Genomic DNA, 256,303 nt, shown 5'->3' on the forward strand with positions numbered 1-256,303 from the left:
CAAAGGGGGCGCCCTCTGAGTTCGATTTAGCGGGTTTTTACTAGACCTGCTAAATCAAACTCTGGAAGTTCAATTGTGGCAGCGTCGATCTTCCCCATAATGAAGACATGGCCTAAGTGTGTGCTTAAGTCCACCCCTATTCTGCAAAGCAGCCAAGTACATACTCATCTTTTTAAAAAGTATGTTCTTAAGTGCTTTGATGAACATGGATGTACTTAAGATCAAGCTTATGTGTTTTGCGGAATTAGGTCCTAAATGAGCCTTCACAGTATTAAGAAAGTTTCTTGTGTAATATTTTGTTGACTAAATGTGGTCTTTCTTCAGCATATCCGGTTAATGATCAGCAACTAAATGTCAAATAATATTTATGTAGCCATAATTCTTGATGCTTATTATTTATCTAAATACAGCCCCCCAAAACATAGGTATTAGGTTTTCACTTTATATATTTGTAGGGAAGGTGTCTTGAAAGGGTATGCATAGTGATGCTCAATGACTGATACAGGGTGGGGACTTTCTTCTGGAACAAGATCAGGTTCAGGCTGCTACCCTATATCTACTGAATATTTAGACAGATCAAAATAACATTGTGTTTAAATTATTCAGATGTAGGTGCATCTGTACTGCAAGTAAATAAATGCTGATAGGGAAAACAATCTCTTGAGTTAAATTTCCCTCCCAGATGGAAGGGAGAGGGTCCAGCGGAGGGTGACCAAAATGATTAGGGGGCTGGAGCACATGACCTATGAGGAGAGACTAAGGGTACGTCTACACTACAGCGCTAATTCGACCTAACTTAGTTCGAATTAGTTAATTCGAACTAAGCTAATTCGAACTAACGCGTCTAGAACTAAAAACTAGTTCGAATTAGCGTTTTGCTAATTCGAACTAGCGCGTCCACACTGACTGGACGTAGGGGGGCATTTAAGGGCGGCTGAAACCGGTTCTGGCAGGGCATCAGGTCAGTAGTTGCGTTGTGTGGCTGCTGTCTGAGGCTATCTGAGGCTCGTGCTTAAAGGGACCCCCCCCGGACAGCCGGTTCTTAGCTTTTCCTGCTTGCTTGCCAACCTCGCCGAGGGACAGCAAAGCGTTGGTCTCTGTGCCCGTCTGTGTCGGTGCTTCCCTTCGGGGACGCCGCCGCAGGTGGCAACATGGAGCCAGAGCTCGCCCTGCACCTTCTGGTGCACTTTCTGGACTTGCTGCTGCAAGCCTGCCACCAATGGCTCGAGGCTGCCTGGCACCACCTGGTGCACGTCAGCCCCCTGCCTCTCCACCTGGCCGCCCTGGGGGCTGTAGAGGAGCCGCAGCGGCGCCCCGGCACCGGCGTGCCCCGCCGCGTCTGGCGTCTGGACACCAGCAGCAACTGGTGGGACCGCATCGTCCTGGAGCGCTGGGAAGACCGACAGTGGACCCAGAACTTCAGGATGAGGAGGGACACCTTCCTGGAGCTCTGCGAGTGGATCGCCCCTGCTCTGCTCAGAAGGGACACTCGCATGAGGCCCGCCATCCCCCTCCAGAAGCGGGTGGCCATCGCCCTCTGGAAGCTCTCCACGCCGGACAGCTACCGATCCGTCGGGAACCAGTTCGGCGTGGGGAGATCCACCGTCGGAGCGGTGCTCATGCAGGTATGGCACTCGTCGGCCACTGCGCCGGGGCGGAGGGGGGCTGCGAGGAGGGGATGGGCCACCCCAGGGACAAAGGGGGGGGGGGCGGGAGGAGGCGAAAGCGCCCCGCACTGGAGGGGTCGGTCTGTCCCGGCCGTAATACACGCGGCCAGGGGGGTTGCTTCCGGGAGTGGGGCGTGGGGCACTGCCAGGGCACGAATGCTCCCAGCCACCCGGGCGCCCCACTGATTGGCGCTTTGCTGTGTCTCTCTCCGCAGGTGGTCAAGGCCATCAACCGGGTGCTGCTCTGCAGGGTGGTCCGCCTCGCCGACCCGGACGCCATCATCCGGGGATTCGGCGCTCTCGGCTTCCCCAACTGAGGGGGGGCCATCGACGGGACGCACATCCCCATCCGTGCCCCGGAACACCAGGCGTCCCGGTACGTCAACTGCAAGGGGTACTTCTCCATCCTCCTGCAGGCCGTGTGTGACCACCGGGGCCAGTTCACGGACATTAATGTGGGCTGGTCCGGCAAAGCACACGACGCCCGGGTGTACCGGAACTCCTCAGTGTGCCAGCGGCTGCAGGATGGGACCTTCTTCCCCGACTGCCACATCAGGGTCGGGGACGTGGACATGCTCGTGTGCCTGGTGGGGGATGCCACCTACCCACTGCAGCTGTGGCTGATGAAGCCCTACACGGGGCACCTCAATCCCTCCCGCCAGGCCTTCAATGCCAGGCTGACCAGGGCCCGCATCGTGGCGGAGGGGGCCTTTGGGCGACTGAAAGCCCGCTTTCGATGCCTCCTCACCCATCTGGACCTGGCCGAGCACAACATCCCTCCCGTGGTGGCAGCATGTTGTGTGCTCCACAATTTATGTGAGCGAAAGGGGGAGGCTTTCCTGCCAGCCTGGATGGCTGAGGCTGACCGCATGGCTGGACACTACGGTCAGCCCCGCACCGCCGCCGTCCGGGAAGCCCAGCGGGGGGCCGTCCGGATCCGGGAAGCCCTGCGGGAGAGCTTCCTGGTGGAGGAGGAGGACTGACCTCTCCCTGCATGCCCCACTGGGGCCTTCTTCCACCCTACCCCCTTCCCCTTTCCCCACCCTACCTACTGTCAAATAAAGACACCTGTTTTTCAAACAAAAATGTCTTTTTATTTAAGATAACTGGGGTGGGGGGTGGGAGGAAGAAGGGTGGGAGAGGGGAGGGGGAAACCTGGGACGAGGGAGCAGGAAGGGGAGGGAAGGGAGGAAGGGAAAGGAAAGCTCAGGGGTGGGAGTCCGGCTGCCTCTCCCGTCTCGCCACACTACGGGTCCAGGGGCGTTGGTGGGGAATGGTTGTGTAGGGTGGGGCAGGAGGGACGGGGGGTGTGGAGGAAGCAGGAGCGGGAGCAGGAGGAGGAGCTGGGGGAGCAGGGGGAGCAGGAAGAGGAGCAGGGGGAGCAGGAGGAATTGGGAAGCGGTCCAGCAGGCTCTGGAGGTGGCCTCGCAGGGCACGGCCCTGCTCCTCCAGGGCCTCCAAGCTCCTCCGGCGCAGCCTCAGGTCCTCCTGGACCCAGTGGTCCTGGAGACGGAGCTGTTGCTCCAGGAACCGGAGGTGCCGCCTCTGGTAATCCTCCTGGTTCCTGGCTCTCCTGCTGGCCCGGGCGCGGGCGGCTGCTGCAGGCGGGGTGGTGCGCCCTGCAGGCCCAGGTGCTGCGGCTGTGGTGAAACAAAACCAGCGGTCAATTACCCCAGGGGCCCAGGTGTGTGAAACCCAGCTCCCCTCTGCAAGGCCAGGGCCCCTGCAGTTATCCCCAGCTGCTGCTCCTTGGTGGGCAAGGCCCAGGCGCACGGTCCCACGGCTCCCTCTTGCCCCAGCCCCCCGTACACATAAGGGGAGCAAGATGGTACTCACAAGTGGACGCCTCCCCGGCCTCGGACGACACAGGCGAGCGGCTCTGTGGGGTGCCTCAGGGGTCCCGGGTGCTGGGCAGGCTGCCGGCAGGCTCCTGGCTCTCGGAGCCCTCCTCCTCCTCCTCCTCCGTCTCCTGGAGCGGTCCCTCTGCTCCGGGGTCTATCACGTCCCGGGGGGCAGGGACGGCATGAGCCTCCAGGAGGCGGTCCAGAGCCAAAAACTGGGGGCACGCCTCCGGGTCAGCCCCTGGCTGGCAGGCCCGGGAGTAGGACTGCCGCAGGTCCTTTATTTTCCAGTGCACCTGCTCCCGGCTGCGCTGGTGGCCCCTGGCGGCCAGGCTGGCAGCCATGAGGCCATAGACTGCCACTTTCCTGTGGCTAGTGCGGAGATCGTGGACATTGGAGGCTTCCCCCCAAGCCTCGATGAGGTCCACGATCTCCGCACTAGACCACGCGGGTGCCCGCCTCTTGAGGCCCCGGGCAGGGTCCTGGGAGCCGCCAGGCTGGTCCCGGGAAGAGGGGGAGGGCTGGGTGGCCTCGGGTGGCTGGCTTATGGGTGTCAGGTGCAGGGTGTGCTGGCATGGGTGCTGGCAGCCTTGCAACTGGCACAAACTGTGTAGCGAGCCCATGGCCCTTTAAGGGCTTCGGGGCCGGGAGGGGGGCAGACAAGTTTGCCTGGTGTTGGTTAGAGTGGCCACCAGGGCAAGCTGGGAAGGGCTAGCCTCCCACTAGTTCGAATTAAGGGTCTACACAGCCCTTAATTTGAACTAGTAAGTTCGAACTAGGCATAATCCTTGTGGAATGAGGATTACCTAGTTCGAACTAAGCGCTCCGTTAGTTCGAATTAAATTCGAACTAACGGAGCGCTAGTGTAGCACCTATGAAAGTTAGTTCGAACTAACGTCCGTTAGTTCGAACTAACTTTGTAGTGTAGACATACCCTTAGGGATTTGGGTTTGTTTAGTCTGCAGAAGAGAAGAGTGAGGGGGGATTTGATAACAGCCTTCAACTTCCTGAAGGGAGGTGCCAAAGAGGATGGAGAAAGGCTGTTCACAGTAGTGATGGATGGCAGAACAAGGAGCAATGGTCTCAAGTTACAGCTGGAGAGGTCTAGGTTCGATATTAGGAAAAACTATTTCACTAGGAGGGTGGTGAAGCACTGGAATGGGTTACCTAGGGAGGTGGTGGAATCTTCATCCCTAGATGTTTTTAAGTCTCAGCTTGACAAAGCCCTGGCTGGGTTGATTTAGTTGGGATTGGTCCTGCCTTGGGCTGGACTTGATGACCTCCTGAGGTCTCTTCCAGCTCTATGATTCTATGGCCTAAGAGGAATATCACATTTTAATTACATTAAAGACAGAATATAGAATCATACAATACTTGAACTGGAAGGGATCTTGAGAGGTCATCGAGTCCAATCCCCTGCCCTCACGGCAGGACCAAGCACCATCTAGATCATTCCTGATAGATGTTTATCTATCCTGCTCTTAAATATCCCCAGTGGTAGGGTATGTCTACATACAGTTCGAACTAGGGTGGTAATGTAGGCAACCGGAGTTGCAAATGAAGCCCGGGATTTGTATTTCTTGGGCTTCATTTGCATCTCGCCGGGCGCCGCCATTTTTAAATGTCCGCTAGTGCGGACTCCGTGCTGCGCGGCTACACGCGGCATGGACCAGGTAGTTCGGACTAGGCTTCCTAGTCTGAACTACCGTTACTCCTCGTTTCACGATTCAAATCCCGGGCTTCATTTGCAACTCCGGTTGCCTACATTACCACCCTAGATCGAACTTGGGTGGTAGTATAGACATACCCGTAGAGATTCCACAACCTTCCCAATCAGTTTATTCTGGTGGTTAACCACCCTGACAAAGTTTTTCCTAATATCCAACCTAAACCTCCCTTGCTACAATTTAAACCCGTTGCTCCTTGTCCTATTGTCAGACATTAAGGAGAATAATTTTCCCACTTCTACTTGTAACATCCTTTTAGGTACTTGAAAGCTGTTATCACATCCCCAGACTTCTCTTTTCCAAACTAAACAAACCCAGTTCTTTCAATCTTCCTTCATAGGTCATGTTTTCTAGACCTTTAATCATTTTTGTTTCTCTTCTCTGGACATTCTCCAATTTCTCCACAAATGAAGGATAGCAGGCGCTCCTTTAAACAAGAAGAAAGTACATTGCTCCAAGATACAGAGATGTGTGTATAACGCTGAAAGGTTGATGTGGATCCAACTGTTTACCTCCCTAAGCCCTGGTCTACACTAGAGAATTATTTCAAAATAACTCCCCTTATTTTGAAATAACAAACAGAGTGTCCACACTACCATGCTTGTTATTGCAAAATAAGGGTCTGGCTATTGCAAACAAATAACTCCTGCTTTCCTTGGGGAATACGTTTATTTTGAAATAGTTGTTTTGGGAGTTATTATTTCAAAATAAGTTATTTCAAAATAATTTCCTAGTGCAGACATTCCCCAAATGAAAAACAAAACAAAAAATCACCCCAAAGAACTGGTTTTTGTAGTGTACTAAGAGCAGTTATGACATATTATGCTGATATCTTTCCCACAAAGGGCACGAGGCATATGCTTAATAATCTACACTAATTAACAATTGGTTTATCTGAAAACTTTAAAGTGTTGGTTTTGACTTATAAAGGCCCTGAGTAGTTTGGATCATAATTACCTTACGACCAGTTCTAGCAGATGAGATCAGATGAGATGCTTTAGTTAACAAGTCCTTGGCTAAAACATGGTATAAAGGGGCCCTTGATTCTTGAATGTCCTTTTCATCTTGATTAACCAGGCTTTGTCTACACTGCAGGATTTTTGTGTAAGAAGCTTTTTGTGGAAGAGATCTTCTGCAAAACTTCTTGCGCAAAAGCGCATCCAGACCTGAAAAGTGCATCGCACAAGCAATATGCTTTTGTGCAAGAGAGCATCCACATTGTATGGACATCAGAGCACCTGTGCTTATTTTGATAGGCTCTTTTTGCACAAGAAACCCCTGCAGAGCATCCACACATGGCTTTTTGCACAAGAGCTATAGTGCAAAAAGGAGTTATTCCTCATGGGGAGAGGAATAACTCTACCAGCAAAAGGCCTCTGTCCTGTTGATTTACTGTATTATTTTTTGAGGCAAAAATGCACTTGAGGTGTGGACACTTCACCTGTTTTTAACTTTGTAGTGTAGACAGTGCCCAAGAGTCCAGATTTGGTGATTTTCAGAACACTCTGAAAATTTGTTTTCTCAAATGTCCCCCTCTGTTTCCTCTCCCCCCCCCCCATACAAATATAAGGCAGAACAGATTGTTTAGCATTGGGTGCTAACACACTTTGCAAGAGACCATTCAAGGTAAAGAGGGCAGTTAAGACCTCTGCAACCTACTACAAAGAAGGGATAGTAGGTTACAGATTGTTACAATGAGCCATAAATGCAGTGATGTTATTATGTCTCCACCCAAAAGGAGATTAATTCTACCTAGGAATCAGAGTGATGGGTGCAGCAGAAATACTTTGGATAAATTAATGAAGAAGAAATTTGTGGGACTTTTTTGTTTATTGAAAAAACTGATCATGATTTGTTTGAAGCACAGAGGTTTGAGGGAGTTCTGTTGGCAGTGGAAAAGCTTTGAGGCTATGGCTGGGAGGTCACTGACACAAATAAAACAGACAGATATTAGCTGGAGAAAAACCTTTTATGAAATGCTTTGTATGTGCTCTCTGCAAACACTGTGCAGTAAAGGACTTTGATTTTTATCCTGTGTGGATGATTAGCAAAATTAATCTAGCAGCTTGATTACCCTAAAACATTCATTCACAAGTAAAATATGGTGAATGTGGAAAATGTTTATTGTGCTGTAAGAGGCTTTGTCAGGTATAAGCAGTTGTCTAGAAAAAGGTGACCTGATGGAGCAGGTGTAATATGTTCTAGCAATATACTAATATAACCCACTGTCAATGTTTGTTGCAGTGTCTATTATCATGCCAATGACAAAACCTGGCTCTTCAAGCTGAAAAGATTCAGGGCTTATCTACACTGGCAAATTTTGTTGAGGAAAAGTGCCCTTTTTTGGCCAAATTGTGTGAGCAAGTGAACTGTGATACGATTTTTGTTGCAAAAACCAGTCTTTCTTGTCCACAAAAAACTTCCAGCTCCATGAAGGACTTTTGTCTTTTACTCTTCCTGTATTATTTGACACACATGCAGTGTAGACACCTTGAGGTGTTTTGTCGCTGATTCTGGCCTCCAGATAGCAGCCCACAATACCCAATCAGTCCCTCTGATCAGCAGCTTGAACTCTGCTGCCCTGCAGCCAGGTGACCAGCTACCTGTCCCACCCCCTTGAAAGTCCTGCCAAATTTAAATCCCTTTTCTTGATGACAGAACACCTGGAACCCTCTCCTCCCTCCCCTCCGCTCCCTGCATGCTGGCTCAGTGTACAGTAGTCTCATGGTGTCTTCCCAGGTGCCCTTGCCTGGCCATCACACCAAACACTCCCTCACTTGGATCACCTCGGAGCTGTTGGACCTGATTAGTGTATAGGGAGAGGGGTCTGTCCAGTCCCAGTTGTGAGTGACCTGTAGGAACCGGAACACGTACAGACATAATTCTCAAGCTTTGTGTGAAAAAGGATACGAGCAGGACATGCTGCAGTGCAGAGTGAAGATTAAAGAATGAGACAAGACTATCATAAGGCTCACGAGGCGAACCAACACTCTGGTATTTCACCGAAGACCTGGCATTTCTATAAGCAGCTGTACACTCTCCTGGGAGAAGACCCCATTTGCACCCCCAAGAATCCCATGGATACTTTGGAAGGCCTGGAGCCTGTGCACAGGAGAGCATAACCCAAAGGATGAAATTATAGCGGAGGAGGTTGAGGTAGATGTCAACCCAGGGACTCCCCCTGGTTTCACCGACTGTATCTGGCAGCCAGGAACTGTTCTCCATGGCCAGTCTGAGCAGCCGCTTTCTGGGGTCTAGGAAGCAGAGGATGGGATGCTGGGTAAGTGGCTGTGGCTTGTGGAGTGCAGGGCTGAAGGCACGGCGGCTAGCTGTGTTTCTGTGAGCTGCATGTATCCTGGGGTATGTCTAGACTACAGGGTTTTGTCGACAGAAGTTTTGTTGACAGATACTGTCGACAAAGCTTCTGTTGACAAAGAGCGTCTAGACTACATCCAGTTCTGTCGACAAAGCAAGCCGCTTTGTCGACATAACAGTGTGGACGCAAAGGACAGTGTAGATGCAATAATGCCTTCTATCAACAGAACTCTGTCGACAAAAGGCGTTATTCCTCGTAGAATGAGGTTTACATACGTCGACAAAACTGCTGAGTTTTGTCGACGTTATGTCGACATAACTTGAAGGCAGTGTGGACGCAGGTATAGTTTTGTCGACAAAAGTCCACTTTTGTCGACAAAACCCTGTAGTCTAGACACACCCCTGGTGTGGCCAAGCAGTATGTTGCTGCTCACTGTGATGCTCCCTGTGATCTCAATGGAACACTGCAGAGTGCTATCAACATTTTTGGAGAGGGTGTTTGTAGATTTTCTGCTTAAGATTCCATGACAGTGCTGCTCTGTCCCTCCCCTGTTGCAAGAGACTTGCCCATGCCATTCATCAACCCCTTGTGCAGGAACCAAAGCAGAGCATAGTTGGGCTGCATAAGGAACAGGGGAAAAGCCACAAACCTGGAGAAGCTGTGCTTTTGTTCCCTTGCTTACTCTGAGCAGGGAGATGTCTGCCACAACAACTTTGGACAAGTGTGGCATAATTAGGACTATGTGTGTTCCTGCACAGGGAATGTTCTAGCCCCAGAAGCAATGTATGTTTCCTGTATGCACAGATTACACCATCCTCTTCCCCTCACTTACCATGATGAAGGTGCTTGATGAGATGTGTTCCTTTCAAGGGTCAGTTGGACAGTAAGTGAAAATGGTGACAGAGGGGTTTACACGAGTGAAACGTTACAATGTAGGATTTGATGTTAGCAGACTCCTTTTTGTGCTTTGTGCCTAATATCAGATATCCGATCAGAGACAGCCCTGGGGGCAGGCAGGAACTAGTGCTCACGGGGAGACAGCTTAGAAGATAGCTCCCTGTGAGCACCTCCTGTGGTGCCACCTGTCCCCCCCCCCTTTCACCTGATACAGAGGCAGCAGCATAGAGTTCAGATGGGGAAAACAGTATCTGGTGCTCGTGGCGCAAGCATTGATTCCTGTCCTCCTCCCCCCTCCTCCACGTGTTAGACGTGTACCTGTTGAAAATTTCAGCAGGTACACGTTTACACAAATAAAACAAGTTTTAACTTCCCTAATATGCAACTGACAAGTAGCAATCGGGAGTCACCAGCTTCCAAATAGCAGTTTCCACACTCTTCTCCACTGAGAAGGCAGCTCTCATTCTGGTGCTGCAGGTCGGGGGCCAGCTCAGCACACAGCTCCAGGAAGGTTATTTTAAGCATCCTAAAGGTCTGTAGCCACTGGTCTTCATCCCGCACCTGCATGACGATGGGATCCCAGCATTCAGTGCTGGTTTCCCTAACTCAGAAGCGACAGTCTATCCTATGCAGCTGCCCTGTGAGAGCCAAATGCAATGATAATTTGCCACTGTACATATTGTGTACATTGTACATTGTGTACATCCTCCAAGTCTTCTTCTGTCAGTAACTTCAAGATGATCTCCGCTGCCATGCATGAGGGTGTAAATACAGCTAACAGAGCATGTGAGAGAACTGTGTGATCCATTCTTTCTCATTGCAGATTCCAGAATGCACAGAAGGGAATGGTGATTGGAAAAACAGTGTGAAAGGACATTGGAAGCTCCTGAACCAATCAGTGCTTGATGGGATGTTTTGCACAGTCCCAAGCTGCCCTGCACTCTGTTTCAAAGTTCCTCACACCTAGCAACAGAAGGTATCACCAGGCACTGTGGAATACATAACCACAGTGCATTGCTCCCATTATCACAGTGGAGCTTAGATGTGGACACAATCTGTCAACAGAGGGAGCAAATGTAAATTTATGGAGGTTAGGCCCATCCCTTCTTATTAGCCAGGATAGGCAGGAATGGTGTCCCTAGCCTCTGTTTGTCAGAGGCTGGAAATGGATAGCAGGAGAGGGAACATGTGATGATTACCTGTTGTGTTCACTCCCTCTGGGACATCTGGCATTGGCCACTGTCAGCAGACAGGATACTGGGCTAGATGGACCTTTGGTCTGACACAGTATGGCCATTCTTATGTTCTTAAAGACTTTGGTGACTTTTTTTTGGCAGCTTCTGTATATTGACATTAGTTTCCACACAAAACTCAATAGTGTAGACATACCCTTTATTCTTTCAGTCACAGAGTTCCTAGTTCAGGCCTTATCATTGGCCAAGATGACAGCTGTCATGTTAGCAAGGGAGTACAGTGTAACTAGTGACTAGCAGCACTGCAACTGAGTTGGACATAATACTGCTATTGGTGATCTGCCAACTGGAATTCCCAACCTGATGGGGCAGGGTGAACCCAGGCAAAATATATGCACCCTAGATGTTTCTTAAGTCCCTGATGTCTAAAGACAATCAAACTTGTACAAGAAGCCAACTGTTTAAAGAAGTCCCCCACCAACCCCGTAGTAGGAGTTTCCCCTAATTCAGCACCACATCTACAATGTATAGTTCTTCCTCATTTTTATTAGACATCCTTTATTAGGGAACCAGTTTGGGTCTATCTCTTAAGACAGATTTTACTGTGTTTTTAAAATTGACTATAAATCTTGTGCATTCCTGTAAGTTCAAGATATTAATATATTTTTAAATATGCTAAAATACAGGCCACGTTTACTGTGATTCTGTTCTCCATTGAAACTCATAAAGGATCATGTCTATATCTGTATTGGTACAGGACTTAGCACAATTTTGCTCTGATCTCTAGTTACTATAAGCATGTTTTTTCTTAAATCTACTATGAGGTCTATAAAAGTAATAATTAATAAAAGATAATAAAAGCTAGGTTGCAGGCAGATGAGGACAGTTGTCAGTTATTTATAATGGCTTAATAAATGCAAATATGTACATAACATCATATATATTATATTATTTACTCCTCCCCATTTTTTTGTGTTCACTTGTCTTCATTGATTGCAAGTTTTGAGGTGCAGATATTATTATTTTATACCTGCTTTTACAATAGGACAATATAGTGATATAAAATAAATATATAGACATACATTTTAAATGTAATTCTAACTTGAACTAGTACATTCCTGATTACTCCAAGAGTTTTTGATACACAGGTAGGTAGAATGTAACTATCTGAGTTGGAATGATCTAATGTATGGCCGGTTTTGTGCCATACCTTTCATTATAATATCTGGATACCTGACAAGGTGCATCTATAGTAATGAATGGTTCACCAACAGACTCTTTCCTGTAGCTAGATAAATTTGAGCTCCAGAGCTTGCAACATTGCAAGCCTTGCCAAAAAAACCATGAGATATTTATTGCTCACAAGTGTCCTGGACCTCAGATTTATGTCATTTTAAATCAATGAAAGTGCCATCTGCAGTACCTCAATAGGGAATGACTGGTTCTATATGCATGTTATTTCAAAAGGAAAGATTCTACACTGTTCCCATTGGAGCGTTATTTCTGTCTGGGCATTCTGCTGAGCTATGGAGGGTCTTGCAGAGCAGACCTAAACAGAACTGCAATTCCTAGACTAACAGCTATTTGTCATAATTAAAATCATATTAAAACATTGGCCCACATTCTCAAGGATAGGAAAACCCTGCAAGTTTCAGCTCACAGTTTCCTTTTAATCATTCTGTCAAAGAATAAAGGTGGAGTAATTACATCCCTTTTCCATAAAACAAATAAGTGAGACAGCAGCTAGAACTGGGGGCTTTGCACTGTTTGCTGGGTTTCCTCTTCCCATATAGTATCACATTAAATAGTAACTGTACAGCAATACATTGTCTGTCTGTGGAGTTTGCAGACTCAGGAGAGTTACTGCTGAGTTTCAATTATAAATTTGCCTGCATCTTAAGGAAGGATTCTCTAGTTTAGAGAGTTACTGTTCCTCAGTTTTTTCCTTGCCTCAGACCTATCCCGCAAGTTCTGTAGCAGTCCTATCACATGGGCTAGCAAATCTGGGGAAGTACTGTAGTCAATGGGGCCCCACTGCTGTCCCAGTCTCTTCTTTCTCTGTCACATTTTGTTTTCCTCTGTATTGTGCAGCCAAGGGGGGCATGTGACTCCATGTGCTTAGTTCAAATTGACACATGTATATGTGATTCATTTAGGTTAGCATTCTCAATTACATATTTGTAATGAATTGCTTGTTGCACTGTATGTGGTTACCTTATTACCACTCTCTACAGAAAACCCACTGACTCATACAGTTACCTACATGCTTCCAGCTCCCATCCAGAACACACCATACGATCCATCGTCTATAGCCAAGCCCCTCGATACAACCGCATCTGCTCTAATCCCACTGACAGAGACCAGAAGCTTCAGGATCTCTACCAAGCATTTATAAACCTCAACTACCCACCCAGAGAAATAAAAAAGCAAATTGAAAGAGCCAGATGAATACCTAGAAACCATCTACTTCAAGACAGACCCAAGAAAACCAACAATAGAACACCACTTGTCATCACCTACAACCTCCAACTTATACCTGTCCAACACATTATCAATAAACTACAGCCTATACTGGAACAGGATACCAAACTCCAAGAGGCTCTGGGAGACAGACCCATAGTCTCCTATAGACAACCACCTAACCTCAAGATGATTCTTACCATCAACCACAGGACATACCACACTAATACCAACCCTGGTACCTTCCCTTGCAACAAACCCCGTTGCCAGCTTTGTCCACATATTCATTCTGCTGATACCATTATTGGACCTAACCAAGTGAGTTATAAGATCAAGAATACATATTCCTGCGCATCCAGAAATATAATTTATGCTATCATGTGCCGAAAGTGTCCGTCTGCTATGTACATTGGACAAACATCTCAGACACTTCGCCAAAGGATTAATGCCCACAAAACAGATATCAGACAGGATCACAAAGAAAAAACAGTTTCTTGCCATTTCAACCAGAAAGGACACTGTCTCAACGACTTAACTACCTGCATTCTGCTACAAAGACCTTTTACATCTGCACTTGAAAGGTAATCCTCTGAACTGTCATTCATGCTAAAATTCGACACTCTCCGGGGGGATTGAACAAGAACACCAACTACCTTACCCATTACAAAGATAGCTTCCCCAATTATCACCTCTAATCCCATTAGCTAACAGACATTTACCTTCCTCCCCCCCCTCCCCCGCATCCACCTTCTGTTCTGAAATGTGATTTGTCCTTTTCATATGTGTTCATTTTTTTTAATTGTATCCTTTGGTATATATGGCTGTGACTATTTTCTTCCACTATTTGATCTGAGGAAGTGGGTCTGGCCCACGAAAGCTCATCATCTAATAAACCATTGCGTTAGTCTTTAAAGTGCTACATAGTCCTGCATTTTGCTTCAGCTACACCATACTAACACGGCTACATTTCTGTTGCCTTATTTGTTATCTTTTCAAGAATATTATACCTTGCTGTGTATTGAAGAACTATGAAGCACCTAACTGGATTTTCTCAGTCAGCTTACTTTCTATTTAAACACAGAAAGAAGATTCCAAGAAGCTTAGAGGACTATGAAGTCTAATGAAACCATACCCAGTAACAATTTTAGAATCCAGCAAGCTTTTTACTAAGGGCTCTCAAAAATCATTTCTGCACAGTTTCATCAATAGGCTATTTAATTAATAGCCTGTAATCTTTTAAATGACAGAACATTATTTTGAAAGGGAAAAGAAACCACTTGCCTGTTTGGCAATGTAATTCCCATTTGAAACAATTTGTTCCCTCCTGTAGTCTTGCCAGGGATTGGAAACAATTCAGGATAGCACTGGAAAGTCCATGCTCCAGATCTTAAGAAGAAATTAATGAAACATACCATAATTTCAGGAAGAGGAATTCTGGCACCCCTAAAGTTCAGCAAATCACCTTCCTGACACTGGTGCCATGAAAATCCCTCTCTTGTGCACCCAGTGCTAATCCTGATTATCTACCTGTAAGTTTGTTCTCATGTGTGCCTTCCAAATGAAGTTTAACTGCTATGCTCTAAAAATCTAGCGTAAAGTTTAAACAAGTAAAGACTATGTATTATACATATTTTTTTTCCAGAAATGGTAAATTATTTACTATAGCAGCATTTAACAATTTCCAACCCATCAACTTCATGAGATTTCAGGGGACCCCCAAATTCATATTTGAAACTAAAATTACATGTGAATCCCAGAAGGCATTTCTCATCAGTTGACAACTTTACATGTGCATGCATGAAGAAATTTCACTTTATTCGATGCTACCGTATAAGGGACGTTAAAGGACCAGAATGTGGAATCCAACCTGTTTTCCTAGAATCTACAACATATCCACTGCTAAATGTCAAGATGCTAAAACCTAATTCTTAGTGGCATCCGTGACAATCCTTGTTAGCGTCTTTGAATAGAATTACCTTCTATCAAAGCATATATTTGTTCCCAGCCACGAATATTTTAAATAGTTGCCATACATCCCAAAATAGCAAGCAAAAATAATAGTAAAATCTACATAATTTTATTTTTGAACTTTAATTACCCTGTTTGAGTGCTTAATATTCTATTTAAAGCGGGGGTTCTAAAGCTAGAGGTCATGACCCTTTAGAGAGTTGCAAGGTTATTATATGGGGAGGGAGTTTTGAGCTGTCAGCCTCTACCTCAAACCCAGCTTTACCTCCAGCATTTATAATAGAGTTAAATATAAAAATGTGTTTTTAATTTATAAGAGGGGGTCACATTCAGAGGCTTGCTGTGTGAAAGGGGTCACCAATGCAAAAGATTGAGCACTACCGATTTAAAAGAAGTGACAGGACATCACGTATTTGTATAATTATTACTTACTATCATTGATTGTTCTTGACCCATATACACAAGATGTGGGGCCTGACTGGAGAAGTATATGATCAATATCAGAACCAGACATATTGAAAGTTTATTTAAATTAAAAAATGATGTATATCTTTATTGTTCATAGAGAGAAATCTCAGTTAAAATCCTGGTTCTGAACATCTTCTGATAGGTTCAAAATCTGAACCCAGATCTGAATTTCACAAAGGGAAAATCTGAACCCAGATCTGAATTTCAGAAAGGGCACGTCTTTATAACGAGTCAAACCAAAACCAAAGAATCAGATTTAGGATTTTAAATGGAGATTTTGAGCACACTTAGACTAGTTAAAGACGATTTATTTGTCTTTTTCCTGTTTGTTTTTAACACTATATACGTTTGGAAGTGTTTATGTATTTTGAGGTGTCTGTCTATTTAAGGTCCAGATCTGAAAAGTGGTCAGTACCTCTTTCAACATGCTGACTACACTGCCACTGCCACTGAAATCAATAGAAGCTGCGGATGCTTGGAGCATTGCAGATCAAGTGGCTTTTGCACATTCCTTGGGGCAAAAGCCATGTCTTCTCTCATGGCTTATAGGGTGCTCACAGCACTGCTGAAACTTAACAAGTAGTAATAATTACTAATAAATAGTATTAACGTGGCTGTGTTCATTTTTGACAGCGCTGAGCCACTATCTTTGGAAAAGCTGATTATTTTGCAAAGCCACCTTATGCTCTTAGTAGTAGAGGCTGTTCATGGGCCAAGTTTGTTGGGCTTGTTTGAAGCTCCTCCCTTGGGGTGTAGAACAGGAAGAGGTGGAGGTCAGAGGGAGCTGCTGGAGCTCCGTGCGTTTGTGTGTGTGTGTGTGGTTACCGTTACCATTTTACTATGTGTGTGTCTTATATTACAGCAATGCTGCACATCAGCGGCCAGAGAGAGGGGAGAGGGGAGGAAAAGCCTGTTTACACAGACTGCAAACCGCCTGGGGAATAATGCAGGAAAGGAAGTGAGCCGGCTCTCTGTCTGACTGCTCCAACTTCCTGCTCTCACACACACATACACTAACCAAGAAAAAAAAAAGAAAGAAAAAAAATCAGGATCTCATTACAAGAGCAACAGAGTGCTCGCAGAAGACTGTCAGCATGGAAAACCAGGGGATTTTACCCAGCTCCCTTTAAACTACCAGAAGAGATTGGAAAAGTCCACCAGGCTCTGGGTATGTACAAGTGCTTCTGAGCGTGGGCTAAGTATTGCAAAGTTTGGGGGGAGGTGTGGAAAGTGGCAGGGAATGAGAATAAAGGGGAGACAGGCAGGCGAGGTGGGCGAATAGAAGAGTGGCTGCAGCTGTGCTGCGGGGCCAAGGGGGCTGCTCTTCGCCCAGGCACCAGCGTGTTTTCCTGCTGGCTTTTAATCTGCGGATCAAGGACAATGTGGCTGGAAGGGGCCCGGTCTGGGTGCGGGGACACCAGCTCCTCGGGCAGCCCGTGCAAGCGAACGAGTGGCAGGAACCCAGAGCCGGGGATCTACTCGAAGGCAGAGAAGCCTCCTGGCCACTCGGGGGGCAGGGAGCCCCGCGAGGGATGGCTGGCTGCAGGGCGGGGGCCGTGTGAAGGGAGCAAGGGGGCAATGCCTGGCCTGAGGGAAACACGGGGGGGGGGTCACGGTCTGAGTCGGGGCCGTGCCTGGGAAGGGGAGGAGAGGAGGAATCGCCCCTGTTTAAAACGGGGAGCCGCTGAGGGGCGTGCGTTGCCTTGGGGGGGGGGTGACAAGGGCAGGAGGGAGTCAGCGTCTGCCAGGCAGGAGGCCGGTGTCTGCAGGGCTCCCTGGGGCGGAGCGCAGACCAGACAGAAATGCCCGGGAAGCCCTCAGGGGCGCGCTTTGCATTCACGCGCTGCCCAGGGCGTCCCAGCTGCAAGGGCCACGTGGGCCTTTTTAAACATTAAAACGCCTCAGACTAGCGGCGGGGGGCAGGGCTCTGGGTGTTTGTCAACACGCCCCGGCGCTGGGCCAGAGTGTGCAGCTCCCCGCAGCCCCTGGAAGGGAGGACTGGGCGGGGGGGGAGGGAGGGAGCCGTGTGGGGAGGAGGGCTCTTGCAGAAACTGCAAAGGGAGGCGGTTAAAAAAGTGTCGGGAGAGTTTCAGGCTTGTCTGGAAACAGCAAGACTAATTGCCATGCGCTTCCGGTTTGAAACTGGCAGCAGACAACATCTTGAAAATGAGTCACTGCAGCTCACAAAGAAACTCTGTGGTTTTCTCCTTCTCAGGTTTATGTATTTGCTTTCTTTACAGTTTCCTTTGTAGTCTTCCCCCCTCTTTCTTCCCCCTCTTTTTAGGTCCCCCCCCTCCGCCTCCTCAAAAGCCCACTTTGATACAGTTCACCGTGGGGGGAGAGGAGGAAGAGAAAGAGAAAAAGTGGAGAGTTGTTTTTGGATCAGGCTTTGCTGAAGGTTAGAGGGACTCATGCTGCAGGGGGAAAAAGTTCCCTGAATTTTCCACTGGCTGCAGGAAGAGAGCCCATTTAGTCATGGCTAAGTAATGTCTGCACACACACCAACTAATCTCATTAGGAGTTTCCGTTCCCTAACACAGGAGGGTTTTGTGAAGCCCTGTCAGCCTTTCTACCATTGCAGTTGAAAGGAAGACAAAGTTACATCTTTATTTAGGGGTATACGATTCAGATCAGTTTATTCAATGCAACATCTTGCCAGTCATGAAGTCTTTTAAAAAGTCAGTGGTATCATCTTAATTTCTGACAAACAAGCTTTATCCAGCAAATATTTTGCTTGTGCAAAATCTTGACTAGTTTCAGAACTTTAAGCATAAATGTAATTTACAAATATTTGATAGTTGGGCTTGTATGGAAAGGGGGATGTTTAGGAGGCTGTACTTAGCTAAATAAGTTCCAGACATATGTGATGATGTTATGCAATTACATAGATTTTTTCAGATAAAAACTACACTTGCTGGTAGGTGCCAGGACACTATGGTGATGAATACATTAGGACTGTGGTGAGTGAATGAAAGGACAGAATTTTGTTGTATCACTCTATTTGGTTAATATTAAATTGACATCTAATTCATGCTTATGTCTTTCAATTTATGTGGTTTGTAAAATGGCTTTATTAGGATTTATTTCTTCTGCCATAGGGCACAAAGGCTCTATTCAATATTGGTGCCCTGTTGTACATACAAATATATCCTCCTTCCCTCCAAAAATGCTCACAGTCTGATTTAAAATAGGAAGTTGTACAAAGGGGGCATGGAGCAAACAAAGAAAATAGCAAAGAAAAATAAGTTCTACATGCAAATGTTCTCTGACATAAGAAATATCTTTACCTGAAACTATCCTCAGCATTTCCTTTATTTTCTGTGTTCATCATGTGCTAAGTATTTCTGTACAGAAGAGTTTTTTGACCAATGCCACATTGCAAGGCAATTCCATTGGTGGATTACTGCCCACTACAGCCAGAATGAGAGACACGTTCATTTCATACGTGGTCACACAAGAACTTTAGAGGTGATGTATATTAAACATACAAAATGCCTAATCCCTGGTCAGCCATCAAACATGATCCTCAGACAGTGTTATTTCCCTTTTCAGAGAGTTCATCCTTCTGTGAAAATCTGAGTTTTCAAGAGAGAACCATATTAGTGGGGATATGTAATGTTTCAAAGCCTGTTGAGTATGAATCAGAAAGTTCAAGTTATAATCCAGTCAGTATTTTGATGCTCCAAAAGTCCTGTTAGACTGTCTTTAACAATAATCATTAACTCTTTGTGTTAAATCGACACTTTTGTTAATTAAGCAGGGTTATGTAAAAGCACTGTTGGAATTTCAAAATCCCATCTGTTGCATCTATGTAAACTACACATATGCAGAGTATATATTAGTTTTATGCATTTCATTTAATTCAGAATAAGTAAAAACTTGATGCCTTCTTTAATGGTGTTCATGAAAATAGTAATACATCAGTTGTGTGTACTACATATTTGAAATTAGCAGTAAAGTACAATCCACAAATGTTTTATAAATAAAATATATTGACTCAAGTGGGGGAGGAAAAGTTCAAATTTTCTTTTCTTCCACTTATGAATAGTGTGATTCCCCTTAAATATGCTTTATATGTTTGTTATACTGTAACCATTTCATTTTGTAAATATTTAGATTAAGTAAGTATATATCATTACCTACAAAAGAGATTATTCACTTTATATTTACCTAATATTTCTTCTATCAGAGCTAGCATACATTTCTTTTCTCAGATTATTTATAAACTAAAATATTTCCAAGCGCCATACCACTCAAAGAAAAAAATTTACACCCTGGGAATCCATATACACTTTAATGTTACATTATCCCTTACCTGTAGTAAACCAAGAAAAATAGCACAATCTCAAATAAATAAATAAATAATCCCATTTAAAGTTTATAAAACACTACACACATGTATTTATCCTTTTACTTTTAGAGATCTAATCAGTTTTACTTTCAATCATTAGAGAAACTTACTGCTCACTGATTCACCACTTTACCCCAATTGGTTGATACTTCATTCAACATAGGTATTTCACTCCAAAGGCTGAATTTTTGTCTTTATACAGTAAATGTGATTGTCAACTGTACACTCTTTGGAATGGATGCTAATTAGGGAGTGTGTATTAAAGGAAGGTAGAAACGATTAGATGGCTTTATATACCTGAAATTGAGATACAAAGGAATTGAAATGGGTTCTGTTATGAGAGAATTGTTGTACAATGAAAATGTTACATTAATTTGTTCACATTTAAGCCCCATGCAGCGCCTGAAGGCCATATGCTCCCATACAATGCACCATGTGTAGGAAAGCTAAGTAACAAAGATTCATGAAAAATATGGGTGCAGAGTTGTAGGTTTGGGTAATGCAGTTATGATGTCATGCCAGTTTCAGGAGACTGAAATGCACTAGACTTTCATTTGGCTATGGATAAAAATGGGATAGTGGTGTTTGTTAACAGGAAGAAGCCTAATACAGTTATTTGTGATGCATGTTATCTGCAGAAAGTGTGATCCCTAGGGAAAGGGATCCTAAGCTAAGACTGCCTTAATCAGTTGGCAATATTAGTGCCAGATCATTAAAAAAATTGTACACCCTTTTGTGGTCATCTGTAGGCCAAAGAGTCCTGTGTCACAATATAAGATAAATTAGCAATGAAAATGTCCAGTTTGATCAACTGGTCTGTCACATAAATATATGAGTGGTTGGATGTACTTGAATGCTGGACTGATTGATTATCAACACAGCCTTCCTATGGTGGTTTTATTCCAATCTAAATTGTGCCTGAATACTGACTTCTGAATTTCTGTTAAAGCCACCAGATTGATTCCAGGACATAGGTCAGTTATGTGCTCTTTCCAACAAGATCTCTGGTGGTTTTCAACTGCTACATGTCTTTTGTGACCACACCCAATGGCAATTACGGCAGGCTAATGTGCTTTTGAAAACATGCTGTACTGTAGACCCCCCCCCTACTAATTTGTAGCTCTAGTTTTCTATGGAATTCTTCTTCACCATTTTCCTCAATAAGGAATCATTTAACCCTGAATCATTGGGCAGATGATTACTTGGTCTCTAGTTTGTTTAATGAATCAGGTTAATATTCACAAGGCCGTTGAGAGCTCTTGAAAGACTGAATATATCTGTTCTCATGCTGAAGGATTTGTTGAATTAAGTATGATTTAAGTATTAGTCACGATTTGCAGCAGATTGTTGGGATGTAGGAAGAGAAAGTTCAGCTTGCTACACATAAAAATAAAATGGTAAATGTATGGAAACAAACCAGACGAGACATACCATAAACCTTGTGTGTGTACTTTTCTAAAACTATGCATATTTGTCTTTGTTCAGCATTTATATAAATGTTCAGCATTTATATAAATGGGTATGTTTACATTTTTATATCTAATGGTAACTTCTCCAGAATTATTTTAAATGGTTTATCTTTTAAAATAGATTTTAGTTTGGATCCATTTTTGGAAAGCATGCTTGTTTTTTTTTAAACACAAAAAGCAACAAAAAAGCCTGCAACAAGCCTACATTTAATAACATCCATGACCCACTAACTACTAATTAATTCAGTATTATATAATGCCAGCATATGTATCCCATGTTTTTCTGGTAAAGGTCTTATTTTAAAAGTTGTTATAGTGGGACATTCAGTTCAGAAATCTATCGTGACACTGTTGGTCTATTCAGTTTCTGTAATTGAAATGAAATGGCCAGTATCACCCATCTTATGCAATTTGTGATCCAGTATAATCCTAGAGCCTTTCCATCAGTACAATTACCTATCCAATTATTTCCTATTTTGTAGCGGTGCATTTGATTTTTTCCTTCCTAGTTGTAGTATTTTGTCTTTATTGAATTTCATGTTGTTGATTTCTGACCAATTCTCCAATTTGTCAAGGTCATTTTGAATTCTTATCCGGTCCTGTAGGGTGCTTTCAATCCCTCTAGTTACGTCTACATTGGCAAGATTTTGCGCAAATACTTTTAATGCAAGAGTTTTTTGTTAAAGTATTTGCGCAAGAGAGTGTCTACACTGGCATGTGCTTTTGTGCAAGAGATGTGCTTTTGTGCAAAAGCATCCGCGCCAGTGTAGACACTCTCTTGCGCAAGAAAGCTCCGATGGCCATTTTAGCCATCGGGCTTTCTTGTGCAAGAAATTCATGTTGCCTGTCTACACTGGCCTCTTGCGCAAGAACAGTTGCGCAAGAGGGCTTATTCGTGGGTGGGAGCATCCTAGTTCTTGCGCAAGAAGCACTGATTTCACACATTAGAATGTCAGTGTTCTTGTGCAAGAACTCCCCGCCAGTGTAGACAGGCAGCATGTTTTTGCGCAAAATCATATCAATGTAGACACAGCCTCTCAGTTTGGTGTCACCTGCATATTTTATAAGCATACTCTTTACTCTTTTATCAAAGTCATTAATGAAAGTACTGACTAGTTCCAGACCCAGGACTGACCCCTGTGGGATCCCATTAGATATGATCTCCCCGCTGGACAGCAAACAATTGATAACTAGTCTTTGAGTATGTTCTTTCAACCACTTGTGCACCCATCTTCTAGTAGTATCATTTAGACCAGATCGTCTTAGTTTGCTTATGAGAATGTTAGATGAGACAATAAAAGAAATACGTATCAGGTCTTCTGCTTTTCCCTCAGCACTAGGCCAGGATCCTGTCAAAAAGGAAATTAGGTTGGTTTGACATGTTTGTTTTTGACAGAAAGATATCGACTATTCCTTATACAGTATTATCCTGTAGGTGCTTATAGACTGATTGTTCAATAATTTGTTCAAGTATCTTTCCAGGTATTGAAGTCAGACTGACTTAACTTCTTTTGGTCTTTTTTTTCCTCCCTTTTTATGTTTATCCTTCTCCAGTCCTCTGGGACATTCCCCGTCCTTCATGAGTTCTCAAAGATAATTGCTAATGGTTCTGAGATTGCTTCAGCTAGTTCCTTAAGTAGCCTAGGATGAATTTCATCAGGTCCCAATGACTTGAATACATCTAACATATCTAAATATTCTGAAACCTATTCTTTTCCTATTGTGGCTTACATTCTCCTTTCCCCTTATTTTTAATATTAATTGTGTTGTGAAGACTGAAACAATATTGGCATTAAACACGACAGCCATCTTGATGTCATCAGTTATTAGCCCTCTTTTCTGCTAAGTAGAGAACCTGCACTTTGTCTTTCTCTTGCTCCTAATGCATTTAAAGAACCTTTTTTTCCATTCCTTGATAAATGTAACTCATTTTGAGCGTTAGCCTTTCTGATTTTGTTCCTGTGTGCTTGTGGGTGTGTTTTTTAAAAAACATTCCTCCTTAGCCTTTCGTCCATGTTTCCACTTTTTGTAGAATTATTTTTTGCTTTTCAGGTCATTAAAGAACTCCTGGCACAAGCATGTTGGCCTCTTACAGTTCTTCATATCTTTCCTTTGCATCAGGATAGTTTATGGTTGCGCCTTTAATATTATCTCAGTGAGTAACTGCCAACTCTCATCAACTGTTTCCCCTTAGATTTTCTTCCCATGGGACCTTACCCAGCAGTCCTGAGTATGTTAGTCTGCGTTTTTAAAAGTCTGTTGTCCTCATTCTGCTGTTCTCACTCCTTCCTTTTCTTATAATCATGAAATCTGTCATTTCATGGTCACTTTCACTTCAAATTGCTACCTATTCCTTCCTTGTGGTCAGAATCATGTTACTGCTTCCATTTTCTGAAAAAAAGTTGTCCCCAATACATTCCAATTGGAACTTATGCATTTTGCCATATTATTTTTACAACAGATGTCTAAGTAGTTAAAGTCCCCAGTTATTACTGGATCTTGTGTTTTGGATATTTGTGTTATTTGGTGGTCTTTAGTAGACTCTCTACTATGATTTCCCTGCTTTTTCCTCTTTTATCTTTACCCATATCCATCAGTTGGTCTACTTTCACCTCCTTCTGGAACTGTGAACAAGATTATATTCTTGATGTATAATGCATCACCACCTCCCTTTTTATACCTCCTGAATAAGCTATACCCCATTATAACAATTGTCTGGTCATGGAACTAATCCCACCACATCTCCAGTGACACCAATTAACTCATAATTTAGCTTCTATTCGAATACTACCAGTTCTTCCTGTTTATTCTCCTTCCATCTGTATGTCTAAGTTGTTAAGGAAATTCCTCTGCTGATGTCCCTCTTGTTTCGCCTATGATCCTATTGTAATTTTCCATGCTCCGTCCTCCCAAAATCTAACATTCCATTAAGGTTGCCTTTTTTTGTTTGTTTATCTGTGGGCTTTTGTTCCTTGCCTCCTTTGAACCTAGTTTAAAGCCCTCTTCTCTAGGTTGGCTTGTCTGCACATGAAGGTGCTCTTCCCCTTCTTGGTCACGTGGACTCCATCTCTTCCCAACAGACCTCTTCCCAGAACAACATCCTATAGTTGAGGAAGCCCAAGCCCTGTCATCAACATTGTCAATTCAGGCATGCATTCATTTCTAGGGTGCGCATGTCCCTGGCTGGGCTCTTCTCCTCCATCAGGAGGATGGATGGGAACACAACCTGTGTGCCTTCATTCTTGTTCTTGAAGCCCTGTGCTCAGGGTCATACTTAGAAGTATCATTAGTGCCCTGATGGATGAATAACATTGGGTAGTGGTAAATGGGATGGATGAGCCTCAGCGACCTTTCAGTGACATCTCAGATGTGGGTGGCAGGCAGGCAGTACACCTTTCCAGAGATCAGGTCAGCAGATGGATGCCTCCATCTTCTTCAGAAGGGAGTCCTTAACCACCAGCTCCCTAAAGGGCCTTCTCCTAGGTGCATTGGCTGTGAGACTCCAGCTTTAGGGGCAGGTGGCTCCTATTCCTTAGCCACTGAGGTCTTCTCCTTGTGTCCTGTTAGCAGGACAATTTCTTCAATTCAATGGACAGAAGATATGGGTGGGGGAATGGAGCACTCCATTGCCCAAAATGGCTAGTAGCCAGTCTGCTCTCTGTAGAACAGCTTGTTTTCCTTCTTCCTCTGTGCTGGTATAGTCATCTCTAGTTGGTGAACATCTTCCATATTAGATCTTTCCAAGTGTGCCCTGTTGATGAAGTGCTCAGATTTCTGGATGCTGACCCTACTGAGGCACTTCCTCCTGCAATCTTATTACCTGTTTTCCGAGGCGCTCCATCGACAGACACCTCTCGCACCAGGTCATTTCCTCTTCCAGGCTTTTGTCAGAAGGGACATGCACGTCCCCATCCCAGCAAGTCGGAGCCAGGGCCTGCGTGGATGCTTCCAGGATCAGGATGCTTGTCTGATGGAGGACCCCACAGGGAGAGAGAGAGAGCAAGTGGTGGTGCTGGTGACATGCCATTTTCCACCCAAGCAGGTTCTTCCTTGTAGAGCAATAGTTCTCAGCTTTTCCAGACTATTGTACCCCTTTCAGGAATCTGATTTATCTTGTATACCTCAAGTTTCACCTCACTTAAAAACTTGTTTATAAAAATCAGACATAAAAGTATAAACATGTGACAAAAGTACTGAACAACTTTGCATTTTGTCTGTATGAAATTTTAGTTTGTGTTGAATTCGCTAGTGCTTTTTATGTAGCCAGTTGTAAAACTAGGCAAATACCTATCTGAGTTGATGTATCCCCTGGAAGAACTCTTTCATGGGGGGGGGGACATATCCCTGGTTGTTGAGAACTACTGTTGTAGAGTATCTGTAAGTTAAGGGTGGGAGCAAGGGAGACAAACAAACTTGGAGCCCTGCCTTCCTCACTGGTAAACTCCCTTTGAAGTTGCCTTCATCTCACCAGCCACTGGGAGCATTTATGCTTTTTAAAGCCCAAACACTACTTTCATCAGAAGAAGTGGATTGTGCCCACAAAAGCTCATGATACCATCTACATATTTTGTTAGGCTCTAAGGTGCTGCTAGACTGTTTGTTTTTTCCAGTTACAGACTAACAGGGCTACCCCTCTGAAACTACTTGAATGGGTGACTCAACCCCTCTCTCTCAGCTGCCTCTTATCACTGGCCTAGCCACTTAAAATTGCACTGCTCTTACTTCAAAGAGCTCCTGCTAGGAAGTAGGTGCTAATTTACCTAACTGCAGGGCAACATAGCTAGGGAAGTCAACAACCAAGCCTAGACTGCAAAACACAGCAAACAGCCCAGACTCCTACCAAACTCAATGGCAAACTCTGAGCACAGAAATTGTTCCTCTTTTGCCCCCAAATTTAATCAGTAGCAGTAAGCTAGAAGTGCCCCAGAGATATATACAGTAATTCCTCATTTAACACATTCCCGCTTAACACGTTTTCACAGTAGCACGATTTTTTTTAGGGGACTTTTTTGAATTACATGACCATCCCCGGAATAACACGATTTCCCCAGCTGGCCCATTGCTGCGTGGGGCTTTCTCCGCCTCCCTGCAAAGCCGCTCACCACGCCGTTCCCTGGTGATCCCCCTCCCCACCGGATGCAATGCGGATCCTGGCAGACACATCACAAGGGCATACTCCCAACCCAACCCCTCTCCCTTTCCTCCCCTCCCCTCCCCCAGAGCCAAACACCTCCCCTCCCTGCTGTAACCCAGTCCCCTTTCTCCCCCAACCTTATGTCCTGTTCCCAACAGACACCACTGCTTGAAACGCAACCCCCACCTTTTCCATTATTTTCAGTGAGAAAATTGACCCAGCATAACACGTTTTCACTTAATATGATCATTTTCTGAAACATATCTATAGTGTTAAATGAGGAATTACTGTACCAGCTGGCTAACTCCTTTCATGAAATGAAGGAGAAGGAATCCTTCTCTAGGACACACATCGTTGTGCAACAGCAATACTGCAAAGCATTTGAACATACAGTGAAACCTTCGTTATCTGGCACACTGTTAACCAGAAAACTTTGTTAACTGTCATTGCCCCCATCCACAATACTGTCACATCTTCAGGTGCACAGGTCTGGCTTGGTTTACCATGACTGGCTTAACAATTTTTTATTTAAGAAGTACTAATCAACTTTAACTTAAAATAGAAATGAGACCAACTGCCTCACAGTACAAAACTACCAATATTAAAAACTTAAGTTTTACTATTATTGTCCATTGGTTTTTCCTAGGGTGATGGGACCCTCAGATAATCGGAATTTTTAGATAACCGCAACGCCCTAATCCCCAAGCGTGCTGGATAACACAGGTTTTACTTTAACTTGGAGTATGTGACTATTCCTGTTAATGTCATTGGATGAATGAGTTAAATTCAGCTTTTTTAGTACAACTCTTAGTGGGACCAGAGTAGCTCCTGACACTCCCATGCCTGCCCCTGCCCTACAGGGACCAAATCTCTTCCTGGTGTGTCACAGTCCTGTTTCAAAAGCTTATTGTGTCAGGATATACAGAGCAGCTTCATGGCATGCAGAGAACCTTGACCCCTGCATGGGCCCCCCAAATACAGAGCAGCAACACTAGCTCATTTTCTGGGGGTTTTGAAATACGTAGTAATTCATTTTTATCTTAATATCATACCTCAGGATTATTAGCATCCTAACTTCAAGGGCAATACACAGGATCTGTTCTTTCACCTTCACAGAGTTCCATACCAGTATGCAGGCCCCTTTAAAATGTTTCCTTCATTTATTTTTAAACATACTACAGTGTTAGCTGCTAACAAAAATGCTGTTAAGTCACATAATGAATCATTGTCACAGTCTCCCCAAGCACGTGATTTTCAATCATAATTTTTTTTTAATGTATAAAGGGCTCTCTTGGTATTAACTCGGAAGACACTCTAAGTATTAGCTCTGTAAAATACCATCTTGCAAGATGGACGTTTTTCTTGAAACTACTGGCCAAAAAAGCATAAGTAGGAATTTGTTTAAAACCTAATATTTTTACATTTGTTTAATCATCTACTTAGGAGATTTGTTAAAATTATTTAAATATATTATTGTAAACGTTTCACCGTTAACATGTCAGTTGTTTCACAAAACTAATACATCTGCAGAACAGATTTCTATTACAGCATACATTTCTCTAGTGGCAGCATTTCACTGTAATTCTCCACATATCCCTTTATCATCAGTCTGTTCTGTACAAATAGAGTTAATTGAGTACCTTTCAGCCTGAGCTTTCTGAGAGAGTTCCTGGAACATATTATAACTATTAAACAATTTATATTGCAGCGGTGTTCAGCAGCCTCTTTTGTGCTAGTGCAAACCGATACCAAAAGTTTACAATTTAAGTACTTCATTCAGCTTTTCCGGGCAAAACAAACAGTATTACCGTAGAAGAATAAATAATAATAGAAAGCATATAACAGAAAGAGAGTCAAATTCTGATCTCAGTTACATTAGTGTAGTCTGGAAAAACTCCTCTGATTTCAGATTATGTTAATTTAGCTGAAATCAGATCTAGATTTAGCTTCCAGATACAGGGGTCAGATCTTGGCCTCTATGAAGACTCAGCCGACGTAAAGCTGGTCTAAATGGTCAGTTGAGGAGAATCCTTCAGTGGAATGCAGCTGGCATAGGGAACCTAATTACAGCACCGCTTCATTCCTGCAATTTCTGTTTGCTGCAAAGCACCATGGAGGTTAACGCAGCCTGGGGTTCCAAACAGCTCTAATGAGGCTGAACTGATCCCCAGTCAGCTCCAGGACTAGGGGAATATAAAGGTGGCACAAGTCCCCCTTTGCTGTGTCACATAATGAGGTCTGAGGATCATGGCTATAGCTTTTAGATCTTATCTGATGGGAGTGACTTTATACCTCATCCGTGATGCAATATACAGAATATAATTATTGCCGTGTGTCCTGAGCAACAGCAGAGATATTAACAGATTAGTTGGTGAACAAAATGTTGTTTCTAAAGCCTTGTGTTTTAGAATTGTTTGCGGCAAAAATTGAAGTGATGCTCTTTCCCTCTTTTCCTCATCGTATGCAGCAACCATGGGAATTAATTTAAGTACACAGGATATTACCAAACCTAATGGACAATGACCAGATTTTTTATTATTATTTAAATAACGTGTACTTTAAACTGCAAATTATGGCGCATTAGCTATTTTAGTGTTTACATTAACGATTGAAGTGAGACACAAGATGCTGGGTGATACCTGTCTTATCAGCACGCTAGGAATGTGAAAAATGGTGCAAACTAAAAGATAAGTTTAATCTATTTCATTAGGTTCCAGCATTAGCACTACAGCAAACCAGAACCTGGATGGCTTTTGGCAAGACAGAACTTTTATGGATGAATTTTGTACCTGAGAAAAGGAGGAGGGAACTAAAAGTTTTGGGATTTGAGATACAAAGGTGAGAGAGGAGGTGTTCCCTGACCGAGAAATGAGACACATGAAAGTACATACTAGTGATTCCTAACGTAGGGCTAGATCAGGCGTGTCCAAACTTTTTTCAAAGAGGGCCAGATTTGAAGAAGTGAACATGCGTGAGGGCTGTCCCCGCACTCTCAGCCCCAAGGCGGAGGGCCCGCAGGGTCGGAGGCGGGCGGAGAGCGCAGGGCACGCCGGCCTCACGGCGGCCCGGGGGCAGGGCGAACCCGCAGCCGAGCGGGGCTGCGGACGTGCCCTACAGGGCACGCTCTAGGACCGCAGAGGTCATGGGCGGCGGCAGCGGCGTGCTGGGCGCGCCAGTTCAAAAGAGCGCTGGGGAGCCAGGAGAGGGGTAGGAAGCGGGGGCCGTATTAAATCGGAACATGGGCCACAATTGGCCCGCGGGCCGGACTTTAGACATGCCTGGGCTAGATGGTGAACCCATTACTCATTCTGGTGAACAGAGTCACAGGACTACTCCTATGGAAGCCAGCAACTGTGGGTCCTGTGAGTAACTGCTCACCCATGTGAATAAGGGATTTATGATTTGGGATTAGTCCATAATAGCTATTAAAGGAACATTAGCTTTTATTTAGGAGATTCTGTGTATGCAAATCTTTATGTATGTATCCAGATTGCCTTTTACTATGCAATTTTTTGTCTAATCAATATGACACAATACCAATGCAATTGTGTAAGCACCCAGGTAACCTGCTTGTGCTGCTTTATAATTTTACTAGCATAAGTACCAGATGTTGCTTGGGTCTTCAGTGAGGTGTGGCCTTTTTTGGGGGGGGAGGGGGGGAATAAATGAAAAAGGTACATACTTTATTTTAATGATTTTTTTAAAATGAAGTCTTGGGGGTAAGGGGAGGCAGGGAGTGGCTGGCTTAGGATAGAGGGTTGGGAGGTGTGTGTGTGGGGGGGGGGGAGGCTCCAGGCAGGGAGTGGTGGCCTGGGGGTAGGGAAAAGGAGATGGGAGGCTCAAGGGGGAGAGGGTACAGAATGCAGGGGAGGGGGCTCAGGACTGGTAGGTGGGGAGGGTGCTGCTCCGGCGGCAGCTTCTCCCAGGGGGCTATGGCAGTGCTTCCCAGCCAGTGGCTCTTCCAGAAGGGCGGGGGCTGAGCATCCCAGAGTGCAGCTCTGGGGCTGCATACTTGTCGGGTGGGGTTTGGGGCTCTGTGGGCTGGCCCCAGCCTCCAGCCTCCCTCCCCTAACCTGCAGCCTGTGGGGGTTGGATGGGTAGGAGAAGCCCCTGGCCTGCTAGTGCCTCCCTGGCCTGCAGCCTGTCTGGGGGGAGGGGCAGCCCCGGCCTACTTCTGCAGCCTATCTTGGGTGGCAGTCCCTGGACTGCTGCTGCCCCCCTGGCCTACAGCTGCTCCATGGGGGGCCTTGCTTGGGGAAGTGGTTCCCCTCCCCTGCAGCCTGTTAGGAGGAGCAGCACTGTATGTGCTGGCTCTGGCCTCCAGCTGTCCCCCACCCCTGTCCTGCAGCTGGTCCGGGGGGAGGAGGGAGGTTCAGGGCTACCCCCAGTCTCCACCTGCCCCCTCCATATTGCAGCCTATTTGGAGAAGTGCTTTGGGGGGCTGGCTAGGCTCCATGGGCTGCCCCAGCTTTCAGGCCCCCCTGCAGTCTGCAGACTGTTGTGGGGGTGAGGGTCTGGGGACTGGCACCTTACAGCACCCCTTCCACAGCCTGCTGGTTCTCCATGAGGGGGGGAAGGCAGGCTTGAGGCGAGGAGTTCGTTAACAGTGTGCTGGCAGGCAACATGGCAGAGCCCCAGCCCTGTTGGCCATTTTCTTGGTGCTGTAGCTGTCCCCCCGTGGCCACTCTCAGTTTCACATCCCTTCACTCTCTGCCCCTTCCCTTTCCATGTTATTAAAAACAATCAAATTCCTTGCACTTCCCGTTTTCTAGGTACAACCAAACCCTGACCTGGGCTTCAGTTAGGATAAGAGGCAGCTGCATACCACATTTGGTGGTTCTAGCTCTTCCGGTTTAGGAGGAGGTCTTGACCAAACGGACTGACAGATGTACAGACAGACACACTTTAATATAGATAGATTAGATAGATATTTATCTTTCTTAAGCCGACCGATTCTGAACATTCAAATTTACAGTAGAGGGGTAACTAAGTTTGCCAACATATGTTGCCATCACCTCACTATGTTTCAAGTCTCAATCTTACCTTCAAACTGATCCAAAATTAAATTATTGGAATTGCATTCCCTTTCCTTTTGGTTTTATTTATTTATATATATATATATATATATATATTCATGGTATTGAGAGACCCGTTATCCTGAGTTTCTAGTAAAGACATCAGTTAACGGTGGAAGATTGGTTTAAAAATAAAGATAAACAACATATAAATATAGCAGTAAATATACAGGGAACATTTACAATGTTTATACACATGTTAATATGCATTTCCTCATTGTAGTCATCAGTATCTGTTTCTGTTTCAGTACTTTGTCACAGAATTGGAAGTTTTTAAACACAAGTTAAAGAACAGGCTCACTGGTAAAGGAGTCATATTTACTTTTGGGAATAATCATCACTAGATATGTTGAGTAAATATCTCAGAAGTAGCATCTGTACCTACAAAAACAACAACAAGAAAAATCTAAATATACAGCAGTTACGCTATTGTACCTTTATCTAGCGGTTTTCCCAGTTGTACATATATATTTTTAACATTTAAAATGGAGAATTTAAAAGATTTTAAGTAACATAGAAAAATAATAATAACTGAGCCCCACTGACACAGGCAAAAATGCAATGAATTCATATGGGGAGAATAAAGATACAGGGCTGCCTTTGAACCTGGAAGTCCCTCGGATTGCAACCCAGTGCACTGCCAACATGCCACAGATGTACACCATATGAGTAGATGAATGAAATATAAAAGAGTCTGTATTCATTTTACATCTATCCCAAGGTGAATGTTTGGAGCCATTATAGATTTATGCACTTCTGTTTATGAGCTAGCTTTAGAAATAGTTAAATACATTCATTAAAGCCCTTAAGAGGAAGGAAAGAGCCACATTCCCTCATATTAAGGGCTTTATATTCCTTTCTTGTTGAGGCTACTTCTTGAGTCTTATCCCTTTGGGTGTCTCCACTCTGAAGATAGTCACATCATAAGGGTTCTGTCATCACACTTCAGTGTGGCAAGGGACCAAGTCTTTGCTGTATTATCCTATATAGGTTGTGGAACTCATAGGCATCTGCCTCAGTCTATAGCTCTCCACTAAAAATCTATTTATGATGTTGCTGTATCAGAAATGTTTTTCTTCAACAACTGCTATAGTCCCTGTGCATGTAGCCTTCCTTTTTAATTATGTAGATTTGTTTTGTCATTTAAAAATATATTTGCAGTTGCTGTTGTCTATTGCGGTTTTAATTTTGTTGTCTGTTAAACTGTACAGAGCCGAAAGTCTGACGACAGTGATTGAGGGGGAGGTGGGACGATATGTTAATTATTATTTTTTTTAATAAAAAATTATACAAAACTAAAAGCTGAGGAAAAACTGCTTAAGTTATTTATACACGAGTGGTGAATTATGCTTAACTCATGTAATACTGCTAAGCACTAAAGGCACTAAAGCTCTGTGCATCTTATAACACCTTTATTGGGAGGCACTACTACTGCTCTTCTGAAGATCTCTCAGAACTTCTATGTTGGGTCAATCTTTAACTTTTTCTAATGTTTCCACTGGGTGGTGCTGCAGGAATTCCTACCTTTTGACTTGAATCTGCATTTCCCAGAAAGACGCCTCTAAAATATAATAGGAGGAAGTCCTGATTTAGAAAGTTCTTGCAGCTTCAACACAATAGAAAAACTCTGAGGATGCTCTAGCAGGAAATGTTCCAGTTTCTGGATATGGAAAATTTACCAACATTCTATACTGTGCACAAAAAGTTCCCTAAAGTGCTGTGGGTATGCACTGCAGCCCAAGTTAGTTCTGTTGGCATTTACCAGAGAAAGTTCTTCATCAAGTTAATATGTGTATATTTACACATTTACTTGCAAGCTTATTTTTTCAAGGTCAGTTAAATTAGTAGTAAGATTTCCTTTGCTGAATATTTGACAAAGTTTCTAGGTAAACAAACTGATATTTGTTTTTTTCTTCGTTTTGGCAGAAATGCTAAATTCTCACCAACCACATCCTATTTGTCATCCCTGAAATATAACTGTTGAGAAATATAATTTGAAGACTGACTCAGACTTTTGCAATGGTCTTTTAAAATTTTCTTGTGCAGCCGTTTGGGTAGTACTCACCATTTTCTTCAACCTCTCATGATCTATTGGTTGTTACACAAACCAATATCAAGGGTAAAAATTAATTATTTTGCTAATTATTATAGAAACACAACTTGTCTCAAAAACATCATTAGCTCAGATATGTATCTGAAGTCTTGTACAAAACAGATATATCTGAAAAATACTCTTGATAATATTTTTTTCTCTTTCATAAGCAGCATGTTTCATACGTTCATAATTCAACTGTTTAAAAAAAAAGCATAGCAAAGCATCTGAAAGTTGCTAACTTTCAATATAGATGTTCACCATAGTAGTGGGTTTATAAATTGAAAATATAAATAGATAAGATGAATGAGCTAGAAAATACATATTTTGTACTTTTCTCTAAACATATTTATTTATTTTAAGCTATGGGCATTGGTTACAATAAATTGAACTATTTTGGTCATTTCAGTGGAAAATGAATTCTTTTAAAATTTGCATAATGATTATTTTCATGCTAGATATTGGTACATTTAAAAATTTACACAACTCATAATTTCTTGCATCCATTAACATTTTTTTTAAGTATCAAAATAATGTAATTTATCTGCAAAGTAGTCATGTTCTTTCACAAGCTAATGCAGTTATCATCTCAAGGGTTAAAACAAACCTGAGACACTTAGCAAAATAAAACCAGAGCTGCGCTTATGAACTGGGACAGATGTAGGAGGCCAGGTTTCCTGTGGCCCATTTTCCAGTTTCCTGCCTGTAACCTGCAGAAATAGAGGAAGCTGAACGCTAACAAGAATGAGAGATCTAACAATGCACAACGTCACTCTGCTCAGAGAATCGTGCTCTTAGCCAGAATTAGGATACAAAGGCAATAAACACACAAAAAATACACACTCACTTTCCAGACTAGTTGAAAATAAGACAAACATCTGTTTAAAGATAAATGAGTGTGCCTGCAAAAGAGTACTTTCCTGTATGAGACATGAATGCACGTGTGCATTGAAGGGTGAGGAGTGTGTGAGAGTGAGTGTGTGTGTGTGTGTGTGTGTGTGTGTGTGTAGTAATTGTATGTTTTGCAGCTGCTTTGGTTGCAAAAGAAATTGATAATTTTTAAATGTATCTAATGAAATTATTTTCCCAGCTCTGGCTAGGCCTGTGTTTTAATCCTTTTCATGTGCAGATTTGACCACTCCAAGCTTTAGCCATTACAAGGTTTGCAGACTTACTGGCCTCTGATACTCTGCAGCCTCTGTGCTTTCTCAGTCAACCTCTGCTCACGCAGTTTCCATACTTTGACTTGTTTCCAGTCCCAGGCCTCTATGGAGTTTCTAAAGTCAGGAGGAGCTGCTTTTGACCTCAGGGGCTATGCAGAACCATGTCTATGCACTTTTAAAGTTTACATGATTTCCCCATAATTCACTAAGATCTGTAGCAGTTCCTGCTGTCTTAGAAAGCCCACAGCAAGGTAAACCTGAGAACTGAAGGAAAAAATCAAGGCAAGGAACATAGGAGAAAAAGGGGAACCTTTAGATTAGAGGCCATATTAGGTAAATCACTGGTAAAGCCAAGGACTGCAGAGAGCTGCTGAACACAGTCCTACTGATGGGGAGGGGTACAAAGGAAGCACCTGCCTTGGGGTGCAGTGATTCAAAGGGTCTCGGGTTCCAGCTTCTGCTACTATTGCTGCAGCAGTGGCACCAGAGCCCTGGGCCCTTTAAATTGCTGCTGGAGTGCCAGCTATGCTCTGGACAGCACAAAGGGCTAGCTGCCCTGCCCCTGCTTGTTCTGGAAGTGGGAGCCATGCCTCCCTTCTCCTCTTCCCCCCTACACACACCTTGCCCGCTGAGGCTGTTAGTGTCCCTCTCTGAACACCACAAGGTTCAGGGTTGCTAACTGCTGAAAATTATTTTAAGGAGAGCGTAAAAAAAAAGGACCACCAAAGTTCTTTTACAGACACATTCTTACATAATATAAAGATAGGACAAAAGTGAACAATATTTAAGATTTTTATTCATACATCACTATAGCAATGTTATTACACTAATTTAACCTGCTTACTAGCCACATCAGCATCCTCCAACTTCTGAGAGTCTTTAGGGGCAAGGCAGGTGACTGGCGCACATAAAAAAAGGGACCCTTTTGAGCACAAGGCAAGATTCAAAAGGGGGAAAGAAAAATAGACTTTTTCTCGGGTTTTATCTGCTTCACATCTCTGGCCATGTCTACACTACCTCTGATATTCCAGAAAAGCTCTGCCGTGTCCAAGGAACATGTCCACTTTTTCGGAACAGTTTCCAAAAAAGCGGATGCGTTTTCGGCATTCCAGTATTCTTCATTGTACGAGGAATAAGGGATGTTCTGAAAGGGATGTACATGGGCCAAATTTCAGAAAAGCCTCTTCCAAAAAAAAAAAGCGGAAAAAGATACACAAATTGCAAACTGCAATTTGCATATCTTTTGCCGACTTTTCTTTGCAGTCTAGACATTGTCTGAGGCTGAAAGCGCTGAATGAAGGGCTGCAGCAGAAGCATGAGAAGGCAGCAGGGCAGGGATGTTAGTGATGCCAAAAAATTCAAAGCTGGTCACCAGAGATGGAAAAAAGCAGCCCCTACCAGCAGGTCGCAGGGAGCCCCCACCAGGAGAATTCCCCTCCCTGCTGCTGCCCCAGGAATTATAGAGTTCCTGGATCTGCCCCATGGCATAGATCTCACTCCAGGATCATGGGGGAGGAAGCTCAGTGGTTTTTTACTGTTATTAAAATGTTTTATGGATTTTATGGGCAGGTCCAATTTTAGTTCTTTTTTATTGATTGTCTGAGAATGTACTAATGGTTGACAACTCTGACAAGGTATCCTCCTTTCTGCCTCCTAATTACTCTGGAGTTTCTAGTTCCCCCATCGTAGGGCCTCACAGATCTTATCACCACCAAGTATCCTATTTTCTGCCTCCCAGTTCATGTCATTAAGCAAAGATAAGGTGACTGACCATTTTAACCTTAACTCTGAATTTCCTGTGTTTCTAATGGTTGTTTTTGAAACATTCTTTGTAAGGTGAGACTTTTGTTCTTATTTCATTTTTGTACCCTCAAATTACTGATATGTACTCTTAGTCTTAACTCCAATTTGCTTACAGTTGTGTCTGAAAATTAATATAAATTGTCTGGAATGAGCAATGAAAATTCAGCATAATGGAGGAGGAGATGGTAGTGTTGTGTGTGTAAATCTATAATAATTGCTGAGCATTTCTGGGAATAGTCATTTGGAAGGGCATCTTTCATAATATTTGTCAAAGGCCTGTCTGTGTACTCTAAAGTAGGTTCCCAATCACTGGTACTTGGTGTCAGCAGTGGTATTCCAGGCTCCTTCTTGCTATGTTAGCGGTGCCAGTGGCTTGCGTCCGAGTGCCACGCACCCATTCATTTTTCATTCAGTTAGTTTGGTAAACTGATAGTTGATTGAGAAGTTTGCAGATCCCCATTTTATACAGATTATTCCTTTGCCAAGCATAATTTTTGGCAACCAGTTGTTATACCGATAATTATTTATATCATCAGAGATAACGTTAATTGGAGGGAAAATATAATAGACTATTCAGCTCAACCTAATACTTCTGAATCACTAGGTGAAAATGTCCATTCCCCAAATATACTGCATCAAAAATCCCTACACGTAAAGAACATTAAGGTTGCAAAGTCAAACATTCAAAAGTTAGGCATGCCAGAATCCCTGTACAACCTTAATTCAGCCCCCTTGTGCATATGCATTACAATACATTCTTGAATTATTTGATCACATACAAGTTTTTCCACAGAGCCTCTGACTCATTCAATTTACAGGATGATGTTGTTCACTGAATAGTTAGATGTCAGTATTTCTTTTTCATAGACTCTCAGAAGATGAGGGTTGAAAGAGACCTCAGGAGATCTTCTAGTCTAACCCTCTGTTCAAAGCAGGACCAACCCCAACTAAATCATCCCAGCCAGAGCTTTGTTTAGCCAGGCCTTAAAAACCTCTTAGGATGGAGATCCCACCACCTCCTTAAGGTAACCCATTTCACTGCTTCACCACCCTCCTAGTGAAATAGTTTTTCCTAATATGACAACTAGACCTCCTCCACTGCAACTTGAGACCACTGTACCTTGTTTGTCATTTGCCACCACTGAGAACAGCTTCTCTCCATCCTCTTTGGAACCCTCCTTCAAATAATTGAAGGCTGCTATCAAATCACCCCTCATTCTTCTCTTCTTGAGGCTAAATAAGACCAGTTTTCTCAGCCTCTCTTCCTAAGGCATGTGCTCCAGCCCCCTAAACAATTTTGGGGGTAGGGAGGAAGGCAATACTCCAGAGGTGACCTCACCAGGGCCAAATAAAAGGGAATAATCACTTTTCTTGATCTGCTAACATTGCTCCTAATATACTCATCATTCAGTGTCGTTCCCCTCCCCCCCCCGTATTATTTATTGCACACTATTCAAACCTTGCACTGAATAAAAAATTAATTTCTAGGTTTGCTGAGCAAAATTAGAAATTTCCATGGGCAATTCTGACATTTCAGCATTTGTCCCCTCCCCCAAATTAGGACAAAAAGTTGACATTTTGCATTTTTTTTGTGAAATGGAAGTTTTCAAAAAACTTTATTCTGAAATGGCAAAACAAATATGTGTTGCCATTTTGAATTGAAACTAAACATTGACATTGCCAAAAATCAATATGTATCAAAATGCTTTAAATTAATTTAGTATTAAATTACATTGTTCCATAGTATCTCATTGCCTAATAGGAGAGGTAATTAGGGAGCCTGATGCCATCATTTTCCTATCTTGGCGAGGTTTCCTGGCATCTCCCCTACTGCATCCAGAGCCATCTGACTCCCAAGATGCATCATGGAAGTAAATTGGGGAAATTCACACTGCATTATGGGAAGTTGTAGTTCTCCATGGAGTCCAGCTCAGAGGAGAGAATGGGGGCCCAAATAATGATTTGTTGAACTGATTTGAAACAAAATATTTCAGCTTAGTTCTAAAACCAAAATATTCCAATTTGGATCAAACCATCCCAAATATTTCATTTAGATTTTCCTGAGAGAAAATTGAAAATTTTCAGAAAAAAATTTGATTTTGTAGCAACTGTGTTTTCCGTCAGAAAAGCATTCTGACAGGGAATTCCCAACCAGCTCTATTAATTTCTCTGGCTTTTCTGCGGGGCTTTCATTGTAGCATATTAGCTTAACAGCAACTCTATTAATAACAATATTCTGTAAACAGGAACATTCTGCCTGGAACTGATTTGGTCCAGGGCAGACCAGCTACTGACAGCTTTTTGTGGAAAGCCCAGACCACACACAGGTTTGCAGGGCTGCAGCTAAGGGAGGAAGTGCTGGTACATGTAGCACCCAGGTAGGTGGCAGGGAGAGTTGGGGAGGAAGGGAGGGCTTTCCACAAGGAACAGGACGTTGGTGGCCCATGTAGCTACATAATACTTCTCTCTATGCTCCCCAGGCACATCTACACTAGGAAATTATTTTGAAACAACTAAATTTGAAATAAATAACTCCCCAAATAACTATTTTGAAATAAGCTTATTCTCCAGAGAAAGCAAGAGTACAGATTTTGAAATAACCAGCCTATTATTTCGAAATAACGGGCTTGGTAGTGTAGATGCTCTGCTTGTTATTTCAAAATAACTCCCTAGTGTAGATCAGAGCTCCATGTGCAGTGTCCTGCCCTGAGACTCTGGGCCCAGGCTCAGTACATCCTACTACCCCTGCTTTCTATAGAACGGCCTGTTTGTAGGCAGGTCATTGGGATTGGTGTCAGGGAAGGAAGTGCATGGATGTACCTATCGCATAGAGCTGGAAGTGACCTTGAGAGGTCATTGAGTCTAGTCTCCTACTCTCACAGCAGGACCAAGTACCATCCCTGACAGATTTGCCCCAGTTCCTTAAATGGCCCCCTCAAGGTTTGAACTCACCATGTGGGTTTAGCAGGCCAATGCTCAAATCACTGAGCTATCCCTTCCCCCTGGAGAGTGCAAAGGGATGTGTTGTGCAGCCATAGTGCTTCCTTCCCTGCTGCAACCCCACAAACTTGCTTACAGTTGCTGTCCCAGTCCTTCCTTCGAGGACTGCAACACAGTAATGAAACACTGGGATTTGCTGAGCACTGACTGCAACCCCATAAGCTTTTTTTTCATTTATTAGCAACCACCAAGTAATGGCAACCTTTGGCTCTCCACTGAGGAGCTGCTGATAATTGGAATCTACTGAATCTTTGTTCTTTACACGTATAAATGAATTCACCATTGCTGAGTCCTTGAGAGGTGAAGTCCTATTATGCTCATTTTACACGTGGCCACTGAGGGACAGAGACAGAAGCCAAAATTGTAACAGTGTTAACTAATTTTGGGTGGCCAATCTGAGATACCTGGGATCTAATTGTTGAGAACATTTGGCATGTTTTATAATACTTTATATGTTCAGCAAAGGCAGAGGTGAAAGTAAGCGGCCTTGCCCTGGTGCGCAACGCCAGCACGAGCTGGCTGAGCTGTGGCAGAAGCCAGCAGGGAGCTATTTAAAGAGCGGGCAGGGACCTGGATTGTAATAGGACAGTACCTGGAAGAAATTTTAAGTTACTTTCACCCCTGGGGGTTCTCATAGACTTCAATTTCCGTTGTGAGTGCAAATCAGACACCAGGGCTGTGTCTACACTGGCATGAATTTCTGGAACTGCTTAAAACGGAATACTATTCCGTTTTCAGTTTTTCTGGAAAAGGAGCGTCTACATTGGCAGGCTGCTTTTCCAGAAAAGCCCTTTTTCCGGAAAAGCATCTGTGGCCAATGTAGACGCGCTTTTCCGGAAAAGAGCCCCGATCGTCATTTTTGCGATCGGGGCTTTTTTTTCCGGAAAAGACTACTGGGGCTGTCTACACTGGACCTTTTCTGGAACAGTGTTCCGGAATAAGGACTTATGCCCGAGCGGGAGCAGAATAGTTTTTCCGGAATAGTGGCTGATTTTGTACAGCAGAGCATCGTTGCTTTTCCGGAAATTCAAGGGCCAGTGTAGACAGCTCGCAGCTTATTCCGGAAAAGCAGCTGATTTTCCGGAATAAGTGGCCCAGTGTAGACACAGCCCAGGTGTTTTAAACTGGGTTCCCAGAAAACAAGGCATATTTGATTAATTGCCATCCATGTCGACATGGATATATGTGATTTGCCCAGCATCACATATGAACTCTGCGGCAGAGGCAAGGATAGAATACATTTCTCCTTGACACTATTCAGCTGCCTTAATCATGAGATATCCTTTCTCTTCCTGCCTTCCCTACCCCATCCGTCTTCTGACTTCTGCAACACATAAAACAGGGATCCTGCGTGCAGACAATAGCTTCAATCCAGCCTGTGCAGTGAAAGAGTATTTCTTTTGGATGCAATTTCCTAAAATTTTAAAATAAATTGAAAAAAGTGTCACAAAGAATCATATGGAACTTCTCCTCTCATATGGATGAACAGCAGGATTGGGATCTATAGATTCAAGCACAGTCCTTTATTACTCGATCTAATGCAATAACAAGTAGCAGTAGAAGGCTGTTATCTTCTGTGTCAACCTAGACTAGAGGGGGCGGACACACATGTTTGCCAGTAGATTTCACAGCTATTTGCTAGACAGCAAAGGAATGATGAGACTGTTCCAGGTTCTGCAGAGGAGTATTTTCTAGGGATTACAGACCCTTTGAACTCTCTCTCCCCAAGCCTTTCACTTCCTTATCCCCTCTTCTGATGCTATCCCTCTGTTCCTTTTATCCTTTTCCACAGCTCCATATATTTTCCCTTAACTATGTCCTCTGAAACAGCTGACCCATTTTATTTAAAACTTAAAAAAAAAAAAATCAGCCTGAGGTAGGAACCCAGTATGGAAAATTTCAGCATGTACAATTTAAGCTTCTGGAAGTTACAAGCAAGTGGAAAAATGGTTGTATAATGGAAACTTAGGCAACCTTAGCTGTAGTTGCCACTACCTGCACTGCTCTAATACAAGTCCCTTGGTCAGGGCTGAAGGGCAGGAAGCTGAAGCAGTGAAACACACTTCTAAACCATTTAAGGTCCAAAATTAAACTTCCCTCTGTTATTGTGAAGAGAAAGTAAAACAGTTCTAAAAGTAAAGAAATGCACATTATGTACCTGAACTATTATATTAATATGATTTTAGTCATCGTAACTGTGAAAGATGTTGGTAACCTTTATTCTTTTTAATTTCTTCAGTTAAAATTCTGAATTTAGGGTCTCAGTGTAGGAAATTTGTTTTACAAAAGTCTAAAACAATTTTTAAATCCATTTTTAATTTCTCAAAGTGAAACAAGTTGTTGATTTCAGATGCTTTTTGTCATTCCAAAGAGACATCAGATGTAAAATGAAATATATTTCTTTATATTGTATATTATTATACATAGGGGAGAAACTCTAATAAAAATGTATTTTTAATGATATGATTATCAGCCTGCTCCCTGTGTAATGATGGGCTAGCCACTAGTGTATACATGTGAGAGTCAGATGAATAGAAATGCATGATTTACCAGAATGTCATGGATAAATTCTCTATGAAATGCTAAATACTTATTTACCCAATAGACTATATCTGCTTTAAAGGGACTTGGTGTAACTTTAAATATCTGTATTTCTGTATGTGTTTATATCCCTTTTCCTGTCCTATATTGGGTAATAAAAGGATTTGTATAAAAATACCTAAAATTTGCATAAAACGTACGTTACCCAATAAAATCTATGCCTTTACCTCTGTGCCTTTAACGTTTAACTTAAATACTGGTTTGTTCGAAAGACTGGAATGGCTCCTCATGGATCTCTACCCTCTGTAGTATTCTATATTATTGTTACATGGCGCATCTGGGAGTTGTTGGCTATTTATTCCTGTCCTTTGTGTTCAAATTGAATTTCCAAATGTAATGGATAAATGAGGCCTTTGCAGTCATAAGAAGATATCCTAATTTGGCAAACCTGTTTTTGTGTGTGTCTTTGAAATGTTTTAGAATAAAGCAAGTTCCTAATTCTATTTTGCTGGCCTGCTAAAGATATTCATTAAATTCTTCAATATCTTCAGCTGACTCATTAATTTGGTGAAGAATACATTATTTATTTTTGTCATTAAATATTCTGCATGTGAAGTTTCATTTTGTTTATCATAGGACCTAGTGGATTGTTTTTCTGATGAGTGAATAGCAACAAACATTAATTAATTCCCGGATGCATATGAGTGAAGAGATAAACAGAGTTCAGTGAGCTGCTTAGATAGGTACATACAGTCTCACATGGTTGAACTGAATAGCTAGAAGCCTCATGCCACCTTGTGGCAGCCACACGGAACCATAATCACAATGGCTGCACTGTAAAATAAAAGTAGAGTAGACTCTACTGATTTTGGTTCTGGGATAGTTTCCAGTTAGATAGATACTCCTAAAAATCCAGTTAACATGATAATATTGAGATTCTTAGATATCTGTATCAGATATGCAAAACAAGGTTAGAATTAAACACCAGCAAGTGCTAAGAAAAAACACAGAATTGGTAGCTTTACATTCCTATTTTTTTCCTGATTTAGAGTTAGCGACTACTTATCCTATTTGGACACCTAAAGCAGTAGTCAGAAAAGGCAAAATGACTAGCTCTGATACTTGAACCAATGGTTAGGGGTAATACAGGCTGGACCTCCCTGGTCCGGCACCCTTGGAACCTGACCGGTCCCAGAGGAGGGATTTTGCCAGACCAAGGAAAGTAATTTCTGCCTCTGCCCCCACTACTGACTCCCCCAGCCCTGGACCCGCCACAGGCCCCTCTGCCGTGCTGATATCCATTCCCCCTTGCCTGCCGCGTTGTGACATGGGAGTGCTGGTCTTCTGTATTTTTGTGCTAAGAATTATTATTAGTGCCTTGCACCTTCCTTTGCCAAACTGTTTTTAACTTCATAGAATGAATCCTACTTACAGATTAGGGTTGAGATGACCCTTGAGCCTACTGAATGCCTCTCACATGGTGCTGTCTTTTGTCCCTTTTAGGCATGGAGAGTGCAATCACATTGTGGCAGTTCCTATTGCAGTTGCTGCTGGATCAGAAACACGAGCATCTGATCTGTTGGACATCTAACGATGGGGAATTCAAGCTACTCAAAGCAGAAGAGGTGGCCAAGCTGTGGGGACTCAGAAAAAACAAAACTAATATGAATTATGACAAGCTGAGCAGAGCACTCCGATACTATTATGACAAGGTAAACTGTGTTGTTCTAAAGCAGATTAAGAAAACAGAAGCATAAACCTCAGTCCAAGCTCCCTGCTCAAGTCTAGCTGCTCCTAGGGTTTCCTGCACATTCTCTCCATCTCTGCCTCATGTTCACTCTGACTTCCACCTCGCTTATATTCTGCTAGAATTAACCATATACAATAAAGATGCCAATTCTATGGGTGCTCTAAGGTTGGATCACCCATGGGGAAAAAATAGTGGGCACTCAGCAACCCCTAGTGGCTCTGCCCATCAGGAGCAGAATGGGGCAGGAAGAGGTGGAGTAGGGGCAGGGCAAGGTCTAGGGTGGAGCTTGTAAACAGGAGAAACTTGCATCCATTTGCAGAATCCCACAAACTTCCGTCCTAGCATGTCTATAGCTTTCCTACCTTCACCTGACATGCTTAGCTTGCTATTTCCCTATTACATATGAAATTACATACCAGTTGAATGGCAATTCGATCCAATTTATGTCACTTTACTCCGTGCACTTACTTATATGTGCTTTCTTACCAACTTACACCATTTACCTCCCTACTGGATTTGAGCCAGAGATTTCTGTGCATGTGGCATCCACTTACATATGATTTAGATTTTGCCCCTTGTTTCTGTTCTGCAAATTCAATTACCTTACTGAGTATAATATCTTCTAATGGGTAGCTGGTATGTATTTATGCTATTCTGTAGTGTATGTCAGCATCCCTAGAGGACAGCTTCACATAGGGAATGTAGGCATAGATTTGGCTCAGTGTTGTTCACTGCTGATACTGTGCCAAAATATCTGCTGGGTAGATTAATGTAAAGATGTTTTTCAACCACTGTGTAAAAATGGAATCCTACATAGAAAAACCTATTGTTACTTGGAGTTATTTAGAACTTTTGAGTAGGCACATTTTACCCTGGCTTTAAAACATTCTGAGCACTAACCCACCCAAATAAGGTCAATGGGAGCTAAAGAGGTTCAATACCTCTGAAAACCACACCACTGGAGTATATTGGGAAGGACATATGCCGTGCTCCATCTAGGGTGTGTGTGTGTGCGGCCGTGCACAAAAAATTCTAAACCCGCCCACCACCTCCACAGAGCTGTGCAGTAGCACTCATCTTCCTGCTGCCAGAGCTTCAGGGCGGGTGGGACTGGGGCCGTGTTGGGGGGTGGCTGCTCTGACTGCCACTGGGGCTGAGACTGCATTGAGAAGCGGCTGCTGTGGGGGTCATACGTGTGGGCGGGCAGCAGCTGCTGCCAGGGATTGGGACCACGTGGCTGGTGCCTGGTAGGCAGCTCCTGCCTCCAAGGATTGTGGCTGCGTGGCTGGCAGGCAGCTCCTGCCTCCAAGGATTGTGGCTGCATGGCTGGCAGGCAGCTCCTGCTGCTGGGGATTGGGGCTGCGTGGCTGGCAGGAGGCTGCTGCCACCGAGGAATTTTTTGTTTGCCTGGCCTGGGGTGGTTTATTGACCTGGCCTCTGGCCAGAAAGACCCAAGCAGCAGAGGTAATCACCCACGCATTACAGTGATTCTTTAATGTCTGGAGAGGCTGTGGGTAAGGCAGGGTGTTCAAATCCAGTGGTCCATATCAGTGCAGTCGACATTCCAGCGTAGGGCCTACGCTCTCGCACAGCTTCACGAGGCAGCACCTCCGCATCTCTGGCCAGGGGCTGTCACTCCCCCATGTGAAAAACCAAAGAACTGTCCCACACTATAGCTAATGGTGCAGTACAACTCCCACCCCCAAATCTCCAGGCTATTCAGCTCTAGGCAGCCACTCAGGCTGAAGTGCAAGTCACCAGGAGGGGCCGAGAAGCAGCTTTGCTACAGCCCATTGCTTTAGACTGGGCAGGGATTCTTCCGGGGCTCTGGCCCCAGCTGCCTGAGGAGAGAGAGAGTTCCAGGGCTGCTGAGATGCTTGTTCCCAGGGTCCAGCCCAAAGCCTGACTGAGCTCCCTGGGACCCGGCTGCAGGACGGGAAGTGGCTGTAATGGAATCTAAGGGAACTGGAGCCGCTGCTGAGCTCCTTGCTACTGACACGAGAGCTGGTGGAGACTGTTCAGTGTTCACAGGGGGTGGGGCTGGGGGCAGCTGAAGGAAGGGGGCGAGATGGGGGATTAGCTGTGTAACAGGGCAGAAGATGAGGCAGGAGCTAATGCATCTGCACAGTAAGTGCAGATGCTTTCTTCCATAACAATTTTTCTATATATAATTTTTTTTTAGTAACTGGTGGGTGCAGTGGGGGCACACATCCGAACAAGCGCACGTGACCTCAATATTGGTGCACAGGACAAAACTCACTCCACTCATGGGTGGAAAATCTTAGAGGGAACACTAGTCATAACACCTCCATTAGGGTAAACAGTGCCATAGTAACTACTTTACTGGCCTTTCAGTTGGTGTCTAGTCTAGTCACCCACTTTTCTGGGTTAAGTAAGATGTGGAAGCAGTAGAATAAAGTATGTGGTGATAAAGAGAACAGAGAGTAACAAAGAATTTGTTGATAAATTGAGTTTAGCAGAGGGATGAATGCTTGAGGGAATCATAATATGTGATGAGGTACTAGAAAGACAAGTTAAAGGAGGACTTACTGCACAACATTGGAGGTATAAAAAATATCTAGTGTGGAGTTCCCCTATCTGGATAGTAGACTCCTGCTTTTCACCTACTCTGGTACGTTGAATGACTATTGTTTTATTTCAGTTCCAGTATTCTTTATGTGATTAAAATATTTATTTTTTACAGTGTGTTCATACTTATTATTCCTACTGTTTCTTACAAGCTTTTCAAAATCAGGGTTAATGCTAATTTTAATTTGTTTTTTTAAAGTATAGTTATTTATGCTTACTGGTCTGTTCTCATCTTAATTTTCCAGGAGCTAAATGAGATGAGATTATATCCTGCAGTGACTCATGCTAAAATTTAGCATGATTACGGCAGGTTTGCATGTTCCACATGGCAGGGGAAACCAGACTAATTTATTTCTGAATTGAGCTCAAAGTATAGTTGTCATTTATTATTTGTGTTACACTAACCCTGAAGGGGGTTCCTCTTGTATTAGGTGCTATGCAAGCGGAATTAACAAAACAAATCCATTCACTTTCCCCAAAATCAAATTGTTTTCTATGTATTGAACAGGATTTGGTAAACTGATATTTTTGTTGTTGCTTAAACAAGAATTTTGAAGGAGTTCTAACAGGCTAGTGAAACATCATCAGGGTAGGATTTTAAAGCCATAAGTACTCTGATAAAAAGATGTTAGGATTTCAGTGAGAAGAAGCTAGGACCCATTTAAGTTTTCTCTCTTTAAGACCTTTTGAAGGTGGCTTGGAAAGCACAAAAAGATTAAGAAAAGGATATTCTAGTACAGAAGGATATGATTTTCTAACCACTCAGCATGGTGATTTCTTCCTCATTGAGCACTAAAGGCTCCTGCTCAGCATGGGGAAATTCACATCATTATATGAGTCCAACCTCTCCGTTTATAAACTTGACTGGGATCAATGCACACAGAGTGCCTGCTGGTGAGCGAACCATTTGTGCCTGGCTTCTGCTGGATAAAGCCATTAGTTTAATACAGCAAGTGGCTGATTTTATGTTGTTTGAAAAAGAGAGACAAATCATTTGTCCTTGGCGGTGCTTTCTCTCGAAATCAGTTTTTCTCCAAGAGAACTGGAACACCTCTTTATGTGACAATGCCCCTTCGCTTGTGTGTCTTCCCTTCGTACATACCTTTCTTCATGGCATTTGATGCTTGTCATCTTTTCAGTCAGTCCATCCTCCCTTTTTTGCTTGCTCTCTCTTTCAAAATGCTTTAGCTTAGCACCTCCTGGAGGACTAGCTGTATCCCCTATGTGCCTCTTCCAAGATGCTGGTATCCTGATAGCCTCTTCCTAGGTGTCATCAGCAGGGTTTGAACCCCAAGCCAAAACCATGGGCTGTTGCTATGTAAACTAAAGAAGTAACTCTATTGGCTGGTGGCAGCAGAGAGACTTCTCTGTGTGGACTAGCCAGAGGTTAGCAGGTGATCTGTGCTTTGTTTTGTTACACTAATTCAAAAGCGGTGGGGCGAAGTAGAATGCTGGCAGGGAGCAGCAAAGGCAGGGTAACCTGCTGCAGGACTTGAATAACTGGTAATACTGGATAAGCAATTTCAGTTTTTCAGGAGAAAGTGAAAGGTCAATCAGCAAGGGATTAAATGTCAACGAACCAGGGAAGAGCCAAGTATCCAACACCTTTTCTCTCCGTATTTATTCTGGCCCATGTGTCCTCCCATGGTGCACAGCAAGAGGGGAAAAATATATGGGAAGAACCCTAGTGGGGCCACGTGGAGGGAAAATGTGACTACATGAGATGCTTCACTAACTTCTGCCAAGCACGGTAGGGTTGCCAACCTTCAGGATTGTCCTGGAGTCTCCAAGAATTGAAGCTTAAGTCATGTGGTGAAACCCCCAAGTATACATCCGTTCCAACAAAACTGCAACCCGAGCTATGTTGCCATGGTTGGTGGATGGCTGCAGTAGAGGTCAGAGTAGGAGCTGCTGGGCATAATCTGCAGGGCTTGATACCAGCATCCCTTCATCTGGAGGGTTTTTTTTACTGTCTGGGACGAGAATGCAAGTGTTCCACAACTCGGCCCACCCACTACTGCAGTTTAGGGGCCTTCAATCTAGCAGTTTTGGGCTTTTCTCTCTGCCCTCTCTGCTCCTTCCCTGGGTGGCGTTCTGCACTCTGGTGCTCCTCCCTCTTTCCAGGGAGTGTCTGCAGCCTCCAAACACTGCTTCCTATTTCCAACCAGTCACTACCCTTTCCCGCCAGCAGCCTGGTGTTACAGGCCCTGTCTGCTCCTGCCTATCTGAGCCTGCTTTCAATTAGCTGCCTGCTCCCTGGCTCTTCCTCCAGGTGCAGCCTATGGAGTTAATTGGCCAGACTGTCTCTCTTATCTGCCCTCAGGCCTGGATGTGGTGGATACCCCACTACACAAGGGAAAATTATGTTGTTCTGACCATGTTAAAAAATTCAGATGTCTTTGAATAGTGAAGACCAGCCCTACTTCTTTTAGCAACTAAAACCTCTGAAGTTTCCATCCTCTTTAAGCATGCTCCATCCCTTCCCAGCTTCTGCAAATAACCAGACTATGGGCACCTTTCCCATAGAGAAACTGAGCAGTCTCCCTTCAGCCCTGGACAATAGGTATGAAGCAAGGCTTTCTGTTACGGTTGCTCCCAGCTGCTCCGGGCTGGGCACTGGAACTGAGAGCAGGGAGCCTGTCTCTCGTGTGCTCAGTGACAAATCCCTCCTCCGTCCTCAAAACTCATACTACCATTGTACTATTGCTATCAGTCATTCTGTTTGCTCAAGTGGCAGAGGCCTGTGCAGTGGATCTAAAAGTTCCTACCCTGATGATGACTTTTGTGGGCGTCTGTATGATTTTAGAGGGTGGGATTTGTTTTTTCAGTTAAAAAGAAAAACAAACCGAGGAAATTTTACACACACACACAAAGCTAGGTCAAGAGACCATTATGGTTGCAAAGGTAAGCACACACAGTTTAGGAAATGCTAAAATTAAGATTGCCAGTGCAGACCCCTTGTATGCATTATGATACTGTCTCTAAATACATGTTCACATTTTTTTTCACTGCTTCATTAAATGCGTAGGATGGACAGTGGTAACTTAATGAGCAGCTATTCAGTATTTTATTTTCTCCTCATTGTTGATTGTGTGGCTCCAGGCCTTATTTACTGCACACTATTCAAACCTGGCTCACAGGCGGAATTATTAATGTCAGTTTCAGTTAATATCTGGCCTGCTTGGTTAGTAGGACAAAGAGAGGAGGACATCTTACACTCTTGCTCCATGCATTATACTGACTTCTGGCTTCTGTTTGTTTTCTGGTAAAACTCAAGGTGTCGAGTCTTTAAAGTCCTATTTATGATGATTCCTAGCTATTGGAAAGACTGCCTTGGTCTCCAGGTACCATTGCAACAGTTGAGTATGTTCTTGCTAATAGTTTCTTGCTTGTTTGAACAGTTAAAAGCCAGCAATGGAGAGTGGTGTCATGGGCTGATCAAAAAAAAGCTGTGGGTTGGAAGTGAATGAGAGATGGTGGTGTGGGGACAGGCAGTGAAAGCCTGGAAGGCGAAACAGGGGTGACTTATGTGTGAACCAAAAGAGAAGAGAACCAGCAGAGAGATGTCAGGATTGGTGACATGGCCAAAGTGGTGGGCTAGGTGAATATCTGGGGACTAGATTGCACTGGTGAAGGCCAGAGAACAGGATGTTGCACTAATGAAGATGCAAGATGAGGAGAGCCTGGACAAGAGTTTTAGCTATGGGGATGGACAGGAAAGGCGGTATCTTGCAGATGTGATGGAGAAAGACTTGGCAATACTTAGACTTAGCCTGGAAATGAGGATCCATAGAGAGGTCTGATTTGAAGATGATACCCTGGTTATGGGCCTGAGTCAAAGGCAGGATAGTGGTTTGATCCACAGTGATCGAGATAGACTGTAGAGAGGAGGTCTTGGGGAGAAATATTAAGAGTCTTGTTTTAGCCATATTGAGCTTGAGCTAACAGCTAGACATCCACGAGGAGGTACAAGACAAATAGGCTGAGATTTTAGCTTGGCGAGAAGGAGAAGGGTCTGGAGAAGAGAAGTAGATCCTTGTGTCAGCATAGATATGGTAGCTGAATTACTGTTTGCAGGTGAGATTACCAACAGATAAGATTGAGATTGGAGATAAGGCTAGAGTCCTCTGGACCCAAGGAGGAGTGTATAAACCCTGTACCAGTTTAGAAGGGGTTAAGGAGCTGATCTGGGCTGAAATAGCACCATCCCATTGCACTTGCAAGTCATGCCAGCAGTGGAGGAGGGGTTGAAAATCATGACACTCAGCTCAGTAAGAGCAGCTGTGGGCGGGGAACAGATTGCTGAGCCTTCAAACTCCCAGGAAGAGGCCTGGTAGGAGGCAGAACTCACACCCTGGCCTAAAAGGAACAGGGCTCCCCTGCGCAGAAGAGTGGAGACTGTTTGCTATCATTTTTGCCAGAAAACCAGTGGACTTTGAGTTGAATTGTGGTCCACTTGGGGCCCTGTGAAGGAAGAGAGGCCAGTATGTTTCTTTTCCTTTATTTTCTTTGGCTACTTCTGAGCTGTTTGTATGTTCCCCAGAACTCAGAGGGGAGAAGTATCCAGGAGGGTTCAGCTGGAGGGCTGAAAATCCATCACTGCCAGAGTGCTATGGACCACCCCACTGAAGAAACTGGACCTGAGAGAGTACACAGCCCCTGCAACACCCCAAGAGGGTGCAGTGTTAGGAACAAGCCCTTGACAAGTCCCTACAGAAACCTGAAGGGGCCAGGAGGATGAAGAGGATCCTTCAAAGGACATTATGAAGGCGTGAAGTAGGAAGAGGACTAGGAGAGGACAATGTTTCATGGAAGCCCAGAGAGGACAAGGATTTCAAAAAGAGGAGAATGGTTGATTGTATTGAAGGCAGATGACAGGTCAAGAAGGATGAGTCCTGGTTCTGAGTTTTGGCTAGGAAAAGGTCATGAGGGATTTTGATTTCAGTGGAATGCAAGGGTTGGAAGAAGAAGTGGAGAGGGTCTAGGATGATGGTTATTGTATTACCATAGTGCCTAGGAGGTCCCTTTGTGGAACAGGGCTCCATGTGCTAGAGACTGTGCACACAGAACAAAAAGTCCCTGTCCCAAAGTGGGTGGAATGGAAGGAGGAGAATGCTTGAGAGGGATTGCCTTTGGTGAGCTTAGAGCTTAAAGGGATAAGGGAGAGAGGCAGTAGTTGGAAAGGCAAATGAGCTCAGGAATATGGCTTTTGTGGAACAGGAGAGATTAAGCATGTTTGTGTTGTGAGGGGAAAGAGCCAGAGGAAGTGAGAGGTTACAGAGAAGACGTAAGGAGGGGAAGAGATGGGGCACAAGGGAGCTCAGGAGATGGGATGGGGAAAAGTGGAAGAGTTAAGGGAGGGGAACAGATGAGAAACTTCTGCATCTGAGAGGGAAGGAAGATAGAGTTGTAGGAGGGGAAGGGAAACAAGCTGAGGAGAGGAGGAAGATCATTTGGAATTTCGCTTGGAAGAAAGTAGCAAGAACCTGTGCAAAGAAAGCAACGGAGGCAGAAGGGAAGTGTTTGAGGAGGGAGTAAAAAGTTGTGAAAAGGGGACTGTGATTGTGGATGTGGGACTCAATTAAATTGTAACATTAGACCTGATTAGCTAGGAAGGAGGAGAAAACAAATGTGCAGTGGGGGAAGTTGGTCAGTCACAGGATTTCCACCAGAGTGAGAGAGCAGACATGGAGGAAGTGGCTGTTTGGGGTGGGGAGAGCTAGGGTTGGAGGTTGGCAGGGCATATCTGAATACGAGAGGAGCGAGAAAGGGGCGAGGAGAGGGAAATATGGAGAGAATAAACAACCGTGTCAATGGAAGAGAGGGCTGAGCAGAAAGCAGACTCGATGTCAAGGAGTTAGATGGATGGATGTCATGGAAAGGGCTAGTGACAGGCTGTGAGAGCAGGAGCAAAGTGTGCAGAAAGAGATCAGATGATGGTCAAAGAGGGGGAACTGAGAGAGAGAGACCAGAAAAAGAACAGGAGTGGGTGAAGAACTAGTCAAGCAAATGGCTCTTTTGCTGTGTGGGAGAGTTGAACTAGGGCTGTAGGTTGAAGAGGGGATGGGAGGAAAACATGCCGCCAAGGTTCAGATGGGAGTAGAAGTCACCAAGAATGAGTGAGAGAGATTGAGAGGACATAGGAGAGAAAAATCAGGAGCTGAGATGATAGGAGGGCTGAAGGAGGAGTTTTTTGGACAGTAGATCCTAGCAGCATGAAGGGGAAAGAAGAGAAGAGTGGGGGGCAGTTCTGTTCAGAAGAAGAGAAAGTCTGGGAAGGGGGAGGTAGAAGGGATAGGAAGTGGCAGTAATGGGAGAGAAGAAGCACAACACCCTCCCCATGGTCTGATCCAGGGTGGGGTGAGAGAGAGAAGGAGAGGCCTCTCTAAGAGAGAGCAGCTGTAGAGGAAGTGTTAAAGGAAGGGATCCAGGAGCTAGAGGGAGTGAGACAGAGGCTGTGGATGGTTGTAATATTTTTTTTAAAGAGATGAGTGGGCCTTCTAGAGACAGCGAGAGTAAGGGAGGAGGAAAGAAGGGGGATGGCAGAAGCATAGAAATATAGGGAAGGAGGCAGCTCCAGAGATCATCTAGCCCTGCCCCTGCCATGCTTATGCAAGATTAAATATGCATACAAGTCCTTATACGCATACCTAGTGTGCCTGTAGCGCTCTATGGTCCGTTTTTATACTTGTGAGCTCTTTTGGACAGGGGCCATGTTTTTGTTCATGCACAATGGAGTTGAGGGGCTGTGATAACACTAAGTGGAAGAGTAAATAACTGCACAACACTAACTTCCTCTCTGTGCCCTCCACTCAGGACTACGAACTAGGAGAGGAAAATACATAATTGTGTAGTTAATTGTTCTAAAATCAATGGTAAAATGCTAGAGGTAAAATGTATTGTTACAGAAAGCCTGTCCGTGCACATGTAGTTATGATCATTAATTCTTTTAAATATGAAGTAAAGCAAAGGGGGGGGGGGGAATAATTTTCTGCTTTGGAAAGATATCCTGGTTCCAAAGAATGCTATAGGGAGGTACCTTATTCTGGGCCTGGCATAAGCACATCTGCTGTTAATGCGAAGTTGGGACATTGCTGGAATCATACGATACAAAAAATGCCTATGGAGCAAGAAGCTTATTTTGTGGCAACTCAGTTAAATATCTTCACCGTCAAATGGAATAGCTACAGAATGTTTGGATTGCATCACAAGGTGGCTCATTAGCTGGAGGTAATAGCAGCAATATAACGAATGCTCCAGATTCCAATCTCACTTACAACCATGACTGCAATCATTGTCTTAAATTATTCATGCAAGAATTCTTGACAGTGAAAAGTTGAGAGGGGTCTCTGTTATACAGGACACACATTTGCTTCCAGGTTTTGTCTAAATCCAGCAAAGTACAAATCTACCACTTTGTCAGCTCATTCCAAAGACACAATGAGAACAAATTGCATCTGGTACAGAATTCAACCATTAAAAAAAATAATGAAATACAATATGACAAAAATACTCTCACACAGTTTTGTGTTTTTATTTACCAGCATCTAGCTGGTAAATGCACACTAGGGATATTAGATAGTGATTAATTGAATAGTCATGTAATTGGTTACACAACTATTTGATAGTCCCCGGGGGTGGGACTGGCAGCCAGTGCACTCCTGGGGAGCTCCCTGCCATCCCACGCTGCTGCCTCTCTACCAGCAGTTGGTACACTCCCAAGGTGGCAGGCAGGAGCCAGTCAGTGAGGGGAGTCAGTTTAAAAACCTACTCCTTGTGCAGACTAGCTCCTGCCCCGCACTGCTGCCCCACACTGCTGCCTCTGTATCAGAGGCAGCAGCACTAAGGTGGAGGTTAGGGGGAGACACTCCGCAGATCTGGTGTTTATGGGGGGCCTGCTTAAAAGTTGGCTCCCCATGGTACCGGCTTTTGCTCTCCCCAGCTTGCTGCCTCTGATACAAAGGCAGCAAGGTGGGGGGAGGGATGTGTGTAGTCAATAAGATTAACCAATAAGCCTAGGCTTAATGGTTATAGGCTTATTGGTTAATCATGTATTTGACTACACATTGACATCCCTAATGCACACTCCAAAAAGACTCTGGTATAGAAAGCAGTAGTCATAATTTCATAATTTACAATAGCCGGGTTCTTCGTTCTGATCAAAGGATAGTGCTGGCACTCTTCAGTAGTTTGAAACTTTAAATGCAAAGAAGTTAACTGTTGAACAAGTCTCTGCATTCATCCATCTGGTAGAAGGAAAGCAAAATGAGGGAAAATCTAGATGCCAGCCAAACCAATATTCACATGAAAACTACTTTTGCTTATGTGGAAAAAAAATTGCTGCTATCAATAGGGGAAAAACTCCAGATACTACTTTGCTGTCAGGGTGGACAGACAGCTCCCAATGAGTCATAGAATCCTAGGGCTGGAAGAGACCTCAGGAGGTCACTGAGCCCATCCCCCTGCCCAAAGCAGGACCAATCCCAACTAAACCATCCTAAGTAAGGGTTTTGTCAAGCCAGGACTTAAAAATCTCTAGGGATGGAGATTCCACCACCTCCCTAGGTAACCACCCTCCTAGTAAAATAGTTTTTCCTCAAATCCAACCTAGACTTCCCCCACTGTAACTTGAGACGGTTGCTCCCTGGTACTGACATCTATCACGATTGAGAACAGCCTCTTTCCACCCTCTTTGGAACCGAAATTGAAGGCTGTTATTAAATCCCCCCCTCACTCTTCTCTTCTGCAGACTAAGTAAGCCCAAATCCTTCAGCCTCTCCTCATGTGTTCCAGCCCCCTAATCATTTTGGCTGCTCTCCGTTGGGCCCTCTGCAATGCATCTACATCCTTTCTGTAATGGGTGGGAGGGTGGGGGATACAGAACTGGAAGCAATACTCCAGATGTGGCCTCACTAGTGCTGAATAAAGGGAAATAATAATTTCTCTAGATCGGCTGGAAATGCTTCCCCAGTGAATCCTAATATGCCATTAGCCTTCTTGGCTACAGGGGCACACTGTTGACTCATATCCATGTTGATTACTCTAGGCCTTTTTATAGAGGAATCCCAGCTGCATGAGGAAACCCAGTTACAACATGGTTGTGTCCTAATCACATAACATGGTTTCATGTTGTCTGCATAGACCTAATCAAATCGAATTATGATCACATTACAAAAACTATGCTAACAAGGTTCTCTTCCATTGGTTTTCATATGATTTGGTCTGGTATGCACAGGACAACTCATGTCCCAGCATGGTGAGGGCACAGCCATGCTTTAACAGATTTGCCTAACACGAATGGAATTCTAGCCTAAAGCCATGGAGGGGGTGACAGCCTCTTAGCCCTAGTCATCCCAAAATCTCCATGTACTTTATGAAGCTGGGTAAGAGTTATAGGATACCTGTTTTGCAGATGAGGAAAGAGCACCAAAGAGGCTAAAGTGATTTGATGAAAGACATGCAAAAAGCCAGATGCAAACCTTCCCTTAGAACTCGTGCAGCTCAGACCCTGCTCTGAACATGACAGAGATGGGGGCTAAGCAGTTTGTAAATTGAGGAAGTGAAGTCACTGGAGCAGTTTTCTGCTCCTCCAGCTACACTAACACTACAGTTAGTCCTTTTCATACAGTACCCTGTATGGCACTAACCAACCCCAATGGCTAGACCAGTAGATGTGAATAAAAGCGAGTTTTTCCCTGAGGTACTCTCTCAGATATTTAAACAGAAGGTGGGGAAAGTGCCTGTGGTTGCTCTTCTGATATCATGGTGAAGCTGTCTCAGCAGAAGCAGTTAAGATCTCTTCTGGGTGCCCATCCTTCAGAGTCTGGTCTCATATACCTTTCACATTTCTGCAGGGGATGCAGCCAGGAACAAAGAAAGAAACCTGAAGGTGAACCCCCTCCCTCCCTTTTCCTAAACCTAATTTGGGCATTTCTGGCAACACACAGGACAGCGGTATTTCAGGAATGGCTGATTAATTAAATTGAGTCCTTATTTTCCCCAACATTATGATGGTGGGTTCTTAGGCTCAGTATTTCAGAGAAGCATCCAAAATGTTTCAGGAGTCTGTAAACTCAACCTTTTAAGCTCTGCCCATCATTCGTTATTAGGACTTCACTGCAGGCAAAGCACCGAAAGAGCCCTGTACTAAAACACATCTAGACTGAATAATAGCAAAGGAAGCATAAAATCACCAGCCAATTCAATTGCTTTTTATAGGAGCATTTCTCTGTTTCAAGCTTACTCTCTTAAATTTATTTAATATTTCCCTGCTGGGAGTCAGTTTCCAACGCAACATCCACTGCCAATACTAGATGCAACAAGCCCTCAGGTGCCAGTAGTTTTTTAAAAAATATTAAAATGTTGGGGAAAAAAGCAGAAGTTGTGTTCTGGGAATAGTCTTGAGTTAATTCAAAAATTTAATACGAGGTATAAAATTGAGTCAGAGTGAAGTAAAACTGATAATGATGTTTCAACTATACCAGAGCAGACAAAAACATAAGTCCTAAAATGAAGCCAGGAGAATCAACATTCACATGCATTTAGGTTCCAAATATCTTCCCAACTACAAAAAGCAGTCTTTTGTAATCATTTTCATCATGTAGACAGATACAAAACATACAACTCAGACTGGAGGAAGGATGGGGTTGCGGTTAAAGGAGTTGATTGGGAGATTTGGATTTAATTTCCAGCTTTGGAGATTTCTTCTGTGAACTTGGGCAAGTGATGTTCACTCAGTGCATCTAACTCATTCGTAAAACCATGCTTCCCTACTTTACAGGGAAGTTGGTGAGGATAAATCCACTGATGTATATGCAGCTTTCAGAACCTACAGTCATAGAAGTCATGTAAGAGTCTGGGTACATTAATAGGAATTACGGCTGAATTTCTTTTTTAAAATCAATAAAACAAACAGTTCATGAAAGAGGACAGTGATCTATCTGAGAGCTGGTTTGCAAAGTCTTGGAATAGCTATTTCTGGTTGACTGAAAAAGAAATTAAGTTTACAGGAATAATGTAAGTTCTCATTCAGTATTACTTACCACAGAGCAGAGTTTTTACCTTATAAGAAACAGCTGTGCACCGGAGAGAGAAATAGTCTTCAGAAAGGTTTTAAAAGGGGAGAATCCTTCATCATGGACCCGTAGATCTCAGGAAAACAAACTCATTTCTGAAATATCTGAAAAACTGTCCCCTCCCTCCCCCAGTTCCCTACTTCTTCCTTTCTATGGGTGTCTCATAGGCTTTATGGTCAGAAAGGGCCAGCATGGTCATCTATCTTGACCTCATGCACACTGCAGTCCACAGAACCTCTCACCCATTCCTAGAAGGTGGCCACCCCCCTCCCCCCTAGGCTATGTCTACACTGCAGGCTTCTTGTACAAGAACTGTTTTGCGCAAGAGTTCTTGAGCAAGAGCATGTCCACACTGGCATGTGCTTTTGCACAAGAGCGTCCATGGTAGCGTGGATGCTCTCTCGCGCAGGAAAGCTCTGATGGCCATTTTAGCCATAGCGATTTCTTGCGCAAGAAAGCCGTTGTCCGTCCACACTGCATTCTTGCGCAAGAGGGCTTATTCCTCGTGGGGAGAGGAAATTCTTGTGCAAAAAGCCCTCTGTTCAGAAGCTTTACTGTAAATTTACTTGTGCAAGAACGTGCATGCAGTGTAGATGCTCTGCAAGTTTTTGTGCAAGAATGGCCGTAGACATAGCCCCAGTGTCTCTACTATGCTGACCCGAGGGAAAATGTCTTCCTGCCCCCCAAATATGGCAATCAGTTAGACTCTAAGAATGTGGGCACCACCAGCCAGACACCTGGAAAGCAATTCTCTGTAGTAAGTCAGCCCTCTTCATCTAGTTCCCCATTACCAGTCATTGGAGAGATGTGGAGATATTTGGTGCCAGCAGTTGCAGATGGGCTATATGCCATTGTATGCAGTCTCCTCAGACCATCCCCTTCAGAAACTTACCAAGCTCCATTTTGAAACCAGTTAGATTTTTTTGATCCTGCTTCCCCTCTTTCTTTTCAAGGACTCATGTCATCTGATGCCATAATGTAAGTGTGCATATGAGGTCATACAGTGATCGTGTAGGTCTACACTGTAGTAAAGAGGGGACAAAAGCACATCAGGGCACTAAGGGTGTGTCTAGACTACTGAGTTTTGTCGACAAAAGTCCACTTTTGTCGACAAAACTATACCAGCGTCTATACTACCGCTGAGTTCTGTTGACATAACGTCGACAGAACTCAGCAGTTTTGTCGATGCTGGTAAACCTCATTTTACGAGGCATAACACCTTCTGTTGACAGAGTTCTGTCGACAGAAGGTGTTATTGCCTGTAGGGTTGTGTCTAGACTACAGGGTTCTGTCGACAAAGCAGCTTGCTTTGTCGACAGAACTCAATGTGTCTGGACGCTCTTTGTCGACAGAAGTTTTGTCGACAGATACTGTCGACAAAACTTCTGTCGACAAAACCCGGTAGTCTAGACGTACCCTAAGGGATTTAGGGCTTGGTCCCCATTGAAATAAAAGCCCCAGAGACATTAAAGTGAATTGCATTGGGCCAGTAAATTCTTTCATTTGGGCAAATACAAAAAAATGCAAACATTGTACTACAGGTTGAACCTTTAAAATCCAGGACCAGCAACATCCTTCCAGCCCACAGATATTGCTGGACCAGAGCGCCCCAGATGGCTATATTCAGGGACTGGTCTGGGCAGGTGGTGGGGAGCGCAGACCTGGCAGTAGTGGGGCCGGCATGGTGGAGAGCGCAGCCCCGGTGCAGCACAGTGAGGAGCGTATCTCTGCCTGAGCCAGAGGCAGCGGGGCCATTGTCTGGGATCGCAGTCTTGACTGGAGCCCAGGAGTGTGGCCCAGGCCAGCAGCCAGAGTGCAACCCTAGTCAGGGTTAGCGAGCTGGGGAGTGTAGCCCCAGGCGGTAAGCACAGCTCTAGCAGGGCTGGGGGCAGCAGGCCTGTGGTGGGGAGCAGGGCCAAAAGCCAGGAGGGGAGCCTCCCCTGGTTCGTCGTTTGTCCCGAGGGTGCTGGACCGGGGAGGTCCCACCTGTAACAACATACATAGCAGGGATTTTTTTCTGTGTTTCTATTAGTTTTTGTGTCTAAGTAAAAGATTTCCCTGTACTCACTCCTGAGCTGAATCTGAATCATGCCGTGAGGGAGTAATGCCTTGTTTGTGACATCAAAGAACGTGCAAACATTTGCATTTGTCACAAATTTAGCTCATGTCTCATGACAGCTGAAGGGTTCATGATCACTGTCAACTGGGTACAAGATTTTTGTGACTAAATCTGCATACTAGCATGTGCATGCTGTCATAGAGGTTTCATGCACTACACCTAATCTGAACATGTTTTTTTGTTTGATAATTCACAAATATCTGAAAGGAAATATTTAAGCCTTAAGGATCAAAAAGCTAGGCTTTGAGAGAGAGACAGCTGAGTGTCCTACAGTATGATAGCCCACCTAAAAGCGAAGGAGTTTCAAATATTTTCCCCCATTGGAAAGCAAATATTCCTGAGCTGTTTCATGGGAAGAGAGTGGAGGTTAATCCATGCTGAGGCCTGTATAGTGTAGAGATGGCAATTTTGTTAGACACTAATGTGCTGAGGTGTGTAGCATAAATATTTAGGTAGGTGGATGGAATCAAGCCCAAGAGAGAAAGAGTTGGAAAACTCACTGAAATGCATGTCTCTGAGCAGAAAGCAGTGTCAGTCTATATAGGTGAAGCCACATAAGCAACCACTGCCTGTCATGCTGACCAATACTTTCTCATCCTTTACTTGTACTCCCTGTCTTGGGCCATCTGTTGTCACTCGTGTTCTATTGGGAGTGTAGGCTCTGTGGGGTGAGTCTGTGTTTTTGTGGCTTCTAGGCATTATAATACAAATAGAAAACAATAATAATAATTAATAATACACTCAGTGCATCCAAATCACTAACCTAGTTAGCATCTCGCTTTTGTATTCACAGAACATCATCAAGAAAGTGATTGGACAAAAGTTTGTGTACAAGTTTGTCTCCTTTCCTGAGATTTTGAAAATGGATCCTCATGCTGTGGAAATCAGCAGAGAGAGCCTCTTGCTGCAGGACAGTGAGTGTAAGATGCTTTCTGAGGGCAGAGACCAGCACAAGCACACTATGTCAGCGCTGAAAAGCACAAGCCGTAATGAATATATCCATTCTGGCCTGTACTCTTCTTTCACCATCAACTCCCTGCAGAACCAGCCAGACACTCACAAGCCAATCAAAACAGAGAAACTCGAGGAGAAGTCAGAAGGAAACATGCCAGTGGAAGAAGTCAGGACTGTTATAAGATTTGTGACAAACAAAACAGACAAGCAAGTGACGAGGCCCATTGTGTCATTGCCATCGACGTCCGAAGCAGCAGCTGGCTCTGCTTTTTTCGCTTCGTCAGTGTCTGCTAAAATATCGTCTTTAATGTTGCCTACTACAGCCAGCATTTCATCTACTACTTCGCCGTCTTCATCGCGGTCCCCGTCTCTGTCTCCTAACTCTCCCCTCCCTTCTGATCACAGGAGTCTCTTCCTTGAGTCCAGTTGCCACGACTCCGATTCCCTCGAGCCTCTGAACCTCTCATCAGGTTCCAAGACAAAATCTCCATCTCTTCCCCCAAAGGCTAAGAAACCCAAAGGCCTTGAAATCTCAGCTCCACCCATGGTTCTTTCCAGTACCGATATCGGTTCCATTGCCCTCAACAGCCCAGCACTTCCCTCGGGATCCCTGACTCCAGCTTTCTTCACTGCACAGGTAAGACGTGCCTCTCTAATAGACTCTTGTTTCAGACCAACCGGTCCTAATGTGGTTGAGGCTGAATGAAGGATCTTATTTACGTGCACATAACTTTGGCATTAAGAGGAGTCTATGGTGAGGGAAAAAAAGCATAGGCAATGCCTGTAGAAAATGTGGGAAGTCAGTCCTCTCTCGCACACACTCCAAGCGCTTCCTTAGTAATGTGGAGAAAAGTCATTACAATTCACAGAGCGTGGGGAAGGATAATGAGACATTCAGTTGGGGCAGCTGTTAACATCAGTCAGCTATCACTTATATTCAGTTTCAAGGTATGTCGAAGAGGAAAAGGCCAAGAGCCAAATACAAATAGTTACCTGGTCAAAACGTGGACATGTACGTCATGGAATGCATGGCTGGTTGCTTTAGTACCACTCACTGTACCCATTCATAAAGTGTGACATTTTCATTAGCTTTCAAAGCAAAGCAAATTAATTGGTTTCTAAGAAAGGACTCCTAAGCCAATTTCAATTTCAAAAGGCCTTACAGGTTGGAAAGCATTTCCTGCAGTCTCCTTTCTGCCATTTGTTTCTGTTCCCTGTAAAATGGATGTTAACTAATTATATAATTGTAGGAGTGTCACTGTTGAACAATAGTTGTGCCGAAGGTAAAGTTCACTATAAATAATGTTATTGGACAAACCTAGTAATTAAAAGGACAAGAGAAAAGTCAGCAAGAAGCAGATGATTTAATACTTGCGTCATCCCAGGTAATTTGTAACTGACTGCACCACCGTAAAATTAGAGAGGAAATTGTTTTGTAAAAATATACAGAGTGAAAATATAGGAATAAAAGTTCACGCAATCAACAGTAAGTGAAATTTATTGAATTAAAAAAACCAAAAAACAAGGCAACAAATATTAACTCACTCACAAAAGCAAGGAAATCTAGGGTTAACATTTAAGCCTTATCCTGAATTCACCAGATAGTATGCTTTCTTTTTATTAGAGCCCTGCAGTATTTAGGCGCAAGGGAATGATTTAAAACAGGCGTGGGCAATATTTTTTGATGAGGGGCCACTCCAAGATTGTGGGAAGTGGTCAAGGGCCACACTCTTCCATGATATTAATGGAGATGTGGGGTGTGGGATGGAAGTTGGGTGCAGAGGGGAGCTTGGGATAAGGGATTGGGGTACAGGAGGGCATATGGGGTCTGGGAGGATGTTTGGGTGAAGGAGGCAGTTGTGACCTGGGGCACAGGCTTGGGGTGCAGGGGTTTGGGTTGTGACTTAGGGCAGGGGACTGGGGTGCAGGATCTGGGAGGAGGTATGGGTTCAGGAGGGGTCAGAGGGTTTGGCTTATGTGGGGTTGGAGGGTAGGAGAGGGACAGTGCTTTGGGGGGACGGAGAGAGCTTGGATGCCAGAGACAGGCTCTGGCTTGGAAACTTACCTGGGTGACTCCCAGCCAGTAGCCCAGTATGCTTCTCAGGCAGCCTCCTTGCCCACCCTGCCCCTGCAGAGGGCCACGTGCATAGATGAATAAGAGCCTGAGGGGAAGGGGGAATGGGTGCTTTGTATGCTTCTTGTTCTTCAAATAGATAGCTCCCATTGGCTAGAAACTGGCCAATGGGATTGTCCTTGGGGCAGGGACAGTGCATGAAGCCTCTGCTCCTTCTCCCTCCCTCCCTCACAGCTGTGAAACAAACAGCCAGCAGCTACTCTTCTGAGTGGCGTGCGGGAGGGGGAGGAGAGGGTTAGGGCAAGCAGGGATTCTGCTTAGGGCTCCCTACTGCATCCTGGGCCGGATCCGGTGCCTTGGTGGGCCAGATTCAGCCCATGGGCCATATTTTGCCCAGCCCTGATTTAAAATGAAAAGTAGCTTGTTGATCTCTGTCATTTATGCATATCATAAACTCCAAGCCTAAAAGTATCAGAGGGTATCTGTGTTAGTCTGTAACTCAAAAAAACCAATGAATATTCCAGTAGTATTTTAGGCTAGGTCTACACAGCAGTGTTATTTGTGAATAACTAACATTATTCCGAAATAACACAGTCCACGTCTACACAGCAAGCAGTTATTTTGACAGTGTTGAAATGATGTAGAAATGGGGGACTTCTTACTCGGACTCCTATAACCCTCATTTTATGAGGAGTAAGGGAAGTTGGAGGAAGAGTTCTCTAACTTGCACTTCCTGCTGTGTAGATAGTGTCAAAAGCCGAAATAAGCTATTTCGATTTAAGCTACGCAATTGACGTAGCTCATGTTGCTTTGCTAATGTACTTTAGGCTTGGAGGAACTTAAATAAGCTGAGAGAATTAGACTGTAGCAAGCCACAACGGAGATCCCTTGCCTAGCATTCAGAGTCTCTAGTGGGGGTAATCACCATAGCAAGTGTTTTACGTTCAGGCACAGAAATAGACAAATAAATCTTAGCCAGGCCCAGAAGGGGACAGACGGGAAGCAATCTCCATTGGAAGTCTACTTTAATCTAATACCTCACCCAGAATCAATTCCACCATTTTAAGTTGTTTCCTTGCCGGTCCATTCGTTCACCGTTTTTTTGGATACTTCACTTCTTGTTGTCTATAAAATAGTGTGTTATGCCCAAGAGTTTCAAAAAGGTAAAACTAGAAAGAACCTGGCTTGTGAAGCAGCAGGGAAGTCTGATAGAGAAGCAGCAGTATGGGATGGGAGGGTGCTCCCCAGGAGTGGAAGCACATTGGCTGCTGGCACCGCCCCCGGGGAGGAGCATTTTAGTAACCGTGTAACTGTTAAAAATTGATGCAGCTACACAGCTACTAAAATAGACGATTTCTAACATCCCTACCAACAACACTGACCTTCACCTTCCGCTTGTCCACTTCTCCCACACATACCCGTGTGCTTTTTTCTGGGCTAACCCTTATGCACGGAGCACCTGGCTCTGCATGAACTGTAAGGCCACTACCTGCCCCTTCAGAAACTCCACTTCACGTGAGAAATCAGCCACCAAACAGTAATTAGTCTTGGGTTTTTTTGTTTGTTTTAAGAGCCACCTTTCCATTAGGTTGGGGCTCTCAGGTTGTGTCCACTGTTAGGCTAGGACACTGTGTGATTTTATTAAGGTTATCTCCTGCCCCCCTCAACCGTTCCCAGTTACTTTTTGCTAAACTAACCTAGGATCTTATTCTGAGTTAGATTGAAGGCATATCAGGGCGTGAGAGTCTTCCTATGGATTTGTACAGCACCTGAGGCAATGGCACTCACACCCTCCCCCCGCCCTTCCCCAGGCCACCACAGTACGAGTTCATCATTCAGATTTAAAAATCCCGTGGCTTCTGGTCTCTCTCTGTGTCGAGTCTGTTACTGGGCCATTAACTGTGGGGTTTGAGCAACCTAACGTGTGTGTGTGTGTGCGCATGTGCAGACACAAATGCAGCAGTAAACAGTTTGAACAAACTCAAATGAGAACCTTGAGGGAGGACAAAATTGATACTAGCGATGTAAAATCCTGGTTAATCAGTTAACTGGTTAAACATGAAGGTCAACCTAATGTTTAACTGGTTAACTGATGAAGCAGGATCTGAGCTGGTTCCCAGCCCTCGCCAGAGCAGCCCCTGCGTCCCCGAACAAAGGTTGCTCTGGACAAGACCAGCCCCTGTCGAAGCTGCTTCAGCCCCCGCCAGTTACCCCTTACCTGTTTAGGACGGCGTGGGGAACCTTTTTTGGGTTGGGGGTTCACAAAAAAACCCAACCAAACAAATCCTCACTGTCGTGGCCCTCACTGAGACGGAGAAGGACACTCCCCACCTTCCCCTCACACACCAGAGTCTAGTGGGGCCTAAGATAGTAGATTTGTAGGATCCAGCCCCGTGAGAAGGCAATGGGAGGCTGGAGTGTCAGTGTAGGTTTCCTAATGCTGGGGGGGAGCCCTGAGGACTGGATCCAGGCAACCTGGGGGCCCCAGGTTCCCCACCCCTGGTTTAGGATGATGCTTACCGGTTGACTTTTCGCATCCCTAGTCCATACTAGAGGTGACTAGAGGAGCGCCACCACATCAGTATGAGACATGTAGGATTATGCAGGCCTGCTGACGGGGAAGGGGGGCAAAGGGGATAACTGCCCCAGGACCCAGAGAGTCACCAACCGGAGCCCTAAGCCACTTTGAATTGCTATTGGAGTGCTGCTCTGAGAAGTTATGTCCAAGGGGCAAAAGGATCGTGTGCAAAAGGGTTTTTTTGCGCAAAACAGAAGCGGTTACGCTGCTTCTTTTTGCGCAAAAACCCCTTTGCAAAAAGCATCGGCAGAAAACATGCTAATGACATTGCAACTCATGCTAACGAGTCCCTCATTAGCAGACTCTCTGCCGCAAAAACCTTGTAGTGTAGACAAAGCCAGAGTGAGGGAGTGCACTGTGGTCTGGGCGACACCAAGGGCTGGTTGCCCTCAGCCTCACCCACTTGAGATCCAGCCCTTTGTCCCAGGGCTCACAGTGTCTGTTGGCCCTGCCGGGATTATGTGAATTGACTGACTGAGGGACATTAATTCCCCCCCAAGAAGTCGTGAGATTCTTCTCTGTCCTTCAGAGGTTCTAAGTGTTTTAAATACAGCCAGCCTTCCATTCAGCAAAACTCAGGCTGTTTTAAGCATGTGCTCATGTTCCATTGAAGTAAGAGATCTGAGCACGTGCTTAAGTCCTTTTCTTTCTACACTGCAGGCTAAAGTCAAATTAAGCGATGCAACTTCAGCTAAGTCAACTGCGCCGCTGAAGTCGAAATAGCTTAACTTGGCTTTTGATGCGGTCTACACTGCAGGAAGTCAAAGGAAGAACACTCTTTTTTCGACTTCCTTTACTCTTTGTGAAATGAGGGTTACAGGAGTTGGAGTAAGAAGTCCTCCAGCTTGACATTATTTTGAAATAATGGGCTTTGTGTGTAGAGGCATAATGTTATTTCGAAATAATGTCAATTCTTCCAAAATAGCGCTGCTGTGTAGACCTACCCAACTTGAAAGGGATACATTTTGATCACAAGGATTTGAAATTCTAGCACTAATCACAGCTCCTGTTTCACTTGTTTATTTGGAAATCTAGAAGTTATTTTGGATCCAAAATGGCACATGTGATTTTGGACTTTTTCTTTAAACACAGACATTTCTTTGCCAGTTGAATTTTTACTGTGTCCAGGCTGCAATTCTACTTTGAAAACACTACGAGAAAACTCACAGCTCTCTACCCAGGAGTCATGACCCTGTAACGAGCTACCTGTGAGCACAGAAAATCCATGGAATCTTAGTTCTATGGATTTAGATTCTTAGCACAGAATTAGTTGCATTCTTTGGAGCCTTTGTTATCCCTTTGGCTGAAAAGCCACCCTTCACTGCAGAAACCAATACAATGCCACTTTGCTAAATCTTTGTTCAAACAGAGGCAAAGAGAAGCACCAGCTAAGGGAGTAAGCTTCAAAGCCTAGCTGTGGAGCACTTGACTTCCAAACATTACTGGGTTAATAGTCCAAATATATATAGCCAGTGTGAGTAACTGGTCGTCTACAATAAAACAAACATTATTCTGAGAGAGATTAGATTACCTTTCTAGGCAAAGTCTAAAATGAGGGATGTGTGGCATTGTAACACTGTGATACAGATATGCATCAAATACACGTGGCTCTGTTTTGAATCTTCTTAAACAAACCTGAATGCCAATAAAATCACTTTGAAAAGGAGATCATTTTATGACATGGAATATTAAATTATTGTCCTGAAAAGGTAAATAGATTAAGGGGTAAAACCTAAGAACCTTGCAAAATGTAGATGGTGCTGTAACTGGTTCAACCCATATTGTCTTCTGCCTCAGCGTTTTGCATTTGTTTGTGTCTTGCAGACCCCAAACGGGTTACTGCTGACCCCAAGTCCACTGCTGTCTAGCATTCACTTTTGGAGCAGCCTTAGTCCTGTAGCTCCTTTGAGTCCTGCCAGGCTGCAAGGACCAAACACCTTGTTTCAGGTATGTTTTTCTTGCAGACACATTTCATTTCCAAAGGTGGCTTTCTTTGGTACACGTACTGAAGAGACATCAGCAGGGCATCCTGCACTTGTTGGCTTTGAGTTTTCCAAGTAATGTAACTAAATATTTCGGGCAGCACTTCAGACATTATTTAAAAGGGACGCACACTAGTTTGCAGTTAGATGTACCATAACACTGTCAAAATATACTGGGCAACATCCCTCGTGGAACGTGACTATAGCAGAGATTTTATGGAAAAAGGAAAAGCTGAAGCCTCTAGCTGAGAACAGTTGAGCCCTCAGAGTCCCCTAAAGGAGACTGCAGAGCAAAGATAATCTAAGGTAATCTTGCAGCAGCTGAGCCTGCTAGAGCAAACAATGGAAATGTCTTTGGAAAAATCACGTAAACCAGGCCTACCCTTGTGTAGAAGGTAGAAACTGATCTTTTATCATTTGAAGGTGCCTGTCATGCAGATTTGTAGTTAATGCCTGGGCCTTGTACTCGGGAAAATTGGGCTTAGTTCCAAGCTCTGCCACAGACTTCATGAGTGTCCATGGGCAAGTCATTTAATCCCCTTTGCCAGAGTTTCTCGTCTGTGAAATGGGGATAACAGCATTTCTCTGCAGCAAGTGAGGGAGACTAAATGTTTGAGAGCAATTTGGATTGCAGTGACAAGCATCTCTGAAAACCCAGTAAGGACATGAAATAATCACTGTGGAATACAAGACATCCAAAGGCCCAGCACACATACAGAAATTGGAAAGAAGGTCACGGGAATGGGGATATCAGCTTCTCCACACTCCAGTCAGCTGGAACTACCTGTCAAACAACTGACTTAATAGGGTACAGAAAACAAAATACTTTCCAGATAACGGCAGGAGGTGACAACCCCGCCCTTGAACTGACAGACTGGCCATATTATACAACAGAAATCACGAAGGCCGGAGTGAGAGTCACACACATCCTGCAGCTCCACACTGGGGTCATAGGCATGCCTTTCCATTATAACAAATGCCCACTGCAATCCTGGGGCTCTGTTCCACCTCATGTAAACTCATTTATTCATAGTGTGCTATCGTTTGCACAAGATTGGAAACATCTCCTTGGGTATGTCTCCTGTGCCCACAGCAGTGGGCCTCCCAGCCTGGGTTAACAGTCAGGTTTGTGGGTCTTTCACTAGCATGCTCACGACAGCTGGGCAGAGTGTGTTTTGAAGGGTGGCTCGGGTTGGAGTTTGAACTCTGATGCTTAGGGAGGAGAGTGGTCTTTCCAAACCCAGGGTGGGAGGCTTGCTGCCATTGGCTGTGGAGACATGTTCCAGAAGAGCTAAGCTGGATTAGGCAGTGACCGGCCAGAGGGCTGACAACACTATGTGGGGTGAAAGGGGAGAGAAGGGGTGGGACTTAGCATTCTTATTAGACCCCTACTTCCTCCAGTGTTATACACTGTACTTTTGGGACAGGACCACCGCCCTTGCAGATGGGCTGTTGGATGCTGAGGCACACAGTGGCACTCCATGGTGAGCGAGAGAGATCACTCCCAGTAATGTGAAGCACATGCTTCTCTCTGGATGAAGTGTTCTTTTTACATTTCACTCTGATAGTTAGCAGTCATTAAGAGCCTCCTCACTAGTAGAACACTGGAATTCATACACAGCTAGAGCAACTCCCACATCCCAGTGTGTGGGCAGAGAATTGTGCCCATTCAGATGTGGAGAAAAGGAAAAGTGCCACTGAAATCTGCAGTTAATTCTGCCTCATTCAGTTTATCTCCTTACTTTGGCCTAATTAGATGACCTTACTGTGGAAATAATACTGGCACGCAATTAAACTCACTTTAGATTTTCATCATTAGGTTTGAAAGTTGCTGCATAATTGGGGCACTAAGAGACATGTACACAACTGTGTTTTACCCTGAAATAAAGCCCAAAGGGAGTGCAACCAAACTTCAGTGACATCTCAGCTAGCCAGTGATCCCAGTTCAACTATTTTATTCTGTTGGTTTTGACTATTATTCAATCAAGGATCAGGACCCCCTTGTATTAGACACAGCATGAACAAATGCAAAAAGACAGTCCTGCCCCAGAGAGCTTTGAGGTGATGAGGTTACAGTAAAATCAGCACATTTTGCATAATAATCGGTAGTCTCAGCACCTCACCGGCTTGATGAGACTGCCAGTTATTATACAAACCATCCCTCTTTTGTGAGGCTCAGAAGCCTCCTGAAAGACATAGCTCTCTCGAAAAGCATACAGTATACAAATAAGAAACTGGAGTTTTTATCTGTGGTCAGTTGAAATCAAACAGTTAAAAAAAAAATTCCAGGGTCAGAGTGGTGATTCTTGTTGGGGCTGGCAGATATAAAAAGAAAGCCTGCAGGAAACAAACCACTACCAATTTTAGATACAGCCCTTGGACTGACCCTTACTGCCTACTGCTCACCACATGGATCAATGCTTTTCAAATTTCTAACAATGATAATAAGTACAATCTTTAGATAAAATCTGGAGCTAATAATAGAACACTGCGAGAACTAGGATTGTGCTCTCTGCCCTGGGGGGAACTGTAATAATATTATAGTACTGGTTAAACCTCTCTAGTCTGGGACTCTCTGGTCCAGCAACATCTGTGGTTTGGGATGGTCAGAGACGCTGTGGGTGCTCTGGGATTGGCGCACTCATGGGGAAAAATTGGTACTACAGGACCAGGGGTGTTCCCAGACCACAGAGTGGATCGCTGGGATGGGGGCTGTCAGCTGGGATAATTCAGCAGCTGGCAGATAGGGCTGAGGACTGGTGGCTGGCAGCAGAGCCCAGTGGCTGGGCTGGCATTGTCTAGCAAACTCTCTGGTCCCGAGAAAGCTGGACCAGCGAGGTCCAACCTGCATATATTTTACACACGCACATTCTCTCTCTGTCTCTCAATGGTAAAACTAAACAACTACACCAAAGTGCTTGTTTTGGTCATTCAGTGTTTAAGGGCCCAATCCTGTAAGATGCAGCGACCTCAATGCCTGTTGAAATCAGTGAGAGTTGAGGGTATGCCCATATAAGAAAAGCCTCCTAGAAACAAGACCTATATCTGGCCATAAGATAGTCTAATATAATCCTGATCTCATAATATAGCAGGCTTAGCCTACTTTATCTAGTTCCTTCTCTAGTCTCAAATCTTAAATACCAGTCAATACACGATAAGTGCAGATAAGCTGCAATCAGGGTGCAAGGGTATGCAAAGAATACACTGGTGTATTAACTTAGTTAATATTCTTTGGACAGAACTTTGAAAATGTGACATGTTGATACTTACAACATCCCCTGGCCATATGACAAAGGATCCCCTGTAGATAGCTGACAGATTCTATTGAATACACAGAAGGACTCAAATTATTCACATATACTTTTTTCAAAATCATTTTGAAGTTTTTTTTGGTGGAAAAGATGAAACTGCATCTTGAGCTTAAAAGTTTCATTTCTGCAAAAATTATTTCATCCTTTCTTTAATGAATTCTGCTCATAATTATTTGAAGCAAAACTTGTTCTTTAAGAACCACAACCTTTGAAAAGAAAATAATCTGGGTTCAGTTGCTGGGGATGCATGTGCAGTAATCTTTTGAGACAATTAATTTTACCTTTTGTCCTCTTGCAGTTTCCAACTCTGCTAAATGGTCACATACCAGTACCAATCCCCAGTTTGGATGGGGCTTCTTCTCCAGTACTGCTTTCTCCAAATGCTCAGAAATCCTGATGATGTCTCATCACATTAAGGACTCATTAACTGATTTAATACATTCATTCCCATGGGTTAGTTTTTCCTGTGTCATGAGAAGGACATTGTGAAACCCTCCATTACTTTGGTTTGCACTTTTCATTACATGGATCTACTTTTATTATGTTAGCATTTTTAAACAGTGTTTTTATATATATAAAAATCTGTTTTGCATTAAGTGAATTATAATTTTGTTTCTCATAGCTCTCAAGTGTTGAACACTGTTGTCAATGAAGTACTTTTCTTAATGGATTTCAACAATGTATCTAATAAGGATGTGAAGCTCTTTTTTATCCTTTTTTCTGCATATTATACATTGTGCTTGTGTAAAGTATAACCGGCTGTGCCTTCTTTTGCATAATGTTATGCAAATGATTTATATATTTTCTAGTATTAAGATAAAAAGTTGAAAGATAAAACTAGTATCGACCAACCCTTTGGTAGTATTTCAGTATTTTTTCCACAGATAGGCCATAATGATGCAGTGTATTCATGTAACTTTGTATTAAGTGCTTCCAAATTGTATAAAAAAATAGCCATATGATTTTCTTTGCTTAATTGAAAGAACATAATAAATGTTATGTCCAGGAAATGCGTTTAAGAATAACTAAGCCATATCTAGACATATGTTGATCCCCACTTTCCTCTCTCTGGCGTAACTCCATTGACTTGAACAGAGTTACACCAGGCAGGGATTGGGCCCTGAAGATCATAAAATGCTTTAATGACGTTTTGTAAATACATCTACAGAGAAAGAGGACTCACTCTGTACATATTATTTCCATAAAATGCTTATTAATTGTTGGGATTACAATTGAAGAGCCAACCACATACTCTCCATCCTCCTGACTGATACAGGATTGTTCCCTCTGTTGGCTTTCCAAGTGCTTTGTCCAGTAGTTCCAAATGCCTGTTCCTGTTGCCCTTGAAAGAATATTTCAATAACTTAGCTGTCAGAATATGTGGCTTTCCCTACAGCTGCAGAATTTGTAGAACTTTAACACCTTGTGTTTGTAAAGAAACCTACCATATTCACAGGATTGTACATGTGGAAACATCAAATACTTGAGATTTTGGATTCCTAAGTAATGCGGAATTACCATCTGCAGAAAACCTAAAGATTCATGTATTTAGCATGCACTCTGAGCTTGAGGGGGTGGTCTAGTCATCTTAAAGTGTCAGGTTAGAAATACCTAGACTCTGGCATCACAGATTCCCATCTTGGCAGGATGGACATGAGCTGTCTATCTTTCAAGGTAGATAAATTGGGTTGTGTGCAGTATCCTGTGTGGATCGTTAAAACACAACAAAACAAAACACTCAAATGAGGATCCTCTCTATTATAGCTGGTCCATAAAGATACCCCTGCACGTGCTGTGCGAATAGTGGGTTCTGATCCTGGTAACAATGCCTCTTTCTTGGATTTTATGAAGTGAGCTGTGTGTCAGTTGTCTGCTTGGATGCATTTCACTGGTGATGCATGTCTTTAGTTGTAAATTGATTTGCAGTCCTTCAAGATGAAAGGTGCTAAATAAACATTTTACTAGTAAAGTTCTGATGTTTAAAGGCCGTTTTTGTGGGGTAAGGGAGTGTGATCAAAACAAGCTTCTTCCTAAGGCTCCATCTTCATGCAACCCAAAATGATTCCGGTATTTCATTGAACTGGGTGGAGCTTGAAAGCTTCTCTTGCACCAACAGAATTTGGTCGAATAAAGAAAAATACGACCTCACCCATCTTTGTGTCTCGTGCATCTCACATAGTCTAAGTGTATGTCTACACTAAAAACCCTACAGTGGCACAACACCCTTGCTGGAGTATAGACTCTTTTTACATCAATAGAAGGTTTCTCTCTATTGTAGTAAATCTACTCAAGAGGCAATGGGTTGATACAATGACCTAGAAATGTCTGTGCCATGGTTAGGTCAACTTAACTACATTGCACAGGGCATGATATTTTTCACATTTTCACAGCCCTAAATGATGTAATTAAGGCAACCTAACTATATAGGATGGACACATGTTAAAGATATGAAATAGGAACTTCCATATCTAAGGGTATGTCTAGATGACACCCCTCTGTCGCCAGAGGGATGTAAATTAGACATACTGACATTGCAAATGAAGTGGGGATTTAAATCTCCCGCGCTTCATTTGTATAAAAAGGGCGGCTGCATTTTGCCGAGTCAGCAGTTTGTCAGCAAAAAGCAGCTGTCAAGACGGGGATTGGGCGACAAAGAAAGCCTTTGTCACCCGATCCTGTAAACCTCATTGCAGGAGGCATAAGGGATTGGGCAACAAAGGCTTTCTTTGTCGTCCGATCCCTGTCGACAGCCACTTTTTGCCGACAAACTGCTGACTCGGCAAAACGCAGCCGCCCTTTTTATACGAATGAAGCATGGGGGATTTAAATCCCCGCTTCATTTGCAATGTCGGTATGTCTAATTTACATCCCTCTGGCGACAGAGGGCTGTAATCTAGACATACCCTAAGTAGAGTACCACTGACAACAAACAAAGCAGTAAAATATACCAAAGGGACAATAATACCCCAACAGGCACCATCATTGTACATCTGGAAAGGAAGGGCTCCAATGACGGACCACAGCAATGGGAATCTTCCTCAAAATGTCCTGCTAGTTTAAGGCTAGCTAAAGCAGGGGTTCTCCAACTGGTGTTTAGGACCCACAGGAGATCACGCAAGCTGTCAACCTCCACCCCATACATTGCTTTGCCTCCAGGACTTACAATGGTGTTATAAATTGAAAACACTTTTTGATATATGTAAGGGAGCAGTAGGTTGCACTCAGATGCTTGTTATATGAAAGGTGTCACCAGTGCAAATGTTTGAGAATTGCCTAGCTAAAGTGAACACAGACCGATAATAAAGATGGCCACAAATGAGCCAGACAGAACAGTTGGGTCAAACACATGAAAAATCAAGAGGAGGTATCAGATTGAACAACAGAGTTTATAAGTGCATTATTGTATCAAACTTTTTATTTTTAAATATAATATGGCCACTCAGATGCTTGGAACTTTTTAATAATTAAGTCACATATGTACAATTTCCACGTGCTGGGAATGTTGGAACAGATTCTCTTATTGTACAACACAGTAACTACTTCAGTGGAGTTTACGACTCATTTCCTTTAGCTCACAAAATAAAGGCATTTACTTATGTCTTAGAATTCAATCAATGAAAATACAATATATACTGAAAGTGCTGTCAAACTCCTTGCTGCAAAAGTGAGAGTAAAATTGTGGGAGGGAGTGTATTTTTATTGACTCTGATGTCAAAGACCAGAACACACTCCTACAAGAGATAAATCCAGATTGTCATTAGTTTGCATCTCTTTAGTTGTTGCTGGGTCTGGTATTTTGGAAAACCACCACCTTTCAGATTTTTGAAAGAAATTAAGTCTTGTACATTTTCCAAATGGTAGGCTTTTTTAATGCCAAGAAATACCTATTTTTAGATAAAACTCAGCAATGAAATTGTTGTGAAAGATCAAAGGGAAACACAATGTAGGCAGTTTTGAAGAGGAGAGGCCTGCAGGCATAAGATGCTTGTGTTTCCTCTTAGTGACAAAGGGTAACAAGTAAACACAGTAATAACGGCACAGCATACAGCATATTTATTATTGATCACATTTTATTTTATTTTATTTTAAATTTGACCAAAAATAGGCTAGCAGAATAAAAGAGTGCTGTACGGTATGGCCTGCAATTGGTCAAAATGTAGACTGAATAAGAATTCTAATTACTGTTTGTGTTAAATCAGAACAATGCACAAAGGATAAAACAGAATCATATTGCCATTTGTTCACATGGATATACTGTCTTCCCAAACCAAAAAAAAAAAGACTTTATTCTTACTAAATAGACTAGCATTCTTTTAGTATTCTTTGATTCAAGGAAAACTCTGACGCTTTTCTGTTGATACATTTTAGTAAATAAATATGCATGAAAGTCAAGATTTCTATCACTGTGGATGGCTCTCAGATTACTTGGTGGAAGCCGCCATGTTCTCATTAAAGCAGAAACAGATTGGAGTTATTCTCCCCTTGTTTTTATTAGGTAAGTCAATGGACCTAGAACATGATTTTTATGTAAGTTTACACTTGTATTCAAACTTATTTTGAGAGAGAACAGTTTTGTTTTAAAGATGCTTTTGTTTATTTTATATTACGGTCTGGAATGAAGAAATTATTGTTTTACCTGTTAGCTGATATTCTATTAGAGCTGATATTTTATTGGAGTGAATTTTCACTACTGTAGCAACAACTATTTGGTATCTCTGCCCACATCGTGGAGACAGAATTAAGAATATTTTCCCTCCTGATTCCTAGCTCCTAGAGAGACAAGTAGATGCCTTCAGTTACAGAGAAAACTTCCAGAGGTTGAAAACAAAACTGAACAATAACACAAAGGTTTAGATGTTCCCGATGGGCAGATGTCTGCTTGAGGAAAGGATCAATTAAGAAATAAAACTGTCATATGCTCGTGCAGGGAATATGGCAATCTGGAGACAACTACTACTAAGTACCATGTAGTTAAAAAATAAATAATAAAAAAAGGCAGAATGTAAGAAGAAAAGTAGTCATGTAACAAGTTATACACTTGTTTTTAGAAGAACTTACACTGCAGGATCTTGTGACTGAAGGAAGCAGTTGAGGAAGTAACCAGATCTACACCTCATAATGCTTAACAGAAGAACAAACAAGACTCAGGTAGTGTTTGTGGATGGGTTACTACTTGTCTTGTCTCCACCCCACTGCTTTGGGGTGAAAAGGTCTGAAGTACAGTGAAGGACAATATATTGATTAAAATAAAAAGAACAAACCTTGGTTGTTCGTTCTGGAGCAGTAGGTAATGGAGTGTTTTTCGGGAGCGCTTTGAGAAATGGATTCCATTGGGAGGGCTCACAACTCCTGGGAATATTATTGCTTTTTCCAAATAGCTGCATTCAGATTGCGTCATGCCCATTCCATGAGAATTTTTAACAGATAACACACACGCTCTACTACCCCTAAAAACAGTGGCAGTGGCAGCTTACGCTTTACCTGCAGACTAATGAGAAGCACAAAGAGCAACTCCCTCTGAAAACAAGCTAATATCACTAAAATTTGCAAGAAGAGAACGCTTCCAGTTAACAGTGCTGGAATTTAAGATTCAGCAGTAACACCCTATTACAATGAATACAGAGAGTTCACAGCTCTCTTGTGGGATCATTTGTTTCAGTATGTGCCAAGCAGATTGAACAAGGCCAACATATGATTAGCTGCACTGTGAGTGCTTTCGACAAAGAGGATTACATGTTTATGTCTTAAATGAAAGCTTAGATTCTAGGGATGCAGCAAAGTCTGTGGATATTTATTACCCTACAGCATATGCCCCTGAGAGAGCTATAGAAAGACAGAAAGAACAAGTTAGCTAAGTTTAAGAACCCTGTAGTCCTATACCAGGCTGGGTGGGCAGGATCTGGCCTGTGGCTTCCCCTGCCATTCCCCCACCTCCAGGCGGACTGAGACCTGGGGGTGAGGGAGTGCACGAAGTCATTTGCTCTTCAAAGTGTCTGGTGGTTCCCTCCCCTGCAAGGGGCGTGTGGTGCCTAAAGGGAGCTGCTAGCAGTTTTGAGCAGTGAATGACTTCATGCACTCCCCTCCTGCCAGGCCCCAATTGGCATGGGCTGGAGGAGTGCACAAAATCTTCTCCTGCCACGAGGGAACCTTAGAAAGAGCTGCCAGCTGTTCAAAATGGCTGGCGGCTCCCTCTAGTTGCTGTGTGCCCCTGGTGGGGTGGGGGAAGACTCCACCCCCCCACCAGGGGCACATGGCTCCTAGAGGGAACCAGCCGCTTCTGACAGAGGCCCTGCCCTTTCCGGGGTGGGGCGGAGGGGAGAAAAGGGAGGCCAGACCACGATCACTACCAAATTTCATGAAGTGGCCCACCTACAAAAATTATTGCCCACCCAGTCCTATATTATGGATTTGAGATTCTACAGAATATATGAGAATTTGTGGAAAAACTTGTATTATGCATTTTTCACACTCAAGAAACTCCTTTATATCTGCCAATGAAGGCATCAGAGAAGCAATGTGTTCTAGTGACAGAAGAATGGACAGCCAAACTTGAATCCTAGTTCTTCCGACACCAGCTGCTTCTGTGGCCTTGGACAAGCTGCTTGTTCTAACTCATCTAATTTTGGAGATAAGAAAGCTGTTGGGTGAGATTTTCAAAAGGCACAGATGCCTAACTACCATTTTGGAAATCTCCCCCACCATGATTTACAGACCAGTGCTGTGAGGGTCTGTTAAAAGTACAATGCTTTGAAGAAAGTAAATCCCTCCCAGACCTTGCACCCCAATCCCCTACCCCCAGTGACAACCTAAATCCCTGCACCCCTGCTGCACTCCTGCCCCAGATCACAACCCCCTCCCACATTCCTCCTCCAGGTCAGAATTCTCTCCCACACCCAAACCTCCGCCTGTACCCTGCACTCCAATCTCTTGCTCCAGGTTGCAATCCTCTTCTTCTCCCAAAATCCCTCCTAGATGCCACACACCCTCCTGCACCCCAATCCCTTACCCCAAGCTCCCTGCTGCACCCACCCTCCATCCCAGACCCCACACCTCCTCCCCATTGGAAGAGTGTAGCCCTCAACCACTTTCTAAATTCTTGGAGTGGCTCCCATCATTATTGCTCACCCCTGCCTTAACTGGCTAGGATTTCGTTTAAGCCTAACACTGAATTTCAGGGTATACTTTGTTCAGTTTGGGGATAATTACACCATACTCATAATACACTTTGCTCTAAATTACTGGTAATGTACTTAGTCATAACTCCAGTTTAACTTTTTTTTGGGTCTGGAAATTCCTTTAAAAAAAAAAAATTAAAACTGCCATACATGAATGCTCAATAAGAAACTTAAAAAGAATGCTATCATGCAACTTGTCTAGTGATCTGTAGATATGAAGTATATCAATACTTTAAATAAGTTTTTAAAATGTAATATCTATAGGCCAATTAAAAACTAACTTTGGCTGCTTTATGGCTGCGTGGAGCAGAACAAAGCAGTCAAAGTATACTGGTTGTTGAAGCTGCATTTACAAATGCATTGTTTCACTACAGCAAAGTAGTTGAACTGTACCCTTCCTGTCCTGCAAATTCCTTTTGTCCAGCTCCCTGTATTTCCCAGCTCATACATCCCAAACTCTTCTCCCCTCCTATCTTTTGCATTCTCCAGTTCCCCCTACATTCTCACATGTGAGCACATGAGTGTGCACACATGTGCGCAATTCCCCCATGTCGTGAATCTCACCTTTCACAGCATGTGCCTAAAAATATATACAGCTTCTTTGTTCAGCAGCCCTCTTGAAATAGGCTGCTCTTGAAAATAAATATTTAGCTGAAAATTCATCGTTTAGCAGAAGCCGGCGCACACAATCTTCAGAAAAAATAATGAAAATCTGCCCTCTTTCAAAATTGCCTCCTCCCATTGTTCTTAAAGAGAATGAAGTCAAGATTCTTTTATGAAGATGGTGATACCCTATTGCTGCCAGGAGTTAAAGAACAGAAGTTCCATTGAGAACAATAAACAAAAAAAAAAAATGCCCTTTCCAAAATGGCCACTTGAGGGAGCCTCTGGATTCAGTCCCATTGACCACAATTGGAGATGGCAGTTATTCTGAATTCATGGCAGTTCTTCCATGAAAATCTCTGTACGACCACATTCTTCAGCTCCTGCTTAAGGAGCAATTTTAATCATGAAGAACAGGAAAAATACCTATTAACTCTAAAAAAAATCCCCTTCAAATATGCCCTATGCATAATATCTCAGTGTGTTTAAACTAAAAGGGTAAATCTAAATAATCTGAATAATTTTATTATTAATATCATTTAAGGAGGAAAAAGGCAGGCCTGATACCAAATAAAGAACTATTGTACACCTAAAATAGTTAATGGATTCTCCTGCAAATTCTCAGCAAAACTGTTCTATACTCAAAGTAACTGCAGTGATTTTAAGGATGATGCACTATATTTTTCATAAGCTTCAGGGGGTAGCCAAGTTAGTCTGTACAGGATAAACTTAAAAAACAATAAGTAGTCTGGTAGCACTTTATAGACGAACAAAACATGTAGATGGTATCATGAGTTTTCGTGGGCACCATCCACTTCTTCATCTGAAGAAGCGGGCTGTGCCCCTGAAAGCTCATGATACCATCTACATGTTTTGTTAGTCTATAAAGTGCTACCAGACTACTTTTTGTTTTTTTAATATTTTTCATATATAACCAAATGGTTAAGTTTTTTTAAATGCCAAACTACTTATCCACAACTATAGAGGTGCCAGCCGTGACACCACAAGAAGCTTCCAAACTTGTGATTGGTCTACCAACATATTACTGCTAAAAAGTTCTCACCCTTGAATCATTAAAGAATGTCAAATTTTGACTTATATGAGTGTAATCTATGCATAATTTAAAATGTTAGACTTTCATTAATCTTAATTTCTGTTGTCTCCACAATGAGCATTTTATTCCAAATCTTTAATACACATGTACATAACTAGACATTTTCCACTGATATCCATTTTAGGAGTTATACGTTTTCTCTGCAAGGTTTAATAACACATTGCAGTCTGTATTAGATTTCAATACTGAATGTACAAAAATATAAGTTACTAGAAGACAGGGATGTAAAATCTCATTTAATTGGTTAACCAATTGAACATAATGTTCAGCCAATTAACTAAGAAAGGGGGGTGAAGGTGGAGCAGGCTGCTCCGTCCTACGGGCTGTAGTGCTCCAGCCTGTGGCGTGACTAGACCTGCTGGGGACAAAGGCTATTTCAGCCAGCTGGACTGCCCTGCCAGGGTGGGCCTCACAGGGCTGGGGCAGCCCCCTGCCCATGGCAGTAGGGAGCTGCTCCAGCTGCACCAGTTTACTGGAACCAGTAAGCCTCACCTGGTAAGAGTGAGGCTTACCAGTTAACCATTCACATCCCTACCGAAGATTTACTTGGCGTTGCTCAGGTCCTTAATTCATATAAGTTTTGTTTTTCTTCTTTTAAATTGTTGCTCTGAGGTGGGCCTGGTGATGAGGGGTTCAGTTTGCAGGCTGCCCCAGGGCGAGAGGACAACCCCAGCCCTCTCTCACCACAGCAGGTTGGGGCCAGGCGAGAAGTGCCTCTCTATGGCCGCTGCAACTGCATGGCACAGCCAGGGGTGGGGTGCATGTCCCCCAGTTGAGGGACAGCCAGACACATAGATAAACTCTCTGAAATATATAGGAGGTTGCTTCTCCACCCCTACTCTCTGCTGGCCCAGTGGGGTGATAGTTGCCCCGGTCCCCAGTTCTGGTCCCTTGCTGCTCCCCTGTGGTCATTCTTTAGTATAACTGTCCCTCCTGCCAGACCTCTCCCTTTACATTTATGAGAAACTATCTAGTCACATCCTATTATTGAGGCACAACCAAACTCTTACTTTTGCTTTAAGTTATGATAACTAGAAGCTGCATATCAAATTTGTTGGTCCGACCTCTTGCCATTTAGGAGGAGTTCTTAAACAAATGGACTCACAGACAGAGACACATTTCTAAAAAATATAGGAAGATCCAGAGACAATCTTTTCAGTTCTTCCTTGTGGGCAAATTCTGCCCTGAGACATATGTGCATCTATCCTACTGATATCAATGGGAGGCACACATATGCATGGGACCTTGAGTCCTAGGCAGAACGCCCACCTGACATCCTTGGGATGTTTGCTTTAACTGAAGAATTTGACACTCCGTAGCTACAATGAGGGCCATTTTGCTTGATCCCTTCTAGGATCAGTTACTAAAGAATCAGACTGTTGCCACTGCTGCTGCTTCAGTGTTGTATGAGTTTGATTCTAAACTTAAAATGTACTAACAACTCACCAAAAAACTGCAGTTCACCAAATCCGTATTTTAACAACACAGAGCCTTGTTATTATAAACTTCAAAACAAAACAAGGAATTCCATATAATATTTATACTTTCAAAAGTACAATATTAATACAGGTCTGTCAGTTAGAAATAACAGCAGTTTGTTAGGCCTACAAGGTTTCTTTAACATAAAACCAGTTTACAAATGCTGAAAAGCAGTAGTGGTCCAATATTCACCATTACACATGAATTTGTCTCTTCCAGAAAATAAAAAAATCCCAATTAAATTTACCAGTATCAAGAAATATTAATAAAACGCTCCCAAACATGCCACAATCACTATTCACAAATAAAGTTAAAATGAAATATACAAAAATTCACTTAATACTGTTAAATAACAATAAACTACAAGATTTCCTGAACCGAAATGGTAGGACCCCTGAATGTTTTACAGTGAATGTCAGGAAAAAATTAAGTTATCTATGACTATATTCATGATATATCAGCCAAAGATTTACATGACCATTTCAAAATATACCAATAAAGATTTACAGTCTCTTTAAGATGCACTAAACAAATAAGTTCATAAAGGTGAACACAAATGCTTTAAAATACTGTTACCATTACCAAGGATGTACTTATGATACTCACTGAGATGCATAAGCATAATAATAGTAACATGTTTACTATCTCTGGTAAACAGATAACATCTAAGCTCTTAAAGACCCTCTAAGTTCCCATGTTTTCAAATGTCTGTCGTATATAATGAGTTCTTATCAAGTATGTACTTGCATCTTTCCAGTTGATTTCAAGTGAATAATGTCATACTAAGAGAGCAACAGAAGGGGGGGGGAAATGGGACATCATTCCCATGCCGTCGTAATTAGTCATCCTGTTCTATTTAAAGACAAAGGATAGTTTCAAAAGACAGGGTATAATGTACATGAATTATCTTTTTACTATGTATATTTCTAACTAGGTAAAAACCAGGTAAAAAAGTCATTGCATCAGGAGGAGCCATATGCACAATAATGTGCAAATATCTTCAGAGTAAATCCTGACAAAATTTATCATCCAATCTTTTTACCTGTAACTGATATCAGATCTGTCACCAAATAGACAACCATTCACTTGCTTAAATCAACTTTCTTAACACATAATGTTCTTCATAATATTATCTGCTGTATTTTCAGTGTTAAATAAGGAATCAAATGCTATGAACTTAGAGCGTTAAAGATGATTCACCTATAGTCAAGCAAAGCTATGTTTACATTCCAGGAAACACTGCAGTTTTAAAAATACAAAACTGCAGCAGTGAAACAGTTTATGAAGAGAAACAGATGCATTCACATATTATAAAGCCATTGCAACTTTTTCAGGCATTCAACTGTTGTGTTAACTATACAGACAGTAGTTAATTAGCAGCAATGATTCCGCAATAAATAATGCACTGTTTTTCTCAGTTCTGCACAAAAATTGCAGCTACAGTTACAACAATAGCTGTAACCTACTGGCTCTAATGGCAGAGGAGACCTTAAAACCAACTGTACAAAAATTGTCACACTGTGACAACAAATATAAAAACATAATCTGCATGTTGGAAACAAAGAGACTCCACTGCAAAGAGGACAGTGTATACAAACTGAGATTCTAAGTCCACCAAAAGAAACTTCAGTTCTGAGTCCTTGATTGATGAGATACTCTTGGGCTTGAAACTGCATTACCATCTTTAAAAAAGCATGCTCTGCCGTCTGTTCTTCCCATGTGCTAAAATATAACATGAATTCTGTTAAGAAGCTGAAGCATTTTTACAACCCACACTGTTGTTACGGCACTCTCCTGAGGTATGTTTCTATGAGTGCCTTTTGCATTAATATATATTTAAAAAAATCTCTTGCTAATGCACATTATATATCTATATCTATATCTATATATCTCTTACTAATACAGTCCAGTCCTTTGCCAGGATATATTTGGTGCCCCTTCCATTGTGTTTTAGATAAGTTATTCAACAGTCAGAGAGTGACTATTTTAAAGTGCATTTTTCTTGGTGCTTATCCTCTGCCATCTCAAGTAAAGCCAATTTGTTTTTTGTATGTTTAATGTATATGTATTTTATGTATATGAATAATTTCCATATATTCTCAAAAATACATTTTTACACATTATTTTTAGTTTATAGTGCATGTAGCACAGCACTCTAGATACAAACATGAGAAACACCATGATGAATGTTTCCATACCTGTCTCGGGATAAGAGGAATTTCGAAAGCCAGGGTCTTTTTGCAACTGAATCTCTTTCAGACTGAATATTGAGACACCTGTAACAATAAAAGAAAAATTAACTCTGCACCCAAATGTGATTAAATTTTTTTGATCACATTCTATTCTCAGTCACACCAGTAGAAATATGGAGAAAGCACATCCTCATGTGGAGCAGACAAACTACCTCCTTTAAAGTGTTGATACATATCTGAACCCAATTAATTTGCCTTGTTATTGCATAAGTTTTCTTTAGGAAGTGGGCTCGATGCAAGTAAAAATAAGACACACAAAAGTCTCACTCACAAATTTACTCACTTTTAGGGATGCCAGGTGTCCGGTATTGACCCAGACAGTCTGGTATTTTTGCCTCCTGTCTGGTAAAAAAAAAATCAGAAAATACTAGACACCCAAAATGTCAAGTATTTTGTTTTTTTCCCCTGCCAGGAGGCAAAAATACTGAACACCTGGCAGTCCTGCAACACACTCAGCAACCGCCCCCATCCCCTGGGCCCCCAACATTCTCTGCCCCCCTGCTTACCTCGTTCTGCAGGGAAGCTGCGTTCTGTCTTGATCAAGAAAACAAAATGGCTGCCGGCAAAAAGCCTAAACACCAAGGGGAAGCAATGTCTTCCCTGGGTCTTAGTGCTCAACCTCTCCCCTGTTCCTATCCCTATTCTGACTTTGCACGCACTGAAAGGGGCCATGCTGTTTCATTTTTTAATTTTAATTTTTATTGTTTAATAACTCTTGGGAGTCTCTTTTTTGCTCAACAACTTTGGTCTCCCCCCACTTTTTTCCCCCCCAACAGAATTTTTTCCCCAATGGTTTTTTTCAGGGGTTGGTGAGAGAAGGGATCTTCGGTATTTTTGGTTACACCATTTGGCAACCATACTCATTATAAAAGATATTTCTCTTCTATGCAAATAACCAAAAATATCTTTAATAACATGTGTAAATAGAAAATCCATAGTATTTTGAATTTATGCTGTTGATTTGTCTTTGAGACTTTTGCTTAAGAAAGTTATCTGTCTTGTGATGTAACATACTTTTATCTGTTTAAATACCACTGTACCACTTCAATAGATCTGTGGTATTTTTAGAGTTTAATCACAGATAATGCTTCATGCTACTATTAATAAAAGAAAAATATACTTATCAATCAAGGTTAATGGCACATTACTACTTTTATATTTCTCTTACTTTCAGGCAAAGCATGTATCCTTGTTCCTAGACTTCGGAAGTATGCGTGTTTCATGGCCTCTTCTGCCGACACTCTTTTCTTAGATTCATACTGTTAAAAACAAAGGTTTTAAATCAAAAATACAATGTAGCTTTTCTTACAGTTTTTTGAATGGCAATCAAATTAAAAGACTGAAATTGGGTTATTTGTATATGCGCATAGTGAGATGAAATAAAATGAGGCCTCTCCTGCTCTTAGATTTTTAAAAAAGATTTTGCAGCACCATGCATTACACTGTAGTACTTTCTATTAAAGAGGATTTCACACAAAGTCCTGATCCATAACAGTACATTCACTGGTTTTCTGTCTGGAGTAAGTGGACTACAACCTACTCAGCCATTACATAGTGCAGTGGTACCCAACCTTTAGAGGCTCCCGGGCGCCCGGGGGCGGGGCCGCGCGTACTGGGGCATGCCAGGGGCAGGGATGCCCTTGCACCTGGTGTCCGCATGTGCTCTGGGGCTGGGGCCGCCCGAGCGCCGCGCACCAGGTGCCGGTGCATGTCACACGCCTGGGGCCGGCCCAGGTTGTCGGCAGGCACACACAAATGCCCCGGCGGGAGCCATGGCGCCCGCGGGCACTGTGTTGGGGACCACTGACATAGTGAAACAATCATTCACTGTACTTAATGCCCTACTCAAACATCAATTCTATACATGATGTAACTGACTTTGTGGAGGGATCCTTTGAAAACCCCCCTCAAAAATACGTTTTAAAAAGATAAAACTTAGAAAGCATCTTACCTGAAGAAACTTTGCTATCAATTCAATTCCTTCAGAGTCTAGTCTAGAAATAACAAATGCCAAACAGTTTAGTGAGCAAGATTCCATTAGAATGAAATGGATTTCATAAAATGACATCCCATTTCAAAGCAAAATGTAATTACAAATTAAAGCATCACTTTCACCTGAATATTTTGTTTGTGTGTATGCATACGTATATTACATAAAGATATCTTAACATCTCAAAGCAGTGACTGTAAATACATGAGTTGTATAATTTAATGACAAATCAATGGAGAGCTACAGAAGAACCCCGACCCTCGGACTGTGATTCAATGACAAATTCATCTGACGTTAGCAATTTTATGGTTTCCCAATAGTTTTATAATCTAAACTTGTTAATTGAATAGGAGGGCAAGAGCGCTAAAGTAATCTTTCTTTACAATCAAAAGGAATAGGCTTCACCATGTGTTTGGGCTTTGCTGAAAATTTGATGATATTTGAAACATACTAGATACAGATCCTTCAAATGCCTAAGCAGGGATTTAGAACCACTGCAGAATAGACTGCATCAAATAATTTTTTCCAGCTTTTATAATAATCCTACTACATGATGGGATGGAACTTCAGGAATTTAGTAGGTGCTATGTGAACAATATTAGTAGGCACACATTATAAATAACACTTACAGCTATATATGCCAATATTGAGTCTCAGTGTTTAGTTTGAGCACTGTAAATCCAATCAGGAACTCAGCAGTACTAAATCCCTTATTAATAAACTCTGCCAGATACCATTAATCTCAGCATGTAAGTATGGACCGAGCTGTTGATTGACGGATCTCATCTTCTATGACTCTGTTGGTGAGCAACTAAGCCAATCCTCAGTCAGCAATTCTGATTACAGATGTCACATAAAAAAACCTATGGGTGTTGTAGACTGTTTTTGGATCCTACTCTTTCCTTGTAATGTCAGGGTATGTGGATTCTCAAAGCATTTGACAGCATGTATAACAGTGTGCTGCCAGAACAATCTGTACCGAGCAAGGTCACCATGAGATGTGATGCTTGACTTCAAGTTGACCTTTAAGATATCTTTACTACACATACACTGACCACCAATAAAGTGCTTTCCATGAACAAGTTGGCCATAGAAGACTATCTTCAACACCCATATATCATCCATTCTCATAACATGACTAATCCAGCGAAATGGTTCATAAGCATTGTTTCCATGCCCATCATATCATACAGCTTAAATACCTCAGTGTTAGGAATTTTGTTCCACTAATTCACATGGACCATCTTCCTGAGGTAGCGCATATGGAATTGATTGAGATTCAAAATGTGGAGCTGATATATGGTCCATGACTCTGAGACATACAGCAAGATATTCAGGACTGATAAACTGTTACCATGGTTATTCCATAAGCATTTGGTTAATCATCTAAACGCAGCACTGGCTTTAGCTAGTCAAGCAGATACATCGTCATCAGTGTTTATGCTGGAGGACAGTATGCTTCCAAAGTAGTAAAACATATCAACAGCTTTAAAGGACAGTATCAGCAGCAGTGACCACTGAAGTGCTAGATTCTTTCTGAATAGACTAAGACATAACCTCTATCTTCTTGTGGCTCACATTGACTGAATGAGTCAACAATGCACAGTCATGAGCAAATAGGAGGTCATGAATAGCTGTAATGAACTCTGTGGTGAGAGCTTGAAGTCTTTGGAGGTTGAAAATACTACCATCAGTTGGGAACTGACTAGGCATGCCCAATGCATAATCCTTAAAAGCAACTAACAGCTCATTAAAAAGTAGATGCTGAACAGGAGAGGAGAAAGTACACATTGTTACTTTGTACCATTCGATACTTCAGAAGATGCTGATGTCTCTCCATTGTTAAGGACACAATCCAGAATACCATCATGGACTATTAATACTTTTTTGGGACAGCTGATTCACCCAAGTACCTTCTAAAGTCCGTTTCTGTTGACAGTGTCAAATGCCTTGATCGGGTTGATGTAAATTATGTAGAAATCCTGATATTATTCTCTACATTTGTCTTGGATCTGCCTGGCTGTGAATATCATGTTGGAAGTGCCCTGACTGGCACGAAATCCCCACTGACTTTCAGGAACGATGCCATTTGTGAACATATGTAACGACTAGGAATGTTAAATGTCAGTTAATTGAATAGACAATTATCCTCATGAATTCTTATCAGTTACTCAACTATTCTATAGCCCCCAGGGGCGGGGCTGGCAGCCAGTGTGCTCCAGCCCCACTTCCAAGGAGTCCCCCCCCCCCCCCCCCCCCCCCCCCCCCCCCCCCCCCCCCGCCACTCTGCACTGCTGCCTCTGTATCAGTTTAAAAACCAGCTCCCCTCACAGACTGGCTGCTGTCACCCCACACTGCTGCCTCGGATACAAAAGCAGTAGTGCAGGGTGGCAGCAGCCCTTGTCTGCGGGGCGGGAGAGGAGGACTGAGCTCCTGGACCTGACACAAGCAGGAACTGAGCCAGGCTGCCTGCCTGCCTCCTAATATGCTTTAAATGCAGAGCCACGGGGGGGAAGGTCCTGGACCCAGTGCGAGCCAGGAATCAGCTGGGCTACTGGCCAGCCTGCTAAAAAATTTACTGGAGGGGTTGAGAGGAAAGGTGTGTCGTCTATAGCATTAACCTGTAAGCTTTTGTTTATCAGTTAATCAACTACACTACTACATTTCTAGGAATCACAGCTGGTTGTAGAGGTTACAGTAAGACAGTTTGACAAGTAATCTGTTAAAGGACATATTGTTAAAATGTAATTGCACGGTACACATATGGAAACTTATTCTTGTGTAAAAATAGGTGCAGACACAGAAAGATAGCAGTGACTGTATAAATAGAAATTCTAGTAATGAAACATAAAATACCTTGGTGCGTGGTTGATGAGAGGCTGTGGTTTGTACTTGGGAAAGTTGTAGTTCCTAAATTCATCATTGGAAGAAACGCCTGGCCATGTTTCTTGAGATGGAGTTCCTATGTTTAAACCAAAACAAATTAAATCTATACGCATTATATTAATTATAGACAAGACTATAATGTTTTCCAAATTAAGTCATTTTGTTCAAAATGCACAGATTCAATCTTGTACAAAATGAGTAAGAGTGAATTTATTCATCATATAAATCAGGGCTACTCAACATGCAGCCCATGGGTTGTTTGTTTGCGGCCCACGGTGCGGTTTGGGTTCACGCAGGGCTCAACACGTGGCCCGTGGGTAGGAACCTCTGAACATGGACTCCACTGGGAACACGCTTCACAACAGTGAGTCAATATAATGGTTTTCTGTTGATATGCATTTTATAAGTGAAATTCCTGGACTGTCATTGCTCATTAATGGTACATCTACACTGCAGTTATTTTGGAATAAGCTTTTCTGAAATAGCTTATTTTGAAATAGCACGCCTATACTGCTGGGAAACCTCAACATTAGTCCGAGGCAGGCTTCCCTAATGTAGACATGCTATCTTGATTTAGAGCCCCAGGACGAATAAGGTAGAATGGCCCTGGTAAGGGGCTATTTCGAAATAGCAGAAGTAGAGCCTCTACACATGCCTTATTTCAAAACAGCTATTTCAGAATAGGCTTTATTCTTCATAGAATGAGGTTTACAGAAGTCGGAATAAGTCATCTGTTATTTTGAAATTATTTCAGAATAACGGATTTGCTGTGTAGATGCTCCCATAGTTATTTCGGAATAACGGCCGTTATTCCAAAATAACTTTGCTGTGTAGACACACCCTAAAAGAGCTGTCATATGGGTGGAAATTGGGTAAATATTGCATTTTATTAATATCAGCAGAACTGAGTTAAATAGGATATGCATATTGTGTCGTCTTGCCGTAATCTTTGTATTCATGCTCATCAGTGTGAAACAAGCTATTTGCATATATTTGCATGTATATGCAACCACATGTAAGTTGTGGCCCTCGGCATGTGCTGAGAGTATCATTGTGGCCCTTGGGGCTTCCAAAGTTGAGTAACCCTGATCTAAATGCAACATCAAAGTTTGTTTCTTTAAACAAAAAGGAACTTCTCTGTACCTTATAGAGATGTAAGTGTAGTCGGTTAACATGTTAAACTCTGCTAGGGTCCCAACTGCCATCTTCATGCCCAGGCCTCCTCCTTGCTCCCTGAGGCTCTAATCACTATCTGGGATGCTGATGCAGAGTCACTTTGGGTTGCTGGTTGGGCTCTAACACCGGCTGCAGTCCCAATCCCAAGGTGCTGGCTGCCCCACGTTGCCAGCTCTGCAGTCAGCAGGCTCCTGGTGTATGCTGGCTGTTGGCTCCACTCCTGGGAAGCTGACTACTCCATGCTGAGGGCTCTGCAGCTGGCAGGCTCCCAGTCCCAGCACACACTGGCTCCTGGTCCCACTCTTGGGGTGACAGCTGCCCTGTGTTACAGGCTCTCCAGCTAGCAGGTTCTCCATATGTGTTGGTTCTCTGGGAGTGGGGCTGGCAGCTGGGAGCCAGTGCGCACCGGAAGCATGCTGGCTACAGAGCCTGCAGCTGGCACCCCAGGAGCGGGGCCAGCAAAGGATATCCCAGGGGCTTCAGGGGCACCCAACCATCATCCTTCTCTCCCGTGTCCCATCCCCAGGTACAACAGTTAACTGTGTAATCAATAGGATTTTTTACATCCCTAGTAACCTTACACTCACAAATTCTTAGAAGGGTGAAATAAATCTACAATTATAATATTATTGGTAACAACATTCAATTTACCCAAAAGTCTAAAAATTAAGTGCAGTTCATCTTCAACAGTTGAACCAGGAAAGAGAGGTCTTCCAGATGCCATTTCGAAAAATATGCATCCAACACCCCTTTATAAAAGGCAAGGGAAAAAAAGATGAATGACTTTAAAAAATAAACTGATGAAAAACGTTTTAAAACATTTAGCTCCTCAATATCTTTGTGATTTCTTAATTGGATTAAAATTGCTAAATCAATTTGCTACTATGTACCTCTATTGGAAATATTGATGTAAGTGAGGAAAACAGCAGCCAAAGAATTATCAAAAGCTGAAAAAACCTCTGCAATATGTAGATTATATCTTTTCCTTCCAAAATACACACATACACATACACAAAGCACTATTTAAAATAAATATTTAATCAATATAATATCATAATGCCATCATGTCACATTGGATTTAAATATTAAATCAAACTATTAATACACTGATAGCAACTTTATCAGAAATTTCTAGAGAAATACCACGACAGATCAGCATTACAAATAATTCTTCAAAGTAGGAACAGTACTTCCACTAACACCATATCTTAAACATAACCCTGTAGAAGTTGCACTACATCAACTTTAGTTAACGGGTAAGTTTCACCCTTAATGTGTGAGGCTACTGGTTGAGGTTAACTGGTGGGGACTGGAGCAGTTTCCTGCTGGCTAGAGGTAGGAGTCTGTTCCAGTCCTGTGGGGACTGTCATGACTGGGGGGCACTCAAGCCTGGCCAGAGAAGCCTGGTCCATGGCATGGGGCGGGGACTGCTGGCTCTCCCCGGCCATTCCCTCCTTTAATCAGTTATACATTAAATAATGATTAATTGATTAACCAGTTGAATGGGATTTTACATCCCTAACTTGAGTATGAGGAAAAATTAAAATCTGACCAAAACAAACGTACCACATGTCAATCTGAGTTGAATATTCTGAAGATCCAAGGAGAACATCAGGTGGCCTGTACCATAATGTGACAACTTCATTGGAGTAGGTCTTTGTTGGAACCGACTTCGCTCTAGCCAAACCTTCATAAAAATAAAAATACAATGTATTTCCCCTGTACCGGTATCTACCGTTTCCCTCAATTAAAATATTGTATGTTGATTTACTTTTGTTTGTGTGCCTGCTTTTTCATTTTTACTCTTAAGCAGTTCTAAGTGGTGCAAAGCAGCAACATTATTGCATGCATTGTCAAAAGGGGTGATATAATACTGACTGCTCACAACACCCCTTATTTTTTATCCAAAAGGAATAGCATTCTTTCAGAGATAGGGCTGTTGTATTGTTATGCAATATTCACTTCTTTATTCTTGCTAATAATTTGCTTATGTGGGAAGTGTAAAATTTACAATGGTCTTAATCAGTGTTTCCGAAACTATGGGCTACGGCCCGGGAAAAACCATTCTCAGAAAGTTGTTATTAATGGTTCAAAATCCTGCTGCAAGGGTATAACAAGTGGGGTTCCGGAGAGGTCTGTTTTGGAACCATTTCTGGTCAATATCTTCATCAACAACTTAGATATTGGCATAGAGAGCACACTTATCAAGTTTGCAGATGATATGAAGCTGGGAGGGGTTGCAAGTGCTTTGGAGGATCGGGTCAAAATTCAAAATGACCTGGAGAAATGGTCTGAGACAAATAGGATGAAGTTTAATAAGGGCAAATACAAAGTACTCCACTTAGGAAGGAACAGTCTGTTTCACACATACAGAATGGGAAGCGACTTGTTTAGGAAGGAGTACTGTAGAAAGGAATCTAGGGGTCATAGTAGACAACAAGATAAATATGAGTCAACAGCATGAAGCTGTTGCAAAAAACCCAAACATGATTCTTGGATGCATTAACAGGAGTGTTGTGAGCAAGAAATGAGAAGTCATTCTTCCGCTCTACTCTGCACTGATTAGGCCTCAATTGGAGTATTGTGTCCAGTTCTGGGCACCACATTTCAAAAAAGATGTGGAGAAATTGGAGAAGGTCCAGAGAAGAGCAACAAAAATGATTAAAGGTCTAGAGAAGATGACCTATGAAGGAAGACTGACAGAACTTGGCTTGTTTATTTTCGAAAGGAGAAGACTGAGAGGGGACATGATAGCAGTTTTTAGGTATATAAAAGAGTGTCACAAGGAGGAGGGAGAAAAATTGTTTTCCTTAGCCTCTGAGGATAGGAGAAGAAGCAATGGGCTTAACTGCAGCAAGGGAGGTTTAGGTTGGACATCAGGAAAAACTTCCTGTCAGGGTGGTTAAACACTAGAATAAGTTGCCTAGGGAGGTTGTGGAATCTCCATCTCTGGAGATATTTAAGAGTAGGTTAGATGGACATCTATCAGGGACAGTCTATGGTACTGTATTGGGTCCTGCCATGAGGTCAGGGGATTGGACTTGATGACCTCTCGAGGTCCCTTCCAGTTCTAGTGTTCTATGAATATATTTTCTGTACTACATATCCCTTTCCTAATGAGTCCTAATTATTGTGTTAGCTCTTTTGACTGCCAGTGCACATTGAGCGGATATTTTTAGAGAACTATCCACAGTGATTAAGATCTTTCTTGAGTAGTAACAGCTAATTTAGACCCCATCATTTTATATGGATAGTTGCAATTGTTTTTTACTTTGCATTTATCAACCCTGAATTTCATCTGCCATTTTGTTTCTCAGTTACTCAGTTTTGTGAGATTCCATTTTAGCTCTTCATAGTTCTTCCACTGATTAAATGTGGATGATTTCAGCAGGCTTTGCTTTTTTTCCTGTCCTCGGTGATTATAAGAAGAGTGGGCATGATCTAGCTCTATATGTTTAAAGATGAATCATAGTTTTATTGGAAAAATGTCAAGCCCTATAATTATAGAATTCATTATCCAAATTGGGAAGATCAGAGGGGTATTTATCAAGTAACATTATGCTGAATTTCCCTTTTAATAAATCTTCAATTCTATTAAAATTTTCTTAAGCAGTACATTACTTAACACTGTCATTATACTATGCCTTATTCTGTTTCTCAAAGCTGACACACAAGAAAAAAAAAGTGTGACAAATTTTATTTTGAATAACCAGCCCCTCATTTTGAAACAACAGGCTTGGTAGTCTGAAAATTCGGGTTGTTATTTCAAAATAAGGGGAGTTATTTCAAAATAACTCCCTAATGCAGACATGCTCAAAATGATTTGTTGGAAAATTCCACAAGATAGTGTTCAGGGAGTTTCTTGGGCCCTGTGGGGAAGGCAACAATTTGGCATGTGTATTGCCCATTTCAAAGGAAGCACTAATGTTACTTTTCATCTCAACTATAGTTCATTCTCAGCTGACACTTCAACTCACATGCACACCATTTTGATGACCAATACACTATGAAGTTGAACTTTCTCTTTCCATTTCAATACACAGAAACCAGGCCACCTACACACAAAGGCAGGCTCTGGACTGAGGGTTCTCATCTTTTTGCTACATATGACTCCATATTCAACTATGTCTCAGAAGTATTTCTGAACCAAATCCTTTCTCTTGGTTCCCACTGATTCAAAAGAAACAGCACTGGAGTTGCTATACAGTTTGTGGAATGTTTCCTGCTATCCAAGAGTGATATCACAAATGTCTACAAATCAACTTCTATAGAAAATCTGAGAGAGGGAACAGAGGTAGAGTAAGGGTTTTAACTACTAAGTTGAAAGTGAGTGCTATAAAAGATTAATTGCAGTGGAAGTATAAAGGTCTGCTATGGCCAGAGAAAATGTATTGGAGACAGGGAGATTAAATTGTAACTGAATATCAAGTATTTTACTCTGAAAACATGGTACAATTCCCATGGGATAAATACATAAAACAAACCAATGAAGAGTGAATACAACTGGTACCTCATATAGGAGAGGAAAAATGATTTAATTTAAAATGTCCAAGAAAAGAACATAAAGCAGGTATAAGGGTTCTTCTCAGATAGTAGTTTTGTTACTGCTCACTTTTAACAAACGATGTGTGAAACTGGAGTCGCAGACAGAGAGAGAACATACAAATAACTTATCACTGTAAGAGGCACAGAAAGAGCCTTGGGGATAAGGTATAGTTCAGGTTGGATGCTGAAACTAAAATTAACAAACAAACCAGAAACACTCAAGCCAAACAATCAAACTGTTACCCTAACCAGATTAACAAACAAAAAGAATGATCTGGATGACTTTCAAAAAGTCAAACATGAACTGCAAGCCTGAAATTCTAGCAGCTTTAAACCGCGTGAGCTGACCAATAGGGGTAATTCAGCACACAATGGACTTAATCTATTTTTTTCAGGCCAGCTCATGTTGCAAGTCACAGCCTAGTATGCGCCACAATGGAGGTCTCTCAGCTACCATACAAACCCCTTCTGCAACATGGAGCTGGTATAATGATCTCAATTAAATAACATTATTTTCCCTTTATGGGAACACAAGCTATAAAAAAAAAATGGAGACAATCTCACCAGCTATATTAAGCTAGTCAGTTACCCAATATTGGCTTCAGTAATAACCTAATGGATAAAGCTACACACAGAAACAGTGCGAATATGTATTTCCAATGATTAATTTCTTTGCTGCTTACAAATGACTTATATACATAAACACTCCTACCGTTACATGATTCTAGCTTCAACAAGGTTTATGGGTTATACATCTTGGTTTATTTCCAAGATTTTCTTAAACTATCTCTAAAGAAAACACTGTTCAAAAAAATAAAATATAAAATCCAGTCCATACCAAAGTCCGCTAGCTTTAGTTCTCCTTTCTCATTAATGAGTAGATTTTGTGGCTTCAGGTCCCGATGTAGCACCTTCCTTCTATGACAATAGGCCAAACCTCGCAAAATCTGGTATAAAAATAGCTACAAAGAAAAACAAATTAGACTTTCAAAAATATTCATGGGTGAATGCACAAAGCAGCATGTTACTCTTCCCATAACAGCAGGTTTTGAGCTATCACAGTAGCAATTACATTGCTATATTGCAAGCAAGACAAAAACCTTCTTACACAAGCAAGTCACTTTCACATGCTAATGTATTCTGAATATCATAACTATTGTTTAAAGATGTAAGACCTATTTATGCCATCCAGCTACATTATTATGAAACACTTAGCACATCAAAGATTATGAGAGTGATTTGCTCTATATAATAAAAGCAAATCAAGTGGCTATTTACTTTATAAGCATTTAGTACTGCACTCTAAACGTCTTTACATGTAACATGCTCAATTACCAGACTGATATTCCTTATTGCTACAGATCACGCTCATAAATGCAACTCTACTCGACCATGAAAAGTAAAATGTATTGATTGTACAGTAGGGAAAGTGACTATCAGAAGAAGAAAGTTGGTGCATAACCTCAAAACATTAAAGCATTAAAGAAATATAATTGGGGAAATTATGCTCTATCCGTTGTGTCTAATTTTTCCCTTTCCTGTGTTTACATCTTCATCCAGTCTGTCACCCTCTGTGCTTCTTCCTATTACTTCAGGCTGGCAAGCCAGCAACATTAATTCTGCATTCAAGGACATTAGTGCACAAAAACTAACAGACTTGCTGACTGGGTGGGTGGGTGGCTGGGGTGGGGGAAAGAAAGAGAGCAGTTGCCCCGGGCTCCCAGCCACCACTGCTACTGGCCCCTTTAAATTGCTGCCCGGAGGTGAAGGTGAGTGAGCATTCAGAAGTTTACTGCTTAGGAAAGTGGAAAGGACATTTATGCAGAACACAAGGCCAACCAGTCTGACAGATTTATCATGCATTAAGAGCCTTTGACTAGAAACACCAGTTTTTATATAACAGTTTTTCAATAAAAGGTTTATTTGTGTAGCCAATGACAACCTCACGTCCTCCACAAAGTCATACCAATACCCAAGTTCCAGGTTTTACTGTTTAATCTCAGTTTTATTATATCATAATGGTATCTCCATAAGGGGTAGAAAAAATTGGGATCATGGATCTTAAAAATGCAGATTGGAGGCCACTACGTCCTGCCTCACTTATTTATGACTATATTGTTGCATGGGTATAAATGGCCATTGAGGCATGCATAGTTTATAAACAGGCTTGCTTCAAACTATCAAACATGCTGCAAGAGCTTTCAATTCATGTTCATTTAAACATTTTTTTAACATGTCTTCATCTTTTTCTACCTTTCCTTAAAATAGGCATGAGAATTTACATTGAAGAATTTTTCCTTTCACTCTCCCAAAAGAAACAGTAATGTAGGTTGACAATTGATTTCTCTTCCAAAAGACATGAGGAGAAATTTAGAAACATAAAAACGAAAGGACAAACAGTAACCAATATCCAAATCAAAACCCATAGTACTTCAACAAAGAAAAAGCTCTACAATATAAAGTAAAGGCAAGATCAAGGACAACAATTCTTCTGGAATGCAGGCAAACACAACAGTGTACAAGAACAACATTTATTTACATCATCCACAATTGTGCAAATACCAAATCAATTTTCCCTACATGGGTGCTCACAGTTTTATTTTGGTTTTTTAGAACAATCAATTGTAAAGTAACAAAGTGCACTTAAATTCAAGGTTGACAGGTGTAGAAATATTCCCTATACACCATCAATGAGCAGTTAACATCCTTTACACAAATTACCTACTGTTAAATAATGAAGCTGACTGATGGCCAGTATAAGCTATAACATGGCTCGGTAACACTGTCAACTTTAGTTCAGCCATGTTTTGGCTTCTCAGGCCTTGCTTTACTAACCTATTATGCAAAATTATATGAACAGTTCCTTTGGTCTGTCAAAGCACAAGTGGTCCATTCCCAAGTCCCTAGTTTAAATACAGAGTTCTTTTTGGCTTCACAGTATCGGCTTCATCAGAATAAGGTTTCCTCCCTACTCCTATTTGGCTCTTTTCTGAGTGCAAGTCAGTAACTCTAGGCCTCCCCTGAGATTAGGGTTGCCAGACGGTTTACCCAAAAATACCGAACAGCTCACTCTTCCCCCCCCCCCAAAAAAAACCCCCAAAACCACCACACCACACCAGGAAAAAAATTCTGTTGAGGAAAAAAAAAGGGGGGAGACCAAAGTTATTGAGCAAAACAAAAGAACAACAACAAAAAGGACCCCTTTAAGAAGAGGCTTTTTTGCTGGCGGCTATTTTGTTTTTCTGTTCCAGCCACAAGACAAGCCCCTGCAGAATCAGGTAAGTGGGGAGGGGAAAGTGCCTCCGGGGGGCCTGGTGGGTGAGGCAAAAATACTGGACTGTCCAGGTCAATACCGGACACCTGGCAACCCTACCTGGGATCCATCTACCACAACCCTTCTCATAGCAGTCTTTCGCCCTCTGGAACATGGTTCTCTGAAGCCTTCCTTTCCAGGAGCTGCAGTCCTCTTGTGTGTTGTATAAGGTTCTCCACAGCTTTTCTTCCAAGGGCTATGCCTGAATCTTGGCCTATCACCATCATGCCTCTATTGCAAGAGAGTCTTTGCAAGAGAGAATCTCTCTCCCCTGACTGAGCTACAGGCTTGGTTTTTATCTTATACCCCTACCATGTGAATGTCAGTTGGTGTATCCTAGGGGTTGGCAACCTACGGCACACGTGCCATAAGTGGCATGCAAGCCGATTTTCAATGGCACGTGCGGTGGCAGCTCAGCCCTGCCCCGCCCACCTGTGCAGCCACTGGAACCCTCCCTCTTCCCTGGCAGCAGGTTAGGCTGCGGTGGGAGGAGCCTCAACAGAGGTGCCTCCAGGGCTGGCCAGGGTCCATGTGGGAGCGGCAGTTGCTGCAAGGGGGCATGAAGCAAGATAAGCATCTCCCCTCATGCCCAGACACCCACACCCAAATACCCCTCACTCCCTTCCCTCCCTCCACCAAGACCCCGCACACCCAACTTGCTCTGATACCATCTCTTGCTCCTGCACCCTCCGTCCTGCTCAGACACTCTCCCTCCTAGCCAGACATGCTACCCCCACCCTGTTCCTGCCACCCTCCCTCCCGGTCACACACTACACCCACCATTGCTCCTGCTACCTCCACCTAGCCAAACACCCTACTCTCAGCCTGCTTCTGCACCCACCTCCCACCCAGACCTTGCAACCTTCCCCTTCTGAACCCCACCTCGCTCCCAGATCCTGCACCCCATCCCTATTTCACTCACTGGTAGCCCTGCCTTGCACTCTGAACCCCTCATTTTTGTCCCTATCCCACAGCCCAAGGGAGTCCATAAAATCCATTAACTCTAGAACCCTAGAAAAGTAAATCTGGCCTAGGGGAAACCCTGAACCTCAATCCTTCCTGTCCCTTCCCTTCACCCTATAAGGCTGGAGCGCCAGAGAAGTGAGGTGTCTTAGTTGGGGGCCACATCAGTGAAGACTGCAGGTTTTTGGAGGGTTTTTTTTTTTTTTGCTTTTCACTTATGTGGTCCCCAACTGATTTTTCTGTGGGTCAGTGGCCCCCAATACAAAAAAGGTGCCCTACCCTTGCCATAAAGAAAACATTGAAATCTTTTATGTTGGACATAAATTAATATTGTACTTTATTTAAAATGAAGTTTGTTAAACTAACATGAGAAAGTTGAAGTGCTTAATCTGTTTAATAATTTAAATTAAGCTGTTCTCCCTAGCTGCAGCTTGTTCAGAAAATATGATCACCGTACCCAGCCTGACCATGCCGCCACCTCCTCTCAGCACACAGATCCATAAATAGAAGTGAATAAGTCAAATCTTGGCATGTCACTTCTGAAAGGTTGCCGACCCCTGGACTATCCCATTGCACAGAAGGACTTAAGCCTACACGGGTCATGCGACCGTGCCAGAGAACACATACGTCTCAGAATGCCTAATCTACAGGTTAAGGCCTGATCTACACTACATGGTTAGGTTGAAGTGAGTGGCTTTGTGTTGATCTAACTGTAGAAGCATCTTCACTTAAATTCTACTCCTGCACACATTCTCTCCGTGTCAATTTAGTACCACTACCTCTTTAGTGACAAAGAATCACGCTCGATGTAATTAGTTTGATGAAGCGCCAGTGTAGATGTTGTGTTGCTTATGTCGACTGTTACTAGCTTTCAGGAGCCAGTAATAGTTGACATAATGCCCCTAATTGACAATACAATTTCTACAAGCGCTCCCAGAGAGGACTGCCAACATAGTGAGCCAAGTGTGCACAAACACAAGCGATTTAACTGTGTGGCTATATACTGGCGCAAGTTAGATCAACAAAATTTTCAAATGTAGATGTGGCCCAGGTCTTGGAATGGGACATAACTGTCCTTAAAGATGACATATAGTTCTGTTAAAAATCTTCTTTTTTTTTTTTTTTAAGAGAAAAATATTCAAAAAAGAACAAAACTTTTAACTAAAGCCATAATTTTTACGTTTAAACTCTTCAATATGATTGTATCTTATTAGCAGAAAGATTGGTTGTCAGCACCTAAGTTGTAAGTTCTATAGAGTTTCAAAATCAGAACAAAAATGTTTGAAATAAATCACTAAAATTAAAAAGATTTACTCACCTTTACATTGTGCATACTCATGATGTTACCACAGTCATCCATGTACTGCTTTAGGTCCTTGTCCTGTAAAAAAAACCCCAAACACTAGTGTTGAATATAAAACATTTTTGACAGAAAAATTAAGCTTTTGAATCTGTTTGCTATGCAGAATTTTGAGTTTTCATCAAACAAGCAAACAAACAAAAAGAAAAAAACTAAGATTTTTTTTCTCCTCAAGGAAAATAAAAGCATTCTGTGCAGAAACTCACCCAACACTTTCAAATCTGTACTATTTATTATACTACATTTTATTCCCCCCTGCAAAGGCTACATATTATGTTAAATTTTATGTATTAGTCATTCCCTTTATTTAGAAAAGAAAGTTCTCATGAATTCTGTGCACTACACTTTCAGATGTTTCATCACAATTTGCATATATATGGTTAGAGTAATTTCAATAAATATATATGTAATATGGAATGAAAAAAGCTAACATAAAGCATGACTTATTGATGTGTCTCATGCAGGCAAGTGAGTTAGGTGTTTAACTGTAGGTACCCACATTTCAAAATGTAGGCCATAATATCTAACACCCTTATTTTAACAGAGATGTAAATGGTTATTTTTACACTACTAGGCTGTGTCTAGACTACACCTGTGAACAGAGAGATGTAGATTAGGCACGTCGAAATTGCTAATGAAACAGGGATTTAAATATCCTGTGCTTCATTAGCATAAACATGGCCGCCACTTTTTTTCGAAGTGGAGCTTTTTAAAAAACAACGGAAGTCTTGACACAGATCTCTCGAAAATAAACCCTTTTTCGACAGATCCTGTAAGCCTCACTTTTTGAGGAATATAGGATCTGTTGAAAAAGGGTTTATTTTTGACAGATCCGCTTCTAGACTGCCTTTTTTTTTTTAAAAAAAAAGCTCCGTTTCGAAAACAAGCAATGGCCATGTTTATGCTAATGAAGCGCGGGATATTTAAATCCCTGTTTCATCAGCAATTTTGATGTGCCTAATCTACATCTATCTCTCTGTCGACAGACGTGTAGTCTAGACTAATTTTCCCTATTGTTTAACAGCAAGAACTAGTATGCTAGGTGCCTCACACTACCAAAATCATTCAACATAATACTGCAATTATTTTATTCTCTGTCCACTTTCTTCTATGACATAATCTTGGTTTAAGTGAGCATTTGGTCCAGTAGCGCAATAATGTACTATATATTTTAGAGTTTGTCTGTCTCTTTGATCAAGAACTCCTCCCAAATGATAAGAGCTAGGACCACCAAATTTGGTCCTTAGCTTCCTCTTATCATAACTTAAAGCAATGTAAAGCTTTGGTTGTGCCAGGAATGGGATTGCGTATCATAAAACCAAACAGAAAAGAGATAATCTCCAAATCAGGTACAGTCCTCAGAACTGACATAACTGAGCAAATGTTGAAAGAGACTGAACTAAGATGAGCCAAAAACAAAGGATGAACTTGGAATAGGATTGCCTCTCAAACCTTACAGAAAAAAAGAGATAAAACGGAAAAGTTTGGAGTAGTGCTCTTTTTGGCTTAATGGAAAAAAAACCAACACTTCATGGAATTCCCATTTAAAAATATTTACTAAAAAAATTAAACAGACATATTTTAACAATCTTTTTTTAAAGAAATCTGAAATAAAAATTAACTTAATAAAAATAACACATTTTTGAAAAATACAATCCTTTAAACAAAGTGTGTACATTTTCCTTCTATTTAAAAAAAGCACTTCATTGAGTTAAGGACCTGAGTAATGCCAGGTAAATCTGCTAGTTACTGTACCAATTAGTCAGACCCATACCAAGCAATTTATCACAATTTGACAGTGAATTTTATGTCTGAAAATGTTAATAGCTGCTGTGAAACATACTATTTGCTTTCATGTTCCACTGGACACTATGTAGGAAAACATTATGATGACAGAATAATAGCAAGTCCTTCAATTATTTGTTTTTAAAAATGTACTGTAGAGTTAATCATGTTTGTGTTTCTCTAGATAGAAAAATAAATAAGACTTTATTGACAAATCCTTTAAATGTAAAGCTTTATTACTATTACAGTGCTTACCAGGTACTCAAAGACGAGAGTCAAAGATTTGTCTGTGTGAACAATATCATGTAAAGTTACAATATTTGCATGCTTCAGGTCTTTTAATAATGACACTGCAAAAAAAAGGAAAAGAAATTAAAGCTTAAGGATAGGGCTTAAGGGAAAAATTAAGTAACATTAATTAACATATAATCCAAATTCATGAGTTATTTGTTAAAGTTATTTAAATTACTATATAAACTAATTTACCGATTTTAATATTTCATAAACATTAAATTAACCCATAGGAAAAATTAAAAAACAAGACAAGTTAATCTTGGGCACACTATAAAACAGACAAGAACACATACCACTGAACTGCAGTTATAATTAATGTATACTCTATATGGACAGACGGTATTTCAAGTACAGGCAGTCCCCGGGTTACATGGATCCGACTTACATCGGATCCCTACTTACAAACGGGGTGAGGCAACCCCGCACTAGCTGCGCCCCCCCAGCAGACCAGGGAGACGCGGAGCAGCTTTTCTCAGCAGACACCTCAGCTTGAGAATAAAGGACTGAGGGAAGTGAGGTGTGGGAGAATAAAAATGAGCTCTGGAGAAATGTTTGGCTAGAGTTTCCCCTACAATATGTACCAGTTCTGACTTCATACAAATTCAACTTAAGAACAAACCTATAGTCCCTATCTTGTACGTAACCCGGGGACTGCCTGTATAAGTTAGTAAGGTCATGCTATATACTCTATACTCCAGAAAGTTGTTTGCTTCTGTTATAATTAAAAATTATAAAAGACTCAGTAATTTCTTACACTTAGAAAACTCCATGTATTTGAGAATACAAGAGCCCATAAAATACATTTAAAATTTGAGTCTCAAAATTAGAACTCAATTAATTTACCTTGATTGTAGTACCCCACATCATAAGTAGCATTAGTCATTGTAATATTCAGTTGACATGAGAATAGCATCAGTACTTTGGCCAAACTGTATCATTTCAGTTAGTGATTTTTTTTAAATAAAGAAAAAAACCCATTTTCTCACCTTCTCTTATGGCTGTGCATGGTGCCCCCTCTTCATGTTCCAGTCGGATTTCTTTTAGAGCTACCAGGTTCTCTGTCAATTTACTTCTTCCCTTATAAACTGTTGCATAAGTACCCTTTGTGGGAAGGGAAAAGGATCACATTTTAAACTTTTTTTTCCTATGGAAAGAGCAATACTCTCTCTCTCTCTCTATCTCCAAATAAAATCTATGACAGATTCTACTACTTGCTTCATTTGGTAGCAGCAGCTTATAGAAGTGACTCAATTTATTGTTTTTATTTTTCACACAAGCATAACTTGATGATTTTCAATGTCAGGCCCTGACTTTTAGAATAGGTGAGCACTCTCAACCCTAAATTAAGGAAATGGGAGCTGCAATTTTAAAACCTCTGAAAGTCAGGCCCAAATCTTTGAAGACTATATCAAGGAAATGCAAAAGACTATAAAAATAATAATAATACTTTCATCACACTTTTAATTTCACATGAGAACAGGAATGGGACAGATAAAACAAACACAATTTTTCATTTTTGCTGATGTGATGCACATGATAGATTATGAAGCTCCGGTTTGGTGTTTGCTTCAGTATTCCAATGCAAGCATCAAAAGACCACCCAGAAAACGTATGTTCCATAACTGTAAGAGGCACTTGGGAAAGGATGTTAAGAGGCGGGTAATTGGGTAATCATGTAGTCGATACAACTTGTATCGACTACATAATTAGTTGATAAGGAAAGGAGCTCAGAAGACGCTAGCCCCATTGTGGCTCTGCAGTTTAAATGGAGTAAGAACCGGGCATGCAGGCAGTGCGGCTCCTGCTACATTTAAACAGCAGAGTCGCAGCGGAGGTAGCTTCTGGATCCAGTGTAAGATGGGACTGAGCCGGGCTTGCTCAGGCCTGGCTCGCGCCAGGTCCAACAGACCCTTTCTGCGGGGGTCCCAGCAGGAAGTGAGGACCCCCGTTCCCTGTGGACAGGGCTGCTGCGGAGCAACCTGTTTTTGGCCAGCCCAAGCTGCTGTGAACAGAGGGTGATTGCAGCGGTTGGCACTGGTTGCAAACAGAGGCTGCTCCAGGAGCAGCCCCGTTCGTGGCAGCTGGGGCTGTCCATAGACAGGAGCTGTCCTGTCCTGTCCTCCCCAGCTCCCTCTGATAGAGATAGCAGCATGGGGGGGAGGGGAGGGAGGAGAGGAAAGGAGGGGGTAAGCAGCACTGCAGAGACAGTTCAGGGAGGGAACCAGCTTTTAAGCTAGCTCCCCCAGAACCACCTCCTGCTTCCTCCTCCCCCCCCCCTTGCTGCCTCACATATAGAAGCAGTGGGAGGGGGGGAGGGGATGCAAGTAATTGACTTGACTATCCGATAAATCTAGGCTTATAGACTAATCGACTACTCTTTTACATTCCTACACTGGAGAAGATATTCCTTTTCAGCAGATTGCTACAATCAATCAGTTTATATTAAATATCAAAAATTAGGGGCAGTATCAACTTGGGTACAGTTACATAGCCTGTATTGCTCATTACGCTATTCAGAAATTATAGTGAAATATGTAGATGATCACCCTACACATTTATTAACATTTTCACAAAGATATATAATATTATATCAGGTTATAGAACCATTAAACGTAAAAAGGTGAATTAAATGACAGGCATTTGTGAAGGGATGAAACAATAGATCTCAAAACCAGAGGATTCATAATTGCAACATCAAGTAACATATGTGTACTTTTGCCTGTGTGTTTGTATAGTAGTCATTAGTATCTAACTGCTGAACTGTAATACAGATCTTCATAGCAACTGTTCACAGTGGATTTCCTAGGGGAGTTTTGCTCTTCCCAAGTTCTATGAAGCTCTGCTTGGTTTGGCAGTGGTCTTTTGTTGTTTGTTTTTGGTAACACATATGCATTACACATATGTATACTGACAAGCTGAGTGACAGTGACACTGCTTTGTGGGTTAATGTATACATATGACATCACACTCCATATTTCTTCATAGAGAAATGCTTCTGATATGAATAGGGCATATCTAAGTAATGTTTTATGCAAGATCAATTAAGTAAGATATCATTGGAAAGATATACTGAATGAGATTATCCTATCTGTATACATGTCTGAACCTAAAGTTGGGAATATGGACTATATAACAATTATAACTGGGTGTGTATTTTGGAAACATACACCAGACAACAAAACATCAACCTTGATGGATCATTAGGAAGAAACAACAAGACTATGAAGATAATAATCTCTCTTTTTCCTGAGGCCATGTCTACACTGGCAGATGTAAAGCACTAGCACTTACAGCATTGCTCACAGAGTGCAGCAGTGAAAATGCTATTGAGTGTCCACATTGTCACCTGCCAGTGCCTTAGGGTACGTCTAGACTACATGCCTCTGGCGACAGAGGCATGTAGATTAGGGTACCGGACATAGTAAAATGAAGCGGCGATTTAAATAATCACCGCTTCATTTAAATTTACATGGCTGCCGCGCTGAGCCAACAAACAGCTGATCAGCTGTTTGTCGGCTCAGCGCGGCAGCCATGTAAATTTAAATGAAGCGGCGATTATTTAAATCGCCGCTTCATTTTACTATGTCGCCAGAGGCATGTAGTCTAGACGTACCCTTAGTGACTATGCTCTCATCTCTTGCAATGTCCTTTGGAGCAGTGCATTCTGGGTAGCTGGTCCACAGAGCACCTCTCTCTCTCCTGCTATAGAGGTTTGTGGGGAGGCGCAGGGCATATTGGGTCCTGTCCCAATTCTCCATTGCAAATCACTTTGCATCCCAGCAACCCCTGCACTCCTTTTTGCATTTGGAACCATCTTTCAATAGTTTCTGTGCTGTGTGCTCTGCCTCCCCGGTTTGCTGGAAAGGATCCACGGCTGTTCATGAAAATGCTTATAGGTCTCACTAACACGTCATGAATGACAATCAAGTTATTCCTAAAGCTACAAAGTGTTGCTATGGAGTCACAGCAGCATTTGTACAACATGAGATTTCTTGTGGTAGGAAGTAGCTATGTTATGTCAGAGATCAACAGCAGATTGGAGGTGCTAGCTACCTTTCTATGGGCAGGAAGGGAGAAGCTGCTTCTACCCACAGGTGAGCAGGATGGCACAGGACAGGAGGGAAGAGATGATCCTACAAAGATACAGGCCACGTCATCTCTACCTCCCACGCCCACTCCCTTAGCCTGGAAGTAGCTTGTATCCCTCCCTGCCCACACAGTACTGGAAAGATGCTCCTAGCCATGTTCTGCTGTGAAGCCCGAAAGAAATCTGGGGGTTGGGGGGAGGACTGTGATACTATATGCCCCAGACAGGCAAGAAGGATGGAAAGCAATGGGCACGGAGAGTTGGGTCAGATTGGTCTGTCACCCTGATCGCATGCGTGCGTCCACCTTGCAGATAAAAAGGGGAATAAAAAGACTCTAGCTATGCAGTGTTATTTTTTTTAAACAGTGGCTCAGTCGACTTGATGTTAATTTGAATGTTTGTACTGCCTAGTTCTGACTGATTGCTGTTGAACTCGCTTGAATATGAATAATTTTACCAGGTGTCCCATACTGAGCATAGGGAAATATGGTTACCCTACTGCAAGAGCTCTATCAAAGATGGAGATACAATGAGTATTTCTTAGTTCATCTTTAAAATCAAAGACATACCAGCAAGTTCCAAGTAAAGAAAGCATATATTACTGTCAAAATGATCATCACTACTGAAGACAATTTTACAAACCTCTCCAAGCTTTTCCAATTTGATGTAAGTTTCCATTTTCCCAAATCCAATTTCTGACTGTAATGCAAGCAAAGGGACGGTACATTTAGTATAAACATAAAAATTAACCAGGAGTAGTATTTCACTGTCTACATCACATACTCAACAAACTAAAAACATTTGTTGAAAAAAGATGAGAAAGCAGTGAAACAATCTTTATAAAATTGTTTTAGGTTACAAAAATTATTTTAGCACATCATATTACAAGGACTTGTCTCTAAAGAACCAATCTATCAGCTCAATCTGCCTTCCTAACATCATCACTTCTCAGCTATCAGCTTAAATTTCAGAAGGTACAAACTGAACACCCTATCTTCTCTCCCAAACTCTCTACTCTCCCCAGTTCGTCACTGCTGACTGCATCAGTAATGCCTGTAACATGGAAGTCATCTATGGGGATCTAAAGGTTAGCTGGATGATACTTACCAATTCTGGTTAACTGGTAGGTGCTGGAGCAGCTCCCCACCTACCTCCTTTAATCGGTTAAACATTATGTTTAACATGTTAACCAATTCAATGAGATTTTACATCCATAATCTTCTTAGACTACTCCGCCACCTTCCTTGCTCAGCACTTTTAGATCCAGGTGCTTCTCCCTCAAAAACATTTTTAACATCTTGTCTTTTCCTGCTATTCCTTTAATTAAAATGTTTGGTCAGTCCCTCATCGTATAGCTTGCTTACTACTATCAATCATATCTTCCCTGACATCTACTTTGCTCCCCTTCAGTTGATACAAAACCTTGCTACAGATTGAACCTCTCTAGGCTGGCGCCCTTGAGACCTGATGGGTGCCAAACCTGAGAATTTGCTGGACCACAGGAGGTAAATATTGTCTAGCAGCATTGCCAACACTTTCTATTGCTTACGGGGCTCTTGGAAGACATTTGGGGTAAATTAAAACTTAACAACAGCAAAGAAAAATTACTCAGAGGGTGGAACAGGTACAGCAGCTTCCTCATTTCCATTATAAACTCAATATTCATTACTCTCATAACTCTGTTTTACAGGGAATAAAAGAAGTTCAGGTTATCACTTTCGATACTGCAGAAGAAATGAAACCCAATTGCTAGTATTAGGGTCCATGGATAGTTTTCTAGCATTTAAAACATTTTCTCAAGGGATGATTCACTAAATAGTCTGAGGGTTGAGGGAGTGAGAGACTGTAATCCACATAAGGAGTTTATGTACATTTTGGCAGATTTCAGAATGTTTACTCTTTCTCCAATTATTTAATTAAGGAATAGAATCCAGAGAGCCAACAATACTGTAAGGACAATCAATCAGAGTTGGGGATTTCATTTGTATTATAAAGTTCATGATGCTACAATGCAGATCAATGAAAGTGGTGTCAGGGATCATGGAATGGAATTTACCTTGTCCCATGATTCCATTCCCCGCAAAAAATATCTGAACCAGTACTATAAGAAGATGGTGTGAATGTTTAACAGTTGTGGAAATGTGTTAACCTTATGTAATTTCTTACCCAATTTAATGTATGTTGCACTACACTCCTTTGAAAGTAGTTTGATCTTAAGCTACTGTGTATCAAAGTTATAAAGCATTCTATCAGAGTAAGACATATGTTCTCTAGCATGAATAAAAATCTATCATTTCACTAGACCAGAGGGTGGGTGACGTAGCTATTTTAAGACAAATATTCAACAGTATTCAAAGTTCGCTTGCCTAGATGGTTTGACACCAATTATGGCATATTTTAGTTAAACAACTCTAAAGAAAAAACCTACAATACAAGATGATTTAAACACAGCAAGCTTTTATTCTTTCCTTCAATGGGTGTCTATTTATTAATATCCCACTGACAGAGACCAGAAGCTTCAGGATCTCTACCAAGCATTTATAAATCTCAACTACACACCCAGAGAAATAAAAAAGCAAATTGAAAGAGCCAGACGAATACCTAGAAACCATCTACTTCAAGACAGACCCAAGAAAACCAACAATAGAACACCACTGTCATCACCTACAACCCCCAACTTAAACCTGTCCAACACATTATCAATAAACTACAGCCTATATTGGAACAGGATACCATACTCAAAGAGGCTCTGGGAGACAGAACCATAGTCTCCTATAGACAACCACCTAACCTCAAGATGATTCTTACCAACCACCACAGGACATACCACACTAATACCAACCCTGGTACCTTCCCTTGCAACAAACCCCGTTGCCAGCTTTGTCCACATATTCATTCTGCTGATACCATTATTGGACCTAACCAAGTGAGTTATAAGATCAAGAACACATATTCCTGCGCATCCAGAAATATAATCTATGCTATCATGTGCCGAAAGTGTCCGTCTGCTATGTACATTGGACAAACATCTCAGACACTTCGCCAAAGGATTAATGCCCACAAAACAGATATCAGACAAGATCACAAAGAAAAAACAGTTTCTTGCCATTTTAACCAGAAAGGACACTCTCTCAATGACTTAACCACCTGCATTCTGCTACAAAGACCTTTTACATCTGCACTTGAAAGGGAATCCTCTGAACTGTCATTCATGTTAAAATTCGACACTTTCCAAAAAGGACTCAACAAACATTTGAACTATCTCACCCATTACCAAGATAGTTTCCCCAATTATCACCTCTAATACCATTAACTCACAAACATCCCACTCTCCCTACCTCTAATATCATCAATTCACAGACACTTACCTTCCTTCCTCCCCCCCCCCCCCCCCGCATCCCCCTCCTGTTCTGCAATGTGATTTGTCCTTTTCATATTTCTTCATTTTTTTAAATTGTATCCTTTGGTATATATGGTTGTGACTACTTTCTTCCACTATTTGATCTGAGGAAGTGGGTCTGGCCCACGAAAGCTCATCATCTAATAAACCATCTTGTTAGTTTTTAAAGTGCTACATTGTCCTGCATTTTGCTTCAGCTACCCCAGACTAACACGGCTACATTTCTATCACTATTTATTAATTAGTTTTGGTGTAATGCAAGTCTGCATATCAGTACCTATATGTACAGGTTCAAACAGTCTCTTATTTTAATAGCTGATGCATTCGAGGTATCCAAGGACACTGTATTATAGTATTCACGATACTCTATTTGTCATTTTATAATAGTACACTAAATGAACTACTGCACCAAACAATTACAATCTTGAAAGAATGTCAGTATTACAATTTGAAAGAGGCATAATCAGGTCTAAAAATTTAAAAATCATTTTTTAAAAATTCTACTAATCCTTGAACATATATCTGTCCTCAGAAAATATGTAAACTGTAATTACTACTCTGCAGGCAACCTACAGTCACAGCCCCAGAGAATGGAGTTTCATTTCATTTCATGAGAACAGTGCAAACCGACAGAGCAGAAGGACAAAGCAGCATGGGCATGCCTGGAAACCAAAACAACTGTTGGCAGGTTTTGTTTTAGATTTAGAAGCCCTGACAATATCTTTCAAGTCCTGAAAAAACCTCAACAAACCAAAAACAAACAAAACCAAACCCCCATAGCAAACAAAAAGCAAAGAAGCCAACACCTTGATCAACTTGTGACAGATGTTCCATTTCACATGCACCTTATCTTCATTAGAGGGCACTGTTTTTCTTTCTAGAGGGGATCCTAGACAAGACTGCTTTAGAGCTTTAATATATATTATTAATTAGGAAAGACGATGTTTACAGCTAAAACAAAGGTCTTACATAGCTAATTATACCAACTCTGCATAAGCATTTATTTTAGATATTTTCACATCTTAATATTTTACACTTTAATTAATAGAGTAGAATGTTCTTGCAAGTAGATTAATAAAAAACGCAAACAGAATTTATAAAGCTGTTTAATTTCTCTCTTTCTTATGCTTAAAAATGCTCTTGATCCAGGAATCCAATCTAGATCAGTAATGACTGAAAAATTATTACTTTTCAGATGACTATTTGATGGCCTATGTGAAATGAAGTAATAGTTCTGTCTTCTAGGAAATGGACTATGAATCAAGTTCAATTCAGATTCTAAGATCTAAAACAGTTGCACCACAACTAGAAGCACTCAGCTCTCTCCTCAAAACACATTTTAAAAAGCAGTTACCTAAATATAATTTTGCATGCTATATTTGATTTGATTTAACTAATTTCACCTTGAATCTATTTTTTTTAAATAAAACAAAAATCTGGAATGCATAACACTGGGAAATGAAGAATATTTGTTATCACAGTATTTACAGAATGCCAGAGGGACTTCCTATTGGAGTTTTGTTCTTCCTGAGTTCTACAATTAAAAAACGTGAATATATTCCCCTCTTAGGGCATGTCTACTCTAGGAAATTATTTCAAAATAACTAAATATGAAATAACTCCCGAAATAATTATTTCGAAATAAGCTTATTCTCTGAGAAAAGCAAGAGTACAGATTTCAAAATAACCAACCCATTATTTAGAAATAATGGCTTGGTAGTGTGGATATTCTGCTTATTATTTCAGAATGGGAGGGTGTGTGTGTGTTATTTCGAAGTAACTCCCTAGTGCATATCAGGGCTTAGGGTGCACTAGCTCACTGGAGTGCAACCTGTGGGGTTGTGACCCCCAAGGGGGTCACAGATGTCTTCCTAGGCAGCCACCAATGGCCGGGCCCAGCCCCTGGCCAGCCAGAGCTAAGCGCTGTACTGCTCAAATTATCTTGGGGGGTCACAACATGAGTATATGGAAATTGTGGTTAAAAAAAGGTTGTGCACCACTGCACTAGTTTAAGGATAAAATATGCATCACTAAAAGTCAGTGGGAATTTTACTGACTTTAATGGAAGCCTGTAAATGAACTGATCTCTCATACTTAAATAGGAAGAGTCAAGGGTGCTGGGCATCTCTTGGCTGCACTCAGCACCTAGCACTCTGAAATAGCGTTAAAAAATATACAATATGAAAATACATGGCATGAAGAGATATGAATGGAACAGCCACTTTTGAAGTAGAGAACAGTTTCAGAAGCAAAGAACAGAAACTTACTAGTGATGCTCTACGAGAACGCCGACTCATGGGTTGATCAAATGGTGGACTGTTTATCTGCAGCTTTTCTAAATATCCATCAGGTATCCTGATGTCTGCAGGAAGGGACAAACGCTTGTTCAGGTCCTAAAGAAATAAGTAAATGTTGTCAAAGGGACACAAGTCAAGTAAGATTCAAATTAGGTTTTGTTAAAACAAATTTTTACAAAGATAAGCAACTGAACTATTTCTATAATTTAAAAAAATCAAGGGAAACAGTTTAAAAAAATTACATTGTCATATTTATAACCCAAATACTTCAGCAACTGGCTAAGAAAGGAGATGCAGAAAATCCAACTATTTAGAAATGTAAAAAGTAAACAAAGTAGTAAAAAGTAATTACATTTTAAAAATATATTCAGTTTCACTAATTTATTATGCAAAAAATTCAATCTCAACCATTTGGCTCCCTCTTGCCAGTGTAGCAAATGGCATCACTTTAGTAAAAGGGCCATTTCCATCATTTGAATTGTACAACAATTACAATTTAAAGTGTCAAAAATACATTTTGCAGTTTAGTGTGTTAGGTTTACCTGACTGAACTTTTAGAAAGCTGAAGTGAATAAAATGGGTTTTTCTTTTAGTCAAATTTTTCATTAACTTTTGCTCAACAGAATCATAGAATACTAGAACTGGAAGGAAACTCAAAAGATCATCAAGTCTAGTGATCCCTGATAGATGTTTATCTAACCTACTATTAAATATCTTCAGATTCCACAACCTCCCTAGGCAATTTATTCCAGTGTTTAATCCCCCCCGATAGGAAGTTTTTCCTAATGTACAACCTAAACTTCCCTTCTCTTTTCTAAACTAAAACAAGCCCAATTTTTTCAGTCTTCCCTCATAGCTCAGATTTTCTAGGTCTTTAAATCATTTTTGTTGCTCAGGACCACAGAAGGACAATATTGTCTGGCACAGTGGTTCTTAAACCCTTTGGCACAGTTACCCCTTAAGCTTAACCAATAAACCAAAATGACCTCTCCCACTTTTAAAAATGGCAATGGACAAAAAGAAAATTACAATTAGTCATTGTATTTTGTTTTCTCATACATGATGTTGAACAAAATTGAACACCTATTGTATTTTAAACGTATTATTATATTAGATTCATTATTCAAAAAATGAAAACACATCACAAATAGCATTTCTCTGAAGAATTTTTCAGTGTGAAGGTTGATACTGCTTGTTTGACTAGCTTAGAGATGTGAGATTGTGTCACAGCTAATGCACATCTGAAGCCATGACTAAGATCCCATCTATTCCTTGCCTTCGTTTTAATGTTGACCATTGTAGAAAAGCCAGCCTCACAGTGATACATAGTGGCAAGTAGGATTAGAAGTTTGAGAGGTCTGTCAGAGAGAATTGGGTATTCTAAACTAGATTTTTGCCAAAAAGTTGCCAGATCAGAATCCTGAATATCTGTTTTCAATGTGTTATCTTTTTGCAAACCAAGGAATTCTGCTTTCACCTTGATATGCCTGTCTTCAATTACTTTTTCTTCCACTGTAAATGGTCTCGCAATAGATGCATTCATGAGACACTGTTCTATATCTGGAAAGTATCCACTGATGGAGTCTGTTACTGACAATGTCTTATGATATCATCAGCAAATGAACATTTCTGCTTGGTTGGCTCAAGCAGAATTGTCAATTCTAACCACATATCTGGATACATCACCAGCTTCAGCCTAATGTTGGTAAATGTGGAACTTGCTGAGGAAGCTAGAAACCTTGTCTTGAGCTGAGACAATTCACCATATTTCCTTGTAGAGAGAGGTTTAGCTGATTAATTTCAGTAAAAAAAAATCTGCAAGATATGCCAATTTTAGAATGAATGTATGGTCCATTATTTTCTCAAACAATTCTTGCTCTTTAGCAGATCTCTCTCTTTCAAAGAACACTGATATTTCTTTTCTTAGTTGCAGTACTCAGTTTAAGACTTTCCCGCATGATAACCAGAGAAATTCTTTATGATACAGAAATGCACTAAATTCTGCTCCAACCTCTTCACATAATACTTTAAACATTCTGGAATTTGTGGCACTACCTCGAATATGATTAACAATTTTAACTGCACAGCACAATTCACTAAGATTTGGCGGAAGTGTCTTCACAGGCAAAGTGTATCTATGAAGCATGCAGTGGGTGAATGAGGCACGAGGGGCGATCTGCTTTATTTGAGCCTTACCCCCAGAATGAATTCCCATCATCTACAGTGCTCCATTAGTACACATACCAACTAATGTTGTCCACTGTAACCTCTTATCGACAAAGAAATTCTGCAATTTTCTCTATACATTTTCTCCACATGCAATAGTGGTCAGCAATTCAGAGAATAGGAATTCCTCCTTCACAGAGGAACTTTTTATGTACTGAGCATACACAAGTAACTGTTCACAGGAGGTGACATGTTGATTCTTCTGTTGGATGAAGTGCAAAGTAGGGACTAGCTTTCATCTCTGCAACTATTTGACCCAAAATGTCTTTGCTCATCTCAGAAATGTGCCCTTTCATGATGCAGTTTGAAAGTGATATCTGATCCACCTTTTTTGCATGTTGCTCCCCAAGAACAAGCCTCAGTGCTGCAACCAGACATGATTTGATGAGATCCTTTCCTATTGTATGAGGTTTTTTTACATTCCGCAATTTGGAGAGCAATACAATAGGATGCTTCAAGAATAGCTTCACTTGTCTTTGCAAACTGACCAGTTGAATCTGAAGGAGAGGATTTCAACATGTGTTCCTTTTAAAATAAATATTCAGTATTTTTTCCTACAAACTCTTAAGGGATTCATTCAAAATAGTCCTTCAGTTTGCTGTGCTTCATACTGTCCACAGTAAGCAGGCTGGGGGTAGGTGTCAGGCTTGGGGAAAGGGTACTAGAGTGGGTTGAGGGCATGGGGTCTCGATGGAAGAGATGAACAAGGGGGCTGGAGATGCAGAGTCTTGACCAAGGGGCTGTGCAAGAAGGATGGAGGTGCGGGGAGGGAGAAGGCCGTGTGGCTTCTGCCGCCCCGGAGCATGGGCGGAGAGGGGAGGCTGGGCGGCTGAGCTGCTGGTGGGCTGTGGTGGCAGCCCTATGGCTAGGGACATGCCACCCCCAACTGCCAGGAATTATTCTGCTCAAGTCCCGGAGCAGGGGAGGGCCAGGGGAGCGGATCGATGCCTACAGGAGACAGACAATCTGGGAGGTGGGGGCGTCCTAGAGTCAGACCGTCCCCTGTTGCCTCCAGCAGTGCGTGCCCCTCTTCTCTGTAGGCAGCAGCCCAAACCACAGCTGAGAGCTGGCACGAGAGGAACAGCATGTGCAGAGGGAGGGGATTTCCTGGCACCAGAGAAGGAGGGGGGCCACGAGTAGCTAACAACATGGTGACGCTGCCACCATCTACTGAAATCCTGGAGCCCTACCCACCGGGGCTGCTCCACCATAGGTTTGCTAGTGGTTTTATAGGAGCTGAACGGTAACAGGATTGAACATGTCTATGGAAGTCAGATCAAGTTGTGCTGCAATGTGCACTGTTATTGCATGACTCATACAACAACATCACCTCACAAGGAACAACATTAAAATATGTTGAATAAAGTAAATTACACAATTTACTGATGTCACTGTTATTTGGTGTTAGTTCAATTTAACAATATAATTAATACATATTTTTCTTCGTTGATATTACTCTATCAGAAGTGGGTGTAGCGGACCAGATCAATGCCCCCTGAAATATACTAAACTACCTGTTGAGGGATAATTACCTCCAGGTTAAGAACCACTGGTCTAGCAGCATTACCAACACATCCACTGCTAACTGTGCTGTTAGAGGACATGTAGGGGTAAATTAGAGCTAAATAACAGAAGAAAACACAGAGCTAAGACTGATGGCAGTAAAAACTTTATGGGACCATGGGAAACTTGGCCATACCCATGAAAAGTGGACATCCGGCTAACTAAAATCCTTCTGGACAACAGATGTTTCTGGACAAGAGAGTTCTGGATTATACAGGTTTAACCTACTCTGAGCTTCACATTCACATATATACACCCTGCTAAGGAGCCAATACTCTTGGCTATGCAGAAGAAAAAAACCTCAATGCTTTTAACTCTAGTACCTGTGAAATTCCCTCACTCCTCATGTGTTTCCACAGCAGTGAAGATAAGATGTGGCATTAACAGTTTAAACAAGAGCCAGACTGCTAGAAGCAGGATGTTTTAGGGAAGAATTCTTGATCCAGGAATTTGTTCCTACTCTTGGTTCAACAAAGTTAAAGTCTGTTGACCCATAGGGCATCATACTGAAAAACCCTGCCTATTACCTCACATTGTCTGACAGCAGAAGTTTTGATGAACTAGTTGGCTGGGAAGGATTGAATGTTTATATTGTATTTGCATTATGAATCTAGATTGATGTTGTTATCTTGAAATAAATATATAAGACAGCTCCATGAAACTCAGCAGTTTATAGCATTTTAGACAAGAATGGACACACCACAATGTGTTCCAGAGGCTGATGGACAGATGTGCATGTGCTACATTTTATGCCAATGGATTTGCAGATTTTTGATGAGATGATGCTGAAGCCTGCATTTCTGGCACTTGGCCTCTTTCTTTGTCATTCTCCAAATCCCTTAATGAGATCCAATGCTATGTGCTTTATCTAGACTTTTGCAGTCAGCGCGGATTATGTCCAACACCCTTTTCATGATACAGTTTGAAAATTCAAAATGAATGTGTTTGATATTTTGAACAGAAGTATGAAATCAGGCACACAAGTTTGCAAAAAAGGAAGTGTTGCTAATCATTTGAATAAAGACGACGACAGACTTGAACCAATATTTCAAGAATCAGTTCTACAAAATATCAAGTCGGTAGCTTCACAGTTCTTTAATAATTTTTAACTTTGATATTTAATAATTTAAAAATCATTGGTAATTTAAACACTGTCGGTGGTGGGTTTTTTGAAGCATGGAAGAACTTTCAACAAAGAAATTAGATGATAGTGCGAGCCTGTATTGTACAATATTTAGGTAACCTAACACTTGGCATAAAAATTATTCTTGTGACCTCTTTTTGAGAAGGTCTAATGCTTTCATTGTTTGCAAAGGGACACTAAAAATCAGCAGAGATGAAATCCTTGAGCTAGAGAAGTGTCTTTTCACTATCACGTGAAATTCTGTTTGGGCTTACCTCAATTATAAACTGTTTTTTTTTAAAAAAATATTGCCATTTCCTTACTGCAATTTGCATTCCACAGGAAGACTCTGGTTATTATTTTGGCATGCTGCCAAACGACAACACTCAAAGAAAAGGCTTTACTCTGCCACCAAAGCAGCAGCTGCAACCATAGCATTACACACTGAACTAGAAATGTTTGGGAACTGTTGGAACACCAGGGGTTGGGAAACCAGGAGACAGGACTAAACTAGTGATTCTCAACCTTTCCAGACTACTGTACCCCTTTCAGGAGCCTGTTCTGTCCCATTTGCCGGGCATAGGGCTCAAGCATCTCATTCTCCCTTCTCCAGGAACATAAAATAGGGCAAATACTCCCCAGCTCCTAGGATAAATCAGAGAAGAGAGCTCAGCTGGGCTACCGCTAACACCTCCCGAAACCAGCACGTAATATTTATGGCCCACCATTTACCACTCTGGAACAACAGACTACTTCTGCCAGTTAACCTATTTCAGTAGCTTAAATGGTAGACATCCATGCTATAGGTGCAGAATTCAATCCATGCTGCTGCTGGATGATATCACAACTCAAACATATTCCTTTACAGCTTTTTGTATCTAATTAAATTCAGGAAAAAATAAGCTTTATCTGATATGTAGATCAGCCCATGTAATGAACTACTTGGTAAATCATTAAATTAAATATTTATGATTAGGTTTTTAAAAGGTGCTGAATGATTTTATTACTAATCTACATTTACATTGGTACAAGATTGAAATCTTGGATAATGGCAATAAAATCTCCTGCAAGTTTCTGGTGATAAGGGTCAATAATATTTTTCTGTTTTTCCATATAGCATTGTACAGATGGCTTGATATATAACTTGGGGTGAAGGGTGAGGCACTCAGTTTCACACAGGGCCTTCTTGGAACTGGATTTATGGTTGCCAGATGTGCGGTTTTGAACCGGACAGTCCAGTATTTGACCTTTCTGTTCAGGAAACAAATTGAGAAAATATAAATGAGAAAAAAATAAATGTCCGGTATTTTCTAAATAAGATGTAATGTAGATTGTGATGTAATGTCAAGTGTGTCCAGTATTTTTGTTGAAACCATCTGGCAACCCTAACTGGATTCTAAACAAGCCACGATGAACTGCTTATTTTATTTGTCAATAAATAAACTTTGAAGTTCAAACACAGTATTGGGGAACACAAGTCCCTGGATGCGCAGAAGTGGGAGATCACTCTACAGCCACAACCCTGACACAGCACAAGTGTCACGACTGCCTCAGAATCACCCCTAGGCCTTGCCCCTCAGCACCAGCCTAGCAAGTGAGTGGGACAGTCTCACACACCCTGCCCTGGCCTAGGGATGCAAGTGATTACTCAAGTTGTAGACTACCTTATAAGCTTAGGCATATCGGGCAGTTGAATCACTATTCCTATATCAGCCTCCAGAGCCTGCCCACCTGGCCCTTACTACATTTGAAAGGCAGAGCCACAGCAGGGGGAGCTTGTCCAGCAGGCTTGGTCCAGCAGCCTGCAGACAGGGGCTGCTGCCAGAGTAGCCTCTGCTTGCGGCCAGCCCGGGCTTGTCTTGGGCAGAAACTACTTCATGGCAGCCTCTCCTGTCCCCTCAATGATAAGAGGCAGCAGCGCAAGTGGCAGCCAGCACCACGGAAATGGTTTTGGGGAAGCAGCTTTTAAGCTGACCTCTGCCAGCACCAGCTCCTGCTCCCCCCACACCTTGCTGCCTCTGATAGAGTGGCAGCAATTGGTCGGTCAGGGAATGCAAGTATTTGACTTGATTAACCAATAAGTCTAGTCTTATTTGTTAGGTGACTACTTGCTAATATTCCTAGAATGAAGCTGAAAAAAACTTGTTTTGATCCTACTTGGAATAGCTGCAGTGATGATTTAAGTTCAGCATTCTAGTGATGCAAAATAAAAAATACAGCTCCTATAGATTCAAACAAGTTAGAAAAAGGAAAGGAAAAAACCTCATCCTTTCTGGCTCTCCCACCTTATGTTCTCTCTCTAGTCATATCATTCAGTTATTCTGAATCTCAATTGTCTCATATTAGAGAGACAAGGGATGAGATAATAATCTTTTAATGGACCAGCTTCTGCTGTTCAGAGCAAGAGAGGATGACAAAAGAAACCACAATGACCCATGGAAGGATTTGTTATAGAATTCCTGACTGCAACTCCCACTATGTCACAATATGCAGCATCTCAAGTAGGAAGGGGAGAAATGAAAAGCCAGCCTACTTTCATTTTTGTCCTCTACCAATGTGCCAGCTTGCAAATTTTTGCTTGCTGTTAGAATGGTGGCAGAGGGAAACAATGAATAATCCTTTCTCTGAGACACTAGGTTGCCAATGCTGTCCAATTTCTCAATGATTAGACTGACAGTATTTCTTCAGAACTGCTCCTTTCCTTTGTGCCTCCTATGCGTACACTCACAACTGGAGTTTTAAAATAACTACACTCATCTTCCGGTAACAGAGGTAACAAGAGGTGAAAATAAAAGCAGCACAGAAAGACCAAGTATGAGGCAAAAGTTAATGGAAGAAAATGCCTAACATCGAAAACTATCTGGTTTCAGACATCAAAGAGATTTATTTAGACTTTAATTGGTAATTAGTGTCCCAATTCTTACAGTTTGGGGCTCTCGGTTGTATACAGTAATCAGACAGATACGGTACTTATTTTGCAAATCATTACTAATAGAACCCTTCTCTGTAGTGCATGTTGGCACAGACCATGAAATGCCATGTTCACATTTCAGGAAGAAGGTTTCTTACTTCTCCACTAAGAAAAAGAATTGTATTTTCAAGCCCATATATGTCAGTATGATTGCCCGAGTAATCCACAATAGGTCAAACGAAAATGGATTTGTTCTCTTGTGGGTGTTAGTATCAGCCTGAATCAGCCATCTCACTAGTTTTAGCTAGTATCAGCAAGACAACATGTCAGCTTCAGCCCCAAGCTGTTCAGTAATAACTAATAGTGGTTTTTTCCCCCACTAAAAACACGTCATGAGATCAAACAAAACATATAATAATTTGTCCAAGCTAACCTTAAAAGCCTGGTTATTTGTACTGTACACATTTACACACACCAACTACAATTTACAAATAAAAACGGACACAATACACTATATACTGTTCAACATTATGGAGACTGGAAGCAAAATAACAAATGAAAAATATTGTACAAATGAGAGATGAGATGCTGATGCAGAATAATGCATACATATATTTCTATTCTTTGCTATGATGCTATATGAAACGGAATTGTTTTTGAAGGCTGCCTTATCAAATTTCACTGCATTTTTGTAACATGACAGAGTTGGCACAGTTACAGCCAAATGCATTATCTAAAGAAACCTGACATACAGCAAGTTTTGCCTATAGCAAAGTTAGGAGAAAAGACTAACAGCGTGAATAGATTTACGGATTTTTTTCATGATTTTAATGCTCTAAAAGAAGTACTTTTTTCAGTCTTGAAATGAGAAACCAAAATCTACATATACAAAAAAACTATTAATTCCAGACAATGTGCAATCTTAACAGGTTTTTTTGTTTGTGTGTTTTTGTTTTTTATTATAAAAACTTTGTCAAACAGGTATTTTAGTTGATTACAATGGTTTAATATCTTGGGAGGGCTGTCTATGCAAGTTGTTCCTATTGGTCTTCTATGCATTATTGTAATACAAATAATAATTTCAAAGCATAACAAATATCTGGGATACGGGAAGGCAATGAAAATATGACCAGTACATTCTCATTAAAAGGGATCTGAAAGTGGCTAACATCTAGATAATACTTCCACATCAGAATGGCAAAAAAATCCACAGGAGAGTAGTATTTTTCTAATTTTTAAAAAGCCAAATTTAAAAAAAAAACCTAATTAGTAACTATGCAATGCTTATCTAACCACAGACTAAAGGAAATGGTGAAACATGAATCAAATTGCATTGGCTGACTACAATATCCTCCCAAGTCAGGGACACTCCCTACTAAAGGTAGTGACTAACACTTCCATCATATAGGAAATGAATTCTTCTCCTACACAGACTGGTTTACAAATGATTGTTTTAGACCTCATATGAGACTTCACTTCGCTGATAGCAATAGCAAAATTAAATTCAACTGCTGAATGTTCTATTCAATGGAATAAAATAAATAAAAGTTGTATTCTAAGCTCCTTAAAAAACATGGTAATTATTAAATAATTCAAATACGTGGTATGGACCTCACATATTTGGTTATTTTCTTAAGATTTTACTGTAATTTCTGAATTAAATCTCATTAGAAATTTAAAAAAAAAAACCACGAATGATCATTACCATACAAATCAATGCAGGTACACTTGAATGATTCTTAAACCAGCCTAACAAACTATGACCACAGTTCAAGAAAGTATTACGTTCAAGAATGTGCTAAGGTGCCCTTCCTGAATAAGGGTGCTTTTGTGAAGTAGAGCCTAAAGAATCAGACATGTTGAATGCTTTAATTATTTAAATGATGACTTCTGATTTTCACATACATGTTAATGAACAAGTTTTTCAGAAATTTTCTCACATGCCTTACAGTCCATACACCATTCCTTAGCAGAAAATGAAATTAAGAGTGACCAACTGAACATAAAAACTGTTGCTCCTCTGTAAATATAAAAAGCAGTATATACTGGTTTTTTTTATTGGCTTCTGGAAGCGGGGATATTAGGAGAAGACAGTCAAACTATTTCCAGGCAATATTGATAGAGAGTTATCTGACTTCACAGTTACAAGCACCAGAGTTATGAACTGACCGGTCAATCACGTCACATTTTAGAACTGGAAATACACAATCTGAGGGCAGCAGAGTTTCCCCCTCCGGCTAAAAAAAAAAGCCAATACAGTATAGTACTATGTTAAACATAATTTCTGAAAAAGGGAAAGTTTAAAAAAGATTCAACAAAGTAAACAAACTATTTCTATGCTTGTTTCATTAAAATCAATATGGTTAAAAGCAGCATTTTAATTCTGCACAGTAAAGTTTCAAAGCTCTATTAAATCAATGTTCAGCTGTAAGCTTTTGAAAGCACCCTAACATTTTGTTCAGAGTTACAAATATTTTAGAATTGCAAATAAATTTCATGGCCGTGGCATCTGTAACACTGAGGTGCTACTGTAGCATTAAGAACCAAAAGTTTTATTTTTTATTGTTTGCTAGCAGCTATCAATAAAGCAAAGGTTTCACTGCAAATAATTTAAGAAGGTGTTACCTTCAACATCTCAAGGAACTGTGGCCACGTAAGTAGTATAATCAAACACTAACTCAGAATGCTCTCTCTCTCTCTCTGAATTGTTTAGACACAGGGAAAACCTTTAAACAAAACTACCACAGCATCAGCACTCAAATAATATTTATATACAACATTTAAAAATCTCAAAATTAAAACTCTTCCCCATTAATCTTGTGAACAAATTTCATATGAATGGCCAAAAATATGTATTTTAATGACTTTTTCATAAAATGTTTAAAAAGATTTTTAAGTCCAATTAGCTGAGGCACACAATATCAACTCTGCTTTCACATTTTTTCGGTAAGAAAGAAAGATTCTTCCCTTTCCTTCATGGATATGGAATAATGGATATTTGCTAGCTATATTGTGTAATGGAGTTATATGACTGGAACTGCTTATAACAGTCATTCAGAAGCTGCATTCTATAAGTATCATCTCCCGCAATTAATTCAATGATCATCTAAGCCTTTAATCAGAGGAAACATTTATGCAGTACACTATATTAAAATAATTTTGAAAACTCCAGGATTCTGCTAAAATGTAGGCAATAAAAAAAAATCAACTAAAAATATCAGTTTAAGGTTAAAAATGTGCAATTACATTAAACCTCTACTGTAAATTGTGCCCAGAATAGTTTTGATGGATGCTATGGACTGGTTTTTATTATTTTGTAATTTAGTAACTTCATGGAGCTTACTCTCCATGCAAAGGAATGCAAAGAAAATGAAAACAAATGTAGTTCTGTTTCTGACTACATCATCTTGCAAGATTCTCTCAAATTCAGGTATTAGGCTCTTATCATGAAAAATCAAGCTGAAGGTTTTTGCCTCAAGGAAGGCAGTAGGAGCACGGTAAAAAACAAGCCAGGCATTAAATGCAATCCCTAGAATATTCTAATCAATTCCTTTGTGTGGGAAGCGAGGATCCGAAAAAAGATAAAGCAAGATGTTCAGCATAAGATAAAATTTGCTTCAGAGAAAAAAAATTAAAACAAGACTTTATTGAAATAAAACACAAAACACACAAAACACTAAAGGCAGGTGGGATGGGAAAGTGAAAATCCTAAAGGAATTACAAGGTAAATGAATCTTTCTTCTCTTCTAGGCAAAACTGTCATTCCTGGTAAGCCAGAAACTCAATGGATGTCCCAAAAGAAAACAGAGTAAAACTGCAACAAGAAGGCCAATTTCAACAGTCTGAAGTATGTATACGTATATAATATTAATGTTTATTATTCCAAATTTAAACACAGGGCTCTTTGAGTTTCTGTGTAAGCTCAATCGCTTGTCTCGCTCACCAACAGAATTAGCCAATAAAAGCTATTACCTTATCCATCATGTCTTTCTAGTATCCTGGTACCAAGACAGCTACAACAACACTATGTACAATATCAAACACAACATTCAAGATGGCAGAAACAGAGGGAAATTCTTGCGCAAAATTGGCCACTTGGCCAACTGAAAACATGGAACTCCTCAAAATACAAGAAAATTTCTGTGGGATGGGAGAGTCTGATCTAAGGGTGTTAAGCACTAGTCAGTCCTAGTTGACAAGTCAATTCCCCCGCTCTCCTTGCTGCCTCTATCAGACAGAGGCAGCTAAGGGGAGGGGGAAAAGCGAGTACTTCAAAGTGGCAGCACTGCACAGCTGATCCCAGCTCAGCTGTGTGGCACAGCCGCTTTGAAACACAAGGTGGTGTTCAAAGGGGCAGTGCCACACAGCTGATCCTCAGCTCAGCTGTGCAGTGCTGCCCTTTGAATGCCGCCTGGGCATTTCAAAAGGTCAGCACTACACAACTGAGCCTAAGATCAGCTATGCGGCACTGCCCCTTTGAAACGCTAAGGCAGTTTCAAGGCGGCAGCGCTGCATGGAGTCTGGGCTTAGCTGGGGACTCCCCAGCTGATTCTGGGCTTCGCATGGCATTTCCGCAGAACTTGGGAGCAGCTGGGGAGTCCCCAACTGACACCGGGTTCTAGGAAAATGCTGCACGGAACCCACAGTCAGCTGAGGAGACCCCAGCTGATCCCAGCTTTCGCTGAAATGCCCTGTGGAGCCTGGGATCAGCTGGGGAGTCCCCAGCTGACCCTGAGCTCCATGCTGCGCTTCCACTTTGAAATGCACAAGAGCTCCTGCTTGGGACTCTTGTACATTTCAAAGCTGGCACGCCCAAGTGCAGCCCGGAGTCAGCGGGACTTCCTGCTGGCCCTGGACTGCACGGGGAGTTCCACATTCCTCCTTTGAAATGTACAAGAGCACCATTAGAGGTTCTTGTACATTTCAAAGGAGATATGCGGAAGTGCCTATCAACTAGTCAATGGAAATTCCATCGACTAGTAAAATAACTGATAATTAACATTCCTAGTCTAATCTCACTGAATTTTTGAGTTCTGGAATACCAAGTCTAAAATAGTATTCCCTCCTGCAGGTTCCATCTAAATATAAACTTTATATGTTGTGTAGATCAATAATCATGGAGCTTCTTTGCAGATATCTATGTTTGAAAGGGAAGGCTGACATTGCAGCTTTGTCCTGAATCTTTCAGATAGCTTCCTAGTCTCAGGTCAGTCAGGTCACAACCAAGTGACAGGCTTTCAAGACACCCTATTTAGATAATGATTCTTATAATAATGACTTTGCCTAAAGTGTTAGAATCAAATGAAAAACAAAAACACTAGTGATCGTCCCTTGGCCTCTAGTCATCAAACAAAAGCAAAAGCACTGAATATATGGGGGACGGAATGTTACGGAAATGTGGGTGTAACAAATGTTGAAAGGATGACAGAATTCTTAAATAGGATTTTCCACATAATCTTGGAGAGAAATCTTGGATGAGACTACACTTACTCTTGCAAAAATTTAGCGAAAAATGGGTTGCTAGGGACAGAAGTTTGATTACTCTTCAGGCTTCCTTATTCACTTCTCCACACCATTCATAACTTTATAGACCTGCATCATATATCCCCTAGTCATCACTTTTCCCAAGATGCATAATAATCCTGGTCTTTGTAACCTTTCCTCGGATGGAAGCTGTTCCATACATCCAGTAATTTTTGTTGCCCTATGTCACGTTGCTGAATTGGAGGGAAGCAGCCAGATCGCTGCTGCACCCCTAGGTGGGGGTGTTGGCCCCAGAAATTGGTGTGGGGGGAGCCATGTGGGGTATTGAATGGGAGATTATTGTTTGTTGATCTTATGTACGCTATTTATGTGAGTGTATAATGTCTGTGTGTGTAGGTAGGAATCTGTAATCTGTGTGGAAGCTGAATAGTTCTGTGAATGTGGTTGAGCATTGCTATGGACAGGCTGAGTAGTGAAGCCCCGTGGAACAATGGCCCTTGATGGCCCAAAGACACACCTAAAGCAGGAGGGCAGAGACCCAAGAGCTGCCAGCAGAGAGAGGCTGAGGACCAGGTGACCGGCTGAGACCAGAAGAGGCGAGGAAGGAGCTATAAAGAGGCCATACGGTCGATGCCATTTTGTTCTCAGCTCAGCACTTCATCCCAGAGGCAGCACTGCAGGGATTGAAGAGCCCGGAAGACCTGTGAACCCATCCTGATCTCAGGATGTGCAATAAGAACTTTTAAACCAGCAGCTGCAACATCTCTGCTAGAGCCTGCATCGAGAACTGGGAGATTCGGTGCATGTAACGTACTGTACTTTAATAACCTTACTCTCATGCTTTTCTTTCTTGTAATAATAAACCCTTAGATATAGATTCTAAAGGATTGGCCCAGCATGATTTGTGGGTAAGGTCCAGAGGGTAAATTGACCAGGGATCTGTGGCTGGTTTCTTGGAACCGGACAGAACTTGTTCGGGGTAGGTGGGATTGGGTGCGAGGACCCCCCACCTGTGTATGAGGCCCGGGGCCATCTGGGGCACGGATATTGTTGGGGTGTCGGAGGGGTTTTGCTCGGGAGGCTTCAGGCAGGCAGCTGAAGCGCTCTGTGGGACTGGTTTGTGGCCTGCGTGGAAAGGTCGCCAGTCGGGGGCTGTAAGAAGCCCCGGATTCGAGTAATTCGCCCTGAGCGGACGCCCTCAGCTGTGCCCAGACACGGCCCGGTCCGTCACACCCTACTTTGTACTTTTTCCAATTCTAATACTTTTTTTTTTTTTAAGATGAAGCAACCAGAACTGAAAAATAGTCAAGTTGTGGTTGTACTGTGCATATAAAGACGTTACGATAATTACTGATTTATTATTTATTCCTTTTTTAACTGTTCCTAACATTGGTAGCTTTTTTGATTGCCATTGCACTTGAGCTGATATTTTCAGAGAACTATTCACAATAACAAGTTTCAGAGGGATAGCTGTACTATTCAGAATCTTCAAAAACAATGAGGAGTCCTATGGTACCTTAAAGACCAACAGATTTAAAACCACTTCATCAGATGCATGGATTGTATTCATAATGACTCCAAGATCCCATTCTTTAGCGGAAACAGCTAATTTAGACCCTCTTATTTTGTATGTTAAAATGGGATTATGTTTTCCATCACAATTTACTTTATCAATGTTGAATTTTATCTCCCATTTTGTTGTCCTGTCATCAAGTTTTGTGAGATTCTTTTGTAACTCTTTGTGGTCAACTTTGAAGTTGGGTATCTTCAAATAATTTTACACTGCCTGCAAACTTTTCCACTTCATTGTTTACCCCTTTTTCCAGATCATTTATGAATATGCTGAACTGCATATACAGATCTCAAGGGGACCCCACTATTTACCTCTCTCTATTCTGAAAACTGACAGTTTACATCTATCTTTTGTTTCCTGTCCTATCCCATGACTGCTTAATTCTGCTTTAGAGTCTTTGGGAAAGGACCTTGTCAAAGGCTTTCTGAAAATCCAAGTGTACTAGATCACTAGATCAGCCTAGCTCAATTATTTATTGAGCCCCTCAAAACATTCTAATAGAATCAACATGTTTCACTAATCTCTCTCAACAAATTGTCTTAATTTGTGTGTCCGTAATTCTGTTCTTTACTATTGTTTCAATTTATTTCCCTGGTAATGAAGTTAGGAATACCAGACTGTAATTACTATGTTAGCTTCTGGAGCCTGTGTTAAAAAAAGCATTACATTCACTATCCTCCAGTCATGTGGTACGAGGCTGATTTAAGTGACAGCATAAATACCACAGTTAGTAGTTTGGCAATTTCATATCTGAGTTCCTTCAGAACTCTTGGCTGAATACCATATGGTTCTGGTGACCCATTTATATTTAATTTATCAATTTGGTCCAAAGCATTTTCTGCTGACAACTCAAACTGGGTGATTTCTCAGATGTTATCTAGAAAGAATGGCTCGGGAGCGAGACTGTCCCTCACATCCTCTGCAGTGAAGACCAATACAAAGAATTCTTGTCAGTTCTCTGCAATAGCATTTTCTTCCTTAAGTGCTTCTTTAGCACCTCAATCGTCCAGTGGCTCCACTGATTGTATGGCACGCTTCCTACTTCTGATGCACTTTAAAAAATATTGCTGTTAATGCGTGTGTTTTGCTAGTTTCTCTTCATTTTTTTTAGCTTGCCTAATTATACTTTTACACTTGACTTGCTAAAGTTCATGCTCTTTTTTATCTTTCTAAGTAGGACCTGACTTCCAATTTTTAAAGGACACATTATTTTTAACCATTTACTCTATTGTTTAAAAGCAATAGTGGCATTTTTTTAAATATCTGGTGAATATATTAATTCTGTTATGGTATTTATTAAAAGTTTCCATGAGGCTAACAGGCATTTCATTTGAGTAGGTCATTGCTAATTGAAAAATGTCCCTTGACTGTCACAGGATCAAAGATGCCTATGGGTCATCTATTCTCTAGATGCAATATGGTAATCCCTTTGTTACTTGCACTCAAGGAAATCACAGAAATGTATGGCTGGAAGTAGGGATATAAATAAGTAGTCGAGTCGACTACTCACTTCCCCCAACCTTGCTGCCTCTATATCAGAGGCAGAAGTGTGGGGAGTGGGCAGGAGAGGCTACGGTGAAGCAGCCCCTGTCCGCGGTGGCCTGGGCTGACTGCAGGCAAAGGCTGCTCCGGCAGCTGCCTCATGGCCAGTCCCAGCTGCTGCAAATAGAGGCTGCTCCGGTAGCAGCCTCTGTCCGCAGGAGGTCCCAGGTCCCACAGGCAGGTTGCTGGACCTGGTGCGAGCTGGGACTGAGCAATCCTGGCTAACACTAGGTCCAGAAGCTACTCCCACTGCGTCTCTGCAGTTTAAATGTATCAAGAGCTAGGTGTGCAGGCAGACCAACTCCTACTACAGAGGCTCCATGGGGTAGGTCCTGGATTCGGCACCAACCAGGACCGAGGAAGCCTTCCCTTATTGACTAAACGTGCACTCGAAAAAAAATGTATCAATTACATGATTAGGGAATTATCCGCCTCTTAACATCCTTAGCTGGAAGGCACCATGAGAGGTCTATTGTGCTGAGGTCTAGTCTATTGTGCTGAGGCAGGACCAAGTAAATCTAGAACATCCTTGACAGATGTTTATCTAACTTGTTTTTAAAAGCTTTCAGCAATGGAAATTCCACAGCCTACTTATTAGCACATGACAACTTCCTTTTAGAGAATGGAGACATACTGATTTTGAGGCTGGCCATTGTGAACTTTTATTCGACCAGATTTTGCTCTCTGAGATCTAAGATTGTAATATAACATTATGCATTCCCTTCCAGAGGCAGCAGCGCAGGGAGGTGGGGGGCAGAGGAGGCTGCCACGAAGCAGCCTTTGTCCGCAGCTGGCCCAACTTCCCTGTTGACGACAGAGGCTGCTTTGCATCCCACAGAGTAGTCTATCAAAGGCAGCAGCATAGGGGAGGGCAGGTGGCACAGCAGAGCTGGTGCTGGGCGGGGGGGAGGGAAGAAATTGGGCTTTTAAGCAGATCCCCCCACAGCACCAGCTCCTATCCCCCCCAAGGCAGCAAGGAGGGGAAGAAATTAATTGGTTAATTGTATAGTTGATTACTCATTGACATCCCTACCTTAGATGATTAGTTACTTTAAGGAACTAGAACTGCTTTTGTCTATTTGGTACACAGAAACTAACAAGGTTATGTATATGAAAGCCCATGTACCATATTACAACTACATACTATATCAACCACAAAAAACAGAAAAGTGTGATCAGTTTGAGAATACTAAGTTCAAATTTCATTAGAAAGAGCAGAGAGGAGCGAAACACCAGCTTATATTTTCTTAAACATATTTATGTAAACCATATTGTGACCATATGAATACAATTTGCAATAGTTATCAATTGTGCTGATTGTCTCTGACAATCTGTTCTAGTTATCAAATATAAATCAAATTCAATTTGCAGTACCTACAGGCATAGTAAAGAGGTGCAGGTCAATCTACAAGAATACAACTGCTAACACAGATAAGGGCATCCCTTTCCTTTCTCCTGGCACTGAATCAAATGAGTAAACTTCAGAGGTCAAATCCTATTCCGTTTATGGATATGAAGAATCCCTTCATTGGAAAATGCTCACACAAGCAAGATTTGTTACTGAAATTACAAATCTTTATTACAAGCTTGTCAGAGGTCAAATAGCAACAACAACAAAACAAGACCAAAAAAATCACACCAATGGAACTTTTTAGTAGAAAGTTTTCCTGCATGGGAGTGTTTATTTCAATTTCCATTACAATTGTTAGAATAGCCTAGATGGTTTCCCTTCTGCTAGGCACTGAATAAACACGAGGTAAAAAACTACTCCTCTTCCAAATATTACTTAACAAGTAAATTTAAAACATAAGCATCTGACATTCACTCACAAAAATCAAGGAAAGTCAGCACTAAAATCACTGTTAAAATTCAGCAGCTGTTCTTTAACAGACAGTTACAAAAGGTTACTCTAAAAAACGTATCTTTAAAAACCACTATGTCATTACTATAACATTGTAGGAGGAAAGCCTGGTTCACAGGATGCATAGAAATTGTTGCCTTAACTATACTGACCTCTCTGATGGAGCCAGGCAACAAAGAAATAAACCACATCATGTTAATTTCAGCTGCATTAGAAACAAATACTTGGAATTGGGAGAAAATAAAGAAATGAATGCTTGTCAGATGGAGCTGGCAATCTGAAAGGAAAAATATTTTTTAAAGTTTCTAAGACAATGTAATATTACAGTTGTACAAGCTAAAAGTTATTAAATGGTATTTTTTTAATTAAAAGGTTTGCAGTGAGGGGAGGGAGATTCAACTAAAAAAGAATGTGGTGAAAACTCAGTTGAAGTGCAGAGTACATATAGGAAATTCCTATTTAATTTTTTTTGGGAGAAAACAGGAAATAAAAGAAAGAATAATAGGACTAATAAACCTTAAATAAACCCACCTCCTACACCAGATTTCCTGAGCATGTCTTGTCTTTCACATGAGTATACCTGTGTCACTCCCAGGATATGAGAGAACACAAGATGGGTGAGGTAATATCTTTTATTGGACTGACTTCTATTGGTGAGAGACAAACTTGCAAGCATACACAGAACTCTTCTTCATGTCTGGGAAATAGTTAACGAGCTTCTCTCTCTGAGAAACAGAAGTTGGTCCAATGAAAGATATTACCTCACCCAACTTATGTGTCTAATGTCTTCTACATGTAAATTCTTATGCAAATGTTCTTATTTTGTGTTCTACTTGATTCAAAGCACAATGGATCTGATCCCAACCTCTCTGAGGGTTTGTACACATTTCAAATGCCACAATGGCATAGCTGAACCAATGCAGTTGTGCCACTCTAGTGCTGCAGTGTAGATCAGTGTTCCCCGTAAGGTGTGCACTTGTGCGGCCACTCAGGAAAGATTCAAATGCTGCCCAGCTGATTAGCAAAGGGTCCACAGCTAGGTTTTTTATTTCTACTGGTGGTGCACATTTACACATGACTCCGTGCACATAAAAATGATTCTGCACATTAATGGAAAAGATTAGAGGGAGCATTGGTATAAACACTACCTATATCGATGGGAGAGGTTTACCAGTCAGTACAGATAATCCACTTCTTCAAGAGATGGTACCTAGGTTGATGGAAGAATGCTTCCATCACCCTAGTGCTGTCTACAGTAGGAGTCAGCTTGGCTAAACGACACCATTCAGGTGTTCATGGTTTACACCCATGAGCAACAAACTGAAGTCAGCTTAATTTTTTAATACAGACCAGGCCTAAGTTAATTGTTTCTCCTCAATGGGTTTGGACTGAGCCTAAATTTAGCTCATAAATACTAACAACAACAAAGGCATTAAGGATTTTTAAGACAAAATAACCCCATCCATGAAGGAAATGATGATTAGTTCATTAATCAGTGCAACTTTTGAATTATACAAGCACAAAATACCTTGCAGTACTTATTTTTGATATACAAACTCAGTGTAAGCCAACAATATTTTCCAAACACCTGCATTTTATATTACACTTAAAAATTGGGATTAAAACCCCCAATAATAGATTTCTATAAGGAAGCCAAACAACTTTACATATTCCAGCCAAAATTACATTATTATAATCAAAACTATTATACTTAATACAAAAAAGTGAAAAATTCTGTATCTTTTGCCTGGGGAAAGGGCAACAAAGCAAGTACAAGGGTGGTTAGCATTCATAATGAGTCTCATAAATAAAGGAAATTATGTGCACAGTTATTCATAAAGCACTTTTTCCTCCTTTTGTTTACTATCCTGTAAAGTTCCATACACGAAAAAACAGGAAGAATGAAAAAGGCTGACGCAGTGAGGAATATCCCTATTGTGTTTACTTTCTGAATTTTCACATGGATTAGAAAGCAATGTTATATGAAAGAGCCTGAGCAGTGACATATGAAATAATCTATGTGAACACATAAAGCAACTCTCTCAGAATCTAAAGGTCACATTTTCTTCATTTGTTTCCCAATACTTCAATTCCTTCTAAAATGCCTGTACATACTGCAAAGCCTCTCACATGTGATTACCCAGTAGTTTAAAGACTAATCATACACTGAATGTCTAGCATATAGTATCCAAGACAGCCTGCTAATGGATTCTCTCGTTTTTAAGAATCAAATGCTCTTAAAAAACAATATTTAAATTTTTGTACTGGATAAGTTATAAACATGGTCAGTGATATCTACTCAGTTTCCAAGACTGACACAAAGGAAGAAAAACTAATGCCATGACTATTATTATCATAAAAATTCATATGTTGACTATAAACATCTGCTTTAAAACAAAACTGGCAGGAAGACAAGCAGTTATATAAAGCAATTTAAACAATCCCCAAGTCTCTTGTTAAATTACTGAGTCCTTATGGGAAAACTGATTACCTCCATAGAGATCCGTCTGTGTATCCGGTTCCTTAGGCAAACACCTGTAGGAGATTGGACTTCATCAGACGATGTTCCAGAAGCTTGGTCACTTTCACCATCTGATCCCATTTTCAGATTTTCATGAACTATATCTAAAGGAAAGAAAATCAATCATTCTTCCAAAAAAATCTTATACATGTGGAGAAGCATTACAATCTTTATTATGTACTGCTTTATGTCAGACCTAAAGACTCACTATCACAATACTATTCTCACTATTCTATTTTTATGGCTCCAAATAACAAAAAATAAAGTTTTAAAAATACTTTCCTTATATACCACACATGCATAAATTGTATTCTTGTCCATTATGTTTCTCACTTAGGCTGTGATAGCACCCACCACGTGCTATCCATGTTCCATACCACATGCTATTCATGACTGACACAGTTTCAGTCCCATCCCATGCTCCTGTAATACTATTCCCTCAGTTCTCAAATTCCATTTTCTAGGGAAATCCTGGGAGTTCAGAGAAAGATCTGACACTTAATTAGCTAGAAAATGTGATTCCTACGGCATATAAACCCATACTTAGAAAGTGAGAGAAAAAAACAAAAACACATGGCCTCATTTTCAGAGTTGCCAAGCATGGGAGCTTCATGTATTCAATCTCTGAAAAGATCAGGCCAGTTCCGTTCAGGTATCTAACACAGATTTCAGATGAATGAATGGACTTTGCCAAGAATTTGATGTAATTATGTATTTCTTTGAATAGAGGAACTGAAATTGATTCACTTGGGGAATTTACTTTATGGACTGCTTATTTTCATGATGTGTGTAACTTGTATGTAAAATAATAAAATGTTTGTGTCTCAAGCTTTTGGCTTAGCCATGGCTGAAAAAAAATCACTAAAAGAAAAAAAGATATGGAAACCATGGCTATATCTTCCAAGCCAAAAATGCTCAGCTCCAGCAGGGAAATGAGGCAAAAAACCCCAAAGAAGTTCATAATGCCTTTGCTGGCAGACAGAAGAGGGAGGGATATCTACTCAGAGTAGAAAGAGAGCAGCAGCTTCCGTCTGAAGGTCAACAGGACACTGAGCCTGGAAAAGGATCTTGTAGCCCACCACTGCCTCAAAACCTATAGCAAAAATGCCTATGCCCAAATGAATCTTAGGGAACAAACAATCCAATAAAGCATGTGGCTCAAAAGATAGAGAGGCATCCTCTTTCATTCTAGGAACAAAACACATCAAGAGTGATAAACTGAGAACACATTTCCCTCAGAGTACAAATACATTCTTTCCATTGGTCTTCGTAGGTGCAGTTAGGGAGATTCCCAAACCTGAGCCATTCTTTTTAGGAGACAAATCTGAGGAAACTGTTATTCTAGGAGGAGTGGGTGAGATTTTGTGGCCTGCACTGTGAAGGGGGTCAGACTAAATGATCATAATGGTCCCTTCTGACCTTAAAGTCTATGAGTCATTAGAACAAACTGATAAACTTAACAATAACAAGTCAACAGGACCAGATGGCATTCACCCAAGTGTTCTAAAAGAACTCAAATGTAAAACTGTGGAACTATTAATTGTGGTTTATAACCTATTTCTTAAATCAGCTTCTGTACCAAATAACTGGAGATAGATATTGTGATACCAATTTTCAAAAAGGGCTCTAGAGGTGATGCTGGCAATTACAGACCAGTAAGTCCAACTTTTGCACTGGGTAAATTGATAGAAACTATAGTAAAGAACAGAATTATCAGACACAGATATGAACATAATGTGTTGGGGGAAAAGTCAGCATGGTTTCGGTAAAGGGAAATCATGCCTCACTAATCTGTTAGAATAGTTTGAGGGCGTCAACAAAAATGTGGATGGGGGGATCCAGTGGATACAATATACTTATAGATTTCCAGCAGGACTTTGATAAGGTCCCTCACCAAAGGCTCTTAAGCAAGGTAAGCTATCATGGGATAAGAGGGAAGGTCCTCTCATGGATTGATAACTGGTTAAAAGACAGGAAACAAAGGGTAGGGATAAATGATCAGTTTTCAGAATGGAGAGAGGTAAATAGCGGTGTCTTGCAGAGGTCCATACTGGGACTAATCCTATTAAACATATTTATAAATGATCTAGAGAAAGGGATAAACAGTGGAGTGGCAAAACCTACAGATGATGCTAAACTGTTCAAGATAATTAAGTCCACAGCACACTGAAGAGCTTCAAAAGGATCTCACAAAACTAGGTGATTGGGCAACAAATCAGCAGATGAATTTTAATTCTGATAAATGCAAAGTAATGCATGTTGGAAAACATAAGCCCAATTATACTTCTAAAGTGATGGGTACTAAATAAGCTATTATCACTCAAGAGAGTGTGCCATATGAGGAGAGATTGATAAAACTGGGACTTTTCAAATTAGAAAGGAGGATGCTAAGAGGGGATATGATAGAGGTCTAAAAAATCATGACTGGTGTTGAGAAAGTAGATAAGGAAACATTATGTATTTGCTCGCATACCAAAAGAGCTAGGGATCATCAAACGAAATTAATAGGTAGCAGATTTAAAACAAACTAAAGGAAGTACTTGTTCACACAATGCACAGTCAACCCGTGGAATTCCTTGCCAGAAGATCAAGACTTTAACAGGGTTAAAAAAAGAACTAGATAAATTCAGGGAGGATAGGTCCATAAATAGGTATTAATCAGAATAGGTAGGAATGGTGTGCATAGCCTCTGCGTGTCAGAAGCTGGGAATGGGCAACAGGGGATGGATCACTTGATGATTACCTGTTCTGTTAATGCCCTCTGGGGCACCTACCATTGGCCACTTTTGGAAGACAGGGCACTGGGCTAGATGGACTTTTGGTCTGACCCAGAATGGCCATTCTTATGTTCTTAAAAGAGAATTGGAGGGTGTAGTGAGGCGGCTTCCCCACTCCTGCAGGGAAGAGGTTAAAGCAGACTGGAGGGAGCCTGCACAGAGCCCAGGTCAATTAGGAAAGGGCTTATAAGAAGCCAAAGAGCAGCGTTCTGGGGCAGTCCTATTTGGGACATAACACAGGTAAGATGTCTGGGTTCATGTAGGAGGAGGAGACAACTTTCAGTTGGAAGGCCAGGAGGGGCCATGGATGAACCTTGTTTTTGAAGAAAATAGTGTACTAGGCCTCTGAATCTAAGGCCCAGATTTCCAAAATACATCTTGCCAATGTCACCGCAACCAAAAAATGCCACCTTCCAAAACGAAGGTAAGAGGGAGCAGCCTCCAACTGGCTTGAATGATGGCCCAGTGAGCCAGGAGAGAACTAGGTTTAGATCCCACTGAGGGTCAGGATTCTGCACCTGTGGATAGAGTCACTCAAGACCCCACAGGTACCCCACCATCATGTTGTGCTGAAATACTGTCTGCCCTTGAACCAGACCATGGAACGTGGAGATGGCCACAATATGACTTTAATGGAGGAGTGTGCCAGGCTTTCGTGCTGGAGTTGCAGCAGGTAGTTGCACACTGACTTCATGGGAGCATATTCCGTAGAGATACTTCACTCCGCCGTCTAATGGAAAAAACTTTCCCATTTCACTTGGTAGGCCAGTTTTGTGGAAGGTTAATTCATTTAATTTCAGAAAGGGGAACTACACAAAAATGAGGAAGTTAGATAAACAGAAATTAAAGGTACAGTGACAAAAGGTCTGCAAGCTGCATGGAAACTTTTCAAAGATACCATAATAGAGCTCCAACTTAAATATATTCCCCAAATTAAAAAACTCAGTAAGAGAACCAAAAAAGTGCCACCATGGCTTAACAACCAAGTAAAAGAAGCAGTGAGAGATAAAAAGACATCTTCTAAAAAGTTGAAGTCAAATCTTAGTGAGGAAAATAGAAAGCAGCTTAAACTTTGTCAAATTAAGTGTAAAAATATAATAAGAATAGCCAAAAAGGAGTTTGAAGAACAGCTAGTCAAAAACTCAAAACGTAATAGCAAAATATTTTTTAAGTACATCAGAAGCAGGAAGCCTGCTAAACAACCAATGGGGCCCTTGGACGATCATGATGCTAAAAGAATATTCAAAGAAGATAAAATAATTGTGGAGAAGTTGAATGAATTCTTTAATTCAGTCTTCATGGCTGAGGATATTGGGGAGATTCCCAAAATCGAGCCATTCTTTTTAGGTGACAAATGGGAGGAATTGTCCCAGATCGAGGTGTCATTAAAGGTGGTTTTGGAACAAACTGATTAACTAACAGTAACAAGTTACTGGGACCAGATGGCATTCATCCAAAAGTTCTGAAAGAACTCAAATGTGAAATTGCAGAACTATTAACTGTGGTTTGTAGCCAATCCTTTAAATCGGCTTCTGTACCTAATGACTGGAAGATAGCTAACGTGATGCCAATATTTAAAAAGGGCTCTAGACATGATCCTGGCAATTACAGACTGGTAAGTCTAATGTCAGTACCGGGCAATTAGTTGAAACTATAGTACAGAATAAAATTGTCAGACACATAGATGAACATAATTTATTGGGGGAAGTCAGCATGGTTTATGTAAAGGGAAATCATGCTTTATTAATCTACTTGAGTTCTTTGAAGGGGTCAACAGACATGTAGAGAAAGGGGATCCAGTAGACATTGTTACAGGCTGAGGACTGAATGGTTAAGTAGCAGTTCAGCAGAAAAGGACCTGGGGATTACAGTAGATGAGACGTTGGATATGAGTCAACAGTGTGCCCTGGTAGCCAAGAAGGTGAATGGCATATTAGGGTGTATTCGGTCGAGCATTGCCAGAAGATCCAAATAAGTGATTATTCCCCTTTATTTGGCTCTGGTGAGGCCACATCTGGAATATTGTGTCCAGTTCTGGGCCCCCTACTACAGAAAGGATCTGGACGCATTGGAGAGGGTCCAGCAGAGGGTGACCAAAATGATTAGGGGGCTAGAGCGCATGACCTATGAGGAGACACTGAGGGATTTGGGTTTGTTTAGTCTGGAGAAGAGAAGAGAAGAGAAGAGAAGAGAAGAGAAGAGAAGAGAAGAGAAGAGAAGAGAAGAGAAGAGAAGAGAAGAGAAGAGAAGAGAAGAGAAGAGAAGAGAAGAGAAGAGAAGAGAAGAGAAGAGAAGAGAAGAGAAGAGAAGAGAAGAGAAGAGAAGAGAAGAGAAGAGAAGAGAAGAGAGCGAGGGAGGATTTGATAACAGCCTTCAACTTCCTGAAGAGAGGTTCCAAAGAGGATGGAGAAAGGCTGTTCACAGTAGTGCCAGATGGCAGAACAAGGAGCAATGTTCTCAAGTTACAGTGGGGGAGGTCTAGGTTGGATATTAGGAAAAACTATTTCACTAGGAGGGTGGTGAAGCACAGGAATGGGTTACCTAGGGAGGTGGTGGAATCTCCACCCCTAAAGGAGTTTAAGTCTCGGGATGACAAAGCCCTGGCTGGGTTGATTTAGTTAGGATTGGTCCTGCCTTCAGCAGGGGGCTGGACTTGATGACCTCCTGAGGTCTCTTCCAGCTCTATGATTCTATTGTTCTATGATATTGTGTACTTAAATTTCCAGAAAGTCTTTGACAAACTTTCTCACCAATGGCTCTTAAGTAAGTTGTTATGGGATAAGAGGGAAGGTCTTTTCATGGATTGATAACTGGTTAAAAGACAGGAAACAAAGGGTAGGAATGAATGGTAAGTTTTCAGAGTGGAAAGAGATAACTAGTGGGGTCCCCCAAGGGTCTGTTCTGAGACCAATCCTATTTAATTTATTTATAAATCATCTAGAGAAAGGGGTAAACAGTGAGATGAGAAAATTTGCAGATGATACCAAACTGCTCAAGATAGTTAAGACCAAAGCAAACTGAGAAGAGCTTCAAAAAGATCTCACAAAACTAAGTGATTGGGCAACAAAATGGCAAATGAAATGTTATGTTGATAAATGTAAAGTAATGCACGTTGGAAAAAATAATCCCAGCTATACATACACTATGATGGGACTAATTTAGCTACAATTATTCAAGAGAGACCTTGGAGTCATTGTGGATAGTTCTCTGAAAACATTCACTCAATGTGCAGTGGCAGTCAAAAAAGCAAATAGAATGTTAGGAATTATTTAAAAGGGGATAGAGAATAAGACAGAAAATATCTTATTGCCTCTATATAAAACCATGGTATGCCCACATCTTGAATACTGCATACAGATGTGGTCGCCTCATCTCAAAAGATATATTGGCATTGGAAAAGGTTCAGAAAAGGGCAACAAAAATGACTAGAGGTTTTGAACAGATCCCATATGAAGAGAGATTAAAAAGATTTTGACTTTTCATCTTAGAACAGAGGAGACTAAGGGGGATATGTCAGAGGTCTATAAAATCATGACTAGTGTGGAAAAAGTGAATAAAGAAAAGTTATTTACTTCTTCCCACAATATAAAAACTAAGGGTCACCAAATGAAATTAATAGGCAGCAGGTTTAAAACAAACAAAAGGAAGTTTTTTTCCACTCAGCACACAGTCAGCCTATGGAACTCCTTGCCACAGGATGTGGTAAATGCAAGGACTTTAATAGGATTCAAATAAGAGCTAGATAGATTCCATGGACGTTAGGCCCATCATTGGCTATTAGCCAGGATGGGCAGGAATGGTGTCCCTAGCCTTTGTTTGTCTGGAAATGGGTGATAGGAGAGGGATCATGTGAGGATTACCTGATATGTTCCCTCCCTCTGGGGCATCTGGTATTGGCCACGGCTGACAGACAGGATACTGGTCTAGATGGACCTTTGGTCTGACCCAGTATGGACGTTCTTATGTTCCTATGTTCTTAATGCTTCCAGCATCCCAACAAGACCTGCTGTATCTTTTCTGAGCAGATAGGTTCTGCCTCGCTCAGTCAGTGAGCATCCACACTATGAGGTGCAGGGATGTAAGACTGGGATGGAGGAGCTGACCCTAGTCTTGTGACAACATGTCTGGATGGATGGGGAGGGTCAGGGAAGTATATTGCCAAGTCCAGTAGCATCCCGAAGCAACGTTGGTGAGGCCAGGCCAGCGCAATCAGGGTGACACAGGACTTGTCATGTTTGATCTGAACAAGGACCCAGCCGATGAGAGGGATCATCAGGAACGCATACAGCAGGTCCTTGGACCATGACAGAAGGAAAGCATCTGAGAGGGAGTCTCTGGCCAGGCCCACCAAGAGCAGAAATGGTGGTACTTCCTGTTCTGTCTGGTGGCAAAGAGGTCTATTTGGGGAGTTCTACACTTCCTGAAGTTTTTGGAGGCCAATTCTCAGTGGAACAACTGTTTATGGTGAGAAGTCCCCGCTGAGGTGATCTGTTAAGGTGCTGTTGATCCTTGGGAGTGGGCCACCTCCAGGTGGATGTTGTGGCTGATGCAGAAGTCCCAGAGAAGGAGCACCTCCTGGCACAGCTTTGAGGAGTGCACTCCCTCTTGCCTACTGATGTAAAACATGGAGTCAGTGATGTCCTTGAGAACTCTCACAACCTTGCCTGACACAAGTAGTAGTAGAAATACCCCACAGGCCAGACAAACTGTTCTGAGCTCCTTGACATTTATGTGCAACCTGGCTTCATCTGGGTCCATAGCCCTTGGGTCCGAAGGTTCCCTAGGTGTACATACCAACTCAGGTTTGAAGCACTCAACATGAGTTCAAGTGTGGCGGCTGGGGTGGAGAATGAGACTCCCCACAGGACGTTCTCTGGCACAGTCCACCACTGCAAGGCAGTAAGAATTTGTGAGGGGATCATGTGACCACCTTATCCAGGGGATCCCTGGACTGGGTGTACGTTGATACTAGCCACTGCTAGAGCAGCTGCATGCAGAGCCTGGTGTGTCAGACCATACATACACACTGCCATAGGCCCCAAAAGGCACAGGAAGACTCTGGCCATGGTCAGAGAATACAATATACAAATATGTACATTAATCTTATAATTGTACAGAATGTAAATGTTACATGTCAAACCACTTGACTTCTTTATATCTATTCACATAAATTAATTACCCAAGTAGCATTAAATATTTATACTCTGCCTTTCCATAAGATGCATGTGGTTGCTCTTCATTCAGCCTAAGCAAAGCCTAGCTATGCAAGAAGTGTAGGCATCTGGCACTCAGTTACATCAAGAGGTAGTCCCTGCAGATGGTACATAGGACAGAGGGAAATCCTGCTCTCTTTTATATTGGCATTGGCTGCACAGTTCCACAGTGAGAGGCAGGAACATTCTATACTGTGCTATTAGGAGGGAGAGTCGGGGTGCATCTATACTGCACCATTATTTAGAGATAACTAGCGCTATTTCGAAATAACAATGTGAGTATCTTCGCAGCCATTCTGTTATTTCAAAATAATTTCAAAATCATGGCCAGCTTATTCAGAAATCTGTAAACCTCATTCTACAAGGAATAATGCCTATTCTGAAATAAACTGAGTGCAGACGCTCCACTTCTGCTATTTCAAAATAGACCATCATTAGGGCTATTCTAAGTTACTCCTCCCCAGTGCCTCCTGTGGCTCTAAATCGAGATAGCTCGTCTACATTAATGAAGCCTGCCTCAGACTAATTTTGAGGCTTCCTTGCAGTGTGACGTGCCATTTCGAAATAAGCTATTTTCGAATAACTATTCCAGAATAGCTTATTTCAAAATAAGTGTACAGTGTAGACATACCCTTAGAGAGCAGAAAGATAAGGCTGAAAAGGAATAGTTACTATGACAGAACACAGTAAATTACAGACAATTCCATTCTAGTCTCAAAGATGCAGTTCTAGCCTTGGAGCAACTGGCCTGAATGCCACTTACATTTGGCATTAGGTTCAGAAGTGAAGGGAAAAGAGCAAAAAAATTCATAAAATGTGCATTAATTCCCAACTGATCCTTTTTTTCCCTAATACTACCTAAGAATTAAATACTACCTAAAATAATTAAAATGATTACACAGTGCTCAAAAGTAACTGGCTTTATTTGCTAGTGTATAAAATTAATGGTGGCCTAGGGCCAGCAATATAGCAAACTAGTGAATAAATGTTTTAAAATCATTATTTGCCCCAAAGAGTAAGAGCACAACAACTGCTAAGAGCAAAACAAAAAGATTTACACAAACTCTCAATATAATTACTAGGGGGCAATGCCCCCTGCTCGCTATGCCTGACAACCCCCTGTCTCTGCCAGGGAGGGCTGGCTGAGATGTGGCAACCCCAGCCATCAGACAAGGCCGAGGCTCCGCAACCTTTACCTCAGTTTGATCCCCCGCCTCCATTCCTGCACTGGCTATCCTCCCTAAAGCCTCTCACCCCCCACTGCCTATCCTTATCCCCACCTCTTTCTTCCATTCCTACACCACCATCCTTCTCTAACCCTCCCCAGCCCTACATTGGCCATACACCTGCCTCCATTCCTATATCCCCCTCACCACACCACCCATCTTTACATACACCCTATCCTCCTTCCTCTCTCCCTACACATACCTTGCCCCCACCCATGAATTCATCGAACTGCGTATCCCCTCCCCCGCAGAATGCTAGGCAGCACAGCCCCAGACACCGCAGTAGGAGCCACAGCCCGCTCTCAGCCCATCTCTTTTGAATGGGCCTGTTGGGGCAGCTTTGCTTGTGGCGAGCCCAGAGCACATAGTGGCCTCTCCAGAGAGCTGGGGAAGCAGCTGGGGTGCAAGACCTGCCCTGCTCGTGGTAAGCCCACGAGAGCGTGCCTGAGCCCAAGCCTCAAGAGCCAAGCAGCACGGCAGGCGCATGGGCCAGGCAGGCTGGGGGCGAGGCCCAGAGCAGGTGGACAATGCTTCAAGAGGTGTGCAGAGACAGAGCTCCTGGGAAAGTGTGCTAGCCTGGGTCACCGGCACATGCTGAAGCCACTCGCTCGGAGGAGACCTGCAGCATGGGCCACAAGCACCATGGTCAGGCTGGGCCGGACAGAGCCAAGTCGAGCGGTAGGTGCCTGGGCCAGGCAGGCTGGGAGTGGAGCCCAGAGGCAAGCGGACATTGATCCAGGGGGCATGCAGGATGGAACCACTGCCCATCGACCCCCAACCATTTCACAGAGCAGTCACATGGTCAGTGCTCTTGGGGACGCAGAGTGACGTGATGACATCACTCTGCTGTAGAGAGAGAGCGAGAGAGAGAGAGAAAAGAGTTAACTAATGGTTCTTTGCTTAGATTTCCTAAAAGTTAAAGATAAACCACATTTTTTCCAGCTCAAATAGACAAGAAAGCCCTTAATTTCTGCTATGTTCAATTAATGTACCTTCTGTACATTTTAAATACTATGGACACAGGTGCCTTATACAACACTAAAATAGATAATGTCTTGTAACTGTTATATATGTCATTAAAAGGATATGTGGGCGATTTCCATGAAATAACACTCTCTATGCTCTTTTTTTCCAATTGTCTTCCTTAAAATCTTAAATGAGACATCCAACAATTTAAAATCTTGTTTCTATGACAACCTTAGCAATATTTTTACATTCCCAGAACAGCTTTTGACCTAAAGTATATCAATTCTAGCTGCTGTGAAGAACAGATATGGATTTTATCTTAACATATAAATAACCAAAAATAATAAATTACCTAATCTGCTTCCATTCCTAGGCATTGCCATGAAAGAGCCAAGGCTGCCTCCTATAACGCTATGTGGTCTCCGTAAAGGGGGCTTCTTGAAAGATCCCGTGTACTGGTGAAGAAATGAGTGCATACTGTGAGATGTCGGAGGCCTGCCATTCTTCACAATAGGCTCTATAATTCAGAAAAGCCAAATATTCATCACGATGAACATGTTAAGAAAAAGAAAAGAAAATTGTTACTATGCAAATAATCTTTACTCACTGGACATTTTACTATTTCACTACTGAAGAGAATCAGAGTACATAATATTATTGGAATTCCCTTACTAGAAAACTATGACAAAAATAAACATTCCAGACCTCACATGAACTGAAGATCCATAATATCTGAAGGTGGGTCAATTCCTTAACAACTGTAGGTTTTCCATAAAAATACCCACCTCAAAAACTATAAAATCAAAAATCCCAACTATCATCAAGTAGTTTACAGACCAGAAGATACGCATTAAAAGTTTGTATAGATATTTATTTCCTTTAAGATTAACTTAGCAGTGGCTTCATCTTCACCATCATGTTTATATAAACCTTGTGATTTCTAGTCTGTATGAGGAGCAAATTTACCAGCAAGCCCTCATAGGCTTGTCAGTCTCTTTCCTCTTAGTAGACATAAGACTGGAGATTTACTATAAGCCTTAGCTGAAAGTGTACCAAAACCACTCTCAGAACACCATAGCAATGCCACAATCAAGTATATTAACCACTTATACTGTAACATCAGATTAGGTGAACAGGTATCCCATATGTTGGCTTTTCAAATGGGGAAATCAGAATGGAACACAGCATTTACTCACAGTAAAAGGACTATTCTTGTAACTATTGTTACCTTTAAATTATTTAGCTATACATTCAATCTTAATTTTGCCTAAAAAATACAAGGCGAAGAAGTATGCAAGTTATTTCAGCAATGTTATATTTGATAGTGCGATCGGACTCAGGGAGGAATTACAGTTCCCTCACAAATTTCAACCCCATTTCCTTGTACATATACATTTACAACATCATACAACAGAATATAGCAACACTGGACAACTCAATTAATTTACCATGTTAACGGAGAAATATTGTCAATGTAAACAATTCTTTGCACAGTAATACAGAAATGCATTGATCTTTAACAAACGTACATAGACATAATCCTTACTACAGGGCTCACTCCTGCCCTCTAATACAAAACAGGGATGTCAACATGTAGTCAACAAGATTACCGAGAAGCTTGGGTTTATTTGTTAATCTTATCAACTATACACACTCATTCCCCACTTGCTGCCTCTGTGTCAGAGGCAGCGGGGAGGAGGTGGGAGCCAGTGCAGATAAGGAGCTGCAGCAGTATGGGAAAAGGGAGGTGGGAGCTGATACGCATGGCTCGCTGTGGACAAAGACTGCTCTGTAGGATGCTGGCGTGTGGACAGAGGCAGCTGGCAGGAGCCAGTCTGTGAGAGGAGCCAGTTTAAAAAATGGCTCCCTGTGCAGACCAGCTCCTGCCTGCCGACCCCTGTTGCTGCCTCTGACACAGAGGCAGCAGCACAGGATAGCAGGGGGCTCCCCGGGAGTTGGGCCAAGGCTGCACTGGCTGCCAGCCCTGCCCTCTGGGAGTATTGAATAATTGTGTAAATGCTAACATTTGATGCAGTTACACAGTTATTCAATAAATTGCTATTTAACATCCCTAATACAAAATACCTGAAGATTTATAAAATGTACTTCTTCATGCCATATTGCACAAGATATACTGCAATGTACAGTCACATGTTGAAGAGACGAACACAATATGAGTTAAGTACACAGTTGGTCTCTTTATAGTTCTATCAATTTTCTTTTTTCCTAACTGGTTCTCTTTTTGCAGTTACATGTATGTTACTAACAAGATCAAAGAACACTAGCAAAGCATAATCATGCAGGGATTTAGAATATTGTGCTGCCAAAATAGGTAACTGAAGCTTGAGTGCCATTTGTGAAATCTTTCTTTGTTGCACCTATGGCAGATATGCCAACACAACTTGAAGGTTTACACATCTCCTGGAATAGGGCACAATGTGTGATGTTGTTCCATTATGCCAAAAGATGATTCATATGCTGGTTCTAGAGTGAACTGAGAACCCCGTTGCTTTTGGGAAACACAGACGCTCTCTGTTGGAAGGGATTTAGCTATAAATATATATTTTATTCAGAGCGAGTTTTCAGGGTAGATCAAAATGATTTTACTACAAAAATTCACCAAGTATATTTAATCAGTGATTGGAGGTAAAAACTTTAGGCCATATGATTAGGTTTAATGGGAGAGAGAAAGAAGCATGTGATAAAGCTGTCCTAGGATGTGCTTATAAAATTGAAAAAATTACAATTAGGAAATTATTGACTTTAAACCAGGAATAGTATAGAAGCACAAAAATCACATCCAGTCATCTGCTTTAAGGGGGGAAAGGGGAGGGACTGTCCAAATAAATAGCTTAGAGAGAGAACAGAATGTGAAAAAACAGGCTTGCACTGCTACAAGGTTTCCTGCAGTTTTCCTCAATTAGCCTCCTTCATGAATAAATAGTTGCCAGAAAATGAAGCAAATATGATGTACATGTGTTTGTGATGTAATCTGTCCCCTCATTTTCAAGGCTCTGAACAACTCTATCCTGACTAAGTCTTTATGCTTATTTATATTCAGATGTTACATCAGCCCTTTGGATCCACAACTGATTCCAGACTTACCACCCTCAAAATTTCCTCATTCACACCTTAATACCGCCTTTCATTATTATTCCAATCAATCTGTGGAATGATTTTCCACAGGTGCTCAATCCATCTCTTCATTCAAATTCATACTAAAAGTCTATGTATTTTACAAGGCCTAGAAATATGGACCCACAAGATTATAATGCCATTATTTCCTCACTTTACTTTAAAAATTATCTAAGTTATCTACACTTTCCAAGTCTCCGATTAAGTTCTTACTTGACTTTGTCAATCTTTTAGACAGTAAGATCCTCAGACTGGGACCAGGTATCTGGGTCTTGTATAATTCTGAGCTCAGTGTCAGATTGGGAGGGCAGTCCTTAAGCACGGACTGACCTCCTTCCCAAGATCTGTGAGAGTGAGAGATCATCATCTAGGATAGGCTGTAAATCCATGATGATGTGTTGGAAAGGATTTAGTTCAGGGGTGTAGGCAATAGTCAGTAGCATCGAGTGGCTTTCTTTGTTAGGTCTGTCCTATAGCAGGTGACTTTTGGGTACACAGCTGGCTTTATCGATCTGTTTCTTCAGATCTTTATGTAGGTATTGTAGTTTTAAGAATACTTGATAAAACTTAATTCCATCTGTCCCTGGATCCCATAGCACGTCTTATAAATACTTCCTACACAGGAGATTGTGATACCGTGTTACTATGTGACCATGTATTGTTCACCCTAATTGTGTTATTTTTGGAGGATTCTTAAATTTTGACTGATTAAAATTCAAGGTGCAGAAGAGAGAAGTGATATAATTGCATTTTTGTTGGTGATGCATAGCATACTGCTTGCTCATCACATCTGCGTTTAATAAGGTTGCTTTATTATATCAGATTGTTCATAAATTCTTGCTATCGTATACTCTGATGATGCATTTTTGAACTATTTTAATATAAAAGGGTACTTTTTAGTCTTTAATTCTGTTTTTAAAAAATCAGCTTTTCAGAAGTTCAGTGACAGTGTATTCATTCTTTGTACAACATATTATGGCACTTGCACATGGGTTCGTCAATCACTAATTTCTGAATCTTTTAATGTTTCAATTCACTTTAAAATTCTCAATCAAAGCCAACTTGCTTGTTCTTTGAACTAATGTTATCTCTCAATTGTTTCTTCAAAAGTTTGCCACAGAAATGTCAACAGTATCCTGACAAAGAATGAAAACTGATTCGCAAACAACCAAGAAAGCAGCCATGCAGACAAGTAAATTAGCATACTCAGGTCAATCTGCTGATTTATCTTAGACAAAGCCTAAAACAGTATCATGCCAGGAAGCTTACAGTAGAAACAAAAAAGTTTTTATAATGAGGGATGATCATTTCTCCCTCTAGCTTTCTGTTATTTTTTTATGCCTCCAATTCAGCGAAGTACTTACACGTGTGCTTAATTTTAAATACCTGATTAGCCCCAATGACGTTAATGGGCTTACTCATGTGATGAGATCGATTAATTATTTCAATTTGTATAAACTATACCAAAGTTTAACAATTCACTTTGGGACATTATCCCAAGAGGGATATGTAATGGAGCCCTTCTAGTTGCAGTTAGTCAGTTTTCATTATTTTGTTTGTAACTCTGGATACTTCATCAAATCATCTTTATTTTTCTCCTGTTCAAATTAATAATTCCAGTCTATAAAATGTCACCTACACAAGCTCTACTCACTCAAACAATTTTTATTCCCTTCCTCTGGGATTCTTTGAAATATCAATTTAACGTGTTACTCTTTGGGAAATCCTGAGCCACTGTGTAATACAGGTTGTACCTCTCTTAACCAGGACTCTGGTCCGCTGGACCACGGATGTTCCTGGACCACAGAGCCCAGGTATAGGGAGGTTGGGCTGTGAGTAAGGAGCAGCGGGGAATGGGGGCGGCAACTCAGCCAGGAGCCCCATGGTGGGGAGTGGCGGAGAGCAGCAGGAAGTTCCATCCCCTGCGGCTGGACAGTAGCAAGGGGCTGGAAGCAGCAGCCTCAAAGCTCCAGCCCTGGCTGCAGAGCTCTGTGGCCAGCAGCTACAAAGCTCGGGGGCCAGCAGTGGCAAAGCTCCGGCCCCAGCCATCGAGATCAGGGGTGGCGGCAGTAGCCGCAGAGTTCTGGCCCTGGTGACAGCCATGGAGTTTCAGTCTGGGGAGCCACAGCTGGGCAGGCAGCACTGGGGCCGGGCTAGTGCCCTAGTTGGGGGCAGCATGTCAGCAAGGGTCATTTTGTGAAGGACCTCCAGCATCGTCCCCATGAGGGGCAGAGGAGATAGAGGCTCAGCAGAAATTATGTGAGTGGGGACTGAAGCAGTCTCCGCTTGCACCACTTCTGCTGCGATTCTGCTTTTGAAATGTGCAAGAGCCTCAGGAGTCCCCCGCTGGCCTGCGCTTGCTTCTGCATTTCAAAGGCTTAGGTGCCGCAGGGAGTGCGGGGCCAGCAGGGAGTCCCCCTGAGCTCCCTGCAGCGCCTCAGTCTTTGAAATGTACAAGAGCCCTATTAGGGCTCTTGTACATTTCAAAAGGAAGCCCTGCACTCCTGGCAGGGTTTCCAGTTTTGAACTATAGTAAGAGCCTGGCAGGGTTCTTGCTACAGTTCAAAGGCAGAGGCGCCCTTATAGACTAATCCAATAGTCGATGGAAAGCCCATTGACTATATGATTAGTTAATTAATCTACATTTAACATCCCTACACTAGAGGCCACTGAAACTGGCAGAACCCAGCTCTCACACAAAAGATGCTGTGGGAAGGGAAAGAGAGGAGCAGAGATTAGAGAGTTCCTAGCAGCTGTTGTCCCTCTCAGGGAAGGACATGATGGAATATGCGAGAGGGCATGGGGAGCTGGTGTCTGGGCTGTGGGGGCCACAGCTGGGTTCAGAGGGAGGGGGGCTGGTGATAGAGAAACAGGACATAATTGTCATCGGGGAATCTTTAAACTTGACTCATGGGGGAATTTTTGTGTGTGTCTGTATTGTTACTGATCTACCTGATGACAGGTATTTTGAAATAAATTACCAAATTAATTGAAACTGGCCTGATTATGTAGTGTTATTTTGACAAAATTTGCAGAATTTTAAATCATAGTGTACATAACTTATTTTTTGGTGCAAAATGCCTATAGGAGCAATATGTTAAAGTATAATGGCCACTTTCCCTTTAACTCTGAAATTTCTTGTCATATGCAAAAAGCACACGATTTTGTTCACTTTAGATCTCCTCAGTGTTAAAAAAGGTATTTAATTTAATATGCTAGCTCAGTGGTTCTCAAACTTATTTGATTTCATTCTCCTTCTTTGTGTCTGTATTAGTTAATGCTCCTCCACCAAACAAGTACATGTAACCAAAAACACGTCCCCTCACTAAATATTAAAATAGTAAGGCACTGATTCAGAGTCAATCGTGTATAAAAATGTCAATTTTAAGTGAGATAGTGCTTACTTGCACCACATTATTTTTACTATTGTGATGGTGTGTTTCTTTTTCAGAGCAGGGAAATACCATCTCTTGAGTTGTTTGCTTTTTTCTGTCCCTCAAAAGAGCTAAACAATCCAAGAGCTAAAGTGAGGTTGTGGTCAATGTTTATAATTAAATGTGCACATCACATCTTACTGTATATTTTAGAAACATGCATGTCCCTCCCTCCCTCCCTCCCTCCATCTCTGTTCAAGAACTTCCCCTTAAATGGTAAGAGCTAGGACCCAAATATGGTATGCAGCTTCCTCTTCGTAACTTAAAATAAGGTCAGGGTTTGCTTTTGGGTTGTAAAATCCCATTTAATCAGTTAATCAGGGCCAGCAGCAGCACCAGCAGTCCTATAAGACGGAAAGGTGAATCTTGCTCCACCCCCCTCCTGTGCATGGGACGGCAGGCTTTTGCGCCTGGCTCTCCCACATCCTGTACTCCTTACCTCCATGGGACTAGAAAAGCACTCTGCCCACGGCAGGCCATGGATGAGGGACTGCTCCCAGGTATCAGCTGACTGGTACCTGGTAAGAGTCACCCAGTAAGGTTGATGTTTGCTGGATAACTGGTTAACCAGTTCACATCCTTAGTTTGGTTGTGCCAAGATAATGGGATGCACATGGAATTTGATTGTTTCTCAAAATGAAAAGGTAAGGGTCTGGTAAGAGGGAATTATACTGAAGAATGGCCACAGGAAGTAGCAGTGGTTTTCAACCCATAGCCCACATGCAGCTCAACTAACATACAGCTGCTGCCCAATTATATACTAAAGGAGGCCAGGTACCCAGTTGCTCCTCTAGCATGGTGTGGGCCCAAGGAAGCCTGCTTACTTCATAAGGTCTGAGGCAGCCAGCCCCACAGGGTCCAGGAGCTGTCCCTTGGAGTCAGGATTTGAGGTCTGGGTTGGGGCTGCCAGCCAGAACCATGGGGTCGAGGTCCAGGCTGCTGCCTGGCTGCCCTACCACCATGGCTGGGTCTACAGTTGGGGCTGCCACCTGGCCAAGGGTTCAGGGTCCAGATTCCCTGCCACCTGCCCCTTACTCCCAATATGCTATCAAAATTCCATGTCCCACCAGTGCCTCAACAATTTTTTTTCTGCATATCTAGTAGACTAAAAGTCAAGGCCTGTGTTAAGGGGACTGGCAATTGCCCAGGGCCTCACACCACAGAGAAAGCTGCAAAGCTACGTTGCTCAGGCTTTGGCTTTCAGCCCCAGGTCGTGAGGCTTACGCTTCAGCTTTCTGCCTGGCATCCCAGCAAGTCTAACACCAGACACATACTCTGGTTGATTTTGGCAGACCTCCTGAAACTTGCTTGAAGCCCTCCAGGGGTTCTGGATCACCCACTGAAAACCACTGCATTAAAATACCATTGTCTCTATAAATGTGTCATGCTGCCAGTGCCAAACTACTGCATCTGAACTACCCTGAACATTGCATAAAAAAATCAGGGTTATTCCACGATCTTAATTTTACCCCATGCCTATATTTAAGAAAATCAACTGGGAGCACCAAATGTACAAGCAATATTATCAAAATCCAATGGAATTTTAAAATATACACTAGCATCATAGGAAACTATGAATTGTTCTAGTCTATTCTAGGGATGTAAATGGTTACCTGGCTAACCACTTACTGGATAGGTAACTGGTTAACCAGGCCAGGTGATGGGAACTCGGACAGGGTAGCAGGCAAGTCCCCGACAGAGTGGCATGGCTTTAACAGCCCTAGCTCCAGCCCTGCCGTGCCCTGGGCAGGGGGGCAGGCAGAACCCCTGATCTGGCCGTGTGGAGCTACAGTTCTTGCCCAGGCCACGCTAGCAGCGCATGCCCTGCGGCCTGGTTAACCAGTTAATTGTTTAACTGCTATTTTACATTCCTAGTCTATAACTATTTAAAGAACTGAATTGCTGATATATGATCATGGAATTTTGCAGAGATACCACATAGCTCAAATTTAGTGGGATCTTTGCTGGACCCGAGGCTTGCAGAAGCAAGAGAAACTGGGAAAGAATGAAATAGGATGGGAAAAGTGAGAGCAGGAAAGAAATACAGGAACAGTAACACTTTGATGTTGCCAGCTGGTCCCTACTAACCTGCATAAGCAGCTCTGAATCTTGTGCTAGGCTGAGCCCCTGTTTTCTTTCCAAAGCTTAGAGCTTAGGGACAAAACCAGAGGAAGACAGGAAGAAAACGTTGTCAAAAATGTTCTCAAAGAAACTTAAGGGAGCTGCTGAGGAAACCATTGCCTTTGAGCTAGGGATGTGAACAACTAGGCAACTATCCAACAAGCAAATGCTTATCAGATAGTCAACAGGATAGTTGACTAGTCACTTCCTCCCCTTGCTGCCTCTATCAGAAAGAGAAGGGGTTCTTCAAAGTTGCAGTGCCACATGGAGCCTGGGGCCAGATCCCGGGCTTCACGCAGCACTGCGGCTTTGAAACACGGCTTGTAGCCTGGGGCCAGCTAGGGTGTCCCCAGGCTGCACATGGTGTTTCAAAGCAGCAGTGCTGTGTGGAGCCTAGGATGAGCTCGGGACTCCCCCCCACTGACCTGGGGTTCCATGCAGTGCTGCCGCTTTGAAACGCTGCGTGGAGCCTGATGCTGGACTCCTTGCAGTGTTTCTAAGTGGCAGCGTTGCTCGGAGGCCAGGGTCAGCAGAAGAGTCCCCAGCTGAGTCCAGGCTCCATGCAGCACTGCCTCATTGAAACACTGCAGGGAGCGCAGGGTCAGTCGGGGACTGCTTGAGTCCCCCATTGGCCCAGTGCTCCCTGCAGCGATTTTGCCTTTGCAGTATAGCAACAACCCTATGGCTGTTGCTACACTTCAAAGGCAGAGGCCCCCATCAACTAATTGAAATTTAACATCCCTACTTTGAGCCCAGAAGCAGATGTAGAACAGTGTCCGTTCAGCTCACACTTCATCCCTTCAGAGGGCACAGACAAGTATGGTACTGGTGAAGTAGGCGCTATTATCAGTCTTAAGAAACACTTAAGAAATGCTTAAAACCCCAGCCAATTTTAAACCTGATAAGAACAGAGGCTACGAGAGAGAACTGGCAACCACAATACATAAGTATGGAAGAATGGTGTCCATGAATATGTCTACACCCCAGCTAGAAGCATGCTTCTGAGAGCAGGCAGACAGACATGCACTAATTCTGCTCCAACTAGATAGCTAAAAATATCAGCATAGTCTGGGAGACATCAGCAGAGGCAGGAGATCAGGCCTAGGCACCTGAGTACAGCCCTACCTACAGACCTTGGGAATGTACTCAGATGGCTAGCCTGAACCACCACCTGTGCTTCCCTGGCTATACTTAGGTTAGCACACTAATGCCAGTAGAGCTAGCACATCTGTCTGCCCATGCTGGAAAGCACATTCCTAGCTTCAATAGACATACCCTTTGGTATCTTCAAATCCTTCTAGCTTTTCTTTTTGTTATTCTTATAGCTATGGCTCTACCAAATTCATGGTTCACTTTGGTCAATTGCACAGTCATAGGATTTTATAAGATTGTACATTTGATAATTTCAGCTGTTTAAATCTGAAATGTCATGGTGTTATAACTGTAGGGGGTCTACCTGAAAAGAGAGTTATAGACGAGTCCCACGGTTATTATAAGGGCGATTGTGGAATTGCTACCCTTACTGCTAGCGACAGAGCTGGGTGGTCAGGAGACTAGTGGCTGTTGGCCAGGAGCCCAGCTCTAAAGGAAATGCCACCACCAGCATAAAAGTAAGGAAGAATGGTGTAGTATTGACACCTTTACTTCTGTGCTGCTGCTGGTGGGGAACTGCCTTCAGAACTGAGCACGTGGCCAGCATCTGCTGCTCTCCAATCACCCCAGCTCTGAAGGCAGTGCGTAAGACAGAGGTGGCCATACCACAACCCCTGTGCAATAACCTTGTGCTCCCCCAATACTTCCTTTTGAATCACGCCCCTCAGTTTGAGAATTGCTGGTTTCCCCTCACAAAATCTGTCTAGAATAGGACAAATATACATAAAAGACTAGACTTCATGACATGTTTTTGATGGCTATGAATTTGGGAGGGCCCTACTTATATTTTGAGAAATGTGAGAAGAATGAAACCTTACAAAAACTCTAAATATTGAAAAGAAAATGTGACAGTGCTTATCTCACTGAAAAACATCTTTCAGACATTAACCTATGTTGCTAACCACCCTTAAAACCATCATTTGCATGACTGCAGAAGGCGTAAGATTTTTACCACAGAAAACTCAAGAGTCACAATTTGACATTTGTGGCTTAGCCTCTATGAGCGGTTTTTAAAAAAGCAAACAGACCTTTAATTATCTTTCTAATGAAAAGTTTGTATGCAACCATTACCTTTTAAACTGATTTTCACTAGAAACATTTATTTCTCACTCAGGAGGTTGAGCTAAGTTTAACATTTGTTAGAATTTCATTGCTCTTGTATTCTGCTTATTCTCATACATTTTTTCTAATGAATTACTAAAGAAATAATAATACACGAGTACATACACTGAACACTAAAAACAGTAAGGAAAGGCACAGAGAAAATGACAACAGTGAGGATTAAGAAATCTGCCCCAACAAAATGTATACCTAAGTCATGGGCCTAATTCAAAAGAAATACTTTGACCTCACTGAGTTTGGATCAGGCTTTGTAAGAACAGTGAAGGCTGAATCATAGCCAATCTGCAGGATAATTAGCAGATAAAGCAAATATTTTAGAAGTTTGAAGATTTAGTTAGAGCCTTTACTCTAAATAGTAAGCACATTCCATACTAAACACATTTCACACTCTAGTAAGAACCAAAGGTTCCGTACCTTTGCACAAAAGGGTAGCATTCATTGAAAAGGGTTTGGAAAGAGTTGTAGGATTAGTCCTAGTTATTCTGTTAAATAAATTACCAAATAGATAGTTAAAAATTAAGTTCTATTTAAATATTCGTATGTTGTCATCTGCTGAAAAGAAACCTGAATATAACTGCTTCAGAAATATATAAGCTAAAGTAGCAGTTCTCAAACTGTGGGTCAGGACCTGGGGTCACAAGGGCAGGGTTATACTTGCTAGGGCCCAAGACTCAAGTAAAAGCCTGAGCCCCACTGAGTGGGGCTCAAGCCAAAGTCTAGGGGCTTCTCCCTGGATGGTGGGTCTCAGATTGCAAGCCCTCTAGGTGGTGGCACTCTACCTTTGGTCCCCCTGACTAGGGTGCTTAGGGTGGCAGGACTCGAGCTTCGGTTCTCCCTCCGTAGGTTGTATACTACAATTTTCTGACAATTTTCTTTGACAGAAAGGGATCATGTTACAATAGTTTAAGAGTTCATCTCTGATATCAAGCCTGTTGAAAAAAGAATGCAAAATCTATAACGTATATCACAGGAGGGCTCAAAATCTCCAATCAGATTTGGGGCTCTGTTGTGCTACTTGCTTTACAAATGCCAAGCAGCGTAGGTAAGTTAAAATTTTGAAGAACTTAAAATTGATTACCAGTTTTTATATCATTTATTTAGAGACATAACCTTAGTAGAGTAACTCAAGTTTCTAGTCCCCTTGGTACAATTTTTCTATCAGTTGGCTTTAATTAGACTCTGGTTTGATAAACCTTAAAATAAGTAGAGAAATGTAAAAGAAAGATCTTAAAGATTTTTATTCTTACTCACTGTTCTCTGTGTTTTATATGGTACAATTATAATATATTCAAACAGCCTAAGTATAAAGATTATTTCAAAATCTATAGACAGGGAGGACTACTTTATACAATCTGAAAGGGACCTTTCAGAAGATTATAACCTCAATATTCTAGTCAAACTTTTATAAAATCACACTAAAGTATGAAGGGCAAGAGCTACATGCTAATACTGCTTCCCCCACTCTGGTACTTATCTACCTTCCCATACAAAAATACTTCACTTGGAAATGAAACACACCACCTTAAAAGTTACTTGGATTTTTTTTTCTGTCTAAGGTTGCTGAAACCACAACACACTTGCTGTTGCAACAAAGTGAGCACTTAAACCTTTGGAGAGAGTACAGTTGTGATTTACAATGACACAAACATTTTATTTTCCATCTGCGTTTTTCTGACTCAAAAAGCAAATAACCAACTGTAAGCATGTGATATTTCTCCACTGCTCCTAGCACAGTGCACGCACATCCAACCTGAATGGGTCCAAACCTACCCCTTTCCTTGTTTTCCTCTATTAGCTTAAGTGACAGAAAACTTTGACCAACTCTTACTTCTGATCTTAACCGTTTCTAGAGTTGCTCCCCGTAGAACCGTATATTCCAGCCCCGACTTTCCCTAGTTCCTTTGCCCTAGACCTGATCTACAACCTCAATCATCAAGCATCTCAACTGATGAAAAAGAATTAGAGGGCTTTGGTATTTTACTATAGTGGAAAGCCACTTTCATGGGCCTGTGTGATGAGCTCACCCCCAACTGTGGCACAAGGACAGGAGGAGAGCTGAAGCAGTGTGTGGTGATTTGCACTGTGGAAGTTGGCTACTCTGGACAGCTACCAATTGGTTGTCAATCAGTTTGGAGCAGGGAAGTCGACTGTTGGACTCATGTTGCTGGAAATATGCATAGTCATTAATTGCATCCTGCTTCAAAAGACCATGACTGGGCAACGTGTATGACATTGTGGGTGGATTTACACAGATGGGCTTCCCTAACTACAGAGGGATGATAGATGTCACACATATTCCAATTCAGGCACCAGACCACCTAGCTTCTGAATACATTAACCATAAGGGATATTTCTCCATGGTTCTCCAGGCACTTGTGGATCACCGTAGGCAATTCATGGACATTAACAAAGGCTGGTACAGAAAGGTGCATGACCAACACATCTTTCAGAACACTTTTCCCGGACCAAAAGATCACCGTAGAGGAAGTCAAAATGCCCATTGTGAGATCCTGCCTATTAGGGATGTTAGATAGTATATAACTGAATAGGTATGTAACCACATCAAATTTTTTGTGGTTACACAATTATTTGATAGTCCCCCGAGGTGGTGCCAGCAGCGAGCGTGCTCCCGGCCCACTCTCTGGGAGCTCCCTGCCACCCCACACTGCTGTCTCTATCGGAAGGCAGCAACTCCCTGCACAGACCAGCTCCTGCCTGCCACCACACATGGCTGCTTCCAATACAGAGGCTGTCTATAGGAAGATTGGAACACCCCTCAACTCCCACCCTGGAAAGAAGCTGCTGCTGTAGAGCAGTTTCTGTCTGCAGCAGACCTGGGCTGCGGCAGCCTCTCCTGCTCCCCACCACTGCTGCCTCTGATAGATGCAGCAGCATGGGGGAGAGGGGCGGTGAGGGCAACTCTACAGAGCTGGTGCCAAGGGGAGATGGCTTTTAAGCCAGCTTCCTCCCCTAGCATCCCCACCCCCGCACAAGCCAGCACCAGCTCCTGCCTGCCTGCCCTCCCCCCCTGCTGTCTCTGTAGGAGGCAGCAAGGAGCAGCAGGCAGGTCCACAGAGCTGGCATGCACAGAGAGCCACTTAAAAGCTGGCTCCTCACTTGTATCAGCTCCTGCCTGCCCCCCTCACACTCCATGCTGATACAGAGGCAGCAAGGGGGGGGGGGGAAAGTGTGTGTAGTCGTCAGGATTAACCGATAAGCCTAAACTTACTGGTTTATTGGATAGTGTTGACATCCCTACTGCCTATCCCTTAATGCCCTGGCTCATGAAGCCTTACAGTAGGTGTCTTGACAGCAGCAAGGAGTGGTTCAATAACAGGCTGAGCAGGTGCAGAAGACTGTGGAGAGTGCTTTTGGCCATTTAAAAGTCCTCTACCGATATTTGTACTGGAAGCTACATCTGGCCAATGACAACATGCCTATGATTACAGCCATGTGCTGTCCCCTCCATAACATTTGTGAATGGAAGGTGAAAGCTTCACTCAGGAGTGGCTCACCAGAGGCTGAGATTGAACAGCCTGAGACCAGGGCTATTAGAGCAGAACAACATGGGGCTATAAGGATTCAGGATGCCTTGAGGCAGCAATTTAATGCTGGAAGTCAGTAATATTTGTTACCATGCATGTGTGTGCAGTGGCTGCAGTGCTTGTGGGGGACTGTGACTGGTCCATATGATGCACTTAGTCCAAAAGTGACTGTCATGTGGTAGCTTCTTTCAGGTGATGGAATAAGGATTGCTTTCAAATCCAAGAATTTCATTTATGAAAAGCAACTAACATAGAATTCACCATGACATATCTGCACTTTGTGGAAAGGAAAGGGGGAGGGAAGAGAGGCCCCAATATGTTAAAATATTTTTGCATCTCCAGGTATCATATGCTACCCTGTCATCGGATGTGCCGTACAACAAGTGCTGCAAGTTCAGCAGGGCTAACCTGCACAGGGACAGAGGTTGAGTGCATTGGGTGCCTGTGGGAATCTGCAGGACTGGATGGTGAAATGGCAGGTGTGGAGTGCAACGGGTGCTGACTGGGGACTGGATGGTGGACAAAATGTGTTGCCTGTGAGAGGGGGGCACGTGGAAAACAGTTTGGGACATTGGCTGCTGAAAGGGGAATTGCGGAGCTGCTCTGTCTACAGTGCTAGCAGCTACAGGAGCATGTCAGCTTGACACTCCACAATGTTTAAGAGCCACTGTGGTTTCTTTCCAGCACTCAGCATTTCTTCCATTCTGTCCTCTCATGGTCCCTCCATTTCCTCAATTCCTTCTTTTCAGCAGCAGTCTGAAGCATAACGTCGCGCATCAAATCATCTTTACTTTTCCAAAGCCACTTCCTTACCCTGGCAGCCATTCAGCCAGCAATAAAAAGGGATGCTAGGATCCCAAGGTTAAATCTATGAAGCCAAAATGCAACATTTTACAGAGAGACCATTGTTAATACTAGACAGAGCACTGACACAACCTAGTGTAAACACAAGCACTGTTCACAAACCTATCACTGGTTGTTTCGGGGTGAGCATATGACCCACACAATGGTGTGTTAACCACTGGGATAGGGGAATTCATTGGTGGAGGGCCTTACTGTAGTCTGTACATGTCTCTTGGGGAGAACCAATGCTGCAGGGAGGTCCTATAATCAGTAACATTCACATATTTTCCACTGGATGTGTTCATCTTGGAAGTTATTTTGCTACTGAGGGTGAGAAGGGAAGCACTGGAGAATCTTCTGAGAGATTGTGACTTCCATCCTGGCCCTTATGTGGCTTGCCTGTGTGCAGCAATAGTCTCCCCACCCCTTGTGGGACAGTGGCGTGGGAATATTATCCTTACTGAGATAACGAACAGCAGCAGCTCTGTCAAGGAACCTGCAATGGCAGATTGTCATACAGATGCTGGGCTCTTTCAATGAGATCTTTGAGGCAAACTACTGTGACGTGAGAGAGTCTAACACATTGTGTGGCATCTGACTTGCCCTGTGTCAGTGCTAGCACCACACAGACACAAGCCCACTTTCTGCAATGTTCCCATTCCCAACAACTTGCTTCAGCACTTCCAGAAATCAAAGACAGTTACCAGGTGCATTCTCTGCTGTTTGGGCTTCCCCAACTGCCAACTGTTGCGACTGGCTAGCCTCCATCGGGCAGAAAATAGGTCTTGACTGCATGCATCTGTGGACACCAAGCTGTCCTCTGGCTCTGGTTCCACCTCCTGCTCAGCACCCTCATCCACAATTTCCTCATCCTGGGGCTTGATCCACTCAGGGATGGCTTCTCATACCTCAATGTGTCCACGGGGGTCTTCAGAATGGAGCTGGGGTAACCTTAGTATGTTGTTTAGTTTTTTGTACAACTGGCAGGTTGTGGGTGCAACACAGAGGTTGCTGTTTGCCTTCCATGGCTTGTGGTAGGCGTTTTGCAGTTCCTTCACTTTGACCCGGCACTGCAATGCATCCCGGTCATAGCTCCTTTCAGTCATGCATCCCAATATCTGCCTATGCAAACCATAATTCCTACATCTGGTGACCAGCTGGACTACCCAAGCTCCTCTGCCCAAATGCTGATGAAGTTCAGCATCTCAGAACGACTCCAAGTAGAGGATCTCCTGGTGTGTGGAGAAGGCATGGTCATGTGGAAAGATGTGATGAGAGCACTTCATGTATTGCTGAGCAAATTGGAACAGGACAGGTTTAATGGTTGGTTACCTGAGGGCAGGACAGTAGAGTTCAAACCAATGACCAGAGAGGCAAAAACAGGCATTGTGGGACTGCATTATAGTACACCCCACCATCCACCCTGGCACCTCAGAGCTATAGCCACAGCACAGCAAGCTCCATGCCTCTCGTTGAGGTGGTTTACCTACAGTGCAACAACTGTGGAGTTGCCCTGTCAATGTGAATACCTGAGGAGTTACAGTGCTGTGAGTTGATTTACAGCACTGTAACTTGCCAGTGTAGACAAGACCTAACATATCCCTCCTGTGCTATTGCTTCCTTCATTTTCTAACAAAACTATTTCATATGGTTTCTACTTCCCACACATTGTCTACCATACACAGTGTTCTCTCTTACCTTCTGTTTTAATTTGTTTCTTCTTCCCAACAAGACATTTTGGTTCTATTCATATGTGGAGGTGCTTGTAAAGTGAAACTGATATGAGAACTCTGCTCCTGAAAGCATACTTCAGTGAACAGTCCTGTTTTATTCCTCTCTACAAATGTCTTCATATATAAGCAGCCCACATATTTTTAGCAGGCAAATGAAGCTCATACATAGAGATGTATTTTCATATGAATTCTCATTATGATTTTCATTAGAATAAAGTTACAACAATCAAAAATTTACATAAAGGGAAGACAAGCATCTACTGAAAGTTTTCCTTTAAAGTTCTTGTATACAATATGGAATATTTCACAAGTATACAAAGCTCTGAGAAAACACAGCCATTGACAGAGACAGTTGTGAGATACTGGGTGATGATAGCCAAGAATTTACCAGAGAGTATTCCTTAAAAGGCTGCGCAAAGTAATAAATTGGACACAAAAATAACTGTGCTAGCAAAAAGCTGATGTGTAGACAGATAAAAATGCAACCCATTAAATGTGAATTTTCCAAAGGGTTGGATATAATCTCCTTTGGGGAGAGGGCAGAATAATGACTCAGAAGACAAAGTTAAATGTAGGCTGGGGCACAGAAATCGGTTTTCTGAAGAGCTTAGTTTTCATAATTTTAGAAAAGAGCGTAACATGCATGCAACCTAAAGATCTGCATAACCTCCTCCACTATTAAGATTTCACAATTTTGCATGTTTTTAGAGTTACTATTCAGGAACTTGCAGTGGCCAACTAATCTCCTTTTTTTGTCCCTGAATGTTCCCTTGCTTAGAATGTGTTTACCACTCATGCTAAAAATCTGTGACTTTTTAGAGTACCTTTCCCAGACCTGAGGAAGAGGTCTGTGTAGCTCAAAAGCTTGTCTCACTCACCAACAGTAGCTGGTCCAATAAAAGATATTACCTCATTCAGCTTGCACCTCTAATATTCTGGGACCAACATGGCTACAAAAACACTGCAAATCATTGAATAATGCATTCTGAGAAGCCAGAGTGATTTAAGGCAGTCTGAAGCAATGCCAGAGACCAAAAATAATTATATGTAAACAACTGATTTAAAATTAGATATGTACTTACAATTGTCTCTGCACCACTTGCTATTTGGGACATTCAACACATTAAACACTATTAAGCAACTTTTGATAAAATATTTCAGTTCATCTTTAATATTAAGTTATACAATGCACAAATCGAAAATGGTAAAAAGTTGTAATGTTAGCCAAAATAGAAAAGGAAGAAAGTCTATCCATCTTCTAAAATATTATAAACAATGGAATGTTATTTAAAATAATATTTAAGTATTTGACAGAATCCCGTAATTAAAAAAAAAGAAAAGGAACATACATACCATTATCTTTACTGCTGTTTTCTTCGATTGTCATTTGTTCTGCCAGCTCAGACAGTGACTCATCAATGGTCTGGCTTCCACGCAAAGTTAGAGAAAGTCTCCTCTTAAACTTTTTCATTCTATCAATGAACAGTCTGGCTTAAGGAAGCCTGTTAAAAAAAAAAAAAAAAACCAAAAAGAGGGAGTTGAATTCCATGATTATATAAAAACATAGGACAGAAGAACTGAATTACTGAGCACACCGCTACAATTAAAAACAAATAAAAAATGGGAGTTGCAAAATAAGCAAACCAACCAGCAAATACTGCAGACATTTTTACGTATATACATCTGATTCTTTGGCTTTAAGTCTTTTTATTGGACTTTAAATACAGGAAATCACATTTAGATTTTGAAATCAAGATATTAATTTTAGCACTTACCCATTTCTACTACATATCTGGTATACAAAAAATTTTATCAAGGAATTTGTAGACTATTTTAAGCATTTGCCAATTAGAAATATTTTCAGAAAATTACTACCAAAGTTGTTAGCTAGTAACTTTGGAAGTTAAAGCACTTTTATTTTACTACTAGAAGATTTAAACAGTGTTGCTCGGGTCCTTAACTCAATTTTTGGTTTTTGGAAAATAAAACGGTGGGGCTTTGGATGCGGGTTTCAGTTTGCAGGCTGTCCCAGTGAGAGAGGATTCACCCAGCCCTCTCTCACCACAGCAGCTTGGGGCCAGGTGAAAAGCTCCTCTCCATGGCCACTGCAGCTCCAGTGGGCACAGATGGAGGAGAGGTGCATTATCCCTCAGCTGGGGGGATGTTCAGGTTCACTTGCCCCCTGCACTCCTCAGCCACATTGAGGACTGCTGCAAACTGCACTTTCCCCTGACTCCCTGACAAAGGGAAACAGCCAGCAATGTTCCTGTACAAATGGAGGGAGAGGGAAGCTTCAGCCCCCTCCCCGCTTCCCCTAAAGGGTGGTTTGGGGTGGGAGGCTCAGGGCTGGTGACTGTCTCTCTTTTCGGTATGGTTTTATGAGAAGCTGTGCTATTTCAGGCACATCCCGTTTTCCTGGCACAACCCCAAACCCTACAAGAGGAAGCTGTGTACCAAATTTGGTGGTTCTCGCTCTTACCATTTAAGAGAAGTTTCTGAATTGACAGATGGACAGACAGACCGAGACATTCACAAATAAACATTCTCTCAAATATATAGTAGAAATAATGCACCAAATTAAAACTGAAGACAGCTAATCTAAATAGAGCAGCTGCACAAATGAACAGCTTACAGGGAACACTGTTCACAAAGTGTAGAGCAGGGGTGGGCAAAGGGCCCTCTGAGGGCTGGATCCGACTGACCAAGCCAGTGGATCCGGCCTGCGGCTACCCTGCTGCTCCTCCAACCCCAGGCCAATCAGGGCCTGGGGGCAGAGGAGCACGAGAAGTCTCCTCACCCCTTCTAGAGTGCAGGGTGGCTAGACACACATACCGGGTGTGTCTCTCTAGCCACTGCACATCCCTGGAAGGATGGGGACAAGACGTGAGACACATTATGCGCTTCTCCCCTCCAGAAGAACACGGCAACTAGCGATAAACACTGGCTGTTTTAAAACTGCCGGCGTGTCCCTCTAGCCACCGCGCACTTTTGCAGGGGCAAGGAGACTTCGCGTGCTCCTCTGCCCCCAGGCTCTGATTGGCCTGGGGACAGGGAGAGCGTCTTAGGTCTCCTTCTTCTACGCGCCTAGAGGGAACGCCAGCTGTTTGAAAACAGCTAGTGTTCTCTCTAGTGAGTGGGGAGGGGGAAGATTTCTCGCACTCCCCCACCCCAGGCCAATCAAGATGTGGGGGAAGCACAAGAAGTCTCCTGGCCCTACCCCTTCCTTCAAAGGCCCTGACCCTTCTGGATGGCTCGGGCCACTTCAGAAATGACTGAATTGCTCCCCTTTTAAAAATTATTGCCCACCCCATGGTGTAGAGCTTGAATCAGGAAGTAGGAAGGAATAAGCCTTCACTAGGGTGCCCATTGGAAGAATTTTCTGCACTTATTCTTGGATGACAACACTGCGGACACCTCTAATTAAAAAAAAACCTAGAGGAGTACAGTTGTTAAATATTAGACATTTATCACTGCTGCAACAATACAAAATATTAGGATATCTGAAAGGATAGAGGTCAGACTAGCCAATCATTTAGTCAGTATATATTAGGAGTGGGCAAGATGTGGCCAGCCAAGCCACCTCTCAGGGATACTTACTACAGAGCAGCTCATGTTGCTTTAAAAAGTTGGCTGCTAATTGCTCTGGACACTAGGGAGAGAGGGGGAAGCTTCTCATGCTGCCTCCGCCCTCTAGCAAAATCCCTCAGTTCCCACTGGCTAGTTTCCAGCCACTAGGAACTAAAAAATTTTGCTCACAGCAAGGGCAGTGTGAAGCCTCCTCCCTTCTTCACTCCACCTTCCCCCTAATGGAGCAGAGCCAGATGGAGCAGCAAGCCCGGCAGACATTCATGGAGCCTGTTTCATGTTCCTGCAGGCTGGGAGCCGCTTAGGTAAGCACCTCCCAGCCATAGCCTACCTCTGGCACCCCATCATCTTTCTCTCCCCAATTTCCTGTCCCAGGCCACCACCTCCTTCTGCCCCAGGTCACAATCCAAACCTTCTGTATCCCCTCTCCCCTCCTCCTCCAGGTCACTACTCCCTTCCAGACCCTGCACCCTCTCCTATATCTCTCCCCCAGGCCAGTATACTCTCCTGCACCTATACCCCCTCCTGGATTCTACACCCCAAGTCCCTGCCCCAGATCATAACCCCTTCCTGCACCCAAACTCCCTCTCAGATCCCACATCCTCTCCTGCATCCCAGTCTTCTCCCTTCTGCACCCTCCCTGCTGTCCCAGACCCTGTACACCCACCATCGAACTGCAGCCTTTGATCACTTACCAAAATCTTGGCATGCCCCCCATTAAAAAGGATTGGCCACCCCAACATATATTATCCCCTCTTCTTGCTCTAGAGCACAGGAACCATAATCATAATCCTGTAATTATTGGAATGCTACTAGTCATAAAACCAAAAATTAAGAAGTAATCCTGCAGATGAGTAAACTTCACCAGTTGCACCAAAACAATGTAAACAAATAGACATCATTAAAGTAGATTGGGTGAAGTGTGAGGGGGACTGTTCTTTGCTCACCTCTTCCTTCCATGGGAATTCAAATTTTAAAATTAAAAATGGGCCACACTTTCTTAGACCATCTGCATTGCTGGCAATCCAAGCAGAACAAAGACAAAGGTGGGGGTGAACACCTGCTAAAAGTCGGAGATACCGACATTCCTTAGCTGATTGCTCATTGCTGCCTACCTGAATAGAAAACATCTATTAATCTTGGAGAGGAGGAAATGAGGATTCAGAGAAAAATTTAAAAAATATGATCCCAGCACAGCCACTATATATAAACATAGATCTCAATTCTGCAATAATTTGAGTAGTCACAAGAACAAATACATCCAGTCTAAAATAAAGGTGAATATTGGCTGCTAAATAACATTTATCATTTTCCCTAATTAAAAAAGGTAAGGACTTCTCTCTTCAGGAATAAAGCAGATCTGATTTAAAGAAAAAACTAAGTTACTATACAGTTAATAATTTGCAATGACTAGCTATGACTAGATGCAATAAGACTGCTGATGCTTCTCCCTGGAGCCCTTACCAACTGGAAAAGGAATCTGCACTGTCATTTTACTTTTTGAGCTTTAAACATAGAGCATAATATTTATGATTGTTCCATTTTTTAAAATGCAAGGAATATATTAAATCAATACTGAACAAATTGTCTTCAACCTAACTATTCTACAGTGAAATGGCAGATATTAAACACACACACATGAATGTAACTAATGGGAATCCTAATTTTTGTAGACAGACAGGATGAGGACACAAAAATCTGATAAGATACAGCAAAACTGGCAGAGACATATTTGTTCTATCCATATGCCAATGTGAACTGTAGCAAGCAACACTAGATTAAAGAGACTGCAGCTTTTTATGAATTTCTGCAATCTGCTGCTATATACGAGACTCCTTTGATATTTTGCTCAGAATTAAAACACTACTGCTTCCCGAGAAATCTCAACTTACATTACTGAACCTTAACTTTAAATACACATTGGCTATAAGACTATAAATATTTTTCTATTAAAAATGTACTTTCCATCATCATCAACATTAATACATAAGAGTTAAAGGTTCACACATAACATCAGAGTTCAGCAGATCTAGTTCCAGACATTTCCCTGTCCTAGCATTGTTTAGCCATAATTGCTGGAGCATATCACTGAAAACAAACTATTTCATGTTAGATTTTAACTTATCCGTATGACCCAGACAAGTAATACTAAGCCCTCCATGTTTCAGGTTCCCCATTCCCATATAGTTGAAGCTATCTGCCTACTTAAAAGCAAAAAATGCAGGATGTTTGAGGCACAAGGAGGCACTGTGACGTCAGGATGAAAATCTGGGAGCACAATAATATGGAACGAGGGCAGGGGGCCCTGTAGGCCGCATACAGCCCCAGGGTTGCCTGGATCTTGCCCCCAAGGCTTAGGGCCTCCCCAGCATAGCGGAGCCTGCACTGGCACTCCAGGCCCCTGCCACCTCTCCGCAGCCCCTGGCCCCTGACTGATTTTTCTATGAGTTAGCAGCCCCTGACCCTAAAGGGTCCCTACTCCTGGTACAGAGCTTTGAGAGCAGGGTCAAGAAACTTAAATTTTGTATCATGTGTGAAGCCAATAGTGGTATTTGCTTGTAAATAGCAAGGGAAGTGGTCCACACAACTGGGAACAGAAAAGGCAATGGTCATGAGATAATGTCTCAAATTCTGATTAGGGATATAAGCAACTAGTCGACAATCCAATAAGTATATGCTTATCAGATAGTCAATTTGACTACAGTCTTTTAGTGAATATGACCTGCACCCAAATATACCCCACACCCGAATATACTCCGCGGTTTTTGCTTTTTGAATATAAAAAATCTTGTATACCTGCACACGAGTATAACCCACGGGGTATACAAGTCTGTGCCGGGGGTATATTTATGGTGCACAGCTGGATGAGCACTCCCCCTGCCCCTTCCTATGGCTTCGGAGGAACCGGGTGGTGAGCTGGTATGTAAAAAAAATTTTGTATACCCCGCACCCAAGTATACCCCACGGGGGAAGGGGTTGCGGGGTTTGTAAAAATGAATGTAACCCGCGGGTTATTGGCTAAATTACGGTAGTTGCTTCTTCCCTCCTCCCGCCCTGGTTGCCTCTATCAGAGAAAGGCAGCAAGGGGGAGGGAGCAGGAGCTGGTGCAGGGGGAAGCCAGCTTAAAAGCTCTTGCTACATTTCAAAAGCAGAAACACCATGGCAGAAGGGGGTGAGTGGGGGACTCAGGCAGTCCCCCGCTGGTCCCATGCTCCCTGCTTTTGAAATGTACAAGAGCCCTGGAGGTGAATGCTTGGCTGCAGAGATGGTATCGCCAGGAGGGCGTTGGCTTCTTTGACCACGGGATGCTATTCCAGGAAGGACTGCTAGGCAGAGACAGCGTTCACCTTTTGAGGAGGAGGAAGACCCTATTTGGACACAGACTGCTAACCTAGTGAGGGGGGCTTTAAACTAGGTTCGACGGGGACAGGTGAGCAAAGCCCACAGGTAAATGGAGAACATGGAGACCTAGGAGATGGGTCAGAAATGGGAGGGAGCGTGGGCTATCATGGCAGAGAGAGAGGAGGGTTAGGGCAAAACTGGGAGGCAAGATCAAATGAGTATCTTAGATGCCTATATACAAATGGGTAATAATCAGGAAGAACTGGAAGTGCTAATAAATAAATACAACTTGACATTGTTGGCATCACAGAAACTTGGTGGGATAATACACATGATTGGACTGTTGGTATGGAAAAGTACAGCTTGCTCAGGAAGGATAGACAGAAAAAAGGGAGGAGGTGTTGCCTTATATATTAAAAATGTACATACTTGGACTGAGGTAGAGTTGGACATAAGAGATGGAAGTGTTGAGAGTCTCTGGGTTAGGCTAAAAGGGGTAAAAAGCAAGGGTGATGTCATGGTAGGAGTCTACTACAGGCCACCTATCCAGGCGGAAGGGGTGGATGAGGCTTTTTTTAAACAAACAAAAATCATCCAAATCCCAAGATTTGGTGGTGATGGGGGACTCCAAGTATCCAGATATATGTTGGGAAAATAATACAGCGGGGCACAGACTATCCAATAAGTTCTTGGACTGCACTGATGACAACTTTTTATTTCAGAAGGTTGAAAAAGCTACCCGGGGGGAAGCTGTTCTAGATTTGATTTTAACAAATAGGGAGGAACAGGTTGAGAATTTGAAAGTGGAAGGCAGCTTGGGTGAAAGTGATCATGAAATCATAGAGTTCACAATTCTAAGCAAGGATAGAAGGGAGAACAGCAAAATAGAGACAATGGATTTCAGGAAGGCAGATTTTGGTAAGCTCAGAGAGCTGATTGGTAAGGTCCCATGGGAATCGAGACTGAGGGGAAAAACAACTGAGGAGAGTTGGCAGTTTTTCAAAGGGACATTGTTAAGGGCCCAAAAGAAAGCTATTCCGCTGCGTAGGAAAGATAGTAAATATGGCAAAAGACCGCCTTGGTTTAACCACGATATCTTGCATGATCTAAAAATAAAAAAGGAGTCTCATAAAAAATGGAAACTAGGACAAATTACAATGGATGAATATAGGCAAACAACACAGGAATGCAGGGGCAAGATTAGAAAGGCAAAGGCACAAAATGAGCTCAAACTAGCTACAGGAATAAAGGGAAACAAGAAGGCTTTTTATAAATACATTAGAAGCAAGAGGAAGACCAATGACAAGGTAGGCCCACTGCACAGTAAGGCGGGAGAAACAGTAAAAGGAAACTTGAAAATGGCAGAGATGCTTAATGACTTCTTTGTTTTGGTCTTCACCGAGAAGTCTGATGTAGGAATGCCTAACATAGTGAAAGCTAGTGGGAAGGGGTAGGTTTAAAAGATAAAATAAAAAAAGAACAAATTAAAAATCACTTAGAAAAGTTAGATGCCTGCAAGTCACCAGGGCCTGATGAAATGCATCCTAGAATACTCAAGGAGCTAATAGAGGAGGTATCGGAGCCTCTAGCTATCATCTTTGGAAAATCATGGGAGACAGGAGAGATTCCAGAAGATTGGAAAAGGCCAAATATAGTGCCCATCTATAAAAAGGGAAATAAGAACAACCCAGGAAACTACAGACCAGTTAGTTCAACTTCTGTGCCAGGCAAGATAATGGAGCAAGTAATTAAGGAAATCATCTGCAAACCCTTGGAAGGTGGCAAGGTGATAGGGAACAGCCAGCATGGATTTGTAAAGAACAAATCATGTCAAACCAATCTGATAGCTTCCTTTGATAGGATAACAAGTCTTGTGGATAAGGGAGAAGCGGTGGATGTGGCATACGTAGACTTTCATAAGGTATTTGATACGGTCTCGCATAATATTCTTATCAATAAACTTCACAAATACAACTTAGATGGGGCTACTATAAGGAGGGTGCATAACTGGCTGGATAACCGTACTCAGAGAGTAGTTATTACTGATTCTCAATCCTGCTGGAAAGGTATAACAAGCGGGGTTCCGGTATAACAAGCAGGGATCTGTTTTGGGACCGGCTCTGTTCAATATCTTCATCAACGATTTAGATATTGGCATAGAAAGTACACTTATTAAGTTTGCAGATGATACCAAGCTGGGAGGGGTGCAACTGCTTTGGAGGATAGGGTCATAACTCAAAATGATCTGGACAAATTGGAGAAATGGTCTGAGGTAAACAGGAGGAAGTTTAATAAAGACAAATGTAAAGTGCTCCACTTAGGAAGGAACAATCAGTTTCACACATACAGAATGGGAAGCGACTGTCTAGAAAGGAGTATGGCAGAAAGGGATATAGGGGTTATAGTGGACCACAAGCTAAATATGAGTCAACAGTGTGATGCTGTTGCAAAAAAAGCAAACATAATTCTGGGATGCATTAACAGGTGTGCTGTGAGCAAGACATGAGAAGTCATTCTTCCGCTCTACTCTGCGCTGGTTAGGCCTCAATTGGAGTATTGTATCCAGTTCTGGGCACCACATTTCAAGAAAGACGTGGAGAAATTGGAGAGGGTCCAGAAAAGAGCAACAAGAATGATAAAAGGTCTAGAAAACATGACCTATGAAGAAAGACTGAAAGAATTGGGTTTGTTTAGTTTGGAAAAGAGAAGATTGAGGGGGGACATAGTTGCAGTTATCAGGTATCTAAAAGGGTGTCATAAGGAGGAGGGAGAAAACTTGTACATCTTGGCCTCTGAGGATAGAACAGGAAGCAATGGGCTTAAACTGCAGCAAGGGAGGTTTAGAGGTTGGACATTAGGAAAAAGTTCCTAACTGTCAGGGTAGTCAAACACTGGGATAAATTGCCCAGGGAGGTTGTGGAATCTCCATTTCTGGAGATATTTAAGAGTAGGTTAGATAAATGTCTATCAGGGATGATCTAGACAGTACTTGGTTCTGCCATGAGGGCAGGGGACTGGACTCGATGACTTCTCGAGGTCCCTTCCAGTTCCAGTATTCTAGGATTCTATGAGGCTCTTGCTACATTTCAAAGGTGGAGGTGTCTTTATCAACTAATCAAATACTGCATCGACCATTCAATTAGTTGATTAATGTAAATTTAACATCCTTAATTCTGGTCCACAGTTTTGCAAACTTCCTGACTAATTCACTTTATCATTTCTTTTTCTGATGTAATCTAAAAAATAAATTAAGATTACTAGATCAATCAAAAGTACCAAACATTTTAAATTTTGCAAACAGTTCTAACCACACTAAAAAGGAATTATAATTCAGTTTCTTCACATCCATTCTGATTTAATTAGCACTGATGTTACACTCCCATCTCTGTATCCTATCTTTTTTCCCATTCTATCTTTCTTTTTTTATCTTCAGTCTCTGAGGAAGTGAGTGGTATTGGTATAATCCAATATCTTAACAAATTTGTTAGTTTTTCATGTGCCACTGGACTCCTTATTGTTTCAATTTAGTCTGTTAGAACTAGTAATTTGGATAAATTATTTGTTTCCAAATAATGGCATTAAGAGATATGGAACTGCCTAAAGTATCCCAAATCAGATTACTTCTAAACCAGGGCCAGGACACTGTCCCATTACAAATCCAGAGGGGAAAAAAAAGCAGTTTTTCATGTCATTTACATTTATTGATAATTAATACCTAATCTAGGGGACGTGAATGGTTAAGAGTGAAACTTACTGGTTAACAGGAGAGGTTTACCGGTTCCAGTTAACTGGTAGGGGCTGGAGCAGCTCCCCACCTGCTGCAGGCATGGAGCTGTTCCAGCTCTGCGGGGTCCACTGCAGGCAGGGGCAGCTCTGACTTGCTGGCCAGTGAAGCCCCTGTTGGGGCAGGGCAGGTCTGGCCCCGGACCTCCTTACCACAGGCAGGGTCTGTTACAACCCGCCGACTGGGGCAGCCTGTGGCTGCGGTGAGTGGGCGGATGGTCAGCTCCAGCCCAGCCGTGGAACATCCGCCCCCCTTTAACTGGTTAACTGGTTAAACATGTTTAACCAGTTAACCAATTAAATGGGATTTTACACCCCTACCTCAATCTATCCAAAACACAAAACAAAATGTTATCAACCAGATAAACCTTAAATATCAGAAATAGAACTGTTTATTATTTATACCAAAGAGATAAGATGTTGCCATCCAAATCTAATATTATCTAAGATTATTTAAAATAGAGATATTTTAATGACAAGTATGTCTATGTTTTTAACATATATTACTTCCTATCTATGGTACCTTCTTATTCAACATCTGTTCTTCTATGATTATTCCAATTCACACTTGCTTACTTCATTAATAAAAATACATACTTACAGAATTTTAATCCACCCAAAACACAGCAATGGGGCATGAGCTGAATTCATTTTCTTCTCATGTATGATTAACAGGATTGTTTACTATGTTCCAAATAATTTTGGCTGCATGGCCAAAGCAAATTAATTACATCTATGTAACTGGGGTTCTACTGTGACCTACAAAACCTTTATTATTATTTTTTTAGCTCACGTCTCAAAACCTATTTTGAGCTTGCAGGGATAGCAATGAGGAAAAAAAGTTTTTTGATTATAAAAGCAAGCTCATTAGATTTGCAGAATCAGTCAAATGTTTACTGCAATATTAACAAGTAGACACCTTCTTTACTATCACATTTAAAGGCCCGAAACAGAACAATGGGAAGATTTTATATTCAGTGAAAAATATTAGTTTTGTGAAAAAAATAAGGCTGATTTAACCACTACTTCATTTGGATGTAATTTTACCTTTGGTCCATATATTTAATCGTTTTGGCAAAAGAGCCAAAACTTGCAATCTATATTCAAATAAGATTCCTATTATTTTTCCCCAGGGATTCAGATGAGATTTTTGCCTAAGTAGTCACTGCAATTTAGCCCTAAAAGTTTCAAAGTTAAAATCTTTTAATATTTAAATGTAAGTAATAAAGAAGTCTAACAATGCCAAATTGGACATTATATTTTTCTACCTATATTATATACTGTACCAGAGAGAAATTTCACATTAAACAGGAAAGGTTTTTCCAACAGCATACTTGATTATCCATTGAAAAGTATAGTACAAATCAAGTTAAACTGAAACAGAGATCATGACCAACAAGAAGAATTAAGCTAAGGGTCATCTTGACAGAAAAAACCCACAAGATTATCTGAAAACAGAATATAAAGTATCAGCCAACTACATATTTCCAGTTTCTAGTATTAGGGATATGAAACATAGTAAACAGAAATTATTAAGAGTTTGGCAGCTCAACAGTATGGATAAGTAGGGTTAAAATCTTCAGTTGGCTGAAGGAACAATTTTATTTGCTGAAGAATACCAGTTTCACTAGCAATTTGCTAGATGATTTTAGAATACCCCAAGATGCTTCACAAACATGCAAATGTTGGATCAAATATATATTGTGTCAAGAGCTTTCCTGGGCAAAACCCACTTCCTTAGGAAGTGGGTTTTGCCCAGGAAAGCTCATGATACTGTATTATAAAGGTCTGTTGCTGTTATGAAACAGAGCTCTGGAGACTTCAGGTATCGAGACTCATTCAAGTTGATTTTGAGATGAGTCTTCTTCCATATTCACCTCTTGTGCTAGGTAAAGGATTACTGGGCTGGATATGATTTGGATGTAACACAGCTATAGTTTTCTTGCCTCATGAACAAGAGCTGGGAATGCACTTCTCTCCCTGCTTCTTGAAACACTATATGACTGTAAGTGCTGTGTGTAAGCATATGTGCTCCACGGATAGGCAAAAGGTCTCAAGAGCCCAGCACAATACACTGAGCTGCTATATGCTGATATGGAGTACAGGCCCCCAGGTGTACCAAAGGCCATGTACTTGAGGGTCTTAGCAATGAATATCCTAGTCCAGATTGGAGGTATCTGTAGCAACTGTGATAGTAAGGAAGATGGAAGAAAAGAGTACCCCCAAAGGACATCGTCAATGTTCTCCAATCGAGTGGTAGGAGCACTCGAGGATGGATAGTCAGTCTCTTTTTCAGGCTGTGTGTAGTGACTCAGTTGGAAAGACTTAGCACAGTCTGTATTCTTACTCTGAACGAAAGGGGTTATAACTTGTAACCGGAGGAAAACTCTTTGGTAGGATTCAAAGGACTGTTCACGGGCCAAAGCAGTGAGGGGGATGATCACTGGAAAGCTTGTTAGCATGCTTGGAAATTCTTTTATTGTTTTAATGTTTTCTCTGAAATACTTTTATGTCCTCCTTTAGAAAGCTATGTGGTAACTTAATTGTGGCTATTACACAGTTTACCATCTTTGAAGAAAAAAGTAAAGCAGGACTATTCAGGGAGTTTGAGTTTTTTGGGAAATTCGTACGTGTAGACATATTGCTCTGCAGCCTGGAAATACCCTGGTCAGGAGGGAGAGAATGAGTTTGTCCACCCAATAGACAATGGCTGGGGAGTGGAAACCTATGAAAAGATGCCCTTACTGAACAATAGGGGGGGAAACACAGTGCAGTTGTCCTAAATTTTGACAGACTTGCACTGTCTGTTCCCTGAAGTGGTCAGGCTGTCCCAAATCTTGAAAAAAAAGTCTCTTTTTGGAAGAAAGGACTTGACCTGAGTGGAGTTCAGGACTGCTCGAAAAAAGTGACCCTCACTTCAATCTGCACAAAATTTCTCTCAGGTTATCAACAGTCCCAGTTACCAGAGGAGGCTACACACAGAATCATAGAAATATAGGGCTAAAAGGGACCATATGGTCATCCAGTCCATTCCCTGAATTGAGGCAGGACCAAACATACCTAGACCATCTCTGACAGGTGTTTAATTTCTTAAAAACATCTAAGAACAAGGATTCCACATCATCCTTAAGTAACACGTTCCATTAATTAGCAAGTTTTTCCAAGTAACTAGCCTAAATTTCCCTTGTTGCAGATTAAGCTCATCATTTCTTACCCCAGCGTTTCTCAAAGTGTGGGTTGCGACCCGCCCCCATCTTACAGGGGGGTCGTAGCTGCCAGCTTCCCCAGGGTCCTTCGTACCACATGCTGCGGGAGGGAGTGTCAGCCCCGGAGGAGGAGCGCAGCACTAGCGGCTTCCCTGCAGCACAGTGACTGCTGGAGGGATGAGTCAAGCGCGAGTGGGGCTTTTTTTTTTTTTTGCTCAATAACTTCCTTTGGCTCTCCCACTTTTTTTTTCTTTTTGCTTAACAACTTTGGTGAGGGGGGAGTGTCACACAAATTCAATGAGCATTTTAGGAGGTCACGGTATCAAAAAGTTTGAGAACCCCTGTCTTACCCTACTTTCTGTGGCTATGGAGAACAACTGATCACTGCACTCCTTATAACAACCCTTAATGTATTTGAAGATTTATCAGACCCCACCCCTTCAGTCATCTTTTCTTAAGACTAAACATGTCCAGATTTTTCCTGAAGGATCACATTCTCTCAACCTTTTATCATGTTTGTTGCTCTCTTCTAGACTCTCTCCAATTTACCACATCCTTTGTAAAGCATGGCATCTTGAACTGGGCACAGTAGTCCACCCGAGGCCTCACCAATACTGAGCACATCTGGACAATCATCTCCTGTGTCTTACATCTGACCCTCCTTTTAATAAACCACAGAATATTTGCCTTTTTCATAACAGTATCACATTGTTGACTCTTTCAATTTATGATCCATAAAACTGCCCAATCCTTTTCAGCAGTACTGCCACTTACCCAGTTATTCTCCAATTTGTTATTGTGCATTTGATTTTTCCTTCATAATGATAGTATTTTGTACTCATCTTTATTGAATTTAATCTTGTTCTTTAATTTATGAAAAAAATATTGACTGGCGCCAGACCACAATTTGCAATAGTCTACTGAAGAGTGATGCTGTTGAGAGCTGGCCTTCAAGAGCCAGATTTCCAGATATAGGTGGAGTAATACTCCTTATCATCTGAAGTGAGCAGCACTTGGTGAAGACTTGTGAGGCTGCGGTTAAGCCAAAACAAAAGGTTCTAAGTTGGTAGTGTTTTGTACTCACACAGAACTTCAAGTACCCAAGCTATGTCTACACTGCGGGTTTTTTGCGGAAGAGGATATGCAAATGGAGTGCTCATTTGCATATCTTCCTATTCTTTTTGCGGAAGAGGTCTTGCCACTAAAAAGCCCCATGTAGATGTGGCCATTTGTCAGAAAAAAACCCCTTTTTCACAAGATCCTTTTAACCTCAATTTTTGAGGAATAAGGGATATCTTGAGAAAAAGGGAGTTTTCCCAACAAGTGGCCACGTCTACACAGGGCATTTAAGCGGCAAAACTTCTTCCGCAAAAAGAATCGGAAGAAGCTATGCAAATGAGCACACCATTTGCATATCCTCTTCCGCAAAAAACCCGCAGTGTAGACATAGCCTCAGTGTGTATTATCCCTCATCTCCCTTGTCACCCACTCCCAGATTCTGTCAAACAGGATAGGGACAGCACATAGCCACTGATAGACCTATCTTTCATGAGTTTATCTAGCTCTTTTTTTAACGGTTAAAATCCTGGCCCTCAGAGCATCCTCTGGCCAAGCGTTCCACAGGCTGATTATGCACTGTGTGAAGAAGTACTACTTCCTTCTGTTTGTTTTAAACCTGCTACCTATTAATTTCATTTGGTGACCCCCTAGTTTTTACATTATAGGAACAAGTAAATAACTTTTCCTTATTCACTTTCTCCTCACCAGTCATGATTTTATAGACATTCCTACCCCTTAGTCTCCTCTATTTTCTAAACTGAAAAGACCCAGTCTTTTTAAATTCCATTCATATGGCAGACATTCCAAATAATTTTTGTTGGCCTTTTCTCAACTTTTTCCAATGCCAATATATCTCTTTTGAGATAAGGCAACCACATCTGTACATAGTATTTGAGATGGGGGTGTACCATGGATTTATACAGAAGCAACGAGATATTGTCTGTCTTATTTTCTATCCCTTTTTTAAAAAATCTATTTTGATTTTTTGCTGCTGTACACTGAGTTGATGTTTTTAGAGAACTATCCACAATGTCTCCAAGATCTCTCTCAAATGGTAATAGCTAATTTAGTCCCCATCACTGTGTACATACAGTTGGGATTATGTCTTCCAATATGCATTATTCTGCATTTATCAACATTAACATTCATCTGTCATTTTGTTGCTCAGTCACCTTGTTTTGTGAGATTCTTTTGAATCTCTTCACAATCTGCTTTGGTCTTAACCATCTTGAGCAGCTGAGTATCATTTTCAAATTTTTTTACCTTACTGTTTACCCCCTTCTCCAGATAATTTATGAATATGTTGAATAGGATTGGTTCCAGTATGGACCTCTGAGGGACACCACTAATTACCTCTCTCTATTCTGAGAACTGACCATTTATTCCTACCCTTTGTTTCCTATCTTTTCACCCAGGGCTACTCAACATGCGGCCCGTGAGTCGCATGTGGCCCACAGCCCATTGGTTTGCAGCCCCAGGGGCCACAATGATACTCGCAGCACATTCTGAGGGCTGTAACTTAAATGTGGTTGTAGATTTATGCAAATAGCTTCTTTCACACTGATGAGCATGAATACAAAGATTAAGGCAAGACTACACAACATGCACGCCCCATTTAAGTCAGTTCTCCTGCAGTTTGTATTTACACAGGACTCAACACGTGACCCGCAGGTGGGAGCCAAAACAAAAAAGTAGTCAATATAATGGTCTTCTGTTAATATGTGTTTTAGTAGTTAAATTCCTGGACTGTCACTGCTCATTAAAAGTGCTGTCATATGGGTGGAAATCAGGTAAATATTGCATTTTATTAATATCAGGAGAACTGACTTAAATGGGGCGTGCATGTTGGGTAGTCTTGCCTTAATCTTTGTATTCATGCCCATCAGTATGAAAGAAGCTATTTGCATATATCTACAACCACATTTAAGTTACAGCCCTCGGCATGTGCTGCGAGTATCACTGTGGCCCCTGGGGCTTCCAAAGTTGAGTAGCCCCGTTTTAATCAGTTATCAATCTATGAGAGGACCTTCCCTCTTATCCCGTGTCAGCTCATTTTGCTTAAGAGCCTATGATAAGGGGTCTTGTTAAAAGGCTTTTTTGAAATCTAAGTACACTCTATCCACTGGATCCCCCCTGTCCACATGTTTGTTGAACCCCTCAAAGAACTCTAGTAGATTAGTAAGGCATGATATCCCTTTACAGAAACTATGTTGATTTTTCCCCAATAAATTATGTTCATCTATGTGTCTGACAACTCTATTCTTTACTATCGTTTCAAGTGTATGCTCTACAGAGCACAGATGGAACAGAACATAGACGAGAACAGGCCCTTGTGTTGAACTTACAACCTAGAGTAACACACCAAACATTCCCACATATACTATAATTATTTAAATATACTTGTGCAATAGTAAAAACTAAGGATGGATTAAAAGAGGCTGCATCATAGAAGTGTTTCATCCTATACATCTCTATTAAGAGCATAAAAGATACATCAAAAGGTAATAACTAAACAAATCTCTTCAACAATAATGCAGACTGTGTTTAGAGAAGGTATTTGAAAGAAAATGGAAGCACATTATATCAAATCAAAGCAACTGACAGGAGAGTTTTTTAAAAGTAGGTATCATCAAAATTAAATTCTACCTGTGTACAACAGAAAGCAGCTCAGACTACATCTTTGCTACCAGTATTTAACTGTGATCCAGCAACAAAGCACTGTTTTAATCAAACACCATTCTACAAAACGTACTGAAATGTGGTAAGACAAGACATTTTGAAAAAAGAGTATGTTAAACATTAGACATCTCCAAAATATAGATAAGAGATACAGATTTAAGCAAACTAGTCATTTGATAGGTGTTTCTTAGGGAAATTTGACAATGATAAATTGTCTTCTTCATTTAATGAGCAAAGCTACAACTAAGTGAAAAGTTTTGTCTGATTACAAGATAATTGTTTATGAATGTTCCAAAGATATTGTTAAAAGAGTTCTCAATAGGGCTGTCTATATTAAACAGGTTCAACTAAAATTTTCTTTTAATTTAATATTCTGAAGATCTCGTTGAATTAACCAACATCTTTATACTAATTTTATTTATTACAATAATTGAAATGTTTCAAAATCAACAAATCAACCTGTCCAATGCAATACTTATTGTTACAGGTAATATTTAGGGGGCTTTATTTTTGTTTGCTAGCTTTTTGGTAGTATAACATAAGAATCAAAGGAAGTATTATGAAGGAAGCCATTTAAATTTATACTAAACATTGAATGAGATTATAGTAGAATTAATTTTTTCAAAAATTTACTGAATATATTCATTATGGAATTTCTCTTTAAAAACAGAGGCAAATATAACTTAACTGCTGACTCAAATTTATTTGGCTACATTTCTATATGGCAGTAAACATGTGTCATTTCCTTTGGAAAAAATAGCACTACAGCTCCGAATGCTCAGTCACATATTAATGCAAAATTGGCTGCTTTCCCGTATACAAACTATCAATCTTTTCATTTGCAAAACAGTCACATACTGTAAGATAGTAAGCAGACAGTGCTTCGAATGATATTAATACACAGAGATAACCTACACTGTATTAAAAATATACTGTTGAAACTATATGGGGGAATAGGGACAGGAAACCTGAACGGTTCACGGTATTAGAAAAAGTTTAACTTAATTTATTCTAAAAGTACATACAACTGTTATCAATGCATTCAGGTTGAACTTATTTTATGTATCACAACGGCGTGCATTTTAGAAGAGTTTACAAAGCTACAGGTAATTTCATGATTACAGAAGATAATCTTTCATCAAAAAATAATATCTATGTCTGACATGCTTTCAGCGCAACCTAAATGTCATAGACAAGTCATGAGAATTCAAACAAATCCATATGCACCTCAGGATAAGAACTGAGGCTAGCCAAGAAGTGATCATTTTGTGAAAAAAATGTTCACACACTGGCAATTTTCCCATTTTTTCCACCTATGTGTAGAATAAATGTAGCTCTGTGTACACCAAGGCATATATGAGTGTGCACCACTAGTAGAAACACACTTTGCTGGCTTTGGGAGCTCTGCTAATCAGCTGAGCAGTATTTGAATCTCTCCTGTGCAGGCACCCACGCACTCAGCTTACAGGGAACACTGCCCACAGGTTATACAGTGGTTTTGTCTTTCATCATTTTTCCATGAGATTTAACTAGAGAGCATAGTAATTGTCTCTTTCACCCAGATAGTGGTTATCATCCTTAAAGGATGGTATGCAGAGCCATCTCTAGGCATATGCAAAATATATGAATGCACAGGGCATACGAAAATTTTAGGCACCAAATTTTCAAGTGCTCCTAAACAGCCATCTATGTTAGTATGCCTGAGGACAGACCTGGCCACCTCTGCTGGTTCTCTTCAGCCCCTCCTCACAGATGCTCTCTTCTATTTACGGCAGAGCTTCTCCCGGTCCCTATATGCTTTTCTCAGCCAGCTAATGAGGGTTCTCCGCTGCCAGAATGAGGAGCCCCCAGCCTCTACAGCTCCACTCTAGGGAAGCCCCTGAGCTCCAGCAGAAGCTGCATGGGGGCAGTGGGCACAAGGGAAGCAGTTTGGGGAAGAAGCCCCAGGTCTCCAGCAGAATCTGGATGGGGCCTCATTTGCGCAGGGCCCCCCCATAATTTGTAAGAATAGCCTTGGCTGCATGACAACTTCAAAAGACAATCCTGGGAACTTAAAATTCATGGTTTGTTAGACCTCAAAAAGCATAGACTTTGTCTACACTAGCACTTTTTTTTGGAAAAACTTCGGTTGGCCAGGGGTGTGGAAAATATATCGCTCTGACACGAGTTTCACCAACATAAACACTGGAATGGACAATGCTAAGTCGGCAGGAAATGTTCTTCCACCAGCATAGTTACTGCCACTCACTGAGGGTGATTTAATTATGGCAGCAAGAGAGCTCTCTCTTGCCAACGTTGAGAGGCTACACATAGGAGACCTTACAGTGGTTCAGCTGCCCTGATACAGCTGTGCTATTGTAAAATCCCTACCACAGACACATTGGGATTATGGTTCATTTCAACAATCTGCAATGCAATACTAACCCTCTCCTTTGTCTTATGACTATACATGTGTTAACTGCTCATTTCACCTTGAATGGTCTCTTGAAACATGTTAAATCTTTTATTAGGCTGTGATGCTATGAAGACTTGACTGCACTTAGAGTATTGCAAGCTGCACCAGTAGTGAAAACAGTACCTACCGCAATGGGAGAGCATCTTCTCTCAGCGTACGTATTACACCTCCCCGGGTGGCAGTAGTTATTGGGATAGATGAAGCCCACACATCAACATTACACTGAGGGATAGTTCGATATAACACCATCACTTAGGAATGTGGATTTTCCACACTCCTAAGCAATATGTAGTTATACTGACCAATACGTATATACCTACATATATACTGTTATGGCCGTTATATGTAGTTATACTGACCCTAACCATAACCCTGGCCCACCAGGTAGTGTAGATCAAGCTTGAATACTTTCCCCAGCTCTGAAGTGCTTAAAAGCTTGGCTCTCTTACTAAGAGCAGTTGATTTAATAAGATATTACCTCACTCCCCATCCCCCATCTGTTTAGTATGCTGGGATCAACATAACTACAACAAACCCTGAAAATATTTTAAGTCTCATCAAGCAAGACTGGAATTGGAATTCAGTGGAAAAGCAATTTAAAATCCCACCTGATGAGTGGGATATGTTATGGGGTAAATTTGAGAGCTTTTCTACATGAACATTTAGTTTGCACCAAAATGGCATGAGAATCTACCCCTCTCTAGCCTGCTGGGCACTGTCTGGGTGCACCCTGTGGATATGCAACAGCAATTCCTTGTGTATTATGATCTACCCTCTACTCCGCACCATTTCAAAGTGGACGATCAAAATGCACCAAAGAACAGTTAGAGTCACCACCCAGTTTACCTCAAATTAAATGCTCATGGTAGACAAGACTTGAATCAGCACAGACTAGGGATGTTAAATATCAAGCAATTGACTAATCGAATAGTTGATGCATTTTGCATCGACTAGTCGATAAGGTGCCTCCCGCCTTTGAAGCGTGGCAACAGCCCTGCTGAATCCAGACTCTATGCGGTGCTGCTGTTTGAAACACTGCAGGCAGCTTGAGGGACCCCCCAGTTGGCCCCAGGCTGCATACAGCGTTTCAAAGTGGCAGCATCATGTGGAGTCTGGGGTCTAGCCCCAGGCTCCACTGCCGCTTTCAAGTACCCCCTCCTCTTCCCCCCTTGCTGGAGGGGAAAGGGACTAGTCGACCAGCCTGTCGACTCTCTGATCAGCATTTGCTTATCAGATAAGTCAACTAGTCCTTCACATCCCTAGCACAGACTGATGATCTGAAATTGGGGGCTCCCTGTGCACATATTACATCATATTACATCCCGCCTCTCCCCCTCTCTGCCTCTACTATAGAGGCAGCAAGGGGGGATGCATGTAGACATTAGGATTAACTCATGAGCCCAAACTTATCGATTAATCGTGTAAACAATTACATGCTAACATCCCTATTCCTGCCAGGTATAGTTCCAGGCTTCTAATCTTTGCCTTCACTGTACTATTACCAGCTGTGACAAAGACAACTGACTGCTTTCTCCTCAGAGACAGTTAACAGTGTAATTATTATAGTTTCACAGTAACACACAGCACTTCCTATGCACGCTTACTCTATGCTTAATATAAAAATCATTACAGAGAAAACTCTGAAAACAATAAAAGAATGTACATGCATGCTAATCACTTTATCAGATATAACTTCACCTAATCTGGATACTGGCAGGAGCAGTTCTTCAATCCTCCACCCAGGGGAGATTCCCTGTGGTTATAAGTTCAACACAACTTCAGCACAGAAAAAGCCTTCAGTTATATGACACCTGGGAGACCCTGGCTAAACAGTCTTAAGAGGAGTGGGGTCTTCTGAGATGGGGCAGGTTGTGAAGCATGTCAAAGTTCATCAATTATTTCCTATTTGCCTTCTGCTAGTAGCGTTAGCCTTCAAGCCAAAAGCTTCTTGTAAATTTTTACTCTCTGAACATGGTAAGGGCAGTGGAGGATGGCAAAGGGTCATACAGAATTCAAACAGTGACAAAATGTCAGCTAAAGTCAATGAAGAAGATAAATGGCAGCAGCGGAAAAATAGCGGTCAGTAAATAAATGTCAGTCAGATAAATAACGTAAAATGGGTAGATTGTAAAAACAGTAAAATAATGGCAATTAGTGTCAATCAATGGCAATAAAACAGGGCATCAGTAGTTAGTAAACAGTAACTGAAAGGCAATAAACATCTTTACAATTTATTAGTAGGAACACTTAAAACCAGCAACAGGACACAGATAAGATTATGATGACTAATTGTAGACAGAGATTAGTGATAATGTAGATGGGCTACAGAACATGTGAACAGAAAGCAGTTACAAAGGAGAGTGATGGTACTTCTGGGTTTATTTTTACAGGCCACTGCCCAAAGCAAAAGGAAGCCAGCCATTCTGGGGTTGTACGGTGGGATAGAGAAGGAGACAGCTTGGACCTAATGACTTTAAGTTGCTCTAACAGAAGCCAGACAAAAATGGTTTTCCTGATTGTAAACAACAGTTCTTCCGAGGTAGCTGGGTACTTTTATTAGCCACTTCTGGAAGGGAGATTAAGGCAGCATTGCTGGGCTCATATAATGTATGTAGCAGTCACTGGGGAACAGTGCCCCAAACAGAGGACACTCATTCAATTCAGGCATGACAGATCTAGGGCTCTCCGATTTCCTCAGCAGTCAAGAAATGAAATTCTATTCGCTTGTTGTCTGCAAAATTATTTATTTTGAATTAGTAATGCTGTCTTTCTTATATTACTAGAACTTGCTCCTTATACCATCTCATTCTGCCTAGAGCTAAAAGGGATCTCAATACCTTCCATCTGGGGTAGTGAAGAAACAGACTGATATAGCCAGGCGGATATCCAGAAGTCACCTACTACAGGATAGACCCAACAAAGAAAGCAACAGAACTGGCAATGATCTACAACCCCCAGCTAAAACCTCTCCAACATATCATCAAGAATCTACAACCTATCCTAGATGATGATCCTTCACTCTCCTAAACCTTGGGAGGCAGACTAGTCCTCACTTACAGACAGCTCTAGAAAAACATTCACCAACACCACAAAACCTGAAAAACATTCACCAACAACTACACACCCCAAAATTCAAACACTAACCCAAGAACCAATCCCTGCAACAAACCCCATTACCAACTCTGTTCACATCATCACAGAACCTAATCACACTGATCATACCATTGGGGCTCATTCACCTGCACAGCTACTAAAGTGATATATGCCATCATGTGCCAGCAATGCCCCTCTGCTATCTAAACTGGACAAAACAGACTGTCCCTATGAAACAGAATAAATGAACACAAATCAGACATTAAGAATGGCAACATACAAAAACCAGTGAGAGAACATTTTAACCTCCCTGGACACACAGTTAGGACACATAGTTACAGAATTGAAAGTTGCCATTCTCAAGAGAAAAAAAAACCCTTCAAAAACAGATTGAAACCGTGAAACTGCTGAGCTGGAATTCATACGCAAATTTAACACCATTAGAATGGGCCTGAATAGGGACTGGGAATGGTTCTCTCATTACAATAAGTAATTTTCCACTTTTGATTGTCTCACTTCCTTATACATATCCACCCTGAATGAATTAGCTCTGGTGTACCCATTCCTATCTCTTTGTACTATTTCTTTTTCTTTCACTTCATGCATCTGAGGAAGTGAGTTGCAACTCACAAAAGCTTATTTCACAATTCAATTGCTAGTCTTTAAGGTGCTACTGGACACCTTGTTGTTTCCATTACAAAGTAATTACCATTCTGAATCATAATTTATTTCAAAGTTTGATGTTTGCTAATGTTGTCAGTGAGTGAGATACTGGTAGGAAATTAAGACCTGGTTTGCTAAAATTTTACAAGGATATTATTTTGAATATTCTTTTTCACAATCTAAGAGAATAGATATTTAACATATCAGTTATATTATCCAGGAGAGGAAACAAAGGTCCTCTACAAAAATCTAGTAGACAAACCCTACCCATATTATCTGAAGGACACCAGATAAATTTCTTTTAAAATAATGGGGAATAATAAATTAGTCTTTATTGCACTCATTCTAACTACGTGACCAATTTGGAATAATCTTTATTATTGCATTTAAGAGAAACGAAATACAACTATTGAATTTTAAAATGCAAGGTACAGTTCCATTTAACAAACCCTTCAGTCTCAAAACTTTGTGTGTGCATTGACCTTATTTGCTTATGTTTGTCACTGTAAAACATAATAGATATTTGTTTTCATGAATTGTGACCAATTATATTTTATTCACAAATTAAATGTCTAAAAACCAAATATTCTTTCATATCAATATGCCTCACAAAGATTTGAGAAAACAAGAAAAAAAAGCAACCTGGTCTAGAATGCTTGAATCGTTGGAGTGAAATTCTGGTGCTAATGAAGTCAATGAGGATTTTGTGATTGATTTCAATAGACATGCTCTCTCCAACTCTCCTACTAATTCTCTGCAAGATTATGAGCAAGTCACTTAAAATCTTGATGCCTTATCTGCTGCACCTGTATACAGGTCAATATCTAACACCTACCTTACTAAATCTCTCAAGGTCCTTAATTTGAGTGTTACAATAATGTAAAATATTATTATGGACATACACATTTAATCCTGAAAATAATGTAAAGTAATGGTAGAATTAAAAATCAATGATGGTAAGATGCATATACCATTACATATGACAAAATAATTAAAATGCTTAGCCAATGACTGGTGGAATCTTTGAGTTCTCAATTAATAGGAAGTAGGCATATTTTTCAGTTAGAAGGAACACAACCGTTCTGTGTCTGTTTTTATTTTTGACTTCTTTCCCTGCTAAAATTGTCAATAGTTGGCTGCAGTGAAGTTATTCTGTTCTAGTTCTATAGTGAAAGGAGGAAATTTTTTTTTAAATAAAAATAAATCTAGATATACGAAAGAGAAATATACTTTCTTTCAAATGCAAAGGAGCATATAATGTATCTGCTCAACTGAATTTCACATCATCCTTTCCCCCATGTTCACCTATTACAAAGTTAGATAATTATAAGAAATATTGGACTTACTACTCCAAGAACATTTCAGAGAAAATTTGAAAATGGATTCTTTCCATAGATCAAGAATGGAAAAATACTTCTTCAAGAAATTTAGGATCAAGTTATTCTTCTAATCTCTGTAGTTATGCCTCGTGCTACTTATTGAGATACAGGTAGTCCCCGGGTTACGTACAAGATAGGGACTGTAGGTTTGTTCTTAAGTTGAATCTGTATGTAAGTCGGAACTGGCGTCCAGATTCAGCCGCTGCTGAAACTGATCAGTTTCAACAGCGGCTGAATCTGGACGCCAGTTCTGACTTACATACAGATTCAACTTAAGAACCCCAGGCATCCCCAAGTCAGCTGCTGCTGAAACTGATCAGCGACTGATTCCAGGAAGCCCGGGGCAGGGGCTTCCTGTAGTCAGCCACTGGTCAGTTTCAGCAGCGGCTGACTTGGGGACGCCTGGGGCAGAGCAGCTGGGGTGCTGCTGGGTTGGTCCAGTAGCGCCGCCGCTCCTCGGCACTACTGGACCAACCCAGCAGCACCCAAGCTGCTCTGCCCCAGGCGTCCTGATTCAGCCGCTGCTGAATCTGACCAGCAGTGGCTGAATCAGGATGCCTGGGGCAGAACAGCTGGGATGCTGCCCGGTTGGTCCAGTAGCGCCCAGAGCGGCGCTACGGGACCAACTGGCAGCACCCCAGCTGCTGTACCACAGGTGTCCGGAGCAAAGCCATGGAGCACAGGGACAGCGGGACAGCCCAGACGCGCCGTGGCTGTCCTGCTGCCCTCGGGCTCCGTGGCTTTGCTCTGCTTTGTTCCCCATCCCCCTGGTCTGCAGACCAGGGGGACGGGGAGCAAAGCGGCGGAACACGCGGGCAGCGGTCAGCCCATACGCGGGGGGGACAAAGCAGACCAGGGGGGACGGGGGGGGGGGGGGGCAGACCATATGCAGACCGGGGGGGGGGGGGGCAAAGCAGAGCCAAGCCACGGAGCGCCCGGCCAGCTGACAGCCCAGACGCGTTATTTGGGTGCTGAATATAATGGCCCATCCAATTCATGTCTTAGTTCAGGCAAAAACAAAAGGAAAAATTATGTAGCACTTTAAAGACTAACAAGATGGTTTAATAGGTGATGAGCTTTCATGGGGCAGACCTATTAAACCATTTTGTTAGTCTTTAAAATGCTACATAGTTTTTCCTTTTGTTTAAGGAAGATCAGACTAACATGGCTACCTCTCTATTAGTTCAGGCAGTGCAAGATAGTATCAAATTTGCATATGAAGGCTAGTTCAGTAGATTCTTTCTCTAGTTGATTCCTGAAATTGTTCTATAAGAGAATAACCACCATTAAATCCATTAATGAATGCCCAGGCAAATTAAAATATTCCCCAACAAGTTTGAGTGTTACCATTTTGAATATCTGATTTGTGTCCATTAATCCTTTGTCATAGAAACGGTCCAATTTGGCCTATATACGTGGCAGAGGGGCATTGCTGGTACTTGATGACTAATGTGATATATGCCAATGTGCAGCTGTACGAGCCTCTGATGATGGTGGCTTATGTGGTTAGGTCCTGTGATGACACACTTGTGTAGATGTGTGGACAGAATTAGCACCGGGATTTACTGAAGGGGTGGGTTCCTGGGTGAGAATGTTTGAGGTGATGCGTGGCTGCTAGAAAGAATTTGTTTCAGGTTAGAGAGTTGTCTGCAGGTGAAGACTGGCTTGTCCCCCAAGGCCTGTGAGAATGAAGGACCGTTTTTCAGGATAGGTTGTAGATTGTTAATAATGCACTGGAGGGGGTTAAGCTGGGGGCTCTAGATGATGACTAGTGGTGTTCTATTTTGTTTGTTGGGCCTATCTTGATGAAGCTGATGCCTGCGCACTCTTCTGGCTCTGTCAATCCATATTTTCACTTCCCCAGATGGGCATTTAAGTCTTAAGAATGCCTGACTGAGATCCTGTAGGTGTTTGTCTGTGGGACTGGAGCAAATCCAGTTGTATCTTAGGGCCTGGCTGTAAACAATTGATTGGGTAATGTGCCCTGGATGAAAGCTAGACACAGATTCCTTAAGGTCTGCCAACTGTGTAAGATTTCCAAAGGGGACCATACCTCCATTTGAATTGTTTTAGGGGTCTGCAATGAAAGAAGGTTGAAAACCACTGTTGCTGAGCAAGTGGAACAAACTCAGCAAGTCCTAAACACAGGAAACTGACAGACACCTCCTGAGAAGATGCCCCTAAACTGATGTTGTAGAGACTGAGATGGCAGCACACAGTACAGATAGAGTACTCTGAAGTTGTCAGCTGGACATGACTGATATCTACTGGAAGGACATGGAAAGTCTTATGAGGAGAGGGATTTGAGTTTGTTTAGTCTACAGGAAAAAAAAGAGTGATGGGGGATTTCATAGTGGCCTTTAACTACCTGAAGGGACGTTCCAAAGAGGATGAAGAAAGGCTGTTCTCAGTAGTGACAGATGGCAGAAAAAGCAGCAATGGTCTCAAGTTGCAATGGGGGAAGTCTAGTTTGAATATTAGGAAAAACTATTTTACTAGGAAGGTGGTGAAAGCACTGGAATGGGTGACCTAGGGAGGTGGTAGAATCTCCATCCTTAGAAGTTTTTTAGTCCCAGCTTGACAAAACCCTGGCTGAAATGATTTAGTTAGGATTGTTCTCTGCTTTGACATGCTTCGGTGAACACTCTCTCCTTGTCAGACAGAGACCAACCAGAATGGAGAGGTAGAAGATAGCAAAAAAATCTTGGAAAAGGAGCCCTCAGAAAGCTACTGATTCCCAGTGTCTCAGAACACACAGAAAACTGTGGAATAACATAGGTGCAATTCACCGGACAGATGTAGAGGATGCAGACTTGTACGCTGGTCAGGAAGGAAGGAAGAAACAAAAAAGAACTTCTTGCCTGCCTCCAACAATTGGAAAATACAGCAAAAAATTCTCTTCTTTTTTAAGATGGCAAGACACAGCACTGTGATGAGAGTAATGGGTCAGATCTATTAACGATTTCAGAGAGAAGCAATCCCTTAATGAAACACTTCTCCAGCTGAGAGTTTACTGATCAAAGGAGTTGAAAAGGTAGGCTCCTATTTCCTCTCAACATTAGTAATTTATTAAGCAGAGGATATGGCTATAGCATGGCCCACAGACTCAGCTTGATGCAGAATGGCATGTTGTTGTTTCAGGGATTGACCTAATGTGCCAGAGAGCTGCTATTTACATATGCAGTTGTAATGATCCCCACCTGAGAGAGAACAATACATCCATCCAAGTATTAGAAAATATTACTAGTCAAGACAGAAAGTACCTGGATTGCAAGTAAAGCTTTTCTTTGACACGACTCCTCTCAAACATTAAACAACAGGAGAACAATCAATAGCTTCATCCTAGAGCAACTCCCCCTGTAACACAGCCCTCTGTGGTACACACGATTGCCCAGCAAATAACTTGTCTATAAAAATACACAATTCTGGGCTTTGAGTCCCAATTAAAGGATTCCTTATCGCTCCTTGATGGACCTGTGCAATGCTTCCCTAGCATAAGAGATTCATTTTGTCACCAAATTAACTCCTAACCCCCATTCCCCAGGGCATCAGCTGTTCCCTTAAACACCTTTGTCTTTAACATGATCATGTCATAGAACAGGGTTGGCAGGCCCCAAGCCCCATTTCTTCTGAAAGGAGTGAAACCACCCTATTACAACAAGAAAACACATTTTAATTAGGTAGAAATAACCTTTACATTTGCTTATTTTTTTACTTCTTTCACATAGGGATGTTAACATGTAGTCTACTACATGATTAACCAATAAATCTGGGCTTATTGGTTAATCTCATCAAGTACACGCAGCAAGGGGAGGTAGGAGGCAGGAGCCGGTGCCCATTAGGCACCGGCTTTTAAGCTGGCTCTCTACGAGCTAGGGATATGAACAAGTCAAATATCCAATATGCAAATGCTTATCGGATAGTCAACACACTAGTCAACTATTCGCTTCCCCCCCATTTTGCTGCCTCTATCAGAAAGAGGCAGGAAGGGGGGAAGAGGTGGGGGAGCTTCAAAGTGGCAGTGCTGCGTAGAGCCTGGAGTCAGCTGGGGACTTCCGGGCTAACTCCAGGCTCCATGCGGCACTGCTGCTTTGAAACACTGTGGGGAACACGGGGCTAGTGGGGGACTGCTTGGGTCCCTGCAGAGCTTTCACCTTTGAAGTGTAGCAACAGCCCCTATGCCTATTGTTACACTTCAAAGGTGGAGGTGCCCTTATTGACTAATCAAATTGCATCGACTACCTGATTAGCTGATTAATCTAAATTTAACATCCCTATCAGAAGCACCAGATCCCATGGAGTCGCCTGCCCCCCTCACCTCTGTGCTGCTGCTTCTAATAGACAGGCAACAGCGTGGAGGGTGAGGGGGGCAGGCAGGAGCCAGTAAACGCAGGAAGCCAGCTTCCAAGCTGGCTGCTTGTGCATATCAACTTCCACAGAGCTCCCTGCCCTCCCCTTGCTGCTTCCCACAAAGGCAGCAAGGGGGGATAGGCAAGCCGGTGCTTGGGGGGAGCCAGTTTAGAAGCTAGCTCCCAACGTGCACCAGCTCCCCCCATGCTACCGTCTCTATCAGAAGCAGCAGCAGGGTGGAGGAACGAGGAGGCTGCCACGGAGCAGCCTCTGTCCACAGCAGGCCCAGTCTTACCTTAGACAGAGGCTACTCTGTGGGATGCCAGAACAGCTCCTGTCCACGGGGAGCTCAGGCCCCACACAGACAGGGGCTATTACCACCCCATGCTGTTGCCTCTATGTCAGACGAAGCAGCATGAGGTGGCAGGGGGCTCCCCAGGAGTGAGGCTGGGCATGCATTGGCTGCTGTCCCTGCCCCCAAGGGCTATCAAATAATCACGTAACTGCTAAAAGTTGATGCGGTTGCAGGATTATTTAATTACCCAATATCCCTAGTTTCACAATAAGCAGTTCTTTGCAAAAATTATGGCAAGTTAACCAGTAGCAAATAGAACTATTCTATCCTATTGTACACAAAAATATAAAGAAACCTAATTGTGGATGCAAACTACTTGCTTGTGTATTAATAGCCTTGTAATAACATAGCTGAAGCCATTTCAATTCTGATTTACCATGCAGGCATTAAACATCTCAATTTTAGAAACAGGCAGAAATGTCCCACTCTTCTTAAGATTATTAAATATAGGCAATGTGCTTATCAGAACTGAAGAGAAAAGGTTAGTGAAATCTTGACACCAAAAATTTAGATTTGCTTTTATGCTAACGTTTTTACTAGACTGAAGAAATGGGGAATCCCTGCAATAAAAAAGTTTGAGAATTCCCATGTTACATACCAAGTTATGTCATAAAGATCGCTTTTAAAAACAACAAAGCATTCAAACTAAAACCAGCATATTAGACTACTTCGTCCATCTTAGCACTAGATCTAGTTATTAATTACTGCACATAAAAATGTCTCTTAACTGCATATGAATATTAATTACAACAGTTTAACTATAATGTGTGTGATTCTGTGAGGGTTAAACGCCACAGAAATGCTGATTGTGGCTTAGTAAGTTGTCCTAAGTAATACAAACACCTATTAAGCAGAAATTCATACTGATTTCAATTGGGAGTAATGCTTAAAAATGTACAGTATAATATGATCCCTGATGGGAAAACTGCTCCATAGAAGTTACTTCTGTGTTTAATATCAGGCTTGTGGATCTTCACTACCAAAGAATTCAATGATTTTTCCATCATCCAGTGGCATTTCTCCCAAAAATCTGAACATAGCTCTTCACATGCCCCAGATGGAGATTAGTAATCAATTCTGTCATCATACCTCCTCCCTTTTTGTTTGTGAACAAAACAAAATGTGAAAGGAATAGTAGCTTGCAGTTACTTTAATTTGCATTCTAATTCCTTCACTCATTTGTCATCTTATTCAAACATGTTTCGAATGTTCTCAATTGCAATGGGAATATTTAATTCCTTGAATCCAAGATGGAAAGACTTTGAATACTTTAAGATTGCTGAGTGAAGGGTGCTATTGTATGTGTGTTGCACAACAAGCTCTGCACTACTGGCAGAAATCTTTTGGCTACGTTTCAATGATGGTATACAATATGTGTATCTGTCATGAAATATGTTGAGATCCTTTTGCTAACAAATGTCTCTATAAATATATACTACGATATAAAGGTAGTATATAATTTTAGAAAGTTTATCATACAGAAACCAACTGCTTCATAGAAGGCAAAAAAATATGAGTCCTTCATCAGGCCACCTATACACCTTGCTTTAAAATATCTTGGTGTTGGGGTATTACTCCCCCCCCCCCCCCCCCCCCCCGATATTTCCACCATGTTGAATTTGTTATTTCTGGAACAGTCAAAAGTATTTGAAAAGTAACAAAACAGCATGCTGAAAACACACAGTATATATCCTAGACTCTAGCACTTCTAAGAAAAAGGCCCATTTAGTGAATCTCAGTTAAGAAGATCTGACCCTTTACCCTTTGAGATTACAGATAGCACCTCTTTACCTTATTTACTCTTCATCTCAAAGGTTAAAATTCAACATACCAGGGCAAGATATTCAGTAGCAAAGAAACAAAGCTCGAGGAGGTAACAAAAAGCTTAAAGAATACTACCTTTCAAATTAGCTGCTAGATGACAGGTAATGCTGATAAACTCACAGGGTAGTTTTGAATTGTTATTCCCTTCTAACCTGGCTCTTACAACATACATCTTCATCCTGGCAGACTGATTCCAAAACAAGAAGAGAGCTATAGGAAACAAATGTTAATTCCGTTGAGGATCCCACACAGTTTTTTAATAGCACAAACCAGATGAATAGTTCTTCCTAGGTAGATTAAACTGGATTAGAAATCTGTATTCCTGTGTCCCTCATGTACCTAAGCATGACCTACTTTCACTGCTCTTTCCTCAATCAGATCATGTCTGCACTGCCAAAAGAGGTTGGAGTATTTTTGTTTTTTTATAGTGAGGTAACTCATTTGCCTTAGTTATTTCACTGCAAAACCCTAGTGTAAACCAGATGTAGTTAGATTCACCTAGCTTACCTTAGACCAGGAGTCAGCAACCTTTCAGAAGTGGCATGCCAAGTTTTAATTTATTCACTTCTATTTATGGATCTATGTGCTGGGGAAAGGGACAGGCTGGGGCAGCCAGTGACCGTATTTTCTGAACCAGCTGCAGGTAGGAAGAATGGTTTAATTTAAATCATTAAACAGGTTAAGTGTTTTAAACTTTGTTAGTTTCTCAAACTTCATTTTAAATAAAGTAAAACATTATGTCCAACAAAAAAGATTTCAATGTTTTCTTTATTTATGGCAGGGGTGGGAAACCTTTTTTGGGTGTGGGGCCAGTGGCCCACAGAAAAAACAAGTGAGAAGCAAAAACAAAACAAAACCCAAACCCCCTCCAAAAACCTCCAACCCTCACTGATGTGACCTCCAGTTGAGATCCCACTCTTCTGGAGCTCCAGCCAACCAGGTGAGGAGAAGGGACAGGAAGAACTGAGGTTCAGGGCTTCCATAGGCCTGTTTTACTTTTCTGGGTTTCCAGAGTTAGTGGATTTTATGGATTCCCCCCTTCGCGCCCCCCCCCCCCCCCAAGGCTCTGGAGTGGGGACAAAAACAAGGAGTTCAATGTGCAGGACAGAGCTGCCAGTAAGTGGGATAGGGATGCAGGATCTGGGCAGGAGGTGGGGTGCAGGTGGGGGTGAGGAGAGCAGGGTCTGGAAGGGTGTTTGGTGGCAAGAGAGAGTGTGGGATGGGGGAACGAGAGAGAATCTGGAGTGCGAGGGGGTTGGGTGGTTATGCAGAAAAGATGAGAGGGTGAGAATGCAACCAAATAGCTAGTTGGGGAGGGAGGCAAAAGAATCATAGAACACTAGAACAGGAAGGGAACTCGAGCAGTCATCCAGTCCAGTCCCCTGCCCTCATGGCAGGACCAAACACGGTCTGTATCATCCTTGATAGATGTCTATCTAACCTGCTCTTAAATAATTCCAGTGATGGAGATTCCACAACCTCCCTAGGCAATTTATTCCAGTGTTCCAAAGTAGTAGAGAGTAAAGGAAAGTGCAGCTTCTGCAAAGTAAAATTGTATCCCCCCTCATATCTTCCCTCTACTCCAGTCTCTCTTCCCTCAGCCGCATGATCCCCCCAACCCCAGCCTGATCCCCTGCATTGCCCCATCTCCCTCAGTGCAACCTCTGCCCCCTCCCATCCTGCCCCTGCATCCTCCTTCATCCTCCTATCCCCACATCCCTATTTCCCCAGCATGCACACTGGCAGGACTGCAGCACTGGTCTTACAGGCCCTGGGAGCAGTGCTGGAGCGAGGATGGGCCGGCGGAGAGGGCACAGAATAACTTCTCTGCCTGGCCGAGCCCTTTCCCTGGGCTCACCCCTTACCTGCAGGCTGCTGCTCTGGGGCTAGGGCAGGCAGAGCCTGGGGCTACTCAGACCTGGTTCCAGCCCAGCCAGGTGCAGCAGGGCACCGGATAAGGGGCTCCTTACTCCCACAGTCACCCTGCAGTGACCACCGCAGCACCCCAGGAGGCAGCAGCAGTTTGTGACCAGCCGCCCAGTCCCAGATTGGCAGAGCAGCAGGCTGGGCAGGGACAGCCCCAGGGACACGGAACCCAGTGCAGGGTCATGCTGCCCACTCTGCCTGCAGAGCCGCCACCTAACCCCCACCCACTTCACCTTCCAGGAGGAAACTGGAGCTGGTTCTCCAGCTTGAAGCCACGTGGCAACAGCGAGGCTCCAGCCATTGCCAGGGAAAGGGAGAACGGCTGAGCTCCTGCCACACGTGTCACTCAAAATCAGGTCACATGCCACTTATGGCATGTGTGCCATAAGTTGCCAACCTCTGCCTTAGACCTTAGTTTATCCAGTGCTTTTCAAATGCTTTTCAGCTCATTGACCTACCCACATTCTCCATGCTTGTTTATCAACTGCCATGTGACCTAAGTCCACCCATTTCAAATTAAAATTTGTCTATGTTGTTAATAATCACACATTTTCAATTATCCTACCCCAGTTTCTTGTTGGATTTTCTGGCTTCCAACTGAGAGCTGTAGTCGGTTATGATCCATCCATTCATAACACATGCCCTCGCCTCTGATGTCTTCTCTTACAAATTATTTGTGACAGAGTTTTTGGTTTTAGCCATTTTTCTGACCTCATTGTTTGTTTTCTTTCCTTACAGTTTACTCTTAATATTCTTCGTAAACACTTATGAGGAAATACATCTTACTTCTCAGCATCTGTTTTCTTAAACAGCCAGGTTTCATTGCTGTAGATTGCCATGGCTACAACAGCTGAGTAGATGCTTAGTTTTGCATGTAAGGATACAGTAAGTTTACAAATGTTCCTAAGTTTACCAAAGGCTGCATTTGCTTTGCCGATTCATATTCTTACTTTCTCAGAACATGTACCATCTTGGCTTATTGTGCTTCCAAGATATTTAAACTGATCTACCCTCTCTAGCTCTTCGTTGTTGATCTTCATGGTAAAATCCATTTCTCCAGTTACAATGGTTTTACATTTCTTTACATTAAATCGCAGTTCTACCTTCTTTAACTTAATTTGTGCATGCTTGAAGTCCTTCAGCATTTACAGTAAAAACTATATTCCCTCCGCTCCACTAGGATTTTGCAGTAAGGTAGCCATTGTGCACTAATTATCTTGATGTAAAAACCCACCATTTTGAGAGTAAAAATATTGCCCCAGAGAACTTCCCAAACAGAAAAATTTTGCTTCAATAATTAACCATATAAAAAGGAAACCTAAAAGTCTCTGCACAACTATGAAAAATAAGTTGGCAACAAAGTGGAATCTTGGGCACTGAAGGGCATTACCTCTAAATAAACAGTCATTTCTTGGCTTCAATTCCTAGGCTTATCAGTTAATGGTATAGTCAAGTATACTTTGACATCCCTATTTTAAATAATATAACTCAAAGTTCTCATTACCCATGTAAATGTCTGCTATTCTTTTTGAGTCCTACTATATTACATCATCACATTAACCTTGTGAAGATAAAATATTATAATCTCAGGGTAACAAATGAGGAAATTGATGTACAAGTTGGTGAAATGACTTTTCCAAAGTTACCCAAAAGTGTGTGGCTGGACTGAGATCAGAATCTAGTTGTCATGACTCTGAACCTGCGGTTTTAGCTAGAAGACCATGTTTTGTCTCCTTTCATTTCTAGTGAATTTCACTATAATGTAGACCAAACTCAAGAAGCTTTGCAATAAAACAAATTAAGAGGCATTTTCCAATGTCCAAGCCCTAAACTTTCCAGTTCACCAACCACTCAGAACACCTATTACCCACTTGGACCATTTCTGAGTTACGGCATTGTCCCTCATGTCAGTAAAGACTCAAGATCTTATTCTTTCCTTTCACTTTGATGTCAGCATTTTGTACTATGTTCTCTCTCAACTAAGTCTTGTTTCTGACAACACTATTCAAAGATATCTGCAAAATGTCATGTCTTCAAATGAGATCCTTTTTCTTGAAAAGGTTCCTAAGGAGAAGAGCATGTGAGTAAAAAACAGCACAAGTTGACTTAGTTTGTAGTCCTAAAGGTGTTCCACCACAATTCCCACAAAAATTTCACCAGTTGGAGTCTCACTGTCCTCTTGCTGAGAAAGGATCTTCTTCCAGCAGGAGGCCTATAGCTCAATCGTTCCCTCAACCTTCTCCTTCAGGAGTTGACAAGTAGATCTTCATGGGGAAGACACACCAGCACAAATGTGTCTTCAGAGGGAGATGAGAACTTTCTAATTCTCTATTCCTTCTCATTCCAGACAGGAGCAACCAATTGAATCATAAGATTATGTACCTTCTCTGCTCTATAAGTAAATCTGATATTGCTCTTTGACTCTCCAATTAGTAAGCCCTGGAATGCTAATCCCCTAAAAGATATGAAACTTTAGTGGCTCAGAGATTGGTGGTGATCTTTGGTAAACTACTTATAAGGAAGCCTAAAATCAGCACAAATTGTGAACTGAAAAGGATTCTACACAACACTGCAAAAAGTATGCACTGACACTCAAGACATCTGTCCAGAGGAATTGTGCCCAACAAGGGCGTTGGGGCTGATCTGTTTCCTCACAGACACTTGCCTGGCCCATTAGCTTTCCATCTTGGAACACTAATGTACTCAGTTAGCCCAATCTGGTAACTTTCAAGAAGGTAGAAAGTGCCCAGGGAAGGCAATGGAACCAAATGGTAAGGAATCAGGGGATGCAGAGAGATTTTTCAAGAACCATCTGAATCTGAGGAGGGAGGTCTGGTTTAACTCAGTGATGAGCTAAGGTTTAGTGAAGCTCTTTAACTGATTTGCTCATTCCCAGTGGGCAAATCATCAACTTCATTTCTATAGAAGCTGTAAGAAAGCCAAATGCAATGATTCATGTGCGGGTGGTTAGCACCAAACAAATGAAAAACACTTGCACAGAATGTCAATTCCATGCATACAGTGTACTGATGTAATGTAACTGTATTGTTTCCAAAATTGGTCTGCACATGTCTGAAAAAATTACTCTTTTACTTAGTCACTCTCCTGAATCTGTATTTTATTAGATAAAATGACCCTCAAAGACAAATCAAAACATTTATAAATTAACAATTTAGTTCTGTTAGGACAAAGTTGACCTGTTGTATTGTTTTAATCACAATCTATTGCTGGTTTTAGGATGCCTGTTTAGAAAAACTTAGGGGAAATCTGAATCATATATAAGTCTATATACTTTTATCTATGTGTTTCATATATCCACAACATGTGAAGGGGTCCCCTTCAGCTATTAGGTAGCTGTTATCTGTCATCTATTGTCAGCTACTTAGTCTGAAATGGCAAATTTAAAATTAATACAGCTTACATTATTCAAACTAAAATAGAAGGAGTGATACTATTTCTAATTATTTTGTATTCTCCCTAACAGTTTCTTTGGCTGTGTCCAGACTCAGGGGTTTTTTCGAAAAAAGTAGCCTTTTTTCAAAAAAAACCTCACCTGCGTCCAGACTCAAGAAGAACGCCTTCTTTCGAAAGTTCCTCTTTCGAAAGAAGGCGTTCTTCGATGTAAATAGGGCTTCTTCGAAAGAGAGCATCCAGACTCACTGGATGCTTTCTTTCGAAAAAGCAAGCTGCTTTTTCGAAAGTTCAACGTGCAGTCTAGACGCTCTCTTTCGAAAGAGGCTTGCAGTTTAGACATAGCCTTTAAGTAAAGAACAGTTTTATAGGGGAAAAAAGTTGAGCAAAACAAAATGGCTCACGCAGGTTTATAAGATATGTTGAAATGTCAGATTTCTGAAAGTGGCCAATGCCACATGCTTCAGAGGGCATGAACAGAATAAGGCAATTACCAAATAAACTATCCCTTGTCATCCAATTACAGCATCCTGCAGTCAGAGGCTTAGTGACACTGAGAGCATCTTGGCTTATAGCTATGGATGGGACTGTCTTCTATGAACTTATCTAATTCTTTTTTAATACAGTTATACTTTTTTAAAAGTGTAAAGCAATCTCAGGGATAGTCTACAATAGAAGTGCAGCTATGAGAAATTCTCTCACTAACATGGCACCATCCACACTGGTGCTTAGATCAGTGTAATTTATGTTGCTGGAGGAGTGGTTTATTCACACCTTGAGTGACATAAATTATGCCAAAGTAAAGTGGCAGAGTAGTAGACCTGGTCTAAGTGATTTCCTTAAGCCAGCAGTTAAGCAGAATGATAATGGTTACTAAGCAATCTTATTGTAAGGATAAATGTGTAAGTGCAGACATTTACAGTGTTTGCACCTTTTGATTACACACAATAACATAGCACTCTTTTTGAATAGCCATGTGTGTAACAGAGAATGAGAAAACACAGTAGACATCTGATAATCCGGAACCTGTGGGACCTAGGTAGTGCCAGATTATTGGATGTGCCGGACTATCAGACGGTACTATAAACTGGTTATATATATATACTGTATACAGTATATACTGTATATAAAGTGTTTTTAATTCTTTTTATTGTACATACTGTATACAGTATACTGTAATGTTTTAGGTTTTTTAACCCTTTTTTTTTACCCTTTTTGCTCAGTTCAGCTGCTGCCTTGTGACTTGTTTTTTGCCGGAGGTCACTCACTAGGCTCTTGCCATTTTGATGCCAGACTATCGGAAGTGCCATAGGATGCTGTATTATTGGAGTTTTACTGTATACATTAATATAAGCTCTCTTGTATAATTTAACCACTTGTTCTACTTTTGGGGGGCAAAAGTAATCTCACAATTTCAGCTGGAGGTGGGCAGCTACTACCAACATTTTTGTACATGCTTTTCTGAATAAGAAATATGGATTTATGACCTATTTTAATTGCTTTCCAACAACATATGTGTAAGTGAAATTTTATGAGAAAGAATATTCATGGACAAAAGACAGTGCAGTGGATACTATATTTATACACAGATACGTTAAAAAATGTTTTCTTAGATTATTCACTCTGGATGAATTTGCATGGTTATTTTGAAAGCTTTAAAAAAAATGTAGGAGCCATCCAGTCTTGGAACAAAATTATTAATATGGTTTAGGTGACCAATCACACGACACACACATTAGGATTAATAGTTGAGATGAAGACTTTTCACAGAAATTCGAACATGAAATCATTTACAACCCATTTAGCAAGTAATTCCAGATTAAATGAACAGATTAAAATCAGAGTGTGTCAATAATTCAAGAATAAAGAAAGGTATTAACTGAAACTACTTGTTCTGTATAATTTGCATAGCTCTAATTTCAGCAAACACTGTGATATGGAGCAGAAAGAGAGGGAACTACTTTTAACATCTCTTTTCCTATCCCATTGCCACAGTAAAGTCTACTACCATTCATTTTCTAGCAATCTTAGAATTTAACAGAAGACTATTAAAGATTAAACCAATGCCCAAGTGGTTTACATCTTGCTGTTATGACAAATGAAGAAAGGCACTTTAAATGCCACTAACACATGACCTGATTCAAAGCTCATTTCAAGTCTGAGAATCTTCCGATTGACTTCAATGGATTAAGAACCCTGCTGTAGAGAAGCATGCAATAACAGAACCAATTCATACTGTTACATAATCAAATACAAATCCATTGGGCTGAGTTAAACTTCATATCTAAAAATAGTAGTAAATTCAGGTTCAGACTAGGGATGTAACAGTGTAACCATTTAAACGGTTAGCCAACAAGAATAAACTTAACAGTTGCACGCCAGATCCTGATCTTGCTCCAATACCAAATGCCACCTCACACTGCAGGCTCTGTATGTAAAGGCAGCAGCCCAGGGCAGCAGCAAACTCCCCAGAAGCGGAGTGGCAGACAAGCACCAGTGCATGATGAGAGCCAGGTGCCAGCCACACTGCTGACTCTGTATGAGAGGAGGCAGCACAGGCTGGCAGCTAGCTCCTGGCCTCATTCCTGGGGAGCCAGCTGCCGCCCTGCATGGGCTGGTGGCCCACTCCTGGGGAGCCAGCTGTGCTGCAGGCTCTGCAGCATAAGCATTATATTGCAGAGCCCGCAGCATGTCATCACATAACCACTAAGATTTTTAATGGTTACACAGTTACCTAATTAACCACTTTTTAACATCCTAGCTCAGACTGCAAAAACTACCGTCTGCACCGCGTGTGTTACTCAGCTTCTCCCAAGTGAATTCAATGCCTCTGAAAGATTTCCTTGCTGATACTTTCTATTTACCTACTTAACAGTACATACACTGAGAGAAATCTCCCCATATTGTCTCGCGCCCCATTCGACTGCTAACATGGAAGCACCAATAAGAACAGTGATATTAATTCTCAGCTTCATTACTTTTTAATCCAGGGCTAGGCAAACTATGGCCTGCAGGATGCATCTGGCCCTCAAGTTCCCTCTGGGGAGTGGAGTCTGGGGCTTGCTCTACTCTGCACATGATGTGGCTCTATGCAGCTCTTAGAAATTGCAACATGGCCTTTCCCCTGGGTAGTATGTGTAGGGGCAGCCAAAGAGCTCCATGAACTGCCCCAGAATCAAGCAACGTCTCCACAGCTACCATTGGCTGGAAACCAATGTACGAAGCTGTAACCCAGTCGTCAAGTCCCTCAGAAAGAGAAAGCTCTCTGTTACAGTTAAGAAAATGTTTAAAAATTTGATGGTTCAATTGTATAAAATTCAGTGATAACACACTGTCTTATGACAAGTCCTCTGATGAGTCATCTAGAGATTCTGACCCTTTAGGTTTATATTCCTCTTTCAGCTCACAAGGAAGATACAGATTTTCTACCCACACAAGGAATAAAGCTATTAGTATAACTATGTTGTAGGAAATGAGGTAGAAGAAAAAGGTCTTCCAACATTAAGTTCTTCCTAATCAAATATTCTAGGTTAACAGAAAAACAACAGTGTATGTATTACCTTCGTAATTATTTTTTTTAAGTCTGTTAATTCTTAAGTCTAGAAGATTATTGTGACAAAGGAAGACAATTCTGCAAGATCAAGTATCACGTATGCCTTGAACAAATGCTTTCAATATAAATGATTCCAGCAAAGTGGCACCAAGAAACTACATGCCAGCCAAGAATCTCAACTATAGTGGCAAAGTGCAACGCATCTACTGAATATAATTAGGATAGCAGCCCCTCTGTAAGGAGTTTATTATTATATGTGGAATACTATTTATAGCTTTTTATTTTGAAAAAGGCTATACGATTTATAAAATTTCTGTAATTAACCTAAGACATTTACTGCAGTTCTTGCATAGTAAGGTTAATAGTCCTTTTGAATGTCATCACATAAATAAGTTATTTTGAAGGACTTAGGTTTTTTTCCATAAAACTTTATAAATACTTTTTAATACACCTATGACTAACTTCAACAAGCAGTGCACACTGAATATTTGTGTTGTAACCAATGTTACTCAAGAACCGTTATACCAAACTTCAAGGGCGATACAGGAGAAACTTGATATCTTTGGGCTCACCAAAGAATGTCAAGTGAGGTCTTAAATAAAAGCTGGGGTCATTAATACTCCTGCAAAAAGTATATTAAGCTACCATCTAAGAAGTATTATACACACAGAGAGAAAATATGCATATGAAAATATGTCTTCATCAAGGTCTTAGTCACCAACAGATGAGAGAAAACACATTTTCCTCCAGTCAGGAGATAAGAAATGTATCTTTGTTGGCATGAAAATTAAACATTTGAAAGTAACATAGTAGGTGCTTGCTCATATGCAAATGTTAATAAAGATATGAGAAGTCTACAGGGAAGCATTATATAGGAAAAACAACCCATGGATGGCTATACTGACTCTGAGTACAGATAATGATCTTAAGGGTGTATTTAGAAGGCAAAGAAAACACTTTCATCCTGCACCTAGAAAGGAAATGGACAATAAGTTTACATTCATGAAAATGGGATCTCAGACAAGTTTGGCTGAAAACACCACAAAAGACTTTGAGTGACAAATTTCTCTGATAGTTTAAATTTAGTCTCTAGAAAGCATGTTATACTTTTAATTTATAGATAAATATTTTTTCCTAATATTTTTACTCATTTTAGCCTAATTCTCTAAGACTTTGATAATAAACTTATTCTTGATTTCACTCTGAATCTCTCTCAGTGTATGGATGTTAAATTTAGATTAATCAACTAATCAAGTAGTCGATGTAATTCGCATCGACTATTTGATTAGTCAATAAGGGCATTTCCGCCTTTGAAATGTAGCTATAGCCCTGCCAGCTCTTGCTACATTTCAAAGGTGGAAGTGCCATGAGTTCCTTGCTGTGCTCCTGCCCCATGGAGAAGGTGCTGAGGGAAAATCCCGATCCCCCCTGCACCAGTTCCTGCTCCCCATCTTGCTGCCTCTCTAATCAAGGCAGCAAGAGGGGAGGGAAGTGAGTATTTAACTAGTCACTTACATCCCTATCCCAGTGCTGTGATTTTAAGCAAACAGCTGGATGAATGTTACAAGTTAGTATGTATACAGTTCCTTCGGGGACAGCAGACCTGTATTTATAGGAGTAGTCTGTGTTAGCAGCTGGTTATCACAGGGGGACTCTTCAAAGGGACTCAGGGTTTGAGCTACATCTATTGTTAACCTACAAGTCAAAGTAAGGCCTGCCAAAGCCCAGAAGAGAGTGCTTAAATATCTAAACAGGCTGGTAATATAAGGGAGCTGACACTCATCTAAGTACAAACAGAACTCCCTGACACAAGGGGTAACTACGTGACAAGTACTGGGTAGGAAAAGAACCAACACACCAGGCAAACATCAGGAAGAAGGTAGAGAAGATGAATAAGGGTATGTCTACACCACAAGGCTATTTTGGGATACCAGAGGTATCCCGAAATAGCTACCCCACATCTTTTGAATGCATCTGCTATTGCGAAATACAGCAGACATGCTATTTCAGCATCCCTGTAAACCTCATTCCATGAGGGATAAAGGAAGTCTCGGAATAGCCTATTTCGAAATAGAATCAAAATAAGATACACAGTTTGCGTAGCGCAAATTTTGTATCTTATTTCGAGCTAAGGGTGCAGTGTAGTCACACCCTAAGATACGTAAAAAGGCATTCCATTCAAATGTTGACATGTTACCCAAAACAAATCAGACATAGGTAATCACATTTAAGATTTCACAAAAATGCCCCATCAATTTGTCTTTGCAAAGAGCAGGAAGAACTCTCCTCCATTTTAGAGTTTAATTTATATTCAAGTTTCAATCAATCCTTTGCCCCTCTATTAAGACTGCCAGCAAAGGTGAAAACTGAAGCTTTGGTTTCTGAATTGCAGACACCTGCCTACTTAGAAATACCTTATTTCATAGAGGCTATCAAATGGGAAAACTGCTGGTCATTATCAAATGAATCTTAATGCATGCAAATATGTCTGCTTCACTAACCATCTGTACCGGTCCAGTCATCTTAAAATACTATCTTGGAGAATGGCTTTGAAGATAGTTGGGATCAGACTCTCCTTTGGAAAAAAAAGTGAGGGTGCTGCTGAGTAAGAGACCAACTGTGGAATATATTATTTGTATCTGTTTTGGGCTACCATGTAATTTACTTCTTTTCTTCTTTGAAAGAGGAAAAAAATCACATTCCCTGCTGACAGAATAGGTAGCGGAAGGCAGCAATTAGTGATGATATAGTAAGACAGGTCCTCACTTCCAAAAGCAGCAACTGAAGATGATCTGGAAGTTAGAGCAAAGAAATCTGTTCCTTGAATGCCATCATCTCCATTTTCCCATTCAACAAAAGAAATACAGGATGACAGTAACAATAAGGTGAGGAATGCATCCACATCTTCCATGGGTGGGCAAATTTTTTGGCCTGAGGGTCACATTGGGTAGGGAAATTTTATGGAGAGCCAGGCTGGGGGAGGCTGTGCCTCCCCAGACAGTCAGGCATGTCCCACCCCTCTCTCATTAGCCAGACACCCTGCTCACCAACCACTGACCACCCCTAGAAGACCTTGCCTTCTACCAACCTCCCTACTCCTAACACTCTGGCCGCACTGCCCAGAGCCCCGGGACTGGTGATATGGAGACCATGCCACCCAGGAGGAGGAGGAGGCAGAAAAGAGAGGGGTCAGAGGTTAGCTGCCTGTAACTCACTACACTGCCTGGGAGTGGGCCAGGTTCCTCCCAACAAGACTGTCCCAACCCCGCACCATAGGGTCCAAACTGAAGAGTTTGATAGCCCAGATGTGTTGCACAGGCTGTTTACCCCCTCCTGCCTGTAACCCAACCAAGAGAAGAAACAACAAGGAGGAGCAACATGTTCCCAAGTTAGAAGCCCCATCTCTTCTTTCTGGAGTAGAGAACAGGCCCCGAGCAGGTTGTGAGGTGTCCTGGAGGGAGGGGAGGAGAGCAGGTCCCAGGCAGGCAGAAAGTGGTGGGGGGGAAAGGGGGGAGCACGGAGGAGGAACATGCCTCTGGCCCCTACCATCCTGTACCACCCTCCCCATCTCCAAGGCCCTGCCCTGAAGGACACAGGCAGGCCCGGTCAGCCTGTTGGCTCTCACTATGTCCAAAACATGGTAATAAAGGTCAAAATTTAAGATAAAGGCTGTTATAAATTAGACTCCTGACATAGCAATTCTGATAATTTCCCTGGAGACAAATTAAATTATTTCAGCACATGTGGAAAATTATCTTGTGAATAATCTGATTTTAATCATGAAGTAAAAGAATAGCTGCCTATCCCTTTTTATGATCTAAATACAGCGCAGATTTTGAAAATTATTGCTTGGAGCACTTCACTTACTAAGGGATCTGTCCAGTTGAAAATGTGAGACCTTTTGGAGCACATATGCTTGATGAACAGCAGGCCAACCTATTAAGGAGATGTCAGCCAGCTGACTATGGTAGAAAGCACCACAGCAGAGAGCTGGAGAGACAACAGTGGACAAGAGACCACCAAACAGCATATACAAGAGTATTCTGCCTTCCATGTACTGCTGTCATAGACATTATCTAAATCATAGGGCCCAATATAATTACACCACACAAACTACAATGAGAAAGGGAACAAGCACCTGAGTGAAGAGAAGGGAAAAATTCTATCCTCATGTTGCAATTCAACTGCAGGAATCTCTTTAACAAGGTAAATGCTCCCTGGAACAACCCTTTCTCCACTCCATTCTTATAAGCAGTGGTTTGGGGAAGGGAAGGGTGAGGAAATCAGTATTATGTATGGCCACTGACTTTCACTTCTCTGCACCTTTCCTTTTATTTATTGTAAATTTCATGCACAACGGATACTTTCACTGGATGGCAAAAGAGAGCAAAACGTATTTCCCTAGCTATAGCCAATATAATTTTCTTGCCCACAGAGCCAAGAAAGGTTCAATTTGTGTACTCCTTGCTTCAAAAGGAATCCACAGTTGCTGAAGTTGATTCAGCTGCAAAATCAGTCTGGGACTGTGAAACACAAATCTATTCTAACTTAGTACAAAAAGATTTGCCAGTGCCACCAGGGCTGGTTTATAAATGAGTTTTCCCATTGACCTGCAGAAGAGGAAAGCAGCAGGGGGACTGAGGGGAAACACACTGCCAGACACAAATCTTCAGTCCAAGAACACTGTTTAGCAGACTTGCTCTGAAAGACAGAGCCCTGACTAAACAAGTTAAATCAGTTCTTTCATTTTTCAGTAATCATGTTGCAAATCATACTGCATACTAAGCAGTGAACTGAAAAATATTACAATGCAGGGTTTAAACTCATCTACAGAATAATGTATTTAAAAAAGAAAGATCAATATGGGTCTTCAGCTTGTGCAGTGCAATGAAAGCACAAGGATCTTTTAAAGAAACAAGGAATTATTTCTCTCATTTACTGAAGTGATCAGATGTGATTATTTTCATTTCCCAAAAAGACACTGCACACATGTATCAGACACAGCAGCATAGGAGTTGGGATTGGAAGGACAGGCGGGAACCAGTGCTCGTGGGGAACCGACTTTTAAGCCAGCTCCCAGCATCCACTGTCTCCAGTGGAACTGCCTTCCCCAGACCCACGCTGCTGCCTCTGATACAGAGGCAACAGGGTGGGAAGGTGGCTCTCTCCCTCCTCCCCCACGTGTAAGGGTGTAACTGTTGAAATATTCAGGGGTTATACATTAACTTAAATATATTTTAAGATCCTTAGTTGCAATACAGCAATCATGTATAAGGCTCTGTTTTCAGAGGTAATGGGATTATCATCATGGAAGCATTCATCTCCACTCTTATTTTTAATTAAAAAAAGGGTTAACAGTCCTTAAGAAACTACACAAAAATGAGAAAACTAGCTAACTGGAAATAAAATGGAATAGCCACAAGAATTAAATACCTATAAGCTACCTGGAAACTTTTTAAAAATATCACAAAAATCATGTTTACCTCCTCCCTCCCCCAAAAAGAGAGGACCAAACAATGCTACCAAAGAGCAAAAGAGACAGTTGACAAAAAATACATCCTTTAAAAATTGCAAGTCAAACTCCACTGAAGAAAACAGAAAGGCACAAACTCTGGCAAGTCAACTATGAAAGTATAATTAGCCATTAGCCAGGCCAAAAAAGAATTTGAAGATCTACTTGCAAAATACCCCAAACCCAGCAAATTAAACATAAAATACATCAAAAGCAGCAAGCCTGCCAGCAAGCTTCAGTGTGAGCTTAAGGGATAATGGAGGTACCCTTGGGAAGAAGCTAAATGAATTCTTTGTATCTGGTCATCACCTGAATCATTGTTTTTAGAGACAAATCAGAGGAACTATCCCAGACTGAGGCTTCAGTATTTGATTTTTGATTTTCTGATAACTTAAACAGCAATGTCACTACGACCACGGTATTCACCCAAGAGTCCTGAAAACTCAAAAAGATGAAGTTGCAGAACTATTAACCGTGGTATGTAGCTTATCACTTAAATCAGCCTCTGTACTAGATAGTTAAGGCCATTTAAAAAAAAATATTCCAACGGTGATACTGGCAATTATAAGCCAGTAATCTAACTTTAGTCCAGACAAACTGATTGAAATGATAGTAAAGAAAAGAATGAACAGACAATAGATTAACATGATATCTTGGGGAAGAGTCAACACTGCTTTTGAAAATAAAAATCATGCCTCACTAATCAATTCGAATTCTTTGAGAGAGTCAACAAGCATGTCTGTGGATAAGGGTAAGCTGGGGATATACTGTACATGGACTGTCAGAAAATCTCTTATAAGGTCCCTCACCAAAGGCTCTTCAGCAAAATAAGCAGTCATGAGATCAGAGAACAACAACAAATGGTCTGGTAACACTTTATAGACTAACAAAACATGTAGATGACCGGTCATCTGAAGAAGTGGGCTGTGTCCACGAAAGCTCATGATAGCATCCACATGTTTTGTTAGTCTATAAAGTGCTACCAGACCATTTGTTGTTGGTTTTTTGGTAACAGACTAACTCAGCTAAGCTTATGAGATCAGAGGTAAGTCCTGCCACGGATCAGTAACGACAGCCGCTCCGCGAGTTACGAACAAGTTACAGATCAACACTTGGTCCGTAATTCGGAGTGTTCATAACTCGGATCCCATAGAGTTACATGGTGACCGCTCCGTTCGCAAGCGCGGATCGCCATTTGTAACTTGGATCCGCATTTACGACCGCTTTGGTAGTAAGTGCAGATGGTCGTAAGTGGAGGTGGTCATAACTCGGGTAGCAGTTGTACTTAAAAGATAAGAAATAAAGGGACAAAGTGGTCAGTTTTCAGAATGCAGAGAGGTGAATAATGGTGTCCCCAAAAAGTCTATACTGGGACCAATGTTGCTGGGCATATTGATGATCTGGAAAAAGGACTAAATAGTGAGGTGGGAAAGTTTGCTGCTGATACATAATTACTTGAGATCATTAAATCCAAACTATCTGCAGAATTCTTACTGCAAAAGCTACAAAGGGATCTCACTAAGTCGGGCTACTGGACAACAAAAAGGCTGATGGAATTCAGTGCTGGTAAATGCAAAGTATGCACATTTGAAAATAGGGATGTAATAGTGTAGTCGATTAACCAATTAACGAAGAAGCAAAAGCGTATAGGTTAATGCTTGCCAGTAAATTTTTTAGCAGGCTGGCCAGCAGTCGGGCTCAGTTCTGGCTTAAAACAGGTCCAGGACCTACCCCTGCTGCAGCTCTGCATTTAAAGTGTATTTGGAACTAGGAGGGCGGCTCAGTTCTGGCTTGCATCATGTCTGGGAGCTCAGACTCCCCCTAGATAGGGGCTGCTGCCACCCCACGCTGCTCTCTCTATCACAGGTAGCAGCACAGGGTAACAGGTAGCTGGTCCACGAGGGGAGCTAGTTTTTAAACTGACATGCATCTGATGAAGTGGGTATTTGCCCAAGAAAGTTTATGCTCTAATAAATCTGTTAGTCTATAAGGTGCCACAAGACTGCTTGTCGCTTTTGCAGTTTTAAAACTGGCTCCCCTCCCAGATCAGCTCCTGCCTGGCTGGCACCCTGCACTGCTGCTTCTGATACAGAGGCAGCAATGTGGAGTGGAAGGGGGCTCCTCAGGAGTAAGGCTGGAGCACACTGGCTACTGGCCCCACCCCCAGGGACTATATACTAGTCAACTAACCAATAAGAATTCTTGAGGTTACTCAACTATTCAATTAACCAATATTTAACATCCCTATTTGAAAACAATCACAACTACTCCTATAAAATGGAGCGTAAATTAGCTGTTATCACTCAATTAAGATCTTGAAATTATCTCAGATTGTTCTTGATCAGTGTGCAGCAGCAGTGAAAAAAGCTAACCAAATGTTAGGAACCATTAGAAAAGAGATGGATAACAAGTTAGTAAATATCATAATGTAGTAGTGGGTTACCTGTGCCCTGAAGGTGGCATGTGGCCCATCGAAGTTCCATGGGAGGCCCGCACACCCTCTCTCTGCTCCCTTCCCTCCATGCCTCTCATGCACTGGGGACCTCACACTTACCTACTTCTCCCTCTCCCTCCCAGAACTTCCAAAGTGCCCCTTTGCTCTTCCCCCTCCCTCCCAGTGCTTGAACACCAAGAATCAACTGATTTGTGGAGAGCAATCTCTCAGAGGGAGGGGAGGGAAGTGGACAAGGCCTAAATCAGCTAATTCATGGCACTCCAGAAGCGCTGGAGGGAAAGGAGCAGGGAGAGGACACATTTGGGAGAGGAGACAGGAAAGAGGCTGGGCAGGGATTTGATATTGTAAAGCAAATGTAACTAACTGTTTCTTTTTCTTATTATTTGAAGTTGATGCTAGTTCTATTAATATATGAAGAATTAAAGCATATCAACTTGTTACGAAATATTCAGCATGTCATGTATTAATGTATTTAATCTTATTCTTGGGGTGATGGTTAGTGCACATGACCAGTTTCAATCTTGCAGCCCACTGAGATGAAAGAGGGCCATTCATGAGGCTCACTTACTAGCCTTGGTTACCCATCGCTGTCATTGTCATTACACAGACAAACTTTGAAAACAGAATATAGTTATCATCACCCCAACTAAAAAAAAATACATTTGAATTGGAAAAAATCCAGACAAGGGCAGCAAAATACTATTATGGAACAGCTTTAATATGAGGAAAAATTAAAAAGAGTGCAGCTGTTCATCTTAGAAAAAGTAGAACTAAAAGGAGGTACAATAAGACAGCTACCTACTCACAAATAGTGTGGGGAACGTGAATAGGGAAGTTTTATTTAACCCTACAAACAACACAAGAACCAGGGTCACCCAATAAAATCAGCAGATAGCAGGTTTAAAATAAAAAAGTACTTCTTCACACAATATACAGTTAACCTATGGAACTCATTGACAGGGATGTTATGAAGATCAAAATTATAACTGGACTCAAAAAAGAATTAGGTAAGTCCATGGAGGATGGGTCTATCAATAGCTATAAGCCAAGATGATCAGGGACGCATTTCCATGCTTCAGGTGTCCCAAAACCTCTGACCACCAACAAATGGGGACTGGATGATGAGAGATGGAATGTGCAACAATTGTCCTGTTCTGTTCATTCTCTCTGAAGCATCAGGCATCAGTCACTGTCAGAAGACAGCACACTAGACTAAAGTGGCTGTACTGGTCAGACCAAAAGTCCAGTCTTGTGTTCTTAAATTAAGAGACCTTTATTTATCTACAGAATGAATACAGCACAAAAATATAACCTTGTCCTTAACACCCTCCCAACATGCGCCTCAATCAGCAACTACAGAAATAAGAGGTAGTTGTATTTCCATGTCCATCCTGTGCTTCAACTTCTGAAATACTTACGGACTATTAATTTTTAAAATAACTTACTACCTTTCATTCCATTTCTTCCCTTCTCTCTCCACTCCCAATCGTCCTTATAAACAGACCCCTGCAAATCCACAGATATCCACTTCACGTCCGCGGATATCTGCAGATCATTTTTGCAGATAGTGGACCAGATGCAACTGCAACTGTGCAAGGCTCTACTCACCATCTGTGCTGAACCTGCAGCATCTGACTTGGGCAGCCTGGGGGGTTACAGCTTGCTCAGATTAAGCAATCGGCAACCAGTACCTGGGCACCAGGTCAGAGTCAGGGCTATCCAACAGCCTCTCGATGCACCACTTCCCATCTAGTGGTTTGGGTCCCTCGGCCAGCAACAGTGTCCTCACCATGGGCCAGCCCAGCAGCATTGGCTGTACTCCTGGTTCACCAGATGCAACATGCACTGCTGATGCCATTGCTTGTAAGCACTAGAAACAGCACACGATACAGTTCCCCTTGCACTACCCCTTCTCCTCAAGGCCCCAACCCATGCCACTCCTTACCCCAAGTTCCTGCTCTCATGCCACCTCTTCCCTGCAAGACCCATCCCTGCTCACTCATCTCCCTCCTGTCCTCTCCCCTCCCCCTTCCCCTGTCACTAGCCCTCCTAAGGTTGCTTGCTGTTGCAGGTGTGCATGTGGATACACGTAAAAGATAGTTAGTGGACTCTGGACTGATCCTGGCAGATGTGGGGCACATGTGGATTCACATAAATTAAGGACATAAAATCCCATTTAACTGGTTAAATGTAATGTTTAACCAATTAAAGCAGGGGTCAGCAACCTTTCCAAACCAAAGAGCCAAACTATATCAAAATTCAGAATAAGTGGTCAACAAAGAGCTGTGTAAGATGCCAATTTGCATGTTTGAAAATATACAACTTAATTACTGATATAAATATAATGATGAATAGCATAAATGAAACATTGTACTCACAGACTTTATTTAATGGGACTTCTGCTGCATCTTTTCACACATTTCTTTGAAGTTTATATCATAACTGGTCAAACCCAGCTTCACGCACACATTCAGGTTGTCTTCTGTCAATCTTATGGCGGGGACTGGGGACAGGAGTCTGGTTTGGGGTGTACAAAGGGGTTTGGGTGTGTGGTGACTCAAAGCACAGGGCTAGCGTGGGGGGGGGGTGCAGGAGTGTTGTGGCAGGGGAGTAGGGATGTGCAGGTGCTGGAGTCGGGGGATGTGAGGGTATGAGGGGCTCAGGGCAGGAGATTCAGGCGTATGATGGGCTCAACATTGGTGTGTGGGAGGTGCATGAGTGTTATGATGCTGTGGTTGTTGCTCAGGCTTCATTTTTAAACAAATGAATATGTTATGTCCAACACAAAAGGTTTCTTTTGGTGGCCCCTAGTTCTTATATTATGGGAACAAGTAAATAACTTCTCCTTATTCGCTTTCTCCACACCATTCATGATTTTATAGACCTCTATCATCTCCCCCCTCAGTCTCCTCTTTTCCAAGCTGAAAAGTCCCAGTCTCTTTAATCTCTCCTCTTATGGGACCCATTCCAAAACCCTAATCATTTTAGTTGTCCTTCTCTGAACGTTTTCTAATGCCAGTATATCTTTTTTGAGATGAGGAGACCACATCTGTACGCAGTATTCCAGATGTGGGCGTACCATGGATTTATAAGGGCAATAAGATATTCTACTTCTTATTCTCTATCCCTTTTTTAATCCTGTTTGCTTTTTTGACTGCCGCTGCACTCTGCGTGGACGTCTTCAGAGAACTATCCATGATGACTCCAAGATCTCTTTCCTGATTAGTTGTAGCTAAATTAGCCCCCATCATATTATATGTATAGTTGGAGTTATTTTTCCCAATGTGCATTACTTTACATTTATCCACATTAAATTTCATTTGCCATTTTGTTGCCCAATCACTTAGTTTTGTGAGATCTTTTTGAAGTTCTTCACAGTCCACTTTGGTCTCAACTACCTTGAGCAGTTTAGTATCATCTGCAAACTTTGTCACCTCACTGTTTACCCCTTTCTCCGGATCATTTATGTTGAATAGGACTGGTCCTAGGACTGACCCTTGGGGAACACCCCTAGTTACCTCTCTCCATTCTGAAAATTTGCCATTTATTCCTACCCTTTGTTTCCTGTCTTTTAACCAGTCCTCAGTCCATGAAAGGATTTTCCCTTTTATCCCATGAAAATTTAATTTATGTAAGAGCCTTTGGTGAGGGATCTTGTCAAAGGCTTTCTGGAAATCTAAATACAGCCGGTCCCCGAGTTGCGAACGGTCGACTTACAACCGTTCGCATTTACAACCAAAACTGTCATAAATGACGAACCCCAAGTCACGAATACGATCCATGCTTACAAACAGCGTGGTCGCGTGTAACTCTATGGGGTCCTACTTATGAACAAACCAAATTACGGACCAATTGCTTGGTCCGTAACCAGTTCGTAAGTCAGGGAGAGGCTGTACACTATATCTACTGGATGCCCCTTGTCCACATGTTTGTTGGCCTCTTCAAAGAACTCTAATAGATTAGTAAGACATGATTTCGCTTTACAGAAATCATGTTGACTTGTCCAACAAATTATGTTCTTCTATGTGTCTGACAATTTTATTCTTTACTATTGTTTCAACTAATTTGCCCGGTACTGACGTTAGACTTACCGATCTGTAATTGCTGGGATCACCTCTAGAACCCTTTTTAAATATTGGCGTTACATTAACTATCTTCCAGTCACTGGGTACAGAAACCGATTTAAAGGATTGGTTACAAACATAGTTAATAGTTCCGCAATTTCACATTTGAGTTCTTCCAGAACTCTTGGGTGAATGCCATCTGGTCCCAGTGACTTGTTACTGTTAAGTTTATCAATTAATTCCAAAACCTCCTCTAATGACACTTCAATCTGTGACAAGTCCTCAAATCTGTCACTTACAAAGGACAGGTCAGGTTTGGGAATCTCCCTAACATCCTCAGCCATGAAGACTGAAGCAAAGAATTGAAGTAATTGCAGAGAAACTAAATTATCTTCTTTAAGTGCTCCTTTTGTATCTCAATCATCCCGTGGCCCCACTGGTTATCTAGCAGGCTTCCTGCTTCTGATATACTTAAACATTTTGTTGTTACCTTCTGAGTTTTTGGCTAGCTTTTCTTTAAACTCCTTTTTGGCTTTTCTTATTACATTTTTATACTTAATTTGGCAGGGTTTATGCTCCTTTCTATTTACCTCACTAGGATTTGACTTCCACCTTTTAAAAGATGTCTTTTTATCTCTCACTGCTTCTTTTACATCATTGTTAAGCCAAGGTGGCTCTTTTTTAGTTCTACTATGTTTTTTAATTTGGGGTATACATTTAAGTTGGGCCTGTATTATGGTGTCTTTGAAAAGTGTCCATGCAGCTTGCAGGGATTTTACTTTAGTCACTGTACCTTTTAATTTCTGTTTAACTAACCTCCTCATTTTTGCATAGTTCCTCTTTTTGAAATTAAATGCCACAGTGTTGGGCTGCTGAGTTGTTCTTCTCACCACAGGAATGTTAAATGTTATTATATTATGGATGTGGGGGGGGGGGGGGAGGAAGGTGAATGCCAGGGTTGGTATTAGTGTGGTATGTCCTGTGGTGGTTGGTAAGAATCATCTTGAGGTTAGGTGGTTGTCTATAGGAGACTATGGGTCTGTCTCCCAGAGCCTCTTTGAGTATGGTATCCTGTTCCAATATAGGCTGTAGTTTATTGATAATGTGTTGGACAGGTTTAAGTTGGGGGTTGTAGGTGATGACAAGTGGTGTTCTATTGTTGGTTTTCTTGGGTCTGTCTTGAAGTAGATGGTTTCTAGGTATTCGTCTGGCTCTTTCAATTTGCTTTTTTATTTCTCTGGGTGGGTAGTTGAGATTTATAAATGCTTGGTAGAGATCCTGAAGCTTCTGGTCTCTGTCAGTGGGATTAGAGCAGATGCGGTTGTATCGAAGGGCTTGGCTATAGACGATGGATCGTGTGGTGTGTTCTGGATGGGAGCTGGATGCATGTAGGTAACTGTATGAGTCAGTGGGTTTTCTGTAGAGAGTGGTGTCTAATTTTCCATTGTTGATTTGTACGGTGGTGTCCAGGAAGTGGATCTCTCGTGTAGAATGGTCCAACCCTGGTACCTTCCCTTGCAACAAACCCCGTTGCCAGCTTTGTCCACATATTCATTCTGCTGATACCATTATTGGACCTAACCAAGTGAGTTATAAGATCAAGAACACATATTCCTGCGCATCCAGAAATATAATCTATGCTATCATGTGCCGAAAGTGTCCGTCTGCTATGTACATTGGACAAACATCTCAGACACTTTGCCAAAGGATTAATGCCCACAAAACAGATATCAGACAAGATCACAAAAAGAAAACAGTTTCTTGCCACTTTAATCAGAAAGGACACTCTCTAAATGACTTAACCACCTGCATTCTGCTACAAAGACCTTTTACATCTGCACTTGAAAGGGAATCCTCTGAACTGTCATTCATGTTAAAATTCGACACTTGCCAACAAGGACTTAACAAGAATTTGAACTATCTCACCCATTACCAAGACAGTTTCCCCAATTATCACCTGTAATACCATTAACTCACAAACATCCCACTCTCCCTACCTTTAATATCATCAATTCACAGACACTTACCTTCCTTCCTCTCCCCCCCCCCCCGCATCCCCCTTCTGTTCTGCAATGTGATTTGTCCTTTTCATATTTGTTCATTTTTTTAATTGTATCCTTTGGTATACATGGTTGTGACTACTTTCTTCCACTATTTGATCTGAGGAAGTGGGTCTGGCCCACGAAAGCTCATCATCTAATAAACCATCTTGTTAGTCTTTAAAGTGCTACATTGTCCTGCATTTTCCATTAACCAGTCACATTCCTACAATACAACATGATTCTATTTTAGACTCTCACTACCATTAAAAAAAATGTATATCTGGCCAATGCCTGCTAACTTGGGCTCAGGCTCAGAAGCTGTTTAACTGCAGTGTAGCTGTTTAAACACAGGCTAGAGCCCATTCTCAGAGACTCACAAATGCAAGTTAACTGGCACAGACATACGCAGGTGGCTAACTGCAGAGTAGACATACTCTTAGGCTGTGTCTACATTGGCATCCCTTTCCGGAAAAGGGATGCTAATGAGACACTTCGGAATTGCAAATCCGGGATTTAAATATCCCCTGCGGCATTTGCATTTACATGGCTGCCGCTTTTTTCCGGCTCGGGGTTTTTGCCGGAGAAAAGCACCAGTGAAGACGCGATTTTCCAGAAAATAAGCCCTTTTCCGGGAGATCCCTTATTCCTACTTACACAGCCTTCTTGTATTTTGATATGGAACAATGAAACATACGGGCTACGTCTAGACTGGCCAAATAAGACGGAATAAGCATGCAAAGCAGGCAAGTCAGAATAGGGAAATCCGCAGGGGATTTAAATATCCCCCGCGGGATTTAAATAAACATGGCCGCCGCTTTTTTCCCGGCTTGGGGAAAAGCCAGAAAAGAGCGTCTAGACTGGCGCGATCCTCCGGAATAAAGCCCTTTTCCGGAGGATCTCTTATTCCTATCGCAAGTAGGAATAAGAGATCCTCCGGAAAAGCGCTTTATTCCGGAGAATCGCGCCAGTCTAGATGCTATTTCCGGCTTTTCCCCAAGCCGGAAAAAAAGCGGCGGCCATGTTTATTTAAATCCCGTGGGGGATATTTAAAACCCCCGCGGATTTCCCTATTCTGACTTGCCTGCTTTGCATGCCTATTCCGTCTTCTGTGGCCAGTCTAGACGTAGCCATGGTGTGACTTTTCCTACTTCTACACAACTAGAAGTTTAAAAAACAATGAATGGTCCTGCAGCACCTACAAACATAGATGATATCATCAGCTTTCATGGGCACAAACTACTTCTTTGTGATACCATCTACATTTTTGTGTTAGAGTCTAGGTGCTGCAGAACCATTAGTTGGTTTTTCAGTTTTTTCTGTTGCAGACTAACATGGCTCCCCTCTGAGACAACTAGAGGTGTAGCCCTCATTCCCCTGACCAGATAAGATGCACAAGAAATTAGTGGAATAAAGCAGACCCCACACTTTCCATTTCTCAAACACATACTAGGTGAAAAAATAGCCTCCCCCACTTAAGCACATTTATTTAGATTGCCCTTCTGTCATATGCAACGTTTTCCAGCAAGTCATATCATCCCGCAAAATAACAAACATAAAATAATCAAAGTTAACCAAGAAGTCCCATGTACTCAGTTTCCAAAGCAATCTTTGATACAACACACATCACCACAGCATCTGAGCACCTCTGTACCATTAACAAATTTATCCTCACAACAACTCGTATGAACTATGAATGTTTTATTTTCATTTTACAGATGGGAAACTGCAGCATAGATTAAATTACTTGGCTAAAGGAACTTTCTCTCGCATGTTAATTCAGGTCTCCCAAGTCCTAGGAAGTTTGTCTTATTAAAAAGAGATGGCAATCTATACTATTGGAGAAAGTACTACTGCACAACAATGCACTTCAACAGCCCATTATGTAAACTTTCTAGAAGCACATCGCAAATATGGACAAACCAAACCAAAACAGGAAAATTGATTTTGTAGGTTTATTTAACATAAGCAACGAAACTATACTCATAGTCTGATGACTCCTCACTAGCAGATTTCTTTAAATAAAGGTTGTCACTGAAAATCCAACAGATGTTTTTAAATCCAAACATGCTGCCTATACTGATTTACTTAAATGTATGAAAGTACTTTCAATATCCCCAAGCTATTTAGTTTTTTCACTAACACATTCCAGATATTAGAAGCTTTTTGACTTAAACCACTACATCATTTTAGTAATCAGCTCATTACATGTTACATATTAAACCTGATTAATTTTAAATATGCAATTTGATATTGAAAGAACAGAAGCAGAAATATATTTTCCTCTATTTAAATTGAAGCACAATTTCAAATATTATGCAAAACATTCATTTTTTAAAATGTCACAATATTGTCACACTGTATTTTGAGACATAATGACTGCATTTGTTAAATATTTTTGAAATATTTCAAATACACAAGTAATGCTACACAATTTTAAATATTTATATTACACTTTGATTTAGTTCTAAAAATCTTTTCAATGGAAATTAATAAAATCAGGAGATTCTTTATTCACAAAGCAGATTTATTATTTTAAAAAGCAAGAAGTTCAAACACAGCCTTTGGTGCAGACAACATAATGAGGACTCACTGCTGACGACAGCAGTTAGGTCTTTAGGGGATTGGCTTCCTCTCTCAAGTGCTGCCAGAAGATTCTGTGTAATGAGCAGTGAAAATACTGAATAAAGTGTTTATGATTTATACAGCATAAATCACATGCTGATATTCTGGACATGCATTCATACCATGCACAATATGCATTAACAAAGCACAAAGAAGTGTTCCATGCAAATAACTGCAGAAATAGCTTAGAGAATGAGCTCCTGTATGTGGGAAAAATGCAAAATTATGGGATTTTTACCTTTTATTTGTTATACATAGGGCCCTACCAAATTCATGGTCTATTTTAGTAACTGTCATGGTTATAGGATTTTTAAAAGGGTAAATTTTATGGTTTCACATATTTAAGTCTGAAATTTCAGAGCGTTGTAATTGTAGAGATCCTGACCCAACAAAGAGTTGTGGGGGGAAGGCGGGGGGGGGGGGAGAAGGGGAGTCAAAAGATCATCATATGGGAGTTGCAGTATTGTCCTCGGTGCTGGGCAGTTGGAGCGTGGCGGCTGCTGGCCTGGAATCCAGCTCTGAAGGCAGAGTTACCGTCAGCAGCAGTAAGGGTGGCATGGTATGGTATTGCAACCCTTATTTCTGCACTGCTTCCTGCAGAGCTGAACTGTTAGTCAGTGGCCGCCACTCTCCGGCCACCTAGCTCTGAAAGTAGCAGTACAAAAGTAAGGACTACATGGGTATGGTATGCCCCCCCTTCTATGCTACTGCTGGCAGGATGCTGCCTTCAGAGCTGGGCCCACGGCCAACACTACAACAACCACTCTCCAGTTGCCCAACTGTAAAAGCAACACAGAACTAAGGATGGTAATACAATGGGCATTCTAATATAACCTTGTGATCCCCCAGCAACTCCCTTTTCAGGTCAGGACCCTCAACTTAAGAAATGCTGGTCTTCTCCTGTGAAATGTATATAGTACAGGCTAAAAGTGCACAAAATTCCAGATTACATGGTCTGTGACGCATTTTGCATGGCTGTAAATCTGGTGGGGCCCTAGTTATGCATAAACTTTGCTGTGCTATAAAATTGCTATTGTCATCTCCTTTCACAATATCTGAATATTACTCTAAGGAAATAAGCATCTGAAAGTTTTTATATACTTTTGGAGTAAACCACATTCCAAAACTTTATTTTAACACTTCAAAAGGTTAGTCAATATTTGAAAAACAAAGTGAGCATTTATTAAAATAGTAATTTTATGTACCTGTGTTTAAACATGTAAGAAAATTGATATTAAAGTCTAGACCCAGGATACCTTACTATATATTTTAGAAATGTGCATTTGTCTATTTGTCTGTCCACCTGTGAATCTGTTTGTTCAAGAACTCCTAAACCGAAAGAGCTCGGACCACCAAATTTAGTATGCAACTTCCTCTTATAACTAAAAGCAAAATCAAGGTTTGACTGTGCCAGGATAACGGGATGTGCCTGGAATTCAACTGTTTCCCATAAAATAGAAAGGGAGGGGTCTGGCAAGAGGGGTAGTTATACTGCAGAATGATCACAGAGGGGCAGCAAGGGGCCAGAGATTGTGACTGGGACAGCTATAACCCCATTGGGCCAGCAGGGGGCAGGAGTGGAGAAAGGGACAGCTATCTATTACATTTCAGAGCATTTATCTGTTTGTGTGCCTATATGACTGGGTGTCAGTGTGTCCCCCAATTGCAAGACATGCACCCCTCCCCCAGCTATGCTCACTGCAGCTGCAGCAGCCAAGGACAGGTGCTTCTCACCTGGCTCACAACAGCTCCAGTGAGAAAGGGCTGGGGATGTCCTCTCTCCCCAGGGCAGCCTGCATATGAACCCCTCATCTCCAGTCCCACCCCAGAAGAATGATTTAAATGAAGAAAAACAAAATTTGAAGTAAGGACCCAAGCAATGCCTGGTAAATCTTCTAGTTGATAAATAACATGTTTCCTAAGTAATTCCAATATTTTCTAGAAGTCAAACAGCATGCATCCATTTTAAGTATTTTTTAAAGACACTTGATTGTCCTTATATTTCATACTAAATGTTTCCTATTTGATATAGATTAGTCATATATTTTCGATCTAACTTAAGGTTGGACTGGCTAATAAACGATTGTTACAACAGTGACAAGCTACCAAAACACACTTCACTCTTACATTCTTCATTCTATATCAATTACCCATGAAATACAAAATCAAATTCAAGTTTTTGTTCCTAGTAATAAAAAGCTCTTTATTATTTGGCTGGGTAAACTGAGGAAGCACCTCCATCTAAATGATCATGAATACATATGATAGGTACAGTCCACTAAATACAAGCATCAACCAAAAGAAGTGAGACTCGTGCATACTGCAGTAGATTTCAAACTGCGAGTCGCAACCCAGTCCTGGGTCCTCGAATGTCAGGCACTGGGTCTTGGTTGCTGAAGGGGGGGTCAGGTGACCAATGGGAGTGCTAAGGCAGGTTACCTGCCTGTCCTGGCACCACAGACTATGCTGCACCTCAGAAGTGGCCGGCAGCAGGCCAGATCTCCCTGCCCCTAGGCTCTCGTGGTCCAGAAACATCTGTGGCCTTACTGAACCACTGATATTGCCGGACCAGAGATTCACGGATTAAAGAGGTACAACCTATACTTATCAAGGACACTTGAAAAAATTCCACAATCTTGTATTCACTTTAAGTCACTGAAGAACAAAAATAACTGATGCTAAATACACTCACTACCTTAAGGTGTGGTTCTATTTACAAATACAATTATGTAACAATGGAATTTTCTTAATGAAAGAGTTTTCCTCCTAAGGCCTAGTTACACTAATATGTGCTTTGTTAGTGACAAAGGTTTCTAATACAGTACCCTGGCAGCTCTACACAGTCAACCTAGCACTGAGAGAATATATTTGATTCCATTCCCTACAGTGCATTGGCAGGATGTAAAAAGTTAAATAGAAAATTTCAGAGGCTACACGCTCCCAGGGAAGAAGCTTCCCTGCCGCACAGAAGCTGCCTCCCAGGAGCCGGACTGCCAGCTCCTGTCAGGCCCTCTTCTGGGGAGCTAACATGTAACCTGCAGCCAAGGGGACCTGGCTGAGCCTGCCACTGACAGGAGTTGCTCCAGCCGACCATAGCCACTCCCTGCTAGGGTTGCCAGATGGTTTCAACAAAAATACCGGACACGCTTGACATTACACATCACAATCTACATTACATCTTATTTAGAAAATACCGGACATTTATATTTTCTCATTTATATATTCTCAATTTGTTTCCCGAACAGAAAGCTCAAATACTGGACTGTCCAGTTCAAAACTGGACACCTGGCAACTCTCGTCCCTGCCTGCTAGTCCCTGCCTGCAATGGGCCTCGTGGGGAAGGAGGACAGGGAGTTGCTCCAGCCCCTGCGGTTAAAAAAAACCTATAAGCATTACAAGTTTAAGGTGATGCTTACCGGTTAGCCAGTTTGATGGTAAACATTTCACATCCCTAGTGCATTATCAACAAAACTACTTATTTCTTTTATAGTTTGTGAAGTAAGGCCAGTTACATCTGTGTAACCACTTTGAAGATATTAAGGTTGCACAGTTATCAGTTAGGCTTGGTCTAGACTTCAAAGTGTTACCAGTATCACTATTTCAGCTAAGGTGTGATTTTTTTTAAACTAAAGTACTTACACCAGTAAAAGTTAAAAACAGACAGTTATGCCAGTATAAAGGTGACATATCAGCACAGATACTTCCTATCCCTACAGAAATAAAATATCTGTATCTACCTTAGGGATGTAGAACCACTTTAATGATACAGCCCTCTGGGGTAGAAAAGACTTAAGAAAATCTATAATGCACAATTTCTTTTACTGACTATGATGCACAATAAGAACTCGGATGGGGTCCCAGAGTCAGTCAGTCTCCAGAACTGGCATATTTGAGCCAGAGTTGTCATGACAAAAATATGGAACACCACCATATTTGGAATCATTTCTCAGAGTACAACTTTTTTTTTTTTTAACTCTTTTATATCAAGACTTCCAAAAGTCATTACTGATTATTATTGCCATTTCTAGTCATTCAAAGGATAACATCCTATGAAGGTGCCCAATTTTCATAAAGTGCTTAGAACTCAGCCCCTTAAAATCAGATACCCTCAAGGATTTTGACATTGGGCGTACAAAAATTGAGACACTCAAATCACTACTTATTTCTGAATATCTTAGACAAAATTGTTAAACATGAAAATTGACTGACACGTAAAAGAAAAAACTTTGTTGTATCCCAAAATAATAATAATCACAACAATAAAAATCTACTCGAGTAATTAAAGTAAGAAGTTATATGGACTATGATAGATAAATTAACTTTCTGGATCCTTTCCACCACCTAAGCACATAATATAAAAGAAAATCACTGTTTGGATTTAGATTACAAAAGGGTTTTGTGAAATTTGAAAGAATTGTTGAGTGGTCCACATTATGGCCACAATCCTGCAATGAGTCATGTACATGTTACTTTATGCACAGTGAGTAGTCCCATCAATAATCAGTGATTAATATTAACCTAAAATTAAGTATACACTTCAATCTTCATAGGAACAGGGCCTTGAAAATGAGTTGTTACAACTGAAAACACCAATAGATATGCTGTCCTTGTGAAATTTAAGAATTTAAATAATCTATGACTTGTAAATTATAACTACAAATTATTTTTACTAGTGAATTCACTTTCTGAATTAATCCAAATATTAAACTGAGTGCCCAAACCTGTTATTTAAGCACACTGCACAACTCTCATTGATTTCAGCAGAAGCAGGATATTGTTTTAAAAGCTCTTAAAATTATCACACTTAATAAATATACCACATTGCATAAAGTGTGATGATTAAAGTTTACTAAAAACTATCAACTATTTGCTGATGATATTCTAAGTACATAATTTTAAAAGGAAGGCATCATCTTAACGGCCAAAATAATTGATAAGTATGCTGCTTTTCCCCGGCTTCACACAAAGAAGAAAAATAGTTTCACATTCAGTTCCTTTTCTTAGTACCCTAAATCTACTGTGGGGGGAGCTAACAGATCAGCAATTTCAGATGAGTTTCCAGACTATATGTCAAGGTTTTTATTTTTTAATTTATTTATACATACATACATATACATGCACACGCGCACACACACACACACGACTTGACAAACCGCGGCGAAATCTACTCACTAGCCCCGCTCTACGCATGCGCAAGACCCGCACTGTGCATGTGCGTGCCGCCAGTGAATGGGGCAACCAGCTGAAATCTACTCGCCACGGGCAAGTAGATTCACTGATTTGTCGAGCCATATATATGTATAGCATTGAACTTAGCCCCTTACTTTAAAAAACTAACTGCATTCCCTGATATTATTCCTTTATTACAAGCTGCAGTCTCAGACCATTGCAAATGGGAGCACCATAAGCTGTTTATCTTGTTTAATCCTGAAGGTAAATAGTTTAAGCTTTTAAATACTTGGCTTCGTCATTGCCATAATAAATCCAGCCTCTGGACAAAGGTAACAAAATACCATGAAGAATCCTAAACTTCTATACTGGCTCACTGAACTTTTACTTTCAACTGTGTATTTTGTTCACTGGATTATAGACCTAAAGGAGTAATTTTCAGAAACTGTTTAATTTGAAGGATTATAATTGAGATCCCACTTTAACTCTGGATGAATCCAATACTGAAAAAATTCCTACATCCACCTTCAGATTAGGGATGTTACATTTTGATTAATCAATTGAGTAGTCAATGGAATTTCCATCGACTACTCGATTAGTGGATAAAGGGGATGTTCACTATCCTGCTGCGCCTCTGCCTTTGAAATGTACAAGAGCTGCCTGTGGCTCTTGCACATTTCAAAGGAAGAGGCGTATAAGTCAGCATCAGCACGAGTGAGGACTAGTTCAGTTTCCCCGCTGCACCTATCTCTCCCTTCCCCCAGCAGAGACGGTGTTTGGTGGAACCGGCTTTTAACCTGCCCCCAGCCCAGCTCCTGCTCTCCTTCCTCCCACTGCCACTCTCTGATAGAGCAGCGGGGAGGGGGAGCGACTAGTCGAGTTACTACTTGACTACTAGTTGCTTACATCCCTACTCTAGATCTGATCTTTTGTTCAGAAAAAGGAATATTACATAGTATAAGCTGTCCACTGTATTCCTTTGGAATATGGCCACAGTGGAAATTTCAGTTGTTTACTTTCTATTGCAGTAGAGTCTCGATTATCCGACCTAAACAGGACTGAAGGATGGTCGGATAATCGTAATGTCGGATAATACGGAAAATACCTTGCGGGGTCCAAGGTATTTTCCCTGTCAGCTGCCACTCTGCAGATGCTCGGCTGCTTCATGGGAAGCCACGCTGCCCCTGACCTGCCCTATCTCTCCTGGCCAGCTGCGGGGCAGCACGACTGGCCAGGAGAGATAAGGGAGGTCGGGGGCAGCGCAATTGTCTGGGGGAGATAAGAGTGGTCGGAGGCAGCACGGCTGGCCAGACGGGCTGGGGGAGATAGGGGCACCCCGCGACCTTCAGGGGGCAGGGGAATATGGGCTCCGGCATCCTGCTGCATGGCCCTGGCTTCCTCCTCCTCCTTCTCTCACCACCTTTGTCTCCTCACTGCCCAGCGCCTTCCCTTCTGCGCTCCGCTCTGCTGGCTCTGCCGCCCACACAATTGCCTTGGGCAGCCACAAGTAGGTCAGATAACACAGAATGTCGGATAAAGGAAGGTCGGATAATCGAGACTCTTCTGTATATTCTATTCAGGTTTTTCATAAAGGAAGTTCTTCTAAACTCTTCCTATTTGGTCATCTCAGTTTCAGCTCATGTGCTTTAGTTTTTAGGCATTATTAATTTTCAAAGTCAGCTTTGTTACATTCATCTTCTTTAGTTCCCTATGGAGTTTTACACAACTCAATTAAATCCTTTCCTATTCTCTAGCATTGCAAATATATATCTATGAGCTTAAAATTAAGCATGTGCATAAATTTTTGCAGAACTTGGGCCTTAACCTTCTCTTTTCTAATAGCTATAGCCAAATCCTCTACTCCATCACTGTATGGCCTCCATATGTCTCAAAAGACGGTGGGATGCAGCATTAAACTGGTCACTTTTTGCAATGTTTTGTGTGGCTCAATAGACCAATGCAAGAAAGGCATGTTCAGCTACAGTAGGTACAGCTCCATGCTGTAATACTGTTAGTTGTTATCACCTGTTCTTTCCTCTTCATTCTTTTCTTGTTCTGGTTTTCTGCCAAAGTCTTGTAGTGCTTTTGTCCTTGGCGGAGGTATTGACATCAGGTATTTCTACCAATTGCTAAGTTTTCCCAACTATCAATGTCTGTCTGAAACTTTACCAAAGCAGCTTTGCAGTAGTCCTTGAAATGGAGTTTAGAGCGACCTTTTGGTCTTGTTCACTCTGCCAGTTCTCTGTACAAAATGTTCTTTGGGATGCGGTTATCATCCATTCTCTTCACATGACCCAGCCACTGTAGCCTTCTGCTATGCAGAATGGCTCCCATGCTTAACATTCCAGCTCTTTCTAATACTTTCTCATTCGGGACTTTATCTTGCCATTTGATGTTCAAAATTTTGCGTGAGCAACGGAGATGGAAAGAGCTAAGTTGTTTTTCTTGGCTTGCACAGATGGTCCATGTTTCTGATCCACTCCATCACTATACCTATAATTGAGTTGCCCACTCCATCACTATACCTATAATTAACTTACCAGATAATTGGTAAAAATATGAAGGCTCACAGAAAATAAAGCTTCCGCATACAGATTTCAAGACATACCCTCCTTTGGGTTATTCAGTTTCTTGAAAGCTGTCTAACTGGCCAAGCTGGTTTTTTTACGAATGACTTTTCTCTGTATGCACATTCATATGTACAGATAGAATTTTTTATGATCAGGTTTTAGTAAAAAAAGGTGACAAGAATAAAATGCATCTATAATATTCTCATTTTAATCTCCACATGTGTAAGAGAGATTTATCTTCTCTCCAGAAACATTTCATCTCTCCCTCCCCCGCTTTTCTTATGTAACGAAGTTGTTCTGACCAAACCTTTTGCAGGATTTCATGGGAAAAGAATGTTTAAATGACTGATGACATTAGAAAGCTAATATCTGCCATTAGATACAAAAGTCCTAAATGTTGATGTTTATTAGGCATTATTGCTTAAACTATGTGAAAACAAACTGATAGTTTAATTTTAGTTCATAGTTAGCAAAGAGTCTGCGTGTCTCTCAAGAATCACCACCACAATTGGAAATATCAACAAAGTCACCAATAATCAAATCGAACATTAACTACTAAAACCACCAGAAAATGGCCCCAGAAGGACTGGGTTAATAGACAACATATGGGTGGGGAGGAGCCTAGCCCTATTAATGTGTATATACAAAATAAACCTGTTCTTTGACAGAGGATTTCAGTTTCAAGACTGCCATTCTAGTATTTTCCTAACTACTATATTAATGCACTTAAATAATTATCTGATGCCATTTGCCAGCAGTATTTAAAAGTAAACGGGTTTGAGTTAAGTTTAAAGAAGCTACACAGGGATCAATTTACTTACCATAATTTGAATTATCATGAAGTCCTTGCTATATTTTCTTTCATGTGAGATCAAAATAAGAATCTAAACAGTCATGTTACTGATCTTTAAAGGACTTTAAAACAGCAAAATATTCTGAATATTTTTAGAACATGAAAACTTTGTTCTTTATATTTAATACTACAGGCTGGACTTTCCCTGGTCCAGCACCCTCAGGACCTGACTAGTCCTGGACAAAGGAGTTTGCTGGACCAGGCAAGGTTGAGGGGGTGAGTGCAACCTCTCTGCTAGGCTCCTCGCCTAAGCTTCCTGGTCTTAAGAGTTGCAGCAGCCTTGCCACCCTCACAGCCCTGCTTGCCCCATGAGCACCTGGGTCCCTGGCAGGCCTGTCAGCTCCATGGCCCTACAAGCTTCGGCTCCCATGCCAGCTTTCCTGCTTGAGGGCTGCAGGCTCCGGTGCCCCTCTAACTCCACCGACTGGCTCCTCCGCTCCAAGCTCCTGGCAAACTCTGCTGCTGGGGCTTTCTAGTCAAGAAACATCCATGGCCCTGCGGTATGATGGAAGTTGCTGGACCAGAGATATTCAATTTGTACTACATAGCTGACTTCCCCATCCATCTTTGCATGAGATTTATAATTAAAGAAATAACTATGGATTAGTTACTCTGCCACTAATTTTATTAGAGAAAGACTGATTGGAATTCTTCTGGTTACAAATATAGCTAAACCCAATCATTTTTTAAATACAACAGACTTATAAAAGATTTGTTCCAAGAACAGAAATTCTTGTTTGTCAAAATAACCGAGGTACTTAAAAACCTTGTTTCTAGCTTCGCTCATTTCAGACCCCAGAGTCAAATTCTGTGATTGGAGTATCATCTATACTGGGCTTCTACTAAGTAATGGAACCACATTTAAAATACTTTCTAAAAATGGCTATTTAAAGATAGATTAGTACAAGCCCAGTTATAATAGAGTTAGGTTCCATACACACAAGTGCAGAATAAAAACCTTGTCAAGGTGGAATAGGCACTACAGGCCTCTGCTTGGGTTCCCTTGTCCTGGAGGAATATGAACAGGGAGAAGGGACACCAGCAGATCCATTGTGCATTTATTTGGGAAACCCTTAACAGCAATAAAAATAATTACTTCACAGTTTAAAATAGTTAAAGATTTATGATGAATCTTTAATTTGTGTATCGTATTTGAGAATGAAATTTCCCTCCTATTCAATTATTTAAATATCATGTTACTTAGGGATGTAAAATCTCGTTTAATTAGTTAACCAGTTAAAAGTTAAGCTTAACTTGTTTACTAATTAAAGTGGTGGTGGGCAGGGGTTGCTGCAGACTGGCTGCTGGCTCCCATCTCACATAGGCTGGGAGTCGTCAGCCTCACACTGGAGGGGAGGTGGAAATGGCAGCAGGGGGAGGTCTGCCAGCTCCCAGCCCATCTGCTACAGGAGGACTGCTCCCAGGTAACAGTAAATCATTACCACTTCACATCCCTAGTTACTTTTTGCTGCAACTAAAACCTGATATAGATGGAAGCAATGGCCAATTCATTCTTACAATGCCATAAACTTAAGGACAGAGGAAGATTTAGTGGATATTTTTTCCAGTATAAGTTGTATGACCGCTACCTTTTCTAAAAGGTTTGGCAGCATGTTTATTAGTTTTATTAATGAATTTCAAATTAAGTATTCAGCTTCACTTCAGCACACGCAAATTAATTTTCAAAATCTTATAGTGATAAGTTATCAAATAGAGTTTATCATTTTAATGATAAAAAACATTCTTCCGCTCTACTCTGTGCTGATTAGGCCTCAGTTGGAATATTGTGTCCAGTTCTGGGTACCACATTTCAAGAAAGATGTGGAGAAATTGGAGAAAGTCCAGAGAAGAGCAACAAGAATGATTAAAGGTCTAGAAAACATGAGCTATGAGGGAAGACTGAAAGAACTGGACTTGTTTAGTTTGGAAAGGAGAAGACTGAAAGAGGACATGATAGCAGTTGTTCAGTATCTAAAAAGGTGTCATAAGGTGGAGAGAGAAAAATTGTTCCCGTTGGCCTCTGAGAATAGGACAATAAGCAATGGGCTTAAATAGCAGCAAGGGAAATTTAGGTTGGACATTAGGAAAAACTTTTTAACAGTCAAAGTTGTTAAATAGTGGAATAAATTGGATAACTAGGTTGTAGAGTCCCCATCTCTGGAGATATTTAAGAACAGGTTAGATAGAAATCTATCAGGGATGGTCTAAACGGTGCTTGGTCCTGCAGTGAGGGCAGGGGACTGGACTCAATGACCTCTCAAGGTCCCTTCCAGTTCTAGTATTCTATGATTCAATATACTCAACTATATGCAAGGCACACTAACCAATGGAAGTTCTATTAAGTACTAAAAGTCTTATCATAGAATACATATACGTAGCCTGCAACAGGAAGCCTCCCAGCCCATATCAGACTTGGGTTCATAGGACTCATAGTAGTGCTCTAAAAATAGCTGAGCAGAGAATGCTTCAAAGCTGTAGCTCAGGCTTGAGCTCAGGCTCTGAAGCTTATGGAGGGAGGTTAGCTTCACAGTCCAAGCTGCAGCTTCAAAGTGCTGTCTAAATAGCTATATTTAGAGCAGTAGCTTGAGCCCAACTAGTCTGAGTCTGTTGACTTGTGCTGGGAGGTTTGCTGCCACAGGCTGACACACAGTTTATATCCTTATGTTCGTTTCTTTTACAGGAGAACTTTGATACATTTTATATAAAGTATGCCTTGTGAAGTATCAGTTGAAAACTCATAATTTGCTGAGCACTAATGTCACAGTAAAAGACGTGTAGCAGCATTGTATGTAAAGATATAAGATTGTATTGTATGATATTATTAAAACATGTTCCAAGTCTGGAAAACAGTAAACACGCCAGTTCCCTGAGACAAAAGGTTAGCTGACAACTCAGTTGGTTGTTAACAAAATCAAATGGATCAACGCCAAGCTAAATTGTCTTTCTTCAGCAGAAAACAAGTTTATGCAAAGATCTAATTCTTGACAAAGAAACAATATGTGGCTGATTGGAGGTGATTTTCAAAGAAGAGAAAACTGTAAGAAGGGAAATAAACACAGCCTCAAACGCTCTCCCCCTTTCCCTCTACCAATAGGGCAATATTGGATTGGGAGGAATGCTGACTAAAAAAATTCAGCCAATAAGACTGCTGAAATCCTTACTTTGAATTCACTTAGCTTGTAAGTTACGCATTAGTTGTGTTTTACTTTTATTATTGTAAACAATTTTGACTTTTATGCTTCACTAGAAGATTTACCTGGTGTTGCTCAGGTCCTTAACTCTATTACTCATTTAAATCATTGCTGGGGGCAGGGCTGAGGATTAAATGTTCAGTATGCAAGCTACGGTAGGAACAGAAGACTACTCCCACACTTTCATCACAGCAGCTTGGGTTCAGGTGAAAACTATGGATGTTAAATATCGGTTAGTTGAATAGTCAAGTAACCTCATTAATTCTTATTGGTTGCTCAACTATTCTATAGTCCCCAGGGACGGCAGGCAGTGTACTCTGGCCCCATTCCCAAGGAGCTCCATGCCACTCTCCACGGCTGCCCCCGTAAGAGAGGCAGCCGCAGGGCATGCCAGGCAGGAGCTGGTCTGTGAGTGGAACCAGTTTAAATACCAGCTCCCCTTGCAGACTGGCTGCCTGTCGTCCCACACTGCTGCCTCTGATACAGCATCTGAACTCCTGGACCCAGCATGAGCCAGAACTGAGCCGGGCTGCCCACCTAGCTCCTAATAACAGTTTAAATGCAGAGCTGCAGTGGGGGTAAGTCTTGGACCCATTGTAAGCCAGGACAGAGACAGGCTGCTGGCCAGCCTGCTAATAAATTTACTGGCAGGGTGGGGATGCATGTAGTCTACAGCATTATTCTGTAAGCTTTTGCTTATCGGTTAATCAACTACACTACTACATCTCTAGTGAGAACTGCTTCTCCATGGCCTCTGCAGCTCCAACAGGCACAGCATGTGGAGGGACACATGTCCCCCAGCTGGGGAAGGTCTAGGTTCACCTGCCCCCTGTACTCCCCAGCCTGAGTGAGGAATGCAGCAAACTGCACACTTTCCCCTTGCTCCCTGACTTAAGGAAATTGCCAGAAATGTTCCCAAACAAATTGAGAGGTGGGAGACTTCAGTCCTCATGCTCTCCCTAAATAGCACGTAGGGGTGGAAGGCTCAGGTAATCTCAGATGGAGGTAGGGCACCCCCAGCTAGCCCCTTTCACCTGCCTGGTGATTCTGTCTATTCTGTATGGTTCTCTAAGAAGCAATCCCATTCCAGGAACATCCCATTTTTCTGACACAATCAAATCCTTACTTTGCTTTAAGTTATGATAAGGCAGAAGATATATACTCAATTTGGTGGTCCTAGCTCTGTTTAGGAGGAGTTCTTGAAAAAACAAACTATCAAATATATAGTAAAATACTTGTCGCTACAAAATTAATGTTTCTGTAGTTAATGCATTTCTTTCATTTTTAAAATCAAAAATACAGTAGCATGTTTGAACTGAAGTGTTTGGGGAGCTCCATTTGGAATACTAGGAATTGTGCATATCATTTTCTATTATTAAAATGCTGTATTTTGTATGAGTTTGTATAGATATGGAGAGAGCTAGGCAGTACAAGATGTACATTTCTGGGGACGTCTGGGACTGGAAATTTCCTGGCATTGTTCTGCAGTGTAATTCAAGAGTGTCTGGCTGTAACACTCATACAGCACAACCTCAGACTTACGAATACTTTGGGAATGGAAGACGTTCATAATTCTGAAATATTTGTAACTCTGAACAAAAGGTTTCAAAAGTTCACAACTGAACCTTGATTTAATACTGCTTTAAAACTTTACTACACAAAACAAAAATGCTGCTTTTAATAATATTAATGTAAACAAAACAAGAATAGATGGTTTCATTACGTTGTCAATCCTTTTTTTAAAACTGTCCCTTTATTGCAGTTCACATTTAACCACAGTACCGTATAGTACAAGGATGGGCAACAATTTTTGTAGTGGGGCCACTTCACTTATGTTGATAATGTTATGGGCTGGTCCTGGAAGGGGCAGGGCCTTAGGCGAAAAAGGTGGGGCCACAGTCAGAAGGGGCGGTTCCCTCTAAGCACCATGTGTGGGAGGGGGGGGGAAGGAGAGAAGACTGTGCACTCTCCCATAGGGCGGAGGAGCACAGGAGGTCTCTCCTGCCTTGCCAGGGGCATGTGGCGCCATGCCACTGGTGGAGGAAGGAGACTTCATCTGCTCCACCAACCCCAGGCCCTAATTGGCCTGCGGGCCGTTTTGAACAGCTGGCAGTTCCCTCTGGTGTCAGGCACCCCCAGTGGTAGGAAGAGACTTTGTGTGCTCCCCCTCCCCCAAGTCTCAACTGGCTGGGGGCACGAGCGCAGGCCGTATCTTGCCTGTTAACCAGTTAATCAGTTAACTCTTGTGTTTGTTAACTCTACTGTACAATACAACTGAGAGTAATATACATGCTGGAAACTATGTGTGGGCAGACCAGAAGCAGTAGCTCTTATAGCAAAGCAGTATAAAAGACCTGCCAGGTTGGAAAACTGAGGGAACACAGCTGTTCATCAGTCCATCCTGTAGCCTGGATAATGTCACATTAGCCATATCCAGACTGCATAACTAAAGCAGATCAAAATATTTTAAACGATTTGTGGTTTATGTTATACTAGCAGAAATACCCAGCATCGCCCAGGGAACATATAATAAAAGGTGTGATAAATGACCTACATCAATGACAATAACATAGCATATTTTATTGGAAATACTTTTCTTTTATATGTGATTTTAAGAAATTAACATAGCTAGTGATGTGCTTAGAAAACGCATTTACATGTAACTCATTTCTTGCTAACAAAAGGCGTGGTGAATTAACTACATAAATTATGTTAAAATAACATTTTATTAGAAATACTTTTTCTTATATCATAGCGAAAGGATCTCGTAGTTGCAGTTTATGTGATACACTTAACAGAAGAGTCCAGCAAATGCCTATGATCAGGCGCTACTAAAAGCTAATTAGTGGTCCCATTGGAGCTCTGGGGGCTCAATTGGGGCTCTGTGGGCCCCAATTTCAAGATATAACCAATGCAGTTATTTAAGTTAGGAAATCAGTAGTATACATTGAAAATTTGGTGTTTCTAGCTCTTACCGTTTCGGAGATCTAAGTTAATTATCAGTGGGCCCAATTATCAGTGGGGCTCTGAGGGAACCGGGGGGGAGGGGGAAACTGATTTTGAGATATAACCAAAGCAGTTATTTATGTTAGGAAATCAGTAGTATCCGTTCAAAATTTGATGTTTCTAGCTCGTACCGTTTCTGAGATCTTTCAGGACAAACAAACAAACAAACTTTCGGAAATATTTATAAGAAGAAGATATGAGCTCTACATCAGAATTTTACCAAATAAAACTGAGAGCAAATACTTTTTAGTTCTTGGATATTTTGAATGGTTTAATTTTATCATGACTTCATCTAAAACTGTTAATAGTTAGCTTACTAAAATACTGTCATCTCTTTAGAGTTACACTTTATATTTTACGTCAACAACTATTCAGGAAACTGTCCTTTTATTTTTATAACAGGTCTTACAAGATATTTCATACTGCTGATTTTCTCAAACCCATTTTGTAAACCCCATTCACACACGTCCACAGGAAACATGCAGGCTCTCAACTCAGTTATGTTTTAGTGCAGTTGTACAAGTTCAAAACATAATGAAGGCATCCTGAGCCTTGGACTGGTGCATCCCATCCTTTCACTTTGTTGTGTTTTCTTTTTAAGCGAACAAGTCTGTTATATGTTTTTAAAAATTTGGAAGCAGGATATAATTCATAAACAGGAGTCCTGTACCCGGTATGATGGATACTTAGACTCCCTCACAAGCATCATGGCATATGAAGGACTCCTGGAAAAGGCAGGAGCAGAAGGGACAGCTGCTGAAAAAAGAAGCAGCTGTGAGATAAAGAAACATCATCAGTAGGAACAGTTGGGGGCATGCCTTCAGTTGGTGTAAATTGTCTTTGTAACAGACTAACAATTTCCTGCAATATCCAAAATGAACTTTACTGAATTAAGTTAAATCTTAATTGATTTAGAGTTGATACTTTTGGGTTACATTGTATTAAAAATTGAATTGTGTATAAGTTGTGGCACTGTATGTTCCTTCTCTAATAGGGAGTGGGGATGCTAAGTACTTCCTCCATTATCAGTCCTTTGAAGTCACCTCAAGAGATATGTATATACTAGATTAAACTGAATTCTCCAGATATCAAAAGACAAAGGATTTTGGGCTACGTAGCTGGCTCATGTCAGCCATGTTAACCTGGCTCATGTCCTTTTTCCTGAGCCAGCAAACTAATAGGATTTCTGGTCCACTGAGGGCTCCCAATCTTTAGGGTAGGGCTGAAAGGACCAAATGCTTGTTCAGAGCTGTGACCACAAAAAAATCCTCTTGGAGTTGAAAGACTATTGACAGAATTAATGTAAGGCTTTGGGTTAATTCTGGTGAATTTATGCATGCGCTTAGGTTATTTCATATTTTTAAATACATTTCTCTGTAATGAATAAAGTAAGTTTGTACAGAAAGTGGTGTGTGGTACCTTAAAACTGTAGCAATTACACCAATTAACCATCTCTAAAGAGAAAGCAAATGGGTATCCATGGGCAACCTGTGTGTGTTGGAATTACACAGTGAAGGCAGTGAATTATGTAGCCTGGAAATATCATATTCTAAAGGAAGAGACGTACAGGTCTCCACTCAGAAAGGCAATGGCTGGGAAGCTGGAAGCCCAGAGTGGGTGCCCTTGATAAACCATGAAGGGAAATACAGATGCAGATGAGCTGAACTGTGACTATCTTCAATGGACTTTAAAGGAGCCATGACAAATATGTACCAACTGAGAATCTAATCCTGGGATTCTACAGGCTGCAGAAGTCCCCTTCCATCCCAGCTTCATTACCTTTCCTTTATTCCTACCCAACAGCAATGCAGGCACCTTTTGGGGGAGCATTATTTGTTTCCAGTAGGGATGAGAATGGTTAACTGCCCTCACTTCAGTTATTAACTGATTAAACAGTATTTTAGTCCCAGTCGCCAGCCCAGGGCTGGGCACAGTGCTTGGCAAACACTTTGATCCAACCCACGGACTGCATCTGGCCACTTTCTGTTTATATCCTGCTGCCCATGCCACTGAATTTCCAGGTGATGGCTCAGGCGTCAGGATCCTATTGAAATGCCTGAAGGCTCCTGGTCCCAGCACTGTCCTGGCAGGGGCTGGAGCTACGAGCCATTTAAATAGCAGCAGCAACTTTGGGTGGCTGCCAGGTAATGCATTAGCAGTGGAGCAGGGAGCCATAAACCCTCTGCTGTGTTTTTAGTTCAAAGCCTCCAGCCCCAGACAACTCTGGGGGACAGGCGAGTCCCCAGTCCTGCCCCTTCCAGGAGGTGGAGTCAGCCCTTGACCACGTATCAAAATTAATTAAGTCCCCCCCCGCATTAAAATGATTGTCCACCCCTGCCCCAGCCCATATCAGGTGCCTGTGTTAGGAAGGGACCATGTCATTTTCTGCTCTCTCCCCTAAGATTAGGGATATCTAGGGGGTACATTCTGACTCCATATAACTTATGTGGATTTGTTCTGAAGGTAGGCTGGAATCCCTCCAGTTTACAAGAACGTTGATGAACTAAGAGATGTTGAACACAAGTGTAGATAGACAAAGTACGTAAAAGAACTTTGAGGGGTTAGAAATTTGAGTGAGGAATAAAATTAAATTCAACATGAAAAAGTGCTATTTAGCATACAAGGGAAAAAGAATTGTGGGTGTGAATTAATTAGAAATTAATTATTGTTATTGTGTACAGCAATTTAGATGCTATCTTGCAATGTGATGTCATTCAAAAAGAAAAAGAATACAACTATGACTGCAGCAGCAGAATCCCACCTCAAACCACTGAGAATAATCCTCTAAGGCACAGCAAAAGAACAGTTAAGATAGGTCGGCATTCTCGGGCAAGATTCCACACTAGGACTTATTCTTTCCTTTCATCCAAAATAACACATTTGTATTAAGAGATGTTGAATACAAGTGTAGACAGAAAAAGTAATGGTCTTTGCAGCATGCCTGGAAGCCATTTAACAGAGTTTGGGGCTGGGGCAGAGGGAGAGGGGAGAACAGACACGGGGAGGGGATACTGAAGATATATTACAGTTGCTATGTTTTACTAGCTGCTGAGTTAATGTGAAGCTAGAATACTAGCATTTTATTCTTCTTGGAAGTTATGTTATTTTTTCCACTGATTATGAAGACCACAATCTATACTGACCTTCTGCATAACACAGGCCAGGTGTTGGCAACCTATGGCACGCCTACCTAAGTGAAATGCGAGCTGATTTTCAGCAGCATGCAGGGTGGGAGCTCAGCCCCTTTCCTCCTCCCCCACACAGCTGCTGAAGGGTCCTCCCTCTTTCCCACAGCAGGTTAAAGCTGCAGTGGAAGGAGGCAGCACTCAGGTTGAGGCTCCTCAGCAGCATCTCCGGATCCGGCCAAAGACTGCATGGCCACAGCAGCATCACCTCCGGCCTCTGACCACTCCAGAGGCCAAAGGCACCTCTATTGAGACCACACAGTTCCGGGCTGGCCCCAGAGGCAACACTGCCGCAGCCACTCAGTCTAGGGCTGACCCAGGACCTCGTGGCCATAGCACCTCTGACCCCCGGGGCTGGCCCAGGCCTGTGTGGCCGCAACACATCCAGGGCCAGCTCAGGACCATGTGGCCGCATCAGTTGCTGCAACGGGGTGCAAAGCCAGGTAAGCATTCCACCGCATGCCCAGACCCCCACACTTCAGTCCCCCTCACTCACTCTCCTCCCCCCACCAAGACTATGCACCCCCAGCTTACTCTGATACCCTCCCTTGTTCCTGCACCCTCCCGTCTGGCCAGACACCCTACCACCACCCTGCTCCTGCATCCACTGTTGCTCCTGCCACCCACCCTCCTGGCCACACACTACACCCTCCCTTCCTCCTCTCTCTCCACAGGGCCAGACACCCTATTCCCAGCCTGCTTCTGCACCCTACCTCCCTCCCAGATCCTGTACTTCCCTATCCCACTTGCTGGCAGCCCTGACTCACACACCGAACCCCTCATTTTTGTCCCTACCCCAGAGCCTAAGGGGGCCCATAAAATCCAGTTCCCAGAAAAGTAAATCTGGTCTATGGGAAGCCCTGAACCTCAGTCCTCCCAGTCCCTTCCTCTCACCCCATGAGGCTGCAGCATCAGAGGAGTGAGGTGTCTCAGCTGGGGACCACATTAGTGAGGGTTTGGGGTTTTTGGAGGAAATGGTTCTCACTTGTGCAGTCCCCAACTGATTTTCTGTGGGTCAGTGGCCCCCAACCCCAAAAAAGTTTCCCACCCCTGCCATAAATAAAACATTGAAACCTTTGCTTTCTAAGATGGGCACAGCACAATCTGGATCATTTGACATCAGTGACTTGCCCTCTTCATTATTTAAAACTTCCCCAACCTCTGTGTTGCCTGTAAATTTTGGTCAATAATGAGTTTGTTTTCTTCCAGGTCTGTGTGTGTTTTTGCATCCCTAATCCGTTTTTTTCAGTTCCTATCTTCTAATTAATATTCACTGCTACCAATTATCATTTACTCCTATTTGCTTGTACATAGTTGCCTTCATTTCTCCTCTAAGCCAGGCTATGTTTTTATGCACTCTCTCAAGTGCAGCTTTTTTGGCCTCTGGTGAAATGTTCTTAAACAGTATCCAATTATCATTCTCCCATTTGATTTGATTCTTGGTTGTTTTCAGCTTTAATGAACTAAATGTATATATTATAGATTTGGACTTGATTGTATTTTTATACAACAAACGTTATCAAATCATGATCTCTTGCACCTAAGCAGCCACTAATTTTTAGTTCTGTGATCAATTCTTCTTTATCAGAATAAAATCTAACATATAATTCCCCTGTGCAGGCTACAACACATTTTAAATTAGAAAACCTCATCTATATTTTTTTGAAATTCCAAGAATTCTTTAGTAATGGCAATATGATACCTTCAATATATGTCATTCAGATAGAAATCACTAATGATATGGCAACTCTTTTCCCTACACATTAAACATAGGTGGATATGGATTAATCATCCTGTTCCTTAGTGAGACTTGTAGCTGACAACAACCTGGCAACCCCACTAATGTACACTTCAGGTGTTGTTGAGGTTCCTAAAGGTTATTTTATTGACACATTTGGGGTTTAAATTTAATAAAATACATAAACAGATGAGGGTACCTTACTATCAAAAAAATCAAACAATTCAGAGAAGAGCAACAAAATGCTTGAAGAAATCAGTTTCTGAATAAACACTGTCTAGATTACAGACATTTGAAGTGTTGTATTTTAGTGTAGGACACACTGCAAATTTCCCTGAAAAGCAAAGGCCATGATTTTGTAAACACTTATACACATACTTAACTTTAAGCATGTAAATATTCTCATTGACATTATTAATGTCACATTAAGAAAATATGTAAATTCAGGAAAAGAGCCTACATGTGTTCATAACAGCTGTACATCAGCTGAGTGAGGGGAATATGACAAGAGATTGTAACTGTTCTACCAGTATTTGAAAAGACCAAGAGAGGCTGTGAGTCAGAGTATAATTGCAAAGAGTGGATTAAAAGTAAAACAAAAGAAAGGAGAACATAAGAAAAAATCTAAACTACATCTATTAAGGCCTATTTACAGTAGAAAAAGGGAAATCTAAAAGCATAAATCAATAGGTTTGTATGCTAGCATTCCTTTATCACAATATCAATAATTGTATTTAACTGTTCTGTTCATTGCATTAGTTTTTGTACTTCTCTTGCAAAACAAAAAACAAAACAAAAAAAACCTGTTTCATAACTGACAAAGCCAAATATCTTTCTAAAAAAGACCAGCCACCTTCAATATCAGCATGTTCCCAGAACAATTATAGTACAATGTGTTTTCATCCACATTGGAAATAAAGAAGTTATAACAAAGACCCATGAAGAGGTATAGTATGTTTTTAGCAAGACCCCCAAAATATTTTTGTTTCGAAACTTTCCTAATGTTCATCAAGTTTTCCCTTGCATAATTTCCTTCTATTATGCCCAACTGCACTCCCATTTAAAATACATGTTTTTTTACTTTTCAGATTATGGTAGGTAGACAATTCTCTCTCCTTTACTTCCCAGGCCTTAGGCCCAGTGACCATACCACCTAGAGATTTTCTAAATCCTCAGATCAGTTCCTCCAAGCTCTTTTGTCATTTGTCAAGCCCTATATTAATATGCTGTTCTATATTGATCCAAGTTTTCTAATCGTGTAAAAAGAATGTGTTAGAATTCAACCCCCCTAAATGTGGCAGAGAATTTTGTGTTGATGGTTCTCTCTCTCATACAGTATTTGGACCCTGGGAAAAAGTATCATCTCCAAAGATCTGGCAGAGCCCTATGAATTAAGCGCTTCATAATGTAACTGACCTATGCAATGGAAAGTACAGGGCAAGAATCCTATATTGGCAAGTGGATGATTAAATGACATAAATGGTCTTTTCTATCTCTAATTTCCATCATTCCATTTAAATAGCATACTATGCTTCCAGACTAAGAGCATCAGTGCACCTCAGTATCTCCTATTACTGCCTGTGGCACATAATAATCTAGTCTCATGTGAGCTGTGATACTTTGGTCTAACGTTGGTCATTGGGTTTAGCGTGACAATGCTGGATGTGACACACAGGAGATCAGACTAGATGATCTAGCAGACTCTTCTTGCCTTAAGCTCTATAAATATCTACTACCTTTCTCTGGCCCCAATTCTAACAATGAAACTGTATTTTTGTATGACTTCATGCTTTGCCCCCAAAATAGTAATGATTTCCAATAAAGTTATGGGGAAGTATAGATATACCAGGGAAAGGAGAGGCAGCTGCAATATTCAATCTGTATTCAAAATCACCTTTGAGACAACCCGCTTGCTTCAGTTTACCCCTCATTGCCAATCCAAGCTTACCAAATACAGTTCTGCTTTCACTTTATTAAAAGACCACCTCCATTAAGCAACTAACATTTATCAGTTCTTTCAGTAGTCACTTGGAACCTGCAAAGGAAACTGCATTCTTCAAAAACCATAAACTGAACCACTAATCAAGGTTATTTTGAGGCAAGCTGGATACACTCTACTTTGATTAAAAGCACATTCCTGTTACAACTAGATTAACTAGAAGCTGAAATTCTTTTTTTATTCTTGTGCACTGAATTGACAGGCTGAATTTAATTATGGACTTTGCCCTCCCATTGCAAGAGACATCATCAATGGTTAAATACCATGACCCATTAATGTTTTGGTCTTAGATTGATGTTTAGAAGTTTCTTCATTTAAATGGTTTCAACTGAGTTTTGAAGTTAACACCTCCAACAGGAGAGGAGGAAACTAACATTTGCTAAGCTATTATTCAGGGAGTTTAGTCAAGATGACACGTGTACTGACTTAAGTACAGAGGATTATTTATAGCTTCATGTGTAAATGTGAAGTTTTGGCCAACAGGTCATCAAACCTCACTTCATAGGCAAGCAGCAGCTAAGCAGCACAGACACATTTTGTTAAGATCCTGGAACCTCTTGGCCAAATGCATTTTATATTATGTTTTTAATCAAGTGTTTTTAAGTAGAGAAATTTTTTACAATATATTTATAAAAACTCATGGGGCTTTACCAGAAACATAAGCATCACAGAATACAGAGGTACTCAATTGTCCCTAATTACAACAAAAAGTTTGGGGTGTTATATGCATAAAAAGCATAAAACCAAGCACTTAGATTTTTATGTTAAATATATCTCACCCATCGTTAACACCTGTCAAGAAAATATCCAGTGTGCAGAGAATGACAGTTGGGGGGAAAAAAGTAAACATTTTTTAAATTATTTATAGCACAAAACACAATGTTTACCATAATTCAGCAACTCAACATTGAAGCTAGGAACAGTATTTCCAGGATAAATCCTGATTTGGGGCACTGTATCGTCCGTTTAAAAACTATTTGAACTAAAAATTAAGGGCAAAAGGTACTAGCTATGCACTTTTAAGAGTTGTTTAGCTGTTCTTGTAAAAGCTAAAAAATAATAATTACCATGATTTCTGATATTCTCACCAAAAAGAGAAAACAAGGGAAAAAAGAGCATTTGCATAGCAGAGCTTAATATAAGTGAATCCATTGAAACCTTCCCTAGGTTATCCTTTTCTGAATAAATCCTTTATTTTTCCATTTTGAAAAGTGCACTTTCAGGTTGAACTGTTTAAATACATTACACTGACCTAATTTTATTAAGACTACTTGAAACAGATGTGAATTATACACTAAAAGCCAAGTTTTTCCTTTCAGTACACAATAATTTAAGCAATAAGCAGGATTTAAATTTTGATAATCCATTTTTAAAAAAATCTACACAATTCTATTCTAGAAATACCACCGTTCCTCAATATAGCTCCACAGAATAGTAACTCTTAATAACTAGACTAACCAGCTATCTTTTTTCACTTTAAGATTTATAGAGAAATTAAAGTGAGAGTGAGAAAACAAAGCAATTTTGTTCTCAACTGTTATCAATCTCAGCTACATTGTTAAACTATAAATAGAACATTCAAGAATATTTTGAAGATACTTGCTTATTACTAGCAAAGAGACTATACCTAATAGTTTACATAATAAAAGGTCAGTGAAGATGCCATACCACTGAGATTAAACGACCCTCTACTTTCTACCCATGATTTTGTTCAGTTCTGCAAGGTTCTCCAGGTGGAGCTCTGTCTGTACCCAAGCAGAGCCTCACTGACTATTGTAGTGCTTTCTGCAGTGGTTGGTGCTCATGTGTGGAGAAGAGCTTGCTGGACAGGGAACTAAATATCATGATCTCCTTATGGAAGATCTTATATCAGCAGCCTGGTACAGTAAAAGACGATGTTATTTAAATAGATACTCCAAAATAAGAAGCATGGTTTTGGTTCTGAATGTTCAATGATCTTCTACCAGCTTAATGTGATAAAAGGACAATAGATAGAAGTAGTAAAGTAAAAAATACAAACAATTATAAAGACTTAGCTCAATATCTAAAGTTATATTTGGTATTTTAAAGTTAATTAGGCAAAATACAGTGCGACTCCAGTCATCAGCAGAAGTATGCAGAGGAGTCACAAAATCAGAACATGGTATTTCAACAAAGCATATCTCAATTTATCTAATATTTTAAAAGCTTATGTCAGATCAGATGCTTTACTTTATGAACTATATTTATATAAAAATAAATCCATATTTAGTAGCAAAATCCATATTTCTATAAATGCTTTTATCTGCCTGAAAGCATCCAAGCTCTTAACCTCCTGTGTCAGGGCAAAGAGATTCTCCAATTCAAATGAGTGAAATTAAAAAAAACAAAAACTACCTTAACATTTATCATTCAAACCTGAGTTAGTACAAGGTAGGTGGTTGTGTGGTTTATTTGTTTCTCTGGCTTTTTACTACTTTGTATTCTTGAATAAAATATGGGGTAAAGGAAGCACGCAGACTTTCTGAACGGCATTCTTTGGCCTGGTCTGATATGCCTCTTTCTGATTTTCCTCACAACACTGGCAATATTGTTAATTGTCATAAACAAGGTGTCAAGGACAGTACCAAATTCAGAGCAACTTTTAAATTATCTCCAGCAACCCAAACTGTTGCAGAAAAGAGAGATAAAAGGGATCAAGGCCAGCTAAATAGTGTTTGAGAAGCATTTCAGTGAGTTCCATTATATAAAACGTGATGACTTTCCGCGTGTGATTCATGCCTAGTTTCCCCTTTCTTGTGGGGGAAAAAATGCTATGTTGCTCAAGCCGCATCTATGATATGACAAATCTCAGAGAGGAAGGGGAGGGAAGGAAAGAGGGAGTTCACAACCGTTCAGGGTCAATAAGTGTTTATACAAACTATCATTTGGAAACCGTTTCCGAAGCGTAGGACAAAACACTGTACAGGCAAGAAAAAAATAAGGAGTAGAAAAAACCCTGCAACATGAGTGCATATATCATATGTGGGGGGTGGGGGGGCTAGAGAAGAAGAGCTGTCAGACAGAGCAACATCTTTCATGAGGAGAAGAGAGCGCATAAAATTCAGAGCAGGGCCATTCACGGTAACAATCAACTTTTCCTTCAGGCCTAACTAGCTTGTGCCTTCAATTTTCAAAACGGTAGCACCAGCACTCACGCTTCCCAACCCTCCCCCCCGCGCACCGCCGGGCAGGATCCCGCGGCGTCCCTACTGCCCGCCCTAGTCAGTGTCTTCACATCTGACTCCTGCGGGCAGCCGCGGGGCCGTTGGTGCTACCCCGGCGGCTGCCGCCTGCCTGCTGCAGACGCATCCCGGAAACGCAGGAGGGGCGCCGGGGGCCCCGCGGCGGTAACCCCGGCGCTGTCCTGGGCCAGACCCAGGGCGGATCTCGTGGCCCCCGCACTGGGGTCATTCCCGGGGGGGGGCAGAGCCACGTAGGCACCTGGGCACCCCCGGCGCAGCTCTGACAGCGCCTCGCCCGCCCCGGCCCAGCCCCCTTCCCGTCCGGCTGGGCCCAGCTTTACCCCGCGCAGGGCCGAGGCTGCCCCTGCCGCGGGCGAGGCCCGGCTCGGGACCCCCCACCCGGGGAGAGAGGAGACATCGGGCAGCCCCAACTCACCAGCAGCGCCGGGTGTCCGGGGGGCGGTTCCTCTCCCTGCTAAGCGCGGAGCCGCGGCCGGACGCAGCCGCCTCCGGGAGTCGAGCCCCGCTCGCTCCGCCGCCCCGAGAGCCGCTTCCTCCGCCCAGGCGCTGCGGGGCCCCGGCCGCTTTCCCTTGCCGCGGAGAGTCACTTTACTCCCCTCTCCAACATGGCTGCTCCCCGAGCCGCTGCCGCCGCCTCCGCGGCTCCCGACCCCGCTGCGGCAGTCGCCCCCGAGCAGGCCGGTCCCCGGCAAGGAGCCGCGCGGGTGCGAGCTGCGAGCGGGGTTGCGGCGCGGGCGGGCGGGCGGGCTGGGGTCGCGACGGGCTGCCAGGGACTCGGCTGCGGCGCGACGCTTCTGCCTGCTCCCAGCGACTGGCGCGGAGACAGCGCAACCGGCAGCTGGAGCCCAGGAGGGGCCAAGCGAGAGCGGGGCCAGGGCGACACCTAGTGTCTGCGGCGGCCGTGGCAGCGCCCGTCAGGCCCCGCACCGCCGGGCCCGAGAGAGCGACGCGCAGCTCCCGACTGTTGCTATTTTGTAAGGCAGAGAACGAAGGCAGAACCCTCCCGGAGACAGGGTCCCCTCTCCCCACCTTGGAGAGCGGCAGCTCCCCATTCCCACACGCCCCCGCCCCAGAAAGGGGCTCTCCCCCCTCCATGCGCACACCTCTGTCCCCTCTGGAAAGGGACTTATCAGAGACAAAACCGCAGCAGGCGCACCCCCTTCAAGGGGCTTCCAACCCATCCACAAACATCCACCCAGAAAGGGGCTTTCCCCTATACATCCCCCAAAAGCAATCCCTCTCTCATAAAGGTGTTGCTCCCACCAAGACATTCCCTCACACAGATATGGAAGAGTCGTCACCCTTTTTCCAAATATTCCCTCCACTCCAGGAGGAGTTGACCTACTCCTTCAGACTAGCTGCTTTACACACATGGTAAGGAGAGAGAGCTTTCTCCTGAAGGAGCATACGCCTTTCCCAGAAAAGGGAGCAGTACCTCTCCAAAAGATCCCTACACACATCCTTCCGAGAAGGAGGCACTTCCCCCTTGCCTCCCTCCCCCAAACACGCAGAGACATTTTTACTGTATGTGAACTGTGAGCGCATTTTCTGATTTGGCCTGGTTGTCTCCATCTAATAGTAATTAATGTTTGCTAATGGAAATACTGCTGTCTGAGGATGGTAAGGTCCTTTCTCCAGCCTGTATAGTAGTGGGAATTCCACCCATTTGGCACACTGGTAAACTGAGGTACAGGATAGGGATGTGAATGGTTAAAAAGCGTAAGATCGTCAGTGCTTTTCCGGAAATACTATGCTGCTCCCATTTGGGCAAAAGACTTTTTCCGAAAGACTTTTGCGCAAAAGGGCCAGTGTAAACAGCACAGTAGTGTTTTCCACAAAAAAGCCCCGATCACGAAAATTGCGATCGGGGCTTTTTTTCAAAAAAAACTCGTCTAGATTTGCCACGGACGCTTTCCGCAAAAAGTGCTTTTGTGGAAAAGCATCCTGCCAATCTAAACGTGCTTTTCCAAAAATGCTTTTAATGGAAAACTTTTCCATTAAAAGCATTTTTGGAAAATCATGCCAGTGTAGACGTAGCCCCCAGTACAGAGAAATGGTATGACTTTTGCAGTATTATACAGTTGAATCATGTCATCTTGTGCATTTGTCACATAACCATCCTTCCCACATTTGCACCAGCAATGCTTCTTTTCCCTTCCTTTCAGTCATCTGATTTCTTCTTTTCAATTGATGTTTCCCATTCCCCACTTCTCAGTCAGTCGATTCTGGCCTTAAATTTCTTTGTAACCTTTGTGCTCCTACACTCTGGGGGTTAGTAAAGACCGGGAAGTAGCACTGCGGGCTCTGTGTTCTTCTCTACTGATTCATATTTTTTACATTTCTACCATACAGTAAGTGAAATATCATGAAATTACCAGTTCTCACTTCATTTTAGTGGTTTATTGATGGTCTGAAAAGGTCACTGAAGTACATATACAAAAGTATTTGAAATACAAGTACCAGAACTTGTAACCACTACACTGGCATAACCCTTTGACAAATATTGATTTTTGTTGTCATTTGTTTGTTTTCCTTTATTTATTGTCCAAAGTTCAGTGCAAATAACACGGCACCTTTCATCAAAACGGATTCCTGGGAATTTTACACATCTTCATAAAGACAGTACTTAGGCAAAACACAGGCCCAGCTTCACTGCTTCTTTGAGCTTCTGCTCAGTGTAGGTATGAATACAGAAAAATCAAGGGAACTGTTTATCTTTTATTCTTATGGTGAATCTGTGCTACTCTGTGCCCTGTATAGATTGGAGTAGCCTAGGATTTGTTCTAATTTACACTAGCTGGCTGCGGTTTCTAAGGGACCATATGACAGTTGAGCATAGCCACAGTATGCAGCATACTCTCTTCAGTAGTCCCTCTAACCAAAAGGACCGAGTGAAGGGTAGGGTAGCACAGAAGCTGGATACCAAGGCTTAGTGCCACTTGAGAGCTCTCTTAGTCCAGGGGAATTTTCAACTGCTGAGATCTGACTGCTTTCTATTCCCTTTGCACCTTTTAGATACTACAAGGAGCCACAACATAACAGAGAATCTGGACCCCAACAAAAGGAAATAAGTTGCATTTGCTTGAATAAGGAGAGCGGGAATGGGACCACTTTTTATAGGCTATACATGTTTCACTTTGCTTATCAATGCAGTATTGTAATCTGAGGTGGAACACAGTAGTTTACTGCACAGAGAAGAATACCATGCAATTTGAAAGTGCAGAGGGGATTGATGGAAGCAAAATGTGACTGCCAATTTGACATTTGTCCAAGGCACCAGGATAACACCTTTACTGTTGCAAAATTACTGACATTTTTTATAACTCTGAGAGCAGACAGTGAATCTTTGACACTTCTTGGCACTTCTTTCCTCAGACTCTTTCAAGGCTCAGGAATCACCTGAAGCTGTTCTTACTGGATCTCTTAAACTCTGAATAGTAGTATGGTGACCAGTGTTTATTTTATCTTAGTCAATTTGTAAACTCTTCTGGGCAGGGAATGTTAGTATAGTTGTAATTTATCATGTAAACGTACAGTGCTGTATGAATGTTTTATAAGAAAACTTCTCTGTTGGACTACCCAACTTTCATGTTGTAAGTACACCATGTTGTGAGGTGGCATGGCTGAATAGCCATAGTCTCTAACAGTCCTATGTTCAGGGCAGCACAGCCCAGTGGCTAGAGTTAGTAACACAGCCCTTGGGTTCAGTGCAGCACAGCCTAATGGCTAGAGTCTCACAGGGTTGGGGCAACAGCTCCGGTAGGAGGGCTCAGGCCCACCCTACTCCACTAGACCCCAACCCAGGGCCCTGTCAGTGCGGAATCCCACCACAATATGCTGAGCTTACTTAGGTGGGAGAGATCACTCACGCACCCTCTCTGGGTCACTTCCTACCAGATCCAGCATTGGGGTGATCCACATAATTTCCAGGGCCTGTGGTTCCACAGCACCAGTCTCTCCATGAGGTTCCACCAGCTCTGAAGGCTCAGTGCAGTCTCCCAGATCTCCAGCTCCCGTCATCAGGGTCTCTGGCTGGATTAACTCTGGAGTTCCTGTAGCAGGCCCTTCAGCATCCCTCCTAGAGTGAGCTGAGCTGCTTCCTTTTATACTGCTCCAGCTCTTGGAGCATGTCCAGTGCAGTTTGGGGTCAAGACTTCCTCTTCCCATAGAGCATTAAGCCCTCCTGTCCCAGTGAGGGGTATGCATACCCCATCAAATACCCTCCCCCTGAAGAGGGAACCCAGTGAGTGTTCTCTCTCCAAGGCTCCACTGGCTTTGGTGGTTCAATCCAGTCTCCAGCATTGACATCTTCTTGGCAATCGGCAGTCATACTCCTGAACAACCTCTTTCAACAGGGACTAGTCTCTACCTAGTAGTACAGAGTAGGTTAGTTAGGGCACCATACCTACCTGAAGGACCTCTTCCTGGACACAGACCTCAAGGCTTACTCAGCAGTTGAATAGGGTCATATATCCCTGTGGATGCTTTGTAGGCAGATTGTGTCACCAGAATGTTGGAGGCAGGAACCAGTCCCTCTTGTAGCATCATCTGGCTGCAGCCGGAGCCCACCAAGGCAGCTTCACTTTCCCTCCATGGACACTGGTGTCACTAGTTTCCCTAGGCTTAGTTTCCGTGCCTGGTGCCTGAGGAGCCAGACTTGGCCATATCTACAGTCCATATATGGGCAGCTGTGTTAGAAGGGTCTCTCTTGGCCACACTCCCAGTAATGGTCCCGTGTTCCAGTGGCCTTTGGGCCTTTGTTAGCCTGGCCCCTTTCCTTTCCTACAGGGACTTGACTAAATTGCTGTTGGTACTTTAGATTGGTGATTTTGACATAGCCCAGATAAGAGGTGGGTAGGTACACATTCCCCAGAGCCTCTCGCTTCTTTGGGCCTTCCAGTCACTAGGGGCGGGTCCAGGCCTCCTCTGCTGACTGGTAATCCTTCATTAATGCCACCGCACCTGCCAGTGACATCAGCCTATGGCATTGGATCTGTTTTGTTGCTCCCCCAGAGATCACCCCTATAAACTGCTCAAAAGCCACTACTTCCACCACCTGGAGGCCTGTTAAGTCCTCTGGGTTCAACCATTTCCAGCAGTGGTTCAATATGCATTGGGCCACAGCCTGCGGTCAAGCCCCTGCATGTTACCCCTCCTTATGCAGCCGCAGATGGTAAGTCTCTGGGCTGATTCTTGTGTGGTCCAATATGACCTCTTTCACCCTGCATAATGTAAAGCTTCTCTTGCACTGAGATTGCAGTAGACCATCTGTGCCTGTCCCATTAAATAAGTGGGTCAATAGCATGGCCCAATGTTCTTCAGAGCAACAAGTGGCCATAGCAACCCACTGAAAGATAACTAGGAAGGCCTTCAGATCATCACCTGGCCCCATGTTCAGCAACCAAATAGGGAGGGCCATTAAGGCACCTTCCGATCTTGTTCCCATGGCAGAGGGTTCTGAGGGTCCACTATGGTGCTGCTATCTGTTGGACCAGTGCCTCCTGTTAGTTCTGGTATTGGGTAGCCAGAGCAGAACATTTGTTGTTGCTCTTGGACCAATTGAGTCTGTTATTGTTGGGTTGCCTGCTGTTGTTGGTTCTTCACCATCCACTTCAGGAGCTTTTCTAAGTCTGTCTTCCACTGATATCAGGGACAGGGGGGTTTTCCCATCCCAGTCTTTCCACCTGGACTTCTTAGCAAGTCCTGAATGATGCCCACATTCTCCATCACTTGTCACATTATAAGTACACCCCATCTCAAAGCAGCATGGCCCAATGGCCACAGTCTGTAACATAGTCCTAGGTTCAGGATGACACAGCCTAATGGCTAGAGTCAGTAACACAGCCTTTGGGTTCAGGGTAGCACAGCCTAATGGCTAGAGTCAGTAACACAGCCTTTGGGTTCAGGGTAGCACAGCCTAATGGCTAGAGTCATTAAGAGGCTTAAAACAGCGTTGGGGTTTAGGGCAACACAGCCTAATAACTAGAGTCTCAGAGGTTTGGGAAAGCAACCTCAGTAGTGGGGCCCAGACCTATCCTACTCCACTCCAACTCGGGACTCTGTCAGTAGGGGAGTGATCCACCACTCTCTCAGCAGGAAACCCCACCACAACACGCTGAGCTCACTTGAATGGAAGATGCCACTTGTGGACCTTCCCTGGATCACTTCCTACAATATCCAGCATTGGGGTGATCTACATAGGTTCCAAGTCCTGTGTCCCACAGTACCAGTCTTCCCCTGAGGTTCCACCAGCTCTGGAGGCTCAATGAAGTCTCCCAGATCTCCAGCTCCCATCATCAGGGTCTCTGGCTAGGTTACCTCTGGTGCTTCTGTAGTAAGTCCTTCCTCTCTGGTATCCAGCCCAGACTGAGCCAAGCTTCTCCCTTTTATACTGCTCCAGCCCTTGGAGCATGCCCAGTGTGGCTGGGCGGGGCAAGACTTCCTCCACCCACAGGGTAATTAAACCATCCTGGCCCAGTGCAAGGTATGCATACCCCGTCATGCCAACTATAAACTAGTTGAATAAATAGCTTTTGACTAAACAGTGTTTCACAAAGGAGTGTGTGAGAGCAGAGAACTTGTGCTATTTGTTTAATGGTTGCAAATACTGTAAAACATTTTGAGGGAAGAGGGTCCTGTTTTATTTTATATATATTTTTGTGTACCCTTGAAGACTGTGACTGGAAAACTAGAAAGATTATTTAAATAATCGCTGCTTCATTTACATCAAAATGCCCACTGCGCTGTGCCGATCAACTGTTTGGACGCACCGTGGTCGACAAGGGAAGCCTTTGTCGACCACTCCCGTATTACTCGTGAAATACAAGAAAGGAAAAGCAAGACACTGAAAAAAGAAAAGAATTAGGAGCAGATTTTGATTAATTCATGTAATGAGACTTGTTTTCTTTTTATTGTAATTATATTTATTGATTAGCTTTATTATTAAGTGAAATGGAATATGTGGCCATCAATGATATTTCTGCATCGTTGACCATTAATTTAAAAAAACACTAGTTTAACAAGCACAGTATTTTCTGAACATCTGGTGGGTGTATACAATAGGTCTGTTCTCTAAGACAAACAGAATGCAATACATAGATAACTGGTAGAATGAACTACTGTCCCTCGAAAAAATGATGAAATCTACATCAGCCATTCGTTACAATATACATACAGTAATAGGAAAAAAAATCATGGGACTAAGTCTTCATGCTTTGAATATAAATGTCTTGGCTTTTCCTCAGTCCTTATATGGCAGTAGGATATTGTAAGTGTCAATAAAATACATGTAGGTGGATTTAAATATTATGTCTATATAATATATATGTATGTATATAGACAGAGAGAGAGAGAGAGAGAGAGAGAGAGAGAAGCACATCTTTATGTCTGTCTGTGAGTCCGTTTGTTTAAGAACTCCTCCTAAACGATAAGAGCTAGAGCCACCAAATTTGGTATGCATCTTCCTCTTCTCCTAACTTAGAATCATAGAACCATAGAGCTGGAAGAGACTTCAGAAGGTCATCGAGTCCAGCTCCCTGCCCTAGGCAGGACCAATCCCAACTAAATCAACCCAGCCAGGGCTTTGTCAAGCCAAGATTTAAACACCTCTAGGGATGGAGACTCCACTACTTCCCTAAGTAACCCATTCCAGTGCTTCACCACTCTCCTAGTGAAATAGTTTTTCCTAATATCCAACCTGAACCTCTCCCACCGCAATTTGAGACCATTGTTCCTTGTTCTGCCATCCATCACTACTGTGAACAGCCTTTCTCCAGCCTCTTTGGAACCTCCCTTCAGGAAGTTGAAGGCTGCTATCAAATTCCCCCTCACTCTTCACTTCTGCAGACTAAACAGACCCAACTCCCTCAGCCTCTCCTTGTAGGTCATATGCTCCAGCCTGCTAATCATTTTGGTTGTCCTCCGCTGGACCCTCTCCAATGCGTCCACATCCTTTTTGTAGTGGGGGACCCAGAACTGGACACAATACTCCAGATGTGGCCTCACCAGAGCTGAATAAAGGGGAATAATGACATCTCTGGATCTGCTGGCAATGCTCCTCCTAATGCAACCTAATATGCCATTAGCCTTCTTGGCTACAAGGGCACACTGTTGACTCATATCCAGCTTCTTATCCACTGTAATCCCCAGGTCCTTTTCTGCAGAACTACTACTTAGCTGGTTGGTCCCCAGCCTGTAACAATGCTTGGGATTCTTCCATTCCAAGTGCAGGACTCTTAAACAAGGTCAGGGTTTGTTTGTGTGAAGACTACCAAAAGTCCTGGGAAAAGGACAGTTTTCCAAAACATGCAAAGGGAGAGGCTGCTGTTCTGAGGGCACGATATGAAAGACCCTGTAGGAGAGAGTTATCTTGCAAAGTGTCCACTGAGGGCCTCCAAGAGGGTGGCCAGTAGGGCTGGGGCTCTACCATCTTGCCTGTCAACACATCAGAAAATAGTCTCCCTACCCCAAACCAGTCCCCCCCCCCTATTCCTGGCCCTTGGCTGCAGTGTTAGAGGGGAAGAGAGAACAGTTCCTTGGCAATTGGCATCGGGGTTGGGGGAGGAAGAACAGGCCCTTGGTGGCAGCTGGGGGAGAGTGAATAGGCACCAAGCAGGATGGCCTGTGGGGTGGGAAGGGAAGAACAGGCCCTTGGTGCACTGGAAGAAGAGAGAACAAGCCCAGGATGAGTTGGGGGGGGGGGGACACCTGGAAGGAGAGAATAGGACCTGGGCAGGCAGGGGGAGTGGCCTGGGGGGGGAGAGAACAAACCCTTTGGAGATGTCTGGGGGAGAGAAAATAGTCCCTATGTAGGCTGCGGTGGGAGGGGAGGGGGAAGAACAAGGCCTGGACAGGCCCTGGGGGAATTGGGGGAGAGAACAGGCACCAAGTGGGTTAGGGGAGTGGCCCACTGGGGGAACAACAGGTCCTGGGTGGACTTGGGGGCAGGTGGGGAAACCGGCCCCAGGTGACCAAAGGTTTGCCATGTGGGGAGAGAACAAGCCCGGGCAGGCTGAGGGAAGTGGGCTGGAGGGTTAAGAACAGGCCATGGGTGGGCTGGGACACTTGGGAAGGAGAGAGCATGCCCCTGGCTTCCTGCCCCCTGCCCCTCACACATTCCCAAGGCCCTGCCCTGAAGGACCTGGGAAATACCAGGGAAGTCTGTTAGTACATATACATATTTTAAAACAATGTGTGTGAAAAGCAATTACTATTCTGTCAAGTTCAGAATTCTGTGTTTCAACAGCAGGAACTGATGACCTCACAAACATTTAACAGTGTAGATTTTTGCATTTTGCTTTAGTGTATATGATGTGCCCAGTTTCAGAGAAAAAACTGAAAGTCTTTGCCAGGTAAGTACAGAGGAGTGATTTCTAAATACAATATTATGCATTTTAAAATGCAGCTCTTTTTCCCAGATGCTAAAAATGTTTAAAGAATGTAATATTCTCTAAGTAATTGTTTTTCTGCTTTGTGAAAAAACAGCTATTATTCTGTTCTCAGTAAGAACTATTTGTATTATTGTTCCATAGAACACACCTTTTTATAGTGATAATCTTCCAACCTATGCACAAATTTAATCCATTTAAAATAGTCAAATGTGGTTATCTTCTTACTTTGTCATGATATGCCTTTATTCACATGGAATATTTTTTGGTTACTTGGGCTCAATTCAAAGTTTAATTTACAGACCTCTAGTGTAAATAGAATAATATTTTAAAAGATTCTTAATCCTTATTGAAAGACTAGGACCACCTTCTTATTTGAATGAATGAATGATAGCAGGAAATAGCAATATAAGGAATTTTGTCCTTTTAGGAAACAAGATAAATGTTTCAGGGTTTTTTCTTTCTAGGTAGCTTCTACACGTGGTACCACAGATCTTGAATTTTAGTTTTGAGGTCCCCAGACCACTGTCTAGTAGTTGGTTAATTAACTGGTGGGTGGAATGTTTAATGGAACCCTAGCTCCAACAGAAGCACTACTTACAGGCTTGTAGGAGCACCCAGGTCTACCAGTTGGTCTGGCTAGGTGAATTCTTGGGTGCCTGCTTTATTGGGCTGCCTTCTGCTATCCTGGTTCTTGCCTTCGAACCTTGCTACAGATCCTGTCTTTGATTTCTGACCCTTGGCTTGACAGCTGACTCTGGCTCTGACCTCTGGCAGTAATCCTTTGATCACCAACTCTGATTTCCTAAGCCCCGGGTTTTATCTCCGCGAGTCATTTTCCCAGACTTCAGCCCAAACTGATGATTAACCACTGGTATTTTTGCACTGATGCCCAAATGTAGACAAGCAAAGCTACAGGCAGCCCCCGAGTTACGCGGATCCGACTTATGTCGGATCCGCAGTTACGAACGGGGATTTTCTCGCCCCGGAGGACTGGAGCGGCAGGACGCCCAGATGCGCTGCAGTTCCGCCGCCCCCGTCCTCCGGGGCGAGAAAAGCTGCTCCCCGTCTCTCTGGTCTGCAGGGAGACCGGGAGCAAAGCCTTGGAGCACGCCCACAGCGGGACAGCCTTTGCTCCCCGTCTCCCTGTCCCCCGTCTCCTAAGGCTTTGCTCCCCATCTCCCTGCAGACCAGAGAGACAGGGAGCAAAGCCGCGGAGCACGCCCGCAGCGGGACAGCCCAGGCATGCCTGGGCTGTCCCGCTGCGGGCGTGCTCCATGGCTTTGCTCCCCGTCTCCCTGGTCAGCAGACCAGGTAGACGGAGCAAAGCCGTGGAGGACGCAGGCGGTCCCGCCACCCGCGTCTCCCTGGTCTGCTGGGAAGGGGGGTGCAGCTAGTGCCCCCCTCCTCCCCCCAACAGACCAGGCTTTTCTTGCCTACGCCTGGGGTAGAGCAGCTGGGGCGCTGCCGGGTTGGTCCCGCAGCACCGCTCCTCGGCGCTACTGTACCAACCCGGCAGCACCCCAACTGCTCTGCCCCAGGCATCCTGATTCAGCCGCTGCTAGTCAGTTTCAGCAGTGGCTGAATCAGGATGCCTGGGGCAGAGCAGCTGGGGTGCTGCTGGGTTGCTCCAGTAGCGCCACTCCTCGGCGCTACTGGAGCAACCCAGCAGCACCCCAGCTGCTCTGCCCCAGGTGTCCCCAAGTCAGCCTCTGCTGAAACTGACCAGGGGCTGACTACAGGAAGCCCGAGGCAGAGTTGCTCTGCCCCGGGCTTCCTGGAATCAGCCGCTGATCAGTTTGAGCAGCAGCTGACTTGGGGACGCCTGGGTTTCTTAAGTTGAATCTGTATGTAAGTCAGAACTGGCATCCAGATTCAGCCGCTGTTGAAAATGATCAGTTTCAGCAGCGGCTGACGCCAGTTCCGACTTACATACAGATTCAACTTAAGAACAAACCTACAGTCCCTATCTTGTACGTAACCCGGGGACTGCCTGTATTTATAATTGTGAAGCTTACTTCAAATGCTACATGGGAGTAAGCTCCAAAAATACAAATTACAGCTTTTCTTGTCTATAAGGCTTTGCAACAGTGCAGTTAAAATTGTGTCAAGCCAACCACCAATTATTGAAATTAGGGGGAAAAATCCCAATATTAAAGTTTTAGCCTTTGTAGATGGAATTAATGGACTATCACTCTCCCCAACACTTGTGTTTATCCAACTTTTTTTTATGATTTTTCTTTCTATATTTGTCCTCTATCCTCTGTATTTGTTACTTTACTTAATCTTCAAGTTCCCACTTAAGTAAATCTACACCAGAAGGGTGTAAATTAGACATACCGACATTGCAAATGAAGTGGGGATTTAAATCTCCTGCACTTCATTTGAATAAAAATGGCTGCCGCGTTTTGCTGAGTCAGCAGTTTGTCGACAAAAAGCAGCTGTCAAGACAAGGATTGGGCAACAAAGAAAGCCTTTGTCGGCCAATCTCTTATGCATCGTAAAATGAGGTTTCCAGGATCGGCCGACAAAGGCTTTCTTTGTCGCCTGATCCCCATCTTGACAGCTGCTTTTTGCTAACAAACTGCTGACTCGGCAAAACATGGTGGCCATTTTTATTCAAATGAAGCACAGGAGATTTAAATCCCTGCTTCATTTGCACTGTCGGTAAATACCAGAGGGATGTAGTCTAGACATACCCTAAGGGTATGTCTAGACTACAGGGTTTTGTCGACAGATAGTGTCGACAAAACTTCTGTCGACATAGAGCGTCTAGACTACATTCAGTTCTGTCGACAAAGCAAGCTGCTTTGTCGACAAAACCCTGTAGTCTAGACACAATCCTACATGCAATAACACCTTCTGTCGACAGAACTCTGTCGACAAAAGGCGTTATGCCTCGTAAAATGAGGTATACTAGCGTCGACAAAACTGCTGAGTTCTGTCGACGTTATGTCGACAGAACTCAGCGGTAGTGTAGACACAGGTATAGTTTTGTCAACAAAAGTCCACTTTTGTCGACAAAACTCTGTAGTCTAGACACACCCTTAGAGTGCACAAGGTGGGACTCATAAGAGACCTTAAAATACCCTGCTACTTATGTTTAAAAAAGCTCCCTGAGGTCAGAGATTCCCTAACTTTTGGTTGTACACTGCCACCACCCAAATGAAAAACCCTCTTCAGAGCCCAGGAAGACATTCCTGGGAATGTCTTCCTGTAGGATTAACCCCAAGCTCTTTAACCCTTCCTTAGGAGAGATCTTGAAAACAAACTGTAATTTCTTAATGGCTGACCTTCAATCTCATGCACATGCATACAGAACCTTCTGCCTCCTAGGACATAGGAATCAGGTCATAGGTTTTAAAAAGTGAATTTATTAACAAAACAAATAAATAGATTTGGTAAAGCATACTTGGTTGCTAGGTGTTACAGAGCAACTGAAAAAAACTGATTAAAGAACAGAAAATTGCTTCATTGGGATTCAGTTTAAAGTAACAGTGTACAGGGGTGAGGTGCGGCGCATTGGCTCAACACAGAGGAGTTTAACCAAACCCCAAAATAAAGAAAATAACGTGATCACATCTAACTATACATTCCCTGGTCTACTCACATCTGTTGTTGCAAGGTTTCTTCCTTTCTAGATGTGGACATTACTGAAAATTCCATTCCTGGTTCCCAAGGTTAACTTCATCTCTCCTCCAGCTCTTGCTCTGAACTCACAAAAGACTGACACAGGAAGAATCTGTTTTTCAATTCAAACCATTCACTCTCTTCCCATTGGCTCTCCAGGCTCCCTGTCAACACTTCCTGGACATCCACTGACTTTGGGTTTAACCCTTTACAGGCAATTTAGTTAACTGAATACTGGTAATTGTATATCTTTTCAGCAGGATGAGTGAATTTTTGTTACAACCAGCTTTTGCTACTTTTAATGGAGCTGAAATAAAACTGCCCTCAGTCAAGATGGCTACCATTTTACTATAGTCTTTGCATTTGAAAGTAAGTCTGTTCACTAATTTGCATTGTTCACTGTTAGACTATGGCCATGTTGCCTTGCGGGGGAAGATGGCTGCCATTTTATAGTCATGAAGCTAGACAGGAAACTGTGAGTAGACAGAGGAATATGGGGAGCACAAGAGAGGATGAAGGGTGTTGGGTAATGTAGAGAGCAGAAGACAGGCTGAAGAGGAGCAAGAAGAAATTGAGAGGCCGCTGGGATAGGTGGAAGCAGAAAGAGATGGGTACAGGAAGGAGGGAAGGGTATGCAAGATATTTTGGAGGGAGAATGAGTGCAGAAAAGTATAGGGAGCAGGGATGAGAGTGAGGTAGCTGTAGCAGAATGTGGATTGTAGAGGGGAGCCTCAGAGTATCCAGGGTAACAATTGGGATAGGAGGAAACTAAGGGTCTATGGAACTATAGGGAGGAAAGACAAATCTGTTGCAGAGAAATGTGGGGAGAAGAAGCAGAGAAGAGATGCAGGGGGAGATGTGGAGTATGGAGGAATGACATGAAACAGAATCTAAGGAATTGGCTACTGTAAAGATCAATGGAAACTGTGAGTCTAGGTGAGGTATATAGTTTGAGTTCAGCACTGGAGTCTTAGGGAGCACGGGGAAGAATGTGATCTGGGAGAAGAGTGAGGGTATGTCTACACTACAGAGTTTTGTCGGAAAAACAGTTGTTTTTCTGAAAAAAATTGAGGAACGTCCACATTGCAATTGCGTTCTTCCACAAGAAAACTGAAAGAACAGAGGGTTTTTTCTGGCACTTGTAATCCTCATTCTACAAGGAAGAAACCTTTTTGCAAAAGAGCTCTTTCGCAAAAAGGCATGTGTGGATGGGGAAGAGGGAGTTCTTTCAGAAGAAGAGGAAAGAGGAAAAAGCATAGGTGCCCTGGTGGCCATTCCATCCATAGCAATCACTGATTACATGCGAGATAGCGTCCAGGCAGTCTGGATGCTCTCTTGTGAAAAAGCGCATCTGAAAAACCAGAAGGCAAATTAAAACAACTACTCCCACCCACCCACATTACTCTGTTTTTAAATTTCATTAGTTTAAATCTAATCATGATTTTTGGGAATCTGACTCATTATTTTGGAGCATGTGACTTGGTTAGCACTGTCTGATATAGAATACATATGATATGCAATATAGATGTAGAATACGTATGAACTACCTGACCTAGTATAAATAATAAAGTATACTTTGAATAGATCACTATTACAGAAGTTAAGAA

The 256,303-nt window shown here is 42.1% G+C and overlaps 2 protein-coding genes across 4 annotated transcripts; one reads left to right on the forward strand and one right to left on the reverse strand.

The window, feature by feature from the left end:
• Positions 1 to 16,292: 16,292 nt before the first annotated feature.
• On the forward strand, positions 16,293 to 72,569 carry ELK3 (ETS transcription factor ELK3). 3 transcript variants are annotated; one of them, XM_006118283.4, is made up of 5 exons: positions 16,293 to 16,705; positions 43,669 to 43,877; positions 60,492 to 61,289; positions 67,129 to 67,251; positions 70,896 to 72,569. In XM_006118283.4, the coding sequence occupies exons 2-5, from the start codon at positions 43,671 to 43,673 to the stop codon at positions 70,992 to 70,994; spliced, it is 1,227 nt and encodes a 408-aa protein (XP_006118345.1). In that variant the 5' UTR covers positions 16,293 to 16,705; positions 43,669 to 43,670; the 3' UTR covers positions 70,995 to 72,569. The 3 variants fall into 3 exon arrangements, with proteins under 3 accessions (XP_006118345.1, XP_075789855.1, XP_014426572.1); XM_075933740.2 differs by lacking the exon at positions 16,293 to 16,705 and adding an exon at positions 17,614 to 17,752; XM_014571086.4 differs by lacking the exon at positions 16,293 to 16,705 and adding an exon at positions 17,895 to 18,497.
• A 2,095-nt stretch (positions 72,570 to 74,664) lies between these two features.
• Positions 74,665 to 242,697, reverse strand: CDK17 (cyclin dependent kinase 17). The gene is made up of 17 exons (XM_075933731.2): positions 242,096 to 242,697; positions 160,741 to 160,889; positions 142,655 to 142,819; positions 132,091 to 132,224; positions 111,287 to 111,412; positions 106,262 to 106,318; positions 102,519 to 102,633; positions 101,494 to 101,588; positions 99,412 to 99,474; positions 94,656 to 94,779; positions 90,839 to 90,959; positions 89,924 to 90,021; positions 88,067 to 88,172; positions 85,172 to 85,214; positions 84,389 to 84,479; positions 83,167 to 83,244; positions 74,665 to 82,690 (listed from the first exon to the last, which is right to left on the reverse strand). The coding sequence occupies exons 2-17, from the start codon at positions 160,856 to 160,858 to the stop codon at positions 82,653 to 82,655; spliced, it is 1,572 nt and encodes a 523-aa protein (XP_075789846.1). The 5' UTR covers positions 160,859 to 160,889; positions 242,096 to 242,697; the 3' UTR covers positions 74,665 to 82,652.
• Positions 242,698 to 256,303: the final 13,606 nt, after the last annotated feature.

Source organism: Pelodiscus sinensis, chromosome 1, assembly GCF_052426305.1.
Source record: "Pelodiscus sinensis isolate ZL-2025 chromosome 1, ASM5242630v1, whole genome shotgun sequence".
Lineage (NCBI taxonomy): Eukaryota > Metazoa > Chordata > Testudines > Trionychidae > Pelodiscus > Pelodiscus sinensis.

Excerpts from the sequence above, each read along its gene's own strand:
- ELK3 (XM_075933740.2), top strand. The coding sequence starts at position 17,704 with ATGAGTCACTGCAGCTCACAAAGAAACTCTGTGGTTTTCTCCTTCTCA. Across the intron at positions 17,753-43,668 it reads TGTGGTTTTCTCCTTCTCAG|GCATGGAGAGTGCAATCACA; the intron begins GTTTATGTATTT and ends TGTCCCTTTTAG. Across the intron at positions 61,290-67,128 it reads CAGCTTTCTTCACTGCACAG|ACCCCAAACGGGTTACTGCT; the intron begins GTAAGACGTGCC and ends TGTGTCTTGCAG.
- CDK17 (XM_075933731.2), bottom strand. The coding sequence starts at position 160,858 with ATGAAAAAGTTTAAGAGGAGACTTTCTCTAACTTTGCGTGGAAGCCAG. Across the intron at positions 102,634-106,261 it reads AATTGGAAAAGCTTGGAGAG|GGTACTTATGCAACAGTTTA; the intron begins GTTTGTAAAATT and ends CTTCCCACAAAG. Across the intron at positions 90,960-94,655 it reads ACTAAAGCTAGCGGACTTTG|GTTTGGCTAGAGCGAAGTCG; the intron begins GTATGGACTGGA and ends ATTTTTATGAAG.